This window comes from Drosophila eugracilis, unplaced genomic scaffold, assembly GCF_018153835.1.
Source record: "Drosophila eugracilis isolate 14026-0451.02 unplaced genomic scaffold, ASM1815383v1 contig_90, whole genome shotgun sequence".
In the NCBI taxonomy this organism is placed as follows: Eukaryota; Metazoa; Arthropoda; class Insecta; order Diptera; family Drosophilidae; genus Drosophila; species Drosophila eugracilis.
In genome coordinates this window covers 10,334,130-10,602,964 of record NW_024573812.1, presented here as the reverse complement: position 1 = coordinate 10,602,964, position 268,835 = coordinate 10,334,130, and the positions used below count along the sequence as shown (strand labels likewise).

The 268,835-nt window shown below is 41.5% G+C and overlaps 39 protein-coding genes, 1 long non-coding RNA gene, 3 other non-coding genes and 1 pseudogene across 71 annotated transcripts in view; 19 read left to right on the top strand and 25 right to left on the bottom strand.

Annotated features, from left to right (window-relative positions):
* Positions 1-117, top strand: part of LOC108111970 — a 905-nt gene extending 788 nt beyond the window's left edge. The window contains exon 4 of the mRNA XM_017221676.2: positions 1-117. This exon is cut by the window's left edge and continues 73 nt beyond it. The gene's annotated coding sequence lies outside the window, so the exon portion shown is untranslated.
* Positions 1-923, top strand: part of LOC108111969 — a 926-nt gene extending 3 nt beyond the window's left edge. Inside the window, exons 1-4 of one of the 2 annotated variants that reach the window (XM_017221674.1) lie at positions 1-238; positions 301-431; positions 490-637; positions 694-923. The exon at positions 1-238 is cut by the window's left edge and continues 3 nt beyond it. In XM_017221674.1, coding sequence (XP_017077163.1) covers positions 130-238; positions 301-431; positions 490-637; positions 694-767 — 462 coding nt within the window. In that variant the 5' untranslated portion in view covers positions 1-129 and the 3' untranslated portion in view covers positions 768-923. The remainder of the gene's footprint in view (positions 239-300; positions 432-489; positions 638-693) is intronic. The other variant, XM_017221675.2, reaches the window with a different exon arrangement.
* LOC108111965 (golgin IMH1) lies at positions 899-3,684 on the bottom strand. Of its 2 annotated transcripts, none has more exons than XM_017221668.1 (5): positions 3,571-3,668; positions 3,200-3,517; positions 2,948-3,138; positions 2,458-2,892; positions 899-2,395 (listed from the first exon to the last, which is right to left on the bottom strand). In XM_017221668.1, the coding sequence occupies exons 1-5, from the start codon at positions 3,592-3,594 to the stop codon at positions 925-927; spliced, it is 2,439 nt and encodes an 812-aa protein (XP_017077157.1). In that variant the 5' UTR covers positions 3,595-3,668; the 3' UTR covers positions 899-924. The 2 variants fall into 2 exon arrangements, with proteins under 2 accessions (XP_017077157.1, XP_017077159.1); XM_017221670.1 differs by having other exon boundaries at positions 2,329-2,414; positions 3,571-3,684.
* Positions 3,685-3,980: 296 nt separating this feature from the next.
* Positions 3,981-5,506, top strand: LOC108111967. Its single transcript, XM_017221672.1, has 6 exons — positions 3,981-4,164; positions 4,226-4,370; positions 4,435-4,560; positions 4,728-4,877; positions 4,934-5,159; positions 5,402-5,506. The coding sequence occupies exons 1-6, from the start codon at positions 4,037-4,039 to the stop codon at positions 5,443-5,445; spliced, it is 819 nt and encodes a 272-aa protein (XP_017077161.1). The 5' UTR covers positions 3,981-4,036; the 3' UTR covers positions 5,446-5,506.
* LOC108111966 (origin recognition complex subunit 3) lies at positions 5,484-8,119 on the top strand. Its single transcript, XM_017221671.2, has 4 exons — positions 5,484-5,651; positions 5,713-6,510; positions 6,606-7,843; positions 7,920-8,119. Exons 1-4 carry the CDS (start codon positions 5,625-5,627, stop codon positions 8,014-8,016), a joined length of 2,160 nt encoding a protein of 719 aa, XP_017077160.1. The 5' UTR covers positions 5,484-5,624; the 3' UTR covers positions 8,017-8,119.
* On the bottom strand, positions 8,047-12,036 carry LOC108111964 (valine--tRNA ligase). Its single transcript, XM_017221667.1, has 6 exons — positions 11,942-12,036; positions 11,676-11,886; positions 11,387-11,554; positions 10,067-11,329; positions 8,849-9,878; positions 8,047-8,790 (listed from the first exon to the last, which is right to left on the bottom strand). The coding sequence occupies exons 2-6, from the start codon at positions 11,859-11,861 to the stop codon at positions 8,288-8,290; spliced, it is 3,150 nt and encodes a 1,049-aa protein (XP_017077156.1). The 5' UTR covers positions 11,862-11,886; positions 11,942-12,036; the 3' UTR covers positions 8,047-8,287.
* Positions 12,037-12,548: 512 nt separating this feature from the next.
* On the top strand, positions 12,549-35,570 carry LOC108111936 (probable lysine-specific demethylase 4B). 8 transcript variants are annotated; one of them, XM_017221599.2, is made up of 9 exons: positions 12,549-13,199; positions 23,893-24,414; positions 24,485-24,823; positions 24,881-25,203; positions 25,269-25,519; positions 25,641-26,015; positions 26,614-27,018; positions 28,557-30,780; positions 33,240-35,570. In XM_017221599.2, the coding sequence occupies exons 2-9, from the start codon at positions 23,983-23,985 to the stop codon at positions 34,318-34,320; spliced, it is 5,430 nt and encodes a 1,809-aa protein (XP_017077088.1). In that variant the 5' UTR covers positions 12,549-13,199; positions 23,893-23,982; the 3' UTR covers positions 34,321-35,570. The 8 variants fall into 8 exon arrangements, with proteins under 8 accessions (XP_017077088.1, XP_017077091.1, XP_017077090.1 ...); XM_017221602.1 differs by lacking the exon at positions 33,240-35,570 and adding an exon at positions 32,804-32,918; XM_017221601.1 differs by lacking the exon at positions 33,240-35,570 and adding an exon at positions 31,663-32,174.
* A 464-nt stretch (positions 35,571-36,034) lies between these two features.
* On the bottom strand, positions 36,035-36,742 carry LOC108111903. The gene is made up of 3 exons (XM_017221541.1): positions 36,719-36,742; positions 36,472-36,630; positions 36,035-36,415 (listed from the first exon to the last, which is right to left on the bottom strand). The coding sequence occupies exons 1-3, from the start codon at positions 36,740-36,742 to the stop codon at positions 36,035-36,037; spliced, it is 564 nt and encodes a 187-aa protein (XP_017077030.1).
* A 311-nt stretch (positions 36,743-37,053) lies between these two features.
* Positions 37,054-41,613, bottom strand: LOC108112017 (1,4-alpha-glucan-branching enzyme). The gene is made up of 4 exons (XM_017221756.1): positions 41,416-41,613; positions 39,138-39,307; positions 38,136-39,076; positions 37,054-38,067 (listed from the first exon to the last, which is right to left on the bottom strand). Exons 1-4 carry the CDS (start codon positions 41,493-41,495, stop codon positions 37,201-37,203), a joined length of 2,058 nt encoding a protein of 685 aa, XP_017077245.1. The 5' UTR covers positions 41,496-41,613; the 3' UTR covers positions 37,054-37,200.
* A 587-nt stretch (positions 41,614-42,200) lies between these two features.
* Positions 42,201-44,430, bottom strand: LOC108112049 (serine palmitoyltransferase 1). The gene is made up of 6 exons (XM_017221802.2): positions 44,366-44,430; positions 44,060-44,133; positions 43,489-43,988; positions 43,103-43,430; positions 42,684-43,049; positions 42,201-42,620 (listed from the first exon to the last, which is right to left on the bottom strand). The coding sequence occupies exons 2-6, from the start codon at positions 44,105-44,107 to the stop codon at positions 42,456-42,458; spliced, it is 1,407 nt and encodes a 468-aa protein (XP_017077291.1). The 5' UTR covers positions 44,108-44,133; positions 44,366-44,430; the 3' UTR covers positions 42,201-42,455.
* A 747-nt stretch (positions 44,431-45,177) lies between these two features.
* LOC108111984 (heterogeneous nuclear ribonucleoprotein U) lies at positions 45,178-52,386 on the bottom strand. Of its 3 annotated transcripts, none has more exons than XM_017221704.1 (10): positions 51,931-52,385; positions 50,982-51,746; positions 49,759-50,604; positions 49,211-49,692; positions 49,007-49,135; positions 47,647-47,818; positions 46,263-47,116; positions 46,034-46,202; positions 45,897-45,967; positions 45,178-45,829 (listed from the first exon to the last, which is right to left on the bottom strand). In XM_017221704.1, the coding sequence occupies exons 1-10, from the start codon at positions 52,070-52,072 to the stop codon at positions 45,677-45,679; spliced, it is 3,783 nt and encodes a 1,260-aa protein (XP_017077193.1). In that variant the 5' UTR covers positions 52,073-52,385; the 3' UTR covers positions 45,178-45,676. The 3 variants fall into 3 exon arrangements, with proteins under 3 accessions (XP_017077193.1, XP_041675599.1, XP_017077194.1); XM_017221705.2 differs by having other exon boundaries at positions 45,750-45,847; positions 51,931-52,386; XM_041819665.1 differs by having other exon boundaries at positions 45,897-46,202; positions 51,931-52,386.
* A 283-nt stretch (positions 52,387-52,669) lies between these two features.
* Positions 52,670-52,741, top strand: Trnaw-cca. The gene has a single exon. It is a non-coding gene; the product is annotated as a tRNA-Trp (tRNA).
* A 328-nt stretch (positions 52,742-53,069) lies between these two features.
* Positions 53,070-53,140, bottom strand: Trnag-gcc. Its single transcript has one exon. It is a non-coding gene; the product is annotated as a tRNA-Gly (tRNA).
* Positions 53,141-53,780: 640 nt separating this feature from the next.
* On the bottom strand, positions 53,781-73,887 carry LOC108111988 (protein N-terminal asparagine amidohydrolase). 2 transcript variants are annotated; one of them, XM_017221717.1, is made up of 7 exons: positions 66,334-66,617; positions 55,470-55,797; positions 55,191-55,373; positions 54,888-55,096; positions 54,668-54,829; positions 54,395-54,508; positions 53,781-54,120 (listed from the first exon to the last, which is right to left on the bottom strand). In XM_017221717.1, exons 2-7 carry the CDS (start codon positions 55,720-55,722, stop codon positions 54,109-54,111), a joined length of 933 nt encoding a protein of 310 aa, XP_017077206.1. In that variant the 5' UTR covers positions 55,723-55,797; positions 66,334-66,617; the 3' UTR covers positions 53,781-54,108. The 2 variants fall into 2 exon arrangements, with proteins under 2 accessions (XP_017077206.1, XP_017077205.1); XM_017221716.1 differs by lacking the exon at positions 66,334-66,617 and adding an exon at positions 73,722-73,887 and having other exon boundaries at positions 53,781-54,508.
* A 167-nt stretch (positions 73,888-74,054) lies between these two features.
* LOC108112044 (UBX domain-containing protein 6) lies at positions 74,055-75,742 on the bottom strand. The gene is made up of 4 exons (XM_017221796.1): positions 75,635-75,742; positions 74,569-75,579; positions 74,358-74,506; positions 74,055-74,290 (listed from the first exon to the last, which is right to left on the bottom strand). The coding sequence occupies exons 1-4, from the start codon at positions 75,689-75,691 to the stop codon at positions 74,179-74,181; spliced, it is 1,329 nt and encodes a 442-aa protein (XP_017077285.1). The 5' UTR covers positions 75,692-75,742; the 3' UTR covers positions 74,055-74,178.
* LOC108112045 lies at positions 75,666-76,250 on the bottom strand. Its single transcript, XM_017221797.1, has 2 exons — positions 75,844-76,250; positions 75,666-75,776 (listed from the first exon to the last, which is right to left on the bottom strand). Exons 1-2 carry the CDS (start codon positions 76,127-76,129, stop codon positions 75,697-75,699), a joined length of 366 nt encoding a protein of 121 aa, XP_017077286.1. The 5' UTR covers positions 76,130-76,250; the 3' UTR covers positions 75,666-75,696.
* Positions 76,251-80,734: 4,484 nt separating this feature from the next.
* On the bottom strand, positions 80,735-81,749 carry LOC108111919. 2 transcript variants are annotated; one of them, XM_017221559.1, is made up of 3 exons: positions 81,638-81,749; positions 81,171-81,574; positions 80,735-81,106 (listed from the first exon to the last, which is right to left on the bottom strand). In XM_017221559.1, exons 1-3 carry the CDS (start codon positions 81,661-81,663, stop codon positions 81,015-81,017), a joined length of 522 nt encoding a protein of 173 aa, XP_017077048.1. In that variant the 5' UTR covers positions 81,664-81,749; the 3' UTR covers positions 80,735-81,014. The 2 variants fall into 2 exon arrangements, with proteins under 2 accessions (XP_017077048.1, XP_017077049.1); XM_017221560.1 differs by having other exon boundaries at positions 81,171-81,545; positions 81,638-81,732.
* A 2,583-nt stretch (positions 81,750-84,332) lies between these two features.
* LOC108112037 lies at positions 84,333-91,026 on the bottom strand. Its single transcript, XM_017221783.1, has 2 exons — positions 90,449-91,026; positions 84,333-85,199 (listed from the first exon to the last, which is right to left on the bottom strand). Exon 2 carries the CDS (start codon positions 85,170-85,172, stop codon positions 84,639-84,641), a length of 534 nt encoding a protein of 177 aa, XP_017077272.1. The 5' UTR covers positions 85,173-85,199; positions 90,449-91,026; the 3' UTR covers positions 84,333-84,638.
* Positions 91,027-97,682: 6,656 nt separating this feature from the next.
* Positions 97,683-106,120, bottom strand: LOC108111902. Its single transcript, XM_017221539.1, has 7 exons — positions 104,117-106,120; positions 103,613-103,939; positions 101,467-103,270; positions 101,058-101,277; positions 100,183-101,001; positions 99,106-100,083; positions 97,683-99,052 (listed from the first exon to the last, which is right to left on the bottom strand). The coding sequence occupies exons 1-7, from the start codon at positions 105,943-105,945 to the stop codon at positions 97,890-97,892; spliced, it is 7,140 nt and encodes a 2,379-aa protein (XP_017077028.1). The 5' UTR covers positions 105,946-106,120; the 3' UTR covers positions 97,683-97,889.
* A 442-nt stretch (positions 106,121-106,562) lies between these two features.
* LOC108111973 lies at positions 106,563-107,937 on the top strand. The gene is made up of 3 exons (XM_017221682.2): positions 106,563-106,912; positions 107,280-107,316; positions 107,379-107,937. The coding sequence occupies exon 1, from the start codon at positions 106,659-106,661 to the stop codon at positions 106,887-106,889; it is 231 nt and encodes a 76-aa protein (XP_017077171.1). The 5' UTR covers positions 106,563-106,658; the 3' UTR covers positions 106,890-106,912; positions 107,280-107,316; positions 107,379-107,937.
* LOC108111971 lies at positions 107,554-126,574 on the top strand. Of its 4 annotated transcripts, none has more exons than XM_017221678.1 (12): positions 107,554-107,654; positions 111,635-112,467; positions 120,066-120,401; positions 120,465-120,720; positions 120,786-121,384; positions 121,453-121,735; positions 121,793-122,030; positions 122,089-122,255; positions 122,691-122,951; positions 123,351-123,515; positions 123,612-124,705; positions 124,769-126,574. In XM_017221678.1, exons 2-12 carry the CDS (start codon positions 112,273-112,275, stop codon positions 125,570-125,572), a joined length of 4,398 nt encoding a protein of 1,465 aa, XP_017077167.1. In that variant the 5' UTR covers positions 107,554-107,654; positions 111,635-112,272; the 3' UTR covers positions 125,573-126,574. The 4 variants fall into 4 exon arrangements, with proteins under 4 accessions (XP_017077167.1, XP_041675570.1, XP_017077168.1 ...); XM_041819636.1 differs by lacking the exon at positions 107,554-107,654 and adding an exon at positions 107,843-107,925; XM_017221679.1 differs by lacking the exon at positions 107,554-107,654 and having other exon boundaries at positions 123,360-123,515.
* On the top strand, positions 116,845-118,142 carry LOC108111972. The gene has a single exon (XM_017221681.2). The coding sequence runs from the start codon at positions 117,155-117,157 to the stop codon at positions 117,803-117,805; it is 651 nt and encodes a 216-aa protein (XP_017077170.1). The 5' UTR covers positions 116,845-117,154; the 3' UTR covers positions 117,806-118,142.
* Positions 126,575-126,775: 201 nt separating the features above from the next.
* On the top strand, positions 126,776-129,048 carry LOC108112025 (transcription factor grauzone). Its single transcript, XM_017221769.1, has 4 exons — positions 126,776-126,958; positions 127,019-127,845; positions 127,929-128,123; positions 128,183-129,048. The coding sequence occupies exons 1-4, from the start codon at positions 126,842-126,844 to the stop codon at positions 128,832-128,834; spliced, it is 1,791 nt and encodes a 596-aa protein (XP_017077258.1). The 5' UTR covers positions 126,776-126,841; the 3' UTR covers positions 128,835-129,048.
* LOC108112024 (vacuolar protein sorting-associated protein 51 homolog) lies at positions 128,936-131,672 on the bottom strand. The gene is made up of 6 exons (XM_017221768.1): positions 131,500-131,672; positions 130,684-131,435; positions 129,994-130,627; positions 129,410-129,940; positions 129,243-129,355; positions 128,936-129,186 (listed from the first exon to the last, which is right to left on the bottom strand). The coding sequence occupies exons 1-6, from the start codon at positions 131,578-131,580 to the stop codon at positions 129,078-129,080; spliced, it is 2,220 nt and encodes a 739-aa protein (XP_017077257.1). The 5' UTR covers positions 131,581-131,672; the 3' UTR covers positions 128,936-129,077.
* Positions 131,673-132,213: 541 nt separating this feature from the next.
* LOC108111918 lies at positions 132,214-132,962 on the top strand. The gene is made up of 2 exons (XR_001772609.2): positions 132,214-132,448; positions 132,506-132,962. It is a non-coding gene; the product is annotated as an uncharacterized LOC108111918 (long non-coding RNA).
* A 6,908-nt stretch (positions 132,963-139,870) lies between these two features.
* Positions 139,871-181,895, top strand: LOC108111975. 3 transcript variants are annotated; one of them, XM_017221686.2, is made up of 9 exons: positions 139,871-140,319; positions 140,516-140,802; positions 155,543-155,572; positions 171,811-172,761; positions 174,629-175,046; positions 175,584-175,799; positions 177,767-178,185; positions 178,589-178,782; positions 179,160-181,895. In XM_017221686.2, exons 4-9 carry the CDS (start codon positions 172,433-172,435, stop codon positions 179,381-179,383), a joined length of 1,800 nt encoding a protein of 599 aa, XP_017077175.1. In that variant the 5' UTR covers positions 139,871-140,319; positions 140,516-140,802; positions 155,543-155,572; positions 171,811-172,432; the 3' UTR covers positions 179,384-181,895. The 3 variants fall into 3 exon arrangements, with proteins under 3 accessions (XP_017077175.1, XP_017077176.1, XP_017077174.1); XM_017221687.2 differs by having other exon boundaries at positions 140,434-140,802; XM_017221685.2 differs by having other exon boundaries at positions 139,871-140,802.
* On the bottom strand, positions 150,088-153,158 carry LOC108111976 (sodium-dependent nutrient amino acid transporter 1). Of its 2 annotated transcripts, XM_017221688.2 has the most exons (7): positions 152,591-153,150; positions 151,893-152,267; positions 151,595-151,784; positions 151,256-151,538; positions 150,982-151,158; positions 150,814-150,914; positions 150,088-150,735 (listed from the first exon to the last, which is right to left on the bottom strand). In XM_017221688.2, exons 1-7 carry the CDS (start codon positions 153,082-153,084, stop codon positions 150,664-150,666), a joined length of 1,692 nt encoding a protein of 563 aa, XP_017077177.1. In that variant the 5' UTR covers positions 153,085-153,150; the 3' UTR covers positions 150,088-150,663. The 2 variants fall into 2 exon arrangements, with proteins under 2 accessions (XP_017077177.1, XP_017077178.1); XM_017221689.1 differs by lacking the exons at positions 150,088-150,735; positions 150,814-150,914; positions 150,982-151,158 and having other exon boundaries at positions 151,270-151,498; positions 152,591-153,158.
* Positions 162,792-163,282, top strand: LOC108111979 (probable salivary secreted peptide). Its single transcript, XM_017221692.1, has 2 exons — positions 162,792-162,980; positions 163,037-163,282. Exons 1-2 carry the CDS (start codon positions 162,792-162,794, stop codon positions 163,205-163,207), a joined length of 360 nt encoding a protein of 119 aa, XP_017077181.1. The 3' UTR covers positions 163,208-163,282.
* On the bottom strand, positions 168,682-169,771 carry LOC108111977 (elongation of very long chain fatty acids protein F). Its single transcript, XM_017221690.1, has 3 exons — positions 169,714-169,771; positions 169,465-169,649; positions 168,682-169,401 (listed from the first exon to the last, which is right to left on the bottom strand). The coding sequence occupies exons 1-3, from the start codon at positions 169,742-169,744 to the stop codon at positions 168,838-168,840; spliced, it is 780 nt and encodes a 259-aa protein (XP_017077179.1). The 5' UTR covers positions 169,745-169,771; the 3' UTR covers positions 168,682-168,837.
* LOC108111978 (elongation of very long chain fatty acids protein F) lies at positions 169,955-170,963 on the bottom strand. Its single transcript, XM_017221691.1, has 3 exons — positions 170,848-170,963; positions 170,610-170,794; positions 169,955-170,548 (listed from the first exon to the last, which is right to left on the bottom strand). Exons 1-3 carry the CDS (start codon positions 170,888-170,890, stop codon positions 169,988-169,990), a joined length of 789 nt encoding a protein of 262 aa, XP_017077180.1. The 5' UTR covers positions 170,891-170,963; the 3' UTR covers positions 169,955-169,987.
* A 474-nt stretch (positions 181,896-182,369) lies between the features above and the next one.
* On the top strand, positions 182,370-184,449 carry LOC108112000 (probable cytochrome P450 12b2, mitochondrial). Its single transcript, XM_017221736.1, has 6 exons — positions 182,370-182,587; positions 182,671-182,776; positions 182,842-183,088; positions 183,146-183,262; positions 183,315-183,741; positions 183,802-184,449. The coding sequence occupies exons 1-6, from the start codon at positions 182,492-182,494 to the stop codon at positions 184,402-184,404; spliced, it is 1,596 nt and encodes a 531-aa protein (XP_017077225.1). The 5' UTR covers positions 182,370-182,491; the 3' UTR covers positions 184,405-184,449.
* On the bottom strand, positions 184,437-188,585 carry LOC108111999 (RNA polymerase II degradation factor 1). 5 transcript variants are annotated; one of them, XM_017221730.1, is made up of 9 exons: positions 188,371-188,585; positions 186,752-186,982; positions 186,339-186,688; positions 186,036-186,281; positions 185,832-185,976; positions 185,407-185,514; positions 184,981-185,304; positions 184,804-184,878; positions 184,437-184,743 (listed from the first exon to the last, which is right to left on the bottom strand). In XM_017221730.1, exons 2-9 carry the CDS (start codon positions 186,975-186,977, stop codon positions 184,562-184,564), a joined length of 1,656 nt encoding a protein of 551 aa, XP_017077219.1. In that variant the 5' UTR covers positions 186,978-186,982; positions 188,371-188,585; the 3' UTR covers positions 184,437-184,561. The 5 variants fall into 5 exon arrangements, with proteins under 5 accessions (XP_017077219.1, XP_017077220.1, XP_017077223.1 ...); XM_017221731.1 differs by having other exon boundaries at positions 186,752-186,977; XM_017221732.2 differs by having other exon boundaries at positions 184,510-184,743; positions 184,800-184,878.
* A 6,854-nt stretch (positions 188,586-195,439) lies between these two features.
* Positions 195,440-203,401, top strand: LOC108112014 (multiple C2 and transmembrane domain-containing protein; the record flags this gene model as incomplete). Its single annotated transcript, XM_017221752.1, has 12 exons — positions 195,440-195,593; positions 196,503-197,173; positions 197,401-197,509; positions 197,683-197,825; positions 198,653-198,847; positions 200,176-200,327; positions 200,470-200,985; positions 201,049-201,408; positions 201,471-201,590; positions 201,649-201,849; positions 201,909-202,116; positions 202,181-203,401. Coding segments are annotated over 12 exons (2,910 nt in total), but the record flags the coding sequence as incomplete, so codon positions are not given.
* Positions 198,382-198,463, top strand: Trnal-aag. The gene has a single exon. It is a non-coding gene; the product is annotated as a tRNA-Leu (tRNA).
* Positions 203,402-203,757: 356 nt separating the features above from the next.
* On the bottom strand, positions 203,758-205,345 carry LOC108112032 (annotated as a pseudogene).
* Positions 205,346-205,439: 94 nt separating this feature from the next.
* On the bottom strand, positions 205,440-206,788 carry LOC108112031 (probable 3-hydroxyisobutyrate dehydrogenase, mitochondrial). Its single transcript, XM_017221779.1, has 2 exons — positions 206,658-206,788; positions 205,440-206,590 (listed from the first exon to the last, which is right to left on the bottom strand). The coding sequence occupies exon 2, from the start codon at positions 206,586-206,588 to the stop codon at positions 205,614-205,616; it is 975 nt and encodes a 324-aa protein (XP_017077268.1). The 5' UTR covers positions 206,589-206,590; positions 206,658-206,788; the 3' UTR covers positions 205,440-205,613.
* Positions 206,789-214,015: 7,227 nt separating this feature from the next.
* Positions 214,016-225,883, top strand: LOC108111981 (flocculation protein FLO11). Of its 2 annotated transcripts, XM_017221701.1 has the most exons (6): positions 214,016-214,422; positions 218,305-218,377; positions 220,571-223,926; positions 223,986-224,171; positions 224,222-224,502; positions 224,556-225,883. In XM_017221701.1, the coding sequence occupies exons 3-6, from the start codon at positions 220,582-220,584 to the stop codon at positions 225,373-225,375; spliced, it is 4,632 nt and encodes a 1,543-aa protein (XP_017077190.1). In that variant the 5' UTR covers positions 214,016-214,422; positions 218,305-218,377; positions 220,571-220,581; the 3' UTR covers positions 225,376-225,883. The 2 variants fall into 2 exon arrangements, with proteins under 2 accessions (XP_017077190.1, XP_017077191.1); XM_017221702.1 differs by lacking the exon at positions 218,305-218,377.
* An 11-nt stretch (positions 225,884-225,894) lies between these two features.
* LOC108111983 (putative inorganic phosphate cotransporter) lies at positions 225,895-228,034 on the bottom strand. The gene is made up of 4 exons (XM_017221703.1): positions 227,824-228,034; positions 227,612-227,748; positions 226,346-227,443; positions 225,895-226,286 (listed from the first exon to the last, which is right to left on the bottom strand). The coding sequence occupies exons 1-4, from the start codon at positions 227,882-227,884 to the stop codon at positions 226,089-226,091; spliced, it is 1,494 nt and encodes a 497-aa protein (XP_017077192.1). The 5' UTR covers positions 227,885-228,034; the 3' UTR covers positions 225,895-226,088.
* A 344-nt stretch (positions 228,035-228,378) lies between these two features.
* On the bottom strand, positions 228,379-233,653 carry LOC108112020 (putative inorganic phosphate cotransporter). Its single transcript, XM_017221761.1, has 4 exons — positions 233,308-233,653; positions 230,421-230,599; positions 229,125-230,201; positions 228,379-229,060 (listed from the first exon to the last, which is right to left on the bottom strand). The coding sequence occupies exons 1-4, from the start codon at positions 233,354-233,356 to the stop codon at positions 228,884-228,886; spliced, it is 1,482 nt and encodes a 493-aa protein (XP_017077250.1). The 5' UTR covers positions 233,357-233,653; the 3' UTR covers positions 228,379-228,883.
* A 6,519-nt stretch (positions 233,654-240,172) lies between these two features.
* LOC108112019 (putative inorganic phosphate cotransporter) lies at positions 240,173-246,867 on the bottom strand. 2 transcript variants are annotated; one of them, XM_017221759.2, is made up of 4 exons: positions 246,482-246,867; positions 241,927-242,063; positions 240,746-241,831; positions 240,173-240,628 (listed from the first exon to the last, which is right to left on the bottom strand). In XM_017221759.2, the coding sequence occupies exons 1-4, from the start codon at positions 246,567-246,569 to the stop codon at positions 240,464-240,466; spliced, it is 1,476 nt and encodes a 491-aa protein (XP_017077248.1). In that variant the 5' UTR covers positions 246,570-246,867; the 3' UTR covers positions 240,173-240,463. The 2 variants fall into 2 exon arrangements, with proteins under 2 accessions (XP_017077248.1, XP_017077249.1); XM_017221760.2 differs by lacking the exon at positions 246,482-246,867 and adding an exon at positions 243,247-243,378.
* Positions 246,868-252,084: 5,217 nt separating this feature from the next.
* Positions 252,085-254,959, top strand: LOC108111998 (prohibitin-2). The gene is made up of 7 exons (XM_017221729.2): positions 252,085-252,178; positions 252,266-252,412; positions 252,926-253,272; positions 253,337-253,570; positions 253,776-253,853; positions 253,913-254,012; positions 254,695-254,959. Exons 2-7 carry the CDS (start codon positions 252,280-252,282, stop codon positions 254,817-254,819), a joined length of 1,017 nt encoding a protein of 338 aa, XP_017077218.2. The 5' UTR covers positions 252,085-252,178; positions 252,266-252,279; the 3' UTR covers positions 254,820-254,959.
* Positions 254,960-255,059: 100 nt separating this feature from the next.
* Positions 255,060-263,060, bottom strand: LOC108111996 (kelch-like protein 17). Its single transcript, XM_017221728.2, has 6 exons — positions 262,852-263,060; positions 258,876-259,066; positions 258,237-258,420; positions 257,401-257,497; positions 255,939-257,271; positions 255,060-255,875 (listed from the first exon to the last, which is right to left on the bottom strand). Exons 2-6 carry the CDS (start codon positions 258,899-258,901, stop codon positions 255,662-255,664), a joined length of 1,854 nt encoding a protein of 617 aa, XP_017077217.1. The 5' UTR covers positions 258,902-259,066; positions 262,852-263,060; the 3' UTR covers positions 255,060-255,661.
* A 1,641-nt stretch (positions 263,061-264,701) lies between these two features.
* On the top strand, positions 264,702-266,935 carry LOC108112038. 2 transcript variants are annotated; one of them, XM_017221786.2, is made up of 3 exons: positions 264,702-264,808; positions 265,857-266,360; positions 266,581-266,935. In XM_017221786.2, the coding sequence occupies exons 1-3, from the start codon at positions 264,754-264,756 to the stop codon at positions 266,904-266,906; spliced, it is 885 nt and encodes a 294-aa protein (XP_017077275.2). In that variant the 5' UTR covers positions 264,702-264,753; the 3' UTR covers positions 266,907-266,935. The 2 variants fall into 2 exon arrangements, with proteins under 2 accessions (XP_017077275.2, XP_017077273.2); XM_017221784.2 differs by lacking the exon at positions 264,702-264,808 and having other exon boundaries at positions 265,385-266,360.
* Positions 266,936-267,158: 223 nt separating this feature from the next.
* Positions 267,159-268,350, bottom strand: LOC108112039. Of its 3 annotated transcripts, XM_017221790.2 has the most exons (4): positions 267,789-268,350; positions 267,643-267,728; positions 267,296-267,452; positions 267,159-267,241 (listed from the first exon to the last, which is right to left on the bottom strand). In XM_017221790.2, exons 1-4 carry the CDS (start codon positions 267,925-267,927, stop codon positions 267,159-267,161), a joined length of 465 nt encoding a protein of 154 aa, XP_017077279.2. In that variant the 5' UTR covers positions 267,928-268,350. The 3 variants fall into 3 exon arrangements, with proteins under 3 accessions (XP_017077279.2, XP_017077280.2, XP_041675655.1); XM_017221791.2 differs by having other exon boundaries at positions 267,159-267,452; XM_041819721.1 differs by lacking the exon at positions 267,159-267,241 and having other exon boundaries at positions 267,364-267,465.
* Between the last annotated feature and the right edge of the window lie 485 nt (positions 268,351-268,835).

Sequence of the window (268,835 nt, the reverse complement as noted above, 5' to 3'; positions counted from 1 at the left end):
GACACGTTCATACGAAAAAATTTCGAAATCAATCCGTCCGTCATTGAAATTCATTTAATAACACAATTACGTTGACAACCAGTCAGATATTAACAACAATTCGAAAACAAAAACCAATAGGAATATACCATGATGTGCACTATTAGCAAATGCTGCTGCTGTGGTGTAAGATGGGGAGCGTTCGTTATAGCTGTTTTAGATATGATTATGGCGGCTACAGTAGTTATGGAAACCAAATGTATGTAATAATACCATCTCAATCATTACCAATCAAATTAAATATAATATGGTATCTTACAGATTTAGCATATTATCAAGGCTGGTTTGAAAGCAACGATAAGCCCTCCACCTACTATTGTTGGATGGTGACCCTTGTTATTCACTTTGCCCATTTAGTTGCCTGTGTTGTGGTTATTGTATCCGTTTGGGTGGTAAGTGGCAAATACTCCTTACTTACTACTCAGTTAATGCTTCACATATCCTTTCTAGCAAATTAATAAGTTGGTCATGGCATACCTAATCATTGGCATTGTACGCATAGTATATGACCTCGTATTTTTTGTTTATGTTTGCGTTGAAGCTGGCGCTGTAATAATTACCTTGTTGCTTATCCTAAGTGGCATCGGTAAGTGTTATGGTAATAAGTAAATAACACTTATTTGAAATAATATTTATTGTTCTAATAATTCCCAGGTTTGGCGATATACTTCTGGGTTGTTGCCTATTCATGGTTCAAAATTCTCAGTGGTTCTAGCCCTGTCAACTAACAAGCTGATCGAATCGTCCCTGGAGTGAAGATGCATTGTGAAATATTTGCCAGTTCCATATAAATAATCTGGTACTTGAAAACACTGTACACTGTAAAACCCTATTGGATAAAAATTGTACGTGTAAAAAATAAATTATAAATGCCAATCAAAAAATTTATTTAATTGCTTGGTCGACTGCATTAGGTGTCTGTATATCCACCGATACAGGTCTTCTGCGTCGGCAACGACGTTTTACTCTCAAAATGACCTCGTCTTTTATTTGCTCGTACTGGTAATCGGTGTGCCCAAGAGAACAACGTTTGGTGATTGTTGAGGCATCGTTACCCAAGCTAGTTTCCAAGGATTCGTCAATAGTCAAATCCAGCTTGGCCACCGATGGTGCCTCCGTCGGACTGTCTATGTTGAGTTTTCTTTTTTTCAGCGGGGTTTTCTCGATGGTCGTCTTTTCTGGTGACACTTTTGGTGATAACTTCTTCGATTTCGCTTTGGACTTTGAAGGACTACACTGGTTGGGAGATTGAGTGAGGATCGTAATAAGATTTAGTTTAGGCGTCTGTTGTGCTCTATTCGATGTTGAAGTCACTACAGTTTCGTCTGGTGATTGCTGGTGTAATTGCTCTAATGCCATCTCAATGGTATCTTCTGCATTACTCAGATTTGTATAGCTAGGATCCACGATGCTCGACGGCTCTTGTTCGTTCATCAGCAAATTCATGGCAGCTTCCAGAATAACCTCGTCATTTTCATCGTTGTGATCCAGTTTCGTTGAATCGGGCTTAGCATACAGAATAGTGGAAGACTTAATAGGTGTATCGACTGCAGAGCTGATATGTTCTTGATCTTTTAACTCTTTAAAACGAGAGTTGCAATTCTCGGGCGTTTTAACAAATAAATCAATGTTTTGTACTTTTGAATCCGAGATTGCTGAAGTTTCTTTGCACTGCTTATCGACTTTAACAGCTATGTGGTCAATATCAGCCATTTTTGGCAGTCGAATATCCTCGATTATCTGTATTCCGGCGTCCAATTTAATCGCATGGTTATGTTCATCAGTCCCTGAGCCTGCTTTAATATTATCTATACTCGGAGGATCGACATCTTTATAGGCTGTAGCAGCATCTTTGCATACTGGTTGATCTACAGTCTCTGGCTTTTTGGTTGTTAGTACGTCTTTAATTTCTAAATTTGTTTTTTTGTTGAATTTTACTAGCGGCTCCCTCGCTTGACTTTCATTTGCAAGTCTGTTAAGTTGTTGCTCTTCTTTTTTACAATGTTTCGTAGCTTCGCTTGCAGAGTCCTTTGAATGATTCGATATAGTTAGAAGTTTTTCGACAGGCTTTATCATCTCTACTGGTTCGATGTCGTTTGGGACAAAAGCTGCACATTCCGACTTGGAAATCAAGTGCAATCCCGGAATTATAGCATGTTTACTTTTACAGACTTCAGAAGAATCCTTTGGAATAAATATCGAATTTGTACTAGTATTCCTTTCGTTGGAAGCGACTTTTTTCGACGATCCAGTTTCAAGTTTGGCCAACTTAATTTGCGGGCTCTCACTCCGGGAGTCATTCGCTTCATCGAGTAGGGCCGCCGTTGCTTGAGGCTTTTCTTCTGGCAAATTGATTCTGCAACAAAAGTCAGATGCTGCTATCAACAAATTAAACCGATGTCCTCTTCTTTCACTAACCTGGGGGACTGGGAACGACTTCCACGTTTAACTTGCCGGGCACTGCATTTAGAACTCCTGGTATCTAGTCTAGAGCTATGTTTTGGGCTCCGACTTCGGCTATGTCGTCGATCTCTTGATCTGTGACCTTTTCCTGAATAATGATTGTGAGTGCTCGATCTCTGTTCGTTGGTCTTAGGCTGTCCCAGCTCTGGATAGTTGGTTCGTATGATCGACTTCTTGGTGTCTTCCCTTGTTTTCGTCATTTTTTCATCATTTTTAAAGTTTGCCTTTCTAGTGTCGTTTTTTGATGCAGTCTTGAAAGGATTTCTATCCGTTTCCGAGTTCTTCTGGGCATTCGACTGGCATTCTTTGATCCGCTTACTCTCTTGCCCTTTTTCCCCTTTCTCGTCGACTTCTCGCCCTCGCTTACGCCGGAAGCACAAGTCGTCCTTTCTGATAAAGAATGTTTTTTAGTTTCGAAATTAGGATACCAAGAATGCTTACTAACTCCTTTCGCAATTGGGCAATCAGGGCCTCTTTCCTCTTTACTTCAGCCTTCGCCGTGTCGAGTAGATTCTGCAAATTAACCTCCATAGTCTTGATCTTCTTTCCGAGCGCTTTATTCTCAATCTTTAGATCCTGGATTTCGGCTTGTGCCTTTTCATATTTGACTTCCCATGCCAGCAGCTCCTTGGTTTTCTACAAGATAATAAAGCGGTAATTAAAGACTGTCAGAAGAGTTCTAACTGAGATGACATACGTGGTCTTCAGCTTTTTGGAAGTCGTCCAAATCGTCATAGATGTCCAAATCAAGAGATCTCTCCTTTTCAACAATCTTTGTCGAGCCTTGAGACTTTATCTCGTCCAAATCGTCGTAGATGTCTAAATCAAGGGATCTATCCATTTTTTCGGTCGTTGTCCACTCCTTGAGCTCTACTTCAGTCGACCGCTGGCTTTTCAAGTCCACAAATTTCTCCAGAGATTGTGGAAGCACTTGCTTATCGTCGGGTTTCGTGGCATAAGCATTATTTTCATCGTTTTTGTCTTTACCATTCGCCACCGCTTTTTGGATGCGGCCCTTGAATAATATAAAAGTATTAAAATAAATAAACAGTTATCCAATACACTCACCTCGATGTTTAACTGGTCCGCCATAAGTTTAACAAATTTATAAACACTCTTCTAGCCACCAGTTGAAATTAGCGATGAGCAAATATAATAAGTGATGAAACTTCTTTTTGATGCAAATAATCGATAATCTAGTCCGATAGCCAATTTGTACAAAATTTAAATTTAGAAGTTGTTCATTAGAAAATGAATGTTTATGCTATCAGACTTAGATTGAATTATCCCTTTTTTTTGTGTTTGTCAAAGAACGGAACTTTCGCAATAAGTTCAATTACGATTTCTTATATCGATTAAGATTTAGTTCAAGATTTAGATTAAGTCACTTACTGCAATTTTAAGATATCTTCATAAGTAAATGACTGCCAACTCTTGAAATTAATCTAGTTCACATACTTTAGTACTCTAACTTCTATTCTAAGCAAAAATATATACATACAGTGTACAGAAACTACAAACGTAACGGCACACAATGGAAGTCACATCGGAAAGAAAAGCTTACTACAAAAGGGAAAGAAGGAAGTTCGCCCTGATCACCTACCTCCTGACCGCAATTTTTTTGCTCTTAGCCCTGTTGCAGTGGGTTATTTTCTACTTTGTGTACGTATACATCAGCAATCTACATACATCCGATATCTCTTTATATTTCCTTGATTATCAGAGATGTTATAAAGTTATTTTTTATTGAATATTATTTGGTGAGCTGCATTTTCTTTGGAATAGGACTGGTCCTTCTCGTTCTTTTCATTTTCTTTGAGGCATTGCGTTTCAATAAAATGATAAATTGGTTGTTTGCTGTACTTATTGTAAGTCTTAAATCAGAGTCGTAGCTGTGTGATATAATTGACATAAGTATGTATTTATTTTCAGTTTGAATGCATTGTGCTCGGGATGGCACCTTTGATTACTCACCACTATACGTATCAATTCCTTTTTAGCTTCTTTATTTGGACAGTGGCTTTGGCACTTTTTATCTTATGCGGTTCCTGCATACCGGTAAGAAGATCCTTAAAGAGTCAGATCTTTATATTATACTCGTCCAAAACATCAAACTTTAAGGGTTAGCGTTAATTTGTATTTCCCGACCAACCTGAGAAAAAAAAACTATAATTCATTTGATATATTGAATGTATGTACGTTTAAGATTATTATATTCCCCCAAGCTTGATCTGACTTTGGATGTGGTGGTTCTATTTGTCCTTGCTGTGGTATCCATTATTGCCGCTATATACTTTGTGATGTTGTATATTGTGATCAACGCTCCATATTCGTTTATCGTGGCTCGTTTCTTTATCGTAATCAGCATCTTGATGGTTGGTACCAATTTTAGTTCATAATTAATTAATTTAATAAATATCCATATTTACAGTTCGTCATGTACCATGCTCAGATTATAAATGGTGGAAGGTTTGCCGAGATGCGTACTCAGGACTATTTCCTGGGAGCATTAATGTTGTTCCTTGATTTCCTTCTTCTCTACCTTTTCTCATTCCAAATGGCGCCAAAGTGGTCTGACTTATGTGACAGTGAGCTATCGAAAAATTTGGTCTTATTCAAGGATACCACGACAGCAGGGTGGACAGGGAGCTCGAATGGTAAGCTGTTGATAATACTTTATTTTTCTACCTATTTATAACTTTCAAATTGAAACCAAAGAATAATTTTTGGTGCAGTTTTTTTTATGTACTTATGTACATATTTATAAAGTCAAACCTATGGTATTTATTATTTCATAGGTTATGTCCATATAATAATTTATATATATTATATATTATAATAATTTATAATCAAATGTAGAACAAACCAATCTATAATCTACAACCTTTCCTATTTCAAGATTATTATGGCTACGTGAAAGACACAACTACCAACCACCCCTAAAACCGTTACTCAACACTGCAGTCAAGTTGGCGCCAAAACACACAGCTGATTTCATTTCGCGTTGCTACCGGTGAAGAAACTTTAATTGGCACAAAGCTGACATAAACAAATAAATACACTCAATCCGGCCATTTATAAAGACATCACAACAACGAGGCGGTGTTAGTAGAAAATCATCGATGGATCCCACCATTTCCGTGTCCAAGGTGAGTGGCTCAGTTTCTACAGCCAGACTTTATGGGTAATCTTTTATTGTTATGCTTCTAGGGATGTTTTGTATACAAAAATGGCGCTACGAGAGCCGGTAAAAAGGCGGCCACAAAGCGAAAACGTTCTATTACGGGATCCAGCAGTCTTTTGGGCCAAGAGGTGGTCCAGCAGCCTTTCTATGTGGAATACCGCAACGCCTGGAACCAGGTAAACAATCATATTACCGATCTACAAGAGCAGAGCTATGCTCGGACTCTGGATCAACTGGTGGATTTTGTGGTGGGGCAGGGTCAGGGAACTAGTCTGAACGAGGTCTTGCCTACCGCTGCCTTGTTGACGGGCATCAATCAACCAGATCACCTTAGCCAGTTTATGGCTCTCACCCAACGACTTCACGCTCAGCGGGCTGCAAGAGTCTGTGTCCTGCAGTCGCGGGATTGCGCGACCCTGAAGGCCGCAGTGGAGTCTTTGGTCTTCGGTCTTGTAGAAGATGATGCAGAGGTAGAGGAAGTCGAAGACGATGGTGAGGATGTGGCGGAGCGGGATCGCAAGCGGTTGCGACGTTCACAGTGCACTATGAAGCAGCTAAAGTCGTGGTACACTAATAATTTTGACTCGCAGAGTAAGCGTCGGCAGTTGGTAGTCATTCTGCCGGACTTTGAATGCTTTAACGCCATCGTGCTGCAAGATCTCATTCTAATCTTAAGTTCCTATTGCGGTGTACTGCCATTCGTCTTGGTCCTTGGAGTGGCCACGGCCATGACAGCCGTGCATGGCACACTGCCCTACCACGTCAGCAGTAAGATTCGACTGCGGGTTTTCCAGACTCAGGCTGCCCCCATGGGCCTTAACGAGGTAAGATTATCTGTTGAACTGAACAAAGTCCATATGCAATGTTTTTTAATTTTAAAACACTTAATTTAAAAAACACCTTTTTATCGATTTTCAAGGTGCTAGATAAAGTTCTTCTCTCACCTAAGTACGCTTTCCATCTCTCGGGGAAGATTTTCAAGTTCCTGACCCACATATTCCTGTACTACGATTTCTCTATCAACGGATTTATTCAAGGTTTCAAGTATTGCCTGATGGAGCACTTTTTTGCTGGAAATGCATTTGCGCTTTGTACGAATTACAGCAAAGCCTTGGGACGCATTAAGCAGTTGACACATGAGGACATGGAGACCATTCGAAGACTGCCTTCGTTTCGTCCGTACGTCGAGCAGATAAATGATTGCAAGCGTATAATAGCTGTGCTTACCGACGATGACTATTTAAAGAAGAAGCTGCCGCAGCTACTACGCGACTGTTTGCTCCATTTTCTGCTATTCCGCAGCTCACTAGAGTTCCTTACAGAACTGGTTGGGGATCTGCCCCGTTGCCCTCTAGGAAAAATGCGACGTGAATTGTATGTCAATTGCCTTAACAGATCTGTCATCACCATGCCGGAGTACAAGGAATGTATACAGATGCTTAGCTTTCTGTCGAAGGACGAATTTGTGGCCAAGGTTAACCGTTGCCTAGAAAGAACCGAAAAGTTCCTTTCTGAAGAGATCACCTCATTGGAGCTTGGCGAGGCTTGCACTGCTGTGCTGCAACCACATCTACAGACTATCCGCCAGTCGCTGGACAATGTGGTAAAGTCAACAATGGCAACCATAACAACAACATCGCCCAACGAGGTCCGCCCAGCCACCGACCATTTGACTAATGTAGCCTCGAGGCAGGAACTCAAAGAGCAGTTGTTACAACGCAGCAAGGAGGACAAGAACCGGCATCAACAGAGTACTCCAACCACTCAGTTCGCACGGGCCCTGCAGAAGACCCTACAGCTTATTGAAACGTTGCTTATTCAGGATCACCTCCGCCCGCTGCAGGATGCACCGCCTATTCACGAACTTTTTGTATTTAGCGACATTGCCACCGTTCGCAGAAACATCATCGGAGCCCCTCGAGCGGCACTGCACACTGCCCTAAACAATCCTCACTTCTACATGCAGTGCAAATGCTGCGAGCTTCAGGATCAGTCTCAGCTGGTCAGCACCCTGCCCGATCTTTCCGTGGTATATAAACTGCACCTGGAGTGCGGTCGAATGATAAATCTCTTCGATTGGCTGCAGGCATTTCGTTCCGTGGTGAGTGGCAACGATAACGAGGATGCGGCCCAGGAACAAATTGATCCACAGATCCAGTGAGTAGTACTTCATATGTACATACAATTCCCCTCTTGATTTTTGTATAATTGTTTCGGTTTCACCCCCAATTAGAGCACGCTTCACAAGAGCCGTGGCGGAAATGCAGTTTCTGGGATACATCAAGATGTCAAAACGCAAGACGGACCATGCCACCCGATTAACCTGGTAGTTCGAGAATAACAAAAAATTCATTGGGAAATTTCATTTTTCTTTTTATTTATATTGGGGAAAATTTCATGTGTTGTAGGGTAATAAATAAAATAAAAAATCAATCGATTCGTCTACTATGTTTGAAATGCATAAACTGTCTGTCCTAGCAAATGAAGCACATTTGTATATTTTTAAGTTATATTTTAAGGCCTTCGCCTTAGCAGCTAGCGAGGCAAGCGTGCTAAAATATCAATTACCATTATACCCGTTTAGAAGTTAGCCGTTCTTGTTCACATTAGTTTCAGTGTCTCAATAGCGGCAGCAATTCGTTCAATTTCTGCCCGAGACTCGGAGAGCTTTGTCTCGTTGGCCTCCTGCACCTCAGCGGGAACCTTGGTTGAGTAGTCCACGGCTTGAATGGCCTGGTTCAGTTTGCTAACCGTCTGCACTAACTGGTCGGTCTTCTTCTGCAGTTTAGCAATTTCCTTGTCCGCTTCTACAAGTCCCTTAAGCAACAGATGCACCTCGCACTGGCCAGTTACTGTCAGGATGGCGCAGCCCGCTGGAGCAGGGTTGTCGAAGACCACCTTGGAGCAGTAGGAAATTGTGGCCAGATCTTTGGCGTATCGTTTGAGTATTTCACTGGGCACCGTATCCGTACACACTATGTACACTTCGGTTTTAACCTTGTTGGGCAGATTGTAGTCGGAGCGGGCGGATCGGATAATCCTGGCAGCCTTCTGAACAAATTCCACGTCCGACTCTATTTTCGTGCTGCGCCAGGATATATTGCCTAGAATGAGGAATAGAGTTAATTTATGTTGCATTCAAAGCCAAAATAAGAGTCTTACTTGGATAGCTGGCCACACAAATGCTAGGAGCGGGCTTAGCCCTTGGTAGCCGCTGGTAAAGTTCCTCCGTGATGAAAGGCATAAACGGAGAGAGCAGACGCAGACCAAAGTCCAGGCAAACATAAAGGGTGCGCCTGGCGGCGGCCTGCTGCTCTTCGGTGCCGCTTTGGAAGATAGGCTTGAGGCACTCCAAGTAAACGTCGCAAAGATCGTAAAGCCAGAATGCGTAGCAAGCGCTGGTGGCAGCAGCAAAGTCATAAGTCTCGAACCCGGTATTACATGTCTCAACGGCCGATGCCAGTCGTGACAAGATCCAGGCGTCCATCTGGTTAAGTGCCTCAGATGGACCTAGCTCCGTATCGAACTTCTCAGATCCGGTGAAGTAGAGCAGAGCGAACTTGGTAGCGTTCCACAGTTTGTTGCAGAAGAAACGATATCCCTGGACGCGATTAATGTCCAGGTTGATGTCGCGGGCCTGCGTGATGTAGGAACACAAAGCGAATCTCAGGGCATCCGACCCACACTCGGGAATTCCTTGTGGGTAGTCTTGCTTTTGCCCAGCCTTAGCCTTTTCGATTTCGCGGGGATCCAAGTTGGAGCCCACAAGTTGCGCATTGAGGCCCTCCAGGGTAATGCCACGAATGACATCCATTGGGTCGATTACATTGCCCAGGGATTTCGACATTTTTCGACCATGCGCATCCCTCACCATCGGGTGTAGGTAGACCTCTTTGAACGGCAGCTTGCCCAGCAGCTTTTGACCAAAGAATACCATACGCGCCACCCAGAAGAAGAGTATATCATGACCTGTCTCCAGCAGTGATGTGGGATAGAAAGTCTCCAAATCCTTGGTTTTGTTTGGCCACCCAAACACCGAGAAAGGAAAGATGCCAGAACTAAACCACGTGTCCAAGACGTCTTCATCTTGCTTGAGTACAATTTTGCTGGCGTCCACACCAAAACGTTCGGCTGCCTTATCCAGAGCCTCGGTCTCGCTTCGCGCCACAATCCAATACTGCTCGTCGTCGTTCTAAGAATAAAACAAGTAAGAAGCTTCAGTTAAATTTAAATCTATAATATAAGCTATGTATAACAAAAAGTATTGATTTTATTAAATGGTTTCTATTTTTACGCACCACTCTTCCATGTGCCGACTGAGAAATCGAACATTATATATTACCCACAGATAAAGTTGCTATACAAAACAGATTTACTTACCGATCCGGTTTGGATTGAGGGGTCATTGAAGCTGACATAGTATGCCGGAATCCGGTGTCCCCACCACAATTGTCTCGACACACACCAGTCGCGGATACCGTCCATCCAATGGTACCAAGTCTTGGTGTGATGCTCAGGGATGATCTTCAGTTCGCCGGAACGCACAGCCTCTGTTGCGGAAGCAGCCATGTCCGAACAGCTAACATACCACTGGGGCTTAATCAGAGGTTCAACAACGTCCTTGGAGCGACTGCAGATGGGCACCACCATCGGGTTGTTAATGGTTTCACGGTACAGATTTAGAGCCTTAAGCTTTTCCAGGATCTTCTTACGGCACTCAAAACGCTTCATACCAGTGAACTCTCCGTAGTCGCCGATTATAAAGCCGTCATCGTTGAAGATGGTAATGAAGGGCAAGTTACAGCGCTTGCCAACCTCATAGTCATTAGGATCGTGGGCCGGTGTGATCTTCACGGCTCCCGTGCCAAAGCCAATGTCCACAAACTCATCGCAGACAATCGGTAGACGACGCGTAGAGAATGGGTGGACAACGAATTTGCCATGCAGATGCTTATACCGCTCGTCCTGAGGATGAACAGCCACAGCTGTATCACCCAGCATCGTCTCAATACGTGTGGTCGCTACAATGATCTCCTCGTCACTACCCTCAACCTTGTAGGCGAACTTGATTAGCACACCGAACTCCACCTTGTCATCGTAACCGGGAATGGAGAGGAAAGTGCGGCCGGGAATCTCTACCTTATCCACTTCGATATCCGATATGGCCGAACGCAATGTACAAGACCAGTTTACTAGCCGGGAGCTCCGGTAAATGCTGCCCTCTTCATGCAAGCGTACGAAAGCCTCAGTCACAGCCCGACAGAGCTTGGGGTCCATGGTGAAGGCCACTCGCGACCAATCGTAAGATGAGCCTAGGCTCTTGAGTTGTTCATAGATGCGTCCGCCCTTTTCCCGACGCCAGTCCCATATGCGCTCGATGAATTTTTCGCGACCAAGGTCGTGACGCGAAAGTTTCTCGTCACGCCAAAGCAGCTTCTCTACCACCACCTGGGTGGCAATGCCAGCATGATCACAGCCAGGCACCCATAGAGTGGTACGTCCTTTCATGCGGTGGTAGCGAGTGATGGCGTCTTCAATGGAGTTGGTTAGAGCGTGACCCAAATGCAGTGATCCCGTTACGTTGGGTGGCGGAATGATCATCACAAACTTGCCATTGGGATTGGGTGCGTCAATTGATGCACGCTACAGGATCAGAAACGTTTAGATTTAATATGATAACTAAGATTTAACTGGACTTACCCCATACTCAGGGGTGAAAAAGCCTTCCTTCTCCCACCAACTGTACCACTGGGCCTCCACATACCGTGGACTGTAGGCATCCGGTAAAGGCCCATTTAAATCCTTCTTTTCACCAGGTGCCGTTTGGGCCGTGTACACGGCAGCCTCTTTTACTTCCTTGGATCTCTTCTGCAAAGGTAGATAATTGGAGAAAGACATTAGCTTTCTCCTATAACAATGGGCAGTAATTGCTCCCTCTCACTTAGCCACATAACCTCGATTTGGAACCTCTATAAAATTGTTAACATACCTCGGGCTTCTCCTTCTTGTCTCCCGCTGCTGGAGCAGCCGCCGCTTTCTTGTCCAGCTTCGCCTGGAGCTTGGCTAGCTTCTCCGCCTTTAGACGCTCCTTCTCTAGCTGCTTGGCCGTCTTTGGAGGATCACCTCCGGCTTCGGATGGTGCACTAGCATCGTTCTGCTGTTCAGCCTCGGGCATTTTACAGGTATTCGCAGGATTAGATCTGGATGGCCCAATCGTAAGCCAAGTGATGAAATTGACTCAGGTATATTACTCACATGCAGTTGGATTGGAGTCGCAGAAAAAACAGATGAAAACGTGTGCACTTTGAGGGCAGGGTTGCCAACAACTATTTTTATTTCAAAATTTAATTTGGCGAAATTCTATTTTAATTGTTGCCAAATGTTTGTTTTTATTTCATCTCAACTTAAGTTGTTAAAAGTAAAATATTCAAAAGAAGTAAACAATAATAGTTTTAAAATAGTACAACTAAAAGAAAAAAGTTTTTAGGTTTATTGAAGATTTTAATATTTGCTTACAAATGATTTTATCGAAAGTAAAAATAAATAAAGAGATATAAATTAGATTAATTATTAAATTACAATATTCGGCAAATTTATGTAGACTTTTTTAATCTGAGAAACTTATATTATATATATTTACATTATATTTAATGTAAAAAATTGCAAATTCTTTCAATTTTATTTTTAATTGATTTAATTTACATAAAAATGGTTATGGTTAGACGAAAAGAATACAACAATTTTTCCAAATGTTGTACTAGTAGCTAACTTGGCTACATTTATACCTGACGGGTCCATCTTGACAACACTATTGCGATTTCGATAGACATGCATAGGTATTTAGAATTGGTTTCTGTTGAGATCTGGTCATACTAACCACACTGTTTTTCGTGTTTTTGCATGGCAAGATTTTTGCAAAAAGTAAATACATAAACTAATGTAATTTGTGTTGTGCTTTCGTTAAAAGTCAAGTGGACACGATATTTAACAATATTTTGGGGTAAATATTTTATGATATCCCCAAGTGACAAATTACCCCGTCAGTGTAAATGTTCCAATTAGAGTGTGTCCATTGGACTGAGGGCGAAGCGTCTGATAAGTAGCCATCTTCCTAGAATGGCGAGTGAATTTCTGCTAAATATATACAAATGTTAAAACTCAATCGTCGTACAGGGTGGGCACTGAGATATTTAAAAATTTAACCATCTCGGAGAAACAAGAACAGTAGCATTATTAACGTAACAACAATAACAACACACAGACATGTGCATCGCGCAGCTAATCTATTGTAAATAAACTGCGTCTGCGTCCATTGTGAACGTGCACCTTTTCTCGGTCACGTACGCCGATTCCGATTCTTAGATTCCCGATTCGCCGATTCCCATTGCACCTGCTGTACGGATTACAGGAATTACGCAAAAAAAAAGTGCCCCACATCCTCCAGAGACGCCCGCTGAAAGGGTATCCCAAGAGGAGGAGTAGGAGCACGAGGAGCAACTGCAGCAGCAGTCAGGTGAGTTTTCCCAACAGAAACTGCACAATTTCCCAATAGCTATTTGCAACAACGAGTCCGCTGTGCAAAATCGATTTTTCAATTTGCCAACCGCGTCTTTAACCCTACCACCCACTTTTTTACTGGAACGATTGGACTCGAATTAATTCCATTAACTTGGGAAAATTTGCTAAGTCGGTGTTTTCTGTCTTTTATGTAGATGACTACAATACAAAGTCGGGGTCGTTTTATTAGCACTGAATGTTAGCACGTGCAGATTGCAAATATTTGTGAAATACTTATTTGAGCAATTTATATGTTTATTTATGTTTATTATAACTTTAAGAACCACCTTTGGTTTTTAATTTTAAAGTTTAACAATTATTTAATGGGTAAATTGTTAAAATATTAAGGATTTCCCTAAATAATTTTTAACTGTATATGTTTCCTTTTTACTATTTATTTATATAGGGATAATTTATGTGTTGTTAAGACCCTTCATAAACATCCTATTAGGTTTCATTCCTTCATTACACAAAACCATTAATATACTATCAAGAAAAAATCCAATTTTGTACAAACGATAGCCAACTAAATTATTGACAAAGTTGTTGTCTGAATTTCATACAGTTTCGAATGTCTAGTTTATAAGTATTTAAAAGAAATAAAAATTGAACCGAATTCAATTCTCAAGAAAACGTGATCACCTGCGCAATAAAATTGTTCCCTTGAAATAATGGGCAACTGAACTTGAAAGATAAAGATTTTTTGTGATCGATATAATCATAACACAGTTTATGTTTAGAAATATTCTTTTTTTTTTATGTTTACGGTGGTTCTGGGTACAAACTAGACGATTTCTTCATTGATTTTGTAATATGAAATATAAAAATACGGAGTAGTTCCCCAAAAGACATTTTCCGAAAATGAAATGTTACACTTGGCATATATTAACTTTGATATAAGCTATTTCTTTCCTAGCCTTTACCCTCTAAACCTTAGTTGAAACAAGAAGAAACGATTAAGTCAAGTGCCGGGACTATAAGATACCCGTTAGTGTTTTACATATATAAAATATTAATTTTGCTAGTTGAAATGGAAAATCGCCACCTTTTTTCAAAAAAGCATGGTTACTAAATAATAGTGACGTCACTGTCCATGTGAGGCCTATAAATATGTTATACAAGGTCAAATGAAGACATTCATTATAATATTATGAATGCCACAGTTTTTTTGTTTTTTGTGGGCGTTAGAGTAGGCATGGCCGGATAAAAAATCACGCCAAGCTGTCATCTCTAAAATAAGTATTCCTAAGCCTAACTTTCTATCTTTTATAGTTTCCAAGATATTCGCATTTTTGGGCGTTAGAGTGGGCGTGGCCAGATGGTGTGAAAATAGTAGGCATTTGGGATGCCATAAAAAATTACTTCCTTAATCCCAACTTTGGCAGGATGAAGAAATAAACTTGGGCTGCGTATAGTCCTTAAGAATCTGCCTGCTTAATCAAAAAAATAATTATCTCTTATAGTTTCTGATATCTTAGCGTTCAGACGGACGGACGGGAAAGCAGACGGATATATATTTATACTGATCAAGAATATATATACTCGGGTCGGAAATGCTTCCTTCTGAATGTTACACGCTTTTCAACGAATGTAATAATTCCTTTCACTCTACGAGTAACGGGTATAAAAACCATAAAAAAAATTGCTTGATTGAACTGTAATAAGATGGCATCGTAAATAGTTAGGCACCCTTTAGTTTAAATAGCAGCTGCGGCATTGTAGTTCCTTGCCCGGCGTTCAATGACTTCTTTTAACCAAACAAAGGTAAACAAATGTTTGACAAGCATTTGACGTGCCCACAAGGAGCTATAGGATAACGAAAATCAACTCTTCTAGAGGCAGCAACTGACCTGCGACAAAGAGGACTCGTGAATAGGATAACATCTGCCGGTCTGTTTTTACCTGCCGCCTTTAACCTAAAAGAAACTGGGTTCAATGTACGCCTGCGCAAACACAGTGCAAAATGCAGCTGCCACTGGGACGGGACAGTCTTGGAAAAGACAGGGAAGCCGTGATTATTTTTTAGCGACATTTTACACTTCCTTTTTAAAGACAGTCGAAAGCGGAAGTCTCAAATTGTGTAACATTTTTAGTAGTCCGCCCGTATTCACCAGGTTCAGTCTCGTAAATTGAATGTAATCGCCTGTGATCGCAGTCGTGTCCTTTTTCCCTTCGTTAACATACCGGTTTCGTACGCGAAGCCAGTTGTTCAGAACGCAATTCGAAACTTTCCCAGTTGGTGGGGCATTCGTCGTTCCCCTCTTCCTTAGGTCGACCTTATCCCTGTCCCCATTTTCATGCTCAACCATACATCCCTACGGGTAATGGTGTCCAGTTACAGCTGGGAGAATTCATTTTTTGGAAAGCTGTTTGGGTTAGCTGTAAGTTTTTTATGCTGGCTACTCGGGCACTGGAAAGGCATCCTGTGGGGTCAGACAGCTGATGCCTATCCGAATGCGGATGCTGAAGAAGCAGCTGGCAGTGGAGCCAGCATATCAGTTCTGCCTAACAAATTGATTGATTGATTGATCAGATTGTTGCCTGCCTTTGGCCTATGCCTAGTTAGAGTTAGGTATTTAATAAATATTACTAGTAGATGCTTTGCTTTGTATTTTTCGAAAACTACAACTATAATGATATAGAATATTACTTTATTATAGTTTTAAAATGAGTAAACGGAATTTAAGTTAGATTAACACAAACTTTATAATTTCTTCTCGTTAAACGGAAAACATAAATACTTCTTATATTGAAGATATATATACAATATAACTTTAACTATTAAAGTCTAACTAGTCACATGTAATAAAGTTGTTTTTATTTTAAAAGTTTTTAAAAGAATGCCCTTCAAGCAAACGGAAAAACATTTTAATGGCTTAGTTACAAAAAAATCAAAAAACAGTTCGACTGATGACATAATTTATGTTTCAACCGAAACAAATTTTGTTTTTTGTGTCACCGTAAAAATATGTAACTGGCTTACAACTTTGGCCTTACAAAGGAAGTCATTCTTTAAGAACGACCTGAACTCGCCCCATGTTTTTGGTAAAATAGCTTTATCAGTTTCCCGCTCGCTAAAAAAAGGGCCAGAAACTGTTGGGGGCCTCTTCAGCAGCTGGCAGATGTCCTTCGGCCCGTGGCACACGCCAAGCGAGGATCGATGAACGATGAGCAACGGAAAACGAAACAGATGTTAACGACAGTCCCGTCCGTGAAGTAATCAATGCAACAGCAGGCCAGCTAAGTAGGCTCGATTCCGATCCCTTCGGTTCCTTCGACGTCCTTTCTGCTCAAAGCCTGAATACCTCAGTGCCGGCTGCAATTCGTTGCATTGCCTGTCCACGAACGTCCATTCCATTTTACGGCCGACATCGACAGACATCTGTCGGTTCTAAATGAGCCGGCCTGCTGCTGTGCCTTCCAGCCTGCCAGCCAGCTGTCCTAAACGAGCTCTCCGTTTAAGAACTCGGAATGCAGGTGATGCAATATTTTCCGTCTGGAGCACACTTTGTCTTTGCAGAGTGCCGAGTTCTTTGGGGTTGTGGAGCGGAATGCGGGACGACGCTTATGGGGGATGGCCGAAAATCAGCTGTTTTGCGCAATGTTTATAAACAAAAACCGAACTGTGACAGAGGCTATGGCAGTAACCCTTAGACATGTCTGGGAATATTTTTGGAATCACCACCAGGGTAAGAGCCCGAGCCGGAGCAACCACCGACCTACATTGGCGCACTTGCTCTGGGCCACATGGCGCATGGGGTGGTTCCGCTCACACGCACGCACCACATTGAACCGCACGGCCTTGTCGTAGGTGCAAGGACGTTGGGAAAACCCCCCAAAATGTAAACAAACGAAAGCAACCCCAGCAGACACCGGCACCGACCGTATCCGCTCTTGCTCTTGGTCATGTGCCTTTGAACCCACCACCTTGGGAACGGATACGGATATGGATTCGGTAGAGTTGAGTGGCGTGTGCCGGCATGTCATCCATCCACACAACGTCTTCGTCATATTTAGGGGTTTTCCCAACAAAAAAAAAGAAAACATTGCCAATTGAGACCAAAACAGAGCGAGCCGTCGGTGGTAGTTAAAGCAAAGCAGAGCAAGGAGCATCCGCTCCCGCTCCCATTCATAAAGCATAATGAACATACCCCTGACTAGGTGGTGCTTTTGGCACAGATCCCGCCCGAAGACGGAAGTTTCCAGGTCAGGTGTGGTGGTTTTGTGCCGTGGATGAAGTGCGAACAAGTTGCCAACTCAACAGGTCGTCGCCCCGCCGGGTGGTTGCATCGCATTTGTCGCCGGTGGGTGGTGCGATCATTTCAAGTTGAACTAAGGGCATGCAGTATTAAGTGGTTGGCATTAAAGGTTAGAACCCATTGTATTGTGCAAGGTTTAAGGTAATATTAATGGCTTTTAATTGTGATGGGATTGTTTTTAATAGGTGGAGCTTTGGAAGATTATGGAATATTTTGAAGTTTTTTCCTCTTTTTTCCATCTCGGGACATTGCTGCTCTTACCAATACTCGTACAATAATGTACGAAAAACACAACATAATTTTATACTTTTTTTCGTTCGATTTTTATCGCGGCTTTGAATTTATACTTTCAGTGTGAACCAAATTTTTTTTATTTTATAAGTAAAGAAATTAATAATCGAATTAATAAATAATAAATAAAATATGTTTTTTTTATACATTTATACATTTTTATCAATCACTTTTTGTAAACCAAATATTAAATTTTCACTGTTCAATTTAAAAAACCTTCTCTGGGTCAATTATCTCTGCTAATTACATTTTCTTTAAATTCCTCTCGTCCTTGTTCTATATCTTGCAATGCCACAAATATAAATTTGGAGCACTGTGTGTAAGTCCCTAAGAAGGTCCTGGTTAGCACATCCTGCTCCGGTCGTCTTTCCTATGGCAGTATAACCAAGTGGCCACTTGAGCACGAGCACAAGCATCTTGGAAAGTTTTCCTTTTTACTTATATATTTCCATATATCCTTACGAATTATGCTTTCTGCTCTACATGGCGGCCATTTTGTTGACCAATAAGACTTGGGATGCGAAAAGTGTCAAGAAATAGACGAACAATGGCAAAAAAGGAGAATTCATTAGATTTGCAGCTGCTGGGCGTGCTGCAGCTGGGAAAGAGAGAGATATAGAGAAACGAGCGGAGAGAACCATAGAGGAATAGAACAAGAGAGAGAGAGAGCAGCGAGTGTGCGCCGAAAGCCTGCACTGGAAAACTTGTCATGCGCCTCGAATTTTCCTCTTACCTCTTCGCTTCTTAGTCACTTAGCATACAACAACAAGCAAAAGTATGGGCGACAGAACGACTATAGCTGGGCGCCTGTTTTTTTTTAAAGGGTCCCTCAAAAACACTAAGCACCAACACACATACACAGAATCACAAAATGTAACGAACGAAAAGCATATAAACAAAACAAAGGCCAGCGGCAAAGGCAGAGAAACGAGCCAAAGCCAAACAGTTGTGCAATTGAGATAAAGGACAACAAAAGGGAAACTTCGAAAAGGGGACGCGTGCTTTGCTTTTTGGTCGCTGCCTGTGTTCGTTGCACAGTGGAACTGGTCTCAAAGAAAACGTGAAACTAATTCACCATTCTTTTTGTTTTAATTATCAATACAAAAATTGTTTTTTCGTTAAAATGATTGCCTACTTTTTGCATTGTGCAATCTTCAAACTCAGAAAACTTTTTTAATATATACATATATATATAAAGGGAACAAAGTAAGAAATTACTAGAAAAATTAACAATTAGTTGTTTTTAATAAAACACATTTTTAGTTCCATTTAATTTACCTACAATACAAAGTTTTCTTTAACTTTAAACATTTTACCTTTTGATAAATTTGGAATCACTGTGCGGCTTCGACGCGCGTGCTTAGCGTCACAAAAGGATATAAAACGGGAAACTGGCAGCAGCGGCAGGAACAACAACTACAACGACAGGCAGGAACCAGGAAAAAAGCATAAATAATCTTGTAGCTGCTGTCGCAGCTGGGGCAAAGCGGAGCTCGAATTGAAATTTTTTGAGAAATTGTATTAGAGAAATGCTTTGTGAAATCACACGAGACACAGGACGAACATGTATGCGTGTGAGTGTGCGTTTGTGTGCCTATGGAATATGAAATGACAGGAGGAGGAGAAGGGGAGAAGTGAGAATGTGAAAAAAGGGGACGCAAATTATGGCGGTTCTCCGTGTGTTCTTCGTCAGCGACGTCATCGACAGTTGTTGTTTTTGTTCCTGCAGTTGTTGTTGTTGGTTCCTGTTTTCGCTTTTTACCGTTCAGTCAATGACCACATTGTGTACACAACTGCAATGTGAGTATGTGTGTGAGTATTGCCTGCCGGAAGTTGAAGCCGCCGCCTGGACATTCTCGCTGCCTTGGTGCAAGCTCTTTCTCTATTTCGTCCTTTTTCGTTCGCTCTCTCGCGGTCTTTACGTTATGCCTGAGCTGCTTTGAAGAAACAAGTTTTACGGATCCTTGGACACCGCGCCACTTTTGGTTTTTTTTTGCCCAGTTCCTTCCGTGTGCAGTGTGACCATTCTTTTGTGCTCTGGTCACGCTTTGATCACACCGTTCGCCGATAACCGCTCTCTCAAGCTCCATTTTTCTAAAGGCGTTGCCCGACTAATGACATGTTGTAAATTATACTACTCCGCGGCATTCCTTTTGCCGTTTTATGCGGCTGTAATTACTCAGCCCGGTTTCCTTTTCTCCTTGTATCTCTTTCTCTCTCCCTCTGCTGTATTATAATATTCTTCCTTTTGTATTGGTTTTTGTATGGGTTTTCTGATTACAGGATGGGGGAAGCTTGTTATCGAAACGCTATCACGTAATTGCTCGTTGCAGTTATCCTTCGCTGTTGCAGATGTGCTAATTTGTATTCTAGAAACTCGTGTTCCATTAAATTGTACATTAAAAAGGAATTGATATGCCATTCTTTTAATGCTTTGGGGAATTAAAGTCATTAAAAGTAATAAGCCATAGAATATCCTATTACTAGAATGGTGGGCTATAACATTTTGATAATCTTAACTTTGTTTTGACCATACTCTGTTTAACCTGAAGAAATTTTGTAATGTATATAAAGGGACTTACTGTTTCTTTAGGCGTACACTGTATTTATATTATTTGTAAATCATTATTAGCCTATTTAATACAAGATTTTTTGATCGCGCCCAGCCTACTTGCTAGAAATCTACTTTCTACCACTGAGCCGTCTTAAACGAGAAGTTTCGCCATACAAATTAGGAGTCAGCAAGGCTGCCATATCCACATTTTTAAAGCATTTCAGTAATTAAGGTTTGGTTTATTTTCTATTTGTGTTCAATCTACTGTTAAGGTATTTTTAAGATTTACCGATTCTTAACTTAATAAATGATTATGGTAAAAAAAAATTGATCCGCACCTTTTGTGATCAGCCTAAAACTATCCATCTAGCGTGAATATTTGTTTATATTTACTTACTTTACTTTATTTACTAGTTTCTATAAAGTGGTTCGTTTAATCTATTATAGCAAATGCAAATAAACAAAACATTGTGCTATAAAGATAATTAATCTGATATGGGTTCAATTCCTGTTTGTTGCTTTTGCAATGATTTCAAAAAATATGAAATCATTAAATATTCGGCACGTGAAGCCTTCTCAAGTAAGTGTATCCTTCGAACCCGTCTCAAGTGGATCCTCAAACTCTAACCTTTGCCACTGTCGTTTACCTACGAACGATCGCATGCGATCCGAGATCCGCAAGCCCTAGATTAGGTCCTCGCACGTATATCCGAAATCCACGTCAGGACAATGCATAATGAGGATTAAGTCCTTTGCGATTTCTCAAAGTACTTAGTGAGATGTTGAGAGAGAATTTGCAAATGGAAGTCCGTCCCGACCCCAAAAGAGAGAGTTTCCAAAGGCGAATGCATTTTTATTTTCGCCACATTTGCTTTTCGCATTGAAACAAAAGAGCAGGAAAAATAGTATTGGTCGGCGAACGGATGGATGGAGGAAAAGAGGAGCGTTTAAAACTGCCAGTTTTCCATTTCTGCCATCATTTCCCTATCCACAATTATCCTGTCAAACTTGTTTGTGCCGTCTGCCTCTTGCTCTACACCAAATTTCCTTTCGCATTATGCTTTGACCAGAGCATTCGCATTAAAAGGACAACGCTCTCATGTAACGTGAGTGTGTGTGTGCGTGCGTGTGTCTGAGAGAGTGTGCGAAGGATGAGCGAGTTCATTCGACGCCTGCGTCGCCATCGTCCTGGCATCGAATTGCCGTTCAGTCAACGCTTGCCGCTCAGACCGCTCAGACATGTCGCGCCCGTCGTGAGTGCATTTAGTTAACTATTCATATATATATATACAAATATATATATACACATCCTTTAAAAGAGAGAGAGCAGCAGCCACCAAGTCAAAGACTATAAAACGCAAAACAACGACGCCATCAGATGTTGCAGAATAACCTAAAATAAAATAATTAAACCAACTAAACCAAAGCTAAATCATTCTACAAGAATTACAAAACAAATAAAAGTGCGCTTCAAGTGTTTCGTATCAAATTGTGCAAGTTAGTTACAGCTAAAAGGAGCTAAAGTTTCATATACAAATACACAATCAAATAATGTGCAATAAACTAAAACTCAATACAAACAAAAGCAACGAAGCAGCAACTAAAACGGCAACATCAAGCAAGCGTTACTCATATAGTCAAACAAGTACATTTGCATTTTGTTGGGACTTACGCACGGAGAGCCTCAAATAAATTAGAGAAGCAGAAAAAAAAAGAAAATCCCATCGAAGCACATCACAAGTGAGTTCCAAATTTCGTCCTTTCACAAACACACTCACATATTCGTAAACACACACACACACACACATAAATACAGAACTACTCGCTGCCAAAAATCCCCTTTGTAGCGAGTATGTCCTGCCCGCTCCTTTGCATTAAGTCTCTCGCTACTTTTATCCCATATTCGCTCTCTTTTTCGTAACTAGCAAATAGTTTTGCGCACTCGTCATCACCCTTCCCCCCCTTACCCCTCCACATCTCCCTTCATCGTCGACTCGGCTCTCGTTCTCTTTTTCCCTGTGGTCTCGCTCTCTGTAAAATTATCGGGTGGTGGTACAGTTTTCTGCGTGGCCGAAAAATTGCGTAAATTTTCATCTAGTTCTCTGGGATGTCTCGCACAGCGTTGTCCTCGTTATTGTTATCCTTGCTACTCATCCGGCCTGCAGAACTTTTCGTCTGCATGTACGGAAAATAAGAAAAACAAACGGAAAACAATTGGTATTCACTGGGAAAAAAGATGTCCCCGGATTTGTGTCATTTGCTTATTGGGCGTTTTCAATCCCTTTAAATGACTTGCCACGGGGATAACGGTCCGTCCTGGCACTCAATAATTAATTATCCACTTCAGTTTGATTTATTGCGATTTCTTTTTTATACGTATACAGAAATACAGATAGCGAAATTTGGCCATTAAGCATGACTTATGTATTTGTTTTGATGCTTTATACTTATAAATGTAATATAACCTAAAATTATTATTTTTACATAAAAGAATAATAAAGATAATGAAAATAAATATAAAAATTATTTCATTGATAAACCAATTTGTTTGAGGTTTTTGGTATCCTTAATAAAATTAAACTTAACAATATTTTCAATAAACAATTAAAAGCGTTGACCATTTGAAATTGACATCGGAGTTTCGATTTACCGAATATTGAGATTTCAGTAACTTTAAATCGATAACATTTACTTTTGTCGGACATAAACCGAATATATTTCAATAATATGCAAGAATGTTGATCATATATTAATGGTACCTATAAGTGCAAGTGCTAAATTTATAAGTACAATCAAATTGGAAATATTTATGTATTTTATTTTATAAACCATTTTAAGTTAACATTAATAATGTATTAAATGGTTATTTAATAATCAGTCTGAGTATCCTATAGTCGTTTCAGTGTTTTATTATTTATGATCTACTAAATTTACCCATTATTTTCATATCTTATTTTGTTTAAAAAACTCTACAGCATTTCATAATAATTTAAATTCAATGAATTTGTCATTTTCAGCCTATACAAACATTATTTCTCTTTAACCCATTTTTTCCTTAACACCTAGCTTTTCAGCCGGTTTTGCATGAAATTCGATATACTTTATTCAAATTCCATTTTTTCCTCGTAGTTTGTAAGGTTTTCAAATGAACGATCGTTGCACTTTTTATGGGTTCCTATGGGTTATTATGGGTCCTGCTTGCTAGCACAGGCGGAAAACCACTCGAAAGGCAGTCACACAGGGGCAGGGGCAACGGCACTGCATATCCTGCCAGCCTCTATTCTCCTGCCAGTCGGTCGGTCTGCCTGCTGTTGTTGCTGCCTCGCCCATTTAAAACAAAACAAAAAAAAAACCTCGAAAAGTTGCAGCTGTTCCTTCAGCGCTCCTTCTCTGTTTGTTTTGTGGTAGGCAGCCCAGCGATCCGATCCGATCCCATCTGATCGTTGAGCGTTTGGCAGCAACGGGGCAGGCAGACGGGCTAGGCATCTGCCGGGGATTAAAGAGCTGCACGGGAGTAATAGGTTTTAATACTGCTTCTATCACAGTTCCAGATCGAGGACTCCGAGAGAATTGTGTCTCGAAGAGTAGTAAAGCCGGAAAGTCAGAACGAAGCGATATAGAAACGGTGACGAAAAATGAAAATGTCTGAGGTGCCACGTATTATGGTCTTTCGACCCACTTGGGAGGAGTTCAAAGACTTTCCCAAGTATGTTGCTTACATGGAATCGCAGGGCGCTCACAAAGCCGGTCTGGCCAAAGTGGTTCCTCCACCAGAATGGGTGCCCCGTCGCAGTGGGTACGCCGATCTGGATGCGTTGAATGTCACGATACCGGCACCCATCTGCCAGGTGGTCACCGGCAAACAGGGCTACTACCAACAGATTAATATTCAGAAAAAGCCACTCACAGTTAAACAGTTCAGTGACCTGGCCAGCACTGAGCGTTATGCTACACCTAAACACTTTGACTTTGAGGATCTGGAGCGCAAGTACTGGAAGAACATAACATATGTGGCGCCCATTTACGGGGCAGATGTCAGCGGGAGCATCACAGACGCCGACCAGGATGTAAGTTGATAGGGGTTGGGGTTTTGGGTTGCCGTTCCCCGTTGACGATTCGTTGCCTTTGCCGTTGCAGAGCTGGAACATCAACCGGCTGGGCACCATCCTAGACTATGTGAACAAGGACTACAATATCCAGATTGACGGTGTGAACACAGCATACTTGTACTTTGGCATGTGGAAGACTACTTTTGCATGGCACACAGAGGACATGGACCTGTACTCGATCAATTACCTGCACTTTGGAGCGCCAAAGACGTGGTACGTGGTACCGCCCGAGTGTGGCCGTAAGCTGGAGAAGGTTGCCAATCAGTATTTTCCTGCCAGCTACAAGAACTGTAACGCTTACTTGCGCCACAAAATGACGCTCATCTCACCACAAATCCTCAAGCATCACGACGTTCCCGTCAGTAAGGTGTGTTTTTCAGTTGTATTCCTGTCCAAGTGGTCATATTAAATCCGGCTCTTGCAGATCACGCAGGAGGCGGGCGAGATTATGATAACGTTTCCATTCGGCTATCATGCCGGCTTCAACCACGGCTTCAACTGTGCCGAGTCCACAAACTTTGCTATGGAACGCTGGATTGAGTACGGCAAGCGGGCGGTGCAGTGCACCTGCAGCAATGATATGGTCAAAATCTCAATGGACACATTTGTCAAGCGCTTTCAAAGCGACCGCTACGAACTGTGGATGGAGGGGCGTGACTTGGGGCGTCATCCGGAAGACCCGGCGAATGGGGTGCCTAGCGCCGCTCCCCTTCCACCACATCTCGATGTCTTGCTATGTGATAAAAAGTAGGTTTCCTTGTGCTCAGTGGGTCTTGTAGGGTATCTTAATCCTGTGTCCTGCTCCTCCCCAGAATGAAAAAGCAATGCAACCCAACCAAGACCAAGAGCTTTAAGGAGCGTAATCCTGATCTGGATCTGGATGAAATCCAACAGAATCCCAACGTACCCGACGATGTCAAGGCCATGCTGAAAGAGAGCGTTCTCACGCTGGACACCGGTGATCTGGCCACTGAAGAGGGCGACTTTCCCAACGAGGATGCAATGAGTCCGGCGGACCTGAAGACTAAGCAGGAACTGCTCGAGTACATAGACGACGGCACAGGTGTGTGGGCCGGCAGGTGCCCTTGAAAATCGACCCCTTTCAGTTGAACTCTAATGTCTTCCTTTTCTTGCTTTTGTTCTGTCTTCCATTTCTTTTGCTTGTTGAATCTTCCTGTTAATAGAAGACGATGACGAGGAGGAGGACTTCAAGCGACGCAAGCAGAAGCGTCGGTATGATGCTGATTATGACGATGACTGGCTGGCGTCCAAGCGTAAGACCCACTCGCGAAATAGTAGTCGAGGTCGTAGTCCGCGCACCAAGGACGACCGTTCCATATCGCCTGCATCCTCGACGTCATCGACATCGCGTGGGGCGAGACGTGGCAAGGCCAGTGGAACGCCCCGAAAGACAGCGGGAAGACGGAAAAAGGAGACGAATGTCACTCCTCCGGCGGCAGCAACTTTTGCTGCCGCAACACCACCCATGGCAGCAGTGGCTGTTGCAACGACAACACAACAAAACACAACAGCAGCAGCAGCAGCAGATGGCGGAGGAGGTGAGAGCAGCAGCTTAAGCAGCCACTGCACCACTGCATCCACATAATCACATCTTCACCTGACCACCTCCAAGCCATCCATGCAATACCCCCTTAACCCAATGTCTCTCCTTTAGCAACATCATTTCATGTTCCACAGCTATTTGCTTCTAACAAAATTCGAGTTTTAAAGCCGTTTGACAAGCATTTCATCGTTTTGTTTTGTGTTTTAATGTACAAATAAACCGTCTAGTTTGTTAAAATTATAAGAGTGAGCCAGATAAATATACGATCACGCTTTTAAGTCAATGCTAAAAACTAACCAAAAACCAAAACTGTTTTACTAAAACGTATCCGAAGGTGTTGGTGCTGCCTGGGCCTGTTCTGTTCTTGCCGTTCTTGTTTTGCTGCCTTAGAATCTGCTTCACTTTCTCTTTCGCTTTGACAACTCACCTCCATCCCACCCAATTGCAATGCCTCCCCCAAAAAACCCCGAGTCCACATATGTGTGTGTGTTTGTGTGTACACCAACAAAGAATATTATCAACTGCATTTAATCACAATCAATGAAAAACGAGACTCGATCACGAACTAAACTGTACCGATTGACGTTTTTCAGATGCCAAAAAGGAGCAACAGAAACTGCAGTTTATGCAAAAGTCTCGTAAATTTGAGGGCAAGATACCAAAACTAAGTCATACGAGCTCCACAGCAGCAGCAGCAGGAGGAGCAGAAGAAGCATCAACAGAAGCATCCACATCCAAGTCTAGTCAAGAGCAGCAGCAACAGATTGTCTACGTCAACATGTTGCCCGCGGCCAATACCCTAAATGGCATTCCACAGCAGCAGCAGCAGCAACAATACGGCAGCACGGACGGAAGTGTCTATCAGCTGCAAAATGAAATACTCTGTGATGCAAACGGACATGCCGTGACTGCCGCCACGGCAACATATCAAACTACGGCCAGCAGTCCACAGCAGCAGCAGCAGCAACAGCAACAGAATGTTGCAACCAGTGTAGCCGGTAAGTGTCAGCCTTGAATTTGTTCGCTTTATGTTTATTTGTTTGTTGGTTGTAGTCTTTGTGTATGGTTTAACCCTCTTGTGTACTCGAATTTGGTGTTTCAGTTAATGCTATTACCACTAACCGCTCTCATTGTAAATACAACTCACACAATTTTTATTTTGATCGTCATCCGAATTGGCCAAATTCGAATTCAATCAAACGTTTCGTTTTGTAAGTGTCTCACAATATTAATCCATCATGTCATCCATTCCACTCCATCTTGTCATCCGTCATTAATAACTGCAAATTTAATTTATATTAACGTTTTGTGCCAAAATTCAATCGCGGCATTGAGGTGATAATGTTTCGAATAAGAAAAAACAAAGAATTTGACTTCCATTTGCCGTGTTCTTGTCAGACCTTCGCCCCTCCCAATAAAAAAAGAAATAAAGAAAAAAAGAAAAAAAGAAAAAGGCGAAAAACTCTTCTATTAACCACCACCGACCCATATCAGAAAATCAAAATCAAAACGCATCACCCAATTAATAACAACTACCGCTTTCCCGTACACTACATGCTCGCCTTTAATTTGCGACACCCTTTCCAAGGTCTGTGTCCGTCCCGAATATTGTCGTGAATATTGGATATATCACATAATAAATAAATGCACAAATCATTTTAACTGAGAAAGCTTCGTGCAAAGCGCGTCGAAAAAGGCTCAAAAATTGTTGATCACATATTTTATTTTATTTTATTAGCTATAGTTTAAGATTTTGCAATTCAATTTTTGGCGCCTAACATTGGATAAGTGTGACCAGTGCTGCCCATCGGAAAGCCTTAGTGCTGCCCATGCGCGCGCTAAAGATAGGCAGCATAATTTGGGCGCCAAATTTGAAAAATAATTTTTATACCTATTAGATTTGCGTTTATGATTTAGTTATTTTTAGTAATGACACTATCCTTCTCTTCTACCTTTCAATTATTGTTTCCCACACAATATACGATACGATATACGTACACTCCGTTCTCAGCTCCTTCCCAAATGGAGGAGTCTGACCAACGATGGCCAACAACAAACACACCCGTTTCATCCTATTTATTCTGTCCTCTAATTATTAATCAAGTCGATTATTTATTTAATTTTATTTCGTACGTATTGAGTTGCGAGTACTGTACCAGAGTTACGATTACGATTGCTGTAAAGTAGATCTAAGTAAACACAAATTCTACCGACAAACAAAAACCAATTCACTCACGTTCTAACTATATATATATATATCTTATATTGCTGTATCGTATCGATTCGATCAAGAGGCCCGTGTAAGTGCAACAGATGCAACCCATTTGTGGCACTTACATATATAAATATGATGTTGGCCGCAATTAGCTTTCATTTTGCACTACATTTGTTTTCTATGAACCTGATTTGAGTGAATTGTTGATTGATTTCGATTTCAATTACGAATTAATTTATTGATTTATGCAAATATTACATTCAAACACATCTTTTATGAACCGAACCAAATATGTATTTTCAAAAAATATATAAACAAAAGACAATGTGGTCACAACTATTAGTTCGTCCTCCATCCTGCACACGAACGCCAACACCAACGGAGTGGACACGATCACCGCCACCCACGCCCAGCAACAGCAGCAGCCACATTATCACTACATCACCACCACCGGCGAGGATGGACAAACACCGACCACCATAGTGTTCGAGAACTACAACGGCGGAATGCCAGCGGTCAGTTCTGCCGCACCAACGCCCGTTCCCGTGTCGCAAGGCAACTCAGCCGCAACCACGACAACCACGGCCCTGGTCAACACGGACGGAACGATCATCGAGTTCGATGGAAACACCTACGAGGAGTACCATGTTCTCAAAAGCGAGCCCGGTAGCAGCGATTGCCTGAGTAATGGCAGCAGTGCCGTGGCCGCCGACATTATCAAATACGAGCCCCAGCACGGTATCGTCGGTGATGATGAGGAAGACGAGGAGAACCTGCTGCAGGTCAAGTACGAGGAACAGAGTCTTGAGCACGATCCGGAGAATGATCCGGACCAGGAGAACGATTACGAAGAGTTCCAAGTAATGAAGGCTGAAGTGGAGGCCGAGGCGGCGGAGCTAGCAGCCGGCACCACCAGCTATACGGTTAGTCAGGAACAACCGGGCTCAGGCACCACGTTGGTCTCCGCGATGGTGCCCAAGTCGGGATCAGCGGCCGCTGCCAAGCAGAAACGCAAGCGCAAGACTCGTGTTATCGCCGACGATGAACAGGGCGAGTACCTGGAGAAGATGAGTGTGCGTGGTCTGGACATTGCCCGCTACGAGCACATCATCGACGGCGTGGCATACTGCCTGGTCTGCGCCAAGAACGATATCTTCAAGACGTTCAAGAACAAGTACAGCTTCCAGCGACACGCCTACCTCTTCCACGAGGGCCAAAACCGCAAGATATTCGCCTGCCCCATCTGTAACAAGGAATTCTCTCGTCCCGACAAGATGAAGATGCACAAGAAGGACAAGCACGGCGATGTGCCCATGCCACCGTCGGCTACTACGACGCCGCTCAAGGCTGAGGGTCCGCCAGCGAAACGAGCGCGTACCGCCCGCACTCCGCGAGTTCGGAAGACCAAGGGTGGTGATGGCAGCACGCCAGCCAAAAAGAGGCTGGCTCAGATCGACAGTGTGCTGGATGATGTACAGAATGGCGAGTCTCTGACCTTGGCACCTGTCAGTGTGAGCCACTCTCAGCAGCAACAACCACAGATGCAGCACAGCTTGACCACCACGCTAGCTCCAACGACGCCTTCGCAGCCCCAACATCAACTGCAGACTCTACCCTCGTTGGACTTCAGTGGAATGATCCTGCCCGGAGGGGCCCAGCTGGCACTGGCCAATCCGGGGGCCACCAGTTCCGTTGGATTGCAGCGAGGACCGGCGACGCCAAATGGCGGTCAACCGACGGCGCCGACAACTACATTAATCTACTCGAATCAACTGGAGCTTCAACAGGCGCTGTTACAACAACAACTGCACGGTCAGAGCATCATGATCCAGGATCAGGCTGGGAACCTTGTGCCACTACAATTGGACGGCACTCAGGCGATATACACGACGGCGCCGCAGGCTCAGCGCCAGCAACCGACGGCGACCACATATCAGACGACCCAGCAACCGCAACAGCAACCCCAACAGCCTGCCACACAGGCGCAACAGCAGCAGCCGCACTACGAGCTGGACAATGTGACCTATCTAAGCTCCACCGCGGCGGCTACTCCAGCTGCAGCTGAACAACAGCAACAACAACAGCAGCAGCAACAGCATGTGATCGGTACGGTACAGAGCTACCAGATCCTGACGCCCGACGGCCTGCAGAACTTCCAACCCAAATTGGAATCTGCCGAACTGGGCGACCTATGTCCTTACTCTCAGTACACTTTCACCACGCACGCCGGCGCGCAGCCCACGCTAAATGCGAACGCGCTGGACGCGCAGAATCAGCATCAGCAGCACCACCAACAACAGCAGCAACAACACCACCAGCAACAACACCATCAGCAGACGCAACTACTGCAGCAACAGCCCTTCGCCACGCACCACAATCCGCACCAGCAGTTCATGGAGCTGAAGAACGAGCTGCTGATCAAGGGCGGCGATGCTTATGCCTTGGACACCGCCTCCATGTACCACCTGCCCTTCTCGCCCACCTCGATGATCAATGCGGTGAACGATGTGAACACCTCGTCCCTGCTGGAAACCAAAGAAATTAGGTAAACGTTCTTTTCAACTAACCAAAAGCCCACTTAGTCCACTCCCACCTCTGTCTTCCCCGACTGCTCTTAGTGTAACGCGCTCGATTAGATTGCCGCTCTTTAACTGTATCTGTACTATATCTATATATATATATATATATCTCTCTCTGTATCTGTATCTATAACTCTATCGATATTGCTAACTTCTGCCTTCGTAATCCATTCGATGCGTTTGCGACGCTGATCTTCCTTTCACGTATTTTGAGACGCGCAACGAGGGTGTACATGAAAAACACTCAAAAACACCCGATGGCCGCCATCAAAAAACACATAAACTCAATATCAGGGGGAAAGGGGGTTACATTAAGCATTATCTTGTTTAGTTTTTAATTAGAATTATGCATACTTTAGTTATATTTTGTACTCATTCATTATGTAAAACCATATTTATTTGTATTATTTTGTAGCCTTTAACAGAAGTTTTCAGTTTTTTGTATCTTAGTCGTATGAATTAATATTTGTGCATTTATTTATTTATTTATTTATGAAATCATAAACCCACTGAGGTATTGCACTCTATTTCGAATAGATTGTTCCTTGTGTGGCTTGTTGTTGCTTTCTTGTATAATGATATGCCAACGATTACCTCCGAAAATTAGAATTAATCAAATTGAATAACCAAAACTCGTTTACTTTTTGTTTCGAGAAAATACTTGTGTTCAAATACGTTTTATACTCCAATGCAATTTTGTTCTTTTTCTTTCTTTTTCTCTTGTTTTATTTTATGTACACACAACCAATCCACCAACCAACCAATCAATCAATCAATCAATCAAACAATCAATCAATCAATACAACAACCCAACAATATAACACTCAAAACACGATTTATAACTATAGCTACGATATATCAGAGGCCGTGCTATTAGCTCTCTGAGAAATCTGACCGCCACAGAAAGCTGCAGCCAAAGTACCAAAAATTCTATCTAACGAATAAACAAAAGAAAACTCAGCTCTGAGTTCGCAACGAAAGAGAAAAAACGATGAGCTAATGAGAAAACCTTAACCATGATCCTTTCCAATCAAAAGCCACGCAAATGGAAGTCATTTTCAAATGTTTGCCGAGATCAGCGGTCAAACAAGTCTAAATCCAGAACCGAACTAACTTATCGAACATTAGAGTACTTACATTCGTCACATTACATAATACTCCAACTTGCTTGAGGAGATCTCGTCTAAATCATTGATTCATTCATTTCTTCATCATCATCACATGTTGTTGTGAGTGTGAGTGTTTGTGTGTGTGAGTGTGCAAGAGCAGCACCGACCGACAAGCCAACATTCAAAGAGACAAGCAAACAAACAATGATCTCCAACACACTCAGTACAAACAAAACACAAAAATAAAAGAAATATATAATATAAATATACAAAATTATAATATTGGACAATTAGTGAAAGGTATGTGTACTTTTGTTTATTCGCTTTATTTCTTTGTTTTTTATTTTTTGTTTTCCATAACACTTTTATGTTTTGTTATTAACAAAAGTCCCCATGGGTTAGAGCATCCTTATAAGAATTGGTCCTTTAACTCACCATGAAAAAAATTGAGGACTGCCTGCACAGATTTTTATATGTTTTAAGAAGTGGAGGCAATAACCTGGCCACTGACAATCAGAGATCCCCCCACATGCATCCACACACAACTTTATTCGATCCAATTAAGCTATCAGTCATAAGTGTCCTTATCATTTACTAACCAAAATTAACTTTGATTTAAGCATATCTAAAAACTAAATTAAAAAAAAACAAAGCCAAATTAAATAAACAAACCAAAAACTAACACCAATCAAAAGAAGAATCAAGCAAATATGCTAATCAAATTTTTTATTTTTTCTTTTTTCACCCAACAAACATTTTACGTTCGTCTGTTGTTTGTGTTTTTGTGTTATTCCCTATGATTTGCACACAAAAATTCATTATCATGCGACACAAACAACAACAACCACATCATCTACAACAACAACAACAACAACAACAGGTTCTTCTAAACACAACAACCACCAAACGTTCAAGCGGCCATACAACAACACCACACCCAGCAATCACAGAACCCCGAACACTACTATCAACAACAACAATCCAAATCCAAGTCAGAATCACAATCAAAGTATCAAGAACACAACACTCGAAGATTCGCAGCGTCGCCAAGTGGAAGCGAATCGCATTTACTACGAAGAAATCATCGTCAAACAGGCGAATGCCCGTGCCCTCCAAGCCGATAGCAACAAAAGTTGCAGCGGCAGCAGCAACATCACCATCAGCAGCAGCAACAGCAGTTTCGTCGACAAGTTCGCTGACTTTGTTAGCCATTCGAGCCAAACTTCTCCCATGCCCAATCCCCATATCCAGTCCCATGTGTTGCCGACTCCCACAAGTAATGCTACTAATGCAATCCTTCCTCCCAACATCAACAGCAGCAGCAGCAGCGGCAACACCACTAGCAACACTGCCACCGACAACAACGTGAGCAGCAGCGCTAGCAATGGCCTCAAGCCACCGGCCAAGAAGACGCCTGTCATCCTGCTGGCTCGTGGTGCCGCCAAACAGCCGCAGCTCAGCATTCTTAATGGCAATACTAAGGCCGGAACAGGAAATGGAACCGGTGGCGTCACATTGGTGCGCGTCAATGCCTCCAACCGTAATCAGCGCCAAGTTATCGTAGCCCCGGAAGTAGCCACTGTAGAGCAGCAGCAACAGCCTGCGGCCGAAGAGGAACTACTGGCCGATGGCGAGGAAATCGACGAGGACCTGGACGAAGATGCAGTGGCCCTAGGTGCACTATCCTCCTCGACTGCCCAGATCTTGCGAAAATTCCGCATACCCAAGGGCACGGCCGTGACGGCCAAGTCGGGGGACAACTACCTGGCCATGCCTACTCCTACGCCATCGCCGCCAGGCGTCGTCAATTTGGTTAGCTCCGGCGTTGAGGCTTCCGGGTATGTAGAGAACGAAGAGGACATCATAGAAGAGCTGAACGAGGACGATCTGGTCGAGGAGATTATTGACGAGGAGCACAGTCAGGATCAGCCGGAGTTGCAGGAGGCGTCGACCACTGATGGCCTCGACCTGAGCAGCACAAACAACACGTCGGCCCCGACGGCAGCCACCATGCTGTTGGCTCCCCAACCGCCACCGCTGCAGCTACAAACAGTGGCCTCCAATGGCACTGTGACTTGCTTTAATCTACCGGCCAACACCATCCTGCTGCAGTCGGCGGATGGCAGCATAATCGCTGCCACCCAAGTACCACATCCCAGCAAGGCTGGTCAACAGCAGTTGATAGCTTTGCCGGGTAACGTTGCCCTGGCCACCGAACCAGCCGCGCAGGCGCAGCCAACAGCAGCGCCTCAAGCCACGCAGACTCTGATCCTTACTGCCGATGGCACGGCCATCCCCATCCTGGCGACCACTCCCCAGCAGCAACAACAACAGCAGCAGCAACAACAACAGCAACAGGCTGCCGCTGCTGCCGCTGCTCAGTTGTTCGCCGCGTAGGGGCTAATGGGTGGCCAAATGGGTCGATTTTTGAACAGTGCCACCATAATGCCGACTACTTACTTCTTTTAGAAATCTCATAAAGATTCAATAGTGATGCAGTTGCTCATGGCACAAAGCTGCAGCTAAGTTCTGTGCTGTCTGCAACGTTAGAATACTTCTTATTTTCGGTTTTTGGAATACTTCAAAAATCGTCACATTTGGCCACCAATAATGAAGGGGGGAAGTGCGAACCAAAATGAATAATAACTCAAACATAAGCCAAGCTAAGCTAAATTATGATATTACCACACTGTTGGAGGTGCATACAAAATTTATTTTTTTATTCAAGAATTACAAACCGAATGCCTACAAGAATGTAAATCAAATGTTGTTCAACACACAGAAACACACACATACGCGCGCGCTAATGATGTGGCGGAAGAATCAAATATATGTATCGTTACAAGGCAAACTTAATAGGATCGTAAATTTAAATTATTTGTACGCCTAAGCTAAATTCTAAACTTTTAAGTCCAAAGACGAGACACACACCCCAAACCAGTTGTAACTATTTAGCCTGCCCAAGTGCATAGGTGCAGGCCAAAATATGTTTAGCCTAATTTAGTGTTGCGGGAACTATTCCGTTTTTATTGAAGGATAACTCATGACTTTTGAAACTCCGCGGGATAGTTCTCTATAGATACTTATAAATATAATTTGTTCCTTGCATAATGAGAGATACACACCGGCAACTATGCAACGTAATTCATGTAGTATTTATTCATTAAGTTCTCAATCTATTTATTTATTTTTGTTAATCATTCTTATCCACCGTGCACCCAGAATCCTTGTCATTATAATTTCATTTAACGTGTTGTATATTCTTTACATACATATATATATATATAAATATATATATATATATATTATATATTTTATTTGCAATTTCGTTATGCCATTCATACATACAAATAGGAATACAAGCATAGCACTGACCTAACATTACTCTAAGTTGTAGGCTCGATACTTTAGACTAAAGTATTTTTTTAAAACGATTCTTGCGATACCAACGACCCAAGAACAAACAACAACACACTAAACTAAGCGAAGCTAGACTAAGCCTGAAATAAGTTTAATCGATGGAAGACAATGATTTAAAATATATATATATATTAAAATATGTAATCTAAGACAAATAAGCAAAAATGAGTTGCACTTCTGTAAGATATACTTTAAATATAATAAAGAAGCAAAAAGCTACAAATTAAGCAACTCGAGTAGCCTACATAATGTATGATACAAACTCTAAAGCTAATATTACTTTACGAATATATATTAATAAATATATATATATTTATTATAAACAATAAAATACAATTTTAAAAATTTAAAGCAATAAAATATATACATTTTATTTATGATGGGTTTTCTTTTTGTGACAGGTAAATTCCAGGGTCCAAATAATTTCGGTATTTAATCATAATTATGTAAAATTAGCTTGGATTAAGTTTTAACTCTTTAATTTTTAAGTAGTTAATGAGAGGGGATTTGAAAGGAAAACGCTTTTCTTAGTAGTTCCTTATACTCACATTTTTCCAGGAAAAATTAAGGTAAGTAAATATGTATGTAGCATATTCAGAGCTAAATTTATTCACCAAACATTGCCCAATTTGTATTTATTTTAACCATATACATTGGACTTTTTAACTTTTATATAATACTATTTAAAGTCCTATGAGGAGAAAGGTCGCGGCTTTGGATTTTTCTTTGTCTGGATGGGATACATGGCCTGAATATACCAAACAATACCCCCAACGTGAGCCGTTGGTAACTTTTCGTAGCTTTCCATTATGGTTACGTTCGCTTTATAGAGGCCCAAAGGAAAAAAGTTCGGGAAAACCGATTCATTTAGATAGGCGTCACGTGCAAATAAATGTCCGGCAAAAGGGCAGCTATGATTAAAGTTTGAGAATTGCTTTGCAGTTTTAAGAATCATAACCCCATAAGGCATAAAGTTTCGTTTTGATAATATATCGCAGACTTTCAAGATAACATTCACAAGAAACGGCTGGTACTTATTACTATAGTCCCTTTTGAAGACTTGAAACTGAACCTGCAATAAAGAGATATTTTATAGATATATCTAAATAGGTTTTCCGAAAACCTTACTGTTATATTATATAAAGGTTTTACGAGATCCACATCCATTTGGGCCACTGCCTTGTTCCAATTGATAGCCTTTATAAAACATGAAGCATTGGCCGAATAACCAGGAACTGTTGAGCACTCGATATTTTTCAATTTGTAAATAACGGTGGGTTCACTTAACTAGCACATATTAGACTTTACCATTTAATAATTTTTTTTAATATAAGAATTTCCTACTCACAAGCATCCCTTTTAGGCAAAAACTAACTAAGGCTAGCACTAGGTAACGCATCTTTCTCAGTTGTGAGGCAAACCTTTCCAACTTTGTTTTCAAATGTAATGCTATGGCTCAATGGCTTTACGGTTTTAAATATGTCTCTGATGAGTTTTAATTATAGACGTTTAACATTCATTTGTTCAACATGAATGATTAATGAATTTTTTTTAACTTATAAACAAATTTAAAAAAACGCATTAGTCATTTTGAAAACTGAGAGAAAAGAAAATTTCGACGCAATTAGACACTTAAATTTTTGAAAATATAATTTTTAAGTAATAGTTACCATATTACAGCTTTTTCCAAAACGAATTAAAACGAATGACTTTAGAAAACTATACCTCAATGAGCATATATTTCAATGATGGCTTCCCGATTCGTAACATTAACAAACACTATGACTAAATGTGAAATTCGTTTAGGCATTAACAATTTTAATAGAGACCAGGTCCGGAGTCAGTATCGACTAGCATCTAATCACTGACGCGGGCATAGACCACGGCCGTTCGTGATGGTGTGTAGACCTCAATGAAGTTTGATCGGCCGGCGTAGCCTTCCGGATTGGAAGGATGCTTGCAGTTGGCATCGATGCGGTTGTGTCCACCGAACAGCGGATCATCCGAGGAGAGGATCGCTTGGTATGATCCCGCCCAGTTGGTGCCCACACGGTAACCGGTGAAACTTCTCTGCGGATGGAAGTTGAACACGAAGACCAGGCCGGCCCGCTCGAAGGCTATGATCTTGTCGCCCTCATGCTTCCAGCTGACCCAGGCGGGTCCGGAATGCAGCCACCCATAGCGCTCCTCGGCCTCGTTCATGGCCCGATCGAACTCGTTGAGGTACTTGTACTTCAGCAGATCGTCGTCTACTAGATTCCACTGCCGGCGAGCATAGTGATACGAGTCGTTGTTGCCGACACGCGGGAAATCCAGCCATTCGGGATGTCCGAATTCATTACCCATAAAGTTTAGGTAAGCCTCGCCTCCCAGGGCGTGGGTGATCAGGCGGATCATCTTGTGCAGCGCTAGTCCTCTGTCGATGATCAGCGAAGAGTCCGACAACGTCGACATGTGCGTATACATCTCCTTGTCCATCAGCCAGAAGGCTACCGTCTTGTCGCCAACCAGCGCTTGATCGTGAGATTCTGCGTATGCCACAGTGTTCTCCATCCAGCGGCGGTTGGTTAGCGTGTGCACCAAGTTCCCCATGTCCCACTCGTCGTCACTCTGCTCCTTCAGTAGCTCGATCCACTTGTCTGGAATAGCCATGCCCAGGCGGTAGTCAAATCCAATGCCTCCCTCCGAAACTGGGCGACACAATGTGGGCATTCCGGATACATCCTAATTAGGGTAAACAAAAAAAGTTATAAATTACATAAGTTAAAACCGAGGAATAGTACACTACTTACTTCTGCGATAGTGATAATCTTCGGGTCCAGACTGTGCAGCAGATGATTGGCCAGACCCAAGTAATTGAGGGCATCCGTGTCAACGTTCAGGCCGAAGTATTCGTTGTAGTCTCCGCTGAATCCTTCACCGATGCCTCGGGAGTGGTAGAGCATGGAGGTGACTCCATCGAAACGATAGCCATCGAAGTTGTATTCATCGTGCCACCAACGCAAATTGGACAGCAGGAATCGCAAAACCTCATACTCCACGTAGTTGAAGAGACGACTGTCCCACAGCGAGTGCTCTCCACGAGCTCCGTCGTGGAAGAAGCAACTGTTGGTACCATCAAACTGGTTCAGACCATCCTGCACGTTCTTGGAAGCGTGCGAGTGGACCACATCGAGCAAAACGAAGAGCCCATGCGAGTGAGCCACGTCAATCATACGCTTCAGCTGCTCCGGATTGCCGAAACGACTAGAAGCCGCATAGAAGCTGGTCACCTGGTAGCCGAAACTGGCGTAGTATGCGTGCTCCATGATGGCCATTACCTGGATGCAGTTGTAACCCTGACGCTTGATGCGTGGCACAATGCGGTCGGCGAACTCGTCATAGCTGCCGACTCGCGGCTCCTGAGAGGCGATGCCCACATGGCACTCGTATATCCTCAGAGACTTGGGTCTGGCCGGACCTGCATGCTGGCGTTGGTAGCGCTCATAAGACGGTGGCTCCCAAACGTACTGCTTGTAGTTTACACCCTGGTTGGCCGACTTGGGCGGTTGAACCACGTACTTGGCCCAGGGCGACAGGCGGTCCAGCAATTGGCCGGAATGGTTGCGAATGATCACCTTAATTTCGCTCATGTGCTTAATAGCCGGACTGCCATCTTCATTGGGTGGCAGGACTAGCTCCCACTTGCCAAAGTCAAGCTTTTTGAACGGGTGCGACTCCCAGTGCCAGTTGTCTGTGGGGTTAGGGTGATCAGTTAGACTTTATCTGTGGAGTTTGTGTAGAATACAACTTACTGAAATCACCCGTAAGGTAAACATCTCTGGCTCCAGGTGCCCACTCACGGGCAATCACCGAATTGTCCGGCTGGAAATGGAGACCGTAGTATTTGTAGCCCTGCGAGAAACCCTCCATACCGCCTTCGCTCTGGTTTATTTTATTTAGCCAATCCTGGAGAACGCCATGTCTGTAAAGAAAGATATTGAGATATGATTTTGATAACAGGTTCTTCTTCTGATTTGAAAATGCTAACGTTTTGAAGATGAAGGTTATTTTTAGAATAATTCACTGATTTTGAGAGTTCAGACTATTAATTAAAAATTTTTAATAAAAAAAATGTGTACAAACATTACTACTGTTTGATTCCAGCTAGATTGACTTTACTTTTAATGCTCCTTATAATGTTTATATATTATTGATATGTTTTACTGATATGTGAATATTGTTTGATTCCACACCTATTGACACAAGATAGGTTAATAGAGCAGAGCATCTACCTCTGATAACGAAAGTCCAGGGTCGAATCTAACCTGTGCCCTAAAAACAATAACTATTTTTCAATATTACTATGAAACATTTTTAAAGATCTAGTCTTTCAGATTTTTTATTTATATTGTATAAATTTTAAATAATTAAAAATTAAAAGCGGAAAATGTTAAAAAACATTTATTTGGAACCAGGTTGGGTTTTTCCATTTTTAAACCCTTAAAGTTTTTAATGTAAATCGAAAACAAAATAAACAAGAGGAAACGCTATAGTCGAGTGCCGCGACTATAAGATACCCGTTACTGTTTTACACAATTTTAAAATATTAATTTTGCTAGTGGAAATTCACAAGGCGCCACCTATTGTCAGAGGAAGTATGTTGAGTATGCTTATAGTGACGTCACTGCCCATGTGGAGCCTTATAACTTTAATTTCTTCATAAATAGCGAAATAATGTTCCGATTTGAAAAATCTTTGGTAAATAGATAGATATTAACAGAAATAAGTTATACAAGGTCAAACGAAGGCATTCATAATAATATTATAGACTCCACAGTTTTCCGCGGTTTGTGGGCGTTAGAGTAGGCGTGGCCGGATGCAACTTCGTGGCAAGTTGCAGAGGCATCTCCTAAATACGTGTTCCTAAGCAAAATTGTGTAGCTTTTAAAGTTTTCGAGATTTTTGCATTTTTGGTTTTTCGGGTTTTGTGGGCGTTAGAAAGGGCGTGGCGTGATCGGAAAAAAACAATTCGCATTGGGAGCATCATAGAAACATACATGCTTGATCCGAACTTTCTATCTCTTATAGTTACCGAGATATAAGCTTTTCTAGAAAATCCGAAAACCGTCTTTTGAGCCTTGTGGGCGTATGGGTGGGTGTGGCCGGATAGTAGTACCACTTTAAGATGCGCTGTCATCTAAAGATTATACTTTCTGAATTTCAACTTTCTATCTGCCATAGTTCCTGAGATTTCAGCAATTTTAGTTTTTTGCGATTTGTGGGCGTTAGAGTGGGCGTGGCAGGATGCTGTAATAAACTTGCGCTGTCCCGGGACCTCAAGAATCTTCATGCTTAATTTCAGCTTTGTATCTGCTATAGTTCCTGAGATCTCAGCGTTCATACGGACGGACGGACGGACGGACGGACGGACGGACGGACGGACGGACGGACGGACAGACGGACATGGCTCAATCGACTTCGCTATTGATCCTGATCAAGAATATATATACTTTATAGGGTCGGAAACGCTTCCTTCTATCTGTTACATACTTTTCAACGAATCTAGTATACCCTTTTACTCTACGAGTAACGGGTATAAAAAGTACACATCTGATCAGAATGTGTTCGACGCGAGAAAAGAAACCAAAACAAAATTCGCGAAAACGGAAGAGACGCCAAATCTTTGCAGTGGTGCAGAAATAGAAATGGCGCTAGCAGACGATTTGGGAACCCGGAAAATGCCACCAAGGCCAAGATCCATGCTCCAAACACGCCGGCAACACGCAGTGAACACACATCTTTAATGGTTCAACAAACACACACACGTACATAGACTAACTAGTATACACAGGCACAGAGGGCGGGTCGGCAAACACCGGCGACCTTCATTCGACATTGTGAACGCAGTTTTTCCAACTGCATGTCACCGGGCAAAACAAGAAGCTGATACGGCTGCAGCATGGTTTACGGGCAACAGTTGCCCTATAAAGTTACGCCGTACTCGCTTATCAGCATAGAGCCGCATAAAGCCGGCGCCAACCTTGGGTTACATGATGCGGTTTCATTTGGGAAACACGGATCTTTACTCACCGGCGACGGATCTCATGCTCAAACGGCCGCAAATAGCCATCTGTTTCGAACAGCTTCTCGATGTCCTTAACCTCGACCATGGCGGAGGAGAATGAATCCCCGAGAAGATTCTCGGATGACAAGGTAAACTAAAGAGAACAGAGGCGACGAAAACGTAGGCGCTGCTAGTTTGCCTGTTGACCGACAACTGTGCTCATCCATCAGCTGCAGTCCAACTCAAAAGCTCTGCGGCGAAACGGGAGCTTTTCAATGGATCAGCTGTTTTTGCAGCTTTGTCTTTTGCGCCCGGCATTCGCGAATGTAAACATCAAGAAGAGAAGTGCTGTAATTGCATGTTTTTGTCGCCAAAATGTTGCGTATTCGCACTGATAGCTGGGCACCTGGGTACATAGTACGTATACGCCCAATTGCCACTGATTACTAATTGCCGTTTGCTGACATATTTGAACCGGCATCGGGAACGGCATCGAAATCGAAGCGTTATGTGGAAAACATGATGATTTGGGGTCGTCGTTGTCAAGATCATTCGAATACATGAGTTTGAAAGTCGAAGGGTTATGATTATTATTTACAGATTAGTTCGCTTCTTAGCATCAGTTTTAATTATTTTACTATTTGATACTGTATGTCAAATTGCGTAAAAGATTTTTTATTTCTCTATTACATTTCCCAATGAAAGCTATCAAAGAAGTTGAGTCACATCATATTAGCTTTATCAGACTATTTAAAATCGTTCTCGGTTTCCAAGGCGTTAGAAAACACTCATGAAAAAGGCGTATACGAAGTAACCTTAAAAGTTTTATTTAACCACCTCTCTTATCTGAAACATAAAAACTTTGAAATTTTCCTAGATCTAAAGTTGTTATTAATGCAAAGCAATTCAACACCAAAGAGCAAGTGCAGCGCTATCAAATAGCTTAAATAAATCATACTGAAGTGGTTGTTAATTAAGGATTAGAAAAGGGATAGAGACTGCAGGCCTTAAAACTTAACAGAAAGCCCTTGTCGAAGAATCATATTTCCTTTTCCAAAGGGAAGGCTTATAGGACGGAGCTCGAAACACTCTCGATGACTTCAAAAGCAGTGGTAATGTCTGCTTCTTCTAGCAAACGATTTACGGCAATGCGAATACTGGGACGGACTGGTTGGCGCTCCCTATTCTGGAGGTACGCAGCCTGAACGACGGCCACTCCTCGAGCAATACACTGTGGAAGACAGTGGAAATAAATATAGTCTTTCAACATTACAAAATGAGTAGAAGTCTATACCTTATCAGCGATCTCTGTGAGCAATTTCAATTCTTGGTCAAAATTCTCGGCTGGCTGAGCCAGATACAAATGCTTCACTGGCGACAATTCACTGCCGCGGATGATCAGCTTGCTGAAACGCGAAAACTTCTGATGCAGCGACTTAGACTTAGCCTGCAGCTGCTGGAAGATTTTCGGTTCCCGTTCGAAGCGATCTAAGGCGGAAATAGCCGCCTGGGTAAGCATAGGCGGCAGGGAAGCCGAGAATATGTAACCCAGCCCAGAGAGTCGCTGGTGCTCGGCTATGAAGTGAGAGCCAACACAGAAACCACCGATGGTAGCCATGGACCCCTCCATTCCTGCAGAGATCAGATCAACTTCATCGCGCTGCAAGAAGAGCAATAACTATTTTACGTTTCCTTACAAAGTTCCCCACTTACATTCACATTAAAGTGCTCAGTAACTCCGTGACCACCCTGACCCAATGTACCAAACGAGATGCTCTCGTCGATAAACAGGCGCAACTTGTACTTCTGACGCAGGGCGACCAGCTCGGAAAGTGGACAAATTTCCCCAGTGTTCATATAGATGCCCTCGGCAACAAGGAAGCGTCGTGTCTTGAGCGCCTTTTTGGGGTTCTTCTGGTCTCGCTTCTCCTGTTCAATCAACAGGCGCTCCAGATCCTCAACATCATTGTGCTTGAAGAAAACAATTGTACTGCGCGAGGCATCCAGTCCCTTTTGAATGGCAAAATTAACAGCCTCATCTCTGCAAAAAAAATAGTCTTAAGGTGGGGAATAATTTAGAATAAGGTTTAGTATCTTACACAAAGATAATGTCACCACGCTTAGCATAAGCAGGAATGGCACTAGCCACAGTTGAAAAACCGTATGAGTACACAATGGCCTCCTCCAGACCCATGAACTTAGCAATACGATCCTCCAGGTCCAGATGAACATCCATGGTGCCATAGAAACCACGAGGTCCACATGATCCTACGCCATACTTGCGCAGCGATTTGCAGGCCTCTTCTAGAATTTCCTGGTCCTCAAGGAAGCCTAGATAGTTATGAGAGCCTAGGTTCAAACAGTCGTGTCCATCGACCTTGATGTGTTTGCCCACTCTAGACTGAACAATGCGAGTGCGCAGCAGCGGATGATTGGGATCGGTGTCTGCCACCAAGGGTTCTGGTTCATATTCGGCGATTATACGGTCTTCTTCCTCCTTTGTCAGCTGGCGGCGGCGACCTCCTCCACGCCTATGCAACAGCAGCCAAATCACGGTTATGACCAGTAGTGTCTCTAAAACGAGGGCAAAAGTAGGGGTCTGTCCGGGAAAGAACAAAAAATATGGTCAGTTTTAAGAACAGTAAGGGAAAAACCGAAATACAAACTTACATTTCGGAAAATACTACCGATTTCGTTAAACAACTGGATGGCCACCATTTTGAGAGTTCAGTTCCGTGCCCTTTCTGTGGAAAATCAATTGAAACCACCTTATTTCCTTCAAAGTATGTGTCATACAGACGACGCTTTCTTATCACCATACATATGGCCAATTACTTGTGCTACCATACGGTATGGAATTATTTCGGATAGGGTGTGTAGGCAAAGATAAATTCTTTTGTCTTCGTAAATAATAAATACATATCCCCTATTTCATAGTTTTCTTCATTTTTATTTTAATTCAGAACAAGAACTTACCTACAAAACTCTGCTAACTTAACTATATTTTAAGGTGTGATTTATCCGCCGAAACAGCTGATAAATATAATGTACTAAAAAATACCACCAATAGGATATTTTTTTGATATTATTTCAGAGCGATTTTGTAATCTTCCACACACCGTGAAATAAACGTTATGTTACCTTTTTGTTCAAAAATATCTTCACTATAAAAATAAAAAAAATTTTGTGGTTATTACTATTATTGTTATCATTATTTAGGTTTCCAAAATTAATACATGACTTTAAATTATTCATTTGGGATTTCTGGTTTGTCAACAAAAAAAATGCGATTTAATAATAAATAAATAGTTGCTCTTCAAAATGGATATTTTTAAATACGACAACTAAATAAACGAGAAACTCAGAAACTACCTAATAAATAAAAATAAATCAAAATCACAAAATAAAACAAAAAAATTCTCACATTTTTTTTTCCTATTTTAGATGTTTATCTCAATTTAATTTAGGATCTTTATATAAATATTCTTATTTATTTTTATAAAAATGAAATTATTAGTGTTGTATATAGTAATAATCATAATAATGTAATAAATTACAAATAATTATTTATTTTTTTTCAGGAATGGAAATAAAGTATCTAATAAAGCATTTAAGTTATGATTTCCCCTATAAAATATATTAATATCCCACACACAAACTGCGTTAGCAGTTTCTGGTTTCTAGTTTTTTTTTTCAGGAATGGAGATAAGTATGGTTTATTACCATTTAAGTTATGATTTCCCCTATAAAATATATTAATATCCCACACACAAACTCCATTTGCTTAATTCGTTTTCAATGTATAGATTTATTTGTTAATGTTTCTTCTCTAATGCTTTCCTTTCAATTGTTTGCGTTGATTGTAAAAAATAAAACAATAATGATAATAAAACGTTAAAACAAGTTGTACTGCCTAGATACGTAGTGCCAGATTAAAGACCGAGTTTCATTTAATTGCTTTGTCACTGTCAAAGAGAAAATGCTTTGTGGAAAATGAAAAGCGAAACATTAAACATTAATGCAGGTTCAATTTATAATGAAATAGCTAGTCTTCATGGTGCACAATCCATTTGTGGGTTAGGTATGAATTTTGATTGAGGGAAAGCCCTCTTAGTTGCTTGGTTTGGACTAGCCCAAACTGGCTAAACTAAGTTAATTTTGTTTTTAATGTTTGTTAATTTTTTAAAACTATTTTATAAAGTTTAGTTCCGATTTGTGGTTTATTCTCCTTCCGCGACAACGTAGAGGGGTCTGGGACTGGTGGAACAGGGGCTAGCACAATGCACTCTACTTCTTATCGCCCGACTGCGTGGAGTACGAATATTGAGACCAGTAATGATTGCTGGCACCATCATTATTGCCAGCGGATCCTCCGACATTGACGCTCGCACCTCCACTGGCACTACCGGACGCTGCTCCGCCAGAGCCTTGTTGCTGTTGCTAGAAGGAAAGTTAGACCTTTTTAGTATTTAGTTCTTGGCTTCATAAATCAAGACTTTTAGTTTACCTGCCACCAGGACATCCACTGCTGTTGCTGTTGCGGATCAGCACTCTGCCAAGCCTGTTGGTTTCCATAACCTGTTGTCAAACCATCAAATAAGTAAGTCGTTCTATAAAAGACGATCACAATACTCTTACTCTTACCCTGCATTTGATTATAGGCCCAATATTGTTGTTGACCTGCTGCCGATTGCTGAGGCTGTTGGTACTGTTGTGACTGCTGCTGAGTTTGCCAGACGCCCGTTTGCTGATGCGGCGCCTGTTGCTGCTGTTGGTGTTGGCCGTACGTGCTCCACTTGCCGCTAAGAGAGGCCTGCAGGACAGATATTAGTTAACCAAATATCAACAAAAAGACCATTTTCCATACACTTACCTTGCCTCCGCCAGGTGTTCCACCCGACTGTTGCTTGTACTGATCGTAGCCACCGCCGGCTGCGGTGTTATTGCCGTACTTGGGTAGCGATTGACCAGCTGACCGCTCATAGCCACCGCGACTATCTTCTTTGGTGTCGCGGTGGCCAGGCCGAAAATCCCGTTGTTGATGATTACCGCCCCCCGAACGATAGCTGCTCTGGCTGCTTCCCCTGTTGCGATCGTTACTTCCCATTCGACTGCGGTCGTTGCCGCGGTCTCGATCGCGATAGTCTCGTGAACTCCCATATCCGCGATCATCGTATCCACTTCGTCGGTTGTTCTGCATCCAGTTTTGCTGACCACCACCGCCGCCCCCGCTGCCACCTGTGTATCCACGGTTGCGATTGTCATAACCACGACCGCCGCCTCCACCGCCACCGCCATATCCGCGATCATCGTAGCCGCTTCTGCGGCTGTTCTGCACCCAATTTTGTTGGCCACCACTTCCGCTGTTATAACTGCGGCGGTTGTCGTATCCACGGCTTCCGCCTCCTCCACTGTTGCTAGAGTAACCGCCGCCACCACCGCCTCCTCCTCCGCCTCCACGTCTCGAATCGCTCCACCGACTTTCGTGCCGCTGACCACCATAGTCGCGTCGTCGGTCATCATTGTACCGATTCCTGTTGCGGTCATCACGACGATAGTTGTCACGACCCCCTCGGGATCTCTTGTCCCTCGATCTTTCTGCGTCGATGGCTTTTTTGCCCTTCTCGTTGTACTTCTTGACCTCACTCTTGGCCTCGTCTCCAGTTAGCTCCGTGTAGTTTATGTCATCAAACCAGCCAAACTCCAGCGAGGGAAGTGTGAAGTTGGCTGGAAAAAGATTGCGTGTATATCATTAATAAGGCTGCAGGACAAGCCAACTCTTTCGTTATCTTTACACATTAGTCATTATTGTAGAGGTGGAACAAGGGGTCAGGATGGACTGGGGTGGTGACTGGGCGTAAAAGGCATTTAGAAGCTTCCAAAAGATAAATTTAATTTAAAAAAGATTACAAAACTAAATTCCTTTCAGTTTGTAAACATTTGCAATTAAAAATGAAGCTCTTTTACGCACCAGTTGCCACGAAGATTTGTGGTTTTTTATAGAATAAATATTAATGAATATGGAAATAATAATCATTAAATTATGAGGTATTTTTTAAGGCTTACAGTTACAATTACGTACAGATACATAAAGTGCAGCTGCTTACAAACTAAATACTTTACATAACTTTTTATATTTTGTTTTTTACAATAATGTCTCCTTATTTAGATATGTAGAACATAAGTTATACGATCGTACATTATTCTGGATATGTTTTTTTTCAATTCGTTGCTTTGGTGTGGTGGACAATATTTACCTCGTAAGTTATTAATTGTTGATTCTTTAACTGTAAAAGCATTTCCCTTTTCCTCTTTTTCGGCGATGCGACGTTTCAATTCATCTTCGCTTGGTATGCAAACAACCGCAATGCGCTTGAAGTCGTTAAAACCCTTCATTTTACGTCGCTGGGCCGAGGCATATACATTGGTCTACAAGAATACAGTTGATCGGTTGGTTGGTTGGTGTTGTTTTGTTGATTTGGATTCAAATTTTGTCTGCCAGTTGTCGTTTGGTTGGATTGGATTGATTGTTGTTGGGAGATAGTCGTCGAACGGATAGCAAGCCATTTGAGAAACACGTTGATGATTCGGCACGGTTGCCAGGCGACAGTGTTGCAGTTTCCGCCGTCTCAGCCCGCTTAGAGCTCGAGTTCCGCGCTTACAAGCTAACACATACCTGTTGTACGGCGGGACACCCACTTCCAGCCCGCACTCGGCATTGGAGGGGTCTTATGGAAGGGGCGCGCACACCAACATAATACCTATTGTGGCCTTTGGATGGTTAACCCGGCCCACACATCTAACAACAGTTGACTTTTGAATACTTTGAATAAGGATAATATAATGTACAATGGGGTAAAAAGTAGTCGTGGTTGGCTGTGCTGCTGGCTGTAGGATGAAGCATCGCATAGCTCTCTGTAGATACACATACATATATATGAGATAGTTGGCATTTAGAGAGAGAGATAGAGAGTAGAGATAGTAGGTACTAATACGTATATGTGATTAGATTGTAGGCGAACGACTCGTCGATCGGATTTGTGTTTGTCTACTTACAGTGGCTTCCATGCCGCTCGCTCCTCCTTCATTTTACTCCCTTCAATTCCATTTCACTCACTCATCTTTCTCCAATGCCATTTCCATTTCCACTTTCATCCCCACTTCCTCTTACAATGCCCACTTAACTGCCCCGTCAACTGTTGCACCTGCACCTAAAACTTAAGCTTATGGGTGTGGTATGCCACATATACTTACTGCCTCAAACTTATGCACTCTAATTATCGGATCGACTTACAGTTAGGACATACCTGCCTACACAGTTGGTGCCCTTATTGGGGGCACTTGGGTTCTCTAGGATTTGGAGCAATGAGCAATTAAAATTCATACTCAAATGTACAAAACAAAATAATGTTTAGCAACTTAGTTGCACCCTGCTTGTGGATCCCAAGGGGATCAGAGCCCCAGTGTGATGGCCGGGCTCTCCAAAGTCATCATCAACGTATAATTCTCGCTTGTTTCGTTTTGGTGTTTGGTTATCGTTCGTTTATAGTGTTATCTTGTGTGTTTGTGGGCTGGTGTTTTGTATTGGTGTGTGTGGGTCATTTGTTTATGTTTTACCTGGTCAAGTATGAAATTGCGACGACGCTTCATGGCAATATCTTCCAGAGCCGCCAGGCTGTTTAAGCAGACCTCATAAACCTTGTCCCAACGGCCTTTGTGCACAGTCTTGCGGGAGACTCCATCGATCTGCAAAGAATGAAAATAGTATATTATATCTCACAACAATCCTTTAACAGTAGTTCAATGTTAAATTCAACGTACCGTCATCTTAGAAATGAATGAATCAGGTCCAATCAACTCATAACGCTTATCGGCGTTCTCAGTCACATGATTAAGAGCCCAGTGCGTCTTTCCGGCTCCGGGCAAGCCAACAAGCAGAATCACTTCGCACTCCTTGCGACTACCGGCGCGTTGTGGACCGGGAACAAGCTGTTCGACAGGCACTAGGCCGATTAGAACGTAGCCTTCCAACAGGGCAACAGTGTCCCTTGGCTCGGGAATTACATCCTCATATTCATCCTCGGTTGTCTGCGACTTCTCTTTATCCTTCTCAGATTCCGCTTTCTCAGAATCGCCATCGATCTTTGGTCGCTTATTGGGCGACGGACCGTCCTCATCTTCTTCATCATTTGCCTCCGAGGACTTCTTCTCCTCAGTTTCCTTTTCATCGTTGGCCTTTTCTGCAGAAGCATCGCCATTGGCCACAGACGCCGTTTCTTTCAAAGCTTCAGTAGAAGCCTCAGCTAAAAAAGAAACAGTAATTATGGATTTAAGGGGGTTTATGTCTTTTATATGTATACAATACATACCAGTTTCCGAAGTCTCGGTAGCTTCTTGTTCCGACTTAGGAGCTTCAGAAGACTCCGCAACTTCCGTTTCTACTTCTGTATCAGCTTTTGGGGCCGACTCAGCCTCTTTGGCTTTTTCTGGGCTTTCGCCCTCCTCTTCATCCTTCTCCGAAGAAGCCTTTCCATCTTCTTCCTTCTTCTCGACCTCATCATCGTCAGCTGTGGCTTCGTCCAAAACCTTCCACTTCTCGCCATCGTTGTCATCTTTATCGTCGTCCTTGTCTTCGTCTTTGCGTGGCTTGCGGCGCTTGCGTGTGGGCCTTTCGGCATTAACCAACAGCTGCTCGGCATCTGAGAAATTCACCGAGTACTCGTACCCCTTGGTTACAATGTGCGGGAACAGGGCACCATCTTCTCCCAGAATGCTCTTTTCAAATTCAAAAGCCACACCGAGATCCTCGCCATTCAGAGTGTAATTAATGGTGCATAGCTCACTCTCCAGGTCCAAATAACACCCAATAACATCATCCAGCTGGTAAGGTTTACCGTAGTCTGAAAACTCGCCCTTATTGGCCTTACGTCCGGTCTCACAGTAGCCGAATGAATTATCAGCCTCGCCTAGCAATAGGGAGCTCTGGGGCATTGAGAAACCCACACGAAAACCTCGCACATGCGGTTCATCACGAAAGTAGTGCGAGTTTTCTGGAAGCGATTCCTCAGCCAGACGCACCTCAAAGCAAACTTTGCCTTCGCGAACTCCGAAATTAGCCCTAGCTCCAGACCAAATCAGTGAATAAATTTCAGAGGAAAGTGGCTTGGCCGAGGCAAACGTGCTGGGATCAATACGTAAGTGTAAGTCGGAATCCACTGAAATAGAAAGACATAAATATTTTTGTTGTTATAAAACTGAAGAGATTGGTTTGTAGTAATTTAATTATATTAACAGAGTCGTTCTAAGGGGCTAAAAGAAAACAAACACTTACAAAGACCTAATACAAATTTATATTAATGCCGTAATAGAGTAGACTTTAAAAACCAGCCTGAGCTTAAGTTACTTTAATAAATCGTGAAACAGTAAAGGTTTCTTCGATTATACTTATGCTGGGCTATATATAATACGAAGCATTCGATAAGGAAAATCGAAGTGAAGTATAAACTATCTCCTTTAAGCTGCTTATTTGTGTTGCATTTAATAAGAACTGTATTATAATCATTATATGAATGCTAAATAGGAAGTTACTTACACCAGCTTAGCCCCACTTTGTTCTCCTCGATGGTGGGTTCGTCCTCGGGAACAGTGCGCTCCTCCGCGGCTGCCTTTGAATCACGTTTGTCGCCCACGCTGTTGCGATGCTTAGGTGAGCGGGAGTCACTGCGGGAGCGCGAACGACTGTGCGAACGTTTTCGTCGCTCCTGTCCCTGATCCTCCGACTTGGCAGCGGTACTAACCTCCTCCTCCGCTTTCGGGGCAGCCGAATCTTCTACGTCGACGTCCATTTTCTGGCTGTCACCATTTGACTGATGCTCGGCCGCCACACTGCTTTCGGCATCATTCTCCTCTTTTGGCTTTTCCTCTTTCGTCTGTTCTTGTACTTGCTCCTCTGGGGTGGCAGCATGGTCCTCCTCCATTGGTTCATCGACCACTTCATCTTGCGGTGCTTCGACAAGAGCTTCCTGTTCGAATACTTCTTCGTTGTCATGGTCTGCTTCTGATTTTTTATCAGACTCATCGGTCTGTTGCTCCGGCTCCACTTCATCTATCGCTTGTTCTGTGGATGTGCATTCTGCCTCTTCGGATACTGGTTCAGCTTCCTCCGATTCACTGGGTACTGGTTCCGGCTCAGGTTCCTGTTCGGGTTCAGGTTCTGATTTCTCCTCCGCCTGCTCTTCCTCTTCCAGGGTATCGAGCACGGGTTCTGCGGCCACAGAAGCAGCTTGCACCGGCGATGGAGAGCGAGACATGGAGCGGGTGCGACGCTGACGTCGGCTTGGTGTGACCGGCGCATTATCTGAAGGCGGGAAAACGAAAAGTGATTACTTGTATTATATAAGGAAAACTTACAACTAATTTACGCCGAGCCATAAACTCACACAAACGCATATAAATTCGGACGCGGCAAGCCACACACTCACATGCACATACAAACACAAACACAACGGGCGCACAAATGACGCATACACACACAAACTTACCTCCGTCGCCGGCTCCTCCTTCCACATATGCCCGCAGGCGCTCGACAAGCACCGCTTTGACTCCCTTGGTGTCCAGGCCGCGCGACTGGAGCTCGTTGCGCAGGTCTACCACCTTCATCTTCTCCAGCTTCGCCACATCCATTTTTCCGCTTCAACTGTGGATTGGCGGCAGAAGAATACACGCTCACTCACACACAAACACTAACGCACCGCTGAAAAGCTGGCGATGCGAAAAAAGAATAAAGAGGGAATTAAATGCCAAATCGCGCTCTCTGGCAAATGGCACTCGCGTTGAAAATGTCACCAAAGTCAACTAGCAATTTCTACTAGCACCGTCCGCGCACAATTAAGCCAAAATATTCGCTTTTACATTCGCATTCGTTGCGAATAAATAAATGGCCCGAAAATTAATAACGAACGCGTTGAAGTGAAGTTGGGTGCGCTGCGACTACAGGGCTGCAGTGCATAAGTTCGATACATGTGCTCTGTAGGTTATCGATAGCATACTGAATTACATTAAATCCAGATGGCGCTGTTGTGCATCAACATGTATTTGGTAATATTTAAATATTTGATAATGTCACAGCTCATATATAAGCTATTTAAAAAATGTATTGAAAATGTATTAAAGGGAGATTAAATTTCAATTACATTATTAGTAATAAAAGTTCATAAATCATAATACGTTGTATTTAGATAGCTTAGTGGTTGAATGCCATTTGGCTAAGTTGTTTGCAACGACTCCGTGGCGCAACGGTAGCGCGTCCGACTCCAGATCGGAAGGTTGCGTGTTCAAATCACGTCGGGGTCAAGTTTGAAGTGGGTTATTTTTACTATTTTGAATAGTATGCTAACTAAATGTTAAAAGAAAATATAGCAATTCCCCGATTCTATAACAATGTCTGCTCGTATACTTTAAATTGTTAACAAAACAACCTTAACAACAATCTTATCACGTTATTCAACCATAGCATTCCTTCTTGTTTTCGATTGCAAACCTTTAAAACAGAATATTAAATAAAATAAATGAAGGTTTATTATATTATTATTTTTATTTTTATTATATCCATTTGAAATTTTTGTTTAATGTCAAATATAATATAGTATCATAAAAAAAAAAGAAAAAATAAAAAAAAACTTGCATCGGCCGGGAATCGAACCCGGGCCGCCCGCGTGGCAGGCGAGCATTCTACCACTGAACCACCGATGCTTAGCTACGGCTTGACAAAATGTCAATATATGCTGCGGATGATGGAAATGCGAGGTCCAAGTAGCTTAAAGCCTTTTTTGAGAGCTAGAATATTTCCACGGACTGTTATAAATTAGTCAACTATTAACTAATTGTAATTATTTATAAGTCAGCAAATAATTCATGACTTTTGCTATGCATTATATCTTATTACAAAACTTGATGTAGTTTAGCCATCCCTCTTTGGCTTAGACAAATCACTGGACGTGTCATTTGAACCCCAGTCCTTTAAGAGTAGAGCTTGTACTTTAAGATTTTTTAACGCGTACTCGAAACAATGCTATTATTTTAAAATTTTCTTCACTACCTAATTCTTACAATTGTCCAACGAGAGAAATTTACCGTCTGCCCCCAGTAAAATGTGTCCATTTTTAAAAGTAAGTAGTAGTAGTAGAGTAGAGTAATTTCTACCGATACTTGGCTAGCATTTGTCTTTTGAGATCTTAACAGAATCATGATTAGCTATTTAAAATCATATAGTATAACAGAAAAAAATATAATAAAATTAAGCTCATGGTTCTTTCAGAACTGTAGGAGAAGCATACGTTGATTCATCTTTTCCAATCTTAACTCCATGAATTAGTTGAAAACAACTCAATAATTTGTTGTGTGTGTATGTATAGCCAAGCCATTTTTATATATTTTTCTTAAATTTTTCGATTACAGGTTATAGTTACAGCTAAAATGATTGCATTCGAAATTGTTTCGTTTCGGTTACACGGGGTATGCGCATATATATATATATTTAGCTAAGAATCTCTTTTAAATAGTAATAGGTTCTTTAATTGGGGTTTTCACATAAATATTTACATGCACATGTGCACATAGAATTCTAATAATTATTATTCATTATTATTTATCGCTTTCATTTTCCCAGTTCAGATCCATTTCTAAGGCTCGTCCCAAGCAACCGTCTCCAGCGTCGGAACTCAATCTTGTATCTAATTAAAGAAAGATTATGTCGCATTGATCAATTGCAATTGCTAATCGGGCGGTAAATACAGCAGATTACAACAGACTAATCGGAATATCAATGACATTTACAGCCGAATACAAATCCAATCAACACAACGATTAAAAGATAAACAAAGGCAAGCAGCAGAAGCGTTTGCGGTGGACAGCGACAATTAACACATGCACCAACGAATTAACACATCTGCGACATTTTCGAATTACGTAACAACTAAATAACTAAAGTAAGCTTTAATATCTAACCAGCACCCAGAAGCCCGTTGCATCATCCCGTCGGAAGTAGCGCGGCCGATTGTCCCTGAAGACGGTGACGGCGGGAAACTGGTTCTCCTGTATAAACCTAATGGTGGCACGCGTCTGGAATGGATTAATGATGAGGAATTAACAGGGGAATAATAAATTCTTAGTCTTCATTAAGCTGAAAAGAACTTAACAAAGCCTATTATAAAGTTAGTCTCTGCATCAAGATGGAAAACTGTGCAGATCTCAACCAGAAAGCTTTGAATGGAAACTTACCTGTGGCGCAAAATGGGGCGGCTCCACGTCGGGACTGGAGGACAGGTGCTGCAGCAGAAACTCATCCGTTTGGGAAAGCCACAGATCTGCTCCGCGCAACGGATCGTAATTGAAGGGTCCAATGCGAAGCATGCCCAGCGAGGAGTCGTATACATCCAGGACCTAATGAAATGGATATAAAATTAGCAAAGAGAAATTTTGGGTAAAATCCTTAACTTACCGACTGCGCTCCCATGAATATGCGAGCATCTCGCAGTTCCCGGTCTGGTCCTCGATCTGGAAAGGAGGCCGGAAAGATCTCGCCAGTCTTGATGTTCACACCCACTCCGTAGATGATCGGGCAGTTGATCTCGCCGCGCATCATGGTGTTAAGCTCGCCCACACACGCCTGCGTCAAATCGATTTCGAGTAAGTGATTGTGGAATGATTCTGAAATGTGAATTTTTATCATGAACAACATGTACTACTCAAATACACAAAAATCTTAGATGAAAATGTTGTCCAAGGAACATTTTTAACTCACGCATGATGCTGAAGAATACGTCCTCGCCATAGCCCTTCGCATCCCGATAGCCACCAATCAACTGTAACTCAATGCGGCCCTCCGGATAGCCAACGGCCAGATCCTGAACCCGCGAAACCATGGTGCACACAGCCTCGTCCACGCCGCTGCCATCGAAGTGGGCCAGCGCAACAGCGCCAGATCCTGCACAGAATTGTTATGAATAAACCAGAGTTAATTAGCCAAATGAAACTAATTTATTAGGGCGAGAAAGGAGGATATTGGAAAGGGTTAGCTTACCCGAGTGTCGGACGACGACGATAATACAGGTGGTGGCATCGTCGGCACCGATGATGTTGACGTGCTTGTCGTGCGGAGCGGATGCGGCCATCTCCCTTTGACCTACGTAGAGCAGACCCACCGGACCCACAGACTTGGCCTGAATGGAGTGCAACTGCTGGGCGTAGTCTCTGTAGACGGGATGCTGAAGAAACAGGCTGTTGGTGTCCATGGGGCAGTCGTCCTGCAGTACACCATTCAGCACGAGCACCATCCTGGCTGTTCTTAATCTTCCTTTCGCTTTGAATTACTTGGAGTTTGTCTCGCGGGCAAGACAAGTAGCAGGCAACTGTAAGAGGTAGAGGAGAGAACACCGAATGACTTACAGAACTCCAATGGAGATGGGGATATCGTAAGTAACTACATTTTTACCGCACCACCGAAACCAAACTCAAACTGAAACTTCAACAGAAGCAGCAGCATAAAAATCAATTTACGATGCCTGGGCAAGCGTCCGAGATTTGCATGTTTGATAATAATTTCATGCAGTCGAGCTGAGAAATATGTTTACACCTCGATCCCTCCTCCTTGGCTGGGTCGTAAATTTAACCAGCTCTTTCGAACAGAAATGTGCAAATAAAAATGTCAAAAGCTGTGCGCCCGCGGCTGATTCGATTCCCTGCTCACCGGGCTAACCAACAATGGACACCCTGAAATTGGTTCGCAGAGGCGTGGCTGTGAGAGGGTACAGCGATTCTTGGGCTCTTGTTGAAATCTAATAAAACAATTAGAAGGCCACTTGAAGGGGGTCGGGTCATCAATTTACGGAGTGATGATACCCATTGCCCATATGACTGGTAATTGAGACAAACACCCCAAGTCACAGATGTCACACGAAAGTTAATAGCCATTAAGTGGCCGCCACCACGAATTAGCCACCAAATGAACAACAAATTTAATAGAATTTAATAATAATAATGCTCAGGCAACACCCTTCTGCCTTCCCCCCGCCTGCAATTGCAATGCAAGTTGAGTCAGTAATTGAATTATTTACCTACGGATGCTGCCTAGTTTCAATTAAGCGAAATAAAGACAGGTTAAAGTTCAAGTACAAGTGCATACGCGAGTACGAGTAAAAATAACAACGTCGTACGAGAGACTCATAAACATAAATGATTACATGGACAGCAATAACAATTGTCAGAGCTAATTCCCGAAGCAAAATTCGTTGTCAGTTTGCCCAAAAAAAAACCAAAAACACAGAAAAAGTTTAACCAAAATGCAAACAAAGCCCCAAAAGAATCCCCCAGCCAGGAACAACACTATTAACGTTTTTTTTCGAGGCGGAAAACAATGGAAAACATTGTGGAAAAATCAAACAGCAAAACGTGAAGAGCTAGCTCTGGATACTGGCATACTGGATGCTGGATGGCTGAGGAACCCAGCTAGGATAGCAATTGTTATGCCGGTCTGCGGCCTGGTCTTGCCTGGAAGCAATTTAGCCGCGATCATGCATGAATCTTGATTAGATATTCAACGAGAAATAATTTGAAAATGATGACAGTTGGCGATAGGCGCGCTCCACTCTCGAAGCCAAAGGATGGATGGTCGCAGTGAGAGAAAAAGTTTTTATGAGATCGAGAAAAATACTTTTTTAGATGTTTATTTGCTTTATAACTATTAACTGAGGTTTAATTTACGTTCATCTAGTTTATACTCCAAGCACATTAACTATACTTTAAATATATTTAGTACGGTATGAGGAAGTTTATTGAACAATTATGATCTTCAATCAAAAAAAGATATAATCTCTTTATTTATAAATATAATTTAATCTTCCAATACTTTTATCATCTTTGTATAAAATGCAGACTCTAAATTTAGTTCCCTTCTTAATTTTTTTATCTTTTTAGTATAACAACTGAAGAACAATGTCTAGAACAAACTTTTTATGATAATATTCCTTAAATTTCCTTTATACAATTTACCAAAATGTATTAATAATATATTATGACATTAATATAATTTTCCCTGTGCAACAAACTCCAGCCAGTAAATGAAATAAACCAGGAAAAGGAGCCGCAGAATTCAGGCGATCTATGTAGGTGAGGCAGCAGGATGACCGAGTTTCCCCCAAACTGATTCCTAATCAAAGACCCAAAAGTTCTGTTGACTCTGGCTGAGCGGGCGGTCTTGCCAGTCAGTTCGTGCCCAGGCATAGAGATTCCCTCCATTTGATAGGCCAAAAAAAAAAACCTGAATCCCAACCAGCCAGCCAGTTACCTAGCTAGCTAGTCAGTCAAAGAGGAGTCCAACATCCCGGCGTGATCGATGGCAGTCGAACGGGGATGATGGCTATGACTGTGGCAAGAACGCAGCAAACAAGGCCATCAGAAACGATTCAATTCATTAGGAACGGCGACGAGTCTATTACGACCGACTGGTACGTAGAACTCGTTACGGTTCTGGCTTATAACAATCACAAATTATGGGTTTGTGGCCGAGCTGGCAAAATGATCTTGTAGATTTAACACTGATAGCCAGAGCCAGTGCCAGTGCCAGTGCCGGGGCCAAAAACAGGTTCCATTCGTCTACTGGACGGGGACTGACTGGCCGGGGCATTCTTGGCCACATGATTGATTGCAATTTTGACGAGTGCAACGGCGGCAGCAACTGCAACTGACAGCAGCAACAGCTACAACTGCTACTTTTTGTCTTCTTTGGTTTTCGGTTTTGGCTTGGGCCAAGTAATTTACACCCAGCCTCTGCCTTCCAGCTCTGCCCATCCATCTGGCCAACATGCTGGTCGCACACTTGAAATTCTTCTGGTTAGCCCTTTCGTACACGACACAATTGTCAACGAGAGCGCGAACAAATTTTAAGCCAAAATACGAGCTTCATCCTGCAACCGGTTCTCTCTGGCCCAAAATTCCGGCCAAAATGAAGAAATTGCAGTGGGGAAGCCAAAGTCAACAGCAACATGTAATGTGACAGGGGGACAAGGGAGAGCTGAGGTGGTGGAATCAAAGCAACTTGGATCTGGCCAAATCTTAAGCTTCTTCCGGGTTCGTGATTTTCCTTTTGTTGCTGTTGCTGCAGTTGCTGCCGCTGCTGTGGCTGCTCCTGCTGCTGTTGCAGTTGTCATTGTTTTCCACACATTTCATGGCCAGCATGCGGAAATATTGTAAAATTAATTTCAATCGTTTGTTAATCGAAAGATAACTTTATACAAAGATATAGGCATTGATCCCCCACCTCCCAACTCACTCCCATTTAATGCCGCACTGACAATTTAATTTGGCCCAGCTGCAGTGGATTGTTTTGGCCCTGATCCAAGACCAGGTCCAATGGTTTGGTTGGCCAAACGTGACTGCCAATCGACTTCCACACAATTTCGCTTTGGCACGCAAATATCGTGAGGCCGGGGCTACCTTCCGAGCTGAGCAGCTTCCCCCCATAAGAAATGGTCACCAATGGAAAAATAGGCAGCAAAACAAAAAAAGGAAATCGAAAGTTTACATTGGAAGTGGAAGCTGGGCTTCGTGTTCCTCTCTGGCGGTTACAACTTTCTGGGATGCCAAAATCAGCCGAAAGAAATAACAACGACCGGAGGAACAGACTGAATTCAAGTTGACATTTCTGGCCATGTTTTTCGTGTCGTTTTGTTGTTGTTTTTTTCTTGAAGTTTTTCTTACTTTGGTCTAGACCAGCTACTCCAAGTTGCTAGAGAAGATGTATGGCTAGCCGAAACGAAAAATCCAAAGTCTAAAGTCGGCGATTTCCTGAATAGCTCCAATTAGAATTGCCGATCGTCGTGCTCCCCGTGGCTCAATGTACTGAAATCAGCAATTCAATTCTATAATTCTATTTCATCCAGATAATGATTAATGATGATAGGTTCATTATACGCGTACTGTCATCGCCTCATTCAATTAGAAATGCAGTAAACTTACTGGAAGTTACTGACTTGGCTGGGTTCTTGGCTGTCAATCATTCAGTTGGCTTGCAAAAGGGAGTGTCGGTTATGGGAAGAGAGAGTTGACAATAGAAATATTTGAATAGAGAAAATAAATTAAGATCTGTAATAATAGATATCACTGTGGTGATATCAAACCTTTCATCATTGTCTCAAATATTTTAATATTGCTTTAATTCATTCGAAAGATCTAAATAAGAGTTATAGTTTACTAATTATTTATCTATTTTTAGCTTTAGGAATTGTTTATTTCAACTATTGGAAAATTATCGATAAACTGCATTTTGTAGGTTTTTCTCTGGAAATAATTTTATTAGTTGCTAGCATCTGTCATAAAATTAGTCCCTTCTTTCCTTTCGAAAATAAACTTCTGCCTTTGACAAATTCAAGTTTAATGTATTCATATTTTGAAGGTTTTTGTTTTATTTATGTTTACTTTCAGTGCTAGCTAGTACCTATGTACGTTACATCTCCCTCCCCTTAACCTTTCGCAATAAATATCCAGCTTTTTGCCAATTTTAATGCCCAACCTCAAAATATTTGACTGCATTTATGATAATCATACTGTTTTGTTATAGTAAATTAATGGAATTTTTCTTCTTCCAACAAAACTTCAAATGTTTATTCTAAGAGTAAATGTAAGGACAGTGATAGGTTTTCATTCATAGGATAAGACCCCTATTTAGTACTAACATTACTTAGACTCCCAGGACAAATCGCCTATTTAGTGGCCTATTTGCATTGCACATTTTCCCAGAGTCCGCGGAAAAGGAAATCTATTTTCACACAGCAGTTAGGCCCAAGAAAGGCGAATTCTCACTGAGTCTCTTGTCCCATTACTAACTTGGGATCGTCTGCCGTTGTTGCTGTCGTGTAGTATCTGCTAAGTTGGTTTTTTCCTTTTCCTTTTGCTTTTCAGCAAATGCCTCCTCAGCCCAGCTGGTTGTTTTCCTTATTTTGTTATTTTGTTTTTTATGGCTGCTTATGCAAATGCAAATGCGACTGAGGAGCGGGGTGTGCGTAAACGTTTGCGCCTTTTGTTCACATGGCTGTGGTTGTGGCTGTGGATGGGGTCCGTTCGTCCGTCCGTCGATTCCGAAAGCGTTGCGCTGCCGTCATGTCCAGTAATTAGCATAGCACACACAGTCCCAAACGCAGTCGCTTTTTTTTTCGTATATTTTTTTTGCTGATATTTTGTTGCTGTTGCTGCTTTTGGCTTGACAACCGCGGCACTTTGTTTGTCCTCTCCTCCGCAGTTGCACTCGTCAAACAAACCCGCCGTCGGCTTGCATTAGCTGAAACCAAAGTCTGACTTACTCTAACTAAGTTAAACTCGTTTGGCTTTTATGGACTGCGCTTTACGTACTGAAAACTAAACTGCGAATTTCTCAGAAAATCGCTGGACTTTTGACATGTAGATGGCTATTGGGCAATGACGAGAATCTGACAAGGAATTTAGGTAAATTTTGAGGAATTTTTTCGTGCAGGAAGGCAGTAATTTTTCTGTTATTTTTGATATTATTTAAATTGTTATTTTGAAATTTCACAACTTTCATAGTCGATACATAAATTAACTTCCTTGGTTTATTCTAACTTTTAAGGGCATGAGGTTGTATTTACTTAATAAATATTTTCTAGAATTTGCCTTTCTATAAATTTTTCTATCTTTATTAACTAATTAATAACTTTTGCGCGCCCAAAAATCCTCAAATTTTCTGCCAGCTTCGATCAAGGATGGCCTCTTGCATTTTGGCGTTTGTTTTCTTGTCTGATGCGCCGCCAGCGTAGAATATTTGCTAGCGCAATTGGACATGTTTTCCGTGGGCTCATTTCAGTTTTTATGGCCAAAACACACACCGACACCGACACATATACATACATACAAATACACAAAACAACTGCAGCAGCAAGAAACGACAAAAATCCGCAGCAGTCGGCTGGCATTTACAACATGCCTACAACGTGGTAATGGTAATGGCAGGCCCAACTGCTGCACCAACCGCCAAAATGCACAGAAAAATATATTTAAGAGTTTTTTTTGTTTTAAATTCACTTTAGAATGAACCGTTCTATTTTATAGATTTATTTTTAGATTTGTTCTAAAGCATTCTCTAATTTGTTTCCAAATTGAAAAAGAAGATCAAAAAAAAAAGTTTGGACATATTGAGATTCTGTATTAAATTTTAAATTAAAATTGGTTAAATGTTAAGAAGTAGTGTAGTAGTATCTTAAATAAATCCAATCAGAAAGATCTGAAAAAGTATCATTTATTTTTCCTAGTGCCCTGCATCACTGAGTCGGCTGGTTGGTCCCGTCTTGGAATACCAAATTTCATAGCGGTACACTGCTAAATATTTTGAAGCAACAGGCAACTTGCAACAAGCGACTGGCAACGAAAACAACAAAAACCAAAACCCACTACGTGCGGGGGCGGAGGTTTGTTTTTATAGCCGCCCAGCCGCCCAATCGGCCCTCCCCCTACAGTTCGGTATGGTATATATATCTATCTGTATATATAGTATGTGTGTACGTAGTACGTAGCACCGGTTTGATCTTGGGCATTCATTCCGCATGCGGCACTATAATTTATAACAACTGCTGAAGGCGCTCGCCGAATGTGCGACTCTTGCAGCTCCTCGACTCCTTCAATCCAACTCTTCTCGGCTCTTGTCTCCAACTCTTTTCTTTTCTTTTCTTTCCTTTTTCATTTCTTTTCTTATTTTTCTTTTATTTTATTTTATTTTTCTCTCAGGCCGGCATACGCGATGCGTTCATTCTTTGTGGCCAGAAATTGCAGCTCATTGTTTGGCTTTGCCTTTTGTATACCCTTTGGCGCGAGGGGTATGATAAGAGGTTATCACTCGGTTTCCTTTAGCATGGATTATTTTCTGAGAAAATTTTAAGGATTATTTCTTTCTCGAAGATGCTGGAATCATCCTGTGGACATTTTTCATTACATATTCTCCTAACCTACATAATTTTATGATACTAAAATTAGTAAATCTCATACTAATATTAGCATTTCCACGCCACATATTCCACCTATTCATGATAATTTAGCAGTAATTTACTTTTAGTATTAAAAACAAAAATGGGTTCAAAGAGGTTATTCAACTTTTAAAGAAGATAATGCAAGCTGAAAATAAAAATTGATTTATTTTCATTTAAGAAATCGCATTTAGCAAGTTTTGTACCTTTTCCATTAGTCATAGTTTTATAAACATTATCACATTAAACCATATTTACTCCTGCTGTTTTTCCTAGGGTATTTAGATCTCGGCATAAGATTTGTCACTCCTCGATTTTGTGGAGTGGAGTGGCAGGCACGCCTCTATCTGCAATGTGCGATCTATTGCGACGGGCGCTTTCCTTTGAGCGCAGCAACTTGGCCTGCGATGACTGCGGTGGAAGCTGGCTGGGATTGTATGGGATATAGGTATCCATATACTCTATGTGCCTGGTCTCTCTCTCAAAGAAGCAGATTGGAGGCAGTGTAAGCCTGGGATGTACCAGGGAGCATCATCTAATGGCCGGCGGACGGCGCAGCTCCGTTTCACCTGAGATTGATAGCAGTTGACGTCGTTGCAGCTTTACGCTTTGGTTTCGTTTTGAAAAGGCTTTTGAGGAAGGAACTTTTATGATTCAACCAGGTGAAATATATATATATATGGAATCTGAAATAGATTTCCTTCGAAGCTGCTGGGGCTGGTTTGATTTATAGGAAGCGATTGTGCATTTTGCAAATTACGATGTCTCGGGAGCTCTGGGGATTATTCGCTGGCTAGCATTATTAATACCTGAATGCAGGCACACCGGCAATAAGGCAATAACAACATCATCATCGTCGGCTCTTTGGCCTCCAACTGTAGCTCCAACTCGCCTCCGCCTTGCTCCTTCCGCTGATTGAATCTTTTATGTGTGGATTTAGGAGCCATCATCAGCGGCAGGAGCAGCCCAGAGACCAGAGACCAGGGACCAGGGACCCACAGTTGAAATTAAATATTTATTAAATCGACAGCACACACACAATAGCATATAAATCAGCTTAAAAACTATTCAATGAATATTCCAATCAATAGACCATCGCACACAAAATAGAAACTGAAGAGTTTGGGGTGATGTTGTTGCCGAAGCTTTAGAAAATCTCTGACCCCTGACAAAGTCGCAGAAGGAAATTAAAATGCTGCGCAAATGAGATGGTTTCGCCTGAGGAATAGATTAGCCCAAATTGAATTTATACTACAGTAAATCCTTAGATATATAGAAATGTTTTTACTGTAAAGAACAGGTCTTGAAGTAAAAATAATGAGCTTATCCCTAAGGTAGATATTGTAATGCTGGTTTAGTTAACTATGTTAACCATTAATGTTTTTTAATTAAACATTCTAAAAGATACATTTTGAACTTTATGGGTTCAAGTACCATGAAAATGTGTTAAAATTGCCAAATATATTTATGACTGGATAAATTATAAGCCCTTTCTCTCTGTGCAAAACTTATCCCCCTTGCAGGAAGTCTCTGTAAAGACAGCCTCAGCTGATGCAACCTTTCAACTTCTGTCGAGAATCTATTGCAGCAATTATGTCCTTTTCTTGTAAGGACCTCTGACGAGTGAACGGCAGACAAGTTGGGGCCAAAAACACGAGTCGAAGGCAGTCCAAGTCATTGTCCTCGGGTTACACTGACCAATTTCGAAAAGTACAAATTGAGCTGCACTCACCTGGCTGCCACAGGGGGGTCATGTGCATTGGCCAGCCGAGAGTTAGTTTAATTAATTCAGCATCAGCATCGGCAACGGGCATCAGCATCGAAGGTAGTAAACAAGATTTGCCTGGCCAACGGGCTTGTCTTTGACAGCTTACTTGAAAGAGGTGTACAAGGCACTTGTCGTCAGTCAGTCGAGCTCTTTTTTGGGACCCCTTTTGCTCTGCTCTCCTCCCCCTCTCACCATAAGAAAATCACACACAAACTGAAAGAACTTTGACCCTTGACTCGCAGGAGTTTGAAGCTGCTGGGAGAGTCCGCCTATGAAGTTGTGAAGTTGCCTTCAATTAGCGCTTTGGACACAGATATTAGTTGGAAAAACAGTTACTCCAATTTTTAATGGCATCTTTTTTGTACTGTTTTTTGGAACATTAAATGTAACAGAGAGAGTTGGTTAGCACCTCTATAGTATATATCGCGGAGTCTGTCGGTCGCCATAAAAGATCTTCGAAAGAAAAACTAATTACACAAGTCGTAAAGTCTGAACAGACCTAAAAGCCAAGTCAAATGAGATGTTTCGACATCTGACTAAGATGTACTAAGGCAATCTGACTCATGGTGTCTATATATATATATATATATATGCTATGCTAAATGCTGATTATTGTTGGATTATTAATATTTTTAATTATACGTATTATATATAATACGTTTTAAACAAAAAATAGGTTTGGTTTCCTTACTTGCGATTTTCAATCCAAATTATTTACAAGTTTTTTAATTGTCAGAAAATAAATAAAAAATAAAACAAATATTATTGTCAGCACTTTCAGATTATTTGCTTATAATAATAAAGTTGCTTTAGTTATTTATTTGTTAATTAAAATTAATCAATGATCGGGGATTTCCTATCAGCGAAAATGAGAATATTTCTTTACTCAATCAAAACTCTAACCAAATGGCATTAGATTAATCTTGGCATTAACTATATTATATATATATATACTAACTGAACCCAGGACAATGTAGACATCTATCAGTTTTAAACTAAACGAACCCATTTAGTTACTTGTTCTTGGCTTTTTTCTCTTCCTTCGATCGATGAAGATAGCCCAAGCGTAGAATTATTTTTAGACCAGCTAATATTGATCATCCAGCCGGGCTTGATTGATCGCCAGGGATAGCCGAGCCGCAGACTCCTTTTTTTCTTCTTCTCCCAGATAGACCATGATCATCGATTGGCCGGCGAAATAAATTGTTGCTACACGTATAAGACATCGTGTACGACAAGTTAAGACAACGATCTGCTCGCCTCTGCCTTGTCTTCGGAAGAGGAGTCTGTGGATTCTGGCCAAAGATTTTAAGTTCTAGCGATCCGCATCATGTGGCGTTGGTCGCTGCAGGATCGCCAGTCTCTGCAGATCTGCAGAACTTTTTCTCCTTCGGTTGCGTGGACACTATTGCCCACAGTGTGTCTATATCATTAATTAATTTAATCACTCGAACATGATTCTGCTGTGCGCCTGTTGGCTGCCAGTTGTTCTCACAAAAGTTATTAATTTTGGGATGGGAGAAAAGTGATCGATGGATAGATCGGGAAAACCAGGCGGCAAAATCGAAGATAAGGCAAGCTAGCTGAATGAAACGAACACAATATAGATCTCTGATGCATATAATACTGAATAATCATCAACGTCGACTGCTTATCAGCTCTTCGCAGCTCGGATCCCAATCCTCCAGCCAGCATCCCATAAATATTAACGATTTTCTGTGGATGTGAGATGCGCGATAAGAAGGCATTTTTCTTTCCTTTTTGGTTGAGTTTTTCGAGTCTGGATTCTAAATATGGGAGCGGATGGGCTTCATGATAGACACGACTCACTTTCATTGGTACATATAGATTATATTTACTATATATTCCGAAAAAGGTATTGTCATCTGGAACTTTCATCGATATGCCCACGCTTACTAACTTTTAAAGGGAATTCTAAAAGGCTTTCTAGTTATATTAACTAAATATTATTATTAGAGAATTTATTTGGTTTTTTATTGTTTTATGGAAATGGAGATTTAGTATTTTCTACCAGGTTTATGTGGGTTTTATAGAGCTTACTTTAATAGATCATCAATATCTTATATCTAAATAACCAGTTGTTTTTTCTGGGTTTTATGGGGCTTATCTGAAGAATGTCTTTTAGAACTTACATTGATTTTCAATATTGCACTGCACTAGAATGGAATATTTATAGCCTATATCTTTAAGATTGTTATTTTTCACTGTTTTTTCACTAAGCCGTCGGCATTTCTTTTAAATATGTTTTTGTATTAACTATTTCACAACTTGTATTTTTAATATTGTTTACTTTTAAGATATTCCTTAATTTGTAAGGGATTTTTTTAGAAAGAAACTAAGTACGATTGCGAGTGAGCTGAAGATTCCGCGAGGCGATGTGATGCAAACCGGAATGAGACTCAAAGGCAACTGAGCCGAAAGTCCAAGTCGAAGTCGACTGGCGAATGGAAGGCGCAAAAGGCACTCGGCGAGAATAAAAGAGCAGCGCCAGCGCCAAAGCCTTTGGAACAGTTTACAGTTGAGCGTGCGTTGGGCAGAAAGGGAGCGCATGCTTGCTGCCGGTAATCTAATTGGACCCCTCGTTGAGTCGCGCTCACTCTCTGGAGCTGAGCCTCTCTCTCTATCTATCTGTCTCCCAACTTGGAGCCGCTCTCTCTCTTATTGTTGGGGAGGTGCGAGCGAGATAGCGGTTGGAGCAACACGTGTTCTTATCAGACGGTCATTGAGTGTGTTTTGTTTTTGTATATGAGTAATCCGAGTTTGATAGCCCTTTTGAGTGGAGTGCTTATTATTTGAGTTTAGACTTAATCTGATTAGATGCTGGTCCTCTGTCACTCAATTCGGTAAGTGGTCACTCTAGTTGGGGTTGCACTTCTTTTGCTGTTCTAATTGGTCAATGGCCAGTGCTTTATGTACAGAAAATGCAGCTAGGATTGCCCCTATATTTGTAATAAAAATAAAATACAAAGGGGTCTTCTATAGAGCATTATGAATTATGACCATTCACAGAAATTGATCTAATTTCGGCATGTCGGCTGTCTATGAAATCTTTAAAGACCTTATGGTCAGCATTTTTTTTGGGAAAAATTGTTATAAGAGTGCCACCTGGAAAGATTTTTAAACATTTAATCAAAATCTTTTTCACAGTTAAAAGTTAAAAGTTGTTAATTCAAAACTTGAACCTTAAAACTTTAAAAGGTTTTGATTTAGGCGGATACCTTTCTACCTCTTTTTAATTAAGGTTTTATCAACATATACAATAAGGGCATTCTTTTTAGCTCACTTTATTTAAATGTTTTAATAAGGAGCCTCAAAACTTATTAATATTTTAAACTTATCAATAAAAATTCCAAGCAGACAAAAATTAACGAGTGACGATTTGTTTTTTGAGAATTTATTGTACTGCTATTAATAGAATTTGTCTTACATCTATTAAGGTTACTTATATAAGTTTAAGTAATAGAGATTAAAATGTCATCAAGAATTCAGAAAATTTAAACAGTAGAGCTTTCCAAAATATTAGGTCCAGTCTGAGTTCCAAACTAATCTAGATTGCAAATTTACCACCAACTCGTAGATTTTTGTCTTCTAACTTTAACTTATTTATTTAAATTTTGTTTTTAACTAAACAATGAATTTGAAATCTTGAACTTAACATTTTAATTTATTGACAAGCTATCAAATCCCCAAAAGTTACGACTTCCCCCGACTGAAACTGGAGCACAAAGTGCAGCCCTCCATCACTCGTATACTCGTACCAACCTCTTTCCAACTCGATTTGGCCAACTTTTCCTCCCAAAATGCAACCTTTTCAACCAGAACCACATCCTCATCCCCAAATAGCTAGCCACTTTATCCAGAAGTTGGCCAAAAAGCCATTACGCACCGCTGTGAGATTGTAATCTAAGCTCTCGTTATTGGAGCAGGCAGGGATTTAATTAGACAAATGTCCCACAATTTGTAATGTCATTTTTCTCAGCAGTTGCGGAAAATCCGAATGTAAAACTTTTTGGTGTTGAAAATGCAAAAGGTGAGCGAAGATGTGGAGAGACGAAGAACGGGTTAGGGGCAAGGGGGGCGGTGGCAGATAACACCCGAAGTAAGAAGAAAATATGTCTAATTTTGCACCATGTGGACAGTGGTCATTATTTTGGACAATGATAGACACAGGGGCGTCCCAAGGGGGGTGTTTTTTTTGGTTGCAGGTACCAGAAATCTTTGCCAAGCGACTATCCCCGCCATCTCTTTCACTCCTCGCATCCCTGTCTCTTTCAGCGAGCTTGTGTGTGTGTGGAACAGCATGAGGTCCCTCGACAAAAAATGAGATTTGCTGACCGGTGGTCATTAAAGCACATTTACAATGAGCCAAGCCATGTTGGCTTGTGGCTAACGTGGTCTTAGCCCACCCCCTCTAAGGTCCCCCTTTTGCCACAACCATGCCAAATGACCAGAGACAAGCGATCAAATCGATGCCGAAATTAATTTATCTAGGCACTGGCTACCAAAATTTGACAAATTGCCAATGTATTTGAAATTGACTGCAGTTGTTAGATCAAGAGGTTTTCTTATTGGGCGAGCAGGGAGGGAGCGTTTATCAAGGGGGGTTAGTTATAAATTGAACGAGCTGCTGCTTGGAATTGGTTGATTAAATTTACATACCACGCTTTTGCAATATCTAATCATTTTAATTATGTTGTTTGCTATTTTTGGTATTTAGAAAATTTAACAAGTTTTTAGGCAACTGGTTTTCGGAAATTTTCATTTTATTATTCCTTTTAACGGATGAAAAGTTATGATCCTTGGTGATGCATGATGTAATATATATATTAAAGTTGAATTTAGTTTTTATTAATATAACAAAATTTCAATAATAATTAAAATATTATTATAAGACCTTCCAAAGGACAGGAAAATAGATAATGACTATTTTTCAAAAGGTACTTAATTTGTTCAAATACAATGGATCATATCTTATACCAGAGTTTATATAGAATTTATAGCTGGGTATAAAGTTGAATTTAATGTTGCTTTCTAATATAAAATATCTCCTAAACTTTCTTTTAAAATTCAACAATATTTTTCCCTATACCATAAGTTCACATTTTCTTCTTCGTTACATTTGAACTCCCTTAAACGCAAAAGCAGACCCAGTCAATTAATGCTATCAAGTTATGAACTCTGAAAGATTTCCCTGGCAGTTTTCTAGGTTGAGGTCTGGCCAAGCACTACCCAATGAAGCACCCAATCCCCTTGGCATCCCTCTCCCAAAAACAGAAACCCCCAACCATCATCCACACAGTTGATTGCACTAATTGGCAATGAGCGTGACGATCGCTGGCGATGGACATCGACAACTTGGACGCCGGACAACTGGACGGGCGATGATGAGGAGCTGGATGAGACAATGAGACAAGATTTCCATTCATAAAACACTCGCTGAGTGGACCGGAAGTTCTTATTTGATTGAAACTTGTGATAGGTTCCCAGAAAGGGTATGCTCTAGGCATATCGGTAGCCTGCTTATGATTATGATTAGGAAAAGGAATTAGGCTATAAGAGCTATTCAAGTTATTCGAAGTGCTAAAGATAGGTAAGAACTTTTTAAAACGAAATATTTATAGCCAATTAAAATTGAATACAAATTGTAACCTCTCTTCCTTAAAAAGTTTCAGTCATTTCATATTTATGTATCCCTTTAGTACGTTAAGTTAAGTGTACGAGGTGTGTTCAAAAAGTAAGGTGACTTTTCAAATTTCGCGGGCAACATATTTTCGATTATCGTTTTTTTTGTTTTGTTATATTGGTACACTCTTCCCTAACATCTGTACCAAGTTTCAATGGAACATCCTCTTTTGTTTGGTTGTGAGAGGCGTAAAGGTACAAGTTGTTTTGCGAGCTCGGCGATTTTTTGCTATCGAAAAATATGGATCAAAGGATTTGCATCAAATTTTGTGTAAAAAATAAAATTAAGTGCTCTGAAACACTTGAAATGTTGACAGTGGCATACGGTGAAACTGTTCTGAGTAAAAAAAATGTGTACAAGTGGTACAAACTCTTCCAAGATGGCCGGGAAGATGCCAATGACCAGCCTCGCTCTGGACGCCCAAGCACGTCAACAACTGATGAAAACGTTCAAGCAGTGACGAAAATTGTTTTGGAAAATCGTCGAATCACTATCAGAGAAGTTGCTGAAGATGTCGGTATATCGCTTGGCTCGTGCCATGAAATTTTTTCAAACGTTTTGGGTATGAGTCGTGTGTCAGCGAAGTTTGTTCCGAAATTGCTGAATTTTGAGCAAAAGAACCGTCGCATGAGCATCGCTCAAGAGCTGTTGAATGACGTCAACGACGACCCAGATTTACTCAAAAGGGTCATAACTGGTGACGAATCATGGGTATATGGTTATGATATCGAAACCAAAGCCCAATCGTCCCAATGGAAGAGCCCAGACGAGCCAAGACCGAAAAAAGCAAAAAATCGCCGAGCTCGCAAAACAACTTGTACCTTTACGCCTCTCACAACCAAACAAAAGAGGATGTTCCATTGAAACTTGGTACAGATGTTAGGGAAGAGTGTACCAATATAACAAAACAAAAAAAACGATAATCGAAAATATGTTGCCCGCGAAATTTGAAAAGTCACCTTACTTTTTGAACACACCTCGTATACTAATTTAATGAATTACTTACGTATTTAAAGAAGTATTAAAACGACAATATAGAGTATCTACTTTTCCGGATTTCTTCACTTAATGGTTACTTTTTTGTTCCTATGCCAGCCGCTGTCCAAGTTCAATAGTGTTAATTAAAGCAAAAAGCCTTAATTATTCTTATTTATTTGTTTATTTTTCCTGTCACAGGGGAAGTATTTCCGCTAGAAGTGAGCTAATCCGGGCGCAGCTGGACCCAGCCTGGTCGACTGACTTGGTTACCGTTTTGGGATCGCATTTCCTTGGCCCAGAAGTTCAGGGTTCAAATGCAGGCAGAAATATGTAAATGCAGGGCGCTTGCGTGGAGCGATAAAAACAAATCGAAAAGGGAACCCAGTGCTAACCGATTTCCACTTCAATTTCGAGCCGGGTCATAAACATGCCGGCATATTGGAGGAGTTCTGGTGGGAATGGGGATGGGTCACGAGCTTGTGCGGAGCAAGCTAAATGCTTGTTAAAGGGCGGGATCGCCGTTGTTGGTGTTATTGCCCGAGTGCGGTTGGTTCGTGGCAACCACAAAAACAAATCAGCCGGAGAATGGAGCAGAAGAAGTGAAGGAGCAAGAGTGGAGGCATCCCGGCAATTGGCAAATTCGATTTGCAATTTTTGTACTAACGCCGGAGGATTCGGCGGTGGCAGAGGAGCTGCTGCCTCTACATTGAGCAAACAATTTAGAATGAAGTGCAATCGGGAGTCAGAAAGTTGATTTGCAATTTCATGGCAGCGGCAATTTGCACCTCATCATCATCATTATCCAGCCAGGTCTTTTTCCGGGTGATGATCTTTCAATCGTTCAATCAGTCGGTACGGCGAGATGAGGCACGTGCAGGTTGCAACCTGCAATAGGTAACTCGTAACCCGTAACCCGTAACCTCGTATCCCAAGACGAAAACTATACAACGATCCTCAGGATGTCCCACATATTTCTCGCTATCTACAGACAGAAACAAACTATTCGTATCATTTTTGGAATTTCACCGGCTATCTCTTAGCCGCAGCTGGGCCAACCAGGAAGTCTGCCTGCAACAAGTTGCCGTAGCAATGAGAAAAATTTCGCTAGATAAATAATGCATATCTCACGCACTAGCTTCGCCGGACCAAAGTTGAATTAAGGCTCTTCTGTACACTGAAAGAAATGTTGTTTTCTCGATTACAGTTTATATTCGTGATGCTAGACTCACATTTTTCGAGGGAAATAAACTTAAGTTATTGAGATATTAAATATATAGATAAGTGGACTTATACAGTTTTTAAGATGAGGTAGTTCAGGTTGTAGGTCGAATAAGACAACTTCTTTTCTAAGGCGCCCATTTCTAGTTCTAAAATATTTTGTTTAAAGGAGAAAATCTACAATAATTTTATTGCTTAAATCAACCAAAACGTTTCCCAAATTCCATGACATTTTTCTTCAGTGCATTTGAAGTTACTGCTTTTGGCCGTTTAATGAAGGCCCAGATCCGATGCCTGGCCATAATAAGCAATGGCCAACAATGAAATCTTTGGCTCCAGCCTAGGCCAATTTATGCGATGGCTTGCAGTCTGGCTTTCTGACTCTCTGGCTTACTGGCTGCTTTTTATTAAGCTTTTCTGCTTTTCTGGCTTTTTCAGCTTCCCTTCTCTCGCGGCTGCGTGTTTCGATTTGGCGCGATTGCTTGGCTTAATTTAAGCCCTGAGCTAGCTGCCGCGCCGAAAAGATTCATTAATGTTTGATTTTAGGTGCTTTTCTATTTACTTTTTCCCAAGATCAAGCGAGATTTACGCCAAATTGCCAGTGCCCGGAGCTTGGGCGAAGCATCCACCGCTATTCCGCCATCTCTTCCATCTTTTGTATTTCTCCCCCGACTTTTAGTTTTACCGTTTCTGATGCCGCCTTGATAGACAGTACGTCCCATCGGCAAAATTGGTTCATTAAATGCAACTGTTTGGTTAGCGAAATTGAAAATAAAACCAAGGTAAAGATAAGCATCTCGGTTCTAGTTTTTCTCATTCCCATGAAATTGGGTGAAACGGAATAAAGAAACATTTCTAGACCGATCAATTTATATATGTATCAATGGTTTCAGATTTAGATGGTAGAGATTTAGTTCTTAAGTATAAGATGGAATAACCCATTGAGCAGGACACAAATAATACTATCATAATAATAGAATAATAATATTTAATAATAAATTAAATCATTATTTTTTTTTTATTTTTTGATAGGCGTTAGAACAGATAATTTGATAACCTTTTTATTTACAATTTTCAATTAACTATCAAGGCGTCTCAGAAACATCTTCTAAGATCAAGTGATCTCTTTCTTAAACAACTAAAATTGAAAAGGTTTAGTTCAATGGCTTAGATCACACATTATTTTAGAATATGTCTGTTAAAACTGCAAATCATTCAAATAAGATCGTACATAAGTTTAGGTTTAACCGGTTTCCAAGCTTCCCCCTCAAATGTGACATCGTTTTGATCAGACCCTCTGGATGATTAGTGTTTAAGCATTTACAAATTGCACCCACATGTATGTAGAACAAATAATAATTCGATAATGACTAGGAAAAGTGGAAATGGTGAGGGAAATTACAATGTGCATAAATCGTCGGAAGACCACGCGATGAGTTGACCGCATAGAAGTGCGGGAAAAGCACGAAGCAGCCGGTACATTTCCCCTTATTAATAACATTATTTATGGCTTTTTCATCCCTCAAATTAAAGTGCCTAAGCAATCATTAAACATTTGTTAATGTGATGACCAAAACCGAATGACGGCACTTTGTTATTGTTTGAGGGAACATATGATTTTAGTTAAAATTCCATACTCACTCCCATTTACATAGCACCAAATGGTTCCTGAATTTTAACAATTTTCGTCACTCTTCACAGTTCACAGTTTAAGCTCATAGTTTATTATTTAAAGGCTAATTTTTACTTGCTAGCGCAGCAATTTGTTGTTTATTTTTGCACTAAGTTTGCCTACTTAAAGTGGGACCGTTTACAGGGGTTCTCAAAATACCACAAGGGACCAAAAAACATACCAAACAGCTGTTAGCTGCACAGTGCTTAAGGCACTGAAATAAATTTAATAAACGTTTTGAATATTTCAAATGTAAAAATCAAATAACGAATAACCGGTTAAAAAATACTACAAAAATATTCTACATTTTCTTGAAAAGTGCGTTTAATAATTGATTTTGAATAATAGATTTGAAAGTAATAAATAACAACAGCTTCGTTATAATGTAAGGGACAAGTACAGCTGATTAGATGGAATAAAGCACTTCTACATGGCCTGCACTAGCATGAGAAGATCCTCCTTTAAGTAGTTCAGATCCGCTTGAACGGGAGCAGGCACTCCATTTGCGTTAAACAGCAGCAAGGAGTTCGGAATGAGTCTACAAATATATACAATTGCTTATAAATGTACATCCGTTGTTAAAAATATAAACTCGAATTACTCACTTGCAGTCGAATAGTGTCTTTTCCAGGTCTTCCTCGCCCAGTTTGCCGTCGCTGGTGGCTATCAGGGTGAAATCAAGGCTTTCGTCCCCCAGGCAAGATTGCACGAACTCAAACACGTCGGAGATTTTCTCATAAACATTGAAAGTGCCCTGGAATGACTCACGTTATTACACCAAATTTCTATTAATGACATCATCACGAAATTGCTTACCTGTATAAAGAGTCCATTGGGAAATTTAACCCTGACTAAAGCGTATCGATACATGCGCAAATTGCGCTGCTCCTCGCGCTCCCGCATTGCCTTGGTTCTTAGCATCTGGGACTGGGCAATGGCTTCCGAACGTAACTGCTGCTCCTTCTTGATCTCCTCTGGCGCCAAGCGATAGAATTCGTCGGGTAGTACAACACGGCGTGCTTGCGATGGAAGTAGAACCTTTATGTTTCGGTCAAGCTCAAGTGGAATGGTCTCCGAGTTCTTAAGAGCCTCCACCAGCGTAGGCAGGTCAAGATCTTGTTCAGTTTGCTCTCTAGTCCAGAGCAAGAATTGCTCTTCGTCGATCTTAACCTCGTTAAAACCAGCTGCTTGTAGAACATCTAGGGCACCCTCCACGTAGCGCACCTTCTCGCTGAAGATCTTATTAGACATGCGTATCTTGCAGAACTTTTCCTCCTCGGGATTTTTTATAAGGTTCTCCAGATAACGAATTAACGTGGCAATGCACTCGTCGGCCTTCTCCTTGACATTGCAATTATGGATGATCAGACAGCCGGTGAGGCCACGATCTCCCTCCAGTTGCTGGTACAGGAACTCCTTGATCCGAGCCTTCCACACGCTTTTGGGTAAAACCTCTTCGCTGATCATTGGGCAGCGGAAGAAGACGCCTTCGCAGGCCAGATTGCGATTGTCGCCACCGGAAGCGGAAGGGGCTGTGCTGACGCTTGATGCCGTGGACTCTATCTCCTCCTTCTGACGACGCTCTGCCTCCAGTTCCCTTTTGGCTTGAGCCTTCACAGCCGATAGAGAGGTATTGAATTCTCTAGATGTTTTCTTGTCAATGCGAGCTAGTGCTGCATTGGCAGCTGCCCGGGCCTCGTTACTCAGATCATTTCGTTTTGGTGGCACATAAGCTTCGTATTTTTGGCGGGAACTACTTGCAGGAGCTTCCTGTTTAGGCGCATTTAGCTTGTGACCCGTGCCCATCGAACTGCCTGTTAGCTTGAGCTGTAAATATACTTTTTCTTTATATCTCTTCAATGGAACTATATATATAACCCACTTTAAAGGCCGCCGCCTCCTCCTTCTTCCGTGAAAAGAACTTCTTGATCTTGGACATTGTTTCTAGATGCGCGGCGAGTGTTCTTTGGGCAACTTCAACTTCGCCACCGACAATTTAAGCTCTTCGATTTCCTTGAGGGTGCCTGAAATGCAAGACATCTCTGTAGTAAGAAAATCAATATAAAGCAATGATTTTGAGCAGTTTCTTACTTGGTCTGACAAACTTTTCCGTGATGACTTGGCCGTAAACAAACCAAGAATAGCCGGCTAGAATGCAGGTTCCCAGAAGAAGGACGATTAATACTTTTAATAGGGTGGCCTGCAGATCGGTGAACGCAATGGGTCCGTTCTCCCAACGAAAATCACCGGTTAAAGATTCCAGATTTTCGCGCAGATCGACAGCTGCCTTCAGTGCAACGCCAGCAAATTGCTCTACTTGTCGCGCAATCGACTGCAACGTTGAATTGGACGATTCTACGTAGAAATTAAAACTCATTGCCTGCTGAGTAAGTGCCAACGATTAAGTGTTAAACGTTTTTTCCAAGATTCTTTGTTTATATCCACAGCATTATCCTCTTTTTTTTTCTCCTTTATTGTTGCAACTGTGTGACCGTTGTTTGTCTGTGTAATAATACCATTAAAACTACAAAAAACATTCTTAGTAAATATAATAAATGTGAATATATCGATAACAGCATTCAAACGGGTAAGCTAATTTTGAGTGTTGGTAAGTACTCAAAGGCGAACTTTTGGCGCTTTCTTTTAATTTAAATTACTCTTTTTTGAATGGAGAAGCATAAAGTTGTGCCGAAAGGCTTTGACCTCATTCGGTTCGCCTTGATTTTTGCACCCGCATCCTGTAATAAATTTATACTTATGTAATTGACCTTTTTGAGTTCCAGGAAATAGTGCACTTAAATATTAAGTATTTATATTTCAAAACTATATTTAAAGTATTTATTTATTCTTATAAAGTTATTCTTAAGTCGCCTTAACTATTTTTATATAAAAATTAATCAATTTTTTTCACCATTTTAATTAATAAAAGCTTTGTGCAGTATTTTTCTTTACAAAATTTAGTGCCATTCACTTGAGGAGCTGTTTAAATTTTAATAAAATCTTCTAAACAGTGTTTGTTTTTTCTTCTGTGTAGTTACATAATTAAGGTTTTTTGGGTAGCACACGCCCATTATTTATATGCAGGACCAGCTGTCGTAATTGAATGATTTTCGATCGTTTCGGCAACTGCTTTTGCTTCCTGCAATTTTCGGCGATTTGTGCTTGTACATCTCTTCCTTTCGACGGTGTTCCCTTCTTTTTCCGATTCTGCGATTGATTTTCGATGGCATCCTTGAACATGTTTTGGGGCAAGTGATTTGGGCAATGGGAGGGGAGTGCAAGGGAGGAGCACTATCAGCGGGCGAAGAGATCACGCTCCAGTGATGCGATGCGGGTTCAACAGCCAGCCGAAAGTCGAGCGGAGGCCAAAGAAGAGAAATCTCTTGCAGCTTATGGCTTCCGTATGCGCCATGCCTCGCGCTCCACTGGCTTTGTAGATGGAGACGTAGACCCCATCTTATTCTGTTTCTTGTCGTTAGTTTGGGTTTTGTGGCTGTTTGGCTTTCTGGCTTTCTGCAACTTCAATTACACCAGAGACACAAACAACAGATACAAATGTCTATTCTATTTTGCTTTGCTTTTGCCTTGCTTTGGTTTATTTGTGCTGGCTCATTTTTCTGCGGCGAGTACTACTACTGCTAGGCAAAATGTCGACGACTTATAATTCGAGCAGCGTGTAAGATTTTCCTCCAGCCCTCCACTGGGTTCGTTCTGCTCTGGTCCGTTGGTTTCTGTTTCGTTTCTGTTTGCCATCGCAATCAGCGGTTGCCAGTCTGGGTATTTGAGTCCAAGGCGTGGCTGCTGAATGAGCCATCGCCATCCCCAATCCCATCCTCATCTTCTCAAGACTACTATGTCCATGGCCATTATATCTATCACCATCACGCGATATGTTCTCACTTGCAGCCATCCTCCCAACTAACCATCATTCAACGTCATTCCCAACCATTTCCCATTCCAGCCCATCGCATCAGTTGCAATTGCAGTTGGCTTTTCTCCTTCCCCCCGCCGTACTTTTTTTTGCGCAATTAAAATTCCGCAAATGCCTCGAAGGGAAGGGGGTTCTGCGCACCCAGAGCCATCGAAAGGAATGCAAGACTGGCGCGCATGCGCCGTCGTCCGGCGTTATTCGCATTGCAATTGTTGTTATCAGCCATGAGCCGAACCTGAAAAACTAGTTTCGATTGCCAGCTGAAGTCAGAGCGGTGTGTGGTCAAGACTGAGAAGGAGTATAAGAAAGAGAAAGAGAGAGGTAGAGAGAGAAAAACTGGGAGTCCTAGAGATAATAGGGTATGCTGGAAACCAGGAAAATATAAAGCTATTTTAAGGAACAAAATTGGTTGGGAAATTTTGATTTTGAAATCAAAAAATTCATTTGAGTAGTAGGAGTAATAGTTAATAAATTTATATTTAATCTTAAGCAGTATAAGTAATATATTTTTATGAATATTTCATTAGTGAAATATTAAATATGTCTATATTAAACCTAAAAACACCAATGAACTTGCTGAAAGATATTTCTGTTGGTAAGGTATTAATATTTTGTCTTACATTTTACCATAATTAAAAACAAATTCAGTCGATGTTCTATTATATTATTAAAAGAAAATACATTATGATTATCATTTTATGTGGATTGCAAATTAATAAAAAATGAAAATATAACTTTATACTTATTACTATCATACCCTCTATAACAAGATACTCCACCTGTCGATCAGTCTGTTCACCTGATTTCCAGGTAGCATGTTATTTGCGCGAATTTCATGGTTGGGAAAGCCAGTAAAAGCCTCATCCATTTGGCCAATGCCTCGGCTTTTCTTTTGTTTTCTCCCGTGGCCAAAACTGGTTGTGCCAATTTATGGCCAACATTGCCGTGACTTTGTGCACGGCTCGCGAAAGTCAAGGTAAGAGACACAACACGAAGCCAAGGGTTTCCTTTCCTTTCCCGCTGAATGTTATTTTCTTGTTTTGCTGGTCGTTTATTTTCTTATCTTCAATTGATAGTGTCTTTATGGGTGGGGCGGATAAGGGGAGGTAGAGTAGGAGCAAGGGAAATCTGGCTCGTTCATTAAAATTTATGCACAGGAAACGGAAACGAGGCAGACGACTAGCAGACACAAAGTAGCGACGTCTCTAGGCCTCCTTTTCTGGCTCTCCTTAGTGGCTCCTGGTTCCGAAATACCACCGCGCGCCATCCCTTTATGCCACAATCTTTGGCTACGCAAGCGGCGTGACAAACAGGCAGAAAGTGTCACTCAAATTGGCCGCAAAATTGAAAGTGATGACACGCCCACACAGTCACGTTGCCTTGCATAAGCAAGCAATTGCCTGAGGAAGTGGAGAATGCCAGGGAGGAGGGCACAACGGGTTGGAGGAGTTTATGGGCTACACAAACAGAAATTATACGATTTTCATGGGTAGAAAGTGATGGGTTAAAACTAAACTGAGTTTTCCAATATTCAAATTATCGTTTTTTAGGCAAATTGATTTTTGATATTTGATAAATAAGAATTATTTATAACTTTTTGTAAAGAATTAGTTAAAAAGATTCTTAAAATTCTTATAAATTGTTATTATTGTAATCCCTCAGTGTAAAGGGAGTTCTCATCTTGATTACCGTTTATACAAGGAGCAAATCATGAATGGTGGATGGCATTAATTGTCGTATTCATGACTGGTTGTTGCATCTATTAGATGACTGCACTTGCTGCTTCCTTTATGCCCCTCTCTCCGTGTTGAGCTCCAAGTCCCCCCCTACCACCACCTCTTCACACTTGACTTACCCGGGCCACAAAGTTCGTTCCCATGAACTTCTTCTGGTGTGTGGCAATCAGACCGCTCTCTATGCATAACATTCTCCCATCTTATACAGCCAAAGTGCCATAGTTTCTCATTGTGTGTGGGTTCTGCTGGCAATGACAGTTTCTTTGACTGCCCTGAGACTTTTGTCTTTGGGCATTTCCCTCAAATAACAATTCACACACAGCTTTTCCAGCTCCCATGAGCGTGGGAGTGAGAAAGAACCCGAAACCAAAAAAAAAAATGAAACAAAACGAAACAAGCGCAGAAATCCAATCCGCTGAACTTCAAGTGCTCTTGAATTTGCTGAATAAAGAACTAAGAAATGATATTTCATCTAAGGCGGCCGGAAGTCCCCAATGGGTCATCGGGAAGAATGTGGCCCCCTGGAATTAGTCAGCACCGCATGGTACTTGTATATCGATCTGAACTGGAAATCTACTAATTACGTTTTTAGAATTTGACTTTCCCGCTGGGGACCTCCTGAAGCTCTGCAAAGTATTTTCAGTTTAAAAGTCTCTCAAAGGGGTATCTTTTTCTTTTCTTCTTATTTTTTCTTTTAACTCCTAATGGTGTCCAAAACGTCGCCTTATTTGGGCTTGGGATACTTTATGGCATCCGCTCTGATGACCTGACTCACCTGCGTGGGCCGTAATGATGCGTTTTCTATATATGCATTAGGTCGATAGGGTAGGGTTTGGGGGATCATAAATTCTTTGATGCTGATGCCCCGAAACATGCTTAGCATATTCTTTCGGGCCAGAACAACAAACAAACAACAAGTGGCTCTGCCCGAAGAGCATTGTGTGTGGCTTTCGAAAAACTCTTTCCATATTACTTCATCTGTTCTTTGTGTTGTTTTCTGTTGATTCACTTCATTTGTTTACCCCATAAGCAGATGAAGTTTCGTGGGAAATATCGCGCCAGTGCAGGCAATGAACTAATTAAAAAACTTATATATATATACTCATATATAACACTGCTATGGAGTGTTCTGGTGCAATTGAAAACCCATCCTATCGAGCTTCCTCCACTGGGGCACTTGAAGAATTTGTTTTTGGCTTAGTCATTTCCTCCCCGAAACGAAATTCAATTACATACGTTGCCGGAAAAGCGGAAAAAGCATTTCGACAAATTGGCAAAAGACAGAAGGCAGAAGATTGAAGTCCGGTAGCTGGTCTATGGTTTATAGTAAACTATTATTATTGTGGCATTGGTTAGGAAAAAGAGTCCAAAGATCGACGGAACCGTCGCCGGTTTCCGTCCCTGTCCAACTTCCGTCCGCTTTTATTGTTTTCGCACCTCGCCTTCCGTTCGCCTGCCAGCGGATATTCTACTTTACATAAGCGGCACCGTTTCCTCAATTTTCCCGCTCTTTATATGATTCACTTGATCTGCCGTTCTGTTTTGCTCGCCACATTCGCCACGATTCAATATATATATATACGATTTCTGATTTGTCATAGGAAATAGTTATGGTTCCCGCACTTGACCAGCACAAAGACACTACAGGCCAGTAAGAAAAGACTGAGTACAAGCCAAGCATATTGTCCTGGGTAAGATTTAATTTAAGGATAAACTTAAATTAAGTTATTAAATAAAGTAAATAAACATACTTATCTCCTTGATGGGTAGGACATCCGTTATATCCGTCTTGGAGGTATCTTCATACCGCTTTCGATACTCATCGAGTAAAACCTGCGACTTTAGACGCACTGGATCATTGCCAATCTCACCATCATCTTCATCGTCCGTTAGTAAAGCCTCCTTCTCCGAGGATATCTGACTTACGTCCATTTTTTCGAATAGGTTCTCCTGCGACTTGAGAAGAATCTCACGGGCTTCTTGCTGCCGTTTTTCATAGTCCAAGGGACGCAGAGTCTCATCCACAGCTGAGACCACGGCCTGTTCGATCAGCAAACTGTGATCGATCTTTGGCTTAAAAGAATCCCGCGGCATCTTAGATATGCAGGTCATATATACAGCACTGACTGATTGATAGATTTTTACGGGTATAAAACTGAGATATATAAAGGTACTGAAGTTTAGTAAAAAGAAAAAGGCTGGTTTAGCCTTTACCAACCTCTTAAAACTGTTAGTTTTCTGCATTTTGAAATTTGTTGACTTTTTTCAAGAATTTATAAATGTAGTAAGTAATTAGTGTTATTAAAAAATTGCTATAAGTTTTGTTTTGATTATAAACTACAGGCAACTTGTTTCTACTTTTTGGATAGAACAACTAGGTTTAGTTTAGAATTACAAAAGTTTATGTTAGTTACGTCTGTTAAAAAGACTTGGGGACTAATTTTTATTGCTAAATTTAACACATTTTTCTTAGAATTTTATTTATTACCTATTAAAATGATTATCATCAAAGCTGTTTATTATAACCAGCTGTTAGTCATATTAATATTATGAATATGTTTGTAGTTAAATAAATACTTAAGGAATTTCCAAAGCTAAGAAATTATTATACTCCAAATAAGTAGGAGGAAGCTATCAAAATACTTTTGAGTATAAATAAATAAAGCTTTCCGAGTTTCTGTCAATGCTTAATAGTATTTTTAGCACAAATTAAAAACAAAATGTACAAATTTATGAATCTTAAACACGCACTCGTCTTCCTTTGGCAGTCAACTTGACCTGCCTGAATTTGACTAATTCCCGTTCTTCGGAATCTGTAATTGGAGTTGAAATTCCTGTTGTGCCCTTTTCGAGGTCTTTGGATGCAGCCAGCGTCAGCTGGTGGACAAGGTTGTGTGGACTGTGCCCCTGTGGCTGTGGCATGTGTCAGGTTGTGCGACATCTGTTGCTTATGTTTGGGATTCTGTTTTTGGTTTTTCTGTTTTACAAGGTAACAACCAAGACCATCCAGGGGAACTCATCGGGTCTGGGTCATTTGTCTCACTTCCTTTACCTTTAACAACATCCCGGATGCTCCCGAAAAACCAACAGCCCAACAACCAAACTGCACTAAATGCAAACTTACAAAACCCAGCAGCGACAATGAGCCACATGGAGCGAAAAAGTAGCAACGGCAACAGCAGGAAGAGCATCCAAATGTATCTGTATCTGTATCTGGGTATCTATGCATCTGTGTATCTGCCCATTCATAGGAGGCACAAAAAAGAAAACCCCAAATGAAATGAGCGGATGCACGGGCGGATGGAGCGCTTTGAATTTGTATATGCGAGTATATATATATATATATATATATATGCCATTGCTCTATAACTCGCCCACTCACGGATGTATCTTTGTATCTCTGTATCTATCCGGGTTCTATTTGACTACCGATGCTGATTATCGTTATCCGTTATTGTTATTGTTATTGTTATTGTTATTGTCATAATTGTTCCGCTTTTTTTGCAACAACAGTAGCTTAAATGGAGAAAATTCGGATCTAACATGAGAAGTTGTTGGGGGATTTCTGTTTTTTGGTGTATTTAATTTTTCGTTTGAAAGAGATACTCATTATTTTAACAACCAGTTTTTAAATACAGAAATTATTGCTTAGTCACTGCAACTAAGCGCCTTGAATTACCAAAAATTTAAACTACAATTAAATCCATTTAATGCATGTTTTTCCCCATTTTGACATTTGATTTTACGTTTTTGTTTTATTTAACTAAAGGAAATGCAGGGAAATAAACTACTTACTAAATATATTTGATTTATTTTTATTATTTTTAATATAACTCTATAGCTTCCAGACTATAAACAAATAATCCTTTGATGATATTTCCAATATTTGTACCTCTAATTTGTAAATATAATTTATTTTCCAAAGAAAAACCTCTTTCTTTGTTTATCTGTTTGATTTTCCTTGTTTACTGCTAAACAACTACCATTTCTGACCATTTGATTTTCTTTATTTGCTGTGAAGTAACTCCAGTTTCCCCCATATAACCCCCACTCCACTCTCATTAATCACACAGACGAGAAAAGTCTTTGGAAAATAAACACTTTCTGGTGATCTATGTATATGGCCGGGGCCTAAACAAATGCTAGCACTAACTTCTGGCCAACAATAACAAAGAGTTTATTACACTTGTCTGTGTGTCTTCAATATATGTGTGAGTGTGTGTGTGTGTAGTGAGGGGTCCATCTTCGTACCCCTCTAGCCATCCAAAATTCTCAACTTTGGGGCATTTGTTGGGACTTAATGATGTGCTAATTGGGCAGAAGCGTATATTTCACTTGTCAATGTGAGTTCGTCTGGGGGGAAATTGTGAAAGACATAAACAGAACATTAAGTCCCAAAGAGAGTGGGAATTGCCCAAGACCAGTGCGGTATCTTTCTGGGATTATTTCAGAACAATGTCTAATGGCCGAGGAGACACAGAGATCAGAGATTATGCAAGCTAAAAGGTTGCCAAATGGCTGTGGAAAAAAGCTTAGAACTTAAGAGGGCTCAAGACTGGGGTTAAGTTTTTGCTAGGCTTACAAAAATATGAGTAAGCCTGAATATGCATAGTTGTAGGGTTCTATGATAAGGAAATTAACTGAAATAGTTATATAAACCGACAAACAATTAAAAAAATAACAAAATGCCAAAAATTTAAACTGGAAGTTTACCAAATAAGGCATTTTTAATCAGTCCATAAGTACTTGGAGTTATTCATTCTCTTAAATAATGAGTAATTCCAACAAAAATGTGAAGTTTCTAGCTAAAAAATGGGATGTTAAAAAATCATTTAGTCAAATATGTGGTTATCAAATATCGAATTAAAGTCCAATTTATGTATTAATTCCCATTAATAAAAACACAAACTTTATTCATTTATAAAATTTCATTTTATATTTTCATCAGATGCGAACTTAGTCAACTAATAGGACAGCATTTTAACTTCACTCTTTTTACCATTTTGCTCAAATTAATTAAGTTTTTCTATAAACTTAAAAACTTGAAGCAATCTTTGACAATATTTGAAATGCAGAATATTATGGCTAAGACTTAACTAGACGAGAAAACTAGACGACTAGGCATTAAAACTAACCGAACTAGACTAAACTAATCGAATCCTAGAGATATGTACAACCAGAGAGATGGTACTGAGTAACCGGGTAAAGGTATCAATACCCTAGGAAAGCAGGGCCATGGCCCTGGCCAGTCGCACCCGGAAGTCCCGGTAGAGCATCTTGCCGCCGACAGGAACTCGGCACAGGTACATATCGAGACTCATCAGGCACAAGGCCTTGCCATTCATCGGGAACTTCTGTGGCAGTTCGGCCGTGACCTCCAGTCCCTCGGATACGGCCATGTTGATCAGCCACTTCCAAACATCCGCTCGTGTCCAATCCCGCGGGTCCAAGGGCAGACCATCGGAGCCCATGGAATGCAGCAGTCTGGTGGTACCATCATCTCCGCTCATCAGTCGATTGTTATTGTCATCGGAGGAGATGGTAGTGCTGGTGGAGTTGGAGGTGTGGGCACTGATCAGGGTCACTCCGCCGCGACACTTGTCCAGCATTTGATAGGGATGATGGAGATGGCGCTTTGCGGATGGAGTGCCACCGCCATTGCTGCCCCACAAATCCTGACCTCCATTCACCTGGGTTAGGTCCAAAGGTGGGACACGTCCGGCGTATTTTGGATAGCTGGCTTCCACTTGCATTTCGCTTCCGTTCGCTTTGTTGTTGTTCTGAAAGTGGAGTAAGAATTGCTGATTAATGGATGTGATTCATGTTTGGTAGGGTAAGGGGGCTGCGGAGTGGTTAGTACAACGGAAATGCTTTCACAAGCTAGCAATTGTTTTAATCGCTACAACAGCAAGAAACAATAACAAGCATATACTAATATAAATATGTGTATATACGAATAATAATACGCATACGCCGCGTTGTGCACATCATAAGTGTGTTGAACCTGCTCTTCGACGATTATGGGGTATGCCGCATTAGTCATGAGGTGTGTTGCTGAACTAAGCAAGATTATTCATGATTAATGTTGAGTACAGAGTTGGGATTTTTGAAGTTGAATTACTGCTTTAGTAATCGCCTCTTTGGAAGAACTTCAAGTACTTAAACAGGAAATTTTTATTTTTTGGACAACAATACAATTTTTTAGCTTGTAGAGCACAAATTATATTTCATATTTATGTAATTTTTACAGGGAATGCTTAATTTCTTCGCATATGTTAATAGATTTTGCTCAAATCCTCACCATCAAGTAGTTTTAATTTTTCGAAAATTGCATTGTTTTAAGGGAAGCCTAACGACTAGAGTGTCCGATATTCGTTAGACCGTTTAAGCACTTCCTTTTTGAAATTATATTTCGTTATTAAATCTGACCTTGTTGCCGGAATGGGCGGCATCAGCGGTTCGAGGCGGATCACACGCGAAAGGAAGCGCTGAATAATCATTACGAAGCGGCTGTCATATCGATCGGCGGCGGTCACATTTGTTTAGGGAGAACCGAAGGGGGCGGAGCTGCTGTGTAGAAAATCGGCATGTGGCTGACATAGAAACGCAGGCCAAGCATCGATTACGATTATAAACAAATTGGTCAGAGATCAGGGGAATCCGGCTCTGAGAAGGCAAGAGGGGGCTGGGTCAAAAGCAGAGTGGAGCGGAAATAATTACCAGCCCAATTGGCAGCTGCGAATGTGGCGATCAAAACAAAGAGCCACCGAAATGTGGAATAAGTCAAGGCATCAAAAGGGGGCAGGGGGGTTATTCACAAAACAAAAAAAACAACAAATCAGCAAGCAAAACATCCGCCGACGGATCATAAAAGGTGTCAATGCGAATGTGGGTAAGAATGGAAATGGGAATGGGAATGGCAATGGGATGGAAATGGGAAGAGAAGCCAGCAGCGGAAGCCCAGAGACTTCCAGATTTCAAGCTCGCCAAAAGGGAACCTTAATAGTTTTCCTGACTGAACTCCCCGGAGAACTTCCGTTCAAAGGAAATGCGTAAGGAGTCGCAGTGGTTTTAATTACACACTTCATTGCCGGCCAAAGAGAAATTCCCACGAAAAATTATTCACAAGGGGAAGAGGAAATCAAGAATGTGTTTTTATCAGAAATTCTAATATGTCAAGAATGTTCTGGTTTCTTGTTAATTCCGCATTTGTTTCCTCTTTAAAATATATATTTATTTATCAAATAATTGGAAAGCAGTGGAGGGCAGCAAACCCTAGAAGTGCAGGTGATAGACCCTTATCGAAACCCAAAGTTGAGATTAATGTTGAAGAGAAAGCGGCCCACGCCTATCAAACAAAATAAAAACTAAAAGGTGAATCACACACAGCGGATGCCATTAACTATTTGAAATTTAAGTTGAGCGACACTTCAGACACCATTAGAGGTGGAAATAACAAAGCCCTAGAAGAAAAGCCCCCCTGGTGGAGGATGACCCATTAAAAATCTCTAAGTTTCGCCGATCTTCGGGCGGTCCACAGCGGGCGAACTATATAATTGTAGCTGCTCTATGAATTCAATTATTTCACTTCAATTTGAAATTTACAGAGAGAAGAGGGAAGCCCACCCATGAGGTAGTCATGCAGTGGGGAAATTAACTATATATACTATATATTACAAATTTAACTTCTATTAGTTTGACAACAAACAGATTGAAAGATCATAAGTGAATGAGTAAGATTAAAATCAGTTAAGATTATTTAAATCAGTTAACAGCATACCAAACCATTCTGAATAAGCTGTTTAAGATCTCTTTTTTCCATATTTTTTATACTGCTAAATCGTTAAAAATAATGATAATAATCTTTCAATGTGCATCCACTTCCGCCCACGTTAGAAGCCAATGAAAACACTTGAAGTTCATTTCGGTTTCCCACTCCCACGCACGCGCTCCCGGGAAAAGCGTGTGAAAAGCGGAAAAGCGGAGCGCATTAGTCAGCAATTGCAAAATGGATCTGTCTGCGAGGTTTCCGCTCACTTCAATACACCTTCTCTACAGCCCATTCAAGTTGAGTTTCAAAATGATTGATTCGTGTTGTCCAGGGAGGGGAATGTACCTACCTACTATATAGATATATAGCATATGGCATTGACATTCGAGTTGATCGGCAGCTCGTGCTCAGCACGCGTTGTTTTTCACGCTACGCTTTGTGTGTGTTTTTGTCGTTGTTTTTGGTGGAGGATGATGGCAATGGCAATGGAAATGGAAAAGGAAAAGGGAAAAAGGAAAGGGAAATGGTTTTCAGTTACTATTTGGTTGACAAAAGTCAATGGCAGGAAGTTGAGTCGTCAGTGCAACGTTCGCATATCCGCCAGAGCACAGGATGCACACGCAGTCACACTCCCCCGCCGTTTGTCCCTTTTTGTTTCAAGGAAATGCCCCACCAATACACTCGCACAAATAAATGAGGAAATGCGCCAGTTTTAATTACATTCACGAAAAAAGAATTCGCTCTGTCTCTCTTCCCAAGATACTTAGTAACAGCTACTAAAAGACAGACAGACACACACGCAGAGTTTTAAGTGTGCAAAAGACAAGGAAACGTAAAAAAATCGTAATTTGAAGTTCGTAAAAATGACGCGTTTCCTGTCATTTGGCGAGCACTTTAAGTGCGTAATTTGCTATCCGCCAAATATACGAGTATATACATGTGATTCTCCGGCTTTTGAGTGTGTATCTTGTCTGTTTTGTCGGCGGGTGTTTATGCCCCACAATTTCCTCATTCTCCAGGGTTCCCTTTTCATCTTTTCAGCGGTTTCCGCTCGGCGAAACAGTTTCTTCTGCCTGGTTTTCAAAATTGTTCGTGAATTTATCCAAGCGACTCCCGTGACACATAATTTGGCACACAATTTTTCAAAAACTCATGTTTATTCATGTCCTGCCTACGTTTCCAGATTTTAGCAAAATAATTCTTTCTCTAGGGTATAAATTTCTGAAAAATAAGTTTTACCAGCCTTGATAATATTCTTGATAAGAACTTGATAAGTGACTAATAAAAGTTTGGGGAAATCTCAATAGCATTGCCTAAAAAGTTAGGCATTTTTGTGTATATCCTGTAGATAATCTAAAATTTATATTCTCATTTTCTTGGCCAGCTTTCAAGGCAATAAACCCGTTCATTCATCGAAGTGCAACGCAGACGACAGATGATAATCTGCTGAATATTGTTAAAAATAAACATTTTTGTTGCGCTCGTCTAGAAGTTGAATCCGAACCGGATTCCATTTATGCACATGTTGTCATGTTGCAGTTGCTGTTGTTGTTGTTGTTGTGACGTATGTTTGCTGATATTACAAATCATGTAACGCCATCGAGGCAGCGAAAATGCATCGTCTGCCTGACGTCTGCTATCGCCGTCTCAGTCTGCGACACTGTTCCGCCGTTTCGCTGTCTCGCTGTCTCTGTCTGCCCCCAACAGCCCCATTCATCATTTCCCCTAGACACTGAGAGAAATCTGTACTTAGTAGTACTTATGATAAGATATCAAAAGTGAAGATGGAAAATGACTTACAGTTACAATATATGTAGCACTTCTAAGTTCTTATTTCGTGATTAAAATTAGGAAAACTGTAGAAAGACCAGCCCTACTTTAGAAATTAGAAATTAAGCAAGTTTAAAAAAAGATAGATTTTTATATTTGTTTTCTTTCTTAATACTTTCTTTTACCTTACTTAACTTCGGAATCTTTTTATTGATATTTGATATTGCTTAAATTTAACACCTTTTCTCTAAGTGCCTGGCTCTGTGGCCCCCAATGTGTGATGGACGGATGTGTGACGACTTTCGGTCTTGTTGTCGGTGATGCGTTTAAAAATATAAGTACGTGCGGCCAAATGGCGCCAAATGCATTTCGAATCGCTTTGAGTCTTGTCAAATGTGCACTGGCCAAGTAAATTAAACTGAGAAGGAACATTTGGTAGGGGCGGGCGAAGAAAGGAGGGGGGCGTTCACGCCTCGCACGTGTCACCGTGAAGTGAGGCATTGCAGCTCCAAGCTACGCCCTTCGGTCAGCAGGAAGTGCCTACCCGCCTCCCCTCCTCCACCACCCCTCAATTGCTTATCAAAAAATGAGCGGCATAGTCAGAGGTTTGTCATTTCCTTCTTCTGTTCTTGTTCTTGTTTTTGTTGCTTGTTTTCCATGAAGCCGAAGCAGAGCTCTAAGTCAGCTGGGAAATTAATTAAGGCGGGCGAGGCCAGGTGCATATGGTAGGATCCTGCAGCTGCAAAGATTACAGAGAATAAACACTCCAGCAACCCTCGACGCCTGACGCCTCTCTCTATATATCCTTTGCGCATGCGCGCGCATTCATGAGTGAAACCGAACAGAAGAAGAACAGAACAAACGAGAAACGGGGCAATAACTGGGGATAACCACGAAAACCATCCAGCCGAATGCATCTTTATCGACTTGGCCACAAAATTTCCTTTTTGCAGCTGCCGTCTTGGCATTTTAAGTGTCGCTTTGTTACTCCACAGAACGAAATTATATGGTATATCAAGATCACTAAAAGGGCTTGATCTGTTCTTATGGTTGTTAGCCAAAAGGTGTTTTTGAAACCGGGTTAAGCTTACTAAATCGGTAATCTCGGGTTAGGAAGCCTTAAAGCCACATACCTATCCATCTTCAAATCAAACTAACCAACTCAGTTCAAAAAGTAAACCAAAATTTCTCTTTGCATTTTCCATTATAACCCCAAGTTAACCTGCTTGAAAACCCTTTCGTTAACTTTCAATTTGTTACTACTACCAAGTTTCGTTTTGGCTCAATTATGAAAACACAAGTTTGGAGGTCAATTAGCCAGAGTCACATCAAAACAGACAGACAACTTCCAAGACAGCTAGCAACTACAAAAGCCAAGTCAAGTCAAACCTTCGGAATGTTTTTGGGTTTTATTTTTTGTGTTCACTTAACTTGGAGTGTTAATGAGGGCCATAAAAAAATACAAAATAAATATGTAAACCGACTTACCTTGATCGAAAAAATGTTAATCCAACAATAGTTTGTCTTTCGAATCTCCGTCGAGGCTGATTGGTTTTTGGAAAATTAGCTTTTGGAGATTTTCAATTTTTCAGGCTTTTATTATTTGTTTGGTTTCGGTTGGTTTATAAATATGTTTTCAAATGGTTATTTGCTATTGGAAATTGCACTTTGCTAGGCTCTCGCTCGCTCTCCTAATGGGCTTGTGTATCTCTCGGATACGTTTCACAACTTTTGCAGCAAGTAACGTATTTTTCACGCTCTGAACTACTTTTTCTATTTCGCTTTGGCTCGGGTTTTGAAAGTTTTTGTTTCTTTTTGTTGCTGCTGCAATTGGCTTCGTTTTTCACTTAACACAAGTTGTAGTTGTGGGTATTGTTTTGGTTTTCTTTTATTGTATTTTTTGTTGTATTATTTTTTGGGTGGTAAATCCAGTTTGGCAGTTGCAGTCGTCTCGCCGGGGACTGCGAAATGTATCTTCGTATCTGGCGGATGAGTGAGTAATGCGCACTGCAAATCTATCGCAAGCTGGAATTGTATCTGCGTTCTGTTCACGCGCGTTCCACGTTCTCAACTCAAATGATTGCGATCGTGCTCGTGCAGCGGTTTTTGTTGACCGCCCGCTCACTCTCTCTCTCTGTGTTTTCTTTCTCCCTGCGCATGCTCTCACTCTCTTTTGCGGATTACTCTCCCGGTTTCTTTCTGGTTTCTCTCCGCTCTTTTTGGGTTAACAGCTGCGGGCACGTTTGTAGATCATTTACTGTAACTAAATGATGAAAAATATAAAAATAAATTTAATCAACTGCACATTAAGATTTATTATATTACTGAATATGTATGATATAGTTTTTTATATATGCTTTAAAAAAATATGTATAATCCTGACCATGACCACATGTGAATATTTTCTTTTTTATATCACATAGATTTTATATTTACATAGATAAATTATAGATGGGCAACTTATAAACAGTTTTATATCACATATAGACCTAGAACTCCATTTCTGTGTACTTTACGGCCCGCATATCGGGTAGTTTATACTCCTGATTGAGTCAACAACAGAGGTCAATGGAGTAAAGGTTTCCCAGGTTCAAGAAAGAAGGAAACAAGCAACATGAAAACGATCATCCCTTGGCCTACAAAAATGTGGGTTAACTTTGCCTCTGGCAGCATGAACTTTTTGTTCAAGGATTAAGAGATTTTAAAACAGACTTTTTGGTATTTGTATTCTTATTTATAGGGGGATTAAGGAACGAGAGAACAAGCATAGCCATATAAAGGGAGAAAAGCAATCCCTTGGGTTAATCCCAGCAGCCAAATGTTCTAAAAATCTCCTCTGAAGCTGTCATCAAGTATTCATTAGTTTTCTTCTTCGAAATACTCCTATGAATTGGTTTCAAAATTTGGTAAAAAAAACCTTTTTGGAACATTTAACATATTAGAAATGTTAAATAAATGTAAATAAACTTTACTCATCAAAATATAGCAGAATTTTAAGAACTTTTGAGGTCAAAGCACAAATTGTAATCAAAACTTAGCTGATGTTTCTACAAGTCATATATTAAACTTATTCGTCACTAGAAGTGTCAGAATGGTTTTATAAATAAAACATATATTTCATTTTTATGAATAATTTAAGATTGGAGTTTCCAAACCCCCTTACTTTACCTAACGAAATTCATTGACTAGCCCTCGATGAGTGTACAAACTCAACACATGGACTTGTCACCTAATTTATCAGCATTTTCATTAACATTTTCCAATGACTTACCATTTGACCCAAGCACTTGTGCATTCATTTATTCGGTAGAGTAACTGCATCATTAATATTTTTTGAACACTCCTAATTATTCAGACAGCATTGATCGACGAGTAATTACAGGAAATCCTTTTTCCTGTTGAGCCCTAAAAAGCATTTCAATGTTTTTGCGGCTGACACGCATGCCAAGCGATTTCTGGATATCTCTGGAGATCCTTGAGGATCCGTGTTGTAATCGTACCATATGGCAGATATTTATATATATATATCTGGTATATATACTGTAGGTCAGCCATATGCGTCGAGAGAAAGAGAGCTGTCAAGTGCGTGCCCAAATCCTTTGAATCCTCGCGTGAAGCGGGATCATGTCGCTGATCGAGTTACGCCAGTTTTACTTGGAAATTTTATGAGCAGTTGCAGGACCACCACCACCACGCCTACGACCTGCGACCCACGGGCACGCGTACGCCTCCAAAAAGGTGCGGATGCAGCAGGATAAAACGCACTCGAATTGCAGCGCAGATGCTGCACCTCCTCTTTGAAGCGGTGTCCTGTTGCGATCTCAAGTGCATCTAATGGCTTGTTTATCAGCAGTTGTCGATCGCCGGGCAAATAAATTGAGTAGGTACCCATTCTCCTTAATTGATTGCGGCGTCGCTCTAATCATTTCTAATTGCGATGCGAAGGACCAGGAAAGCAGATAAAGACACGGAGAAAAATTAACTTTCATTTGTCCTAAATGTTCTACCAACAAGAGCACTCCTTATAAACTTATGGTTAATCTTCAAAAACTTACTATTTACTTAAGTGGAAGTAAGGGCAGTTCAGTTTCAGTTTTTAAGAACAAAAACAGAACAAATTATTGAATTTATGTTTCAGTTTTTAAGGACTAAAACACTATAGGAGAGATAAATGATAAAACAAAATACATTTTTTTGATATTACTCTTTAAAATAACAACTAAACCCACTTCAAATCATCTAGGATTTACCCTTCACAAACCAAGCATGCTTATCATACAACACCAATGATTTCTCGCAGTGCACATGCAGTTAATCCCCTGCTCATCCCGTCCACATACGAGCCCAAGCCAAAGCAGCTGTCTTGCATCCAATTGCAACGTTTCTTCCCTATTGTCTGGCCAGAAATCGGAATTTGAATCTACACATTAGAGACGGGTGTCTCGAAAGCGATAAGAATCGCTGGTTTTTCTGGACAGGATGTGCAATGAGAGTTGCCAAAATAAGAAAAATACTCTGGAAGGAGAGGAATGAAAAGGATGTTTACTTAGGCGAACGTACGTGACTCTGTGAGGTAATTTCAGTGTGTGTCCGGCTGATAATTGCCCAAAAGGAATGCCTGGATATTTGCTTAGCTTTGTTGATTTTCAATTACGTGCCCGGATCCGGATTGTGTTTGCGCATAAATTGCCGGGGCAAAGGAAGTTAAACCCACAAGCATGATCGAGCACGATAGTTAATTTACACTTATGTTATGGTATATACATATATCTGGCAGATGTTTTGGGGAGATTTGAGATCGAGAATGGGAAGCGTGTGCCGTGGATATATATTAAATTCCCAAAAATATCCATCCAATATTCAGGGTGTCGCCATCTATTTTTAGTTCTTTAAACCATCCCCAAACTAAACGATTTACGAGCCATAGCAATATTTTCGAAGATTTCCTCGACTCCATCTAGAGGGATGCCTCGTGATCATCATTAAAGGCCTACAAAAATATACAGAGTTTAGATCCAGAATACTATATAGTAATTTTAACGATCGCATAGAGGGATTTCCCCTCTGGCAAAGTAATCCCAGGACCAGCCTTCATTTCGTGCCCGGCATTTTATTGGCACTTTCCCCCAGACTATAAATCAATAAACAGATTGTGTGGCATCTTCCGTCATAAAGTTTTCAGCGTTTTCCTTCGTAGAATTGTCGGCCGCGAGGCGTTGCATAGCAGCAGCTGTCATGTTTTCCCCGGCTTTTGTTGGGTTTTCCTCGCGTTTTTCTCAGTTTTTCCCGGTTCTCTCAAATTTCCAACTGAAATCTTATTACGAAAACGTTCGAATCAATCAGAAGAATAATAATAAAACCAAAATCAAGTAACCGTAAATAAAAAAGCTGGAAAAATAAGACGCGCTCGTAAAGAAACTGGCAAACACAAACATAGCAATGAAAATGCCACACAGATTATACACTCAGAAAAATGTGGAGTTCTTTGTCTTGCATATTTTAGTTTTCTTATTATCGAAAAGAACTTAAACTGTTAAAAGAAATTTTTGTTTCAAAATAAATGGTTTCTTGAAATTAATTACAAATTTGTTATAAAAAAATATTAAAAAAAAGTTTCGTCTTAACCCAGGAAAACATTTGTAAAATTTCTTTTATTCGTTAAAAGATAAACTTACTTAAGAAATGTGTCTTATCGGCTTAATAAGCTTAAATAAGCTTTAAGTAAAACGGGTTGCATTTTATCTCATAACGCTTATTTTTTCAGTGTATTCAAGAGATTCCAAGGCAAGATCTGATGGGTATATCACCGGGAGCTGGGAAACCGGGAACCGAATACCGGAGACAATAGGGCAACAAGCCGCAGCCACAGACACAGACACAGCCACGGCCGCTGCCGACTTCCGCTTTCGTTTCATAAATTCGGATTAAGGCATTTTCAAATGATAACAATGAAAGTAAATAAGGAGAACGGCGGTGAAGAAATGCTTCGTGAATCTGATTAACGGCAACAACAACAATGGGAACTTACAAAACGTGTCACGTAAATGGTTTGTGGTCCAACCCACCGGGCAATAAACTAACACAAAACCCACAAACAACATGCCCCAGAACAATCGCACGCATACGAGTAGAACCGGCAATAAAGAGTCGAGGAAAGCTCACCGCTGGATTGTCTCCGAAGGGAAATCTCTAATGAGGCGACGGTTCTTTGTTAGTTAAACCACTTACACAGATCCAATCCGATCACGATTGTAGGCGGCGGGTTACTTCGAGAGGAAGTCGGTAGGTAGGTAGGTAAGGTAGGAAGTAGGGTAGGAAGTAGGTGCTAAAGGGCTTAGGGAAATATTTACCTCTGGAAAGCGGAAATCTAGATAAATACCTTTAGGCAATTAGCTGGATAGTCGTAATTAGGCATATCAATTATGGTTATATAGTATTTAAATTTGATTTAGTCGCTATACTCTAATGTTTATATTAAGTGTAAAAATCAGATAGATTTTAATGTTTATTTCGACCATTTGAGCAAACGTAAACTAAATTTAGGTAAAATAGTCTGAAAACCATACGGGTATCTTTTTATTTAATAAACGTCCAGAACCTAGGACCCACATGAGGCTCCTGCCAACGCCACCCAAACAAACGCCGAATATATATTATTCTTCCTAGTAAGATCAGGGATTATAAATACCCGTTACTGTTTTACACAATTGTAAAATGTTCATTTTTCTAGTGGTTGTTTTTCTACATTCCTCTTACATACATTTCGACGAATCTCGTATAGCCTTTTACTCTACGAGTAACGGGTATAATAAAGCAAAGTAAATGACTGAGTAAGCAAGAAATATTTTCATTAAACTTTGTAACCATCTATTTGTAATAAAGAAGTAACAAAACTTTTTTAGGATTTAACTTATTATTAAGCAAATCTTAAAGCTTAAACCCTTAGTGAGTAATTAACTTCTTAACATGATTGGAAGCCATTGTGCTAGATTCATAATTAATAAACACTTTAAATATTTAAAGGCTTACATAAATGGTAGTTTCAACTGTACATACATACATACATACATACATACATACATACATACATACATACATACATACATACATACATACATACATACATACATACATACATACATACATACATACATACATACATATACATACATAGAAAGTAAAATATAACTAACGGATTCAGTTTGGCAAAGACAAACATAACAATGGGCAGATAGCAATCGAAAACTCATGAATACGGGCATCCGCTGGATGAATGGCTCGGTGCATTTGGCAAATATTTGAGCCTAGACAATTGCATTTCCTGCCCATAAAATGCCTGCTGTCCCGCATCCCGTTCGCCAAACAACAACAACAGCAACTATAGCACATGGGATTAGTTCCTCCTGCAGGAGCTGAACAACCAGGAATCATCATCTGTTGCTCGTTGGATAAAGAGAGAGCGAGAGAGAGAGAGAGGGGGGAGGAAGGGGCAGAAATTAAGGCTTCTACTGAGCGGAAACGGGAATCGAGCAGGGAAGGCGCGTACTCTGTATACAAAACAGGAGCTGGGGGTAGATGGAAAGGACGAGGATGAACGCAGGGAATTGTAAAAACAAATGTTGTCAAACAACAATAACAAGGAAAAGGATGTCCTGCTGAGCGAGGAAAGTGCGTAGAATGCTATGCGTTGCAATTAACATTTTTACACTGAGGTTAAAGTTGGAATTTTAAGAAATATTTATCAAGGTTTCTAGATCACCATATATAGCTAGTGCGTCTAATTTTACTATATAGATCTTATGTTGATAAATATTAAGGTAAATTATAAATTTTGAATTTCAACTGAGAATATAATATCCTGCCTATATAACAGTTCGATTTTGATTTACGATTTTTCCAACCAAAGCATCTTTCTATTAGCAATAAATATATGTGAAAAGCCTAATAGAGTTGACCCAAACCTAACAAAAGACAACGGTTACGAAGAATAAAATCATACATTTTCATATCTTCACCATAGTATTATTATTATCTATAAATAAATATTACTTTATATCCTTTCTAGCCCTACTTTACTGATTTCTCCAGGTGTACCCATTTCGACATCCTCTCCGCAGGACATGTGGCAAGGCAAACGCAGCGGGACAACCAAATTAGTTTCTCGTTTGCGTGGCAGTGTGAAATGCAGCGCAGGAAGCTGCCGCTGCAGCAGGCCGAATCCCGATCGATCCCGGACCCATTGTCCGGCCACGTCCCGCTCAGGTATGAGTAGGCAACATCCAAAATATTGCCGGTGATTAGTGATTTTTGGTCGGTGGCGATGAGGAAACGCCTGCGGCGTTAATTGTTTTGTCCCGGCTCATTGCTGGCCACGTCTTTTGATTTGACCGCTCCCTCTCTCAAAGCGGTTAATCTGGGCCACAGGTAGCGGAAACGGCAAAGCCAATGATGGGCGAAAGACGGAAGCCGGAAGATCCGGTAGATCCAGAAGTTAGTTAGAAATTTGCTGGATTGTTGCAAATGATGGAAATAGATAAATAGATGCATTAAAATAGATATTTTGAAGAATTTTTGTGGCAAGGTTGACAAGTATTTGGGGAACAGAAAAGGATATAATAAGGTTAAAAGTTATAAGATCAACTTGTTGAAGAATGTTTTTTTACTGTGATATTATTAATATAGAACTTATCCCGATTAATTCTTTAAAAATGATTCTTTATCTTTGGGGTTGCTTACTGACTGGTTTATTGCAAATAGTAAATACTGTATGATTGCTAGGAATACTGGAAATAATACTTAAAAATTTGGAGAACTTCAACTATAAGCCACTACGCGACTCTACAAGGCTATGTACTATATCGATCGAAGATAATCCTGATCGATCTTCGATACTCTATAGTGCATAACTTCTTGAGACGCACTCTGGAGGTCAGAGCCACTTCTTGACAGGCGTTCGGCAATCTGGACTGCTACTTTTCTTCCGGCAAGGAAAGTTTGGAAGATCCTTGGCATCAGACTTATCCAGATAGGGTTTCTGGTGCAGGGTAACTCCAGCGGCTGTGCGGACCAGACTTCGTCGGTAATTTGTACGCGGCAGGAGGTAGTTCACAGGAAACTTCATCATTCCGGGTCGATAATGAGCAATGGGACTTAGTCCTAAAAGGGCTTCCCGACCGTCGCCACCTAGACTTCGATCATTGCCTTTCCCACAACCGGCACATCCGGGGGCACCATTGGCTCCACCACTTTTCTCCCCATTGGGACATTCTGGCACTTCCCGCCACTGACGACCTTCACCCTGGTTGCACTGATAGCAGCGGCTAACCAGTCGCTGACTGCTTTTGGATGCCTTGCTGCGATGTCTGCCATCGCCACCTCCTGACTTGGAGCAGGGTCCTCGACAGATGGACTTACAACCCTTGGAACAATCATGCGGATATCGCGAACAAGCACCTTTGCAGTCCTTCTTGCAGCGGTGCTCCTGGCAATTGGGCAAAAAGAATGGAGGCTTCGTTAGGTCCTTGGAACGAGATATTATACTATCCTGATCGGTGATGGATTGGACCGAGGTATCCTTAGAGGAGGTGTGTAATCCATTTCTCATCAATTTCGTGGCACTCTTGTTACTGTGATAGGAAGTCGTCTTGGAGATTGGCGTCGAGGGTGAACTAAATTTGGATCTACTGCTCTTTGCAGTCCCTAAATTACTGTCATTCTTGGGCTTTGAATATCTTTTTCCGCTTAACTCCGAACTCCTACTCTTTCGTTTGACCTTAAGTTCTTTGGTCCTGGGATCTAGCACACTATGCTTTCTGGGGACCTCTTGATTTTTCTGCTTCGAATTATTATTGTTAATGAAAATCTCGAGGGCTTGGGCAATTAGCATAGCCAGCTTTTCCCTAGTATCGAACGCCTTGCGACAAAACTGGCAATTGCAAGTGCAGGTGTCGGGGCAACTTTCAGCTTGGTCGATGCCTGGTGATTGATTCGTTGCATTATACTGATTACTGCCCAATGAATCCAGTTCATTCTTAGCCGGACAGTCGTAGCTGTTGCAAGAGTTGCCATTGTCATACCGCTCCTCTTCATATCCTAGTTTGTATATAAATTAAACTATAAAAACGCAATTTTTTATATCAACTCACCATCCCTTGGGTAGTAGGGATCCATTGGCCAAGGACTCATGTTGTAAGCGTAGTCATATCTGTCATCTCTTTCCGGTTCATAACCGTCATAGCCCGGGCGACGAGGGTCCAAGTACTCGTAGTCTATATAGCCAGTTAGAGGATTACCCTGGTAGCTATTCCGATGGCTAGGATAGTTCGGGTAGTTCGGGTAGAAGTTGGACTCAGATCGCTGTGCTCCCGTTGGTGTATGGATTTGACCTCCTCCACGACTTATTGCCGTTGTTAACTGATCGATTAGCGAATGATTGTTGCAATCTTGGAGGACAATGATGTTGAAGGGTTGATCACCCGGTTGCGGCTGATGTTGCTGCTGCTGGTTGCCAGTCAACTGTTGCCATTGACCAGGTGGTTGTGGCTGTGGCTGTGGCTGTGCCTGTTGAACCTGTTGTCCCTGCAAGTGATCCTGTTGATAAGGACATGGCTGACCAGGCGTCTGTTGGCATTGTCCCTGGCATTGAACGTAGTAAGTATCCACGGCAGCTTGGATCTTCTCATTGCACTGGGCACACATACTCTGACCCGGCTGCTGGATCTCTCCATGTCCGCAAAGCTGACAAATTGGACAGTTGCCACCCATCCGACGATATGTGTTTGACCCAAATGAAGATTTCGATGGACTTGCAGTCTTTAGTCTTGGTGTCACTGCTTCTGAGAGAGTTTCTTGAGATGGCAATTGTGATTTTTCCTGATGCGGAATATCACACTGACCATCACATTGCGTTCCCCTCTTAGGACACCTGCAGCCATTATTACAAGGTGTCACTGTATAATCCTGACACCGATCGCAGTTCTTCAGGACGTACATATTCTCTGGTGAACTCTGGCTACCAGGACATGATCTTGGAGTAGCAGGACGTGCGTTAGGGCACACTTTGTCCTGACTATCTTGGGAGATATCAGTTTGACTCTCATTACCCGCTCTAGTTCTTTTTTGCTCCGAGCTCCGGTAGTGGCCCATAATTTTGTTTCTAACGAATTTTTTCATTTTTAAAAAGTGTTTCTATTCGGACATTACATTCGTTGCCTATATTGTGCTGGCTTCAATCGTCTTAACGGATTTTCCCTTGGGTGCTGCAGAACTCTTCTTTCTGCGTCCGAAAACTTGCCGCCAACTCCATGTTCCCAAATTGTCATTTCCTTTAACAAATGGATCTCCAAAGACCCAGGCATGCAGTTGACTCAGTCTAGTATATTTTAAGGGTATGCCTAATGCTGGAGCTTTGGTCAATTTAGGCATCTCCATGATCTTCTCTCCCCTTTGGTGAATGGGACTCAAGCGATTCGGGTGTGAGTCCCGTGAGCAACGCACTTTTAGGAAGCTACCTCTGTAGAAGGGGTTAACCTCGGTGCCCAAATAGGAAGCTCCACGTCGAATGGGCTCTGATACCTGCGGTTCCAATGAGACTGGAGCTGTGTTAGCTGCTGGTATTTCTGGCTCAGGTCTAGATCTTTTAGATGATGCTAGTTCTGGTTGAGATCTATAGGAAGGCGGTGGATCCGGCTGAGATCTCTGAGATTGCAGCTGATCCTTGGGATAGGAAGTAACTCTGTTGGACTCTTGATGTCGTGAAGAACTACGTACCTCTACACCAGGCGTTATAGATCTAGATCTTTGTTTAGGAGGGGGTGAAGGTGTTGGTTCATTTTCACGAACCCTTCTCTCTGATTTTTGCACTAGGCTGGCAGAAGGAGAACGCATTTTATATTGCGGTGGAGCAGCTGGTCTTTCTCGTTGTTGATCAGAAGTTGCTGGCTCAAAATGGGCTTGACCAGCCCTGCTCTGGCTTTTTATGTATCCTGCAGGCTGTAAGTGACTCGTCACATTTTGAGCTGGAGAAAGGGATTGTCTCAGACCTAAAAGAGAACTTCGTTTAGTCCACGATATACATAACGGCTAGGAATATACTTACCCTGTCTGTGACCTGACATCCGTGATGGCGCCACCGGATTACCACCAGTCATCGCCGTCTTGGCTCTTCTTTTCAGACTCGTGGCAATAGTGCTCGTCATGTAGTGAGAATTGCGGCCCCCCTGGCAACGCTTCTTGCAGCAAATGGTCAACTCGTATTTGGACTTGGGTAGTTTCCTAGGTCGACATCGTCCCAGGGTCTTGTAGATAATGCGGTTGCCCTAATGTAAGGAAAATGAGTTTGATGTGAAGTCAAAACAAAGATTAAGTAATAGTTGAGGATTAAAAATAAAGATGTTACTGAAGATACTAAGGGTATTCGGAATCCTAAAATCGTTTTGCAAGAGTAAGTGGTTTAAAATCAAATAAAATATGGATATGGATATTAAATTATGTTGCAAATATCTTACACTGTTAACATTGGGAATGGAAATATTCGGCATCATGGGTAGAAGGCCGCACATGGGACAGCACTTCTGCGCGATAGATGCAGCACATCTCTTGGTCGACGAGCTCTTTGGTTTTTGAGGTTGCACCTTATGGCATTTGGGGCACAGTTTTCGGCAAGACGAACATTTTCCATTCTCTGCGCAATTGAAACGATAGCTTTTCACTGGCTTTTCCACCAGTGTTTCGTTCGAGCAGATCGGTGGTTCTTTACGTGAGCAACTTCGACATTCCGCTTTGGTTTTCCTGGGGCTTGAAGATCTCATTCTTCGTTGGACAGGATACTCATCACTGTAGCTATAGTTTGACAGATTATCATTGCAATCGTAACTGGAGCGAGATTGTACCAAAGGATTTCTCAGAGCTTCAGTGCGGGAACGACTTCTCTCCATATAATCGTTGGGTTCGCTATCCTCATCAGAACAGCGATTGCAGACACTACATCTTCTCTTGCTTCTTTTTGAGGAACTCGGTGATTGAGATTTGGGTGTGGGCTTTCTACTAGTGGGTGGTGGCGAACTGCATGGGCATTTCCGCTTCGGGGCCGTTGGAGGTGGTGGTCCCTTTACATGGGAACGAGCATGACAGCGAACAGAACAAGTTGGATCTACCTGAGGGGTTTTCCGTTTTTCGGATGCACTTCTTCGCTGAACTGACTGCTGTCTTCCTGGTTGAGAGGCACCTCCACAGCAGCATTCGGATGTCTTTTTCTGAAACCGATTGCTTCTCTGAACCTGCTGCTTCTCTGCTAAAGATTCAGATTCACAGCTACATTCGGAACTATTTTTTTGTGACCTATTAGTTCTCTGAGCTCGACGTTTTTCAGGTGGGGATCCAGAATCACATTCGCACTCAGAACTCCTTTTCTGCTCCCGATTAGTTCTCTCAGTTCGATATTTTACAGGTGAGGATCCAGGATCACAGCTACATTCGGGCTTCTTTTTACTTGACCGGTTGGTTCTTTCCGGTGAGGAGCCATAACACATTTTCCGTTCAGTTCTCTGAACGCGATTTCTTTCTTGCTGGGATTCGGAAGATCCGGAGCCATAACACATTTTCCGTTCAGTTCTCTGAACGCAATTTCTTTCTTGCTGAGATTCGGCAGATCTGCAACTACAATCGGAGCTCTTTTTTTGCAACCGACTGGATCTCTGTGATTCTTGAGGATATTTATTATACCGCTGTTTGTCAGGGATAGGATTTCTTTTGGGACTATGCTGGAACTCCTTGTATTCCATATAGTGAGACGAGGCTGTCCTGTAGGCTCTTCTGGCTGTCGGAGAATTGCAACCACAATTATTTTCATTTAAATCCCTGGGTGCTGATTGGCTCCTAGCCTGCGGGGCATAACAACTATCGTAATAAGCCTGTTGATGCTGGGCTGCTCCAGAAAGCTGGTTATCCTGTTTTTGGTATGGATTTGGGGACGGTTGGTAATGGTTCATTCCCTGATAATATGGACAGCTGGGAAGGCATCCATCGTCATCTGGGTAATCACCACTCCTTACGACCAACGGATTTCGCAGTAAGTTGTTTTGCTGATAGTATTCGGCGTCGCCACCACAAACCCTTTTCCTCCTTTCAGGGATGAAAGTCAAGCCAACAAAACTGGATCCAAATCCTGTGAACGAAACACTTCCATGATTGTCGTTGTTGTCCGTAGATGTGCTCCTTCCACTGGTGGCATTCTCGATGGTCAGATATTTGTTAGAAAATTGAGCAGCCATTGAAAGGAATTGTCCGATCTCTTGGGTTCTTGACACTTCACTAACAAATAAATTGGTTACAATAAATTTAGAAATGTATTTTTACAAAAACAGAGACTTAGGTATACCCCGACATATTTAAGGTTTGGGGCTGACTTTAAAATCACAGATGAACAAAACACAACTTATCTTTTTAGGATCTAAAGATTATAGTAGAACAAGCAGTCTTTTATTTCTAGTACGAAAATAATTTCAGAGCAAAGACGAAACATTGAGCGCAGCTTTCTTTCCCAATGATTTTTCAATATATATACATTCTTTGGGAGAACAAAGCTGTGCTTTTGTGTTCATCAATGATCTGAAATGTTATTGTCAGTTAACAAAATAATGTTTCAAATGTTAGCTCCTGAGCATGCGACTATAAGCTTTATTCAAAACTTTGGCAGTCATCGGAAGATCCTGCCACAACCGCCAGCTGCGTTTCTCATCAAGGGCTGAGCCTAAAAACTTCTGACTTCTGAATTTTACAGCCTGTTTGGTTGAGGAGCGGATACGAACACGAGATGAATTGCGTGTACGGTTCGATCGAACTAGTGGCTTGGAGAAATCGGGCTTAGGCCAGTGGAGGGGTCTTCTCATTGGCAACTGAGGCTGCGTGCTGGGGTAAGGAATGGATAATTCACGCAAGCGGGGATTCAACTTCTTTTGTGACCGTCTGCGGCGAAGTGACCTAAGTTTGTAAATATTTAATATATATTATCAAAAGTTATATGCGGTACCTAAAAGTATGCTTCTTGTTTGGCAAATATATCCTTCGGGCCAAATGCCTTTAACTACATCGTTACATACTTTTAGGCCTTTTGATAAATTTCGAGAGATATACTTAGCATGGTATTATTCAATTTACCTGGTATGTTCTGCCTGGTAGACATTGAAACAGCGATTGGCATAGTCATCTTGTCCACGAATCCCTTCATTGTTGGCCACATTTGTATCAATACTTGACTGCTCATCTGTCGGTTTGGCGGAAGACTTGTCTTCATCCTCCTCGTCAGATGTAACCATCAGATATACGGAATACTGCTTCTGAAGACCATCGGAACCGGATCCTGCTCTCAATCGACTCTTCTGATCCTTGTCGCACTTTTCACTTTCCCTCGTCTCACACATGTGAGCCACAAGTTGCATGAGGGAATGCCACATTGGATTGCCCTCCAGTCCCTTGACCTTTTCATTTCTCAATAGCTCATTGAGGTTTAGTTTTCTTGATCCCTTACTAGTTGCCGACGTGGCAGATACAGCTTTTTGGGGTCCCTTTCTTAAAAAGTCATCTATAGGATCTGACTTCGTATTGGTGGCTTTGTCGGTCAGAGAAGTGCAACTGTTAAATTGAGTTCTTGACTTTTGCTGCTCTGTAGTTAGGGTCATTGTACTGCTTTCGTTTCCCAACTCACATTTCCGGACATGGCGGTCAAAGAAGCGTCTCGAAGATGTCTTACCCAATCTGTTATGCTCTAAATTGTCTGGTTTAGTTTGCAAATCTTTGGTTTCTACATAGGAGAAGCTTCTAGACCTTAATTTCTGAGCTGGTCTTAAGATTGGTGGCATATTTTGCTGGCTTGATGAATTTATTTTGGCATTCGCTGCCGCAAACATGGGAGTTTCTGAATCAGAACTCCAGCCACAGCCTTCTATCAAACGGTTTGCTAGTTTTCCGAAATTAAAGCTCTTACATTGATCCAGTTCCTGGTGGACTTTCTGATATTTCCTCTGCTTCTTCAATTCATTTTGATGTTGTAGCTCCTGTAGATTTTTCTGATCCTGCATTTTCTCTTTCTCATTTTGCATAGTTTGATGCTGCTTCATAAGCTCATGTTGCAGTTGCAATTGCTGAAGCTGCTGTCGTTCTTTCCTCAACAGATTTTGCTTGATCTTCTTATTTGGCTTAGGTGGTACATCGGGCTTGATCTTTATTTGCTCCACTGTGGGCTGTTGATACTTGGCTTTTGGAGCAGTTGTACTTTTGATCGTAACTCTTTTCGTTTTCAGGGAATTGGAGGTCTGTAAATCACCTCCAAAATGTGGGCTCATCCCAATCCTTGAGGAGTTCTTTAGGATACCAACAGGAAGAGCATTCTGCTGCTGCTCTAGCAGGAATTGCTTGTGCTGCTGCTGCACTTGATATTGCTGTTGTTGCCATTGCATGGGACTTACTGCTGGACAATGGAATATATTGCCTTGATTTAAATGTAGATTTTGCTGCTGGGTGGTTGTGGGTGGAATTCCCGCTCCTCCTCCTCCTGAAACATTTCTGAAGCACTGGCTTTGACAGGCGGCTAAAATGCAACCTGGCTTAAGAAGTGCTGCATTGGAAGCACTTTGTCCTGGATAGGACCCATTTCCTGCGTTCTGATGATAGTTTCTTTGAAATTGCACTTGTGGTAGCTGCTGCTGAAGTCCATAGTTTGGAATAAAGCTTTGAATCGGCACCGTATCCCTGGGCGCTTTCATCAACTGACGACGAAGACGACTCAATTTCCGGCTACTGACTTCCGGTGGGGCAATTATCGCCATTCGTGGCATCGCGCCACCCATTTTGTTACACACAGAATGCCAATATTCAGGCATCGCAGCAACCAATGGTGCTCGGGAAAAGTGCTGCTGTTGCCAAAACTGCTGGTAGGCGTTGATGGAAGCCTGATTGGCCGAGTTTGTTAGAAGTCTTCTACGAACCATTATGATATATTCATGGATTTATTTCAGGATTATGCAGGTGGTATTATCCTTGGACTGTTTGGAATGTTTCTACTCGCTTGCTTTGCTTTTGGTTGAATTTTTTTTGCTGGTTTATCTGGGGATTGTGGGTTCATTGAAAATTTTGGGTGCACCTTATGTGCCATATTTATTACGGGAAAACCATTGAAAAGGAAATCAAGGCCTACCTATTTATAAAATGAATTCGCCATGTTACGTTTTTTAATGATTTAAGTACGAATTATTTCTCTAAGTGTATAAAAAACTTTGAGCTGACGTCACGCGACTTCTGGTGCGTAACTCCCACTCTCTTTTCAAGCCATCTCTCTTTGTCCCAGTCTACCCATCTCTTTTTTTCTCCACCCACGCATTTTTCCGTTTTAGTGCTGTAGTGTAATTCCCGGCTTCATTTTCATTCAGCTGGCTGCTGGCGGAGAGTTGAATCAAAGGCCAACTGGAAGGATTTCATTCATTGGACTGGCTCCTTCCAGGATGCCAATTAGTTTTGTGCGTATTCCAGGCTGCGCAGGAAAGAGAAAAAACCGTTACAAAAGCAGGCTGCGAAAAGGACTTTCCTTAAAAAGTAACAGTAAAAACTCATTCGATTTTAAAGTTCCGATTGGGCACAATCATATTTTCGGAGCGTTTTCTTTGCTGTTTTCTCAACAACTTTGAATTTTAATACGTTTTAAAAAATGGTTTCGTTTAGCTGTGTGGCAAAACTTTTGGGCAATTTCGAGTGCTCAGCCAACTCGTGGGTCAAAGCCGTTAATCCCGGGTGGTATGCGGCTCGTGAGATTCCGAAGACCATTCTGATCCAGAAAGTGCGAGAGGTGGCCCAAGTGACTAGGTCCATTCGCCAGCGACCTCAAACTGCAGATCCGCCAAAGTCAACCAGAAATCCAAGACAACAGCAATTCGCATAAGTTGCAGAGAGATGTTTTCATTGGTATGTATGTACATTTCTTAAAAGTTGTTGTCTTTGGTTATATCTTAAGAGGTGAAAGAATTTACAAAGCTCGCAAAATGATTGCATACTTAAAGGCACCCTTTAAGTGGTGCATAATATTATTTCATTTATTATTTTATTAAAAAAGTCAGCAAAAATGTACATTTTCAAATAAAATTAATATGGCACTTTTGTTTTGAGTTAAATGGAAAGAAAATATTTTAAATATATCTAAAACTATTCTGGTTAAACTTAAAAAACGAAATACAAATTTTTGATGGCTAAGAAAGCTAATTGTTCCAAAGATATCCCAACATTTTTTTAAGCTTAAGAACAAATAAACACAAATGAACTTTTTATATTTCAGACTGAAATGTTTTACCCAGCGTGAATCCAGAGTGTTGGTAAATATTGCTCAAATTCAAATCCACTTTTAATGTTGACTAACATCTAATTTCGCCCACAGAGTTGCACCGCACCCTTATCGCTTTCGGCATTTTGTCTCTCCCATAAAACGGTCACACCGAGTCGGTGCCGAGTTTTTGCTTCGCGAGCAGGTGGTGTTGTCCAATCAGAATCGCCGTCAACGGCACGAATAAAAAAATTCCAATAGAATAGCCGAGGGCGATTATTTAAGTGTGTTAATGTTAAATGTTAAATGCAAAGTTGCGCGTCGTATGTTTCTCCCACGCAAATCCCAATCCGAGTGTTCAGTGCAAGCACACACAAGTGAATATAATATGTAAGCGAAAGGCAAGAAGCCAGCAACAAAGCGCCAGTGATAAGCGCAATAATATAAATGCAATATACATATGTTTATAGTATAAATTCAACGTGAAAAGAAATCTCGCCAGCAAAGAAAAGTAAAAAAATAGCAGAGGCGACAAATGGAAATAAAGTAAAATGAAGGAGAGATAGAAATCGTAATGTGTAAGCGGGACCCCAGCGTATGAAAAAACGAAAAAAAAAAAACGATGAAAACACGTCTGAGCGAAGATTAAATAAATTTACAAGTGTGTTTTGTATTTGACCAGCTTTTGTGATCGTTGTTGCTGCTGTTGTTTTTGTTGTTGCGGAGGCTGAAAGAAAAGCGGAATAACAACAACAGCGTTGTTACATGCCAGTGTATGTGTGTGGTGAGCAACTATTTCCAGTGATGACCGCGTGACACGATCTGTCCTTCCCTGATCTCACAATATGGAGTGTAATAAATTCTTTCGTCTATCACGCGACCATCTCTTACAGCCACTGAGATGCGGAAGCTAAAAAACATTCATGAATGGCAATTATGTGCCGTGCGCTGCGGCAAGTTTTACCTTCGATTCCGAGCTGCGGAAAAAAGCAACACACAAAACTGCGCGTACGATTTTCCACTTTGGAAGTCGTGACGTTTTTCCATCCATAACGGTGTGTGTGTTTGTGCGTTTGTGGTGGGGGCTCTCTTTTCGCTAGTTCATTCTCTTTTTGTACGTGTGTGTGTGTGCGTGCGTACGTCATGGCAACTCCGGTAAAACGCAAATAAGGGGCAGCGAAAAGCCAATTGCCGTTGAGTGGTCTAATTGGACACCTTGCGCATTACTTGTTTATACTATTTACCATTTGGCGACCCGTTATCAATTGCAGGTGCTTTCTCCTGTAAACTCGACTGCTATTGTACGTGTATGTGCGTGCGACCTCGACAAGTTTTTTCTTTTGTCTTCACACATATGCAATTACACAGAGGAAATATTTGTCTTAATGATAAGGAGTGTTTATATTAATATTCACCAAAGTAAAAGAGTTTATAGTATAGAATTTCTAATATAGTGTTACTGATGGAACTCCGTCATACATATGTATGTACATATCATTTCAAATAAATTCTCATAGCACTCATTATTTTATTTTTCAAAAAAGGGATTTTTTATCTTTCACTTAATAATGCTTAAACTTAGTTTTGTATATTGTGCCTACTATTTTGTATTATTTTTCGATAAATCCGAGTTTATTAACCAGTTTTGTTCATGTTTATATCTTAGTAATTTTAGTTTTCGGGTGGTTAGATGTAGTTTTCCTGTGGAATTCCTTTACTCCTTGGAGTCCCACACACACATACACAAACTGTTGCTGCGCCCCCGCTCACGCACACACACACATGCAAATGCGGTCCCTGTTGATAGTGCCTTCTGCGTCTACCCTTTGACAATCGATGGGGAACTCGCGACTGGCTCTCTCCTCGCATGTTTGCTTTGCTCTATCTCCCGTTCCATTTCCCTCTGCCCCACTATTCACTACCCAACTCGCCCCTTCCCACTCCCACTCGCCCCCACTCTTTCCGTCTGCTTTTCTGTCTGGCTTTGGCTGCTGTGTAAGTCCAAGTTCTCTAGCCTCCGCTGATTTTGTTGTTGTCTTTCGTGTCTGCTTTCGGTTTTTTCGGTTCTCGCCTTCCCCTTTTGGCGTTCGGATTGTTGCCTCATTTATTTTACTTGTCGTTTCTTTTCGGCCTTTCGCTTGCCGTTGTTTTTATGTTTTTTAATCATTTTCGCCTCTCTGATTTGGTAAAAAAAAGAGGCAAAACAACTGAGGCCGCTACTGCTAGTTATCAGCAAAATTGGCCAGATACGTAGAATACCCTACTCCTGCCGCGAAAGTAGTTCTGACAAATTTTCTTGTTCCAAGGTATTACTATTATCCCATCCGCTTTTCTTATTTATAAATAAAACGTTTAAGAAGAGTTTGTATATTAAAACATAATTTTGAAGCTCCATTAAGCTTAATTCAATATTTTAATAAGAACTTCTAAAACTAAAAAACTGCAAGCAATAAATGTATTTTAAGTTTCATTGATTAATATTAAGATTGATTTACATATGTAAGTAGGTCTTTGTGGCTTATGATTCAGAGTAAAATTCTAGTGAATCAATGTACATTTTGGAAAACCATTTATTTTTTACTCATCTATGTAGGTTATTCTGATATTCTCCCTGGAGTGAATTATTCCATATTAATGTAAATTTCTTTAAAAAAAAAACCCCACAAATACTTTAATCGAATTGGGGTTAATATATTTAAAATATGCTGAAATTTCCAATATTCAAGAAATTCTTTAGCTATTAATGATATTACACATATGTATATTAACCCAGTAACATTCAAATTTAAACAATCTTAAAGAGTTTTAAAGCTTGTTAAGAAAATTTAGAGTGTAAAAGGTACTCCTCTTAGGTGCATGATGTGACACCCACTGGATTTTCAACGGAAGCCGAACCTTTGACCCGGTGACGTCTTTTGTATCCCCACCAGCACGTCTTTTGTTGTTATCTCTCTCTTTTAGTTATCGCTTCCTCTCGCTCTGCGCTGGAAGTGTGTTGCGAACTGGAAGCGAGGTCGCAGCCTCTCCGGCTTCAGTTAGCCGGAGTACTCTTCCATGTTGGAAGTTCATTCAGCTTTGACTTTTGACTCCGTGCACTTCGTTCTCCGGGTTTTTTTTCGGTCTACGGTCTAGTTTGTGCCACCCACTTGCCAAATCTCCATTATCTTGTTGAAAGAGAACAAAATTCTACAACTGTTTTGTGTCTTTCCAATGATTAATGCAAATAAACAATGGAAAGCGTATCGAAAACCTTTACTTAATGTGAGAAAATTAGTGGAAATGAGATGGTGAGATGTCCAGCTGCCGGTGCTCTTTTCACACCCGCAAAAAATCACGAGAAAGTTGAGGGTAAAAACAATTTGTTTGGATTATGTGAACGCGAGTGTTGGGTTAATGTTTGATCATCGTCGTCGCCGCCTGCTTCTTCTTCTTCGCACACACTCTGCTCTAAATTGATTTCAATGAGCTTTTTTCACGGTTTTCCCCCTCTCTGTCTCATACACCCCCTACCACCGGTATTCCCATCTCTTTCGCTTGGCGATTATGTGCGAATGTGGCTGTGCAAGTGCCCGGTTTTCATACGACCTTGATGCTGTACATTAACCCATTGAGAACCCCTATACTTGCCATCTCTTTTGCGCCCCCTTCGCTGGGCGATCGTCTTACAAAAAAGGGGAAAAAACAAAAACCAGACATGGGCCATGTTCTCTTCTTCTTTTTAGTGGTCGTACCTCTCGTCGTTTCTTTTACTTACTTAACTCTTACACTGGGCGCCAAAAATTAACACCTTGAGTACCATTACGAAAGTCACTAACAAAGTTTTTTAGAATTTTTAAATAAAAATTAACAGATGCCCTAATACATACCTTCATTACAATTTGGTAGTTTTCAAAATTATCATAATTAATGCGAAAGAAGTAATTTATCTTTGAAATTCTTCTTATTATTACAACTAAAGATTGGAAAACAAAACTGAATTATTAAAATATTTTAGCAAACAAACATTTAACCTTAAAATGCAAATTTCCATCTTTATTAAACAAATATAATAAAAACTGGTTAAAAGCATTTTTTTCTTACAATGTTAATACAAAGGGCAGAAACCGCGGTTATGGCTGAAAAATATTTCATGTGCCTCTTTTCTTTGAGATTTCTGCCCGAATAGATAACACTGGCTTGTGTTTTTTTTATTTTTTTTTTTTGCTATCTTTGGTGTTTGTTTTACTCATTAAACCACACGCACACACGTGCCACGCCCACCCGAGATAATGAAAACAGAGAAGAAGCAAAATGAAAAGCAAAACCAAGGTCAAAAGCTAAGCAAAGTGAAATACTTATTTAATAATTTTCCGTCTTTTTCCCTCAAAAAGGCGGTGACAAAAGTGCAAAATCGAAATGTGAAAAGTAATTTGCGTTCGAACAAAGAGCTATAAAATTGAGACTTGAAGGCGTCGTAAAAATAAATAAAGAAATCGACAAGAAACAAAAACTTCGAGGAAGTGTTATTTGAATAAATAAATAAAAGGTGAAGAATAAAGTGAGAATTGGAGTTTCCAGGTGGGCATGGCCCACTGCCCGCCGAGAATCCGCTGGAACGACCGAACGAGAAGCTGCCATTGACCTCTTAATCGAATTAAGTGAATATATTTTAGAATCCACAAGAAACACACATACATCTCACTGTTGCTGGCGGCGGCTCTCCCGTCACCGTCACCGTCTCCGGTCTACAATCTTCAATCATCAATCTCCCGCATCCCGTCACCAGTTCTCACAATTCTCCGGCTCACCATTCTCCGGTTTGTTAGTCTCGCCGCCAGCAAATGAACTCGCGGTCGCGTTCGAACTCCGCGACAGAAAGAAAATGCATTTTAAGTGAATTTCCTGTGCGCAAAAGGCAATTACGCATCTGATACAACCACTCTGGAAAAAACCAAATCCCGTGCCAGTTTCCCCAAAAACCCTCCGGCAAAAAAATAACGAAAAACAAGACAAATCTGACTGAGCTGCAATGGCCACCACACCAGCGGCTGGGTCAGCAGCTCCTCAACCAACCTCCACGCCACAGAACTACAAGGTGCCATCGACCAGCAAGATATCCGTGGACAAGCTTCTGCGAGTCGGCTACTATGAGCTGGAGAAGACTATCGGCAAGGGCAACTTTGCCGTTGTCAAGCTGGCCACCAATATCGTGACCAAGACAAAGGTGAGTTCCCACATCCAAATGAATCCCTTCAACAAGTCCCGATTCCCTCTATTAACGAAACGATAACTAGTTAGTCATACCTCACTAATCGAGTGGTTGTCTTGGCAATTGACAGCAGACGGTTAAAAGATTGATTATATTATACAGTATAAGTGCAAGTACGAGTCTAAGAATTATGAAATATTAATTATGATCCCAGTTGGGTATGAAATTGAGGAACTTTAAAGTCTCGTATTAGTTTAATAAACTTTTAAAGAAGACGATTTGGGAATATGCAGTTTTTGGATTTTCCGTCTAGTTTTTATAGTATGTACTTGAAATTTTTTTGTGTATACGAACAGATGAACGGACAGACAGACATGGTTTGATCGACGTATCCAAAGCTTCTTTAACTAGATTCTTACAATCCAGGAAACCCTTGAAGACCAAAAGTTTTATAACAAATGATTTTTAAATATTGAGAGACATATGTAAATTGAATGTTTTTCAACCAATCAAATCATGTTCTACCTCGATTTTTTGCGCATTTGAGTTGATCAAATTGATTTTAGTTGTTGTTCTTTAATGATTTTGTTTATTGCCGCGTAAATATGTGAACAATAATTATTTACACAACTTATTGACAATCTGGAGGAGTTTCGTTTCGATTTCGGCATCTCGGCCTTTCTGTTTCGGTTTCGGTTGCTTGGTTTTTTATTTGCCTTCAATTGAATGAGAATCCGGAGGTGGAAATCGACAGATGCTAATCGAATCGCATTTGTAAAGAGTTTTAAAAGTGTGAGTTTTGTATGCCATCTCCCTCATTGATTACCTTACTACGGCATACGAGTCTGTACATATGTGCATATGTGTTTTTGTGAACGTTTTTGAGGAAGTAATTCACCTTTTGTTTTTTTTTTTTTTTGATGACATTTGCATTTGCAAATCAGTTTTTATGTTCCTGAGAATTTCCTGCTATAAAGTCAACTGAAGTTGATGAGTCGGGTAAATTACAATTAAGAGCCTTTTCTCCTTGCTTAAATAGTATAGAAGTTACTTAGAGCGTGTAACAGATTGAGTCACTTGCATACTTATATTATTTGTTTTTTATCAGTTTCTGTGGGTGGGAACGTCCGATGAAGTGCTAACACATCAGCAACAGCTGTGACACTTGATAATTGGGATTGTCAAGAGAGATACTCACACATGGCAGAAAGATACAATACAATAACAGCAATAAACACAGAATTTTAATCATTTAACGTAGCAGAGCGAGGGAGGAACAAATAGAGAAAGATTGAAACGAGGGAAAAGTGTATTTAAGAAGAATATTGAAAATTTTTAAAATCAACAATCAAAACGAATTTTTGCATAATTGACAGCGATGAGGAATCTGTGATGAGCACGTGCCTCTGTCGAAATCGATCTAAATAATTATCGTCGAATATAGCAGGATAAATAGGAGATTTCAAATGTAATTTGTGGTTTCAATTTATAAAATATAGATTTAATGGGTTCAATATAACTTGCATATGGTAATATTATTCTCCAGCATCTTGTATTTGAATTACTCTCATAAAGTTAAAATTCCAAATATTAACGAAGAAGTTTTCTTTCGAGTACATTATAACCTCATTTCAAATCCAAAATCTCTAGTTTTTGTGAGAATTTTGGTCAGTAGCACTTAAGAGCCAGATAAGCCAAGCGAATCAGCTTCCCTCGTTCAGTCGAATTGTTTGTTGACTGTAACGAAATTAAGTTTCCTTGATAAGAACACAGCTGTTCGACAACTTCAAGGTCCAACGGTGCTCACTTATCTTATTTTTGCATTACCCATATACATAGTATATTACTCTGTATAGTATAGCTATATCTGTATGTTAGTTAAGCATGTGTATGTTTGGATCCTATGAATATATGTATATTTACAAGAGTGTAGCCTTAAAGCCCCTGGCTTATCTCCCTTGAGCGCATTTGCCAATAATTCACTATTATCAATGGAAAATGGCAAAGGTTCGCTTGTACACACAAATCTAGGTACTTATCAAATACATACTTACATATGTACATAAGTATATAACTTGAAATATGTATGTGTATTTATATAAACCCAAGGAACAGCAGAACCATCGATAAGCAAATGTACGATATGTACTTAGAGCAAAATATCATAAAAACGAACCATAACCTAGTTTAGATGATTTCTCTTGTGGAAATCTAGGATCGAAGACGCTAACATTTATTTATAGTTTAATCCTTTGTGTATACTATTAATTGGTTTTTTTCTTTGTTTAAAGTTCTAGTTCGTTTGATCGCTTTCATATGTCGTTTAAAATTGAATTTTAGTTTATTATTCGTTTTTATAAATTTGGTTTGCGGAATGTGTTTTCACTCAATTGGCAAGTTTTAGTTTAATTAAATTTTTTCGCAGTTAACTTGGCAACTGTTTTTTAATGCTCCAATTGATGCAATTAAGCAGCAGCCAGCCATGCAGCGTAGTCACTTTATATCACTTTCGTGTTTTCTACATCGAGAAAAATATTTATTATTTTATTTAGTGTTTTGTATTTTAATAATTGACAAAGAAAACAGTTTATTTTAAATGTTATAAAATTAAGAGATTTAGGATATCGTGTTTTAGAGCTCTAAAATATGAATGTTCTTATTATTAATTAGTTTGAGATTGATTAATTTTTATAACTATCTACACCCATTGCAGATTGATATCAATACTAAAAACCTTTGACGGTTTTAAACGTTTATAGTCTTGTCTAACATTTCAAAACACATTCTTAGGCTCCTTTTTTACGAGATTTCACAATCTAAATATCTGTGATATGTTACTAAATTAAGAAACGCTGGGATTTTACAAAATATATTGTAGGTTTTACATATTCTAAGTCTAGAACTCTGATGTATTTTGAATAGATTTGAAATCTCAATAGATGTCTGATTCTAAACAATATTTCTCTCTGTGCAGCCCTATGCTGTCTCTGGTTTTTTTCTGGGCCTATATAGCCGTTTCTCTCACATTTGTTGATTGATCTTTCGCTATGGGCAAATATTTAAGCTGCCGTCTGAGCGTTGCCTCTTGGCCAGCAGACCGAAAACATGTTTGAACATCTAACACGCGTCAGACCGAAACCCGATTGGTGGAATCGGGACGGGGATAGTGGGCGAGCGAGATGGGTGGATGAAATCGTTTAACAATTTTTATTTACCTTTTCATTAACAATTTCGCGGCTTTTTGCTGCTGCTCGCTTTTTGTTGTCTGCGGTTTATCATAAAAATTTTTCCTGTGTGTTTACAAAACCCAAAAAATCATGCGCACTAAATCTAGAGTCGACGTTTTGCTATTCTACAATTTCTTTTCACGTTCTTATTTGCTTGGCTGCGATAGTAATGAATGTCTGTTGGTTGTCTTCCTCTTTCTGCGGCAACACGCACACACACATAGACATTCCATTCCAGTGATAACCGAAAATGTTATCAAGTGATGATGATGAAGAACCTACAATCTTCTGCTGATTCTTCCTCAGCGACTCTTTGTCATCGCAAGAAAAGCCAATTTGCAAAGCAGTCACGTGCGTTTGTCTTCTCTTTCTCACTCATCTACACACTCCATAGAGTGGGTGGTGGGTGAAAGTGGGTGTGTGGAGGAAGCGAGACAAAAGTTTAGCAGCACGCGCCAATTCAATGCTCCCTCAATACTTCACTGCTCACTCTCGCAGGGATTTCGATTGTTTTGTTTTTGATTTGACTTTGCAGGCGATAGCAAAACAAATAATAAATCAACATAAACTCAAGTGTTTCCTCCACATTAACAGTGAGACTTCAATATTGTAATTTTTTTTGTAAATATAAAGAAACAACAAGAAGAAATTATATTAAACTTATATTTATTTTAACTCTTAGTTCCAACATTTTTTTTCGTAATCTTAGGAAATCTGACTTAATTTTTATTATTTTTAAACTAATTATAAAACTATACTTTTATTTTTGACTATTAAGTTGTTTAAAATTTAGTTTCCCTTTAAAATGCTCTAAGTATAGATAGGTACGATAAATATCAATAAAATGCTTATACTAAATATTTTTTAAAATTCTTCGTATGTAATTTGATTTTACTTCAAGAATCTCCACTGTATTTCCTTACGAAAATTTGCGGTAGCCCATTGAAACTTGATTAGCGCGCCAAACTCTTGATCGGCACTTGTATTTGTTAGCAAGTGGATTTCCCCTGTCTGTGAAACGTACTGATTAGAAATTAGTTACCCACAAAAGTGGTCCTCCGCCGCGACCCCGTTTGCTCCATTTCCATGGGCAATTAAGTAGGCCATGACACGAAAACTGTAATTGTAGTAATCGATTTTATATTTCCACCATGAAAGTTACCGCCGCCAACGGTTGGAAAATTTTTAAATCCAGCCAAGCCAAATAAAGTTTACTGACCCCGCAGACAAGAAAAATAGCTGGTGGTGCAGCAGCCAGGAAAAATTAAGAGTGAGGAGTGTGGAAAAGGTGTAAGCGAAGGAGGTCGCATATCGATTAAACACGCGGAAAGGGAAGGAGGTGGGTGGTGGTGCTGGCAACACGTTTGATTACCGCGTGTAAATAACAACAACACGAACGAACACTGCAGAAAGTTGCAAGGACTCTTTTGTCGGACTCCTTCGTTGTGCAACAATCACATGTTCCAGAAGCCCCAATGGAAAAACCAAAAGACGTTGAACAAAAGTCACCGGCTCCAAAGACCCAAGCACCCGAGAAACCCCTTCGTAAGCGGAATCAAGTGAAAATTCAAACTAAAACCCGGACGCCAAAGCAAACACCCACGGCCATACTGTGTGAATTAACGCGTTTGAAAGCTCAGCAAAAGTATCTTGAATGTCATCAAGTCAAGCTGAATCCAAATAATTTCATAATCCAAGATGATGAGGATTCATTGGATACTACTGAACCTGAACCAAAGGTGGAAACTGAGAAGAAAACTGTGGATAAGCTGGAAACTAGCCAAAGTACTAGACCCAATAGCTCCTCCACCGCTGACTTAATAAGCCAGATCAACGAAATCGAACAGGAAAAGCTAGTACTTAATGAAAAGCTACTCCAATATCGCACTGCCAAACGTGGTGAACTGCAGGACATGTGGCATTTTGTGGCCACCGTAAAAGAGGATGTCTTCCGGCCAGAACGTCTTAGCCAATATACAGTGAATGCTCTGAGGGAAAGAATCATTGACCTTAATGCCCAATTGTATCGTTTGACTGAACAAAACTCTAAGGAACTTGAAGAATTGAAAAAGCAGTACGAGAAATTAGAGCGGGAGAATAAGCTCTTATGGAAGGGTAGCATGTAGAATATGTAGATCATGTAGGTTAAAAGATAAGAAGATATTCATATTTGATTTTTAAGTTATTATGATATATACCTTGAAACGCAAATTAGGGATTCCAATTCAAATTACTACTCAGTTCGAGTTTTCTTTATCTTTTCCAAATTATTTGTAAAATGTAATTTAAATTTTAAAATATGTTTTAAGTAATAGATTTATATCTTCAAAAGAAATTGTGTAATTTCTTAAGAGAGCCAAGAATATAAAAAAAAACAAAATTTTTTTCTACATCAAAAACGACATTTAGATAATAGCTATGAAATACGATTTGCAGGGAAATATATTTCTGAAATTCTTGAAATTGTTTCATGGCTCTTGTTTAATGGCCTGGCTTTGGCCTCCCCAACACTCGTAATCAACAACATTTAGACCTTGCCTTGAGGTTGCCTTTTAAATCAATAGGACCTTTTGATACGATTTGGTTTGCCTTCGGCTGAAGGATTCCTAAAAGGAGGCGACACACTGGTATTTTTTGCTCTGACTGTTATAGTTGTTGGTATTTCTGGTTGCGATTATTTTGAAATGTCTCATTTGCGAGCAGTGGGGCTTGAGGTTCATCGCATTCGCCGGCGACCAAAAGGAAAGGTCAAATGGCACGTGGCAATGGCATTTCTACTTTTTATTTTTCTTCTACCTCTCAAACCCTCTCCCTTCGCCCGTTCAATTTTTCTCTTTTATTCCGTTGTAAGCTGAAGCTCAGCTAGCTCACGTGGCAATGGCGATTTCTAGGGCGTCATATCAGTGCAGAATCAGCTTTTGTTTCATGCAATTATGTAAAAGTGTCAAACTCATCTCGTTTTCTTTTTGTTTTTGTTTTTGCGGGCCACTATCTCTCTCGCTCAACAGACATTACGCATTCGCCGCATTGCCCGGCGGCAGTGAAAAAATGTTCGTTTTTATTATAAACAAATAGTTTGCATTGCATACTTGTCCCAAGTTCAAAGTCTCCCACGACGGAATTAATCTATATTGTGATTGAATTTTATTACATTGCCTGGCGTTTGATTGAAGATTTCGAAGAATGTTTAACTTTGATTTGCAAAACAGAATATTTTAAATAGCTTTACTTAAAAAATATATATATAATTACTCAGGAAGCAGAACGAATTTGCTTAAACGTTGAACAAACAATAACAAAAATGTTTAAAGAAACCGGTGGCGATGATGATGATGATGCTTTAGCTCATTGTCATTGAGCGATAGAGAGAGGGGGAGCGAGAGAGCTACTGTTGAGTAGAGAGAGACAGGGCTATTGAGTGAGTGTGCGCTTACTTGTGTTGTTAATTATTTAACATTGTGTTAAATTTTTTAAATGTTTTGTGAATACACAAAAGCAAATAAACAGTCAGCAGCGGCGGCGGCGGCGAACGAAAGTCGAAGTCGTGAGCAAAGAATGTTTTTGTCTTGCCTCCCTGACCGCCATCGCCCCCACACCCCTCTCTCCTTGCCACCTACAGTCTACTGCTCCCCTTACGCCCCAAAAATCATCATCTGCCCGTATCGCATATTCACATATCCGTAGAGATGAGATCCCAAGACCCGAACACGCGCACCATGTATGGCGCTGTCATCGTGCGTTGCTGCCGTTCATGCTGCTGCTATTGGTGTTGATGTTGCTGTTGTTATTATTGCTGCTACTGCAGACTATGCGCCTCCAAACCACCCACATTGAGCCCTGGCAACAGCAGTCACGCCTACAGTGGCTTATATTGATAGTAGAACTACTAAACTTTTTACACATTTTTATAGTAATACTTTAAATATTGTTAAGAATTTAATGTTAATGTATAAAATATACACATTTCAACCATTGACCACAAGCATTTATTAGGAATTGCAAATCAACAGACGATCATAGGATTTAGTTTATATTTCTGTGATTCTACCAAATGGGACATTAAAAACCATATTTGAAATTAATATTTAACATTAAATTTGGTAATAAAATAATATTAGCTTTTGATCCACTGTATTGGTAGCCAAGCGAGACTCGCATTATTTTGGCCAACCCACACAGCTTGAATTTTCGGGGCTCTCTCTCTCTCTGTTTCTCCCACCTTTTAAAAACTAATTTCTCCTCATTTTATTGCTCCACTGCAAACGTTCGTTCACCTGAGGCCAAACAAACCAGAGCAACGACAAACAATCGAGCTGAGGAGAATGACATGTTTGGATTCTTTTTGGCTAAATTCGTTTCCCTGTTTGCTCTCGAAATATTTTTCAGGTGGCCATTAAGATCATAGACAAAACATGTCTGAACGAGGAGTACCTGAGCAAGACGTTCCGCGAGATATCCATTCTGAAATCTCTGCGGCATCCGCACATCACCAGATTGTACGAGGTGATGGAGTCACAGTCGATGATCTACCTGGTAACAGAATACGCGCCAAATGGGGAGATATTCGATCACCTGGTAGCCAATGGCAGGATGAAGGAACCAGAGGCGGCACGCGTCTTCACCCAACTCGTCTCAGCTGTCCACTATTGTCATCTGCGCGGGGTGGTGCATCGTGATCTCAAGGCCGAAAATGTCTTGCTCGACAAGGATATGAACATCAAGGTAGGTTTGTCAAGAATTATTGTGAAAGATAGGTTATCTAACAGTTTTTCTTATTTTCTGCAGCTGGCTGACTTTGGCTTTAGTAATCACTACGAAGAGGGTGCCACGCTTAGAACCTGGTGTGGATCACCGCCCTATGCTGCTCCAGAAGTATTCCAAGGCTTGGAGTACGATGGACCGAAGTCGGATATCTGGAGTTTGGGCGTTGTGCTGTATGCCTTGGTCTGCGGAGCATTACCGTTCGATGGAAAGACCATTCTGGAGCTGAAGAGTCGAGTGGTATTAGGCAAATTCCGCATTCCCTTCTTTATGTCGCAAGGTGAGCCTGCAATCAAGTTAAAGTTGAATGAGTTATAAACTAATTAACAATTTTGTATTACTCAGAATGCGAGCAGTTAATCCGGAACATGTTGGTGGTGGAGCCAGACCGAAGATACACCATCAAACAGATCATCAAGCACCGCTGGCTGAGCGAGTGGCAGTCGGAGATGCAGGAGGAAGAGCGTTTCGAAGCCATGTCCTTTGCCCCCGGATCGGGAACAGTGTCCAAATCGGCATCCACATCCTCGCTGGGCAGTGTGGCGGACTCACCGCCGCAGCTGGACTCCGTGGTGATGACGCACATGCTTCAATTGCCTGGACTGACAGCCGACATGATCGCACAGTCGGTCCATGAGCAGAGATTCGACAACATCTACGCCATTTACAACCTGCTACAGGACAAGTTGCAGCAAAGACGACGCGAAAACCAAAGACTGCAGCACCATGCCAGCCTGGCCTACTCCCGATCCCGCAAGACGAGCATCACGACGGGCGTGGTGGATCGCTCGGAGCCCGTCAAGCAGGAATCTCTGGACCGGCTCAGTCCGCTGAGCAATGCCACTGCCTCTAGCTCAGCTTTGGGCTTTGGCTGGTCCGATGTCGCCGTGGATCTGGAAAAGTTTGGTGACTTTGAGCTCGAATGCCTGGCGCGATCCAATGAGGTGGGAGCATATCTTTAATCATTTTTTTAAGAATTTTTTGTTAAAAGTTAAACTTTTCACTTTTCAAGTCACCTGTTAATCGGCAACACTTGAGCGCCCAGGCTGGTGGAGGCGTCAACGGGGCAAATACTCGACGCCATACGGTGGGACCCGGTGATGTGGCTCACGAACAGGCGCTGGCCAATCCCCATGTACCGCCCATCAACTTTAAAGGTCCACCGCAATACAGCGATCCAACACAGCCGGTACCCTACTATCCGGTCAATCTGCCCATGCTGCAGAATCAACCCCTGCAAAATCTCACCATCAAGGATCAGCATCTGCTCAAGCCGCCCGTTGTTATGGGAGCCAGTGAGTATAGGTTGTATATTATTTGATTTTAAAATACTGAAAATATTAATTTGATAGGCTCATTTGGACGACGTGCCTCCGATGGCGGGGCGAATCTTCACATCTATTATCCCGCCACCGGTGCCGTTGTGGTTCCAGCTCAGGGTCAGCAAATGGACACAGCCGGTTACTATATCAATCCCAATTGTGGCACTGATCCCATGGCTGTGCAGGAGCTGTCACCGCTCAACGAACAGGCGCAGATGCAGTGCTGCCAGGAGAATGCCACCGGCGAATGCAGCGAGGAGCTACAGAGGTTGACTTGGGTCTTATTGTCTTTTTCGATGTGATGATTAATGACGCTTTCTTTGTAGTTACATGCAAAAACGCGGAGGCACTCAACGTCATACAGTGGGCTGCACGGAGGATCTGTCGGTGACACATGGTCCGGGACCCGGATCACAGTCCCAGGCGCCAACCACCTCTTCTAATATGCGGCAGCGGCGAACTGGTCTGCTCACTGTCACCGAAAGGCCGCCAGGTGCGTTAAAATAGCAATCTAAGATTTGTGTTTAAAATATTGATTATAGCTTACTTTGCTTTGAATCACTTTAAAATTAATATATAAATCCAACTTAAAAATTACTAGTTTTTCAATATTCTTGTATAAAATATAAAGTCTATCCAATGATTAGTTGCATGGCTTTATATCTACTCCATGTCAGGCTTAAATTGTATATTTAAGTGCTACATTCTTTAATTTATTTCCTATAAATTAATTTACTTATTATTTGATTACTGTAATAATTTGATGGTTTGCCTTTTTTGAACTTTCTTTTTATGTAAACATTTTTGGTTTTTTGCAATTGATAATTTTGCATCGCCCGCTACTGCACAACAACAACAACGACAACCGCTACCGCTCCTGGTCTTGCTGCTTAAAAACCCTTCCATCTAACTACCGCCTAAATGATAGTGATTCCTCCCGAATTAATACGCGAGGTTGAGTCTCGCATGAACCGCGACTATTTGCCTCCGACCCTGAAATCTCTTAGCCAATCGCCGCCCAATGGTACATATCCGGTGGGCGTGCCCATGGGCATGTCAAAGGGCATGTCGCCGCCACATTCCCTGCCCTTGGTGGCAGCCGCCGGTGGTTCTGTGCCCCTGGTAGCGACCAACAATCGGCGCTTCCAACGGGTGGTCCACTCGAAGTTACCCACCGTTCAGGAGGGTGGTAAGTCTTGAGTTTATGTGTTGGGTTTTCCGGTTGTTGGACTAAGAAAAGATCTAAAATAAAAAAAATAGTTTAAATCCTTTTAACAAAATTGCTTATCGTCAAGCCTAGATTTAATTTAATTTAAATTTATTTTTTTTTAAGATAACTTCGATTATGTTATTTTTAAATAACTTTTTTAAATATTTAACATGTTTGATTTTGTTAATAACAGTTCTATAACTTAAAACTCTAATCATAAAATTTTCTCTGCTTTTAACCTTCACTTTAGAATCTGTAAAAATTATTTTGTTAAATATATTTATAAATATTATATTGGCTAAAATTAGATATCAATTGGTTAACATACTCCTTCTATTTCCTTTTTCTTTTCTTCAATCTACGCTGCTTGTCATTCAGCGACAATAGGACGTTATAGTCCAGTGCGTCGAGCCTCGGAGGGATCCAAAAGCCAGTTCCAAGGACCGCTGCAGGAATGCCAATCCCTGCAGAAAGGTATTGCACAGAGAAACTTTTTGGTTGCACCCAGTCCGCCGCTTTTAGAAAATTCGATCAGTTTGCCAGGTAAGATGAGGATCCCAAAATTAGCGCCACAAGCTTCGACACAAGCTTACCTTTTCTAAGAATTGTAATAAATAATTCGGATAATAATTCATCTAGGTTCACCCATTCATGGCAAACCTGGCATGGGTTTGCAGCTGGCTCTGCGGCGTGGACATGACATTGAAGTTCCTCCGGAAGCCATCAAGAATCTGATGCCCGCCCTGGATCGTCTGGTCAAGGAGCAGCGTGTTAGTTTTGAAATTGCTAACAAGATAATCTCAACGCATGTGGTACCCATGGATTTGGCTCCACTTTTGGGACTGGCAGCGCATGCTTCTAGCACGGCGGCGGTTAGTGGAGGACACCTCGATCAGAGTCATTTGTTGCACCTCCAACAGCAGCAGCAGCAACAGCACATGCTAAGCTTCAGTGTTTCGCCACTTAGCCTGCCGCAGAGTGGCGCTGTGAATGCCTCATTGACCTCCGCTAAACAGATGTTTGGGCAACCTATCTGTGGATACACCCAATACCAACCTATGACACTGGCCTTGCAACCACAGCAACTGGTGGGACAGTTCAGTAGCATCAACCTGGGAGCCAGCAACTCGAATTCGAGCAGCGGCTGCCAATCGCCGGTATACAGTACCAGCTTCAGTGGTAGTTGCTCACCCAATCCTTACCTGCCCTGCGCTGGCGGTGGATCGTCACCGCTGCATCAGATCACCAAGGGCATATCTGGTTTGAGTACTGGTTGTGCTGGAGGATCTATCACCCGTGGCACTTCAGCCGCTAGCGAAGGAGCAGCGGCAGCCGCTGCAGCGAATCAACCTCTAGACCTTTCAATGGATGTTTGTGGCGGGGGAATGGATCAGCAGCCCACGGACTATGCAGCCACCAATTGGTTCATGCCCACGGCTTCGTACTACGACCTTAAACCGCTTAATCTATCGCCAGCTCAACCCGTAAGGGTGGTGCCCACGCCTCCAGCCTCACCCAACTTGTGCATCATACAGGAGGAGAATGGTAACGGCCAAATGTGTCACACTATCAGCACGGGCACTCCATATGCGGGTTGTACTGGTGGGATAACGCCGCAGATATGCCTGACAGATGTCCAGGGCAGTGAAATCACTTTGGTTGCCCTATCCTCGGACAATAGTCGCGACAGCGAGGATTCCCTGGAACAGCACACCCCGGTTATGTCACTGCAGGTGAGGGAATATATATTTTAATTTCAACCCAGTTCGTAATCCTTTATCTTAATGATTTTCTAGGGCCTGATCATCACGGAACCAAGCAGCGATATGCCATCAATTACCAGAGGTATTGGACGTAAGGCCAGTCTAGATTGCGAATCGAGTGGTGGAAGTCATTGCCCAGTGGTCAGTGGCTCTTCACATGCCACCCAATCACAATCCCAGACTCAAACCGAAGCTCAATGTCGACGGGGCAGTGACAAATCGCTTGGTTTCTCTGACGATTCACTAAGCAATGACTCAAATAACCTGTCGCCCTGCCAAGAGCCTTCCGCCAGCTCTGGTTTTAAGTCGGATTCCCACTCGGAGATGGGTGATCACACCGAGTGTGGCCATTTAACACCAGATTCTATGTGCGATTCGCGGCGCATGTCGGATGAGATGTGCTACGAAGTCCCGCTGCCGCATGAGTGCTCCAATTTGGACTCCACCCGTATTCTGGAAATGGTGAAGCAGACCATTGACTCCACAATGCCACCGAAAGGCTTTGTGCTGCATAAGGGAAGCATTAGCTCGGAGGATAGCGGAGCAGAGTCGCGCCACAGCAGTGCCTCTAATGCATCCAGCTCGAATCCTTTAGCATGCGAAGCGGCTTCCCTTTTGGCATCACACTCTGGTTATGGAGAGCCAACCACCAATCTCAGTTTGGAGTACTCGGGCGGACTGCAAATCGAGCTGCAGGTGTGCGAGGGACGAAGCCGGGATCACCATGGAGCTGGGAAGGGAATCAAGTTGCGACGCATTTCCGGGGATCAGTTCGAGTACGGAAAGATCTGCCAGCAGTTGATCAGCACCATTACCATGCAGCAGGTGGCAGGCTAGATTAAGGAATCCCGCCCTGCTAGCTACCCAAAATGACTACTCGCCTTGCCTAAACTCTGCGTAGCTGTGATTAAAGCCGATATGTACGATATATAGCCATCTTAAAAACAGTAATAATTGGATAGGAGTTAGTTTCCAATTTCCTAACAAAGTGCATCCCTTTCCCGTTTTTCGAGTTCAGTAGCATAATCAAAATTTTGAATATCAATTATAGACACTTTTTTCAATTGTTCGTCGATCACACCGATTCTTAGCTAGTTTAATTCAAAACGGAATGTGTATATGTACGTGTAGAAATATTTCAGATATTCGCAAACGAATTACGCACATGCCTAGGTAGTTCAGAAAATTTGTAATACAAATTGGAAGGCGAAAGATTTTTCAGCAACAGGAGCAAGTAAATTACATTCCAACAGTAGAAATTTCATACAAAGGAAACTAATGTTTGTTCTAGATAAAAACTAAAAAACTACATTATATACTATATATATATATATCGACTAATGTTATTTTCGACTTTTGTGCAATTCGTAAACGAGATAATAGTGTTTATTTTGTCAACTCAGTTCAATGACGATACGTACATCTATATCTTCATGAGATATAGATCAACTAAATATTAATATATATAGGTGATTACTAAATCTGTAGTTAGTTTGCAGTGGCGATTCGTAGCTCCGATTAGTGGTAAGCTCTTGATTCCGTTAAATTTTAAACATTTTTTTATGAATGTAGTGAAAGTTTGTTCAGTTATTATACACACAATCTATGGTTAGAGTTATATTCTACGGAGTAAACACAACATTGATAAATCTATTTTTTAATGAAAGACTGCTGTGATTTTAAATGTAATTAATTAATTTAAAGCGAAGGATGGAAGAAGTAAACAACAACAAAACAAAAACAAACAAAAACTACAAACTTGAAACCAATTAGTTATATTATTACATAAATAAATAATTCAACTTTATCTTAAATAAATTACCAATTCTCCAAACATAAGCAAATAATTTTTTTATTTAATGCATTTTAAACTGGGAAAACTGGAGAGTCCCATAATTATTTCAAATTATAAATTTAACTTACATAGCAATTTTCATTTTCAAATTTGGCGGACAAATTCGATATCGGTTAGCGACTTGATATTTAATCGAATCCGATTGCTGCTTTTTGGTATTTTTGGTTGAACAAATGAACAGCCACACTTTACAAAAAGTCAACAAACAAATAATTTTAACGTTTTAAAGGTTTTAATGTTTTATCTTAAGCATGATTTGCCGTTTGTGCCTAAACAGTGTCAACGATTCGGATACTATACGGATTTTCGAAGACGTTGGCCTTTCTCTAAACGTGGCTAGTGTGCTGTCCAAATACTTTTGGTTTGAAGTCCGTTCTTTTGTGAGTTTGATATTTTGGAAATTATAAATATATATTTCTTAATTGCAGCCGAAGAGCGATGATCCTATATCGACGGTGATTTGTTTGCCCTGCTGGAATCAGGTTAACGGTTTCCATCAGTTTTATGTGGCAGTGGAGAGTTCACATCGTTTGCTCACGGAAAGGTTTTCGCTGAAATCTGGTCAGGATCAGGGAAAAGCAGAACCGGTTGAGGACATGCAGCTTCAAGAAGAGGAGGTTGAAGAGCATGTTGAAGACTACGAGGTGGGATTATCTGCTAGCGATTGCGAGAGTAGTTCCTTTAACAATGAGCAATTCCTCAGCAAAGTTATAGAGCAGCAGGAAGAGCAACCCGAATCCAAGCCACCCGAACAGCTCAGACCAGTATCGGAGCTAAACGATGTCACAGAGGTCGAGCCAGTATTGGAGCTAAAGCATGTTCCAGACCCCGAAGCAATACCTACCATACGTACAGAACAGCGAAGAGAAACAAGGTCCACCACCAAGAGTAAATCCTATCAGGCAACCGAAATCACTCCACCTCTTCCTCCTCCTCCTGCTGTGAAACGCAAGCTTGTCGTGAACAAATCCAGAGCCAAGAAAACCGTCTGCAAAACAGAAGTATCCCCACAGAAAAGCAAACGCTATGCAGACTACAAACAGTGCATGCTGGACATCGATGCTAAGATCTCTGCCCACATGCGACTCACCTGTGATGTTTGCCATGAGGGCCAGGAGACTTTTCTGCAACTTTGCAAGCACATGATGCAGGAGCATCATCGCAAGGGGTATGCCATCTGCTGCAATAAGAAGTTCTACAAACGCTCCTTCCTCACCGATCACATCGATCGACATGCCAATCCCGAGAAGTTTAAGTGAGTGGTAAAGTGGAGATAGCCAATCTGACATAAAAATGTATATAAAAAGAACTTGGAACTAAAATAATATTTTATTGTAGATGCACTCAGTGCGATAAACATTTCGCGGATAAACAGTGCCTGAGGAATCACGAGCTACTCAAACATCATCCGGAGGAGGAAAAGACCTTTAAGTGCGAGCAGTGTCCGAAACGGTACACAAAGCAGTATCTGTTGGATCAGCATCGTGTTATCCACAAGGAACGAAATGTGGTTTGTGATCTCTGTGAAAGGAGGTTAGTCTTTTTTGACCAAATGATCATTTGACTTAAATAATCATTTTAATTTCGAACAGATTTCCCAATCAATCCCTGCTCTGCACGCACGTTAAGATGGCCCATAGTAACTATGGAACTATGTGCGACATCTGCGCACAGGTCATTCGAGGTCGAGCTGCCTTCCAACGCCACCAGTTGGAGCACGCTGGAGTCACAGAACCTAAAGTGCAGTGCGACATCTGTGGGTCGTGGCACAAGAATAAGCACAGTCTCAAGAAGCATGTGCGGCGGCATAATGGTACTGCTGCTACCTGCGACCTATGTGGAAAGGTTTCACCCAATCGCAGCGCTATGTTGAGTCACCAGCGATACGTACATCTCACGGATAGAAAGCACCAGTGCGGCGTTTGTGGAAAGGCATTTAAAAAGGCAATCACGTTGAGGGAACACATGACCACGCACACAGGCGAGGTGCTCTACAAGTGTCCCCACTGCCCGAAAACCTTCAACTCAAATGCAAACCAACACACACATCGCAGAAAATGTCATCCCAAAGAGTTCGAGGAGGCGCGGAAGGCACGATCTGAAAAACGGAAAGCTATTGGTGAGGAGGTGCCCAGCATTCTGACCATCTCAACAGGCGAGGACGGCGGCGAAAACAGTGACGAGGACCTCAAAGGCGAGACCATCGAGTTCACCCTGTGTCTTAGTCCCGATACCACAGTTTGAGAATATTTCTGTTAAAAGTCGTTGCATGGCAGCTTTGTTAGAAAACTAATTGTCGGCATACGAATTGCGAGAAATCATTTTGAAAAATGAAATTCTCTTAATTCAACTTAGCCAAAACATTATTTTATTATGTATACATTAAAAATATAAATGTTTATCTTAAGATCCTTAGGCTAGCAGCGTTTAACAAAATATACGGAGATTTTAAGTGGAATGATGCTTTCAGCTTTTGGAAACCAGATACTAACCCCGTTCACAAATAATTTCCACAGCATTGGGCTCCATTAAAACGGACTCCAGGCAGCGTTGGACAGCTGAGCCAAGGATCTCGTCCAGCAGGAAGTTAACCAGGCTGGAAAACAATTATGTTTCGCTACTTTAATCTCAGAAATTTCGTACAAAACTCACTTTTCATCACTAACAAACCGCCAGAGGTTCATTTGAAGGTAATGGGCGTCTACCTGAATCTGCTGCAGTCCGTATTTACTGAAAGTTCTCATTCTCACGCATTCCAATAGGGTCTACAAAAGGAATGTACATAAATGTCACTCTTTCATACATCATGTTACACTCACCTTAAGACCAATTTTAATTATGCCCATCACAATTGATGCCTTAGTAAACTCTACCGAAGTAAAAATTTCCACTCGCTCTGAAAACAAGCGATGTATATTGGATACATAACTGGATTCCAACTGCGAGGGCGTATAGTTTGACCAATTGGATCGGTATTGTGGCTTGGAGGTGGAAGCAAAATTACTGAAGTACGTTTTCCTGCTAGAATCACTGCTAGCTGTGGTACGGAATCCTGATGTTGTATTCGTGGTTGCCTCGTAGAGACTGGCAACCACCGTCTCGATGGTACCCAGCTCCTCTACCACACGTTTCATCACCGCTCGTACGGATCGCGGTTCTAGACAGTTTAGCCAATCTCTGGTCTCGACGCTCTTACGCAGCATTTGCGAAATATTTGTGCCCTGTAGCCGGACATAGGAGTCCAGAAGAGCCTGTGCTGTTTCTCGCATTTCCGCACATATCTCAGTTTCGTGGGTAAGTGTAGCACTATTTTCAGAATCTATTTCGTACAGATCATCCACCAAAGCAATCTGAAAATTGGGATGGGTAGATGACTTAAAAATTGTAGTTATAAAATGCTTACCAGTATATGGACGCCCTGCTGCTCCAGTTCTAGACATGTTTTAGACAGTACTAGCAGCAGATTTGGTGGACTAGAGCTCGAAGCATCTCCAAAACTGCACATCACCTTGGCGATGTGACGCAGGAAACCGATCAGGAGGTTCTCTCGAATACCCTCAACGCACAACGCACCTTTGTGCTCTGCTTTGATGTTGAACGACCAGTCAGTACGCAGAAATATAAGTAGATCCTGAAGTACGCCCTTTATCTTCTCCACCATAGCTACATACAGATTGCTGATGAGATCACTAAGATTAAGACCAGCTGCATCGCTCTTAGCGGAAACCAGAGACAATCGAACTGCACTCAAGCTATCAGCAAAGTGATCCTTAAGGTTCTTGGCGTGTGCATCGCAAAGTTGGTGGGCAGCAGATATAATGATGGAGACTGTGTTGCGTTGAACCTCTAAGCCGCGGCATATGTTCCGCATGGCTTGAAGTCGCCGATGAAGGCGATCCAGAGCACGCAGCATTACTTGGGTGTCTCCATACCCAATATCGGATTCAACTCGATCCTGGACGAGAGTGAGATACTTGTTGATGTTCTGATTGAGGAAGATATTTAGCTCCTGCAGAGCATTCTCCTGGAAATCGTCACTGAAAAAGATTTTTTTAAAACAAATTTTAAATTATAAATAACATTTTGAACATACCGCTCTTGCTCGTAGTGCTTGGCCACGAACATGTCAAAATAGGAGGTCACAACCAACGCCAGATCGTTGAGTAAACCATCGATACCCATGTCAACGAACTCCAGCATATCGCGCTCTGTCTGATCCTGAAGCATAACAATTTGCTCGTGGAGTCTCTTTCCGGCGCAAGTCAGCATCTCGCTAGCCAGATCTGAGGTTTTCTCATCCAGCTGTAGGAGTAGTTCACCGATTTCTGTCAACGATTGAGCCGTATTTCCCGCTCTTTGAAAGTCCTTTCGCAATTGTTCCTTTAGATCCGCCATTATGTCATCGCAATCTTGTTGGATACCATCGAATGAGGGCTGTCTACCATATTGTGCGAAAACCTTCTGGGCGTGTAGGTAATCCTGTACAGCTTGTGCGTAATTTTGCTCCTCTATCAGGGATTTCAGTTTGGCTGGGAGTGTGGAGAGGAACTGCAGCCGTTTGAGAAGCGAATGTTTCTCGGATAGTCGGCATAGTTGTGATCTGGTGCCCTGCAGCGTTCCAGTGATCTGCTCACTAAAGGTGGTAATAGACTGCATCTTAGTCATCAGCAGGTTTACATCCGTTTCCATCTGCTTGAAGTCGTCTTTCATTCGGCGAATTGTGTCCGTGGCGGAGATAAATTTATTGTAGTTCTCGTAGACCAAAGTTTGCATATCCGAATGTAAAGTTTGGGTGTCCTTGACCACAGCAGCCTCTGTATCCATAATTTGCCTTAAGGAACAATCCTAATATGATAAAATAACATAAGGTACATAAATTATAGTCTAAAACATAGGCAATTGGCCTTACCTTTAACAGTCTTTCCAGATACTTTTCGGAATCGAAGCTGGAGCTGTCCATGTCGAAAGGATTGACTTTGGTTTCAGCCATTTTGCTTCCTTGCTACTTTTAGTTAATAACTAAAGCTAATTTTTTATTTTGTTGTCGTTCTTCGATAACAAGAGAAGTAATTGTTATTTGGGTGTGCCTATCGGACTCTTAAACATATTGAAAGTGTTGGTAAGCGCGAAAACAGTAACAGCTGATTGGATAATAGCTTTATCGATAACCAAAGTGCGCAGCTTAATCTGTTTTAAAAACAGTAGGTTAAATTAATTACGGGAATAAAATAGATTAAATATTTTTATGAATATAATATTAATATGGCCATGTGTTAATATTAAATGAAGTGGGAGATATAATGGTGATTAATCACAGCAGCTTATTTGAAAAACTTCTTTGATTGTTAAATGAGTAATTAGCGTTTAAGTTTCAAGTTTTTAATTCTCAGAAAGTTATTCTGAACAAGGTTGTGTTAATTTATTTATTTTAATTATTCAGGGTGAATACATATTACATGGAAAATATCAGTTGTTTTTATGTAAGTATTATTTAATTTTATTTTCTAGTTGGCATTAAAACAGCAAAAAAAATGACAGTTCACGTCTTTAATTTATCTATTTTCGGCAGACAACTTAGTCAGTTTTCTTCTTTATTTTTGATTTCGAGAGAATTCGCATTGTTCTTATCTCAACCAATAGATTTGGTTATAAGACTGCTCTCTGTTCGCTCTTCTAATCTTGACTTATTTCTTGGGAAGTTCCCGCTGGCAGTGTTTTTACTGATAAGGGAAAAACTGATTTGTTTTTATAAAGATTCCCTCATTTTAAAAGGTTTTCTTAAAGCGTCCACAACATGAAGCTACTATTGATATATTTAACACTGATTTTAACTCTATACTGCTCATTAGTGGCTTGCGGTGGGTACCGAAAAGAAGTTTTTAATAAATTTATTTAATTACTTAACCGTTTTGCAGATTGTTTGACGGATCCCCTCACAATGCTATGCATTTTGAACCCAAATCAGGGCAAGTAACTTCATATATCCCTCTTCAATAAAGTCCAAAAGTAGAACACGATGTGGGCTTCTGTATCCTAAGTAATTCAACAGTCTCCCCAGACTGAGTTACGTGTGGCAAATCGCATTAAACATTCCACGCCCCCTACGCCTACACACTCGCAGACATCTTTTTTATTTGGGCTGATACCCTGGCAGAGGGTATATTTATTGTATTATGAAGTTTATTACTTTGGATAATTATCAGTCTGTATTTTAATCAATATTTTGAAGAACTTTTAAAAATTTTGCACTGATCACCCATTTTAAATCAAAAATAATTATAATTTAATTTATATTATAAAGATCATTTTGGACGACGATATGTCGAATTGTGGATAAAAAGAGTAAATAAAAAATTTGCAAATGCTATCTTAGCTGTCAGAAATTTTACTACTTTTTTAAAGAAGGAATTTAAAAAACAATGATGATTAGATGTTAGTTAAGGAATTTCTTGTTTCGTTACCAAAACTAGGCCCAATTTCTCTGAACTTTTTGTAGGTGGGAGTTTGTCTGCCCGCTGGCGACCGTGTCAAGTTGAATGAACATGGACAAGTTTTTGCCACTTTCTGAGGGGAGAAAGTTCTCTGTGCTGTATCTCGCATCTGAGTCTCGTTTTTCTGGATGCTGTTCCTTCGTCCTTGCCTTCATACCCGCTCTATTTTATCTGTGTTCCTTTCGCTCTCGTTCCTTTGTGGCGTCTCATTTCAAATACATTAACATTTTGACCTTTCGCAAAAAAGTTCGAGCTGTTGCCGGGGCCGAATTTAATTTCGAGTTGTGTGCAGATTGTGCAAATCACTCGCTCTCCAATACAGGACACCTCCTCCTCATATAACCCTGCACTGCAAAAAGTGATAAATACTTGCTGAAACCCCATGCAGGTAACACCATGTACCGTATGATTACCTAAAGGGCATTCTAAAACAAATACTTTTTTTAGAGATTAATATAAATAAAGGAAAATCTCTTCAAGTGCTTTGAAATCTTCGAAAAAAAATAAAATTATTTGAATATTTCGAATTTTTACAAAAATAAGGGTTTTTATAAAATTTGCACGACGAATTTTCAGATATTTTAAACAGTGCCGAATTTTACATCTTCTTTTCCTCAGTGCCCAAATAGCATTGCATACCTGCAGGCGGAGGATTCTCAGGTAGTCCTAACACACGGCGACACACACACATACTTGTGTGAAGCGTGAACTTTGCTTTCATGAAACTGCAAAATTGAATTTACGTAAGCCGAGCGAAAGTCGCAAAAAAATATAAAAAAAATTAGCTGAAAAGTGGGAAGAAGGACGCGAAGGCGCTGTAAAGCGTCGAACGTGTCAAGGTCAAGTTGGCATTGTCCCAGCTTTTCCATACCTAACGCCACTCTCCTCCTCTTGCGTGCGCAACAGGGAAAGCTGCCACCTTACCCGTAACCATCCCACTCATATGTTTTGTGCAGTTTGAAGAGCGCCAAGTCGTTAAATTAATTTCAGTGCACTCAAAAGCAGGAGCAGCGGAAACTGGAGCACAGCCAGTGCTCATTTTAAACGGATTATGTGTACGGCATTGGCAGGTGGGTGGTAGGTTGAAAGTGTTTTTGAGAGAGGGGTGCTGGAGGCAGAGATTACTGGCAAGTGGCCGCGCCAACTGAAGTGAAGCTGCGTGAGTGGACAGCAAATGAAAGGCAAACAAGTCGAATGCCATAACATACAAGTTTAAGCCAAAGTCAAAGGTTGGGTGGGTTTTTGCAAAAGGAAATTCTGGGTGGGAAAGCCCTAGTGGCTTGGCTGATTTCACTTTAAGCTTTTCAGCTGACACTTAAAAGTCGTTCGACTGTAAAAAATGGGGCACAAAGGGAAGAGTAAGAGAGTTCGAAATCATAGGCGAAATAAATCAATTTAAAAGTGTACTTTTGTTAAATATTTCACAACGTATATGTATTAATTACTTTTTGAGTATTTCATTGAGTAATTTATATGATGTTATTTTAACATGGTTAAAAATATTTAATTTGTCCATTGGTTGATGATAAGTAAAAATCAATGAAAAACAGTTTAATTAAGTAAACAAATAATATATAACTTCTGATTTAAATAATGAATGAAAAGCAATCTGCCACGTGAAAATTTGCTCATAATTCTAAATAATAAAAAAGATCTTTAAAATGCGAGTTTTAAATTTCATAAAATCTTTCAGAAAATACCTTTCCACAATCTTGATTTAGCAAGGCGTGTAAATCATAAATGGTCGAACAAACTCTTCGCCAATAAATCCGCCTTAAAATTTATGGGTTCATTGTTTTTTTGTTGTGTTTTTGTGACCCGAACTTTAAGTGCGGCGATAAGGTTGTCAAGTGCCGACAGTTTTATCAGCCGCAAAAGCAAATGCAATTTAAATGCATTCGAAAATATAAAAACGCAGGGGAGCGTGGAAAACCGAAGGATATGTGCCCATAAACCCAAGCACACGCATGGCTCGCACATAAATGTATGCATGCAGATGCATTTCCCACGGAGGATTGGCTTGCGGCGAGGACGAGGATGAGGACCAGGACGAGCCATAAATCTGCACGCAAAGTGCTTCCGGCCTGCTAGCCAAAAATGGCTGATGATTCGACTTCCTCCGCTGGGGGAGCGCTTAAATAACGCCAAAGTGCCGGCCGCAGGTGTTTACCTGTGGGTTGGCATTTTCTCTCCAACTGAAATGAAGGGCGTGCCAGGGGAGTTAAAAGCATTCTGGGGGAAAGTGATGCAAATGATGCAACTTCAGCGGGCAGTGCAGCTGCAGCAAAGAATCCCCAGATATTGCCGCACTGTAGCACTTTGTACATTTCTGCCTGTGTCAACTGATAGGCGGACGTAGCTTTATTTTGCCACTAGCCCTGCCTTTTGGCAAATGATTGAGGGAAAACGAAGATACACGGAACAAAATAAATAATAAAAATAAATAAAAAATATAAATAAATTGAATAAAAAGGTAAAAGGTTGTCTAATACAAATTCAGAATAATTTTATTAATAAGAAAAATAATAACAAAATTTAATTATTTGTCAGTTAGATGTTTTATTTTGTTTACCAGTTACCCCTCTTTCATATGAATTTCTTAGAAATTCCGTATTTCTTTCTATGTAGCTCGTAGACTTGGACCCTCCTCCGCCGCAGTTTTTTGCTGCTGTCTGTTGGCGTTTGCGTTGTCAATTTTTTATTGCCCTTTGGCAGATGTGTTTGGCTGCTCAGGAATGGAGGGCAGAATGCTGTGTATATTGCGCTTTCGGGGTTAGCGGGTCACGTGCCGCTCTCGACCTGCTCCTTCGACATTTGCTGCGACAAAATCAGCGCTGTGGCATCTTCGCCAGCAATTGAATTCAAATGAAGCCGGGCCAAAAAGGCGGCTACGCCCCCAGAAGAATAAATGCGATGCCATAAATCAAGCATAAAAATTGACATTAATTTTGCCCACGAGAGGAAAACACCAAGCGTTACAGTGCGAGAGAGAGAGGGTGTATAGCTGACGAGAGGGAGATGGAGCACTGCTTACGTGTGGGGCTTTTCCGAATTCAATTCGCTGGCGAAATCGAGGGAACCAGAAGCTCTGCGCATCGATCACGCTTGGAATATTCAAGTGACAATCAAGCGAGAGGAGCTCATCTGCTCATCATCCTCTTAAATTTTTCACATTTCTCCACCCCTCCTCACCTAATCGAATCTCAGGCACTGGGAAAATGAAAATGTTTTCTATTTAATGCGATTTGTTTGTGCATTAGTTTGTGGTTGAATTCATGAATTGTGCACAGCGATTTAATGGGAATCTTGCAATTTTCCATTCATGCAATTAAAGTTTACCCTTAACAGTATGTTTATAACAATGTGTGGTTTTTGCAAAAATAACTAACTAATCAAACCGCAGACACAACAGCCAAAACTGCTGACCACAGTTTTGGCATTCCAATTGTGCACTGAAACGAAATGAAATCGTTTATGGTCTAATAATCAGCATTTTGTGCCCAAATTTAGAATTTAAGAAGGGTTTATTTGGGGGCTGATGTTGGGGATGTTTTTCGTGGAGAATCTAGGTACATTAGGTTAGCGGCTGTTGACAAAAATAAACAAAAACTGACAGAAATTTATGACCAAATTTGTGTTTGTGTGTTTTCTGTCACTCGCATTTTTATAGCATACTTTTCAGCGAATCGCTTTATATTTGCCTAGCTACGAAATGTTTACGTGATTGAGTGCACTCGGTCAGAGTTTATGGCCGTCTGGGGAAACGATCTGGTTTATACTTCACTCTGGGACTCTCACATACACCTCATTGTTTCGTTTGTTTTGGCAAATGAATGCTATTTCTGTACAACATCGGAAAATAGCCATTGGTCCACTGAAAGAAACTCCTTTGCAAAGGTCAAAAGGTAGATAAACCCAATTTGAGTGGCATACACAAAAGAAATGTTATCCTTCTCGCCGTGAATGGATAAAGATCTTTTTGTGAACTTCTCTATGTTAATAAAGGTTAATGCCATGACTACTGTAATTCTGTTGAAAGCAAAGTCTGGCAAACATATTCATATATACAGTGGAAGCTCAATAAGTTAACCTAATACATCAAGCTAACGGATTGCTAACCATTTTATAATATTTAAATACGTGCCAACATAATGTGTACAAATAAATAATGTACAACAAAATGCTTTCGACACTTGTTTTTTCAATCCAAAACTCTCCACAACTCGGTTTTTCCATGTGACAGATTAGGTATTGAGTTAGAGAGAAGTTCAACTGTACATATATTTGTATGTATATCCCGACGTGGGCAGATACCAAAGTTCTCACGTGGCAAAGTGAAGGGGGTGGTAGGAGATGGGCTACATAGAAAGGAGGGTATCCTCGACAGTCGCGTCGCCACATGGAATCAACAGTTTACCTGGCTGGCTGGTTGCTCCTGCTGATGGCCCACAGGTCTGGGCTGGCTAAATGGCTTAAAACCCGACCAAAACTGACAACAAATACAGCTGATGATGATAATGATGATGATGGTAGTGATGGGGAAATAGAGGGGCTAAAGGAGGAGTGCCATTTTCCAGAAAGAGGCGCATGCACAACGGCAATTACTCATGGAAATAGTTTCGGAATATAGCAGGGGTTGGGGAGTCATGAGTTACGGTTAGAATTTCCGTTGCTGTGGATACGACCGCACACAGTTTCTCCCCATACGTCCCCAATTCTGGGGCCTTTTGTTTATTTGTTTACTCTGCACTCCGTTTGCTCAAAATCAAAATTCCTGTTGCTGCAGCGGATGGTTTGCTGTTGATTTTCCACAGGGCAAAGGGGAGCCATTAGAGGGGAATTGAGAGGGTTGAGGAAGACATCGGGGAAAAATGCTAGCTATCAATGCTAGCAACATAATTTGCATGCAGCTCGCTTTCCTCTTTTCTCGTCACTTCTGGACATGCCAGCAATGCGAAACAATGATCAAAATGTAAACGAAATTCGAATATGGCTGATGCCGATTGTGAAGCTTATGCTGCTGATGGTGCTGTTATACTACGTCTGTATCCTTGCTGCTCATGGCATCCTCGAAGCCACAGGACAATCAGCATGCATGACTTAACATTTCCCCAAAACAAACATCCCAAATGCCATAACACATTTTGCACGCTGTTCCATCGCATAATTTCGCTAAAAATCAATCGAAAATCTGAAATGAACTACGCACAAATCTATGAATATATATTACTAATATATATTTCTATTCTTTTAATGGTCATTTCACAATTGCATCCATCAGATAATATAAATGCTTTAATGCAACTGAAATTTACATTTAGCATTTAAATTTTTAAAAAAATATTTTAATATGTTAAAATAATTATGAACACTTTTATGCATAGTATACTACAATTCTTAGTATTTATAGATTAAAACTTAAGTAAAATAAAAATAAAATCATTTCCATTTAAACTACAAAAATGAGAGAATGTGAAAAAAGGAATGGTATATTTTCACCAAAAAGCATATGCACTTTTGTGTTCGTAAAATGTGAATGCAGAATAGCCAGTTGCTGCACATAACTAACTGGGGACTTGAATTCGGTTTTGGGGCATATTTTGCGCCAATTTCCATACAAATCTCTGGTATATACAGCCACACACTCACACACACACACAGTCACTGACTCACACTGCCAACTGTCGATCGTAAATGGAAAACAGTATGCATAGTTTCTCCCCAAAAACAAAAACGAAACCTACGAAACTCCGTATGAATGGAACCAAACAAAAACAAAACAAAGCAAGGCCCACAAGAAAAACAAAGGCCCACACATGCGATAAAGAAAAACAAAAGCCCCAAAAGGTGGCAGCAACCACAACAACAACAACTGGCGGCGGGAGCAACAATAAAAACAAATGCCAACTGAGTCTGAGAGCTAGGAGAAAATTAAAAAGTAAACACAAAAATTCACGTGCTTCGCATGCAATAACAGTAGGGGTCGAGAGAGACATAAGACGAGGGCAGGAATGGGTGAAAAGGAGATAGCTACTCGCTTGTGCGGCTGCTTAGTGAGCGAAGATAGTGTGGGGAAGCGAGAGGAGCATACAGCGCATGATCAAGGAAACGAGAGGAAGGGCAACGCAATTTGTGGCCTGTATGGGAATTTCTCTCAGCAAAATTTTGTTTACAGTTATGATGACGTATGCCGTTAGTGTAGGGGAATGCAGAGCATACTAAAATATTTAAACACGTTTGAAAATTTCATCCAACTTAAAAATTTTAAGAATTTTAATTTAGGTAATATTAAAAATGTGGTTTAAAATAATAAAAAATTTGAATAAAATTATAAATATTGTTGGTTAATTACGTGAATAGAAAATCACATGCTTTAACAACATTATTTTATATACATATGTACATACAATGGGCCTTTTTTTTAATATGCACATATTTTTAAAGGTTTTTAAAAATACAAATTTATACAACAAAAAGGGAATCTGCTAGCTATGATAGGTCTCACCTCCTCCTCTCACTTTTTACACCTGCCTGCTGGAGATTATTTTGCATAGAAATGAGAGTTCAACCTGCTCTCTCCCTCTTGCACTAACACGCTTAGCTTGCAACGTGCGTATTATTTATGCGTAGACATTGTGGCGCCGAAAAATATAGAGAGAGAAAGAGAGAGTGCCCAATTTCGAGAAACATATATTGATGCTAATGAAAGAGAGCGCTTTTGCGGGGGAGAGCGTTTTGCATAAAAAGTCGAGAGTGACGCTCGGATCCGTTAGAAGTGTGTGAAGCGTCGTGGAGAGCGGACGTGCGCTGCTGCTCCTGCGAAAATCTCGCTCTCGGGCAGCTATATTCTACCAACACATGGCCAGCACACAAATACGAACACTTACACAAACACACAACCAAACACGCACACCTGTACACCCAGCGCGCGCGCAAATCGCCGAAATTAAAACAAAGCGAAATGCGAAAAATGTTTAAAAGTCCACGTGAAACGGTGCACAACATAATTAAATAACGAAAACAAATCGAATCAGTAAATTTCAAGTGGAGTTATTTGTAGTTTTTCCGGAAAAAATCAATGCCGTTAATCGACGCACACGGATACACATAAACGCACACGTGTGCTCCAAAAGCCAAAACACACGAATCCACTCAAGAACACACTCACACACACATACATACATACATGCTTACAGAGGGCCTAACAAAGTGAAAGTAACAGAATTAGCAGCACAATTGTGAGTGAAAGTAGAGAGCATAAAAAATACAAGGATAAGAAGAAGAGGGGAGAAAGGAAAGACGTTGATTTTAAAAAGTAGCCTAAAAATGTAAAGCACACTTTACAACGTTAGGCACCAAATACTTAAAACTCCTTACCTCTTCTTACCCTTCTTCTTATTTAAACGAATGTATGTGTGTTTAACTCGGTCATAGTTGAGACAACAACAAAAACAATAAACCAAATAGAAGGGCTGAAATAAAAAGAGATAAAAAACATGCAACAAAAACAAGCGGCAACAGCAGCCGCCAACGCAAAAGCAACCTGAGCAAGATAAACACGCAAAACAAAGCGAACTGGGTCAGCAAGCGAAAAGAAGGAGGACAGTGGAGGAGGAAGGATAGGCGGAAAAGGCTGAAGAAGCGGCAAGAAGGAGCAGGAAAGTGACCACAATGTTGCATGTGCTGCAGTTAAATGTGTAGCATACTTAATGGGGCAAAGGGTAAGTCACTCAGCACACGAAAATCCTGTTATACCCGATATGCCACGCATATTTAACCTTGAAAACAGCTTTAACCTATAATAGAGGGGTGTCGAGGGGGTTCACAAAAAAGTTGGAGATATAGTGGAAAGGGGGTTCCAACCCGCTCAAGGATACGCGCTGCGAGTCGAAAAGTAAATGTCGAAATGCCGAAAGGAGCAATAACAAAAGGACAGCAGCAGTAGAAGCAACAGCAACAAGAAGTGGGAAATGGAATAAAAGTAAAATAAAATATCCTTGTGAATCTTGCGCTTGCAGGCGTCATTCCCTTTCCGCTCCTGGCCTTACCCGCCTCCCTAAAAACTCCCTAATGTTCATCCACACCCACGCAAAACCATTTTCGTTTTATCCATACAGTGAACATTTTTGTAGAATCTTTTTAATTTATCTTTTTAATTTAGAAACCCTTTTATTTATTAGCTTATTTCTTATTTGATGAATTAATATGTATATTAATTTACAAGATTTAATTAACTAACACCATAAACTGTTTTATTTCTTTTTATTAATATCTTTAATTTTTTACAAGCTTAGTATCATGTGAGAATATCTGATCTTAAGATATCAGTTTTTGTCTGATTGGTATTTTAATATTATCTTATTATTAATTTAAATCCCAATAAAGTATAATTTTTGAGTATAATAAAATTTTCCCATTATTCCACCATTTGTGTGTATATTTCCCTTCAGTGTAGTCCTTGCGTCCAGAGTCCTTCTGCGTTTGTTGCATGTGTTAGTGTGCTTGTGTGCGCCTGATGTGGGTCATAAATGTTACTCCATTTTTATGGCCAACTTGCACACGACGATGGCGCTGAAGCAGAGCAGAGCAGAGCAAAAAGCGAAAAACAAAATGAAAGAGCTGCCAGCATAAGCAAATGGCAAAGGATATGGCGGGAATAAACCAGAATAGACCAAAGTGAGAGAAAAGGCAGCGAAAAGGGACATTTAATGGCCAGCGACGGCGAGGGCAGCTCCAAATATTAAGCCAAACAAATACATATAAATATTCATTAGGGTCCCCATTCAGATTTTGCTCTTTTCGGTCCCTCAGTCTTTACCAAATTTACCAAAAATTGGAATTAATGTTATTAACTGGCATTAAGCTTTCGCCGAGGAGAAAAAATTCGATCATCAACCGTCATTTGTTTTGTTTTTTTCCTTCGAAAGGACCAACTTCGATGAGATTTGCTGGCTAGAAATGCAATTGCGTGTCCTTGTTGCAGTTGCACAGCCATGTTGCACTTGTAATTGCAATTCTAGTTGCTGTTTGTGCCGCTGCTGCTCGAGTGGCAATTAGCAGGGTGTCTCGGCGACATTTGCAGCGGTCGCCGGGCTTATATAATGGTCGTCATGTCAGCCTTTATGGCCCGCAACTGTTCCATTTGCGGTAGGCATCGCGTGACCTTGAGTGGGTGGATGGGTGTGGGTGGCATGGTGGGCGGCATGCAAATCCATTGAAAGCGCACGGCTGCAGTTCAAGGCTATTTTTACGTTACGCAAGCAACTGCAAACACAGATACACTAATACTAGCACCAGCACGAACATTCAATGTGCATCTGTGTGTGTTTGCGTATCCTTGAGCGTCAGTTGGGCGCCGGGCATGTTGCATGCGTTGTTGCTGTCGCGTTGACATTTTCACCTATTTTCCATACTCCTACTAAATTCCTGCTCCCTTTCCGTAGCTCTAAGTCATACCATATATATGTATAACAGTTATATATATTTAATACGTCTCAGCTGGATTATGCAATCACTGGCAATCCTTTCGCTTTCTTTTCGGCTTCGCTTACTTCTCTTTGTTTTGCCTAATTAGCTGAGCCAAGGTTATGCAATCGTAACTACACAGATAGAAAAGCTAAGTTATTAGGAAGTCTAATTTCACCTAAAAAGTATCCTAAAAAATTAACAAAAATTGGAAAACAGAGCGAGATATCGGCTAAAATCAAAAGGTGTTTAGAAACTGCTATGGTATTCTGCAAAAACATTTTTAGATATAGTAAAAAGGTAGGTAGCAATGCCAACTTTAAAATCATATTCTTACATTATCAAGTAAGCTTAATAAATTATTTAACTAGCATTTTGCAAAGTCATTATTGATAGTTCAGCTAGTGAAAAACTTTGAGTAACTCAAATTTCTGTTTTCATGGTCTAATAAATCCTTTAATTGTTGGGAAGCAAAAAGAAAAATGAAAATCGATTTCAAAGAGCTTGTACTAAAAGGAAATGTAAATGAAATCAAATTTTAAACACATAAAATCTCCATTCACAAACTGAATTGAGGAAAACATTATATGCCTGTCAAATTCCACTTATTTCACAGATGTTTTACAAACATTTGATCTGCGATATCTACAATATATAATGAAAACTCCCATTCAAATACAGATCCATCAATCCTTTGGAGCTTAAACAAAATGTCGTTAGTCACAGAAAAAATATAAATTTTTAATAGCAGCGCTTGCAAAACGTATACGCAATGTCCCCCGCTGATTGCAAAATGTTGTTGCTGGGGCTTACAACGTATGTAGCACCCACTCTCTCCGCTCCATTCCGCCCCATTAAGCTTTCCCTTGCCTTTGCCTCAATGTCATTGCATATTTGAGAAGGTTTGTTTAATCGAAACGCGGACGACTCCAAATGTATATAAAATATATATATATATATGTACATATGTATATATGAGGGAGAAAAGTATCTGGGGGCGTGGCATGTGTGCGTGTTAACCTCCGGCTGTCACTGGCCCTGAAATATGACATAAGTGCAGGAACTAGCTGTTACGCCTTATAACTGTAATCGCAACTGAATCGCCATTGAAGTCGCGCCCACAAACTAATCAGCTAAACAGAATGGCAGTGCCTAGATATATCATATTATCTATATGGCCATCAGTCTAGCCATAGTTTCTCTGTACTATATATTCGGTCTACCCTCTCATTAGGAGCGGTCTGTAGTTGAAGTAGCACTTAACATTTGCTGCACGAAGGCTAAAAAGGGATCGGGTCCCGCGGGCTTGTTAATTTCATTAAAAAGTTGTGCATCGAAAAACTTGCTAATTGACGCCAACGGCAAGCTAAACATAAAAAGGACCCACAAAAAATAAATATATTTAATGGGTGAAAGCAAACAAACTGGTTAGTTATTAGTTGTTTGCCTTACAGATATTTACCAAAACTATCAGCTAGACAGAGTTTTATAAATAAAGTCACTTTCAGTCGAGGCAATTTGTAATGCACAAAGCCAGCCAAAAATTACTCAACAAATAGAAGCATTTATCAATACTTAATGCGAATGGCACGCAATTCTCATTTGGCTGGGACTTTGTCAATATTATAGCTGGAGTTAAGGTCAGGAATTGGAGTTGAATGTAATTTGCGAGTTGACCTGTGATTACCGCTATACAGGCTATAAATGCAAATCAACGGAACTGGGGAAAACTGGGCGAACTGGGCACAAACTGCACAAATGCCGCAATATAAACTTGGCCACGAAACAAATCGCTGAAAGGAACAGGACGACGAGGGCAACTAAAAACAATTTGCCGTAATCAAAACGAAATCAGCAAAGCGCAAGCCGCAGCGTCGCAGCGGAAAGTGGAACAGCTTTGCCCGGAAAAGCCTGGGAAAATTCCAAACGAAAATCAAGCCTTTTAATGCCCTGCATTTGATTCCCTGGCATTTGTTGATATCAGATTAAAAATTTAATATTTTACAACAAAGGAATGTTATGAAAAATAAATCACGGATTTAATATTGAAAGTGTCACAAAAATGTCGAACTGAATTATGAAAATCGCTGTAGATACGAGTAAACGGCGATAAATTAAAATAATTTAATTGGGGGAATGGAAATTTAGGGAAAGAGCGGGAAGAGAGAGAGAGAAAACAAAAGGGGTATCAATGTAATCGCTCAAAAACTAAATATTTTGCCTTATTCTTCCACATCTCCTTTGAGTTACCTCTTGAAACAGAGGAAACTGTATATATTTGTAATAAAATAAGTTTGAAGCATCAGGACCACGTTATCCCCTTACCAATTTGCTTATATTACATTTGGAATACGCCCCATCTAGTTAGGGTAACCTTCTGCAGAAATCATGAGAGCGGGTGGCACGGTTTTCCAGCCAAAAAACAACAGAGTCAACAGAGAGGTACCGGGAAACCCGGTTTCTGGCTGCGTCCATTCAGGTACCACTATGGTACTCTGCTATTCAGGTTTCTGGCCAAGAGGCAAAGTCCGGGGAGTCGTCATTATATATTTGTTGTCACTTGAAAAATATTTGTGCTTTGCGCTTGATTTATGCTTTAGTCATGGTGGGCAATGGGTGAACAGTGGGCGGGGGTAGCATTCAAAAGGGCGGGAGTATACAGTTGCAAATGGCAAACAATGTGAGAGAGCTGTGAGCTTGGAAACGGCGGATTGTCGGGAGTCCGAGCTGTAAACTGTGAAAACTGGACTCTTGCGGTCGGGATATGCAAATGTTGTTGGATGGGGCAAAAAAGTTAATAGAATCGGCTGCCAGGACCACACCGCCATAGCCATCCAATGCAGGTGAAGCTATCCGGCCATCTAACTATATTCCCCATTGACTCCGGCTCAGATATAACCAAATAGATGGTGATGTTGGTGTAGGGGAGTAGCGGGGTATTTTGTCCATGGAAATGGGGCAAGTAGGGATGCTTTTCCTGTCCTGTTGTCACTGGCAGTCGAATGTTTGCATAACGCAACAAAGGCCAAAACAAAAGCTGCCACAAAAAGGGTTCAACATAAATATTTTCACCCGGAACGAGCCAAAAGTAAAAAGAACGAAAATCGCATTGATGGCAAACACGCACACACAAAAGGCAAAAAGGGAAAAGGTTTCTGGGCCGAATTAACAATTCAATTTAAACGGACTGGGGGAAAACCGCTTGACATCTATTTTCCAGCAACGTGGAAAGTGGGCGTAGAGTGACACAGAACTGAAGCCCTGGGACGGGTTCAAAGGTTGACGCACACACTTGGCAATGACAATCGTTTGTTTTGCTGTCAATTGTTGCTGTCATTCCCATCGCTGTCGCTTCTGCTTCTGCTTTTGCTTTTGGTTTTTCTTTCCCTGTTGACTTTGGACACACAATTTAATAAAGGCTTAAAGTTGCTGCCCTTGCAACGAGACCAGGAAAAAAGTGAAATAAAAGAAAATATAAGTATATATATTCAAGCGGGATAACGGTTGGAGAGCTCAAAACATTTGCCATTTGCCAGGCCAAAAACTTTACCGTCAATCGTTGTATTTTTGTTGTTGCTCAGGTGCTCCTGGCCTGCCCTTCCTCCCCTCTTGTGTCCCGTTTGCCACGCCTACATTGCGTGCAGCGAAACTCTTTGACATTGTCATATAGTCTGTCCTTTTCTGCGGCGGAGTTTCATGTCCTTGCCAAGCGTGTCCTGCCCCAAAGTCGCCTTCAATTCCCCACCCCCCTGCTTTGCCCAGTTTTCTTGTTCGCTCGGGGAGGGAAAAGCTTTATTAAATTTTCGCTAGCTTATAATTCAAACTGTAAGCAGACAGCACAAATAAAAGGGAAATACGGGGCGTGGCTAGAAGTAGGAACGGGGAGTTTGGTGGCTTGTCTGCTGGCTAGCGGTTACCTTTGTCCTGGTTAATGCTTATTCGTTGGTGTCTTTGCTCTGCACTTAGAGAGAATGTCTTGAATATCAGGCAAGGAGTTATGGGGATAAAGGAGAATTTGTGGTAACACAATGATATTATATTTTGTCTTATAAAGTCATTAAAATATATTTAAGAAGTAAAGAAGTGGGTAATCGGTAATCTTACTAACTTAAAAAAGATGTTCTTCCTTTTCAAATGTGATTAAAAGTCTTAAATAAAGCAATTAATAAAATACTTAATCCATACTTCTAATTTTCATGTGTCAAAATTGGAGTAAAAACTGTTCTCTTTCTGATTTATTATGACTTTAATTTATTTCCAATAACTTTGGCTTGAAATCCACCGTAATGGATGTTTTATTAAGCAGAATAAAAATCTGAAATAGAAAAAAGTAAATTCCATGAAATTTATTCACAAATTTCCACGAATTTTGGATATTTTTGCCAGCTGGTTGTTTGTTGTTCTTATCCCGGCTTGTATTTTTTGATATATGCAAACGCCCATTTATAAATGGCAAAGGTCAATAAAACTGCGCTGAAATTTGAATTTTATTTGAATTTTGTTTTTATTTCTTCTGTTTTTCTCTCTCTGTATTGAGTGTTCTTTTTGTTTTCGGCTGTCTGGATTCCCCGTAGCGCAGACGTCACCATCATTTTGTTTGCGTATTTAGATTTTAATTTGCGATAGAAACTTCTTAATAGGATTTCACTGTCTCGCTGCTTTCACTTTTTGCCTCGCTTCTCCCCTGGCTTCCGTTTGGATTTTTGCCACCTAGCTCTGCGGAATTTTCCCCATTTCCCTGCTTTCCACACACACACACACACACACATGCTGACACATTAGCAGACATGGAAAATATTGTTTCGACATTCGCATTAGGTTGTCAGTTGGCGTGAAGCGAACTCCTTTCCGACTGCTAATGAAGCTCGAATTTGGCAACAAACATTTTCTGTGCCTATTTAAGTGGGCGAAGGAAAATGCGGAAAACTGTTAGGGAGTGGCCAAGGAAAAGAAAAGAGGAGCTTGTAGAAGTCCATCCATGGAGGTTTTCTTAATTGTTTGACTTGACTTTCTCCCCCAACTTTTCACCTTTCCACTTCTCTCCACTCTTTAGAGTCTTGTGGGCATCGCGGTTTTCCGTGTTTTTCTTTTCTTTTTATATTTTACGCTGACGTCGCTTTTGTGGCTGCTTATTCAGCCAGGTTATCTGCCTACCGCATCTTACTCGTCCTTCCCTTGGCTTTCCCTCATATTTTCCTCATCTGTTGGATGCGTGGGCAGCTGCTGAATTATGTAATAAGCGTAATTGGCTTTGCCTGACAGCAGCCAAAGAGAAACGAGTGGGCCACGAGATCATTTCGGTTTTAATTTATTGTGACTTTGATAAGCGGCAAATGCTCGTAAATGACGTAAATTACCCAAGACAATGCCTCAAGATGAATCAGTAATTTCCAACGCCACCACGTAAAAATCATAAATAAATAAAGAAAAACTCATGCTGTCTAGACATGCGGGAGCGGGAAGGAAGAAAGTGAAAATATCGATTCGATTCATTAGGTAATTGCCTCGCTCGACCCATGTTCATGTATGTGTTTGCTGAGAGACCCTTCGGAATAATCGACTCGAAACGAAATCAATGGGCAAACCTAACCAACCGTTTTCAGGTTGAGTACCTTTTTTCCCTGGACTTGAATTCATGTTGAACACAATTAAATTTCACTTAAGTGACAACCTCAGAGGGGTGAGCTTTACAGGGGGTATGATTCCCTGTATGGTAGTGAAATCGAGAGGAGTGGCCTGGGAATCTATACAACTTGTGGCATACGTTCAGTGCATTAAGTATACGGCATGTTGGCCGGGATATAATACTGCGACAGATACGCCAGACATACACGATAAACGTTTTAAGTCATCGAATCAAGTTGTTGCGGAGTAAATATATATACGAAAAAAGAACATAAACTATGGCTATAAATTCGCTTAGTTGCAGCTGACAGCTAGACATGCAAGTTGAAGAGGATTTTCCGCTGCCTTCTCTTTCATCTTCCAGGCTCATATTTATAATCAGGAGTAGGGAATGTAAGGAGGGGCGGAGGAGGGGGGAACACATCCTTAGAGCAGGAGGTACTGCATCTTGACAAGAGACCAGCTGGCAGCTGCTTCCGTCACTCAAGTGTGCTGAATTCGGAGCATGAAAGTGGCTCAAAGGTACGGCTCCATCTGCACCGCATGATGATCATTATCCTGATGATGGGGATGCTGCCCGTGGCTGATGAGGATTTTGTTCGTTCTGGCTCTCCACTCAAGGGAGTTTTGCATGTCCGGCTGGAGTCAGTCAACCAAGAAAAGTCTTGGCTTCTGTGAGTGGTTTGTGTTAGTGTTGTTTAGGGTGTCTTATTGGTGAATATCTAAGTTTCTGAAGTAATTTACCTGGCTTTAGCTTAAGAGCTAGAATTTACTTATATTAAAAAAGGAATTCTTAAGTCGATTTTTCTTAGCAATGTACTCCTTTTGTTGAAAATCTACAACCTGTGGTTAGAGGCTTTTTATTTATGCCTAAAACTAGGCAACAAAATACTCCTTCAATGCATTTCCAATAGCTTTTCAAAGATTTTTCCACGTAACAGATATACAAATTTGTCCCTGTCTATTTTTATCTGTCGAGTAACAATTCAGCAACACTGTTGCATGTTGCATGTGCTGCATAAAAAGTGTAGTCTACTTTTCAGCCAACTATGTTGACAGGGGCCAAATCGGGGCTTTTGGCCATTACTAATAATGGGCGTGCGATGTTAGAGTGGCTCTCTTCCGCTTTCTCTTCCTCTTCCGGACACACTTCTTCTTCTTCTTCTTCTTCGTCGGCGGTGAAAGTATGTCAAGATTTACGCGCATCGTTAAAGCAATGAACAACAACAACATCAGCGAGTGAGGCAGTCCTAAAAAGGAGGCACGAATGGAATGAAAGAAAGTTGTTTGCCGGATGGAAAGTATGTATGGAAGTGTGTGACTCTGAGCATGTGTGTGGGTGGGGGTGGGCGTGCCACACGCAAGCGGGCTTCTAACGGAAATCTCCCTGCTCTTCAGCACTAACGACACGTCAGTCAAAGTCAACACACACTTCAATTTCATCTGCCGCGCAGGATGAGCCGAAAAATTTAACACTGTCACTTTTTTTTGACAACAAACGGCTGAACCGAGAAGAGAAAAAAATGTAGTAAATAAATGCGCTGTCATATGTGTAGGGGTATTGCAACAGACTGCGAAAAGTGGGGAGCAACCATCCCGCAGCTCCTCTCCTTTTTGCTTTTTGCCCCACCCCTTTGCATATTTACTTTTCAACTTTGTCACATGCCACAGACATTCTGATTTGCGACCTCCTTCTCATCCACCCGCCAAAATGTATGTGTCGAACAGCAGCTAACCAAATGTTTTATTTACAGTGCCCTACTGCGCTGTAGTTCCCGTAGTAGTTTTTTTTTGCCTCATCCAGAGGATGTCAGAGCTGCAGCACTTTGTATCCTTTCAAAGGGATATTACGATTTGTGGCCAGTCTTAGGGAATTTTATGTCCCAAGTTTCATAAATAAGCTAAATAATAGTAAAAGCTCTCCTTTGACATTTATTAAAGAATATTTTTGGAAACCTTTCTAGAAACTATCAAGGTTTTTCATAGAATAAATGATAGGGTTAATATTAAACTTAATATTTTTATTAGTAATGTATTCCTCTTATGACATATATTTATGAAACTTTAGTACGAAAATATTCCCATTTGAAAGAGTATCCCACGACTTGGTCTCCGAAAGTAACCATCGCTGCTTGTTTTCATTTAGTATTTGCGCATTTCCGCATTGCTGACATGTCTGACATGCCAAGCGGACTAACACAAACACAACGAAGGAGTGCAACTGCCACGCCCAACTGGATCTCTGCCCTGGGGTAATTAAAAGTGCTTCCAGCAGCTCCAACTTCCTCCTTTTCGCTGGCTCAACTCCTTCGGGCAGTTAAACTGTTCCGCCAGAATAAACCAGCTTTTGTTTTTTTGTTCTCTTGGCCTCACTACCTTAATATATTTCACTTTATTTTAGCCATTTTCATCTAGACCATATCAAATAATAATGCCCTAGACTACTGAGGCCATTACGTATACGCAGCGTTGTTGGGGACTAAGCTAATTTTCTAGATACTGGCATCTAGCTGAATGTTGGCCGGTCCCCAAGAGTCCGACGGCTTACAGGCGGCACGTACTCTCTAAAAAGGGGGTAGAGGATTTCAGTGAAAAATTTGTGGGGGGGAGAGTGAACTTAGGAGTAAAAGGGGTCAACTTACCTGCCAGAAGCTGCCGGGTTGGCGACGCTTTTTATAGACGGCATAGAAGGCCCAGCCGGGCAGTTGAATCAGCCCCAAGGTAGCCAAAAAGCAGCCAAAAACTGCAGAGAAAAGAGCAAGGATATCACCCTCTTATTAAAATCCTAGGACAGGATTCTGTGGCCTTACCGTGAGCCATGGTGGGATAGCCAACACCTTTGTACTTCAGAGCGGACATGTCGAGCAGCATGTAGATGAGCACGGCGGTCATCAAGCCAGGAGTGATAAAACGCCAGCACAGGCGCCAATACCAACCGGTCTCGATGGCCATCATGAATTTGATGTCCTCGCAAAAGCGATTAACTCCTAGAAAATGTTGAAAATAAAATTTTGCAATAAAAGCTTTAAAGTTATAGTTTCCCACAGTGGAAAGTTGTTAATCTTAGTTACATAATCCACCCACCATAAATCCAAGCAACTGCCACCAATTCGCCAATGGCCAGGATCAAGGCGGTGAAGGACACACCATAGAAATCCACTAAATTCAAGATAAACTGACCACCTGGGGTCATGTAAACGATGCTCACAGAAAAACCCAGTATGGCCAGACCACTGGCCAGTTTCCAAATGGGCGGCGAGCGTTGCCCGAATTGATCCCGGATGACGCGCAGGATGCAGGAACCCATGCCCACGGTGCTGCCAATGCCTAGGACAAAGAGCATGAGGAAGAAAAGGACCGCGAACATCTTTAGGTAGTTGTGCTTTAGGGCGCTCGAGGCGCTCTCCATTCTCAATACCTTACCTGTGGCACATACTCGAACTTGGCAATGGCATCCGGATACGAGATGAAGGCCAATCCGGCACCGCCCTTCACAACGCTGCCAATATCCGAGTTGCCGGTCTCGCGGGCCAGATTGCCCAGAATCCCAAAGGTAATGCAACCAGCAATTATGGAGGAACAGGAATCCATGGTGGTAATTATTACAATGTCACTGGGGGACAGTTTGGGAAGTTATGAAAGGGGAAGTTAGTGTTGGTTCGCTTGGCGGGTGATAGCTTTAGGAGAAGAAGCTCTTAAGAGTTAAGTTAAGCTAACTTACTTGTAGACATTCCGATTAAAGTTATTATAGCTGGCATAGGTAATCAGCGTGCCAAAGCAAATGGCAAGCGAGAAGAAGACCTGCGTGACGGCTGCATACCACACGAGTGGGTTCAGTAGCTCCCTCCATTGAGGCTTAAAGAAGTAAATAATCCCGTCAATAGCTCCTGGTAGGGTCACGGCTCTTAACAGTAAGATAAGCAGCACCACATAGGGAAAAACCCCCAGGAAGTAAGCTGCCTTGCCACTACTCTTAATGCCGCGAATCAGGACTGCACCGATGATTAGCCAAGACACAGCCAAACAGGCAACCAACTCCCAATTGGGCAGACCCAGGCCATTGTCTATATTGGGTACTTCATGAAGGACCTCCCGTCTATAAATAGAAGCGAAAAGGGTTAAAGATAAAAAAGAATTCCTTTTTAAATCAATATTAGCTTTGACAAGAAGGTCTGTATGTTCTTGTAAAATGAATAAAAATGCATAGGGAGATCATAGGGAAATAGGTGAATTGAAATTGAAAGCCTTTCTAAGCTTAAATTTCAAACAAGCATCTAGCTTAAGGGAAATTTATCACAGTTTAAGTATACACAGAACCCATTTTGTAAGGATTTTCAATATCAGAGTTGCCTCTTCTTGAAAATCCATTGATTATCTTAATTAGTTTAATGAATTTACCAACCTTCGGAAAATACTTACTCAAAGTAAAGCTGTGCTGGTGACATTTTCCCACTTCTATTTTGGTCACTCCCATTATAGCAATCACTGCCCCATTTTGGCCAACAGCAACTCCATGGCAACTCATATGAGAAAGAGGCCAACAGGAATCTCAGAGTCAAGGCCATAATGCTGGAGTAATACGTTATGGAGGCGGCTGTGGCCAAAACCTGGCCCATTGCCACGCCCTTTAGCAGGGGAGCCATATCGAAAGCCTTGACTACGCCACGACCAGTGAACTGGCCAAGGGAAATCTCCAAATAGTAGACAGGACGTCCAATTACCAGCAGGGCAATCAGATACGGAATCACAAAGGTGCCGCCGCCATTCTGGAAGGCAATATACGGAAAACGCCAGATATTACCCAAACCCACGGATAACGAGATGCAGGAGAAGAGAAACTCCAGGCCATTGCCCCACTGTTCGGCAGGCTTCTCTAACTTTCCCGTCTTGGTGGAAATCTCTAGCTTCGCCATTCCGAGAACTGTGCACTTTGAGGTGGCGCGTTTAACTAACCGCAATCGAGATACTTAGACGCCTTGAGACTTGGAAGCCCAGACTACTCGGCTGTTGAGATGTTCAGATGCTCGGATTCAATGTCAGGCCCACGCCGCAGATTCTATGCGGTTGATTATCTAGTTTGGGGCAGTCTGGCTGGGCTGTAATATCATCAGAACAGCATCACGAAATCAGTCTTAATTGGCACTAATAAAAGGTGCTAAGTGGCATGCAGATGTCACAGAGAGAATCTGTATTTAAATCAGAAACAGAGGCACTTTGTACATAGAGATCCATTAGAGGGATCGTGTTTATTGACTATAATATAGATATGTAAAGGGGTGGGGAGCCACCTAGCTACGTGATAATCTTGAATGAAAACAGGCTACGTAGATTGAAATTGTGAAATACGTTTTGAGTTGATCTAAAAAGATTCCCAGCTAGCTTGATTTTATTTAATTTAATAAAATGCTGACCTCTAAAGATAACCTTTTCAGTCATAAACTTTTTCTTATATCTTTCAAAAGCTATTAACCGAAGTGAAATTTATGAATTTTGAAAAGCCACCAAAAAGCTTCCATGAAATTTTCTTAAAAACATTTTCCAGTGAGCGGCAAACTATTTGAAGTACTATATTACTAGTAGTATCTTCCTGCTCTCATCTGTCTGACAGCTTTGGAAAGTTTTTAATAATTTTCAAGAGTTTTCTAATTAACATCCCTCGGCAGAGGCTGCAACTGAAGTTGGCCAAAGAAGCAAACGGGAGGCAAGAAAATAAAGAGGAATAGTTGGAAGGGAAGAGGGAGGCAAGATAGTTGGTTAAATGCCACTGAGCCGGCTGAGTGTACCATTACGGTGACAATTTTAAATGGGTTTTTAACAACTTTGCAGATTTATGGCAATTAAAAGCCTTTGATAATGCTGATTGCCTCTGGCTGCTCGACTGCGTGGCCATTGCAATCCCCGGTAATTGACTCTAATGCACATGAATGCCCTTTTAACCTTTGTTTTCGAAGGCTTTCAGCAGCGCGAAGCTTTGGCGGGTTTTAATATAACTAAAGGTTTAAACTTTAAAGTGAACTACAAATATTTTTTGCTACATTTTTCATTAATTTTTACTTTAACAAACTACTTTCCCAGTATTTTAAGGTCAAAAAGCAAACAGAGCTCAGTTAGTGCTCATTAATTATGGATAATCTCGAAGAAAGCATAAGCAGAAGGACTTTATTGATGGTAGTATTTTCCAGTTTTCCAGTCCAAACTCAAATTCCGTCTAAAGCCAAACAATTTAATACATATAAAACCCGCGCACGGCCTGACTTATGTTTATTGAAATAGAAAATAAAATACAAGTTTCCGGTTGTGTTTAGAGTGTTTCGGTATTTAGTTGATTGTTATACGACTGGTCGCACTTGCTTTTATAGTTTTCATACCGCAAATTATCGCACATAAATTGCCATTAGCTGGACGGAAAGCGAAGGGGGATGTATAATTTCCAGTTTCGTTCTCCTGGTGTTGGGTTAATTAAAGTGCAGTGCATTAGCTTGTTGTGGAAAGTGGCAAGTGCAGCGGGAAAACGGGCTAGGAGGAGGGTGGTGGGGTAACTAACTTTAATTGCAGCTGTAAAATGTTGTTACTTGCGCACGCAGATTTTCAACGAGCAGCAACAATGGCAGCGAAATGAGGCAAATAAATTGGGGGAAAGAAACTTTTTCGATGGCACAAGCAGAACGCATGTGTGTGTATGTGGGAAATTCAGGGATATGTTTCTGTGTGTGTGTGTGGGTATAAGGATCGATAGAAGGAGGGAAACTTGAAGCTCGTTTGCTGGCCCATTAACAAGCAAAAAATGAGCGCTGCAATTAGTTTTCCCTTTCTTGTTTCTGGTACCTAACTCAGTCCATTCGGTTTCCGTTGGCATTCTCTTGTTTCGGCTCGACTCGGCTCGGCTTTTCACCTAACAAGTTTACTTTTAAAATTGATTTCAACGGACTTTGTAACAACTTCCGTTTCCGCTAGGCCTGCCTATGTATTGGTAATACACCCACCCATACACATCCTATATATATTTTCTGGCCCTGTTTAAGTTTCGCAATTTTCCAGCCAATCAACTTTTTTCCCAGCTTGTCAAATGCCACGTCTCTTTCCTCCCTCTCTCTCTCTACTATTTTTAACTACAATTTCATTGAGTTCACATTTAATTTGAAATTAATTTTTAATCAACTTCAATTGAATTAAAATGCGTTGACTGCGACAGCCAAAATGAAACTTTTTACCTTGAAATGCATCTACTTCGCGCTGCTCTCTTTCGCTGTTTATAAAAAATGAAAGCCCTGCGGTGGTTGCTGTAAATAAATTAGCCTCATTTATTATTGAATCGAAAATGCGTTAATATTAATTATAAACTACACTTCGTTCATTCCATTTTCGTTGCAGGTGCGTCGCCCAAGCGGAAATTAACTTTCGGTGAGTAGAGAAACTACATGAATAAGTTCGCCAGCAATGTGTTATGCCAGCTTATGAATCGAGTACGTGGTTCTGGGCAAATGGCTGGAATTTCTACGTCATGTACGCAACCCATTCAGGCCTTACACGGAGAAAAAAAGTTGGGCAAACATGAGTTTTTCATTAATTTATTTAAGTTTGAATTTGTATCCATAGGAGGGACACTTTTCATTGGAAAAAATGAAAAATATAACAAATTAAATAAAGTTAAATATTATTGATAAAAACTTTTTGATACCCTCAGCTTGGGCTTGAATTTCCCATTTTCCATCCCGTATTTTCCGCAAGTGTCTAACTTGAAATTAAAGGGTTTAATGCCAGCAATCACTTCAGCTGCCGCTGCGGCTCCCCTTGTTATTTGTTTCGCTTAGCGCGTGCCTCAATTATGACCAAGGTAACATCCACTTGAATGCATCGCACAGTGCCAGCGGAGGAGCAACAGTAACGGGAACGAAAACGGCAACGGCAACGGCAATGGCAACTTAGTTGCCCCAGCCAAATGTCAAGGGAGAAGCTAGAGCTGGAGAAGGCGAGAAGGAGGAGACGGGAGACCAGGTGGAAACTCCGGCCAAGTGTTTAACCCAGTTCGCAGTTTGGCGCACAGCTCCTGATCCAGCTTTAGTGGCCGCCTTTGTTGCCATTGTTGTCGATTGCCGCTGCCTTTGGTTTGTTTCGTTGTTTGCCGCTTGTTTGCTGCTCTTGCACTTGCGGCACGTAATTGTTGCAGTGCTTGTTATTTTGCCACGGCTGCTGCCGTCGCTGCCACTGCCACTGCTGCTGCTGAAAAAGTTATTAAAATGAAAAAGGCAAAAGCGAATCGATTATGCCGGATGCAGCAGCACGGAGAACTCTCACAATTGCTCGAACTTTGCCATACAAAAACTTTTATTTCGGCACCAAAAAATAAGAAGAGAAAAGAAAACCAGTGAGATGAAAGGGAAGTAGAGGAGAAACTTTAAATTGACATCGAATGGCAAAACCGAAAGCTGCTGTGGCAATACCTAACAAAAGTGAAAAGTTGTCGAAAGTTTTCTTTTTCCGAAAACCCCTCCCCCCATAAAATGATAAGCCAGCCTGCTCTAGATCCCCGCCTCACTTTTCTCGTAAAGTCTCGCACGATTTTCGATTAAGCGCAGTGAGCTAAAGACAGAATCCAAAGAAAATAGACAACGGGGCGTATGAGTAACCAAATCTTTTTTTCTAGTCGTTTTTCTTTATCTTTTTTTTTTTGTATGCATGGCCAGCAATGTCGATGGCTTTGTTGGTAATGCGAGTTTAACAACTGAATTGTTGACTGACATTTAAATTTGCCAACACAATTTGCATTTCTTTCTCCTTAGCCTGTCAGCCGCCTGTTCAGCTTTCGGCTTTCCCTTGTGAGTGTGTGTGAGTGTGTTTGGAATTTATGCAAATAATAAGCATTTCCTTTTTGGTGTCTCCATTACTTGCTTGCCACGTCTAATTTCGACAAAGTTTTCTTATATTCTTAGTTGGCCAGCTACCCCATGTTCGTGTTTGAGTTGGCAAACAAATTTCAATTGCAAGTTGGCGGAATTTCTTTGTTCCTTTCTTTGACTTTGATGTAATTTAATGTGGCATTTGGCTTGCACTTTGGCTTTGGTATTTGGCCACATATTCCCCGTATCCTGCAGGCCATTGTGCAATTAAATATGAAAAGTAATTTTCATTGTTGGCCAAGGAAAACGTAGAAAACTAGCTCTGGCACTGCTCTGCAAATACTGGAAATCCATTCGTTTTTCGACTTATCTGCATTTTGCTGCTGACAGCCAAAGAAAATGGTTGGCTAAAAAGCACAACCAAATGCAATTTGCATGCCAAGAAATAATTTTATAGCTCTCTGAATTGGCTTTTTTTACAGTTTTTTTTTTTGGGGTTGAAAATTGTGCATTCCAGGAAAATGTCCTTTGGCAGCTGGTGGAACGTACTTAAATTCAAGTTGACATCCTCTGGATTTGAAATTTTCGTATTTTCCACCCTCAACAAGTGTCGCTTTACTACTTGGCCGGGCAAAAAATCTGCAACGTAATTGGGAGTGAAAATCTTTGGCTTGCCCACCCGGCGTATGCGCAATCTCATTGTCAATCGTTGAGGACGTGGCAGCACTGATAAAAAAAAGATTGTGGCACAAATTGTTGCCTTAATAATTATTATTTGCCATGGCTTGGCTTGGGCATTTCGCCAACTGTGTATATAAGCTAAGAGGGCCAATGCCTCTTGTGGCTTTGACAGCCGACAACTGACACTTGAGGCGCCCGTTAACGTCGTCGCTTACCATATTTACGCTTTAAACGTTATTTATTTGGCGCCCAAAAGCGGCTGCCAAAAAGGAGGAAATTTGCCGACACTGTCAGTGACGCCACTCAACTTTTGATATTGTCAAAATGTGTCACGCCCAAAGTGTTAACCAGCTGCAGAGGACTCAAGCACAATCTCTTCGTTGGTAATCCTTAATGGGTTATGGATTGTGGAGTGTGCAGCGTTTTTCGTTGGCAGATTTCGCTGGCTTTAGTTAAGGCCGCATTGCCGCACACTAAGTGGCTTTTTATCAAATGTCCTTAGTGTCCGCAGTGTCCTCTCAAATACACTTACATCCATACACGTACTTCTTTTTGTTTGGCTTTTGTGGCAGCTATGTGTAGGGGAAGGGGCGTGGTCAGTGGTGGCACTTAGGCATTGGAGAGCCTAAAATAACAATGATTAAATGTAATTTTAGGAAGTCCATTGCCCCTCACTGTTGGTCCCATCCCCCGGGTGTCCCAGCCCTCAAGTCTAATTACAATTGGGTTTGTTTTTTCCTGAGTTTTCCCTGAATGGAGTGAGGCAGGCCGGGGTGTAGGTGGCGGATGCGTAGGAGTTGGCCAATTTCTGGGCGCTCTGTGACCCATCCTTAAGCGTGAAAAGTGCCGCGGGAACTTCACCAACAACTGTTCGGCAACAGCAACAACGTCGAAAATGAAGTTGTTTGGGAGTTTGTCCGCTCGTCGCGTCGCTCGCCATGTTTGCCCTCTGTCTCAACTTGTCACGAACAAAAGCGTGGCCAGGAACTCTTCCTAAAAAAAGTAAGCACTGAGAAAAATGAGCAACTAAATTTGGCAGATATTTCGTGTTCTTTTAAGTCTGAGAACTTTTCTATTGATAGAAAAGATCTTACTAGTTATACCCGTTACTCGTAGAGTAAAAGGGTATACTAGATTCGTTGAAAAGTATGTAACAGATAGAAGGAAGCTTTTGCGACCCTATAAAGTATATATATTCTTGATCAGGATCAATAGCGAAGTCGATTGAGCCATGTCCGTCTGTCCGTCCGTCCGTCCGTCCGTCCGTCCGTCCGTCCGTCCGTCCGTCCGTCCGTATGAACGCTGAGATCTCAGGAACTATAGCAGATACAAAGCTGAGATTAAGCATGAAGATTCTTGAGGTCCCGGGACAGCGCAAGTTTATTACAGCATCCTGCCACGCCCTCTCTAACGCCCACAAATCGCAAAAAACTAAAATTGCTGAAATCTCAGGAACTATTGCAGATAGAAAGTTGAAATTCAGAAAGTATAATCTTTAGATGACAGCGCATCTTATAGTGGTACTACTATCCGGCCACACCCACCCATACGCCCACAAGGCTCAAAAGACGGTTTTCGGATTTTGTAGAAAAGCTGATATCTCGGTAACTATAAGAGATAGGAAGTTCGGATCAAGCATGTATGTTTCTATGATGCTCCCAATGCGAATTGTTTTTTTCCGATCACGCCACGCCCACTCTAACGCCCACAAAATCCGAAAAACCAAAAATGCAAAAATCTCGAAAACTATAAAAGCTACACAATTTTGCTTAGGAACGCGTATTTAGGAGATGCCTCTGCAACTTGCCACGAAGTTGCATCCGGCCACGCCTACTCTAACGCCCACAAACCGAGGAAAACTGTGGAGTCTATAATATTATTATGAATGCCTTCGTTTGACCTTGTGTAACTTATTTCTGTTAATATCTATCGATTTATTAAAGATTTTTCAAATCGGAACATTATTTCGCTGTGTGTAAAGAAATTAAGATATAAGGCCTCACAGGGGCGGTGACGTCACTATCAGTTACTCAACATACTTCCTCTGACAATAGGTGGCGCCTTGTGAATTTCCACTAGCAAAATTAATATTTTAAAATTGTGTAAAACAGTAACGGGTATCTTATAGTCGCGGCACTCGACTATAGCGTTTCCTCTTGTTTTGTTTCTTTTTTTATTGGCTTAAAGTTTCGGGAAATCAAAAACCACCATTAACACTAATTTTTAGTAATTATCGATCCTTTTAGATATAAAAATTCTCAGTTTATACAGAAATATAACACAAAATCCTATTCTATTTTTGATGCTTAGTCTTTAAAAAAGGTGCCATAGTTAAATAGTGATCATCTTTTTTGTTCGTGTGGCTTGTGATGTTGATGCCGTGCATTGTCAACAGCAACCAAGGACATCAGCAGCAGCGGCAGCAACACCACTTGATTCAATGCACAAACAAGGTTCGTCCTGGCGCTTCCCCAGCTCCTCCCTCCTTTCCTGGTTCCACCCACAACTCTCCTCTCCCTTTCCGTCAAGCGTAATTACACGGCATGTCTGTTCCATTCAGGCGCCACAGCCCCCCTCCCCCTTGTACACGCCCACTCCTGTTTGATGTGCGTGTTTTATTTCGAGTGCCATTTGTTTTAATTAAAATTATTTAAAGCGTTTTCAGCTTGAAGAGCTTCGACATGGCGACAAAAAATGCGGAATTTAAGTTTTTTGCACTCGCCAGAATGTTGGCTTTAACGAAAAATATTGCATAGTGAGTTACGGGTTATAAAATTTGTGTTGCTCTTAGATGAGTTTAGTTCTTATAACCAAATCATTCGAGACAGCATCATTGACAGATCCGACGAGTAGAAGTCTGATCATTGCTCAACGTTGTTTCTAAATTTGTGTTACTCTTAAAAAGTAAAATGATCTATCATCTTCGACATCTTGTGAATGAACCTTAAAGCATCTGGAAATTAATAAATCCTTAAGGAAAATTAGAAAATGAACCCACAGATTCCATTTTATCTGTCGGAATTTAATCCAATTATTTTGCAGAAGTCCTCAGATGTCAGAGAAGGTTAAAAGGATCATTTAGCGTAGATAACTATGTAAATTCAAAGTTACATTTTAGGGGAAAAAAACATAAAATAATTGATTGCTGCATTCCATTTATTCGGAAAATAGGGAAACATGGAAGGTCTGCAACACCCTTAGGACAAAGCAGAACTCCCTTTGCACACGTTTCATGTCGACTTTGAGCACATTCAAACTAGGATTCATTCGTTTAGCAAGTGCTGCTGGCTATTCTACACTAAATATACCTCCCCAAACGTCCTGATTAGACAGTTGTATAAACAGAATACCATAGGATTATGCAACCCCGCAATCATCAATAAGATAGGATAGGTATAGGAGAGAATGAGATCTTTTTCCAAGGACATCAGCCTTTTAGAATGATCCACAGTAACATTTTTGTTACTTAATCTGAGCTTTTAAAATATGTTTTTAATCGAATATGTTTATAAAATGGCAGAAGGTGTTTACAATCATTGGTAATAAACCTTAAATCACTTTTACCAGGTACTAAATGGTGCCATCAACGTGTGTGCTAAACATATTGTATACTTTTTATCCGATTTCATGCTCAAATAGAAGACAACACAATATTTATTGCCGTTGTGTGTGAGTGTTTGTGACTCGTTTTTTGCATGCTGCCCTGCAGCTGAACTTTATTGTCCACCTAAATTCCGTTTTGCTGATTTGTTTGCCAACGAATCGCTTTTTGTTTGTTTGTGTTTTTGCGGTAAATACATGCACACGAATACACCTACAACGTATAGTACTCCCTCGCAATCTAGGCCCGAACACACACACAGGCAATATCAAACGCAGCTATAAGAGACACTTAACAACGGTTCCTCGGCCATTTTGTTTGTGTTACTGCCAATTGTTGTTGTTGTTGTTGTTGTGCGTTTGTTTGTTTGTCTGTTTGTTGCTGTACATAAATGAGAAAAACCAACGTGGCAACGATAAAATACCAACACACACAGACATTCCCATGTTTGCACAATAAAATTTCAACAATATACGCGACAGGGTCTTTGTACTTGAGTAAATTGGATCTGTGCAGCGGGTCGTGAGGGGGCGGTGGATGTTAAAATTAAATAAATATTTGCCTTAAAGCCCGCCGCCGCTGGTGCTGCTGCCCGCTTTTTGCAAAAACCGAAACAAGACACCCACACACAGCGGTATTTAAAGCAGCCAACCACAAAAAACAGAAACAGAGAAACCGAGAAACCGGGCCCGAAACAAAAGTCTCAAGTCTCAGAAATCTTTGCGAAAGTATTTCCACTTTGCAAAATAAGAGACGCGCGGGGGCATATCATTTCCCCCAGGCCCCAGAAGGGGTTTCATTCAAGAACCCCATGGAAGTCTGAATCTGGGGCTCAACGACGACAGCTGTCCATTTACAATGGTTTTATACATAAGACCCCCCCTTCCTGGAACTTTTACTCATTATTTAATTTCGGAGTTTATTTCAGGCCAATAAAAAATATTTTTGTGGTCATAATTAAACCAGATACCAGGTTAGCAAGCCTTCCAAATTAATGACCAGGATTATATGGCTTTTATTAGTGGAATGAATACTTAATGGCTGCCATATTGGCGTTTTATGTAACGATTAATAATTTAATTATTAGTTGAGTTCTTTTTGTTGAAGTTTCTAAACCTATGATATGGATTTATGGTGTTAAATTGGGAGTTGTTTGTGTAAAAAATACGTTGCTTTTGTTTTAAAAGTCAATACAAATTTAAAGGGTTAAATTTATGATAAATGATTGCTTGTTCACAGTCAGACGATTGGCAATAAATGTGGCTTAAAGTTAGTAACTAATTTGAAGGGTAACTCCCATGACTATAGTTGATCTGAGTCATGCAGTTATTTGGGGAAGAGAATACCCTTTCTTTCAACAAGTATTGTTTATTGTTTATTAAAAACAAGAGACTTAAAAGTTTTTAAACAACAGCTTTGTCTAAAGAATAGAGCAGCCTTTCTACCGTGAAGCTTACCTATAAAAGCTTCGAATTAAGCCAGTTTTAGCTCATTTCCAAAAATGAAAATTGCCGTAATATTGCTTGTAATAGCGCTGTCCGCCCTTAGCGAGGCAGCTGGGCGTGGCCCTAGTCACAGTGTTACCTGGGGAGCCAGAACCTACAGGGACATGCACTTGCGAAGGGAGATCATCACGGAGAAGTCCAAGTTTCTGCGCGTAGTGACAAGGGATTATGTTTTCAATCAAAATGTTAGTTGTGTCTTAAAATAGTTATTTCCCGTGATTCAATGAGATTTTTCTTTAAGAAATTCCCGCGTACCATAACCCAAATAGTGATCACCGATCAGGTCAGAGATGGAAACGGCGGCTATGCCTATCTAACAGCTGGTGGACCACAGAGCACTTTCGCCAAAATCCATTTGAAGAGTCAACGCAACCAAGGCTTCAGCTTCATCATCGACATTTACGGGATTTAATCCGGAGCTCCCCTGCGTTTTTAATTATATTCCACTACATATTTGCCTCCCTACAGATAGCTGGTTTATTTAATGGCCAGCACATATTTACATACTGAATATATATCCGCAAGCATACTTATATCCGCGTATTTTGTATGGGCAAACAATTGACACGGCCAAATGAACTGCAGCTAATTTGCAGCTGGCGAGGGTTAAACATATATAGTTACTGATTGATCTGCGGTTGGGGCAATTTTATTTTGATTACCGCGGGAACGAGGTTTTTGAATGTTGGTAATCGCCATATAAAGGTTTATAAATGAGAATAAACCAATGTGGAAGCGGAAATCAAGTTATTATTGCTATTATGAGGTATCATTGTTTGGGGAGTTGAAGAAGGATGACAGGAAAGGGGATTTCAACAATTTTTATTTTATATTATCACCAAAATATTTTCAAAGTCTATCTTTCTATCATTCAAAACTAAGCAAGGACATTCACTATTTGATTTACCTTAAAAGTTAGAACAAATTTTTATAAACTGGAGAATTTTCAAAGAGGGGGATGTTCTTCTGAGGCGATTTAATCCAAAAAAGGATACAAATAATCTATTAAGAACTTATTTTACTATTAATCATAAAGCCATGAATAGCCTTAATATCCCCAAATTAAATTACTTATATTAATATTTTTAATATTTCCCAATGTCTATGACAGGGAAAGAAGATTTCCTTTTATCCTCCAAAATGCTTATCACTACACTTTGAAAACCTGTATTACTGTAATCCAAAAACCAGAAAGTTTTTGTTTAAAATAAAACAGCGAAACTCATTAGAGGTTCTTCGCTGTTAACCGAAATGGCAAAGTCGCAACTTTGAAGGTTATATGCCGGCAAAGTAAGTGATGAGTTGGCCGGGGGGCAATTGCCAGGACTCGTAATTACCCAGCCATTTCGACTAACGAGGCAAGTGCAATTTTCGGTTGGGCAAATGGGGAAAATATAACCCGCAAAAGCCTGTGAAACCCTTGGTAGGCATTCATTCAGCCAGGCCCTTTGCCATTTAGCAAATGTCAGGCACTTAGCCTCTCGCAACACCCCCTGAAAACCACCAGAAGGCCCTAAAAACCAAACGCCCAAACCGCCCATCTTCGATGCGAATGCCATCAGCCAGTGTGTGAAAGTCAAACAAATCCAATCAATGTTACGCAGATATATATACATATATATATATATAGATATATATCTGTGGATATACCATACGTATGCCTGCATATATGCAAATTAGCTGGGGTTATAAAATGTAATGTATTGGGCCCTCTATCCCTCGGCTACGTAAACTCACCCACAGGGGGGTGTATATGTGTGTTGCCTTTTAGTATGTGTGGATACCATCAATCGCAACGAATTAAAATTTTATTACACCATATTCCCAAAAGTCGTTCGAATCTTTTATGGTTTTCAAATTTAAATGGTCTTTCGTCTAGCAAAGTCAGTCGCCGTCGCCGGCGAATGTGGGTTAACAGGTTCTCTACACTTGGCCTAAAGGGGCAACGGGTTGCAGTTGTGGCATTTCTGATTGACGGGCATTTTGCATACAAGAATCCGTTTAGTTGGATCTAACGCAGCACCCTTTTGGTGACCTCAAACGCCAGTCAATGCCAGAACATCACATCCATCCACCCACACCCCATGCCAGAAACCAGGTGAGCTGCCATTCCACAGCCAGAGACGGAGCCAGAGCAAACCGAGAGAGCCATACATTATGCAGGTTGTTTGTTATCGTTCGATAAAGTGTAAATTATGGGAAACTTGCCAGGCAGCCATCCAGCCAGGCAGGCAGTCAGGTCAGGTCCCTTTGGTATCCCACCATATACGAATGGCCGTGCCCCTGCCTACCTGACGCCTTCTGCCATATAATTTCTGATATCTTTAATGTGTGGCCTTAGTGCGTAGTGTGCTCAGTGGTCTTGAAGTTTGCATTGTTAATCGAACAAATGGCAATTTGCATACTAGCATTTGAGTAATTTATGCTGAGTTCTGGAATGCTTTTTAATTGCCAGATGTTTCGATATTCAAGGGGGCAAGGGGTCCTAGGCAAGCCTTAGCCTTTGGGAAATCGAGTGGAAACATCTCAAGGACTGTCAATCGCAACTGGAGGGTCTTATGCAGATTTCCGTTTGACTTTGCCTTTGTCTTTGTCGTTGTTATTGCCTTAGCTTGGCTTAGCTAGCACACAAAGGCAAAGTGTTGACCTCAGTTTCAGTCGCTGCTCCTGTCATAGCCATTTCCCTTACTTCAATGGCAACAAAAGACGCTTCGTCGCCTCGTCGTCTCGTTCATTTCACAGCCAATTTTGTGCATTTCTTCTTTTTCGGTTTTTTTTTTTGTGTTCTTACCAGCTTGCATCCTTGGCATTTTTTCTTGCCAACACTCACTCATGTCCCTGCTGCCGTTTTGGCCTTTTGTCCTGCGTGGGAAGTGTGGAAAGTGTGAAAGCAGCAGGCGAACGGATTTCTGGTCTCGTTTCAGCAGGGACTTTTGTTTTTCAATTGCCATTTGCCGTTTGCCATATTTGCGCCAATTGTTTTCGTTTTCTCCAGCAGTAAATACAATTGCAGAAACTGAATGTTGTATGGTACTCTGTACAACGTGCACTGAGAAAAACTGCGGATAAACATACCTAAAGTTGTTTTTTCAGAATCAGGATGGGCTTTTGGTTCTTAAGTAAATAAATTTAAATTCTGTTCAAAATATTTGTCGATTATATTAGGTAGATTAAGGTAGATTTATTCTCAAAGTGTAGGTCTAAGAAAAACAGCAGACATTGTAAAGCATTTTTGGGATTGAGAAATCCCTTAAAAAAATAAAACTGAGATGGTATTCAAATAGTTTCAATCTGATTACTCCGAAACACATTGCTTTTCGACTTTTTGAATATTTTTCTCTGTACTTACTGTGAGTTTCCGGCTTAACTTTGACTAGTGCAGCAGACTTTAGCTACGGTTATGGCGCCTCCGGTTTGTCCTATCAGCTGGCAGGGAGTGCAGCACAAATGGGATGGGTTAGGATAGAATGGGATAGGATAGAAGCTTGTTATGTGCAGTCGTTCGTTGGGAAACACACACACACACACACATCCACCAACACGCACTTGTTAGTTTCCTTTGGTTGCTGCCGCTGCCGCTGCTGCTGCTCCTCAATTTCTTATGCTTATCAAGCGAAGCTTTTCCAACGTGCTAACAAACGAGCAAAAACAACAGGAAAAGCTGGAGGAAAGCAAAGGAGAGTTTCGGAGGGAGGCAGGGCAGCAGTTGATTGCCCGGAGTTGTTTTTCCGGCATGCAGTTTTCACTCGGTCGATGCCTGAATGGCACGGCTTCACTAACCCATCACCGGTTAAATGTTTTCGTCTTTGTGCTAGCATAACTTGATCACTTTTCCCAGCTGCACTGGGGATATTGAAAGATTTCTCAAAGATTATCTTGCCTGGAATACAATTCTTTAATTACTAGCACTGATTTAAGGTTTTCCTCCGGCAGCTGCCTGCCAATCAATGCCACTTAAGTAGTAAGTCGTTGTAAGTTTACTAAGACTATTCGCCTACTCGGCCTCATCCATATGGATAAAGCTTAAAGCTACGAATCGCGGTGCTCTTGGTCGTTCTTGATTTGTTTTTAACATTTCTCTTTGGCATATATTATTTGTTTTCTCTTTGGCTTGATTTGAAATTACTTTCATTTCCAAAAGATTGCAGGAAGCTTTCGCAAATGTAAAACTTAGCAATAAACAAACCTTGAACAATAAATGGAGCATATGATTAGCCGCTGAATATCATTTGTTACTTTGTTTATGTAATGGTCTACATCGCTATAGTGGAATATTATGAAACTTTCGTGTCTTTGAGTATTTTTCCAAAGCCCATTCAGTACTTTTCCCCTTAAGTTGTTTTCGATTCACTAGGAATTTCCAGGCGTGTCTTAAGTCAAAAACAAGAGGAAACGCTATAGTCGAGCGCCGCGACTATAAGATACCCGTTACTGTTTTACACAATTTTAAAATATTAATTTTGCTAGTGGAAATTCACAAGGCGCCACCTATTGTCAGAGGAAGTATGTTGAGTATGCTTATAGTGACGTCACTTCCCATGTGAGGCCTTATAACCTTAATTTCTTCATAAATAGCGAAATAATGTTCCGATTTGAAAAACCTTTGGTGAATCGATAGATATTAACAGAAATAAGTTATACAAGGTCAAACAAAGGCATTCATAATAATATTATAGACGCCACAGTTTTCCGCGGTTTGTAGGCGTTAGTGTGGGCGTGGCCAAATGCAACTTCGTGGCAAGTTGCAGAGGCATCTACATCTAACAAAATTGTGTAGCTCTTATAGTTTTTGAGATTTTTGCATTTTTGGTTTTTCGGGTTTTGTGGGCGTTATAGTGGGCGTGGCTTGATCGGAAAAAAACAATTCGCATTGGGAGCATGATAGAAACCTACGTGCTTAATCCGAACTTTCTATTACGAATAGTTACCGAGATATCAGCTTTTTTAGAAAATCCGAAAACCGTCTTTTGAGCCTTGTGGGCGTATGGGTGGGTGAGGCCGGATAGTAGTACTACTATAAGATGCGTTGTCATCTATAGATTATACTTTCTGAATTTCAACTTTCTAACTGCAATAGTTCCTGAGATTTCAGCAATTTTAGTTTTTTGCGATTTGTGGGCGTTAGAGTTGGCGTGGCAGGATGCTGTAATAAACTTGCGCTGTCCCGGGACCTCAAGAATCTTCATGCTTAATCTCAACTTTGTATCTGCTATAGTTCCTGAGATCTCAGCGTTCATACGGACGGACGGACGGACGGACGGACGGACAGACGGACATGGCTCAATCGACTTCGCTATTGATCCTGATCAAGAATATATATACTTTATAGGGTCGCAAAAGCTTCCTTCTATCTGTTACATACTTTTCAACGAATCTAGTATACCCTTTTACTCTACGAGTAACGGGTATAATGATAGAAAAGTAAAACTAAATTTTCCACTGTCATTTGAGTTAATAGCACGTTCTGGGGAAGATTCCTGTAACTCCCAGAACTAGATGTGTTAGATAATTCGATTTCCTTGTTGCGCCTTTGCAGTTTTCTGCCTTTGATAGCTTGAGGTTGCAATAAGGCTTACATAAAAAACGTTTGATTAAAATGTTAGCTTGGCACATTTTACAGGTGCTTGAACTATTTTACAAATGCGGAACCAAAATAAAAAGAAAGCTGATATGTGAAGCAAGACTGAGTGAAGACCACTTAAGTCCGCTTTCTGAATGTCATGCTAGGTTTCGGCTTTGAGTCCTTCACGGTAAATGTTTTACAAGCAGAAATAAAGCTCAATGTCATGGCAAAGCATAGCATTCTGGTCTAAATCTAACTACCAACATAAGCAAAATAAAGTAGAAAAGTCTGCTTATCTAGAAACCCATTGAAAAATTCAAAAGTTCAAGACAATACCACTTTATTATCTGATTAAGTAAAGATATAGCTTCGGCGAGGAGTGAGTGCTGGCTTACACAAGTGCATAAATGGACTAATTGAATGCAAATATGCATATCTGTTCGATGGGTCCAAGGGACAGGGTAAATTCTATATGAAGTCTACGAGGGCTTTGCCTTCGCTGGACTCAGATAATTCCGGACATAGAACTTTCCAAACATATAGATAAAGCCCGCACCTTGCAGCATATTCAGATGGAGGATGCCATGGGGAACCCCGCAGTTCGGTGAGAGGAAACGCACGTAAAAGGCGTAACTCATCAGAACGAAAAACTGGCTGATCTGTGTCAGGGTTAGGTACTTCTTCCACCAGATGTTGTGCCTTAGTTGGGGATATTCCGCAGATATAAAGTAGTAGAAATACATGATGGTGTGCACCAGGGAGTTAAGTAATCCAACGGCAATAAAGTGACCTCCAGTTCCATAATATCTGGTGAGAAGGTAACTTCCGAGCGACATGAACACGTGGTGATATATATGCAGGAACGTGATTTGCTTATAGCTCTTTCTTAGCACAAAAAACACAGTATCCATCAGGTCGAGCACCTTGTTCAAAAGGTAAGCGGTATGCAACAGTCGTTCTGGCTGTTTGTATTCATGGTCTTGAGGAAAACTCTCAATGCAGTGTATGTTGCAAACGGCCTTGAGGAAAACGTAGTAGAAGACCTTTCAGAAAGGAAAACACCACTGTTAGTTAACGGGCAGCCTTCTTAACTGAACTTAACTTACCATTCCAAAGTATACGCCATTGTAGAGAACCTGAAATATATTATAGACCCTCAAGACAGTTCTCAAATCATAAGGTTTCCGATTCCTCATAAAGACCTTGCCCAGCTTCAAGACAAACAGCAGATAAGCCATCAAAATGAGAATAATAGGCCATGGTGAACCAGCCAGAGGAATGGGGTTAGGATCTAGAGAGTGTTGTTTGGTTAAGTATTTAAATTGAGTTAATAATCTGCGACTAGGCAAGCTTACCAGCCTGAGGAATTCGCAAGTATCGGAGCATTCTGGATGGTTGTTTGTTGTTTGAGGGACCGCTGCAGACTGTTTCATATGCCTTAAGGCATTCCAGGCTGTTTTATCGAAATTAACCAAATTAAATCAAAAAATGTATTATTCAAATACTTGAACTGCGATGTCTGTCCCACATTTTCGAATTGAGAGAGAGAGAGACCCAGAATAAAACGCTCGATCCGCTTACACTCTCAAGAGAATGACTCAAAGGAGAACCACAATGTACTTTTATTACTCATTGCTGTTTGCTCTTGGCTTTCACGTATGTTTGATAGTAAAAGTTGCCAAACATGACCATCATGGAAGTGGAAACTGCTATCTGGACGTACTGCAGGGCACGGGGGAATGAGCATCCTGGATTCAACCACATTGTTAGGATAGCCTGGGCAAAAAGGATCACAAACTGGAGAAACTGCAGCTTGGTGATGTACTCTTTCCACCACAACTTGTTTTTGATTTGTGGATACCAAGCAGATATGAAGTAGTAAGAGTACATGACCGCGTGCACGAACGAGTTGAGGTAACCCATCAGGTTATATTGTCCTCCGGGTCCGTAAAAGTAGTAGGTACTTGACGTTCCCAAGACCATCAGTGCATGATGGTAAACATGGAGTACGGTGATCTGCTTGGAGCTCTTTCGCAGCACAAAAAATAGGGTGTCCAGAAGGTCGGTCACCTTGTTGAGGAAGTAGAAGTAGGTGAACAATCGATCTGCATTTTTGTCCTCATGATCCGACGGCAGCATAGCCATGCAGCGAAAATTATAAGTCTTTTTCACGAAAAGATAATGAGTTCCCTGATATCATAAAAACTTCTGTGAACAACAAATCGAAATATCAAAGCAATGCAGTACTTGCCATTATAAAAAAAACAGAATTCATTATGATCTGACAGAAGTTATAGATCAACATGGCACTGCGAACATTGTAGGGCTTTCGGGCCTCCATAAAATCGGGTCCCACCTTGAAAACCAGCAGCAGATAACCCAAAATAATCAAAATCGATGGTATGGGACTGCCAAACAAAGGCAGCTTCACCGGATCTATAAAGATTTGCTAATAGTTTTATGTAATAAATTGCAACTATAAAGCTCACCCGCCGGCAATCCCTGGAACATATCGAATAGTGTGGAGTTCATGGTGACTCAGTGGATTACTACTGAGGAGCACGTATGCCATTCGCCACCTTTTTATACGAATGCACTTGCCACAATGTATTCAGAGTCCGAGCACAGGCTGCCCCACTTGGTCGCACGCCGATGACACCTGATTAGGTATGCTTTTGCATACACTATGCTCTGCCTGCAGCTCAACGCCCTGGCCAATAGCCGTGCAGATTTGAATTTCTAATTTCGAAATTTTAATTCCCCCTCGCGACTAGCACGGCTCTAGCTCTGACGGGGTCAACTGCAAAGGTCTCCGAGCATTCAAACCAATGTTTGTTAATCAAATATAAGAAAGTGCAGGAGCAAGTTGAGGCAACAATGTAAAAGCTTATGCAAGCTCTAAGCTTATGTTTGTAAAATGAAGTTTGCATTCAGTTGAGGTGGCTAATTGATATCCTATGAACAAATAATAAATAATTTAAAATAAATAAATGAAGAACAAAACCATTTACTTGGTAGATGTGGAAGAAAGAGGAAAACTATTTATACTTCTGGAAAAATTTTAATTTGTTCCCAATGTATATTGTTAGCTAACGTATTTTTCGAGGTCTACTAAAGTAGTTATGGAATACGGCTTGTCGTTATCTGAAATTTGATATGCAATTTATACATTGCAGGCTTAGCCTTACAAAAATATACAAAAGATTATTTTATTACAGTAAATTCGCAACAAACTCCAACATAGATTCAAGATAGATTGAAAACTCAATGTAATAAAAAGTAATCATCAGTGTATGTATTAAATTACATGATGAATAGCAAAAGAAGTTTACTAAAAGAGACTATATTAATATATGCATTAAATTATATGATAGTTCCATCGATAATGTTCGATCTGCTCATCGTAGCCTTGACTTCTCTGACCAACTTCTTTGTTTTGCTTATCCTTTCAGGGGCTTAAAGCATTTTCGGCCTACAATAGACAATGGCGCTGGGCCACGTCAGCAACATCAGCACCAGCAGCAGCCAAATCAGGCGAGGCCATTACAGCTTTAATCCCAGAATAGGAGCAACAATAACAGCAACAACATCGGCAGCAGCAACAAATCTAATTACAAAACAACAATAAGGTCAGGCCCTGGTGCCGCTGATGATGATGATGATGATGATGTTAGGAAACTTCCGTTTTGTTTGCCCGAGCGGAAATGAGACGCAATATGTCGTCCAGTCACTGGTTACCTTTCCAACTCTGTGAATAGTGACCTCGAGCGAATAGAGCTGAAGGAATCCGAACCTCGCGATTGCCTGGAATTTAATTAAAGTGCAAAAAACACGAACCGAAGTCCGCGAGAAGGGTCGAAACAAAAGAGCAGTTGCCCGGGTGTAGAGGGTGTGGCGTAGGGGTGGCCCATAAATCTAACCGCCCACCAACACCCTACACCCAACCCATGCTGCACGTTGTTGCAATCGAGCTGGCCCACGTCCACTGGCCAATTAGCTGCTGCAACAGCCGAGAGCGGCAATCGTTTGGGCTCCATTGAACGCGTACTCCAGCCGAGCACAGCTGCCTCTCTGATGACTGCCGCCAAAAGACGTGCGGGCAGCAGCAACAGCAGCAGCAGCAGCAGCAGCAGTAGCAGTAGTAATGGCAACGAACAGCAGTCCCTGCAGCAACATCTGCAACAGCAGCAGCAGCAACATCAGCAGGCCCAGCCAAACGAGTACCAACAATTGCTGCAGCACCCGCACCATCACTACCAGCAACACTACAGCAGCAACAGCCACAGCAACGGCAGCAACAGCGGCAACAGTAACGGCAGCAACCCACAGCAATACCACCAGAGACAGCAGCAACATCAGGCGACATTGCGCGATTGCTCTGTCAAATTGCCGCTGGATATCCTGTGAGTACGGCCAACAAATCATTTTGGGTTCAAGTTTCGCCTTTGCACGTAGCCGATAAGAAGGCCACCAGTCGGGCCCGTAAAAAGGTCAAGCCCATCTCTCCTGGGGAATCGGGAGCATAGATAGCCGCACGTCTGGTTGGTTTAATAAAATTTACATTTTAACAACGCGAATGAAAATTGCATTAACTTTAACGGCAAAACATTTGCTCGATTCGATTTTCCCCGCCGCTGCACACTAAAAGCCAACTCAGCCAAAATGAATCAGAGAATTATAAATATTTACTCGAGGGGCAGGAGAGTTGGTAGAAGAGGCAAGGAGAGGATTCACACAGAGACTGGGACAAATGAAGCGCCTCAAATGCTTTGCGCGGCGAAAAGAAACTTATTCCAGTTTTGTCAGGATTAGGGGGCCTGAGCCTGTCTTTAAAGCTTTGCGTTCGGCGGGGATTTTGGCTTAAAGGCTGCCATTCCGACCCAGAAAGTGTGTGACAACAGCAGGACAAGAAAGAAGGAGGAGGGGAGTTGCTGTTCTGGGTGGTTGGGGGTTTACAGGAGGTGGGGCTGCGTTTATGCAGATCGCAGTCAAGTGGCGGGCCGCCTTGTGGGTCCTGAAACGAGGCCAGTCGCAGCCGGGCCAAGACACTGGCAGAAAGGTTACCACAAAAGTTATCTGAGTTATATTAAAAATATCAAATTAAAATGATTTTAAATGTAGTTTCTTAACCGGGCTTAAACTTTTTAAGCTGAATTTTATTGGCTTATTGCTTATCCCTATGTAAACCTATTTAAAACCAGGAAATACCATTTGGCATTGCAATTATTCATAAATTAACATATTTAATATTGGCCTTTATTTACTTTCACCTAAAGTTATAATTTCATATTTATTAGAATCCCTTTCTAACCCCTTTTTCCCAGTGCTGTTACTGCAGCTGCGGGCTTAAAACGGGCTAAGAAAAAAACAACAGCTGGGAATATAAAAAGAACTTAAAGCGTGTCGACAACTGGCAGGGAAAAAGAAGGGAGGGCAGAAGGGTATAGAGAGAGATTGAGGATATGGGAAATGGCAGGAAGTCGGTCGGTCTTGCTCTGAGGTTGCACCGTGCCACCACAAACGGCGCCGTCGAGTGAAGTGCCTCGACTCCTTGCGGGTCTGCAGCCCAGTGTGTCGTTACTTTTAACGAGGTGTCGCATGCGAAGCTCGCGAAAGTGGATGAGGCCCTGGCTAGGGCAACTTCAGGGGGGAAGCCACCAGTTGCCATACATTTCCAGCCGTGTCCTGCCCCACTAGTACAACTACTACTACTTTGCCATCCTCTGTGCCCCTCTCCCGTGCCTCTCCCTTTGCCTTGTATATGAAAATGCACTTAGCCGCAGACTGGCAGCAGCTCCTTCTGTCACCTGCTAATGCCTCCACTCCGCCCTCCTTCCTCCTCCCTCTCATTTTAGTCGCCCAGCTGCGGCATGCTGCAAATGAAGTCATCCATTAGGCCACGTTACGTATACGCCTAGTGTACTGCAATGTGGTGCTCATAATAATGCTGGCAGTGTTTGTTGCGGTCTAAGCGGAAACGTTTATAATGGAATTCGCTTAAGCGCCGCCGGACGTGGATGAGCAGGTGGTGGAGCTGGTTGAGCTAGCTGAAAATAGAGAGCGACGTCCAGAGTGTCGTCTTGCTAATTTAGCTAAAGGCAGCCGGAAAATGGGGGAAAGCGGGAAAGTGCAGGGAAACCGCCGAAGTTAATTACTCAGTGCAGTTGGAAAGGCAATCTAATTAGCTGAAGCGGAAGTGGAGAACAATCGAAACCAAAACCAAATCCTAATCGATGCCTTTTATTTTTCTTCTCCGTTTTTCTTTTTCAGATGGCTACCGAAATCGGCGATGCGACCCGCGGGTCCTGATGCCTCGCCCACCGACTGCATCCTGGTGGTGGGCGTGTCCCGTCCAAAATTGGCCGTCGTCTTCCTAACGGTCATGCTGATCTCACTGTTCCTCACCTTCCACGTCCTCTACGATAGCGCCGTGTACAATATCCAAGCTGCCCAGGCGGTCCACGAAAGGCATCGACTCTCTTTGGCCGCCTCCGCTTCGGCCCAGGCATCCTCCTCATCGTCCAGTTCCGGCTCCAGCTTCTCCTCCCCATCATTCTCTGGTGCTGCCTCATCCAATCATCTGCCGGTATTTGTGAAGCCCGTGCCCAGTTCCAACCAGCTAAGCCATCCCATGGTCTTTCCCTCCAGTCGTGTGCACTTTCCCAAAACCAGTCGACGGCTGCCACAGGTAAGGTGCCACAACAAGCGATAAATTCTGAAACAGTTTGTCTTTGGAATTGCCTAGAAAATCTAATTAATGGAACTAGTTTTACCGGGAGCTCTAAATCGCATTCTCAAATCGTAGAAAATAACAAAGTTTAGGTGTTTTGATAAATGGTTTTCAAATGTTTTATATCTGAACGTAAAATTCAATTTCTATTCCTGAAAATGAATGGTTTTCTAAGTAACTATAAATATACATCAAAATAAAGAAAGAGTAGACTTCATAACATCATTTATCCTTTAACTGATCTTTCAAAAGGTTGTCTATATTTGAGGATCATAAATTATTTATTTAAAATAAGTTTAAAATAGTTATCTTTAGCTGACATTGTTTGTAGCTAGGAAAACCCAGCAAAGTATTCTTGTTGATGTTTTCAGAGCTTGTAAGATATAGTTCTTATATATGCAAGTGTTACTGTATAAGAGTAAGGACTGTAGTCCGTCTAGGCCCCTTACTAATTGCTGCATTTTGCATTTTTGCTTGATTTCCGGCACTCACCAGGCACTCATCATTGGCGTGCGAAAGTGTGGAACGCGGGCTCTGCTGGAGATGCTCTACCTACATCCAAGGATCCAGAAGGCTGGTGGCGAGGTGCACTTCTTCGATCGGGACGAGAACTACCTGAAGGGCCTGGAATGGTATCGCAAGAAGATGCCGCACTCGTTCCGGGGCCAGATAACCATCGAGAAGAGCCCGAGCTACTTTGTGTCACCAGAGGTGAGTGGCTTCTAACTCTCTTTCTTTCTTGTGGACACTCCGGTTTTTCTGGTCTAGCTTTGATCTCTAATTGGCAATTAGAATTGGCTTTCTCTGGCCAGGTCAGCCCATGATTATTAATTAACTGTCTGCCGGCATGGTTGCTTGGCATGGCTTGATGTCCATCTATCAAATTAAAGTGAAACGCTGGCCATGCCATCCCAGCCAATTTCCGTGCCCATGTCGGACCCGGAGCGGAAATGTTTGCAAATTCATTTGGCAAACGGCAACGTCTAACACCCAACAGAATCGCTTTTCGGGGCCAGGTTTTATTATTGTTTCTTTTCCGGTCGCCTTGTTTTTGTTGCCCGCAGAGTGTCACAAAATTGGGTTTTTGGCCTGATGCAATTTCGCTGCGAGCCGGATGTTGCATGTGTCACATTGAAAATGTGGGCCAAGTGGGCGTTTCGGCTAGCATCCTGGACGCCTCCCTCTGACAGGGCAATATTTTATCCAGTTTCATTTCAATTTTAACTGCCTTGTTCGTCGCTCAACTGCAGTTGATGCATCATTTCAATTTGTCTGGCTACTTGGATGGGCTTGGACTTGACTGTAGCTCCTGCTCGGGTTCTCTCACTTTGATGTAGATAAATCTTCATTAATGCTGTTATTAATATTTATTGGGATGCAACGTAGGGCCAACTAATCCCATCCAAGCGGATCTCACTCAGCGCGGAAAATGTCAAATTATCCAGCGAAGCAACATAAATAATGTATATCCCAACGGCGTACTTTGGCCTCAAACTAAAGCCCTCGATCTGCTCTCCCCGCGGGGTTCGTGAACTCTGATATGTCAAATGCATTTTGGCTGCATTAAAGATTCACGCGAAATGCATATTCCCAAGGGGGAAAACGTTGGACTGTAAATGGTTCATCAACGTGAATAATTCTGAAACGCTTGAGTACACTGGGGAGTGAAATAAAAATTAAAAAAAATAAGAATTATGAAACAAAAAAGTTATGAACTTGTTGCACGGCCTGGTGGCTCTTATTGAAATTGATTAAGTTTATTTACTCGGCTCGTTTCGCCCATTTGCGAGGCTATTTATACAACGTGGCAAATTCAAGGACCCCGGCGGAGTCGAGTCCGGGCTCTGCCAACATTGTACGGCAATATTTTCCGGCTTAATTAAATTGTTCACAGCACACTTGCTGCGGAAGTGCAACAGCGGGGGGGCCTTAAAGAAGGACGGCATGGAAAAGGGGGCGGGGCTGCTATACAAAGCCAGAAAATTAAAGCCAACAAAAGGGGCGACCAAGCCTCACTGAAAGTGTTTCAGCCAGAGTTTGCAATTATTATCGATTGTTGGAACCCGGCATAAATTCATTAATTGGAAAGACCGAGGCCCCAGCATCAGAAGCTCGGCTTACACGGACTTCACCTTGAGAAAAAAAGAGGAAAAGTTCTGCATAGAATAAAATTAATCATTTCATTTCTTTAGTTTTTTATAGTTTATAGTTTACGCAATTTTCTGCTGTTCAAGCTAGAAAAGTAATTAAATTCGCTGCAGAGCAGATGAGTTTTTCGTTATTGTTATGTTTTAATGAAAAAATTCGGAGTTTATTTATTATTTGCATACAATCATGATGAAAAAACTATTAGTTTTGCCGGTAAACGAAAATAAATAAAAATATTCCCTATCTTTTATGAAATAAATTATTTTTTTGTAGTTTCAAACTTGACAAACAGGCTGGCAAAAAAGGTGTTTTGGCTATTTAAAGGCCCTTTAAAGGCGATTGGTTTTAAAACTAAAAGGACTATTTAAAATCTAATTTAGCTTAATTTACTTTATACACCAACTTCACAGGAGATATTTTAATAATTTATAATAGCAAACATCCCCTTTTTGCAGGAAAAAGTATTGTTTTCTTTCTTAAGATGATTTATAAAACCGAAAATAAATTTTCATCTTTTCGTTAATTCTCAGGTTCCTGAACGAGTGCGAGCCATGAACGCCAGTATCAAGCTGCTGCTGATTGTCCGGGAACCGGTGACCCGAGCCATTTCGGACTACACGCAGCTGCGTAGCCATGCGGCCACCGCCATTCTGCCGCTGGCCGAGAAGGATCCACCCAGTCCCAGGGAGAGTTCTGGCGGGGGGGCAACCGCAGCTGCCAAGATGCCGTTACAATCGGTGCTATATGCCAAACTGCAGTCGGCCCGTGGCTATGACAATGCCCTGGTGGGTGGCAGTGGGGCGGGTGCCAAGGAAACCAAAAGCAAAACGGGATCTTCTTCTTCGGTCAGAAGGCAGGTGGTGGTTGGCGGCGGAGGAGGAGGAGGTGGAGCTGGGATGACCACGACAACATTGTCGCCAATGGCAAGCGCCGCCCAAATGGCAGCCAAGTAAGTGAAGTGAACTGAGGCATTTCCCCGTGCTCCTCGTTCGACTCCTCGACTCCTCCCTTTTGGCTACTGCTTGACATGCAAATGAAATGCAAACTGCAAATGAAAGTTGCCCAAAATGCGACTCTTGTCCTTGGCTCTCGCTCTCGTTCCCTCTTTGTCTCTCAGTCTCTCTGTCTCTGTTCTGCTGATGGGGAAACTTTCTTGTTGCGGCCACACTTGTTGACAGAGGGAGTGAAGAGCAAGGAATGAGGAGCAAACGGAGCCAAGGACTCTGTTTAACAGGGTCGAGGAGTAAGGGAAGGAGTAGGGCGCTGCTCATTTGCAGCTGTTGGCAATTCAATTTGCCGTCCTTGTCGAAAAGGAAAGATTTAAAACCCTCATCTCGCTCACCCGTTCGCAGGTCCTTTGAGGAGCTGGCCATATTTCCCAATGGCACCGTTAACGAGGCTTATCGACCGCTCAGCATCTCCATGTACCATGTCCACCTCCATCGCTGGCTGGAGGTCTTTCCGCGCGAGCAACTCCTGGTAGTCAATGGGGATCGCCTCATCGAGGATCCGGTTTCTCAGCTGAAACGCATCGAGGCTTTCTTGGGTAAGTTGGTTTTGCAGGTTGTTTTAGGTAATATTTTTGATTTTAAGAAATTCCCTTTTTTTGGAAGAGTATTAATAAAATTGTATTAAGTTAAAAGAACGTTTAAAGCTTTAGTATTTCCATTGTTTGCAGTTAAAACAGAATTTTTAAACTTTTCTTATAAATTTAAATGAATGAAGTACTTAAAATATATATATATCTTAGCATACTTTTAGGTACTTCCTAACAGTCTTTAATGCTGTAAAGAATTCTGTTAAATTGGACTTAATATCATGTTGTTGTTATGTAGGCTTACATTTTTACATTGCTAATAGTTTATAATAGCAAATAGTTTGAGATTATTGCAAATATAATATTATATTATTTTTTAATTCCAGGCATCGAGCATCGGGTGAATAGCGAGCACTTTTACTTCAACGAGACGAAGGGGTTCTACTGCCTGCGCTACGACAACGGAGATCGCTGCTTAAGAGAAACGAAGGGCAGGAAGCATCCGCATGTGGACCCCGTGGTGGTCTCCAGATTGCGAAAGTTCTTTGCTGAGTACAATCAACGGTTCTATGAGCTGGTGGGCGAGGATCTGGGCTGGCCGGAGGAATAAATTTGAAACTAGGAAATTGGAGGGCAAATGAAAAGTCGGTGGCTGGGCGGTTGGTCTGCCAATAAATCTGCCGTTGGTCAATCGTTTTGGCTAGCTGTGCAGCCAATTTAATTACAAGGAGGAGAAGCAAGCAGCCCATAGAAAAGGCAGAAGGGAAAAAAAGGCAAAGCGTGGACTTTCTGTTGGCATTTTCCATTGCATATTTTTGCGAAGGGGCGGTTCGCAGTATTTCTGCCTGGCCGAGTCGAGCAGCTCTGACAGTTCAATTATGTGCGCGTATTGAAAAATTGCATTCCTATTTTCCGAGGCCAGCCCAACCGCCCACTTACCACTACCACCATTACCAGCACTACCACATGCAAATTTGCCTTTACACCAGCGAAGAACAGTCGAAAGAACAAGGAGCAGCATATAAAAAAAATAAACTGCACGCATTTTGGTGTGCAGCAAGCCATGAAAATGTATGTGTGTGCATGAATGGGGCATACATATCGTATATATATATATAACCAATATATATATATATATATATCTGGCGAAATGAAAAGCAATATCTACATGATGTTCGAAGGTTACACGTTTTCTACGTCTGTTTGTGTTCTACATATTTATTCTCTCTCTCCGTTTGTGCGTGTGTGAGCTGGAGTGTCTGAGAGCATAAAAATTAATTAAGCAACTAAATGTGATTTTATAGCATGTAAGCATAGGACAAATTGAAAATGATTGCGGTGTGTGGTTGTGGGTGGGTACACGGAGAGGGAGAGAGTAATCGACGGGGGAGTGAAGTGGCAATTAAAAGTGTATTTAGACTAACAGTCGGCTGAATTAAATGTGTGCGTACAGAAACATGAACAAAACTAAACATATCACTTTAGCCTAGTATAGTATATAGTATAGTGTAGTATATACACACTTATATACACACAACCATACATACATATCAGGGGTACTCGAAGTCCTCAAGCAACTTGAATACTGAATATGATTGAACTAATGCAATTCGTACGTTATGTTACATATCGAAAGCTAAACCAACCATGAAATCGAAACATATCAGCTGCAATCGTCGGCAAAATATACAAGAAAATAAAGTATATATATATATATATTATATACAAACGTACCGTAGAACATAAGTCGAGCATCAAATTTGTTGTAAATGACTTTGATTTTGACCTAGTTTGTAGTGCGCGATGTGTCACGGAATCGTCATAGACAAACTTCTAGTTAATATATATAGAGCTATATCCTAGGTTAATAACGCACTGCCTAAACCAAAAAGAATAGTTATGTCTGTTTAGATAATTATACTGCACCCACTTAGTGATAAGTTTATCAAAGATAGTTTTTTAATGCATTTTTAAGACAGATTATTTTATATTCCTAAAAGAAGAAACCAAAAACCATATCAATTACGGCCACTCTACCTATAGATAAACTAAATATATATATATATTATACACTTATCAGCTATTTAGCTAAAGTTTAAACATTTCGTATGCATATCAAACTCAATGTGTAAAACTCAACTTAGGCTAACACTTTCGGTGACGATCCATCCAATTTCGGTTTATATGGATATATTTATATACATACCGCCCCCTTTGGTTCGTGTACCAGTTTATAGGGATCTTCAGCACACAGAATACTAGCAAACAAAAGTACCGAAAATAGACTATGTTGTTTTTTACAGTGTATCTCCTTATATACATACATCCTATGCTGATCTCTCAACGACAAAGGAACCACGAATGGAAAGAAACTAACCAAGCAATATATAAATTTAAAGCAAGACTGAAGGTCCTCCGCAGAATATTTTATTCTCATTTCATTTTTTTGGTAGACACTCACTAACTTTAGTTAAAAGTTCTGTAAACCAATCAAAAAAAAAATATAGTAGCAAAGACAACGAACATTTCTAATTTGTTTATATTTTTATACAGAAGCGATAAGAACATTTAACCGAAGCCCAGGAAGGAAAAACCAAAATGGAACCAATTTCCGTTTTCAAAAATAAATATACATAAATATATTAAAGTAATGCGAAATGATATATTAATATATATACTCAAAGAGCAATTTGTAGTCACATTTTGTCCTCTAACTTGAACTACGCCAATTACATACAAAATACATATCAAAAGTTTAACTCAACTCTAGATCCTCCATTGATATTGATATATTGATATTATTGATGTATTGTCTACTTAAATTGAACGTGCAAAACTCAACAACTATAATGTACCTTAAAAGTCAACTCTCTATTTCTTTAACTTTAACTTTAACTTAATCTCTAATGAAAAACTCAACTCTTGCAATTTATTCAAACTTTCAATGTACATACATACAAAAAGTATTCCAAAAATTGATTAAAAGAACAAAAATTAACTAATAACGAAGAAAATTCGTATAGAAATTCAACAAATTGTAAGAAAACCAAGAAGAATCAACATTTTATGCTATGGAAAATTTTACGCATGCAATAAATAAATGTAATTCGAAAAACGGAAAATCTGCAAAGGTGTTTTATTTTATTGTCGATAAGAGTCTGTCATCACAAATAACTAATAATAATAATTAATAATATTAATGTCTTAACAATTTTCAAAATTGAGCTTTGGCTAAAAAGCTTTTTAGTTTGGACACAAACCTCTGTTAAAATCCACAATGGGCTGGCTATGTCAAGTAACTTGCGGTAAATTACTAAAAACATAATGAAACTTTAAATAACATTAAAGATATTTAATATTACAATTTAGTCTGAATGGCAGTAAAATTTCTCATAAAAGCAGGGAAAAAATGGATTCAGATTAGCCTAACTTTCCGTTTTACGCAATTTTTGGAGCCCAAAATATTTTTTTATAAATTATTAATATATTTTAAACCTAACAAATTTGGAGGGTAAAAAAGCTTTTATTGTTAATGTTAAAGAGAAAAAAGCTCGAAACTATTCTTCCTCGATTCAGTTGCTGTTGGCAATTTCTCGCCACCGGTTGCTGCTCGGCCATACCCCGGCAGTTTTTAATTCGTTTCTAATTATAATTGCTTTTATAGTATATAAATAATATATACTAATTTAAACCAGTTATCGGTTTCAGACTATATAAAATGTGGAAAATTTCTACTAAGATTATACGACACACTTCAGGCAATCAGCTGTGTTTTACACGGAAAATTTCAGTGGGTGGAACACTCAATCAGCAGGTGAGAAATTAGCAAAAAGAGCAAAAAGCTTTCAAAGAGCGAAACTTTGTTTACAAACAATGAGTTTATATTCTTTTTCACAGACCCAGTTGGAATTGGTGGAAACTTCAAAATGGGAACAGGCCAGACCCTACGGTGAGATGCCGGGTCCCAGTGCCTTGCGAATGTTGTCTTATTTTATGCCGGGAGGTATGGTCATGGTTTTCTTTTTAAGATGTCTTATGATAATCTTTTTTAATTCCTTAAACTTAAAGGAGCCCTTCGGAATACCAATTTGATTCAGATGAATCGCCGCATGAGAGAGATGTATGGCGACATCTACTGTATCCCTGGAATGATGGGAAAACCCAATGTAGTCTTTACCTACAATCCAGAGGACTTTGAGGTGACCTATCGCAACGAAGGTGTTTGGCCTATCAGAATAGGCCTAGAAAGCTTTAATTACTATCGCAAGATTCATAGACCAGATATTTTTAAAGGCGTTGGTGGTCTGGTATCTGAGTAAGTTATTAGTCGTTTAATCTAAAATATTACATTCGTAATACAAAACCTTCTTAGTCAGGGTCAGGCCTGGGCTGATATTCGCAACAAGGTGAATCCAGTTCTTATGAAAGTGCAGAATGTTCGCCAGAATCTACCGCAATTGGACCAGATATCAAAGGAGTTTATAGACAAGTAACAGCCAATTAAATTAAACATTTTTAAAGTTAACTTTTTTCCTTTTCAGATTGGAAACACAACGAGATCCAGAGACCCATACTATAAGTAATGATTTTCACAACGAACTCAAGATGTGGGCTTTCGAGTCCATCAGCTTTGTGGCCATAAATACACGCATGGGTCTGCTAAGTGATAATCCTGATCCTAATGCCGATCGTCTGGCTAAGCATATGGGGGACTTCTTCAACTACAGCTTTAAGTACGATGTACAGCCCTCTATTTGGCCTTTCTATAAGACACCTGGCTTTAAAAAGTTCCTGAAAACATATGATGATATCACCGATATAACGTCTAACTATATAGAGACAGCTATGAAAAGGTTCCGGACAAATGAAGAGCGTAAGACTAAATGCGTTTTGGAGCAGCTGCTGGAACTTAACAAAAAAGTGGCTGTAGCCATGGTTATGGATATGCTAATGGCTGGAATCGATACGGTATGAAGAATAACTACCATTTGATGGTACAATGATTTTATTCCTAAACTCATCTTTCAGACTTCTTCTGCTTGTCTTACGATCCTCTACCACCTGGCTCGTAATTCCTCAAAGCAAGATAAGCTGCGTCGGGAACTACTTCGTATATTGCCCAGCCCAAAGGACTCCTTGACGGATGTGAATACCAAAAACATGCCCTATTTGAGGGCCTGCATAAAGGAAGGTCTGCGAATCACATCTATAACACCTGGAAATTTCCGGATTACGACTAAGGATCTAGTGCTCTCGGGTTATCAGGTTCCTCGTGGCACTGGAGTACTGATGGGTGTACTAGAACTATCTAATAGTGATAAGTACTTTGCCCAGAGTGCTGACTTCATGCCTGAGAGATGGCTAAAGACCGACCTAGCTCCTGATATCCAAGCATGTCCAGCTGCCCGGTCTCGTAACCCCTTTGTATACCTTCCCTTTGGCTTTGGACCACGCACCTGCATTGGCAAGAGGATCGCGGAACTGGAGATTGAGACGCTTTTAGTGCGACTTCTTCGAAACTACAAAACCAGCTGGCTGCCCGAGACTCCAATGCAATATGAGAGCACCATTATCCTGGCACCCTGCGGGGATATTCGCTTCAAACTAGAACCAGTCGGTGGTTCAATGTGATATGTAACCTAAGCTGAAGTACAGACATCCAATTAAGTTCAGAGATTTACTCGCAGTATTCACTAACAATATGGGAATGTAAAAAAATAGAAAAAAGTAGCTAGCTAGGAGGAAAATCGAAGTATATAATAGATAGATATAGATATAGATCCAAAGACTAGCGACGATTGCGTCCACGATAGCGTTGTTGGTGGGAATGATTGCGCTGACGTTGTTGCTGGTTTTGCTGATGGATCTCTTTCGGAATTTGAGGCTGAGGCTGAGGTTTCTCGGGTTCAGGTATTTGGGCAACCTCTTCAGTGGCTTGATCTTTTGGCACCAAAGTGGGCGTGGAGTGGGCTGAGGATCACAGTGATATTAGACAGTTTTGAAATAGGTAAAAGAAATGTTATTACTTGCCCAGGACGGTTTGGATGCTGGCCTTCTTATGTTGAGCCTGGGTACCTAGGCTAGTATTGAAGCAAGTGGGTGAACCTAATGAGAAAATAAGTACATTATATTTGAGATAATTCTTTATGATTCTATAATCCATAGAATTAAGCAACATGCATTAAGGACTAGGAGTGAGGAACAGACCGATAGGGCTATAGAATATATCTTCGGAGGAGGTTGCAGGAGTTAGGGTGTCGACTGTGGGATAATTGGATAGTTGTAAAGCAGTTAGTGTGGCGGCGACCTCAAGGATCTGTTCGGCTTGGGTATCTGGCTGGGTCTCAATGGTCTGGACATCCCGTTGGTAGACAGTGCTCCCGGTTTGACTACTGCCACTGGTACTGCAACTATCTTCCTCATCGTCGTCGGATTCATCGTTTTCGGCTTGGGATTGGGATGGAGGTTCGGATGGGGTTTCAGGTTCTGGTTCAGGTTCAGGTTCAGGCTCTGGTTCAGGATCAGTGCTGGCTGTTGTGTTTGAACACATGCACGGAGTAACAGAAACAGAGACAGAATACTAACGTTAAAATGTTAATTGGGACCACGAGGAGCGGTTCTCGCGTTAGTTACCTGCAGCGGCGGTATTGTTGTAAAGTCGAGAATTCGTCATGGCGGCGTTAATGTGTCCCGGCGATGATTTCCAATCCTCATTCTGCTGGGCAGCAGTAGCAGCAACAGCTATCATTATCATTCGGGTGGGAATGGGGGAGAAACAGAGAGAGATTCGAGGTCAGGGCATCGGGAAGGAAATGAAACGAGGGGCCAAACTCACAAAAGGCTTGGTGGGCCTGCAAATGGATGGATGGATGGATCTACGGAAATGACTGAATTCTCTCTATATATTGGTGTATCGGTATTGTATTGTATTTCATGACAACGTTTTAAGTTCAGTTTTTCATCTACGCTTAAATCGATAATCGATACTTGGAGTTAAACCTAGACTTAGGGGGCTACGCACGAGAGTCTTAATAATGTTCAAGTTCAATGTCCATTACCAACTTCCGCCTGCTCCTTGTCGTTGTTGCCATTGCTGGTTGTCTTTATGTTCAGTTTTCCCTTATCATTTTCCTTCTCCTTCTCCTTCTCCTCAGCCTTGTGCACTCCATTCTCCACAACAGTTCCAGCTGGTTTTGGCTTGACCTTATGAGAAATCTTATTTAAATGAAATTCCAAGTTTTGGACTTGGGATATATGCTCACCTGGTCGATAAGGTCTTCCGTCTCACCGCTGCTTATGCCCTCGCTGGAGCCAGATTCGGAATCACTATCCCCGCTGCTGCTGCTGCTGCTGCTCTTATCCTCTTCTTCATTAGGCACGAAGTCGGAGTCGTCTTCGGAGTTTGCATTGGCATACTTGGCTAGCATCTGATCGATGGTTAAGTTGTGATCGGCATCGATATTGCAGTCTTCCTCCCGTGGACGCTTAACTACGGAGCTGCTGAGACCCTGTATTAAAGAGGTTAGACTTGTTATTGGAAACCTTTTGTAGTTCCAGAAACTCACCTGCTCTGAGTGACGTACAAACACCCGTCGACTGCTGCTATCCTGCTGAACTCCTGGACGGCACATGGCTCGCGAAAACCACTGGGTGAGCTTCTTTGTGAGACCCTTGCCACTGCCGTAGGAAGATTCTTGCTGACGATGCCTCATAACCTTCAGGCCATGAACTCGGATGGCGCGCAATTTGCGTCGTCTGGTCTGTATGAAGTAGACCATGTCGGAGGGGGATATAGGACCATTGCCGATCATTAAGGCCCCCACCGATAACCAAATACGAGTGAGTCGCAGCAGGATGATGAGCATGAGAAAGGGTGCCCATGGCAAAGGACGTTCCAAAGGAGCAGAAGATTTTTCTATTTTCAAGAGGAAAAAGGTCTTAAAATATAGCTTGAGCTTATACAGGGAAAAGACCTCACCAACTGGCAGACTCCACTTGGCCGTATCCTCGATCATCACCAGAGCCCTATCAGCCCTTTCGATCACGAATTGGCCAATTTCGGTGCTGGCAAATCGCTCTGCCTGCTCCCGAACCCGATCGTAGAAGTTGCGCGACTTGTGCAGTTCGCTGACTTCATCCTCATCGATATGGTCCCGCGGGTGCTGATTCTTGGCTGCCGCCACCGTATCCGTCTCTTGTGCCATCTTTGCTGATAAAAATACGCATTTTATTGGTTTTTATTTAAAAGAGATAATTATGCCACTCTCACTCACTACCTTACCGCCTAATCATGGTTATTATTTTAATATTTTTTAGCAGACTTCAACTTTGAGTTGATGTCTTAAAAGCTGTGAGAAATTAAAATTTAATGACTGAAAATAAAAACTAAAGATAGACTAAAGCATTTTTACTTCAATTCATACTTTTTTACAAGTCAAAAATCATAGTCCCTAATCTTGGAAGATCGTCCATTATTAAGCATATATTCCGTTTGATGGCAATTTCATTCTCGGCAATTACTACGTGAGCCATTAAGGTATCCGTAGAATTCGGGATTGCCGCGTGATTAGAGGCTGAACAACCGGAGAATACGGTAATACAGTATTAATAAACCTGACAATGCGAGGTCGTCTGCCAGAGGAACCGAAAGTGGATCGCTTATCGAAGCGGATCGGAACTTCGCACTTGTTTGAGTTTTGAGATTGAGAATCGCTTTTGTTTTTTGTTGCTGCCGTCTGGCAAAACTTATAGTCGCCTATATAGCACACTAATGCCGATCCGCCGACAATGACTAACCTAATGTCAGGAAAAATTAAGAAGACCTAAGCTAAGCGGCGGCAGCAACAAAAATCAAAACAAATTAAGTATTTTAGAATTAGACAGTTTTGAACTTTGTACGATTCCGCCTGGAGGGAATGGAAACACTCGAGGAATAGTTCCATTCCGGTGATTACGGGAGATCTCCGTCTCGGTATAATCATTGTGTGGGTGAGGTTATTAGTTAGGTTATTGGTGATTTGAAATTAATCTAGCTAGGCTAGTCCCTCCACTTTCATTCGTACTTTTTTATTCACATAAATTACTTTTTAAATTGTACTTATTTTTGTTGATAGGCATCCATTCTTATTCTTGCCGCCATGAAAGAAATCTGGTATATATATTATATAGTTACACAAGCATAACAATGATTTTATTTTATATTTATAGCGCTTATTGCATCGCCCAGAAAATACGCGAATTCTCAATAAAATAACAAAAATAATAAAATTATCACAAAATTTGTTCTCGGGATCAAAGTGTATCTTCTCCCATAAAATGCAAAACTCAAAAACCAACACACAGAAACACATGGCGCAGTGGAATTTCGATGGGCATCGAGGCGAAACCCTGTTAACCAGTGTAACGAGAGTGCAGAAGTTCTTGGCGAGTGCAGAAAGACGATGTGAAAGGGGGTGAGAAAGAGAAGGAGCAGAGGGAAAGTGTAAAGTGCAAGGCACTTGGCATCGAACAGATAACGGTAGTTTCGCTTTCCTGCAATAATGGCGATCGAGAAGCTGCGGAGAAGACGCAGACACCGACTAAAGCATGACCACTTACCGGTCTTTTTTTCGATTTTCTTTTTGGCGCTTCTTTTGGGGTTTTCTTTTTTTTTGGTATTCAAAACTTTTGAACCAGCCGCTAGTTTTTGAAATTTATAGTTTTCAGTTAGCAAAAAGGTTTTATTTTGGATAATTAAAAACACTATTCCAAATCCGCCTTTAACTTCTGAACCAACGATCTCCGGTTCCAAGCTTCCGGCTGCAGAACTCCCGACTGACTGATCAGCGGTTCGGGAACTATAAGTTCTCGAACCACTTTCGCCTTGAGCCCGGGACTCGGCTTGCTTCGGCTCTTGAAAAAGCCGAACGTGTCATCTGTCAAAAGCGTTATCTCTTCTGTTCTTGGCAATCTCTCTCGGCAGCTCTCTTTTGGTTGCAATCTCTCAAGACATTGTTTATAGGAAGTTTGAGTGGTAAAGTTGGGGGACTTTCTTATATCTTTTAGATCTACAAAGCTTGATTAGGGTCTTATTTTGATTAAGACTGAACGTTGGGCAATATTATTCAGAGTTCTGCTATAACTTTAACCAGAACTTTTTAGCTTTAATTTTGATATTAACATAGATAAAAGGTAGTATAATAATTACTTTTAGGTTTAAGGATCAAAATGTATACTTTAAGGTGAATAAGTATTTTTGTTCAAGCTGAAAGCCCCAGCTGCTTCGGCTATTCTCCTAAATAAATAAATAAAGAACATTAACAGTTTTCATTAAAAAGTGAAAAGAAATAATACTGAAAATACCTTTACTTAACTTATCTAATTCAAAAGATTTTAAATAAACTATTATTGCTAGCACTATAAGCTAATACAGGTACATCTCTACGATTTGCTTTATAAACAATGATGAGAAAGTAATCCAATTGTTCAAAATTGTTTACTATATATATACCTAAAATTTAATTTATTCCACACAGATTCTTATTACTATACAATCCAGTTATTTATTAACTCATTTTAATAAGTTAACCTTAACATCTTAGCCGTGGGAATATTGACCAAAAACGATATATGCCATAAATAAGGGATCAGAGAGTAAAAGCTTCCCTTTATTGGTTTTAAAGCCATGTCGCCAATGTCAATCGTGTTTACCTGTTTTGTTTATCCCGTTTGAAGGACCCTTCGTACCTTCGGCACTTTTGAGCAGCCACTCGACCGGATTGCACTCAATTTCCATTTACGCTCGGCGGGAAAAGCTTTCGGAGCCCAGCAAATGCGGAAAAGCTTTCGGCGGACGTTCAGTTGCGCAAAAACTCTCCTCGGTAGCGGACGACAGTGCGGAGCGTTTCGCCCTATCGCTCACTCGAAACGCGGGTTTCTGTGTAAAGCCAGTGGCATATCCCGCTCTCCCCTTTTTGCCCCACGCGAAGTTCTGGAAGGACTCCAGGACTACCGCCACCCTGTCCCATATTTTTCTAGCCCCGCCGAAAAGCCATTCATCTCGCGTGTGTGTGCTGCTAAAATAAAAGAAGGAAAAAGTTTAACCGTGTGCAGTGTGTTGTGAAAAATTATTTGGCCAACTGCAAATGCAAAAAACGGCGGTGCAAGTTCTAAATGGGAGAATAGAAAAATCACGAGGAGTACCAGCCAGCAGCCGTACACAAGGAGCACAGCACGGAAAAGCGAGGTGGAAGGAAGGAGGATGTAGTCGCGGAATTTAAATGCACTTGTCTTGGTGACCTCACATAGACACACCACAGCACACCAGCACACACTCAAAGAGCTGTCAGGATGTGTAAGTGTTTTGGCGAAATAAAAATGTTTGGCTCCCACGATTGCCATTGATAAGCCACCGTACACACCTGGCTAAAAGCGAGTTTCTACCTGTGACAGCTACTCTCGTGTTGTTATATATATATTTTGAAACAGCCCTCACGTAATCCGTTATCCCTTATCCTTTTGGGCCCGCCCGACTCCCTTTGATGCTGGTACATAGCTGCCAGTATATAGCACAGCTGAATGCTGCCACTTGAGCAGCTGAGTCCTTCTCAAAAGCCAGCGCCGCACAATTTGGCCAGCTATTTTTATGCGGGTTGAGTGCGGCTTTGGCTAAATTAGTTTGCGCATAAATTTTACCACAGTTACGGGGTGCTTAAGACGTTTCTGAAACAACAAAGCTAGCAAATAGGGCATTTACTAAAAAACAAAACAAATACAGGCATTCATAAAAAACAAACAAACACTGACATTCATAGACTCATAAATAAATCATGGACATTCCTAATATGTAGGTAGGTGTTCTGATATGCACGGTTTTTACCAGATATTTGTTCAACCTACATACAAAAAATAACACCTGTTCAAATATGAAAGAAAATTGAAAAAGTCAGTTTTATAAGATCAACATGGATGATAAAATATGACTCAGCAATAATTGTTTTTATATAACAATTGCCTTCACTTATTATAACAATCATTATGGTCTATATATATCTTCGGTTTCCTAATAAATCTTTTAAGAATGTGAAAATGGTGAAAATGTATTTGAAAACATTCGAAAGGCTATAAATCTATGAACATATTTTTTTGCCTAATCAGTATCTTAAATCATTTCCCAAGATCTCTTCCCATCGTGGTACTTATCAAGCACCCCTCGCCTTGATTTTGCCGCCATGTCAGCAAGGGGTTAGGACCGATAACCTCTGAAACGCACAGGTTCCGCGGACGTTGGCGCGGCCATTCCTTATTCCCCCGCTTTTAGCTGCTGTTCGTCATGGCAGTTATGGCGTCTTTGCATGCCGCTGCGCTTCCGGTCCACACACACACACTCACACACCCTTGAATACTTACACACACACAGATACAGATAGACACGCAAGCACATCGATGGCAGTTGGCATGGCTAAATGAAAATAAGTGGCCAAAGCAGAGAGCTTTGCTGCTCGCTGTTCGGTTTATATGGTGTTCTATGGTCTGTCTAGATGTCGCGTGCTATTTGCCTGATATAGTTTTTAATTATCGCTCGGCGCTCATTTCTCAGCTCTTCTCTTTCCCACTTTGCCATTAATTTGTTCCCGTTTATGTGACCATTTGACAAATCAACAATCTAACATCCAAGAGCGTAAAAACTAAGGGGGAATGAGTAGGAAAACTGTCGCCACTGGTGGCCTCGAGGTGTCTGCCCTTTTCTCAACCCTGCGATTCCTCTCTTCCGTCTCTATCTACCGCTGTTTAAGGCTATAAAGCTACATATAGATTCCTTGATTGGAATTGCAGCCGCCATCTGCAAATTGCCAAACCTTAAATTGAACATAGAAATTCGAGCACAAACGCATAAATTGGTTGTTGGAAATGACTGAGAAGCAGATGGGAATGGAGTCAGGATGGAGTTTCAAAAGTTGTCTTCCCTGCAAGTAGCACTCACATATCAAGGGGGAAAAGCTGGGAAAGAAAAAACATTTTAGCACGCAGAGACAAGTTTTTCTACTGCATTCATCTCATGCTCTCATTCTCTTACAGAGAGGCAAATAAATATTGGTTTTGCAATCAAAGTCTTTTTTATATAACTCATTATAAATGTTTTAAATGTTTATTAAAAATCTTATATAAAACTATACATTCATAGATTATTAATCTATCTAATTCAGAATTAATAAATATTAAAGTAATTAATAAAATTACCTTAATTTCAACTTGTATGATTAACTTTAAGCTGTTGCTAATAATTTGTAAACATAATATTACGATTTATACATAAGCATAATGGGAATGAATATTCCAATTCAGATTAGGGTTCCGTACGTTTCAAAACCCATCTTAAACTCATTCCAAAGACACAAAATCAAGCATCATAATGACCAATTTGGTTTTGGTTTTTCTCTCTGGATCTTGCCCGCCTCGCTGTTTTGTTTGCCGGTGAGTTGTAATTACTTGGCTCCGAAATGGCTGGCCCACAAAGGTAACCCAGTTAATTAAAATGAAAGCTTCGGGCCAGCGCATATTGTGGCTCCCCAACAGCCACGTAACTCCCGGATTTCATCCCCAAGGGCAGACATATATACGTATATATATACACGTACAGACATTGGGTAATCCCTGCTTTTAGAGACTCTTATGAGGCATCAGTGTAAGCCGGGTCATCAAAAAGGCTGGCATAATCCCGTTTAATTTCGCCATTATCCTGACAGTTAATTAAGCAACAGTCCATCCGAAGATGTGTTGCATTTATGAGCTGCCAAACGAGCTGGACATCAGATGGACTCACACTGCGTATACGCAATATTCATATAGAATACCATCCCGGCCTAAGGACCTCGTTTAGTGGTCCTGCGATTGGTGTGCATTTTAAAGAGTGTGGACTTCAAATAAGGGCACAATTCGCATAAATTCAGTATGCATAATTCAGTACTCGAGCCGAAAGGCAAAAAATATATACAAGAAAAAAGCCGTAGGAGTGGTGACCAAGAAAATATTGTATGTACGGTAAAAAGAAGAAATTCCATGAATAATTCAAAGTCGCAAACAAATTGAGGGAAAATCATTTATCCAAGACCAACGAACGATGAGAGCCCCTTTCTCGGCTATGCAGCGGCGATGGGAAAATGCAAATAAAAGTTGCGGAATTTCTGATCGAAATTAGAGTAACTCGAGGCAGATGCTTGACTTTGTTTTGTTTGGCTTTCTGACAGCATCAGAATGTGCTAATTATGAATATCTGATCCATATGGCCTTTTCATGATGAACGATTCTGCTGTCTGGCCCAAAAGTTCCAAAGAAACGCATAAAGATATTTAATCATTTTCGCCTGGTCGCCCACCTGGGGACCCAGAAAAGTAACGCCTCGACAAGCGATTAAGCTCTAGGCCTGTGATAAGTTGTGTTTCGGTTCGTTGCGTGCCCGGTAAACATAATAATCAGAGCCACAACAATCCCGCTCACTGTGGGCTACAGTCAAACAATGCTAACAGCGACAGGAGCCGGCAAAGTCAAAAGCAGCGGGACATCCAGACAGCTCTATGTCGCCAATTTCCCATGAATGGCAAGGGGGATTTTGTGCTAGCCGGCAGTGACGTCATTCCCGTACTATATAGGGCCAATAAGCCAAAGGGCAGAAAAAGACTTGAGGACAACAATGCAGAAAACACGGGGTACAAAAGAGCTTGTGTGGAAAAAAAAACTTTTGCTACACTAGCAAAAAATGTCCTTTAACCTTAAAAAAGTTATTAAATTTTGTTTTTAATTTACTCCAGCTTACTTATCAAAATGTCTGTCATATTCCATTTGAACTCAGAAATGAATAGTATAACCGATTATAAAGAAGGCACTATTTAAAAAGCATTTTTTCTCAGTGCACTCGTACGGAAATAGAACCGCTAAAATGTCAGTAAAAGTCAACAGGTGAGCATGAAGAAAGAGACGGACGTGAAGGTGCAAGGGAGACAGGCATATTAGTAGTGCCATATGACACTTGCTGACCCATGTCTTAATAATTGATGACCGACCTCGAGCTTGATTTATTGACTAAAGTTCTGATAGAAACCAGTCCGTGCACCATGTCAAATCCATAATTGATGTCCGATGTTGCCTTTATATTGCCCGATTACGCAGGCCAATTTCCGATATTGAAACGAGCATGATATGGCCGAAAAACAAAAACATTAATGACGCTGCGTTTATGAACCTCCTGCAGTGAAAAGGATATACTACCTACATATATATACAATTTCATTATTTTTCGGGCATAAAAAGGACGGTAAAACATTCGGTTTTTATGCCTATCGGTAAGCACGTGCTTCAGATGTGATCATTAGGCTAACGAAATGCCACTCGGCATTGTTAATGGTATTAAATGGCATTTGGCCACATGGCGTATGTGCGATAATTTGAAAGAACTTTCTCTTCCACTCAAGGTTATACTTCCTAAAAAACTTTTCCCAAAAGTTAGCTAATTGCAGAGCTCAGTCAAGGTTCAAGTAAATTTATTTTCCAAGCAGTAAAAACACTTGAATGCCGAAAAGTATGCAACACTTTTATGACCCAAACACTGCCGTCCAAATTATAGTCCCGACCGAATATGTGTTTTTGTGTGGCAAACAGCATAAAAAACAGTTGAAACATATGTCTGGTGTAAGGAAAATTAATGGCAGGCATACACAAGCCGCAAAGTGCTCCTCCGGGAATAGTTTGCCACAAATATTCGGAATTACTTGGGTGTGGCTAAGGGGTGGGGGGTAAAGGCCGCGCCTGAATGTGGGCGTTGGGAAATCTGCATTTTCCTTGCATTAAATTAATTGAAATTACATGCAATGGGATTCGGTTGCACAAGAGTCGTATTGCAACACCAGTGTCCTTGGCAGGGTTAAACCCCCAAATGAATTGCCTACCGCCTCCCCCGCTATCTATCTGTCTCTCTGACTTGGCTTACATTTCATTCATTAAAATAAAATAACAAAAAGTCCGAGAAAATACCGAATATGCAAAGCTTTTTATTCTCGGGATGCGTAAAGCTTTGTCGCTGATCCCAGCAAACAGGCTTACGCTCACATTTGCATTTAGTGACGCCATCGTTGGACGCTTTTCCAATTTTCGCGGCATCGGAGAGAAATAAAACCAGCTGCAGCATCGCCTGGCATTAATAATACAAGAGGGTAATGTCGGACAGTCAGCCACCCACAAAAGCCGTTGAAGAGCACCCGCAACCGAACACCCACTCACCCACCGTTCAACTCAATGCCACACATACACCCACACGAATTCGTGGCATAAACTGTAACAGTATGTGCCCCTTCGTTAACAATAACAAATGCCAAAGGAGAGCAAAAGTTACGGTTGCCGAAAAGGGGGCGGTGGGTGGTGGCTGGTAAGGGTTGGGGGATGAAACCATAACGGCAGACAGCGAATCCGAATCCGAAGCAGTCTTCTAGGGGCACTGCCAGCGTGCAGTTCGCCAAGCTCCGCGTTGGAAAATCGGTGAAAAAATAGAAACTGTGCCATTCCATACATAAATCAAAGTTCTGCAAAAAATCTAAAATATATTTACGCCACATATTTGTGTCGTGTGTGGAAATGTTCTAATAAACCAATATAGCAATTTAACACACGAGCCAAAGCAATCAAAGAAGTGCTGTAATCATTTATTTATTTCAATTTGAACGTGCTCGCGAGTATTGGCCATGTCATGCAACCGCTGCATCTCCGGAACTCATTCAAGTCCTCGGAAAACTCGAAGAAGCCACAAGCCTCGGTGTTGTGCCACAGAATTAATAAGATATTCCCAGTCACAGGTAAAGAGTGAAAGCCCGAGGGCATGCAGGAAGATAAATATAAAGAGCTCAGTAAAATCTTTCATTTATAATACGTACAGCTTGATATAATCCAACTGGCTGTCACTTTTCTGCGGAAAACCAAAGATAAATGCTTGTGAAAACTGGGAAATGAAAGCAAAATAAACAACCACTTATCACGAATTTATGAAACTTTTCAATTCCACAAAAAAACATTCTTACTCTTTAAATGTTCATGCGATGTGATGGGCAATTAGGCAAAAATATTCTTACAAGTTTATGTGATAAATGACATATTTAAATGTCACACATTTTCTCCTTGTCAAATTAGATTTTATTATAGTAGGTTATCACCTGATGGTGTAATGTGGAAAATATATTCTAAAATACATTTCAGCAATTTGGTCTTTAAAGTCTTTACGATGCTTCTTAAATTTAATGGGAATTACATTGAGAATGTAAAAGCTAATGGCTGACATTTATGTAAACTCAAATGTCATACGATTCCCGATTGTAAATTTTGTTTATGTGCAAAAGGGGTGATATATAATGTAAAAGTACTTTTAAAAAATCCATATTTTCCACATGCTTGTTCTCAACTTTTGATGACCGCATCGGCAAATGGCAAGAATCATTCTAGTTTCTTATTGCTCATTGTAATTATAAGAAATTAAGACAATCGCCAATGAGCAGTGATGTCATGGGTGGCAATTGAATCGGCTGAAAGCACTCAATGTTCCGTAAATACTGCATATATAATATATAGTATATAGTATATAGTCCATGTGAATGTTGTATTTTAGTAACTGGCTTATCAATCGTTTGCTGGATTTTTGTTAAATCGATTGTGGGAGTTGCGTGCCAGCTGAAATAACACTTAACCCATGGCCACTTTTCGCCTACTTTCAGCACGCATCCACTACGTTGACCAGGTGGATCAGGAGGAGGAGGTGGATCCCCAACACCAGCACCAGCTCCAGCAGCCTGGCAGTAGCTTCACCGTCAGCGGATCCACACCGCCTCTACGGATTTCGCCACATGGCTCCCCAAAGTTACAGCAGTCCCAACGCCTGGGCAAACATCTCAGCAAATCCGCCTCGGAGCTGAATGGTCACGATTGCCATCTCAGTGAGTCACCGCACATATCACCCAAGAGGGCCAAGAGTGCCATAGCGCAGCAGTTGGCCGGAGGCGGATCGGGGGGCGTGGCCAGCGGTGTGGGTGTGCTCCAGAAAACTCACGGATTTTTCAATAATCTCCGACATCGTTGGAGTCGTGCCAAGAGCAAAGATCGCCTAGGTCGCAAGTCACCTAGCGATTTCCTCGAAGAAAGTACGGATTATGCTGCGGATTACAGTTCCGAAAGTAGTTCCGTGACGCAGAGTCCACGACATCGCAGTACCACCATTGGTGGTTCTCCACTGGCAAGGGAATTCCGAGCTACTGCAAAGATGGCACAGGTTATCCAGCGATTTGGTGGCTCCATGGAGGGCAGAATAGATGAGCATCCGGAGAATGGTTCAGCCGGCTGCAATCCGCCACCGGAACTGACAACTCAACAGCAATTGGAGGCCCTGCAGGTTAGTTTGTGGCTTCTACTGGCTGGTTTTTCCTTTGCCTCGCTTTTATTATCAATTGGCTTTCTTTGATTTTTACGCCTTTTCTTTTACTCAATGGCACTAACTGAAATTTCCTGGAATTTCTGAAATTTCCGATTTACGCTTTTCCAACGACTTGCTGTGCTGCACAACTCTAACTAATTGAAAACTGAAAAATGAAAATGAAAACTGCAACTGCAATCGATCAGGCCGACGAGCTGCGTCGCAAACGCGAAGCCCAATTACGTCAATTCGTCTTCTTTCAGCTGCGCGTCCATCTCAAATCCGGCAGCGACCTGGTGGCCATGGACAAGAATGGTGAGCAGGCCCAGAAATCCACATCCCAAAGTCCCTTGCCCGTCCTCCTACCTCCTTCCTTATTACCATTAGCCTCCCCACCCACACACACCTTTGTGCTTAATCAAGCACTGGACACAATGCACTCAGCCACTGCAGCGAGAAATTTCTTTTGTCTTTCGTCCCTGCCGCAGGACTGAGTGATCCTTATGTCAAGTTCAAGGTCGGCGGCCGCCTCCTTCACAAATCGCGCACCATTCACCGGGACCTGAATCCCGTGTGGGACGAGGTCTTCATCGTGCCCATTGAGGACCCCTTCCAGCCGATTATAGTCAAGGTGAGTGCGGAGAAAGTTCGGAGGGTGGACGGCATGTCAGGTACTCCAGAAAAGTTGGGCTTCGTGTTACACAAAGAGAAAGTTTTCCACAAAGTATTCAATTATTATTTGTTCTCTTGTGTTAAGCGGTTTAATTTTTAGGTATAATATATAAACACAGTTTATAAAACAGCTGGAAGAACTTTTAAATTAAAAGTTATATCGATAATTTCCGAAAATATTAATTAAACCTTCTGCAAAGATGCATAACTTTTGATAATCGTATTTTTTAAGATTTCTCTTATAACACACATATTTTATGTATTTATTTCATTAAATTATATCATTGTTTTTTCTTTAGTTTAAAAAGTAATTTTACTAAACATTACTTTAATTTATTGATTAAGTTCCTTGCGAATCTTACAGTGTCCAAAATGATATAAAAACTTTTTGTCCCTTTTCAAAAATCATAAAGTCATAAGTGAGGTTTTTAATGCTTAGTTGCTGTGCCACAAATAGTTTCCATTAGATAAGGACAGCGATATGCGATAAGAAAATGTCCGCGGGCCATCAACATGGTAGCGTGGCCGAGCGGTCTAAGGCGCTGGTTTAAGGCACCAGTCTCCTCGGAGGCGTGGGTTCGAATCCCACCGCTGCCACAGAGATAACTTTTTTCCATTATATAATTTAATCTACAGCCAGAATATGCCCTGTTTTTTGTGTGTATGAAACCACATTGGTTTTGGAAACGACGGCACAAATCGAATTGAATTCCCAACAGCACCTATCAAAATCTAATCGAAATGAATTTCCGTTTTGCTTCCCTTGCTGCCCCTTTTCACTGTTAGGTTTTCGACTACGATTGGGGACTCCAGGACGACTTTATGGGCTCGGCCAAGCTGGACTTAACCCAATTGGAATTGGGCAAGGCCGAGGACATCCACCTGCAGCTGTGCGACTCCGGCGGAAATGGTGGAAGCGGCATGGGCGAGATACTCATCAATTTGACGCTGTGGCCGCGCAGCCAGGAGGACAAGGAAATGGTGAGTGGCATTCATAAATCCATTCACTCTATTGTTCGGGGACTTTTAGTGCGGGTGGGGGTTCTTTCTTGCGAAAGTCGGAAGCAGCTCGTCTGGGCCATCAATCAGCCCTTCACCCAGCAGTTTTCCACGGTGAGCTAAGCGATTGTCTCGCTACCTTTTGTCTGGCATTCTTAATTGCCACTCGACAAGCTCCTACCACCACCACACTCCCCCTCAAACTTTGACCCACCTTTTATTTATAAGCGTTTGGTTACCCACTAACTTTATTTATGGCTCAGCTGAATCGGTTAGACACAGCTTGGTGCTTGGTGCTTTTATTTTTGGATAGACACCCACGAAGCTTTAGCTTTGATCCAGTGCCCGCAACTAACTCGAACTAAAGCCGAACAATTGAGCTGTTTTTCAGCTATGGCAAACTCATCATGACTACATAGCTTTCATGTGGTGAGAGCAACGATCGCTATGGCTCAACAAAAAAAAGCTTGGGCTGTCAGTGGCATTGCATGTTATCGCTCAACGAAGGCGCTCCAAAGCAAGCAATTGACAAACGGCGGAATATTGTGGTTAAGGTGGGATAAGGGGAAGTCGAATTGGGGATACCCTAAGTAAATATTGTCCGGAAATGAAAGAGTTTACAGTCCTATAGACTGACTTAGATGAATATTATGTTTTTGCTTAGCTTGGTTCATAATAACATAGAATAATAAATACAAAGCTGCATATTAAAAGAAGTTCGAAATGAATTCTTTTCAAATTTTAAGACGCTTATTTACTAAAGTGCTACTAACACCCATTTTATACTCTACCAAATTTAAAACATAAAATATAAAATGGTTGAAGGTTTATTGTCATGAGAGGTCAAAGTACAACACTGATATACTGCAGCTAGTTTATATAACCAAGTAATAAACAAAATTAACAAGTAGGTGTAAGATGAATCATCTGCCTTTGGAAATCCCATAACATACACATATGTGCATGTGCATTTCGTCTAGTCCGGCATACCTGCTCACTCTGTAATTGGTGTATTTTTCTCGCAATCGCAAGACCCCTGCTCAAAATGACTTTAGTCACTCTTCGAGCGTCGAAAGCGAAGTGCGGCGGTTTTTGTTTTTGGGACTGTCTGCGCTATTTACTGTCCGCTTTGATTTCGGTCTCTCGATCACTCGATCATGTTGGGCAACAATTGGCCCGGTTGCAAGCGGGCTCCTCGCATGGTGCTCAAACATGTGAGGCGGCAGCACGAGGAGTTGCGGGAGCAACTGGAGCAGGGATGCGATGAACTCATGGAGGTGGCCGAGACTCATTTTCCGGAAATATTGCAGCACTTCCAGCGCAACTCCAAACTGGCCGAGTCATCGAAGCGATTGAAGTCGCAGATCTGGAGCTCAGTAGTTACCATTTTGCTAGTTAAAGCCAAGGATTTACCATTAGCTGAAGATGGCAGCAAGCTGAATGACACCCACTTTAAATTCAGGTGAGTTGGGGGCTCAAAAAAGTGGCATATCATTGTGAAACGAGTAATTCACAATCGTAATAACGATTATTGATTATTATGTTTACCAATTGCTGAAGTTGTTACTGTAACATTACTTGGTAATTTATGTTTTCCAATACAGATTAGGCAATGAGAAGTACAAGAGCAAGTCTTCGTGGACGGAACGCTGGTTGGAGCAGTTCGATCTTCACCTCTTCGATGAAGATCAGAACCTGGAACTGGCTCTTTGGAATAGAAACACCCTTTATGGCAAGGCCATTATTGACCTGAGCGTTTTCCAACGCGAGAACACGCATGGCATCTGGAAACCTTTCGAAGATTGTCCTGGTGAGGTCCACCTAATGCTCACCATTAGTGGAACAACAGCTCTGGAGACGATTAGCGATTTGAAAGCCTTCAAGGAGGATCCTCGAGAGTCTCAATTGCTAAGGGATCGATATCGATTCCTAAGATGCCTTCAAAATCTTCGCGATGTGGGTCACCTCACTGTGAAGGTTTTTGGAGCAACCGGACTGGCTGCAGCGGATATTGGAGGAAAGTCCGATCCCTTTTGTGTTCTGGAACTGGGAAATGCCCGACTGCAAACTCAAACGGAGTATAAAACCCTCACTCCCAATTGGAATAAGATATTTACTTTGTAAGTAAAGATTTTTATCTCTAAAGATGGGCAACTAACTACTTTATTTTCTGTTTATTCCAGCAACGTCAAGGACATCACACAGGTTCTGGAAATCACCGTCTTTGATGAGGACCGCGATCATCGTGTCGAGTTCCTAGGCAAACTAGTCATTCCTCTTCTGAGGATCAAGAGTGGAGTCAAGAGATGGTATACACTAAAGGACAAGAACCTATGTGTCCGGGCCAAGGGAAACTCGCCGCAAATCCAGCTGGAATTGACTGTAGTTTGGAGTGAGATCCGTGCTGTTTGTCGAGCTTTGCAGCCCAAGGAGGAGAAGCTCATCCAGCAGGAAGCCAAATTCAAGCGACAGCTCTTCCTGCGCAATGTCAATAGACTCAAGGAGATTATAATGGATATCCTAGAGGCAGCGCGTTATGTCCAGTGAGTTTTGTGGATCTACTTTTAACCAACGAATTCCTATACCCAAAATTTTCTATTTAAAGGAGCTGCTTTGAGTGGGAGTCTCCTGTGCGATCCAGCATAGCTTTCGTCTTGTGGATTGTGGCCTGCGTTTATGGCGATCTTGAGACAGTGCCCCTCGTTCTGCTACTTATTATACTAAAGTAAGTAATATGGTTTATTATTTTGAATATAATATGTAATAATCTTTTTCTCCTTTAGAAAATGGCTCGTTCGCCTTATCACAGGTACCACAGACGCAGCTGCTCACTATGACTACGAGTACGATGAAGATGACGACGATGACAAGGAAAAGGAGGAAAAGAAATCCATAAAGGAAAGATTACAGGCCATCCAAGAAGTCTCCCAAACCGTGCAGAATACCATAGGTTATTTGGCTTCTTTAGGCGAAAGCACTATCAAGTGAGAGTTCTGTTTTTGAAAATTTATTATAAACTATATGGATTTCTTGTTATCCCTAGCACATTCAACTTTTCCGTCCCCGAATTGACCTGGCTGGCTGTGGTTCTCCTGTTGGGGGCCATATTGGTCCTACATTTTGTCCCACTCCGCTGGCTGCTCCTCTTCTGGGGCCTGATGAAGTTCTCCAGACGCTTACTGAGACCCAATACCATTCCCAACAACGAGCTGCTGGACTTTCTTTCACGAGTGCCAGATAACGAGGAGATTGTGAGTGAAAATGGAAATGTATGCTCGTATATATATATACATATATGTCATTTACTTTTTGTAGAATCAATATAGAGAGCTGCCTCCATCGGCACCCGCCGATCAGACCCGGAGCAATCCGAAGAAGAAGCTGAAGGGTTCATAGTCCATAACCAGCGCTGATGCGGCAATGGCGTCCCTTTCGCCGCTGCAGTCCAGCGCACTGGGAGGAGGAGGAGGAGCAGGAGGATCCGGTTCAGGATCCGGCGGAAAGCAGCAGCAGCTTATGCAGCGCTTCCGGGCCAACACCAACCAGCTGAAGCAGAAGTTTGGCCAGGCCAAGAGCCTCAGTCTGAGCCATAGCGAATTCAATTAGACACCAAAGTTAGTTAGCTAGTTAAGAATCGAGGAAGTATGAGAGCGACACACCAAGTCAACTAGTTCCACCCATAGACGGCAACATCAATTAAACTTGACTCAATTATGCAGCACAAAGTTTGCTTTACTTATTTTCCTAGAACTATATAAATATATATATATATACACAGAAAGAAAAAGATGATGAATGTAAATGTGCGCTAAATTTCAACTATTTACACGACGAAACCGTTTCTGTATATACACGAAGATAGCAGATATTATTAGGAGTCTATTGAAACATTGCATGTACCTAAGGTAACCTCTCTCAAAGATCTATTCGAATATTTACCAAAACTCAAATTGCTAACTACCAGATTCCTTTTTGCGCGAATCCAAATGCGATTAATTATTTATTGTGTATTTCAATTTGTGATATTTTCAAAGAATTTTGCAACTAGGCTTACTACTTATGTGACTTAACCCACGGAAGCTCCGTACTGCACCGAAGTTTCCCCCGAACTCCATTTACAATTTACCATTCGATTGCACTCGACTCGTTTAAGGAAGCTTCTTCATTATATACCTTTACATATATACATACATACCTACCTATATAAGCCTAAACCTAACCAAATTTATTGTAATTGTAATTATTTGATTCGAAAAAATTGTTCAAAACATTTTCTAAAATTTATATTTATTAACTATGTCTAGGATAATCAGCTCGTAAAGGCCCGCGGCCCAGCCATCAAAATACAAACAAATATATTAATTAATTGCTACTGTAACCCACTCCGATTGATCGAGTTGATACATTTTAGATAGTTAAACTATTTTATACCCCACAAAAGAAGCAACAACAAAGTTTTTATATACATACCAAACTCAATTAATTAGCACCTAAGCTAAGTTTGTTATTTTTCAATATATATGATGGCAAAAATAATAAAACATATTTTTGGATTTCGCTCAAAATATCAAAATGCTTCTAAAACTTTTTCCACCATTGATGGCAATGCTTCAAAAACTGTGCAGTCCTTCAAAAACTTATCTTATTAGGTTTTAGAAGCTTAATTTATAAGCTTTTTGGCTTTTATGATTTGTATTTTTTGTTTAACTATTTTTATCTTTGTTTGTTTTGCTCAGCCATCTGTTTACTTGTCAATTAAGCTTTCAAGTACTGGAAAATGGGTTTAGATAAACCAAAGTGTGGGGGTGTTGAGGTGCACGCTATGCTTATCAGACGATTGCTACTTTTCTCTTTCTAAATTATTATGCAATGAACGCCAATCTTTCCATACGATGCGATAAACAAATATTTTTATTTTTAAACATATAAGCAATCTTTGAAAGTACAAAAAACTGTGCTAATAATAAAATTTATTCCTCTTCATTAGATCGTAAACATTTGAGAAAGTCCCTTTGAGCCTAGTCCCTGAGAAATTAAAGAACTGTAGATCTTATGGGTCAGCAAACCCATGGAAACAGGGGGACTCAAAGACATGGCTACTTCAGCAACCAATTTCAGGTCCTTGTTGATCAATGCTATGGGTACCTTGTTGGCTTCCGTAGAGTCAGTAATTCCTGGCACTGGATTGTATAACTCTGAAGTCCAGCAGCGCCTAGTTGAAGAGTTGAGAATCTCTGCGAAGATCTTCGGGTTCAGACCTTGACGATGGCCAGCATCATATTATTGCACAGCTTAGCAGCTTGGGCCATTCCATGAGATCCGCAATAAATGATACGTTTTGCCATACACCGAAGTAAATCCTTAGCCGCTTGGAAGTCTCTTTCACTACCACCCACCTTAAAGTTAGTGTGGCCTGCTCTGCTCAAAAAACACCGCAGAAACTGGAGCATCTAAGAATGTACCTCCTTAGAAACTTATTCTCTCTTGCAATGAGTTGTCCAATTTCGAGGAAATCGTGAAGAAGTCTATGAAAATGGTACCCTTGTTGATATCATCGGAAATCCTTTTATCATAAGAGGCATCAACAATGGCGTTATTTGGCAGCATGTTAATTATGACCTCCGAGTTGTTGGCAAGATCGGGTGTTCTTGAGTAAACTGTAGCTCCCTTTGCCTTAAGTTCATCGCAAGCCGTTTTTGATATATCGTGTACATGTAGGTTATGTCCTGACTTTATTAGATTACTGGCCATGTGACCAACCATATTCCCGAGTCCAATAAAGCCAATGTGGCTGGCGTTCCTGTGAATCATGAGTTTCTTCCGGGCAAAGAGATGGAATGACATGGCTAAATTTAGATTTAACTGTTGCAAATTTATGGAGATCTGCAATAGAAAAGTTAAATTAAAATCGTATATTTAAACTGAGAAAAGACGAACCTCTAGAATTCCCAAAACTAGACTCCGATAGTTAAGCCATTTCGATTGACACTTTTTAAAGACGCGGACTTATTAATATACCTTCTAAAATATCATCACCTAGTTGCTAATTCTAGAGTAAGCTCTAATTAAAATTGACTAAAGAAACGCAACGTAAAATCATATATTTACCAGTGAAGTAAAGTAATCTATCTACAAGCCCTATTTATGCTGACCCAGAGCTTCTCAAACTGTGAGCTTTATATGCTACGCACTGAAAGTAATTTAGCAAAATATTCCATTGGCGCCTCTCAATCGGTGAGCTTTTAATAACCACGCCATATTTTCCATTCTGATTTCCCATTGTTGTTTGTTTTGCTCACTTGAGTTCTCTGTTTACCTGGCGAGCTTTATGAATTAAAAACGATCGCCATGTGGAATCCAGTTCTAATGCCACGAGTTCAGGAGATAAGCAGTAATCACTAATTGTATTTGCTGGGGTCTCAAAAGTGGCAATAAAACAAAAAAGCCCCTCACAGATGTTTGAAGACGCTTATCAGCTCTTGGAGTTCCACTCGTTGTCAGACGATTCCCAGACCAAATCAGACCAGCCCACGATTACGCAACAGCATGGAACTTTTTCTTTCTCTTCACTAGCTACGATAAACGAATACGTCTTTAATTTACGCACAGATTTTGCATAGAACATATGGTAATTGCACAGTCGAAATTGCAAAACAGGGAGACCCCTTCAAACTTAGTGCTATATATAAATGCAGGACTGGTGTGGATCGGACTCGGTTGTGGCCACCATTATCTCAGTGTAAGTAACCTAAACGCTGAACTTCTCCTTCTTCATGAGGTCATACACCACGGAGAAGTCCTTGTTGCCCAGACCCTTCTCGCACAGCGACTGGTAAACCTTGTGAGCCAGAGATCCCAGGGGGATGGGTGAGTTGGAGGTGCTGGCCACACCGGAGGCGAGACCCAGATCCTTGGTGATCAGAGCTGTGGAGAAACCGCCGGCGTAGTCTCGGTTGGCAGGGGCAGTGGGGCAGACGCCGGGCACCGGATTGTAGATCTCCGAAGCCCAGCAACGACCGGTGGAGGAGTTGATGATCTCGGCGAATACATTGGCATCGAGTCCCTGGCGCACGGCCAGATTCATGGCCTCCGAAACACCGATCATCGAGATGGCCAGCATCATGTTGTTGCACAGCTTGGCGGCCTGACCCATTCCATAGACGCCACAGTGGGTGATCCTCTTGCCCATGCACTCCAGAACAGCCTTGACGGCATTGTACTCCGCCTCGGTGCCGCCCACCATGAAGGTGAGGGTGGCCTGCTCGGCTCCGGGAACACCTCCAGAAACGGGGGCATCGATGAACCGGGCTCCCTTTCCACTTATCTTCTTTTGCAGCGACTTGACGAGCTCCGGTGAGATCGTCGAGGAGTCAATGAAGATGGTGTCCTTGTTGACGCCATCGGCAGACATCTCCTCGTAGGAAGCCTCCACAATGGCGTTATTGGGCAGCATGGTGATCACAAAGTCCGAGTTTTTGGCCAACTCCGAGGTCTTGGAGTACACAGTGGCTCCCTTGGCGGCCAGACCATCGCAAGCAGGCTTGGAGATATCGTACACATGCAGTTTGTGTCCAGCCTTGATCAGGTTGCTGGCCATGTTGGCGCCCATGTTACCCAGACCTACGAAACCAATGTTCTTGCTGCCGCCCTGGGTGGACATGGCCCTGACGAGGGTCTGGCTCCAGGCATTCAGCATAGCGGGGGACATTACACGGAGAGACATGGCTGCAAAAAATACAATATTATGTTATGTAATCACGGATAGGCAACTTAGCCACAAAGTCTCACCCACCTGTTGATCTAGAATTCTAGGGGAATATGGCTAAAAACTGCGAAAGTTCTACGCGATCGGACCGCTGTCAGAAGCACACTGCTCCCAGTGGCTGGCTAGTCACGTAATTTCACTTCATTCCAGCGCCTACAAAAGAGTTGTCGAGTTTTCTCATTGAACTATTAAATATATGATTAAATATATATAATATAAATTTTCATATCTTCGTTTTAAAGTCAAATTCTGTGTAAAAAGCAATATCTTTTAAATGCAATCTGAAGTTTTATGGCTTCTTCTTATATATAATTTTGTAAAGACCCGACAACCCTACCAGATCAAAACAAGTTCTTTACGGCTCTTCTCCCTCTCTTTTGCTCCACCATTTGGCTAGCACATATGTACGCTGCGTATTCCAGTGACGCCGGCAAAAGCTTTCGCTGCTCTTGTCTTTCCAATGGCTTTTTGATTTATGTTCTAATTGAACGACACGTGCCGTAGTTTCCATTATCAGCTTGAACAAAAAACTTTCGATTTCATTTACTTTCCCTGACCTTCAGAGTTTCGGGGGCCTGCGCTGTGTGCGCTGTGTGTGGGGAGGTCTAGAAAATGTGGGTGTGTCAGCTTGTTGTCGAGTGCCAAGACCAGAGGCTCTAAAACTGTAAGCTTTCACGCTGATGGTTCGATTTCAATTTGGTTGTTCACTTATAGAAAATAGCTTTAGATTTTGGCTAGGAATTTAATTAATTTAATTCCATTTCCCCATTGAACTTTTCGTTGGTTCATCGACTTTTGCTGTGAATGCTTAAATGAATGAATGACAACTTACAAATCGCCACCATTGCGTGAAATATCGTGCATAACTAAATTCGCACGCGCAGTTTCCAAACTGATGTTTCATTTTACTCTAAGTTGAGGGGTATATTCGACTTTTAATAAACAACAATATTTTTAAATACTACGAAAGGTGTGTTTTAGTAGTATTATTACATGCCATAGCCATAGAATATGTATATTAACATACGAGGTGTGTTCAAAAAGTAAGGTGGCTCTTCAAATTTCGCGAATTTCAAATTTTTCGATTATCGAAACCTTTTAGAAGTTATACGAGGTGTGTTCAAAAAGTAAGGTGACTTTTCAAATTTCAAATTTTTCAAATTTTTCGATTATCTTCAGTTTTGGGAACAAGAAAAAGTCACATGGGGCCAAATCCGGTGAATATGGTGGCTGAGGCATTATTGTGGTGTTGTTTTTGGCCAAAAAATCCAAATCCTTTGATCCATATTTTTCGATAGCAAAAAATCGCCGAGCTCGCAAAACAACTTGTAACTTTACGCCTCTCACAACCAAACAAAAGAGGATGTTCCATTGAAACTTGGTACAGATGTTAGGGAAGAGTGTACCAATATAACAAAACAAAAAAATCGATAATCGAAAAATTTGAAATTCGCGAAATTTGAAGAGTCACCTTACTTTTTGAACACACCTCGTATACGATTTTGGCTTTTTCTAACAAACTTTATAAGACTAATAAACTGTAACATTTATCGCAGCCAAATAAAATAACGTCCTAATAGGCTTTAAAATTAATTATAACGCATACACTTTCAGCTTATGATTATGAGATTTTTATGATACCTCGTGTAAGTTTCAAATTATGAAGAGTATTTGGAGTGCGTTTTCCCACCACCAACCTCTTTAAGGCTTTTTCTTTTTGCACCTTTCTTGCGCTAGAGCATTGCCAATACTTGATCCCAAAATAAACAATTTGATGTTTCGCGATTTTGCTTTCTTGTGCTATTTTTATCACTGCTTTCCGAACCTCAATTGAAGGAGATGTCGGATTTTTCACCCAAATTGTACAATGGTCATAAGGTTCGATGCTGTTGCTGTAGTTGTTTTAATGTTGTTGCTCGCATAAAAATCGACATGCATGAAATTGCAACCGCTCGAGTTGCGTTTCGCAAAATCTCGTCCAATTTACGGCCCGCCTGTCGTGGCCTGGATCTTACGCAATCCGGACTTCGCTGTCAGCGCCTGCGTCAGCGTTAATATCGTTATGTTTTATCAAAAGAAAACTAGGGGAGTACCTAAATGTATGACAAAATATCAAAAAAAATTCATTTGCTTTAGGTATATTATTGTTTATCTACATACAGAAACAGAAGGGAGAATCTTTAGAAGAATCATATTTGTCTTATGTCTAGTGATTAACATTCCTTAAAAGTAGTTTTTAGTATGTAGAACATATATATATGCTTTTTCTATTGATTTTCTTCATATATTTTAAACATGTCTTAACCTACATAAAGGTTTTAAAAGAGTTGATGCATGCAACACTCTTAAAACTTAACTTAACCCAAGAGAACCAGTAAACAGCCATATCACGGATATATATTCGATCTCATTAGTCTCTGTTCAGACTGCCAGTGATGACTTTTTAGTGATTTATCTGTGTCAGAGCGTCTGCAGCATCCGCCAACGTACGACGATCGCTTAAGTGCATTTCAATTTGGGGAGTGGAGCGAATCGAGATCGCGACAATGGCGCAAAAATCACATCAAATGGGGGACATCAGCTGCCCGGCAGCGTTGGCTTACATAATTCGGTTGTCAATTGTCAAAATAAACCGCCAAGACCCTTATCTAACGGCATAAAGTGCAATTCAGCGAATGATTAACACGAATATGGGCCGCAGTAACAACAAAAGCAACAACAGGTGAGAGCGCGTCTCTTTGAAACAATTTACAATTTACAAGTCCAAAAAAACAAAAACAAAAAATAAAAACTCAAAAGCCAAAGGCGCCAAAGAAGCCACAAGCGAAGTGAAGCATTAAAGCGCAAAAACTACGAGCTTGAAGTTGAACTGTTTGGGCTTGGCTTTGGAAAATGTTCATGTTCATGGCATTTGTACCCACTCTTGTGCGTATGTACATCAAGTATACGCAGCGGTGTGCCAAGCTCATTAGGCAGACATTATAACATTTCTCTACCGCGTTCGTACCGCTGTACGCTACTAATTTCCATGTCAAACACTGGCAGACAACGAAATTTCACTCATAGTCAACAACGCACCCACAAAAGCTCAGTGCACTTGAATGCGGCTCGAATAGTTCAAGTTGGGATTGAAATTTATTTGCCTGCAAACATTGCATTATTAGCGAACATTACAGTGCATTGCAGAAATTCAGAAGTATCTTTTTGGCCAAGGAAAAATGTATAATAAATAATTATTATATTGGGATATGGAAAAAGATAAGTTAGTTGTTGTCCAATTTATTTATTAAAATCATAACAAGTAAAAATAAACACATAATGTATTACTTTTTTGAAGTTTTTAACCGCATTTCTCTAATTAAAGCCAAAGCCCAAAAACGATCTATTTATACGAAAAAGGTGCTAACCCGAATTTCAGGAATACATTTCAAATGTAGTTTGTTGGTAAGTAAGAAAGGAAGTAATTTCAAATTCTCTTAATTTTTTTATGGCTTTTCTAATTTTTAAATACTAAATATGCTTGCTTAGTGACTGCTACTATCAGACTGAATTAATATTATATCAGCAAATCGTACTGCACTCCCTGAATCTACTGACTTGACCCGCCCTGAACTCTCTGAACACTGCACGCAATTTGACAAATGAGACAAGTCAAAGTAATCTGCATGCCACCGCGTAGATCCGTGACTCACCGAGGAACACATTACAATTTGCCAACCACTGGATGTGACATCGTGAACGACTACTGACATTTTTCAGGCAGTGCCAGTGGCAGGGGCAGTAACAGGGGCAGTGGCAGGCTGTCTTCGATTTCGTTTCCGGCCAGCACGTAATTGAAATTACATTAAGCCAGAAATTTTGGCAGTGAAATTGCGTTCGATAATCACTTTCATGGGGATTTAATTGTTTCCCTGTACTAGACTTTTTCAGACTGGGCTTTCCCTCTCCACTGCTTACAAATCGCTCTCGATCTTGTTCAGACTTTCGGACCTACATTAACATGCCAACTGAAGAGACCACTCCAAAACGATATGAAAATGAAAAACTAAAGCTGAAAACACACACACACACACACGCCCAATGCGGAAAATTGAAATGCAGTTGGAGTCACTGCAGCGAGTTTTTGGGAAAGGAAAGTGAAATTATCATCCCCCCCGCAGTTGCTTTCCCCGGTCCAACAAATTCAATTCGATTCAATTCGTTTTCGATTTCATTCGGTTTTTGAATCGTTTCTAAGGTTCGCGCTTTTTAATACGCCGCATGCATAATTATTATGTATACGTACGAGTATATATCGGCTCAGTTAGTCTCCAATTGCCGACACCCTGGCCTATAGTTTAGTGAAATTGAAAATCATTTTTGAAAGTGGTAAAATTATTCGCTGCCCCGACAAAACACACATTCCATGCGACCGTTTAAAGCGAATGTTTCTTTTTTTCGTTTGTCGTAATTTTTCACCGCGATGTTGTTGGTGCTCGGTATATATTTTCCATCATTTCATTTCGCTTTTTTATTTTGGTCACCATATTACAAAATTTTAATTGCAGTCGGCAGAGTGAACCAAAATAAAAAATCGTTGGGAAAGGTGAAATGCGGTGAGTGGATGCTCTTCGAATTGCATGGGAAACATTTTAGTACAAATTGAACGATAAAAATATAAAATATATTTACTAGCTTTCAATATTTTCATTTAGCAGTTAAGCACAACACTTAAAAATTTATATACATTCCCAATAGCAATTAGTTTCACTTCGCGGTGAACTAAAAACCAGGAAAATCTTGAAAAACATATTCCAAATTAGCTGATTAAAAACCCATTGTTCGGCCAAATCTCCTGCTGTTTTCACCCACTGATACACTCCCCTCCTTTTCTGATCCCCCAATCTCAGACATCAGCTACATCAACATAAAAACCAACAGCTCGAGCGGCAGATAAATGTTTGGCTAACCCAAATCCACACACAAGGAAGGAAACTAGTGAGGCGCTCCAAGCTAAAGTCTTCGGCTCGAGAGGCTCTCCGCTGGCAATCCAGTTTAGATTTCGAACACATTTTGACCAAAGCACAGTGCTGCTGCAGCGGGAGCAGGAAGCGTTTTATGGCCAAAAGCACCAAATGGACAGCATTTTGGGCATCACCCGAGGGGCACCAACAGAGGCTGCTGGAGCAAAAAGTTGTCTTACTTTCGTGAGCTTAAATGCATTTTGGCTCTCGATGCGTCGACGCATCGACATCCCAGCTCTCTCTCTCCTTCTGCGAGTGCATTTCGCATTGCATAAGTGATATTTATGTCTTCTTGTCAGTGTTGCATCAGTCTTGCCAGTTTTGCTCCTCGCCATCCCTCCTAGCTTATCGCCTCCTGGCCCCCGAAAAGATTCTACAACTAATTAAGTTGAATTATGCCAAAAAACATATCCAATTAAGTTGATCTATCTATCTGCGGGTTACTGTGGGAAATGTTACTCGAATTTTATGCAAATATCGTTAATCTTTTCCGCATACGTCGTTGGAAAATGCTCAGAGAGCTTGGGAAAAGCCATTCATTAGCAGGGCTGAAGGTCGCGATCTGTTTTACCTTTGCCATTTCGCAGAGCCACCTTGGGCGTGTGAGCCACTCCAGTGAGACACCTGTGAAAAGGTCAACGCTAATTGCCCTCCTCAACCATCAGCCCACCAATTGAATTCGATTGATTCTCGGTCTGATCGAAACAGGTGAAAGTGCTTTGTTCTAGTGGAAATACCAGTCGGCGGAAGTGCGAGACGGTCGCGGTTGAATGATCGCCAAAAGATCTCCAACCTCACATAACTCAGGCCGCGAGGTGGAAACCTTCCTCGTACGTCATCAGTCCGCGCATAACTCACGCCCACCCGGGGCGGCAGGTGGGACAGGTGGGCAGGCGTTATGACAAGTTGACTGATTGGATTTGTGGCTAGGCGACTGAAGCTGCTGCTGCTCCTGTCAATGCCCCTCATGCACTCGCAATTGCCAATGGAAAATTGAAAATATAAAAAAACTAAATCAACAAGAAAAATGCGAAAGAAAAGCTACCATCTGGTTTGGGTTACCCAATGCATAATGGATAATGGCGGACGCTGGATAATATGCTAATTAACTCAATTTCCACGATCCATAAACGTCTCACTTAGACAATTGTTTGCTTAGCGGAAACTGTGCGGCTGCCGGTATGAGAATATCTTAATTGCCCCTCAAAGAAGCTGAAAACGACCTCTTTTTAAGGCCAATTCTAGCGGGCTAAGAAATATTTGGCAACAAACTTGGCACACACTAAGAAAAATGTACTGGTAGATAATGAAGAATAATCATTAAAATAAATGTAAAATATTAACATGATAATATTAATAAGAACTCAACCAACTTTCTAGGAATTAAAGCTAATATAATATGTTCAAGTTAATATCAGGTTATCTTTTCCCCTACGCTCTATATATCTATTTTAATGGTAATGCCCAAACCCTATATTTAAGCCTATCATCCAACATTTGGCACTCTTTCTAATTATAGTTTTTATTGAGTTTGAGTTTGTAACTAATTTGTAAGTAATGAAAAGGCGGCAAAGGTCAGTGGAGAAAAATGGTTTGTACGCATTTTAATTGGTAAATAGCAATCGGTTTAAGCGTTTCTTAACAAACCAAATAAAAAACACGAGGAAACGCATACCAAAATATAAAAAATGAAACCAAAACAAACAATTCAATTAAACTCATAATGGAATTTGTGTAACAACAAAACGACCTTGGCTGCAGAGCAAAGCCTAAAAAGCCAATTAAAAGCTAGATGCACGGCTCGAAGAAAAAACCACATGGCACTGAGTCAGAATTATGGAATTGTTTTTGTATTATGTCTGGCTATATAGTATATGGTCATAGTAGATATATATCAGCGAGGGGTGTAACACGATTCATGGGACCCACACACACTGAGACTCGGATCGATTTTCCCAGCAGAGGAAAAAACTTGTCGCCAGCAACGATTGCAAAACTGGAACAGCATCGCCGCAACTAATGCTAAAACATGTTAGCATTTATGCCCAAGTTGATTTGCATTTAGTGCATTCTTGTGGACACTGACCCCCCACACACCCTGTAATCCCCCCATAACTCACCTCATCAGTTAATTTCAATTTACCACTACAAATCATTTGAGGATCTTTTCTGCCAGGAGGTATGCCTGCCAGTTTTGGCCAAGTCTTTTGTTGCCCACAAAAGCTGTAAAAAGCCGCTTTGGTTGCGGCTATGCGGCTAGTCAACGTCGACTGCAACTGCGACGGCTCTGCTAACGGCTCTGCCAACGTCGACGGCAACGGAGGCAGTTGGATGAAAACCACGAGCGAACCACTCTTACTTACTTTGGCCCGCGACGCTTTTCATTTCTTCAGTCTGTTAACGGCACGCCAACGATGCAGACGCGGCTAAAAACCAGCTCCGGCTAACTGTTAATACAAGCTATACTCTATATTAGCAACTTGATCTGTAAGTGTAACACTCATACGTATCGAGTATACGCACAGTGGTACCAGCGACATTTTCATTTTTGTCTTTTGCCGAAAGTGCGTGAGCTTCCTTCCGTTTCAAGTGGATTAAAGTCAAAGTGAAAATTAAATTTAAATTTAAAAAATCCAAAAAAAAAATAAAATAAAAATATAAGTAAATCGCCTGAATTGCTGCTAATTTGGCGAGTTGGGCAAATTAGGATCTTAATTGAATTAAGCCAAGTGAAAGAGAAACATCAGCCGCTGTCCAGGAAGGCGACGAAGAGGCAGCCGGGGAGAGCGGTAAGTTTTTTATTTTAAGTTTTTTTTTTTCTTATATTTTGCCAAAAAAGGCGAATAGAAATTTTAGCTCTCCACTCAACACAGACCACACACTCAACGCATTTGGCTGTCTTGGCAATTTTGCTGTTTATTTTTTCATGCTCTAATTATTTGGAAATTTCATTTTGTTTTTGCCCACCGACACTCGTTAACTGGCATGCAATTTGTTTGCCCAAAGACTGATGGTCCGTCCATCTAACCAAATAGCCATCCATCCTCTAGAGAGTCAAGTTGAGTCAAGCTTTATGGGCAGACTTCCTCATTAAAAGATAAGGTGGCCAGACCCCTGACCACACAGAAAAAAGAAACTGGTCCATCAGTATTCTTTGGGTTCGTTTGAATTTTCCATCTCCATCCAGCTTCTTCATTAACCCAATTTTCACCTGGAGAAACTTTTAGTTTCGGACATGAAAAATCTTGTTTATCGGGCCAATTTACATACAGAGCTCCTCTGCCCAGTGTCAGACATTTCGTTGCCCTAATCTCCCTCCGATCTGGCAACCGATCTTAACGGAACTAATGTCTGCACTTATTCGTTGGGTTGTTTGTCATTTCAACTTGAGGGCAAACAGAAGAGGAAAGAAATAAATAACCACGAAAATGTCTTTGTTGTTTGATGTGTTTTCGTATTTATTTTTATGCGAGCATTTTTATTTTTATATGCGAGCTGACAGCGTTTTCGAAATTAAATACTTTCTAATTACAATAAACGCAGGCGATGGCCGCCGGCCGGCCAATTGCCTGTCCCACACGTCCAGCAAAGTCCACAACATAGCCTTTGGCAGCGGACTTAAATCACGTAGCCGCCGCATCGGCCAATGCCAGCCGATATACATATATATGTATATATATATAAGCAAGAGGGAAAACGGGGTGAGTTAGAGAGAGGGCACAAAACAAAACTTGCGAAAGTGTCAAGAAAATATAATACCGCTCAGACTCACTTTTTCTTTATTGTCATGTCTTAATGTGGCGCCTGATGTGTTTATTTGCCACTACACTCCTCCTCCTCCACACCCCTCCTCGGCCAATGAAAGTGAAACGTGCGAATGACTTTGCGTAGCTGCAGAAGCTTCCATCAGCCCGCTCAGCACGTGCCCATCGATCCTACCCGTGTGGTCTTCGTCTTTCGAGGCTTTCAATTACTCAACCACAAAATATTCAATTTGTCAAGCGTTGAGCTCGGGATTATGACTTTCTTTCAGCGGGCCAAACAAAAGACTTAAGACCCAAACTTGACTCATTAGCTTGGCTTTGTTAGCTGGAATGTGTGTGTTGCAGAACCTAATGGTCTCTGGTCGCTGGTTGCCTTTTGGTGCCTCCCGGTCTTTAATTAACTGTTGAATTGAGAAATTAATACGGCTAGGTCAGTTATGGTATCTGCTAGGTTCGGTAATATTATAATTTGCTAAAATTAAATATAATCGATTGTTTATCTAAACGTTATCGGTTATACAATAGCTAGAAATTGAATAATATGGGATGGCCTATGGAGCCCAATGTCATTTAAAATAGACAAATTTTGTATTCACCTTATAATGTCTTTAGAAATGGATCATCATATCAAAGGAATATCATTAATAAATACCGACATCATTGTCATTCTTACAATAAGTTAAGCTCTTTGATGTGATTTCAGTTCTGTATTATTGTCTTTTTCAATAAATAAAAGCTAAAATGTTATCGTGACTCATAATGTAAATCTTAACTTAAATATTCAACATAAAATTAGTAAACGAATTAAGTAGTTTCCTAAGCCAAACAATTTGATTTCGATCGAAATCTGAATGATTAATATCGATTATGCTCAGCGGTCTTTCAAAGCTATAATTATCCAGCACTTGTGACACGCACTGAATTCTAAATGTGAGTAATTGCCATGCATTCAGCAATATCAGATTCAAAGTGCATTTAACCTGAGGCTGCAAAAAAGACAACAAATTCAATTCAAATGGCTTCCAGGCCGGGCATTTATTGCTGGCTTGGTCCGTTGGATCCAAGTCGTGATTTGCAGTTGCATGTACGGCCAACAAATACCCCTCCGGCACCCCCGGAAAGCCCACACAGTTGATTAGACAGCACCCGGCTGGTGAAACAAGGCAACCATTTGGGGCTTTTTGCTCCGTTTTGTCTTTGTGTGTTTTCCTTCTAGACCCCGACAAGTTGAAGTGTCTTGGCCTACTGAATTTTTTCTCACACTCCGTGTCTTGGTCACGGATGTGGATTGATTGCTAATGTTCATCTGGGCTATATATATATATATAAAGCTGGCGGTTTATGTGGATACCCCTTGCCAAAGTTGCACAAGTCTGGTCTGGGCCAGAATGAGCCCCACACTTGAGACATGGGCAACTAGTACTTGTGGCTATATGTTTTTTCAAGTCACTCTTGCTTTCTTCAGCTGCTCCAGTTGGCTGCTACTGCTTTGTTTTGTTAGCTCTTGCTTTATGGTTTTTCATATATACACTCGTATATGGAGTGGCTTACCCTAAGTATTTCTCTGTTGCAATTGTCACATTGTTTTGGGCCAGTTATCTGCGGCTCAGTGGCGACGGCGGCCTGTGGCAAGAGTTTTGTAATTAGCTTGGCCCATCACTTGCGCCATTCGATTTGCGATGAGCCGAGTGATAAGCGTTTAAGCCATTTAAAGAAAACAGCAAATTCCGCTCAACGAAACGGCCCATCGTATCCGGTTAACCGGCTTTTATTACGGATTGCGCAACCTCCGCTCCCCCGCATGCCAAAAATGTCGACGAGGAGAAATACTTTCGCTTTCAAATGCTTGAGCATAAATTCTTGGGATTACGCAAGCTAAATGCCCGCGGCATGTTTTGGTTTGCTGAGCAGGTGCCACCAATAACCAAACCAAAAACAAATCCAAAACCACCTCCACCAACCCATCCATCCATCCGACCAACCAACAACCACTTACCTCATTTGGAAAGCAGTGAGAAATGAAAGTTTTTTTTTTTTCTGCGTTGCGTGAAATTTACATTTCGTTTAATAATTTCAAACATTTCTTCGGGGTCGCTGTGGCATAAAATTTGAAGAATTAGTCGAACAAGAAATCAGTGCTTTTCCGTCTGTTTTCCTTCTGGTATTGAGGCTCTTTCCGGCAGGCCTGGCTAGCAACGCCCCCTGAATGGCAGCCATCAGACTGAAAAGTGCATTTCATTGTCGCTTTCGTTTTCGATTTTTTCTCTTTAGTTTTTTGTTTGGTGACGAGTTCATTGGCTCTGCATAATTTATGCGTTTGGTAGCCCAGCAGTAGCAGCATAAAACAATCTACATAAGGTGGCCATCAATCCCGACGACGGGCCCGTCGTTTGCCAGTCACGCTAATTGGCTGTAACTGTAACTGAAAGATCTCCGAATTTGGATTTCGGCACCACAAAGATACAATCAACCAATAATTTTAATGTGCGAATTGGGCAAGTAACTGGCGGCCAGTACTCCTATGTGGTGTGTCACGCCAGTTTGGCATAGTTTCGAGTGGTTTGGCAATAGTGAGTCACTTGGGTCACGCACATTCTTGGGTTTCTGCGCTCTAATAACCCAGCTGCAGATCCGCAGGCGTTTCCAAAAAAACTAGAAACACAACAAAAATACCCCCGAGTGAACGGAGAGTAGGTGTGTGTGGCCAGCTAAGCGTGGCCACTGCAGCCTCCAGATGCAATTAAAAACCAAAGAGCTCTAGAAACCGAGATACTAATGTGTATCTAGAGGTGGCATTGCCACATCTTTGAATAGAGCTCTGGGCAGGTCTTGTAATCCCCATCATTATTTGCATCCCTTTTAATTACTCGCCAACTAATGCCGCATTGTTTTGGTTTGCCTTTGCAGTAACACTTACATACCAGTACCTCGACGATCTTCGGCCAAGTTAGTTAGCTGTCGACTGCTGCCGCTGTTTATGGTAAGTCTACAATGGAGTGACCTTGCCGCCTCCACTGCGCGGATTAGAGGGTGTGGTGCGTGAGTGCCGGGGTGTGGACATGGGCACACGGGTAATCCAATTAAATCACACCCAAATGATCAGCAAAGCGATGAAACAATGTCAATGCCAGAGGGCATGCTAGTATCATAATCCCTTCATGAAATCATAGATCACAGCTAAGCGGCTTAGGTCTTGTGGCTGTTTACATCCGGCTCAATGGCTTTTCGGTCAGTTCAATCCATTTCAGCCTGTCGTGCAATTAATCCGAAAGACGTCGTAAAGACACGCCCCCGCCAGCGAGGAAAGTCCGCTTCCAGTCCGCCAGATGTATGCTCAGAAATGAAAGGGAAATTTCAAGTCACCTGGAGCCCAGACAAGCCGCCTTCCGAGGGCATTGTCACATTTCACTTTCGATGATCGTCGGAGATTTCAAGTGCAGTACGCCTCTCAGAAAAAAACATTACAAAAAAACGAACCCACTGAGGTGTGACGATGTTTGCTTTGTTGAACCTTTTGATAACTGGTTTTCCTTTGACTGTTTGTTTTTTTTTTGTTGAGCGGCGGTCCGAAATATTGACCGCAAGTAAGTCTAATTTCTATTATTTTCCTGCCATCCCGCTCTGCCTTTAGCGATTTAATAGCACACTGAACGGTCTGGCCGCCAAATGAACTTTCTTCTTTCACTGTGCCACCTGTAGACAGTGCTCTCCCGACATGCTGCACCGCTGCAAGTTCCGTTTTTCGCTGTTACGATATTTCGCATTATTTTTACAGTTTTCGTTGGTTTTTTTTCTGTTGTATTTTTGCGGACTTTTGCTTTCGTTTAACCCATTTAATGCGGCATCCGTTCGTTGGGGGGCATGTGTGCGATTAATTCAGTGGAAAAGTGAAAACGAAAGTGCTCGACGATCGCAGATCTGCAGTTGTATGTTTGTACGTATGTATGGATGTTTGCTCACTTGGCCAGTGGTCAGTGGTCAGTTATCAGGTTTGGTCAGTGAGGCTGCCACTTTCGTTTTCATATGCATATGGCGAATCTTCTCGCGGGCTCATATATCAACAAGAAAAAAATAATAAATAAAAAAAGTTAAGGCCCAATGATTACGCTGGCTGATGATGATGCAATTAGCATCCCAGCGGTATGCAAAACCGTTTTGCAATGAGGAAATCTGTCGCCGATCATTGATCGCAGTTCATGGATCATGGCTACTCAATGGCGCATTACCAAAGCAACCAAAAGCCACAGCCCCAGCAACTACCATTTCGCCTTAAGTATTGCAATTTCTCGCATTGGCCAAATGAAAACAAGCGCACAATTATGGCCACTTGGCTGGAGCAGTTATGGCCACAGACCGCTCGCCGTCCAGTTGCTTCGACAGTTACACTTGCCACACCAGCAAACCAATCCAGATGCCGTACCGAAGACCAAGACCCCGGCAATTATCTCTTGATTTACAACCCAGCCAGCTAGCCAGCTAGCCAGCTAGCTAGCCAGCGAAACGGGGAGAAACCTTTCACTTGAACCCCCCAGTCACAAACGATCGTGAAAAATGCAAAAACTTGCCCAGAATCGATCGTACTATAACCAGCTGCATCCAACGCCCAGCGACCTTGGCAACAGGTTGGGCAATCGAATGGCTATAGTCTGGGAAAAGATCTCATTTGGAATTCAAATGCATAGCTCTGCAAATTTGCATTTGGACCTGTATAATTACAAGGGAAGGAACAATTAGTTACCGGTTCGGTGTTCCGGTTTCGAGCTTTTGGCATTATAGTTCTTGGCATTTTCGGCAATCAACCCACTCTTTGTGACCTTTCATAGGAGTAGTTCGATCGGCCTAAAAACAAACTGTATTTCATTAACGTTTTCTGTATTTGCATTGTGAAATTTTAATAATTGTGGGTGCCCGATTGCTTGGTATTTTCATCCGAATTATTTCATTTCAAGTTGGAATAGATACCGATGACAACAGGTCACTTGGTTTGAAATGAAAATTGGTATTTGAAATTGTCGAGCATCGCGTGTCATAATCTATTACCCAACTATGGGCTTCTTTAGTGTTAGAGTAAGTAGAGTTTAAGCATTGAAAGTTTGATTTAGGAATTATAAATAACTTAAAACCAAATATTAGAAAATTACTTTAAACCACCATTTATTATCCTTACTTACAGGCACTTTAGCTATGAAGCAAGGCATGCAACTAACCGCCGCCTGGCTGTGCTTATTAGCCACGGCTAGTCTGGCCCAAAACCAGGAATCAACCTCCAAATGGTCACGGCAATTGGAGAATGTGGCCACATCCGATACTGACTCGCTAGACTGGGTACCCTTGGCACAACCTCTGGATGGCAGCAAGGATCGTACGGGAAATGGACGTGTTTTAACGTACTCGCAGACCTTCCCACCCAGCGCCCGCTTTGGTGATCTGACTAAGACGGGATCACAGTTCGAGTATCCCTTCCAGTTCCAGCGCTATCCCAATGGAGCGGGTCAGGCGCTGCCTCTTCGCCAAGCACCACCGCCACCTCCTTCCACGCTGAAGGCCTCTGGAGTGGGTCAGGAGCCCACTTCGCAGTCCTTCTTCAAGTTCGAAATGCCGTTCCACAGTAATAGTGAAGGGCAAGCTCAGGCACCACCCACCCTTCAAACGGGGTACCAAATTCAACATACTTTTGGAGCAGGAGCTGCTGGATTCCCAGCTCCCTCATCGCTTTTCAGTCCTCCATCTCTCTTCGGACAACAGCAAGGACAAACTTTTGGCTCTGACTACCATTCTTTGGGATCCCAGAAGCCCTTGGCTCAGGCCTTGAATAAGCCACTCCATCAACAGAATTACGTCCAGGACATTCTGCCCCCAAAGACCCTAGGAAAGCCCCTGCCCACACAGGCTTCACTGCAGAGTGTGACTCCACAAGTTTTTCCCGTGGATCCTGAACCAGATACTCTTTTCGGATCGAACAAGGTAGCCCCATCGTCTGCTCCATCTTCCTCCCGGGATCAGGAAGTCCAGTTGCTATATGTTCCCTACGACACCCTGTACAACCAGCAGCGTCAGCAACCAGGATCAGGATCAAACTCCAACTTCGAGGTGAACAAGTTCAATGTGAATCCAGGACTGCCTGCTGTGAATCCCTATCAAATAAACCAGTTCTACACCCAGGATCCCAGCGTAGGTAGTGATTTCTTCAGCTCAGGAACTACTGCAAGACCCACTACCACCACCAGTCAGCCTCAGAGCATCTTCCAGAGCTTTGGACAACCACAGCCTCAATTTACCACAGCTAAACCCAAGCCAAAGGCCCATCAGCCACCACTGGCCATGTTCCTGCTGCGATCCAGTTCTCGTCCCTCCCAAACCGATGTGGTTACTGCCCTGAGGAATGCCCATAGTATCTCTGTAATTGATTCACCCACTAAGCAGACTCCAGAGATCTTCGTCGGACCAGCTGGCATGCCCATTCCCGATGGATATGTGAAGTTCGATCTACCTTACCTCTCGCAACTGACCTCCAATCGCGATCTGAATGACGTCTCCTTCTTCGTGGCACCTCTGAGTTACCGCACGCCCAACGGTTTCAATAAGATTCTGCTTCCCGAACCCCATGTCGGTTCCATTGTGATTAACAGGGCTAAGGATATCGGCTCTAGCCAGCAATTATCACCTGCTGTGCGACCCCAGCGTCCTTATGCTACAGTCAGTAGTACCCGTAATCCCTTTGAGAGCACCACCCAATCACAGATCCAGGCTCAGGGTCAGGTGCCCGAGCGGGGTAACAAATTCAGCTACTACTATGTGCAGGATGGCATCCAGGAGGTGAGCTCGCCCAAGATTCCAGCCAAGCAGGAAAGGCACAAGAAGAAGCGACCACAGAATGTCCAAGTGCAGCAGCAGCCCAGCTATCGTCCATCGCCAACCAAAGCTCAAAGTCAAAATCCCTTTGATACCCTCAACCAGATTGGAGGAGATGACTTCTTTAAGACTCTGGGAAGCAAACCAACCACCAGCTCTACTTCAAGCACCTCTACAACGACCACGACATCCACCACTTCTACTACGGCTGCTCCACAATCTCTATTTACCTATAGCACCCGACCACAGATTGAATTCCCAGGCTCCAGTGGTCAATTATATCCTCAGTATGTGCAGGAACCTGTACAGGAGCAACTTCCGCGATTGACCACCCGACCTCCAACCGCCTCAACTGCTGAGGAGGAGCACCGCATGAAGCAATACTTCCGCCAGCAGGATGCCTTCCGCCAGCGTCCTCATACCACAAGCCCTCCATTTGAATATACCCAAAGCTCCGCAGATTACGAGGCTCCTCTGCCCACAACTACTACCACTCAGAGGATCAAGACCAAGCATAGGGTTAACCTGTATACTCCCGCTGCCGTACCGGTGACCACCTCGGATGTGGGCTATAACAATGTAGAGCAGCAGGGTCCATTGAACCATCGTCCTATCTATAATCAAGTTCAAAACGAGATTCTGGATAACAGCAATGTTGAGTACGAACCAAATCCCTATCATGTGCCCTCGGAACTTCCGCCTCTGACTCCTGATATTCCCGGACTGGTTAACAATCTGCAAGAGAAGGACAAGCTGCAGCCACCAATCCCAACCACTCCTTTGGCCGAAGCTGAACCTGAAACGAGGCCCACCAGGAGACCTGTGCTGCGCACTCGCAAGCCTGCAGTTACCAAGGTTACCACCTCTGTTTCCTACTCGGAGTCCGAGTCGAATGGCAAACTCCCGGTTCACCGAATTAGGAGGCCATACAGCAGCCGAGGAACCACAGCACCAGATGTATCTGGCAACGGAGATGGTGGAGAGGAATCCGCAGTGACCCCCACTCGCCGTCCCACCAGTGCCAGGAACCCACTCATCCGTAACCCCAATCGCATCCGTTATAGGCCCACAACCGAAGAACGCCAGACCCTGAAGACGAAGCCCAGGAAGGGTTCGAAGAACGGCAAGCCAAGTGAAGATCAGGACATTGACTACCAGCGCGATGTGCTGAAACAGAACTATCCGGTGTTCAAGGCTCCGTCCAGGCGACCCACTAGCCCCACTGCCATCCCCAGCTCCTACGATGTTCAGGGCACTACCGAAGGACCCGCCTCGGAGTCCCAGCAGGTTTACACGGTGACACCTAGCAACAGTATTGATGGTGGCAATGAGCAAAGCGTTTTCCCTGCCAATCTTCTGGAACCCATGCAGATTGCCCAGCACTATCAAGAGTTTTCGAAAGACAACTACGGTCCAGGATACTTCCCCAACCAGGAGGATCTTAGTCCAACGGAAGCCATCGTGCGGAACGAAGTGAGCCCGATCTATACCACGTTGGCCACCACAACACCATCCACCACCACGACCACGACAACTACAACTACTGAGGCTCCGTTGACCACCACAACGACTACACGTCGCTCGCCTTTCGTGAGGAGAAACTATCCGAGATTGCGGACAACCACAACGACAGAGGCACCAGTGACTTCCACCACTCCCTCGGAAGAGAGGCCATCGGTAAGATTTCTTAGTTTAAAGTTCCAACTCAATCCTAACCTAATATTTTATTCCCTAAGATCCGCTCTCGTCTGCCACCCCGTCGAGTGGTGAAGGTACGTCAGCGTCAACGTCGCCCCACGCATCCTGCCTCATCTTCAACAGTGGCGCCTGAGGAGGAATCCGAACCCATCACCCAGAAGCCAAACCTGCGTAAACTGAGTCGCTTCAATAACCAAGAGCCAAAGGAAAAAGAAGCCGCAGTGGTAATTTTTAAACTGAAACATTTTAAGATTCATACTAACATCTTGTACAGTCGTCTTTCACCCAGCGCCGTCGTTACAAGCAACCCTTCCAGTTGGAGGGCCAGGAATCCCAGTGGTCGCCATCATCGGAAACAGCCAACAGCAACACCAACTCAAACAGTTTCAAGCCACTCAGTCCCAAGTTCAAAACAGAGACACATAACTTCGAGAGTGAGCCGGAGATTGTGACCGCTGGACCAACCAATGAACCCGAGACCTACGAGATCAATGTCGCCGCCGATCTTGGAGGTTCAGCAGTTCAGCGTACCACTATCATGGCACCCAATCTGAAGTAAGATTATAAGGATTATCTTAAGGAGCTCGATACTAACCCATTTATTGCAGGCCAGAGAAATCCTTTGCCGAGTTGTTGGAAGAAGTTATGGGCAAGGCGCCTGGAGAGTCAACCACTGAAACAACCAGCACTACCTTTAGTCGCCTGAGCAGACGTGGCAAGTGGCAAAAGAAGAACCGTTTGTCTGGTAGCTCGGATAACTCCGAGAACTTCGAGACGGCCGAATCCCAAAATCTGGGACCTCAGCTCTACAACGCACTTCAAGCAGTTAGCGAAAAAGAGGAGCTGGCCAAGACCACCACTCCACTAACTCCGTCCACAGAGGCCCAAACAGAAACATTAGCTTTGACCACCACTGTGGCTTCCCCAACAACGCCTGAAGAGTACGAGGTCACCACCGCCCATGATGTGGATGAGGCCACTATAACCTCCACTATTCCTGTAAGCGAAGAGAGCGCGACGCGCCGCATGGACACGGCAGCGGATGTGGACGATTTGGAAGTCCAGCCCAGCATCTTCTCCGAGGTGAAGAAGCAACTTCACGATCTTTTTGCCATCGAGGAAAGCGAAGACGATGCTGTCACCGCTGCTCTGGAAGCCGTGGGAAAGCGTCGCCAGGAGTACACAAGCATCCGGCGCACCAGTCCTGCCACGCCCTCGGAAAAAACAACTTTACCGCCAGCGGATGAGGCCACCACCACGGAAGCCACCATTGCGGAGAGCAAAAAGGACAGCTTCCACAAGGATCTGATGGAGCATGTGGTATACGCTACTTCTACATCGACCAAAGTCACCTCCGAAACGGAAATCTGTTATCGCGGACGCTGCATCCGGTCCGAAGATCTGCCTGCCAACCACAAACTGCACTGAGCACAAACCTCCGGCAGCGGAAGGCGAAGAGATTCATCATGTACATAGGGGCAGAGGGGATACGGATGGGGTCCAAGGGTCGAAGCTTTTCCAGCTTCGTTTGCCCAAAATACAAAACCGTATCCACTTGTAATTACCTAGCTTTAACTACAAATATATTAAGGATAAGCAATTGGAAGGATAAATGCAAGATCGAAGGGTCTTAAAGTTCTTAGATATGACGAAGTAATTCCAGGAATTTTTAAGGGAGACTTTCAAATAAGATAAGAAATAATCTATAAATGTTACTCCGTAAGAAATGTCTTATAAGAATTTTTCCCCGCATTGACCTGCCTTTCATACACCCTTGATATTTCCATTTAGATCAATTAGTTGATAGATTTTAGAGTTAGCATTACGACAGAATACCACATAGCCAGCATATAAGTCCTGTACCATATGTACATCGTTGTGTACTAACAATGCGAATGCAAATACAAATACCAATAAAAACGAAACGAAAAATTTACAAAAAAAGGATTTTGATGCTTCATACATAAATAGTATATATATTCGGTATATATCTGTAGACATAAATAGGTAAACGTATATAGCTAGTAATACGATACTAATTGCGATTTATCAATTCCATGGAATGCTTCGCCTTCAAGGTACAAAAGTTTCACAATTACAACCAATCCTCAGGCGTCTTACGTCTTGCGTTAAATTATATTTTATGCGTCTATGAGAGGTGCTCGATCCTCGGTAGCGTCAGTCGGCTCTACTCCTCCTCCTGGAGACGCCGACCTCATTGGAAGGGGAGTGTTCCAGGGTTGAACCCTTGTGCGTCCGAAAAGCATGAACAGAAGATTACCAATAAAGTAAACAAAAGCGGTGAAGAAGAAAACTATTCGCCATTGAGCAGGATTTTTCTAAAGATAAAAAAAATCACATTAAAATCCCAATATGTCATAATCTTCCATTATGTTACCTCATCCCACACTATCAGTCCCACGATTAGAGGAGCCAGTATGCTCATAAAGTTAGCCGCACAATTTGTAATGCCCATCAGTGTACCCGCATAGTTGGGAGACAAATCAATGTGGTTAACATGGAAGCCCAGATAGGTAGCTGAATTGGTGGCCACTGCTGCGGTGAGCAATCCAATGGCCAGACGGACATTGGCTTCACCTTCGGTGATGTAACCTAATCCAACTAATGACAGCATTGGGAGCCACATTCCTAGCGTGTTGAAGAACTTCCTTGAAAATCCCAATGGGATTACGGTTCCTCTCTGCTTCAGTACATCTGAGAGCCAGATGAAGACACAGGTCAGCAGGATCATGGCGAAGTAGGGAAGCGCTGACAGTGGTCCATTATTCTTTATGTCCATGCCCAGAACATTTTTCATGAAGGTGGGAATCTCCGTAAGTAGCGTCCAGAAGCCCCAGTTGTTAGCACAATGGGCAAGGATGAGCACCAAAAAGGGCCCCGAGGTAAGGATACTCCGCCAGGGAGTCGGCGGAAGTTGTTGTTCCTCGCGTCCAGCATCCGAAGGTCTCCTTGTCTGTCCAGAGGATTCAATATACCTTCGCTCATTTGGCGTTATCGTGGAATGTTGCGCTGGAGTGCTGGAACAATAGTAGAGCCACACGAATGCCCAAACAATACCCACGCATCCGGGTATGTAGAAAGTGCTGGGCCAGCCCAGCGAGGACGAGGCAATATATCCACTAACGGAAAGCATCACAACGGTTCCAAACTGTGAGCCCGAGTAGCTGTAGCCCACCAAACGGCCACGCTCCTCCGCCGGTGCCCACTTTGATAGAAACGTGTGCGTGGAGGGGAAGATGACGCCCTGGCAAAGTCCTTGAACCGCCCGAAGCACCACTACAAGTTCCCAGCCACCGTTTACAGCACAAAACGGTGTTAGTAAGGCCAAAAAGGAACAGATGAGCACGCCGTAGAACAGCATGTACTTCGCGCCGTAAATTGACGACATATAGCCGCCTGGAATCTGGGTGACCACATAGCCCCAAAAGAAGCTACTAAGTAGGTAAGACTTTGTGCTTTCGTTCCAGTCGAACTCCTGCAAAAAGTAAAGTCTTTTTATTTCAGCTCCAAAAGGTTTATATGCATTAGAACTCAGAATTAAACGATTTAATTTAATACTCAATTAAATTCTGTTATCGTCAAGCTTGTTATTGAATGAATCAAAATGTGTTGATTCATGCAGGGTTCTAATCTACATACATACAGGAAAATCCGGATTGCTGGCATTGCGATCTGTCATGGCTACAATGGCCACGGAGAGATTCACCCTCAGGGAATAGGCCACGGCCAGTCCGAAGAACACCAGGATGCATTGCAGATGACGCACTCCGAACCGAGGACCTGAAATAGTGCGCAATTAGCTCAAACGCAATTGCGAATACTGAACAAGGGACAGGAGGTAATGTAAGAACTCACCCGTATTACCGATTTGCTGATAGCCATTACGACCGCAACAGGGTAGGCATCCAAGCACCATATTGCAGGTGCAATCTCTTCCACGTAGCCAACTTAGATCGTGCTTTGGATTGATTTGGTGGCGCGTGCGGGAGTGGGGTGAAGTACGCCTCGGAAAAGCGTCCAAACATAACACAGCTGGTAAGAACAACAATTGCCATCTGCTGGCTATCGAAGTGGGGACGGCACTATTGAAATTATCGCTCTAACAAGTGCGACGATAGTTTGAGATGGAAACATGACTGAAGAATTATTTGTACAATTTACAAATTGTTAGAAAATTTAAAACATTTAGAGATTTTAAAATTCATTTTTTTATGATTTTTTTTTATATTAATAATAACAAAAAATGTTTGTTTCTGGGTCAATTGGATTTCATCAACACCTAAGTCTGGTGTAAACAGTTGATTATTTACCCACACTATCCGATAGTTCCATTAGAGTGCGATATCAATCGATATTTAACAGGCAACTGTCTATCAAATTCAAATCTCTGTTCAAATAAAACACAAATGATTATAGTTTAATTCTTTTGCAGCTGCAAGTTGAGCTGTTTTATTCATGGCTAGTATTGTCTTTATCATTCTTTTTTTGCAAACCACTTTTTTAAGTTTACTCTTTTCATCACAAGTTTGGTTTTTGTTAATTCCTAACTTAAGACTAAAACATAACAATTACTAGACTTGATATTGCAGCAGCGAGTACACTCGTCGCGGGCTTTGTCCCTATTTACACTGAACGTTTTCTAAAGTTGCAAATTTAATTGTTTTGTTGTTTGTTTTCATTCGTTTTTCTTTTGTTTATGTACATAATGGAAAATACTGCAAACAATAATAATTTACGCTGCCTTAGGACTAAGCAATTACCGTATAATATCGCTAATGGAAGCACGCGATTGTCACTAAAGTTAACTTTCAGCTCGTCTGATCTCTAACTAACTAACTAACTAACTACGAAACTAAGAAACAACAGCCCGGATGATTCTGGATGCGGTGTGGGTATGCCAACCCATGCAAGGTTTTTATTTGACCTGGCCATTTGGTGCGAGGGGAGTGCCCTGCTCCACATCCTGCTTACTGTCCCGTGGTGAGTCCCACCACTGGACCTCAGTGCGTCCGAAGATAACGAACATAAGATTGCCAAAGAAGTAGAAGGCGGCGACCAATAGGAAAACCCATCGCCACTCATCAACGTTTGACTATAAAAAGAAGATTTTAAAATTAGTAGGGATAACTAAATAAAATGTACTTTAAAAAACTTACATCATCAATGACAATGAATCCAACGATCATTGGTGCAATTCCACTCATCACATTTGCCGCTCCATTCGTAAGACCCATCAGGGTGCCAGCGTAATTCGGAGACAAATCGATGTGGTTCACCTGGAAGCCCAAGAAGGTGGCTCCAGTAATTCCAACGGCCAATGTGAGCAACGTAACCGCCAAGGGAGCATTGTCTGCGGGCACATAGCCCAGGGCGATCAGAGAGATCATGGGTACCCAGTGGCCAATGGAGTTGAAGATTTTCCTGTTGAGGGACAACGAGAGACCTTCCTTCTTCTGCAACACCTTCGACAGCCAGACAAAGAAAAAGCTCATCAGGAGCATTGCCATGTAGGGAAGCGAAGAGAGCAGCGCACTCTGCTTAATATCCACGTTATAGATCTTCTTCATGTAGGTGGGTATCTGGGTGAGCAGTAGCCAATAACCGAACAAATGGGTGCAGTGTACCACCAGGAGGGATAAAAACGGTGGCGAACTGAAGATGGCCCTCCAGGGCGTGGGTGCTAGTTTTTCAGCGGATTGAATCTTGCCATCGCTACGTGAATCCATGATGTACTTGAGTTCTCCGGGAGAAATAAGGCGGTGCTCTTCGGGCGTGCTCGCCGAGAAGAGGTACCACATCACCATCCACACGACTCCAGCAGCTCCACCCAAATAAAAGATACTTGGCCAGCCCAAGAAGGAGTCCGCAATATAACCACTCGTAGCCAACATCACCACTGTTCCGAACTGAGCACCAGAATAGCAAAGCGTTCCTAACATTCCTCGTTCTTCGGCGGGTGACCACTTAGACAACAGCGCATGCGTTGCCGGATGGACTGCACCCTGGCTCAGACCCATGACGAATCGCATGGCATCAAAGGCGATCCATCCGAATTGCAGGGACGCTGGTGACAGAATCGTGATCATAGCGGCAATGCCCAACCCGTACAGTAGCATGGTCTTTGCCCCGTAGCGCTGTGCGAAGTAGCCACCTGGCACCTGGGTCACTATGTAGCCCCAGAAAAAGCTTCCTTGCATGCTTGCCTTCTGCGTCTGTGTAAAGTTGTAGTAGCGCTGAAAAGGATAGAAATGGTTAGATAGTGTTTAAAAAGCTGGAAATATTATGTATTTTGAGTGCAAGCTTCAATTTCAGATCACTTTAAACCTCAGAATTAACATAAGATAGTTATGTTAAAAAAGAAAGTTATTTTAGTTCTGTAATCGAAAAGAGAGCTTATCAAAATACAACGTTTCTGATCCATTGGAGCAGTTTAAAAAAGGAATTAAACTTACCTCGGAATTAAAAAGATCGAATTCGGTGTTACTAGGATCGGTGACGTTCTTGGCCAGGTTGGTGCTATTGTCAGTCATGGCCACCAGGGCCACACTGATGTTCACCCGCCAGGCGTAGCTCATCGCCAGGCAGAAGAAGCACAGGAGACATTGCACATGCCTCACCCCGATGAATTTCTCTGAAAGATGAGAGATCGGTACAGAGGGTTAGCATGGGGAATTGAAAGTGTGGAATGCTGGAGGGGGGACAACACATGTGGCGTTTTTTCTCCATCGCTCTTAGCCCCTTATCAACTCTCGGATCCCGTTCTCTCTAAATATCTTTCTCTCTATCAGTCTCTCTCTCTGTATGTTGGCTACTCACTAAGCCCAAACTGGTAGCCATGTAAGTATGTGGGGCGCGTTTATTTATAAAACACTTTGACTATGTCAAAATCTTGTTCACGCACGCACATGCCATCGGGCCAGAAAGAGATGGGTGGAAACATCACATATACAGAGACACCCACTCGACCAAAGTTGGCTGCGAATATTGAGAATTGAGCATTGAGCATTGAGAGACCGACCTGCCGCCGACGTCTTTGTTATTATTGTTGTGAAAATGCAACGACGACGGTGCACAGACGGTGCTGTACTATACTATAATAAATAAAGTATAGGGTACGGTCGCATGTGGTCCACACTACCTGTTCGAGGCAATCGGCCGACCGGGCCGATCCTCACGTGACGATCTCTCTCGACCAATGGTTACACCAATATGTAGTTATCTGGTCTCGGCCTTACGCGGATTTGTTTTCGTGCATTTGGCTATTTTTAAACCCGACTTTGGATCGCCATAAATGGCTTAGACTTTATAAATAGGAGTGGGCTGGGTGGCAGGTGGTCAGTGGGCGGTGGGAGGTGGTAGATTGGTGCATATTGCAACACCGCTTCACCGTTGGCAACCTTGCAACGCGGCCTTACAAGGCACTGGGGTCTATTGAACCCCAAGCTTGAGTATGATTCCAAACCATTAATTATTATGCCTACAGTCCGAAGCTTCTGTTGTTTCAACTTCCCCAAATCTTATTTGTTTTAAATAATATAATATTAGAAAATAATTGCTTTAATATTATTTTAAATTACAGAGAAAATAAAATGTTAAAGTGATTATTAATTTTAATTATAAAATTCCACATATTGTTTTTCTTATTTGATAAAAACTACTCTTGATAAAAAAGTCCAACATTACCACAACAATTTTAGCAACGAACCTAACTTCCATATAAATTAATTATATTTTTTCCGTTTATCATGCCATAGATGGTGAATCAAGCTATACAAGTTGTACTGTGTTTCCAGTAATTTCACATTTGAATTGCCGTCCGAAACCGAAACTGTCGTCCGAACTTTGAGCTCTCTCTCCCACTTCCACTTCCATTTCCATTTCCTCTTGTCGAGTGGCGCTCCTTCTATCTCTCTCTGTAGCTCGACCACTCTCTATCCCCCCTGGTTGCGTCGTCTCTTTTGCCTGGGTTTATCGTGTTGAACGCGATGACTCGTGGTCGTGTGAGAACGCTTTATCTGACACGTTTTTAAATTTATTTGCGCAATGTCTTCCCCTTAGGCGTAACGCTGAGCAAATTTATGGCCAAGATATAGAACTTTTTGTCTCGAGACGGAGAGTGCCAGAAAAGAATCAGATATCCCCGTACACCCAAACCTCGGACGAAAATAACGATTGTAAACTAATTTTCTGTGAAATATACATATAGGCCGAGCCAAATCAATCAACATTTATGAGCCTCCATAAAGTCAGAGCTCCACAGCTTGGAGTGTTTATTGGTTGCCATTTATAGTATATTCGCGTATATTTTGATTGATTGCCGGTCCGGGTGTACAGTCACCGCACTTTTGTCCGTTAGTGGGACAATCGAAGGACACACAGCACTAAGTGAGTCAAGTATGAGCCGTATTGATAACCGATAGCTCGCGGGCCCCGATAAAACTGGAACGCCGACGACCAGCTTTCCAGGCGCGAACGGAGGTCCCCATTGTTTTTGTGTTGATAAGATAACCGCTGGTTACAGCGTCGCTTTTACCGTTATACCACCCACCCAACTGTGATGGGAGGCATTATGTTTACAGTTCAAATTAGTGAGGGCAAAACACTCACATGCATTTGGAACGTGTAAGTGTACATCTGTACATACATACATAGATGGCGGACTATTTTACAACTGTGAATTTGTCTTTGGGATTTACGGCTTATCAGCTGACCAAGCTGGCTGCTCCTGCTTCTCAACCTCAACCGGACGTCTGCGGGATCTATTTAAAGTTCTTTATTTCATTGGCGCAGAAACACTGCCACCTCTCGATTCTCGCTTTTCTTCGTTTTGTTTATTTTTATCACTCGAAAGTGCTAAAATGTGATTTTATTTTGTTTGTCAGCGTAACTAAAAATCACGGAGACGAAAAAAAAACAACGCACGTAAATAAATTGAGGAAAATTTAAATTGTATCTCGGAGGATGCAGTTCTGGCATGCAGTGGAGGTCGTCTATAATGCAGTACAGATGCATAATTATTTCTGATATTTGTGAACCGCTGAAGCATCGCTTCCAGCTGAACGGCTAAATAAGTTCAAAGAACAACAAGAAAAATAGTTATTCTAGAAATGGAGCTAACATTGCGACTGAGCCAGACATCGAGATAGAAATATGGGAGTGCTGTTAGAGAACCAATTAAGCGGTTTCCGGCAACACAAGCTCGGATCAAGTCGAACGATCGCGACGCTTACATAAGACACGTGCTTTGGACAGTTGTCCAAGATTACGAACGGCTTGGAGAGAGATATCGGAACAGCAGCACAGTGCGATCTTCAGTGGGGGTGTGTACTAGGTACTTACCGTTGGCGTATTTACCACCCGTTTTCACCATGGTCAATTTAGTTGTCATGTGTGCGGCGCGGGTTGAGTTTATATATTTTTTTATAGATTTTTTCGAAAAACGTTAACGTTCACGTTTTGGTCACTGGAATTTTTCGGTTATTTCGCGAAGCTTTTTCCGGTTCCGGCATAAAATTACAGCACATGTGTTTGGTCGACTTTCTATACGCGTGTTTTTCTGTTTCAGTTTGGAAACGATTACGGGATCCAGAGATTCTGGGCGTAGGACTTTTCAAAAGCGATTTTTCAGTTCGGCGACGAGCGGGTTTTGAACGTTCTGGCGAACGACTGCGACTGCTTGAGTAACTGGCGGCGGTCGATTCTTTTATAAATATGATCGAACTCGGCCCGCCCGACCGCTCGTCCAACCGCTCTCACCAACACCAGCACCAACACACACATAAATCGCGCCGAAGAGAGCATGTGTATCGCGTGAATTCCGCTATCAGTCAAACCGAACACGCTGGCACTCACGGATACTCTTTGTGTTGCGTTGTCGTTGTAGTTGTAGCTGTAGTGGATTTCTCTCTGGGTGAACCGGCGAACGGGAGTAAGTAAACAACACCAAGACCAGCACATGGTTATCAGTTCGGGCCAAGTGGTTACCGTTCCCCTATCCCTCTTCCCTGCTACACCGACCATCGATTTCTTGGTATTGTGGCTGCAACAGGCTGTAACATTAGTCACAGATCGCTCTGTCTCTCTTCACAAATTAAATTCTCTCTCTCTTTCACGCGGTGTCTCTCTGCGGACAATCCGGTATCTTCCAGATACTAATTCTGACCTTAGGCATGAATGAAATGCATCCTGTGGATTCCTAGGTAAACAGCTTACCCCGCTAAACCATACAACGAGATAACGATGTGCCTCGAAAACCTCAGGCGAGGTCATTGTGTTTCCCTGATAAGCCTGAAACAAAATCATCTTAGTCCCATTCCATCTTCTCAGATCTCTTTATGGACTCTAGCTAATGACATAACCTAGCCTCGAGACGATCCATAACATCGTTTTGGTTGATCGATGTACACCCTTGATTCACTCGCTTGCGTAAGTCGCAGACCCTTTGATCAATGCAATTTTCATTTCAAGATGACACGATTTTCCTCCACTTCATTTCCCTCACTTTTAATTACTTGACTTGTTTATTGGTTGCCTTCTTTATTGTTTTCATCGTTTCCCCCCCTCACACACTTACGCTCTTCTTATCAAAATATAATTGCTGAAAATGAAATGTTTTAAACAAATTATTTATGCTTATCAGCGCCCGACACTTCAGACTTTGATTCTCGATTTTTGACTAAGTAAATGAGTCTTAGTCCCCGGCCCACTTCACCCCATCAATCCCCCAGGAAACGCTCTGCAAATTCATTCTGATTCTGACAAACACTTAAGGGAAGACGGCCTGGAGGAGGGACAGCAGCAGGAGTCAGAGGCCAATGACGACAGCTGCTGGTTGATAAGGCTCCACTCCCATTCCCGTTCTTACAGAGAGCAAAAATGTTATGTAATTATAAAATATTTTACTGCTATTCTTAAGAAACCTTTAGTTTCTTTTTCTTCAAAGAAAAATCCTCTTATAGTTTTACCCTGAGGCCTTTATTCCTAGACCTAGTCCTAGATATAAAATTAAATATAAAATTTCATAAAAAAACAACTTTTAAATATTAAAAAAAAGATTGCTTACCATTATTCCATTGCATATATTTACAAATTGTAATTAAAAGGCTTTCATTCTTTTTTCCATATTCTATATTTTAATCAATTAATTAATATTATTTTAACAACTAACAATAAAATTATTCTCAGTGCTGACACCCTTACTCATATGATATATGGTATTTATTTGTTTCCCGTGCATTTCGCTGATGGCAAATCAATTTCTGGCACATGACAGACACGTTTTAAGGCACGTTCATTTTGCTAGCTCCCTGAATTGCGAATCTCGAGACCAAGGTACGTTATCGGCTTCCCATTTTCTGGGAGGGCATTCGATTAGCCGGGCCCCTTGGTGGCCCAATCCATAACCCTGTTATCAGCACCGGATCTGCGGCTAAAGAATTGGCCATCGCCTCTAATGGGACATTTTTAGTAAGTGATATGAGCGAAATACAGATTTATGGCAGGCTAAATTTAGAGAATGTCGAGAAATTCCTGCGATTCCAATCTAATCGAGTGACACGCCCACTTCAAAAGGCAGGCACTGATGGATGTGATTGTTACAGCACCAGAGAGCTTATCGCCTGACGAATGGTAAACAGTCAGTCAGCTTGACGTCAGTTGTTGAGGGTTAAAGGAGGGATATAGAATCGCTAGATCAGGGGGTGGGTTGGAACCACCTACCATATGGCACACCCTTGCCGGTGAGCCCTGTTCTAGGCTAATTAATATGCAGCTTTTCTCTTACACGAATTGTACAAATATCGATCTCGCAGCGGAAAAATTATTTACGCTGCATTACGTATACGCCAGGTGTAACCAAACAAAAACCCTCTAAACGGACTAATTGCGAGCCGATTGTGTTGTGTACTATATCTATATCGATGGTTCTGGCTCCTTTCCAATGCTCGTTGGGAAGTTTTTTTCCACTGCTAATCACGATGTCCCCGGGACACATGGACATTGTTTGGAGGCGTTGGCGCCAACAGCATTTTAATGCCCTTCGCAAATGTTGGCCTATGCAAATTTGTTAGTCATCTGTTGCTCTATGCGGAGGGTATATCGAGCTATGAGATGTATTTTGACAGTGATCATTCTTGTACTGATTTTCGTATAAATTACTAAACTTAATGCGTCCTGGAACACATAACTGTGTGTCTATCAATGTTAAAATTATTAAAAAACCTAATGAAAACTTGTTGAGTTGGGGAGTTTTTGGTTGTTTCTTTATCAAATATCAAGAAGTATATATTGATTTCTTACACTTAAACAAAGATCCTATCTTAGACAAAAAAGTTCAGACAATAGGATTATAATTGTACACTCTTAACATACTAAATTTGTGTATTAATTAGCTACCGAGTGACTTGCCTAAAAAGTCGTGAAGCTCTCATAAAAGCAATCAAGGTTACCTAACAGCTTTAAATAGCAGAAACTTTTCCATTCCCAAAGATAGCAGTAATTAATTTCGATCAATATCATTTACCGTTGGCCAGTCAGTAAAGTGAAACAAATTGAAAAGAGTATTCCCGAGTCGATCGTTTGACTTTCGTACACATTTAGATGGCTTTGCATGCAAACAAGGCGGGTTAAATCGATCACAATATTGGAATTTATATTTTTGAGGCATCTAAATGTTTGGGCAAATGGCTCATTACAGCGGGGGATCAAATCGATTGGGATGGTGTGAATTCCTAAGGTATATATGAGTTACCGACTGGCGGCGTCGTAATTGAATTGCGTCCAATCAATCCAATTGTCCAGCCATTGTCCACAGTGCCACCCGCCAATTCCAATTAGCGTGGGTCCACTGGCGTTGGAAACTTTTATCAGATATATATGTTGGAATTCAGATACTGATCAGTCTTCGTGTTGTGGGTGTGGCAGGTGGGGGCGTGGCTTTCTATTAGCACCCTGTCAGAGGGGGTAAGGAATAATATGATGTCTGTGGGTCAGCCAGTTGGCAAACACTCAAAGACGCCTATTTGCGGAAAAACTTATTCAAAATTTTATTCAATTTAATTGCTGTCACTATCCCGTATAAATAGATCACTTCGGAGCAGTTATTTCCGGTGAAGGTGGACAGAAAAAGATTGCCTTGAGTCACTCGACAAATCTCTTGAGGACGCACTGCGACTGCAGAATCTAGAATCAAGAATCTAATCTTACGGAAGATTTCGAGGGGCCATAAAGAAAGGCGTATTTAACATTTTATTGTGTAAGCTTTATCGCTTGCAGGGTAACAGTAGCGCTGATTTATCACCAGCTGCGTGACATCACGGGGCCCAAAGCTATTATCTAGCTGGCGTAGGGCTAAAACTGAAATAACCCAAAAACAACAAAACCATCCACAGATCACTTGAGATGATGACTTGGCAAATATAGACCCGAAAAATGGCTGAAATGAGCATCGAGTTGGTTGTGAAATGGAAATTAACGATTCATTATAGCCGAGGGGACAGCTGAATACTCGCTTCAGTATATAAATACGAATACAATTTGTTGCAAAAAGAAAACAACAAACAACATTCAGTATTTGCGTTAACAGTGCAAAAATGATTAAGCGATAACCTTAAAGAGAGGGAGATAGAAAGAGGAGGGGGACAAAGAATACGATCGGAGAGAGCAGCGGAGAAGGAGAGCGAGAGTATGGGGCGCCGCACTGTGCTAATTGTTTTTGCCATTTTGCAGGCCCCAATCCGATTCACCAATACATCCACACAAGTGCTCTCTCGGCCGATCTTTGATCACGTTTCCCGCACACGACGAAGCCACCCGATTCCACTGCTCGGCGCCTGGTTCACGTGATAACCATGTGCTGTTGGCTCTCTCTCTCTCTCTCTCTTTCTGTCTTTCTCTCTTTATATTTTTTTATTATGTCGAAAGCGAGTCACAAAATGAGTTTGCCATTTTTAAAATGGGGGCGGGGGCCAGGAGGCGAGGGAAGTTGGGGCCCCATGGGTGTGCTACCCGTGATTTCACCACCAGAGAGAAAGAGAGAGACACTCGAGAAACTGCCGATTCACGCCGAGTCGGCCGACTATCACGCATTTCTCATTCCTTCATTCTGGTCGAGATTTGCACACTTTATTTTGGATCCCCCGCACCGAGTCGCCAACCAACCAGTTTATGACCAGATGATGGCCAAAAACCCAAACGAAGCTATACACCGGAAAAATAGATTAACCCTCTGATGTCTACAGAATGTCTTTTTAATTAATAACTAAATACAGTCTGATCTTTAAATTTTTGGAATTTAATTACTTATAGGTTGCGATAAAAAGTAAACAGTAATACATATATATCTGTGGTTATATATATTTGGAGCCTTTAATTAAATGTTGATTGAGCACTTTGTAGAAGTATCATATCAAAAATTATACTGTGAAAAACACTTCTTGCCATCATAAAATACGTATTATTTTGGCTAACACATAAAATCCCCTTTCTCTTACTGTTTGTGGTTCTTAAGTACAGCTATTACTAAATCACTTTATAATGTTCAATTAAGGCAATAAAGTGTTATTGCCTTTTCTTCGAAGTCCTTTGTCTTGATATTTGAAGTCTTTAAAGAAAAGTTCTTAGACTAAAAACTATGGTTCATGGGCTGACTCCGTACTAGATTGTAAAATAATAATCTGGGGTAATCTGTTTAAGTTTTTTGTATAATAGTTCAAAACATCAATTGAAATCTTTTTCAGAATTGACCAACATTTTCTTACACTTTTCCACTGTGTAGGAAATTGCCTGGCCGATAGGACAAGTGGCCACAGTTCAATTTTACGGTTTTATTCTGACTCGATAAGATCTCTTCAGATTTCATAAAAATAACCCCCTTTAAATGGGCATTTAATGGATTCCCTTATCATACGGTTGCTTAGGAGCTCGAGATTCCTGAGCATGTGGCTGGGGAATGAAAATTGCTGAAACTGACAGAACTCGGAACTTACCCAGCACGAGATCTGATTCGAAATGCTAGTTTTAGTGGGAATCGAATTTAAATTAGGTTGACTCAAAAACTCTCGTATTCCCGTCACTCAGCTAAAAATACATATGTGCTTGTTATATATATCGCCCTGTCAACATATATACATATATATGCATATATAATACTGCCTTTGTTCATATCGCGTGCTTGAAAGTGGAAAAAAAAAACATTTATTCAAATTCCGCTTATCAACAAGTTCGCCCCGCCACTGCCATGAGCTCCGAGCCCCCGATCCCCACCAGCCGCCATATTCCTTAGTTTCCATTTGCCCGCCGAGTTCGAAGCTATAAAATGTGCACGGCACTCTTGGTAGCATGTGAGAGATACGCTCAAAATGGGGATTAAATGATTGCCAAATTGATTTGCCAGCTTGACTTAGTTTTGTGATCCAACTTTATCTGATGGCAACGGAGTCTAGTGTTAAGTTTTTTGGTCACTTTACTTGCTGCGTCAGCAGACCTTAATGGGAGAATTTTATCTTAACACGTTTTTTTGTGGTTGACAAAGATCTTAGCCAAGGCCATAAGATTGGTATCTCATATCCAAAGATCCATCTCCACGGTTTTCCAGATAATGAGTTACATGAGGCAATTTGTTTATGTCTCACTCCACCTATATGACATCTACATGTCGTCTTCATATCATCTACATCAGGATGAAGCTTATTTTACACATGAATTTCTCTCGTTTTTAAAGCATACTTCTCGGGGTATTTAGTAAATAAAAAATTTCATTGATAAATCTTTTATTCACAAAACCTTCTAGCTACGTTCTTCATTGACAAAATGTAGGTCAGTGAACTTTATAATAATTATAAATATTTACAAAGAAAAGCAGTAAACACCATGGTATATGACGAAATTTCGGCAATCTAAATCGCACGGAATGGCAACTCACTAACTAAGACGCTTATGTATATATCTTAAGTTAAATCAGAAGGTTCAACACCTTCAACATTCTATATGACCACTTATTCATTATCTTAATCGAGATTTTTAATCTCAAGTCCTGACATTGATTGTCCTTCTTAAAGTTGAGTAACATAATGGCCAAATCTTGAGTGCTTTTCCCAGAAATAATTAGGCACTTTAAAGCATTTTTGATTCAAGTGACCTTCAAAAGAGAAGCAGTTCCCACCCACATTAAAGTCCCACCACATGTGGGATTAAAAATTGGCTGCGGTTTTCCTTGCACATGTTTTACATGCATTTTTTATTGTTTACTTTTTTTCGCATGTTTGATCTTATCAATTAGGCTTTACTAACTAGAACTTAACACGAGTGGAATGCAAATACAATGTAGTCACATTTAACAAATACAATTTACAAATATACACACGGCCAATGCGAGAATGCATTGCACCTGGTTGCATTTAGGATTGATAGTTTTTGGGTTTATTTCGGAGGAGAACGGAACTTGCTGACTAGCGGTTTCTGTACCCATTTTCACTAAACTCAAGCCCCCCGCGTCCGTCTAGTGCTGCGACTCCACCTGGGGAGTGGAGTTGCGACGAGGCTTTGCCGGGGGATCGTTCCAGGGCTGCACATTGGCCTTGCCGAAGATCACGAAGAGACTGTTGCCCACCAGATAGAAGCCGGCGGCAATGAAGAACACAATGCGCCACTGCTCGGGATCGTGCTGGAAAATTGAAGACGAAATACGAAATTAGTAATGATATAATTCAAATTGGTCTACAACACTTAAATGGCTCAAACTTTGAAAGAACCCAAAACTACACTCAAGTTCAAAACTCACCTCATCTGTGACAATGAATCCGACGATCAGTGGGGCAATGATGCTCATGATGTTGGCCACTCCGTTGGTGATGCCCATGAGAATTCCAGCGAAGTTCGGCGACAGATCGATGTGGTTCATGTTGTAACCCAGATAGGTGGCTCCATTCATACCCACGGTAAAGCAGAGCAGCACTACGGCCAGCTGCGACTCATCCGTGTCCACGTAACCTAAGCAAATCAACGTGATCATGGGAATCCAGAGACCAATGGAGTTGAAGAGCTTCCTGCTGGTTACTGTGGAGATGCAGTTTCGGTTGTTCAACTGGGCGGATATCGTTGAGAACACAAAGGACATGACGAACATGCAGACGTAGGGGAGCGAGGAGAGCAGGGCATTTGACTTGATGTCCTTGCCCAGGACGTTCTTCATGTAGCTGGGAATCTCGGTAAGCAGAGTCCAGAAACCCCAGTTGTGGACCGAGTGAGCCACGATCAGGACAAGGAAGGCGGGCGAGGTGAAGAAGCTCATCCAGGGCGTGGACAGCTGTTCCTTGGGCAGTTCCTGGGCACCACTAACTTCGCTGGCCTGCGACATCTCAATCAGTTTCTTTTCTTCTGCCGAGATGCTCTTGCATTCAGATGGAGATCCTGCTCCGAAGAAGAAGTACACCACCGACCAGACACAACCGATTCCTCCGGAGATGTAGAAGATGCTGGGCCATCCGATTGGCGAGGCTGCAATAACTCCACTGGTGGCCAACATGAGAATCGTTCCGAACTGGTTACCCGAGTAGGCACATGTTCCCAAAGTGGCTCTCTCCTTGGGCGGCGCCCATTGGGACAGGATCGTGTGGGTTGAGGGAAAAACGACTCCCTGGCACAGACCCTCTACAACTCGCAGGGCGCAAACCAGCTGCCATCCTCCAATCCTGGCGCAAATGGGTGTCAGGACATTCAGGATCGAGCAGATGGACAGACCAGTAAGGATCATCACTTTGCCACCATATTTGCGGGCCAACTGACCAGCTGGCACTTGGGTGACCACGTAGCCCCAGAAGAAACTACTCAGCAGCAGGGATTTCGTCTTCTCCGACCAATCGTACTCCTGAAAAATCAATGAAATTTAAAATAATTAATATTAAAATATAAAAAATCATTAATTATTTATAGTCTTTTAAGGAGTGAGTCCTATACACTTACAGGGAAATCTGGATTCACGGAGGCAGCATCGGTCATGGCCACCACGGCCACGGAGAGGTTCACTCGCAGGGCATAGGCCACAGTAAGGGCGAAGAAGAGCAGGAAGACCTGGAGGTGACGCACTCCCAAGCCGGAATCTAAAAAAGCAATCAGAACAGAATCGATTAGGTAAGGTTGGGTAATCAGACTCCCGTGCTGATCTTCAGCCCAATCAATGGGCAGTCAGCCAAATCGATTAGCTGCGCTTATCAGCTATCAGGCGCACTATCAGAGGCATATTTATAAATGTAATAGAAGTAGGGGACTCTGTCTGAAGGACTCCTGTAGGTCGCTTGTGGCCAAGATTCGGATTTTCCTTCTTGCTTTGTTTTCAGACACCAAAGAGCCGATAACCAGCCCCCAGCGAAATAGATTTATGACTGACAGTGTACAGAGTATACCCCTGGCTCTTCTTACTCCCGTTTTAGCCGTAATTTTCGCATAAATTTATCATCCCTTATCAGCCAGACAAGCGCTGGAGACACAATTAGTTGGCTTTCTATTTGCATTTGGGGGGCAGCTTCTGTTTCTGGTTTCTGGATTACGAAAAAAATTCCATTCATAGATATGGCGCCGAATTGTCGGCCACACTTCAGCGTCCCATGTCTGGGGCCATGAACCACCCACCCATCTGCATATCCCACCTCCCGCAATTAACCCCTTTAGTTAGATATGAAACTATATCTCTGTATGTACTGGGCTAATGTTCGGTGTTTGTTTAATCTCGCGTCTACTGACAGAGATTAACTGACTACGAGTGGGCCATAATAATCCAGTTACAACGGCTTTACACTAGGGGCTTAACTGCACCCGTTAAGTCCTGAGGCACACCCCTTTTTTCTGCTATTCTAACTGAAAATGGGGGCTCGTCTTTTATGGATATTCTCTTATCATCGCTGATAAGAACTTCTACGCAATTTCTTGACAGTCACGAGAGATCTATGTTTGGTAGGTTTTGACCTTGCCCGATCTTGGGAAGAAGCTGCGGTGAAGCTGGGAATATCTAGAGGTTAACTCAGACTATATATTAAAAAGATATATATTTTCTAAAATATTTTACTTTAGAAAAACTGATCTGTTCCAACTCACATATTTAAAATAATCATAAATTTGGCCTTTTCTTCTTCAGTAACAAGGAAACTTGGTTTTAAAAACTGAAATTTTCAACTTTTTGAGCACTAAATTGCTTCTAATTTTTCAAGAGTTTTCTTAAGCATAAAATATTTAACTTTTTTCGGCTCTACAAATATTCTTGATAAAACACCTTAAGACAGGACCCACCTTCATCCTCAAAACGACGATTCTTCACAGTGGTAACCATAGTTTTAATCGTAATAATAATTAGCTCTGAATCAGATTGTTTGTCGGATCTCACAGCCAGGCACTACCGTTCGGCTTGGAGCCTGTTCACTAACTGATGGCTTCTTGGCAGAGCATCCGCAGGTGCTTTACGCAAATAGTCAGATCACCTAACCAGCATCGCCCAGTTAATGTGCATGGGTATATGGGTAATCGTAAGTATGTGAAGCTATAGACATAGCTATAGCTATAGCTATAGCTCGAGGCGTATCTGTATCTGTGTCTGGACCTGTGACGTTAGCTGTCGCTGTGATTTGTTGGCTGTATAAAAGCGCGTGGCAGTTGCCCGCTCCCTCAGTTGCAGCCCCCGCCTAGCCACCCCTTTTTTCGACCCCTTGGGGTGTTGGTTATCTCTAGATTTTGATGTAACCAATTCAGGCAATGTGCGCCGTTGATCACAAGGCCAATGCGTGCTAATAGTAGGCTCCAATCACTGATCCAAAATTATCTGAGATTTATAGCCTACCTACTGGTTTTCAAATTATTTTCCGTTAGCTTTGAACTTGAAAGCAGGTGGAAATTGGATCGTATTCTATATACCAGAAGCTTTTCATTCAGCTGAAAAGCACTGAAAAGCTAACCCCCAAAAGCTGCAATATTATTGTTTACTACGGTAGACGGTCTCTATAAAGAACTAGATCCAAACTTGAAAGCTCCAGCTAACCACAAGTCACGCAATTAGATATGTAATTACCAGCTGGCACATAATGGAATTATAAATTTGAATTAAGTTATTTTTCCCACATCGATGAATGAAGTTCAGTCTCAGAAAAGTCGACACACTTCTGAAGTAAATTCATCAGAGCTTAAAGGCATTATTGGTGCTATCATGTCTGATAAGGATATGGCAATTTGGCAGGTGGAAACTCCACAACGAAGACGTTAAGACCAACGACTTTCAAATGTCCAGGCACTTCAGTTTCACATTGAGCAGATAGCGAGCGCCACTCGATGACAGTTTTGATAGGGTTTGATAGGAGGGTGGTGCTGGTGCTGCTTCTGCTGATGGTGTCCAGGGGACGATGGCCGTCAAGTGGCTGATGAATCCGAAATATGTACACTTGTCACAACATGCCGCAGACAAGGCCCAGTCATTTGGCCACCCAATGCTATTCAGTTGGATGGATGGACGGCTGATAAGCCAGCATTTTGGCCGAGTTTGGGTTTTTTGCTTTACCGGTATCAGCTAAACGCACAGAAAACTGGCAGAGCTGGTTTTACTAAGCGATATGCCCACCCACAACACAGGGAAAAAGCTGATATTAGTATAAGATTAAATTCATTTTTTACAAAAATCTGGTTTATAAAGAATGTTATTTTAATTAATGGGTATTAAAAATATATTAACAAATTTCTAATGGCTTGACGTCAGCCGGACGGGCTGGCTATTAAAATGCGTTTTAAAATAAAATGCAAAAAATTCGTTGAAAATGCCCATTAACTTAAAAGTCAATACTGAATTTATAGCAATCAAGAGAGAGATTTGTAAACAAATTAGTTTCGTTTAGATTGAGATAGATATTTCTCTCTGTGTAGCTGGTGGCCTATCAGGTTCATAACCTTCCGTTCTACATGTGATTTGTGACCCGACTTGCGGTGTCAGCCTCGTCTCGAATTGTGTTTTATTTGTGCATTATTTATCGGGCGCCATGGCGCCTGCCTTGCCAATTTGAATATTTAGTGAAATTATTTAAATATACAATTACAAGTAATCCAAACTTGGCTGAGCTTATTTTTAAGCGCACTTTTGTAATTTATGCTCTGACGGAAGAATTTCCCGCATTTTGTCAAGTGCTAATGAATTTACATGTCGGCCCGATAATTGCACGCAGCTCTCAATATATCCAGTAATAAATTCGAATATGCATTTATAATTAGCAAGGTGCCTTGTCCCTAAAGGCAGAACCAGATAACCAAATATTGAAATATCTAAATAACCAATCCATTTCCCCCTCGGCAGCCGGGTGGTTGTCGTTCCGTTTAGTCAAAGCAGGAACATAATAGGAAATATGCGAGATTTATGTTTTCGCCATATACGCCACTGACTCTAATTGTTCAAAGAATCGTATCTCTCAATCTGAATCTGAGTCCCCCCCCTAGCCGATGTTTGCTGTTGTTTAGTAGCAGTATTTATTTTTCGCAATAGTTGCTCATTAGCCGCCGGTACTAAACTGGATTCGCCTCAGACAGCCTGTCGAGTATTGGAGCATTCTTTGTGATCTTGGTGTTTTTGTTTATCTGATTTTTAGTTAGTATTCGTATTCGTTTTCGTATTCCACATACGCCCAGTTGGCTGCTACCCAAACAATAATAAAAATGAAATGAATCGCGGGGTTTACTTTTGCCCTGGGTCGGGATTTGCATACGAACTTTGATGATTAATATATGTATATCTATATATTTGTGGGCTCGCTTCCTGTCTGTCTGTCTGTCTGTCTCTCCGATACACATATATCCATTCTCTGGCCAGGCCCCTTTCCTCCTCTTATCTAAACTAATTCATATTTAATGGCCAGACCCTGTTTGGTCCATTATAATTAGCCTAAAACCCGGTTCGGTGACTAAACCGCATCCAGGCGAAACCACATTTTGGCACCAAGAAAACACTTGTTGCATTCACAAAAATAAAATGATTAACAAAAAATTAACCGTCACTGCCACTTAAGATTTAATCACATTTACTGAAATTAGCAGCCTGCTTGCACTTGAACATTAATTGCCGAAGTAATCAAACAGCACTTCAGGTTTCGGAAAACTTTTCGGTAACAATGTATTATTTTCGATCTATTACGATCGATTGGTATTATTTTTGCAAATCACTGTACTTCACTCTTCACGTGATAATCCTTCCTTGTCTTTGTATCGTATTTACTCTGAATAGTTTTCAAAAACTTAAAACTTATTATTAAACCTAAAGGGAAACCCCTGCTATAACTAGTTCCAAAAGGCGTAGTATTTAACCAATTAAAGATGATTTTTTCCTGACACCTCCCATGTCGTAACCCACTTATAAAATTTCTTTTTTCAACATGCATGATCATTTTTTTTACTACCTCCCCTTTTAGATTTATGAGGCTCTCAAGTAAGTGTCATTTTCTGACTTAAGGCCCGACTTATTGGGGTTATCTAACCATTATTATCGAACCGCTCCACTTACGTTTGCCCACGGCTTCATCTTCTTTTGTGGAATTTTTGCCGTCCATGTCAATGGATCCATTATTGCCACCGCAACACACCAGCTTCATGATGACTGATTTTTAGGTAATACTTTTTAAATAAATAAATAATTTATTTATTTTGAGACAAACACTCTTCGCTGAGAGTTGGCAGTGGAGGCTGTATTTGAGGTGAGGTTGTAGGTTGTATGCAACGTTCTATCACTATTACGGCTGGGCCGTTCTTAATGCGGCGTGGTAATTAAATATTTACAAATGTCACCATATTCACAACTGTTTCAATTGCTTTCGTTACTGCCCGATTTCAGTTTGGTTGATATATATATATAGTACTTAAGTACCGCTCTCGCCGCCGCTGCGTATTCAGACCGACTGAACGCTGAGTCGGCGCTGGGGACTCCATTTATACGCTGCTCGATCGATCGCCACTCAAACACGCTCCGAAATACGTCACCGGCGAATCGAGATTCGAGCATATGAAGCTAGGTAGCCAGTTAGCCAGGCTAGCCAGCCAGCTAGCTAACCACTCCACCACGAATACCACTCTCGATGAATTCGATTCCGGCGTACGGAGAAATTCCCCAGGCCACTTGCCCGGTTCGTGGACAGCCCGTGGGGTGGTGGGCGTCGTCGTACTGCCAGAGATATCCGTGAAATCGAATCTTATCGAACTCATCTTTAGATTACCCAACCCGACGGGCTTGTCAGGGACGCCGTTTGTGTTCTGTGTAAGGCACGCTCAAGTGGACGGACCTCGCACCCAATCAAAGGAGGCTCATTTGATGATCTTGACATAATGATATATTCTTTGGTATCAATCCCGAGGGCGATGCGAATGGCATGCACCCCGAACGCACCGAAATGGGCCAATGGAAAATTTATGGCTAGCTGGGGGTCTTCACCTCATCAAATGAATACAACTTTTTTCTGTTTTTTTTTTTTTTTTTTTGGTAAACAGAGATTGAATTATTGGTCGACAAGGGAAACCCCGACCCAAACAGAAACTGACAAAAAAAAAAAAAAACGGCGTAGAGTGGCGTAGCTTGAAAACTGGTTAAGCGATCACTTGTCGTACTCGTGGATGCCACGGAACTTCAAGCTTAACGATCTATCTATCTAAGTAGGTATCTCTAGTGGTCTTTGGAAATTCCTGGCAGTGACTGTGAAGAGAGTGCAGTCCCCTTGACATTAGGGCACTTTCACTTTTGCCCAGCCGAAGGGGCCCAATTAGAAATGTTCTCGGTTACGACATAGCAAAAGTGTGTTGATTAAAATTCTTAGTTATGCATAGTTCATGCCTGGCTGCCCCAATGGAATTCGTTTCGCATCTCAACCACCTCTCTCTCTTGTATCTCTCAAACGATTGTTTTCTTTTTTGCATTGCTTTGTTTGTTTTTTATAGACAACAATTGGAATTTCTTATTGCCAAGTAACCCGCCACATAGATACAGATATCTTATTGCTTTGAATCTCTGACTTTGCCCTAAATCGCACATTGCCAAAACAAATTTACGGCCTCTGCGAATGAAAGTTCGATCTAATGGTGCGTCAGCAGAGCAAACAAGTACTTTAGATAGCTCGGCGACAGTTGAGGCGAAGTATCCGCCAGATACTTGGGCACACGTTCGTCTCATGTCCCATGCCCATGTCTCCGGGTTGAAATGAAAACAAACTGATTATCTTTAGACGCTAACTAACGGTGTCGAGCATCGTACGAAAACAGTCGAACGCGTGCTACAGAATGGTTGTGCTAAACGATCTTAAATCCTCTCGAGTATCAAATCTTTTATATATATATCGGTGCCAGGCGGGGGGTTGTAGCTACTCCTAATACACCTGTCATGATGCCGCCATTTGATTTACGATCTCATCAAACGAGTTGCGAGTCAATTGAGAGCGAAAATAACTCGGGATCATATTGATGGCAGAGTCACGAATCGATGGGTTAGGTCTTCGCAGACTTTTTGGGTAGATATAAATTAAATCTATTGCCCTACCTCCAATTTTCCTTTATTTTTCCCTAGTTTTCCAGTTACCACTTTTATGGAGATTTCAAAGTAAGCAAGAGTGTTTAAGAAGTGGCTTTAAATCACTTATTAAGACGTCTAAAGATGCCTTATCAATCGTATATTTTGTTGCGATTCTCGGTTTAAAAATAGTGGATTGTGTAACATTAGCACTGAAGTATAATTTTTTATTGATCTTAAATCACTAGAGACGTGGTTATCTTGTATAAGTTAAAGATTATACAATACACTGATTTAGAGCTAAAAAGGTGAAAAAGTGCTTGTCTAGTCCCAGATACATTTCCATTTGAGGCTTTAAGTTGCTAATGTATCTCTTAGAACACATTTTTGAACTTGATTTTCTTTTAAAATCTTTAAGATTAATAATTACTTAAGAAATTACGCAAATTGGTGAACCTATAAAAGAGTAAATCGATGAAATAGTGCATTGCTTTCTATATAAGTTTAAAGATTTTTAAGACTAAAACCCCCAACTTGGTCATTAACTAATTTCGTAATAATAGTTTTATTTTCACCACAAACATAAACTTTAGCCAGGCTTATAAATTATTAAAATCCCCGGTGGCGGTACCGAATTAATTGTGTTTCGATAGCCGAATGTTGATTTCGATTCCCCTCCATCGTGCTAGGCACAAAAGGTTCCCCACAATGCCCAAAAAAAGATATCTGTTAATAGATCAATCAGTAACTAAAAAACTCTCTGTCTAATGCAAATCGATTATTGGTCTATGTAAATTAGAAAGGTTCGCCGCAGAGCAGCTCTTCCGCTAGCGAATGATGCAGCATTTTCCGACCTCCCGCCGACAATCACCCACCACCCACAAAGCAAGTGATCACGCTATGCTCCACTGGCAAAATCCGAATAATATATGTGTTTTTTGTTTTTAGATTTTTCGCTTTTCACATGTCAGGTGGTAAAAGGGGCGGAGAATTGGTTAGAAATAATTGCCAGTCAATGCAATTACACATCCTCCGTTGGATTTTATCGGTCTGGTGTTCAACCAATTACATTCCGTTACACATTTTTTACAGCTCAACGAAACGAGCAGTTGTTCTAATAATGGATTACAGATTCGGCCTATATAGTATATTGACTTTCAGTCCATATTGCAGAATGCGGATTGCATAAGCTGGCCCCAATCTGCGATGAGTGATTCTCAAGTTCTTAATATGCAAAACGTGCTGTTTAATTTGAACTTGGCCACAGACAAGTCGGCGTTTAGTTCCTCAATACTAAACTATAGGTAGTATATAGTATACAGTATATATATAGTATGTTTACACCCCCTCACAGTGTCACATGGAAAATTCAAGTTCAAGTGTCTGCCACTCAATGGAAGTCGAACGAACTCCCGCTAAATTGGCAAGCTCTGTTGGCCCCGCCAATAACTAAGCTAAGTACGACCGATCCGATGTTGGCCATACAACGCGTACATTCATAGTTGAGTTGGCTTTTTGGAGCGGCCCGTTGCGCATGTTAATTGCCTCCTGATAGCCGATTTTGGCTAGCGATTAACGCGTTCAGATGACATTGATTTGGTACTTCCACCCACTTCCACATGCGTACATATTCAGCCCCCCTAGAACTTGGGTATTCAGATAGTGAGTTTTTGCGGTCTTTCAACTGAACTCATCAGGTATTTAGTACATGGAGAAAAATTAATATTTTAATAACAGAAATTTACAAAAAATGTCGGAAAATGAGGAACCATACTTGTATTTATACCTTTAAAAAATTGAACAATACCAACAATGTATATCATTAATTATAATGACAATGCTCACTCATTTATTTTTATATATAATTTTCATCACTTGTCTTCTGGGTTTTACCAAAGTTATATCCTACAGAATGCATGAATGATTTTGAACTCACTTTTACTCATAAACTTTATTGATTCATTAATTTATTAAGTCGTTAGTTTGCAAGATGGTCCTAATTTATATTAACCGCTTAAATCTGCTTTAAATTAAGAGAAACTAGAAAGAACCAAACTACATCTCAAACAAAAATCAAATTGAGTTTTCTTCTTGATCTTTTAAAATATTTTTCTGTGTGGGGAAGCTCGATATGTAGATTTCCTTGGGGATTTCTCGGAAATTGCAAACACGAACGTCACTCTCATCACTCTCTCGTATTTTTTATAAATTTTGCATTGCGAATTCGAAATTAATCCGTTCGAAATTGGGTCTACGTTGTCTTAGGCTCGTCGTTCAAGAAACCGACAGCGTCAGAACGAGATAAAGCTGCCATTATGGGGGCACTTGTTAACATCTCAGCGTGATATGATCAAAAAAGAGGTGGCAGGTGCGTCAGCTAGCCATCCAAACTTTAGCTTTTAGCGCAGTTAATTCAGGGAATTTTCCGCGCCACTTGAAAGCAAAAGAAAATAATAAAAACATAGTCTTTCTCATCCCTTATCTAATCGATGCTGGTAGAAATTAATTACAAATCCATCAGTTAGCAATTTGCGACAAGCGCCATAAAGCAATACAGTTTAATCGGCCACTTCCGTATCAGGAGGGCTAAGCCATAAATACTAAATAATATACCAATAAAAAACTGCGCAGAGGGTAAATCCTGAAATCAGATTGTCAAAACAAAAACCACGGCCAAAATATTGTTGCCCCTCTCACTGTTTCGATAAGGGCTATAAATAATTTCACCGCCCGATTCAAATTCCTTTCCGCTCCAGCACACTGGAGCTATGCGGTCAAAATTGTAATTGTCACATTTTTACAAAAAACTCACAACAAGTGTGCTTAAGTGCTGCTAACAATATAATAAAAAAAAATCCCATACAAGTTTCATCATTTGCTTTTGTTTGCTATTTTTAACTTTTGGCTAGAATTCAAAGTAATTCAAAGTAGTTATCGTGAACTACATTTTTCATTTGAATTTCATTTGCATATTATTTCGAAAAGTTTTGGTTGTATAGTAGAATTTTAGTTTAAAGCTCTTTTAATTATTCATTTAAAAATACTATTCCTAAAATGTTTTAGCCCATGTTTTATGCAAAATATTATATAGTTGCTAGTAAATAAAAAGTTAGTTTACTAAATACTTGACAGCAACAGAACATGAACATATCTTTTGTTTTATAATCTTTAATTATAATATAAATTTAAAATTAAGTTAAATGTTCCTTAATAAAATATGTCCTCCTATGTAATAACCGGATACACAAATTTTCCATACTCTTTAATAGCCAGAAATATATGTTTTACTTCTTGCTACTTATGCATATAAATATTCATAATGTTATATAATGCTCACAAAATGCAAAACAAAATGCTCAAAAAATGTATTTTAAAAACTCCCGCCAAATTCCATTCTCAACATTCCACCTTTGCCAAGACACACACCTGTTTTCCAGAGTGAGTAAAGACAAAAACCATTAAATTTTTAAAATTTTATTTTATTTATTTCAAAGTTTGATACAAAAAAACTACTCGATTACAGTCAATTATAACGTCTTCTATTTACAATAATTATAGTATCAAAAAAGAGAATTGTCTCTAACATATCAGTACCAAAGAAAACTTGATTAGCCAATAAATGTCCAGAAACATTACAACACGGTGTTTTGGTCAACTTATCATCTGGTAACATTGACAGAACGTGCGTGAGAGTTTCCCAACTTTGTTCAAGTAAAAATCATACTTTTATTATCAAATTTTAGAGTGTGCTCTGCTTTTGAAGATTATTATTATATTTTGTTATTTTCTTTGCTGTAGAACACAAAATCAAAATGGCACAAAGCAAATTGAACGACCTTGCCGGCAAGCTGGGCAAAGGTGGCCCACCGGGATTGGGAATTGGACTGAAGGTCCTGGCAGCCGTTGGAGCTGCTGCCTATGGTGTTAGCCAGTCCTTGTACACCGGTAAGGATATAGCCGAACGGATAAGCCATTAATTTCTCCGGTGAACAGCATAAACATGACTGCATTAGAGGCATGTGCACATAACCTCAATTGGTTGCATACACAGTGGTGTATGTGTGAGTGAATGTTTCTGCTGTTTCCCGGATTTCATAACTAACAATTGGATTTGCAATATTCTTATTGGAGTAAATAATGTTTATATAAAATCTGGGTATATTCATTTATCAGATATCTGAATTCATCTTACTTATTATTATTATTTAATCTTTCATTTCATTTTTCTATGATTGCATAACAAACTCCATTTGTATTTATTAAATGTTTACTTAAGGGGCTTAAGTCCAATTACAGAAATTATTATATATCTATTTAAATACCATTTTTTTAAATATATTAAAATTTGTCTTGATTGCACTGCAATTTAAATGTTAAATTAAATTTCATTTCTCTCCATATTAATAATGTTACCCAACAAAACGGATAAATAATTGAAAATTGTATTTCTTTTCACAGTTGAGGGTGGTCACCGTGCCATCATCTTCAGCCGTCTTGGCGGTATCCAGAGCGACATTTACTCCGAGGGCCTGCACGTGCGCATCCCCTGGTTCCAGTACCCCATCATCTATGACATTCGTTCGCGTCCCCGCAAAATCTCATCGCCCACTGGCTCCAAGGATCTGCAGATGATCAATATCTCCTTGCGTGTGCTCTCCCGTCCCGATTCCCTAAACCTGCCTTTTCTGCACAAGCAGCTAGGCGTGGACTACGACGAGAAGGTTCTGCCCTCCATCTGCAATGAGGTGCTGAAGAGCGTGATTGCCAAGTTCAATGCCTCCCAGCTGATTACCCAGCGTCAGCAGGTAGATATCTTTTAAATGCCAGTTTTAATTTAGTTATCTAAAAGCTTGATTGCTCTATGAATAGGTCTCCCTGCTCATCCGCAAGGAGCTGGTTGAGCGTGCCCGCGACTTCAACATTATCCTGGATGATGTGTCCCTTACCGAGCTGAGCTTTGGCAAGGAATACACTGCCGCTATTGAAGCCAAACAGGTGGCCCAACAGGAAGCCCAGAGAGCCGTCTTCTTTGTGGAGCGTGCCAAGCAGGAGAAGCAGCAGAAGATTGTCCAGGCCGAGGGAGAAGCCGAGGCAGCAAAAATGATATCCTTTTACAAAAATCAAACTATTATCTTAGAACCCATTACATATATAACTAAAAAGTTATTTGTGCCTAGTAAGCTAGAGGAACTAATATGGTCTTCTAAGTTTACCAGATATTTAGTAATTTTTTAGTCTATTGTAAAAGGGAGCTTAACTTTTCTAATTCTTTTGCCAACAAATGGTTTTCCTTAACCGATATGTTTACTTAGGTCTGGCCGTGAAGCAGAACCCAGCCTACCTGAAACTGCGTAAGCTGCGTGCCGCTCAAAGCATTGCCCGCACGGTAGGTCTATACAACTCCTAATTCCAATTCAGATGAATTAAACACTTTTCTTTCCACAGATCGCCAGCTCACAGAACAAGGTCTACCTGTCGGCGGATAGCTTGATGCTGAACATCCAGGACTCTGGCTTTGATGACATGACTGAGAAGGTTTACAAAAGTAAATAGCTCTCGTTTTGATTAACAAAAAGAGTTTACTTTTAAGTTGAAAACACTTGTGCTTTTGGTTTCAACCACATTGGCCAAAACTTAGACATAGCCTTTATAACTGAGTAATTTCTAACGCGTTCTCCGTACTCCATCTCTCTTCCCTTTTGCTATGAAATTTCGTTCTGTTAATGTTTCTCCTAATCGCGCAACAAAGTAGCCGACGACTTGGACTAGGAGGCGATCCACATTCGTTGTTAATTAATTCGTATTTCAATTCCTTCGAGCTAGAGCCTAAGTACCGTTTAGTTTTAACCACTCCCAAGCGGCGCATCGGCTTCATTTTTCACAAACTGTCTGCCAAGTGTGAAGATCTTGCCACCCGGAGGCAGTTTCATCCCACATCCGTTCACCCGGTGACAAGGATCGGAACACGGCACGACTCATTGTGCACTAATGATACCAATGCGGGCAGATGGCCGCACCAGCATTTAACTTTCCATGTCCCATCATCGAGAGTCACGTGAAACGGAAACTGAAAATAAATGCGTACTGAGAACTGTAAGACGATCGTTGTGTCCTTTAATCAAAAATTTGATTTTAGCTGACATCTGCCCGGGCACACTTTCGTATAAAACCAAGCGGAGTCCCCGAGCAGCAATCCCTCCACTAATCCCAATCCCCCGTCTTTACAGTTGGCACAGGTCTGCCCAAGGACTGGTTGGATGCCCGGAAAATGGCCTCGAAGGTTGCGCAGCCAGCGGAAAAGGATAAGAACGTCGGCAATGTGGCGAGCAGCTTGGCCGAGCGGATGATGTAACTTACTCCTAAACGGGGCTTTCTATCAAGATCCTAGTACAAAGCGCACAGAACAGAACGCCGACTACGTCGCATACGACTACGAAACACATACTTATCGTTTTAATGCGTGTATAAAATACATAAGAATAGTACATTAGAGTGTATATAGTATATAATTTAAGTGTATAGAGGTTTATGTATGTAAATTGTAGGCAGATTAGGTTGCTTCTCCAGGAGTTGAGTCCCAGCCCGCGGCATTCCCATTAAGTGTGTAAGAGATCTTGACTAGAAACGTGTGTGTTTTATGGGGTTGCATCCATTCCGATGTTCATCCTTGGTTGAGCAATCGAACCACCGCCCGGGGCCTCCTCCTAGTCATATAAATATTCCTATATCTATCCATAACGAACTCGAACAATCAAATTCCTGCATTAGGCGCGTGGGTTAGCTTTGTATGTAAGTGTTAATTTGTAAGGTGGCTTAAAAGCGACGCGACATAGACCAGGATCAGGCTGTCGCAGGTGGCTTTCCTCCTCCGGATCCGCTGGCTCCGCTGCTGCTTCCACTCTCACTGCCACTGCTGCTGGCATTGCTATTGGCCCTACGGCTTTCGGCCAGCCCAGGAGTGTCTCGCCGATGGCGACGTAGTGTGGAACTAGCCGAGGGAGCAGAACTACTCAACGCAATGTTAGCGGTAAAGGCAGCCGCCTCTGCTCGACTTGGTACAGTCAGCGTTCCACCTGCTCCCGTTGATGGTGGGGGTACTGCTCCTCCAGATCCAATTCCATTGATGGTACCGTTGCCATTGCTAGCGCCGCTCACTGCAGCTGCGGCGAAGGACTCGGTTATGCTGGCCAAGGGTCATAAATTCGTCGTCTGCACCAGTCCGCGCTCGAGATGGAAGCACTCCAAGACAGCAGCGCCAACAGAGCTACGACGGGCCACCATTGCGTTGACCACACTCCACTTGTTTAGTCGTGGATCGTACCGCTCCACAGAGTTTAGCGAGGAGCTGCCGTCGTTTCCACCCAGGGCGAACAGGGCACCCTCCACCTCAACCACTTCATGGGTGGATCTGAAATAATGAATAAGATTAATTATTAAACTGAAAGGAAATTACTGATTTCAAAATCCTCACCTTCGCGAGTGCATGGCTGCAATGGGTTCCCAGCTGTTCCTACGCAGGTTGAATCGCTCTCCACTGGACATGCACATGGTGCCATCATTACCACCTATGCAATAAAGATGCCCATCGGTTGAGGCAACTCCACAACTGCTTCTGCGGGCTGTCATGCTAGGCACCGGCTGCCAGCGACCCACTCGCGGATCAAACCGCTCCACGCTAGACTGGTAGTTAGTGGAGTCAAAGCCACCAAGGCTATATATGCAGTTCTCCAGCACAGCCAACCGGCAGTATCTTCTCCTTGTGCTCATTGCAGGACAAGAGCTCCAAATCCCGGTAAGGGGATCATAACGCTCCATGCTGCTCAGACAGGAGGCGCCGTCATAACCTCCGCAAACATAAATAAGCGCATCGTAGGAACAGATGCCCAGGCAGCTGCGTTTCGTACCCATTGGGGTGATATTGCTCCACTTGTTGGTCAACGGATTATAGCTCTCGGCCGTCGCCAGATCACTGACACCATCGTACCCTCCGACCACATATAGCTGCTTGTGCAGGGCAGTTACTCCGGATCGGGATCGTCGCCACAGCATGGGAGCCACTGGACTCCAGGAGTTGGAACGCGGATTGTACACTTCGCACTCATTGTGGATAGCGAAGAGACTGCCACCGCCTACAGCAAAAACATATGGTTTCATGCCTTCCGGACGACGCTCTTGCGTCCTCTGGCTACCCATTATGCTGCGCTGCTCCGGCAGCAAATGATATTTCATGGCCTCCAGGAGCAGCTCTTTGCACTCCGAGTCATCGCGCATGAGAGTCTCCGTTTCCACACAACTCATAAGGAAGTCCCTGCTGACCAATGGAAGTCTGACGTTGGACATCAGCTCGGCAATGTGAAGTCTTCGGGAGGGTAGATCATGTTTCACCCAATTAATAACGGCGGCGAAGACTCTTTCCTCGGAGCTGATATTCAGCTGGCTGTTGGAGATAAGCTCACGAACCTCCTCAAAGGGGAGGAGCAGGAACTCCTCGGTGCCCACCACTTGCTGGAAGTTCTGCAGGGCGTATTTGTGGGAGCGCGTATGAAGCTCTTTGCAGGAATGGGCGTCCGCAAAGCTGCGGATACCCAGGCAGTTTGATGGATGTAGCTGGCGCAGTAGGAACTTACAGCAAGCATCCCGCACCGAGTGCATCTGCAGTAATCCGGACGCGGGCAGTAGCACTTGAACGTTCTGCTCGGTGATCGTAATCTCGCCGGTGTAGGTGTAATCGATCAGTTGCCGCAGTGCCGAGCTGTCCACGTCGTGCAGGCGTACCAATCCCTGAGTGCGCTCCAGCATGTCGTCTGGTATGTGGGATCAGTAAATATTATATCAGTTTACTATGTCATAAGTAACAGGAATTCATAGACCAACTTTGTAAAGCCTAGCATACCAAGGAAAAATTGCTTCCTTGTTTGCTAAAGTGCACTCACCGTTGAACATCGCATAGAAATAGGGCGAAACAGAGGCCAGGACCACTCGATGGGCGTTGATGGTGTCGCCGCCAACCTCCAGGCGAACATCGCAGAGCTGAAATGGGCAAGGAAAATGTGAATAGATAGAGATGGGTGTTGAGACATGGGGTTCCTGATGGCGCAGACAGAGTGTCGCTTTACAAATCGGATTAATACCGAGCTACGTGGTCAATTTGCACTCCAAATCCCGAACTCTACCCCGCTACTTGAATCCTTAGAAGGGCCCTCCATCAATAACTTTTGACAGGTTGGTCGCAGTCAATGACCCCGATGAAAGGGCACTTTTTAATAGCAAAGTGTCGCTTACATCATGGCTCGCTTCTGGTTAATACCAACTCATTCAACCATCCATTCTGTACACCCGCTGGGCGACTAAAATGGCAATTTGCTCTAATAGCCTCACCCAGCTGAACCTTGTGAGGAGGGGGTGTTTTCAGGCTCAATTAATGTTCGGCGACTGCCCAAATAAAACAGAAACGAACGAAAGACATTATGTATGCGCCATGTGGGCAAGCGTCAACTCGGACTTGCGACGACCTCAATCACGCGTCCATTCTAAATAAATATTTTAATTATGTTCACGCCTAATGCAATTAGTACGGCAATATCAAGATCTGTCAATTAATGGAAAATTTGCCAGAAGATATCGGCTATGATATGGAATGATTTAAGAGAAAGCAATTGATCTGACCATGACCATGATTATTCAGAACTATATACTCTGCATGGAAACTGAGATTTTTTCCCTTAAACATGATATTTCAAAGTAACTTTTAATCTAAGACATCCCTCACCTGTGCATTGTTCCTCATCTGATTTATGGCCGCAAAAGAGGCGATGCAGTGGCCTGGGTTCTGGTGGTGCGCCTGGGGTAGAACCTCTTCATTGGGTCCTGGTGGGCTCAGATCGCTGGGCGTTTGTGTGGAATTGTTACTGGTTGTAGTGACATCCTCGTTGTTGCCACTTGCCTCCCCAGAACTGCAACGAGAATTTGATGAGCTCGTGAAAATCCTCGCCTCCACACAAAAATCTTGTCTTGTAAACATAATGATAATGGTGGCGACAACGTGTCGGCAAAAACAGAAACAGGAACTCCTCCCTCTGCTTTGAGTGCCGGGGGTTGTTTATGCTGGATGTTCATGTTTATGCTATGTCGAGGGGCTCTTATTTTGGGGGTTGAATGGAGCAAACGCGGGTATCAAGTCGCCACTCAAAGTTTACAGGGTTTTGATGCAAAGAAAGTTTTTCGAAAAATAATATTATAAATGCAAACAAGTCATGAACTCTTTGTATCTATAGTAAACGATGTGTAAATCTACTTTTTATCAATTTCTATTTTTACTTTCTTGACATTTAAATTATAAACATTAAAATATGCAACTTTTCAGTTAAAAACTTAAACATTTTGACTTTGTTTTTCCCTGTGTACTTACTGATTTGATTTCACGGGCAAAAACATTGCGAATTCGTCTGGCCGATGTTTATGTTAATGGTGGGGGCTTAGTCCTTATCGCAATGCTGCAGCTGCTTGTGTTCTCCTAAAACATTTCCTTGTTTTGGTCCTTAGTTGATGTCTTCAGTTCGGTTCAGTCTTTTTATTGGCAGTTCAGCTCCAAACTTCAAGCTGAAATGGAGGGGAGCAAAAATCAATATCTGGTACAATTGTTGTGGCCACCCGCATGGAATAGAATGGAATAGCCTCGAATTTGGGTCACACGGATAGAGGGAATGGTTGGCTTGACATGATATCATTCGGTCTTTTTTGGCATATCAAAGCGAAGGAAGCATCTAAATGAAACTAAAAACTGGGTTAAGTGCCTCCTTCACTGCGCTTTAACCATTGTTCTTTGGCGGCAGCCAAGCATTGTTGATGTCAGGATGTGGAGTGGATAAGAGTGGGAGCATTTGAAGGACCCAGGAAATGGGGCAGGATGTAGCCTCGCCAAATGGCTTGTCGCATGCAACTTGCGCATTTTGCCAACAATTTTACTGGCCAACAAAAAAGCAAAAAAGATTTGTGTACACAAGAAAAAACCTAAATTTGCTGCTAAATAAGATAAGATGATATATAAGATTTTACAAAATTATTAATATTAATGTGACAATTGCAAAACATAAGAATACCTGTAAATATTTGTATTTTTTTTTTTTTTTTGGGATCTTGTTGACATCAGATACTTAAGGCGTTCACCGACCTTGATAAAAATTCAGAATACATGGATACGAAAACAGTCACTGTCATTCTAAAACCTACTTTTTGTGTTAATGTAGAGCCTATGGCTTAAGATTAAATATTTCTGTTATTAAATGCTTAATTTGTAGAGTGTTCTTTATTAGATAGAAAAGATCACAAGTTTTATCTCTATTATTATTTAATATACCATTTATTGCTATTCCCCCTATTTATAAAGAAAACCCCATTTTACAAAGTGATGAGAGAGAGCGTTCGTATCACGCTTGGAAAGTTCTCTTTGGGGTCAACAAAACGTGTCTGCGGCACATGTTTGTGAATTTAACGTCACGATTTTTTATCGCTGCATTAACAAAACAAGCCAACGAAAAAGCAGCAGCAGCAGCATTAACAGCCAACAACCGCTTAAAACATACAAAATTTCACTTTGAGCACAAAACGAATTAACGACAATTTCAGTTTGTATTTTTTTAAGTTTAGTTTTTAGTTTTAGCTGAGCAACAGCCAGTGAGGCGGCTTGCCATGCTTGAGGGCGCAATGGTGCTGGAGGGCAATGTCCGCGGGCTGTTCAGCCCCACAGCACCCCCTGAAACGCCCCTAAAAAGGGGGCCTCCCCCCTCTTTGGCAAAGAAGCCCCATTAGGCTAAATGTTTACTGCCCTGCCAAATCAAAAGCAGGCCACTTGCCATCGTGGGACAGCCCTCAATTCGATGCGCATTCTGCAGCCAGTTTCCCCTTTTCCTCCGTTCACATTTGTTGTTCTTGTTTTTTTATTTTGGGCGGGGTCAGCACTCTTCGTCACACTTGGCGTATGAGTAATTAAAGGTACCCAACCAGGGTCAGAATGCGGTGCGGTTGTCTCAGTAACTAAGCTAACACGTCTAACGGTTGCTTGTGGCCAACAAAAAAACAATAAAATTATGCTAAATGTGAACTTTATTCACAATTTTATTTAGCTCATTTATGCACAAAGGCGAAAAGTTGAAAATATAAAATAGTGTTGTAATATAAAATAGTTTGTAAATAAAAAGTACCTTTAAACAAGATGAGAGATATTCGCAGGGTTATGCTTAAAGTTAACATGTTATGTCATTTTCAGATCTTCAAAAATATAAAAAAATTCACAATGAAAAATCACAGAAATAATAATGGTTCTGTTAATGTTAATCTTATTTAAAAAAAGAAAAAAAAATATAATACGAAAAATGTATTGCATTTAAGATATCTTTGGATTTTTTTTTTAATTCTTACAAAAATAAAAAATGCAACACATTTAACACCTTTTTTAATTCAAATTTATTGTTTTTTTCCTCATTTTGTATTTAAATAATATTCAAATTACTTTTTGTTTTGAGTAAAAACGTATTTTATGAGTTTTATTTTCAAAATTAATAAGGAAATATCAAAACTTTCTTCAGTGTTCTTAAAGGGGCAATCATGTTTTACACACACGCAATGCCACTGAAAGGGGAGAAGGGGGCGAAAGTTCAGGAACCGGAAGTGGGAAAGGTGGAGCAGGAAGCGGGTTTTAGCAAAGGTGTAACTCTCGCTGACCTTCAGGTGGGTGATGAGCTGACTCAACATACAGGGGGTGGCATTATATATATGTAAAAAACAAACTTTACTAAAAATATGATTATCAAAGAAGATATTTGGGGAAAGAGCGAGTAAGAGAGGGAGAGAGCGGGAAGCTGTTCCCTAGCAACATCTGGCGGTCGAGTCGAGTGTTTCGAGTGTGAAATTCAAATTAACAAGCCAGCATGCTCCGCACGTAGAGCCCGAAATGTGGGTAAACCAACGACGAGAACCGCAGTCATTCAGTAATATTTAATGCTTTTGGCGACAGAGCAGAACAGCAGAAAAAAAGCAAACTAAATACATATAACAGAACCCAAAACACACGAAGCTACACCGAAAATTGTGCAAACATTGAACCGGTTGTAGTTTTTTTTTGCCCCAAACACTCGCCCATTTGTTGTTGGCCACCTATGGGGCTCTAACTATGCTCCACCTCCACGTGACTTGGCCAGCTGAAATCACAATTCACAATCATGCAAAATCCGAAGGCCTTAAGCATGCTTCTTGCACGCTTCATTGATGATTAAGTCGGTATTGTTGCCGCTGCTGCAATGCAATATTCTTCGCCCCTTCAAGGCTAACTGCTTTGGCAATCGAGCGGAAATCGAGCGACACACTCAGCGTTAGTTACAGCTAAAAATCAGTGAATAAGATGCAAATTATAGCCGCTGACTTACGGGTAGCAAAAGGGGATATTAATTCCAACTGATTGCCAGTTTGATGAAGCCGATGCTTGAAATGGGTACTTTGCTGTTTGTTTTTCTGACAGTTTCATAAATATTTCCCAGAATTTTTGGACTCTCCCAGAAATCTTTTGAGATTTGAAAACAAAGTCAACAGATTTAGCTGTTAGGCTACTTCTTCCGAACTTATGAATCTTATACGAACTTATGTTAAGTCAAGTTTTATTATTACTTTTAAAAGTAAGTGAAGTTCTGATCTTAAATATTAAAACCCAATTAAAAGTTTCTATTACTTTTTTCTAGACTTAAGTAAATGTTTATAAATATTTTGTAACTATAAAACATAACACACACATATATATTTCCATCAATAGAAAACCAAAGATTCGTTGACCACTTCTTAAGAATCCAAAAAATGTTTAGCACTTTTTTGTTTAGTTTAATCGAAAAGAACACGAGCCTCTTGAAGACGCCCGCGCCCAAAATCGAAAATCAAGTGCCAGTGCGTGCTTGGTAAAAAGATTCCCACCTCCGAATATGGCTGAGGGCTACAGCTGGATGTGGGCCAAGTAAACAAGCAGCGAGAGCCAGCAATGGGCAGTCATCGTTAAGTATACGCGGCGTAAGCCGACAGATTGGTCTATTTGGTAATCCAGATGTTACAAATAAAAATAGGGGAAAATGGGAAAACGGAACGAGGAAATGTGGAAAATGCGATAAGGGCTGGGAAACGCACAGAACGAAAGTGAGTGTGGAAGCCGGCATTTGGGATGGTTAAGGTTTGGGCCGGGTCGTCAACCTGCTGCCAGCGCGGGAAATGTGAAAAACAGCCGTTTTCACCATGGCGCCGGCGCACTGGCTTGTGAAAAACTCCCAAAGGGAGTTAATAAGATGCAACGGCATGTGCACAGCCTGGGAGGAGGTTGGTATGAAGTCGAAAAAGAATAGTCGCCGCACCTTTTACCCAAAAATGGTTCTGGATTTTATTCCTTGAATATTCCTTTCTCGTCAGCAGTTTTATCCTGTTAATTGCACTTAAGTCTTTGGTGGTTCTTTGGTGAGTCCTTTTTCACTGTTCACTACGAATTTTAACTGCTGTAAATCCAATTATTTGGTCGCAACGGCAGCAATAACTGTGCTGTGCTAACGGCAACTTCGCGGCACGAAAGCTCAAGAGCGACTGAGCAAAAATTTAGTGGGATCCAAAATCCAAAACCCCAAAGCTTTTCTTGGAGTGGAACGTTTGGGTTTCGGAACACCTGAAAAGTTCGTCGTTCCTGACGACTTTTTAACGCTCTACACTTCAAAGCTTGGAAATGCAGAAATTTGTAATTTCTTGAATATACAAAAAATTGTTTAATTTAATAAAATAATATATATAAATCGAATCTGATTATCAGAGCTATATTAGCTATAAAATGGTATAAATTTTTTATTTTCAAAAACATAACAAGTCTTTAGACACACATTTTCTGTACTTAAACTTTAAGGGTTTCTTTTGCGTTAAATTTAAATTACGTACTAACTAAAATGGAATTATAGAATTTCACTCATTATGATTTAATGACACTTTTTATGATTTCTTAAGTACAATTTTATAATATCAGAAGCTAAAAGCTTTTTGATTAGTTCGAAAATTTAGTTAAAAATTTATAAAATAAATAAAAGCTTCAAAATTTTAAAATAATCTTAACTCAAAAACTAACCAATTTATTGGTCATTTTTAAAAATGACTTACAAATTGATTTAAAACTAAAAACTTTACCTATTTGTAAATAATGCAAACAAATGTAGATGCGCCGTGAGTTGACTTAAAGTAACTTGTAATTGAAGCTTAATTAACAAACAGTTTGTGCTCGAAAGTTTTTTAAACGCTGTGGAGGCAAACTTGTCGCTTCGATGGCCCATGGAGCACTGGAGGATGGGGGCCAGCCAAACCAAACGAAACCTCCAGACCATTAGGACGCCCAGCGTGCCACAAAGAAGCTGCATGCAAATCCAATTAGGAGCGAGAAGCGTCCAAGGACCGAAGGTGGTGCAGCTCCTGGATGGATGGATAAATGGATGCATGGCTCACAATGGCCGGTGGAAGTCAATGTGGCCAGAGCCAGCCACTGACCCAATTATGCTAATACGGTGGCCAAACTCAAAAGCAAAGCCTTTGACGTCATGTCAGGAAAGTCGGATGGATGTCTGGGATGCGAGGGAATAAAGGATGAGGCAAGACCAGGCTTACACCTGGAGCAATATCGGTTGCTGGGTAAATTGCGCAATATGACAGGATAATTGCATAAAAAGGGTCCTTTGGCACACCTGAGCCTTATTGGGACCCCGTCGACTTGGTATATCGTGCAGCGGAATCCAAAGCGGCACTTGGACACTCGACTCCCAATTGCCAATGCTATTCGACATTTCTGTGCATATTAGAAAATTGCCGAAGCTCAAGTCGCACTTCAAAAACCAAGCAAAGGTGACACGTCCATCCGGCTGGTGCGCATGTCCCCAGCGTCCTTCATTGTTCATGTCCTCCTATCCCGTTCCGCCTCGTCCTGCTTTGGCATCGGGCAACAGGTGCTCGCTGCTCGCTGGAGCATGGTCGGGGTGGTGGTGGCCGAAAGGATTCCCGTGGAGTTGGGTTTGGTTCGCTGCCCGCGAGGAGCTATAAAAGCGCACGGTGCGAGCGACTTGGCCGTTAGTCGTCAGCCCTCCGGCGTGGAATTCGATCTCCGCCGTGGGAGCAGCTATCTTCTTTAAAGTTCCGGCACTTTCGGTTGAGATGTGTTTGCAAACTATTTAGCGTTGGTGTATCCGTAAAATGTAACAGCACTCCGAAGACGACCCTTGAAAAACAGCCACATTATGTCGCACCTGCTGATGAGGCAACGGATTCTGCTGATGGTCTTGCTCTTTGCAGGTAAGTTTGGTCAACTAAAAGTCCCAAGCGGCACCAGGATGTTACCAACTTTTAAGGTCTACTAAGGGAGGAGCAAGGATTTTATTTATTACGTTAAAGAACAACTAAAGCCATCAAATTGAAAATCTAAAAATATTTTAGTATATTAAGTTTAAGAAAATCCTCGTCACGAAAAAGGCAAGGCCTTGTACTTTTTTAGGTCGCAGATTCATTCTTTAAACCTTAAAAACAAAACAAAAGTTTGTTTCCTCGTGGTCTTAATTATATATTTCGTTTTAAATGATATTATTTTAACTTCCATGAACATTTAAAACTGTGACAGTAGTTACCCTTATATACGGGAGGACTTAAGTAACAAGCTAGTTTACATACTTTACTTAAAAATGTTTTTGAATTTTTGAATAATCTCATATAAAGTAATATATATATTCAAAAACATCAACCCATGAAAACTAATTTAAACTAGAATATAATTGAAGAACCAACATTTTTAGTTATGAATTGATATTATTTACAAATTTCAACAAAATTTCAATGAGTTCGACTACAAGAATTTCTAATTTAATAAACGAAAATAACTTTGTTAGTTTGGCAAAATAAAAAGACCACAGAATCCCTTAGCTTTTGTTTAAAAACATTTCTTTTCTATTTTTTTTTTTGAAAACATTAAAAATTAATACCAAGAGAAGGATAATCCTCAGTTGAGTTACACTCATTAATTATTTTTAATCAGGCATTAACACCTTTAAGAAGCCTATACCAATCCCTTTCTGTGGATACTATTTTTAGAACCATTACCTTCATGGAAAACTATCTCACATTTTCGCTCATATTTCATTTCTTGGTACTTGCTTTAAATTGAAAGTTGACCTTTTATAAGCAGTCATTGCGCCTATCACTAATTAAAATCTGTAGAGTGGGAGCGGAAATTGGATGTCATGCCCTTTTTGGCGAAGCCAACCCTATTTGTACTTTTGTGACCAACCCGAAATCCTCCGGGAGCACACAATTAATGGGCCCTTCTGCCGATATGTATTTCCACTGACAGCTCCACTGCGAAACGCACCTTTCGGCGGCGCACAGGTGGCGATAGGAACATCAACAACAACTGGCCGTGACCGCCAAATTCCGCCGGAGTGGCAACGGGCTTGGGAGTTGGAACCGGACTGGGATTTCAACGGGAACGGGAACTGGGATAGGGACTCGGTCCCGACGCCTACGTCACGAGTCTTTGACGACCTTTACCAAGTTGATAACGGAAATCCCCAGGCGAAATCGAGTAAAGCGGAAATGGACAACCAATACGGAGATAACTATTTCACCCCGTATCCGGAGTTGTTTGGTCGCCAATGGCATCTTCAGCGCCTTAAGCAGCTGCAGGTGCAGCACAAGTGGCAATCTCCGCCAGTGGCGGAGGTCAAGGGCAAAAGGGCGCCCCTAAAGTGGCCACCAGAGGACGACGAGCTGCCTCCGTTCAATTACGTGTACAACTTGCCCTGGAAGCGAAAGGACAAGCAGGATTCTCTGAGATATATGCCCTCGATCAGTGCTGGTGAGTATGAGGTGGGGTTCAGTGGGCATCTGTATTTGTATTGATAAAGATTCATAAAGAAGAAACGGAAAAATCCATGAAAATTTTATGGTTGATTTACAAAAATCTTACTATGAATTTATATATGAAAAAAACATCGTAGGAAAGGAAAGTTAATGAGGAATGTCGAGGTATTGGTTTGAATAACACCGTTGTTAGTGACATTTGTTGCTTCTTCTAGGAGCCATGACCAATCTGGGCGGCTTCTTCAATCAGCTCGAGGCGAACCTGCGTTTCGCCGAGCAATCGCAACTGGGAGAGTCGGAAACACGAATGCTTGAGGGTAAGCATCCACATCCCCTGCACCTTCCGCCGATGCCGCCTGACGCCCCGGATGATAATGCTCAGCAGCAGGAGCACGACCGGAAGACATCGAAGCTCCTGCATGCCCTACGCAGCTACAGACCCTCCCAGAAAATCCGATCGCTGGTGTCGCGCAATCCACAGGGTTATCGCGGCTCTCAGTTCATAGATCCCAGCTACATGTGGTTGGGTCTGGGAAAATGACAGTGAATCAGCCGGAAACGCCGAATTTTAAGCCAAAAACCATCAATAGGTACCTAAGTAGCTGCAACGAATGCCGCCCCGAGAAAAGGTTTAAACTATGACCTCTGTGTGTGTAGAAAATATATTTGAATGCCTATCAAAGCAAAAAGAAATACGGGACTTTTAAGTTTTACAGAATGGGAATGCACTTGTGTTGATTACACACAGGACAGGGTTATACCTAACCTTAATTCTGGCTTAGACTCTTTAAAATTAGACAGCCTCTGGTGTCTCCCTGTATGTCTGGATGTTCTTGAATAGCGAATAGATTCCGTAGTACACATACCATCCAAACCCTGGAAAATAGATTACAGTGTTAGCTGCGTCCAAGTCAATTTGGTTTGACTCACCAAGAATGCCTGCGTTGATAATGAAGATAATCAGGATGATATTAAGCGAGTCCTGGTATAAAATAAGGTTAATCCATAATAGCACGCTGTCGATAGTCAAGACCACCAGGAGCAGCCCGCAGTTCATCAGCCACGGAAGCATGAACTGATGCTTTTTCTAGAAACCGAAACTGATATCAATATTTCTATATTAATTTACAAAAGCTTCTTTCATGAGTCAACCGTTTTGGGATATTCCTCTTAGTAACTCGTAAAGTTACAGTATGTCGCAAATGTTTTTGTTATTCGTATGAGTTATGAATTAGCTTTAAATATCTGGCACCTCCCTTTCACAGTGCATGTCCTACCTGCACAATACCAACAGCCATGGTGGTGAATGTCACAATGTTAACCAGTACTAGAAAGCAGCAGGCGCACAAAATAAAATACAGTACTAAAAAGCAAGGAATTTTAATTTGACCAGATTTATAATTTAATTTCATTTAAATCTTACCGTCCGTCAATATGCTATATGTAACATTTGCAGAAAATAGGAATAAAACTCCCGTGGCTAAGGTTGATACAATAAGGCTCAAATAACTGATAACCACTCCGTAAGTATTAAGCCTTATGCAACACACTGAGGACAACATTTTACTAGTTTCGGGTGATCAATGAGAGACAACCTTCCTTCTGAGGCGTCGACGACGTACTGATTATAATTTTTAAAAAATATAGCAAATACACATATCCCTCTCGATATTCTTATGCGGCCAAAAATGTCTCAGTCAAAGTACGCGATAAATTTAACAAACAACCACGCTTAAAAAAATTATTCACTGAGCACAATTTTGTTGGTTATGAAAAAAAAGTGACTTACTCCACGGAGTGGAAAAAAGCTCCGTAAAACTGTTTCACTGTTTTTATTTTTCATAACTAAACTTGATATTTAAAATGTTTTAAATGTAACGATCTTTAAACAAGATATAAAGGTACTTTGTAGGCCAAAATAGTTAGTTCTGTAAGTCCTTTCCAATTGGCATCAAAAAGTTGAATTTTGTTTAGATACCTTCTTAAATGATACAAATTTTAGGAGACAACAACATATTTTGGGAAAGCCCAAATAATTTAAACAATCAATTTCGAAATACATATATACTTAAATTATGAATTTTTTTAATTACTTTTTTTTTTTTTTTTTTTTTTTTTTCATTTATTGATATCGCCGGAATCGTTCAATGCCAGTTGAACTCTACCGGACGGGTAGAATTTTAATTACTTTTTTTTTTTTTTTTTTTTTTTTTTACATATTTACATTTTTATTTCGCCGGAAGTTCAGGCATTTGAACATAATTAAAATTTTTAAGTATATGTATAAATATTTACAAAAATAAAATAAAACTATTTACAAAATATTACAAGTTTAAGAAATGATGCAAGTCGCTGGGGTGGAATCTACTAAGTCTTCTAAACGTTTAGCCAGAGGATTTGGGTGACCTAGTCTCCTCTCCTTTCCCGGTTTTTTTTTTTTTTTTGGGGGCCCCCCGCGAAAGACCCGAGA

Bases quoted from the DNA above. Each gene is read 5' to 3' on its own strand.
- LOC108111999 (XM_017221730.1), bottom strand. From the start codon at position 186,977: ATGGCACAAGAGACGGATACGGTGGCGGCAGCCAAGAATCAGCACCCG. The intron at 186,689-186,751 runs GTGAGGTCTTTT...TCTTGAAAATAG, and splicing joins CAAGTGGAGTCTGCCAGTTG to AAAAATCTTCTGCTCCTTTG. The intron at 184,744-184,803 runs GCAAGTAATAAC...TGTGATCCTCAG, and splicing joins CAGCATCCAAACCGTCCTGG to CCCACTCCACGCCCACTTTG.
- LOC108111976 (XM_017221688.2), bottom strand. From the start codon at position 153,084: ATGGCGAAGCTAGAGATTTCCACCAAGACGGGAAAGTTAGAGAAGCCT. The intron at 152,268-152,590 runs GTAAGTATTTTC...TTCTATTTATAG, and splicing joins CCAGCACAGCTTTACTTTGA to ACGGGAGGTCCTTCATGAAG. The intron at 151,539-151,594 runs GTAAGGTATTGA...AACTACCTAAAG, and splicing joins AGTTCGAGTATGTGCCACAG to ATGTTCGCGGTCCTTTTCTT.
- LOC108112019 (XM_017221759.2), bottom strand. From the start codon at position 246,569: ATGAAGCTGGTGTGTTGCGGTGGCAATAATGGATCCATTGACATGGAC. The intron at 242,064-246,481 runs GTAAGTGGAGCG...TTGCTTTTTTAG, and splicing joins AGATGAAGCCGTGGGCAAAC to ATTCCGGCTTGGGAGTGCGT. The intron at 241,832-241,926 runs GTAAGTGTATAG...TTGATTTTTCAG, and splicing joins CCGTGAATCCAGATTTCCCT to GAGTACGATTGGTCGGAGAA.
- LOC108111998 (XM_017221729.2), top strand. From the start codon at position 252,280: ATGGCACAAAGCAAATTGAACGACCTTGCCGGCAAGCTGGGCAAAGGT. The intron at 252,413-252,925 runs GTAAGGATATAG...TTCTTTTCACAG, and splicing joins TAGCCAGTCCTTGTACACCG to TTGAGGGTGGTCACCGTGCC. The intron at 254,013-254,694 runs GTAAATAGCTCT...CCGTCTTTACAG, and splicing joins GACTGAGAAGGTTTACAAAA to TTGGCACAGGTCTGCCCAAG.
- LOC108111984 (XM_041819665.1), bottom strand. From the start codon at position 52,072: ATGGATGTGGCGAAGCTGGAGAAGATGAAGGTGGTAGACCTGCGCAAC. The intron at 51,747-51,930 runs GTAAGTTTGTGT...TCCCGCCTTCAG, and splicing joins AGGAGGAGCCGGCGACGGAG to ATAATGCGCCGGTCACACCA. The intron at 49,693-49,758 runs GTATGTATTGTA...TTTCTTTTTTAG, and splicing joins TACCGAGACTTCGGAAACTG to CTGAGGCTTCTACTGAAGCT.
- LOC108111979 (XM_017221692.1), top strand. From the start codon at position 162,792: ATGAAAATTGCCGTAATATTGCTTGTAATAGCGCTGTCCGCCCTTAGC. The intron at 162,981-163,036 runs GTTAGTTGTGTC...TTTTTCTTTAAG, and splicing joins ATTATGTTTTCAATCAAAAT to AAATTCCCGCGTACCATAAC.
- LOC108111996 (XM_017221728.2), bottom strand. From the start codon at position 258,901: ATGTTTTTGCCCGTGAAATCAAATCA. The intron at 258,421-258,875 runs GTAAGTACACAG...TTCTCGTTGCAG, and splicing joins TTGCCCGTGAAATCAAATCA to TTCTGGGGAGGCAAGTGGCA. The intron at 257,272-257,400 runs GTGAGTGCACTT...CCCACATACCAG, and splicing joins TTTCTATGCGATGTTCAACG to ACGACATGCTGGAGCGCACT.
- LOC108111965 (XM_017221668.1), bottom strand. From the start codon at position 3,594: ATGGCGGACCAGTTAAACATCGAG. The intron at 3,518-3,570 runs GTGAGTGTATTG...ATATTATTCAAG, and splicing joins CGGACCAGTTAAACATCGAG to GGCCGCATCCAAAAAGCGGT. The intron at 3,139-3,199 runs GTATGTCATCTC...ATTATCTTGTAG, and splicing joins TCCAAAAAGCTGAAGACCAC to AAAACCAAGGAGCTGCTGGC.
- LOC108111988 (XM_017221716.1), bottom strand. From the start codon at position 55,722: ATGGTGCTCGTGCTGAATGGTGTACTGCAGGACGACTGCCCCATGGAC. The intron at 55,097-55,190 runs GTGAGTTAAAAA...TTCACATTTCAG, and splicing joins CGTATTCTTCAGCATCATGC to AATCATTCCACAATCACTTA. The intron at 54,509-54,667 runs GTAAGTTTCCAT...AATCCATTCCAG, and splicing joins CGCCCCATTTTGCGCCACAG to ACGCGTGCCACCATTAGGTT.
- LOC108112025 (XM_017221769.1), top strand. From the start codon at position 126,842: ATGATTTGCCGTTTGTGCCTAAACAGTGTCAACGATTCGGATACTATA. The intron at 126,959-127,018 runs GTCCGTTCTTTT...TCTTAATTGCAG, and splicing joins CCAAATACTTTTGGTTTGAA to CCGAAGAGCGATGATCCTAT. The intron at 127,846-127,928 runs GTGAGTGGTAAA...ATTTTATTGTAG, and splicing joins GCCAATCCCGAGAAGTTTAA to ATGCACTCAGTGCGATAAAC.
- LOC108112017 (XM_017221756.1), bottom strand. From the start codon at position 41,495: ATGGTCGAGGTTAAGGACATCGAGAAGCTGTTCGAAACAGATGGCTAT. The intron at 39,077-39,137 runs GTAAGTTGTATT...CTAACCCCACAG, and splicing joins TTACCTTACGGGTGATTTCA to ACAACTGGCACTGGGAGTCG. The intron at 38,068-38,135 runs GTAAGTAGTGTA...TACCCTAATTAG, and splicing joins AGATTATCACTATCGCAGAA to GATGTATCCGGAATGCCCAC.
- LOC108111981 (XM_017221702.1), top strand. From the start codon at position 220,582: ATGAAGCAAGGCATGCAACTAACCGCCGCCTGGCTGTGCTTATTAGCC. The intron at 223,927-223,985 runs GTAAGATTTCTT...TTATTCCCTAAG, and splicing joins CCTCGGAAGAGAGGCCATCG to ATCCGCTCTCGTCTGCCACC. The intron at 224,503-224,555 runs GTAAGATTATAA...CATTTATTGCAG, and splicing joins ATCATGGCACCCAATCTGAA to GCCAGAGAAATCCTTTGCCG.
- LOC108111983 (XM_017221703.1), bottom strand. From the start codon at position 227,884: ATGGTGCTTGGATGCCTACCCTGTTGCGGTCGTAATGGCTATCAGCAA. The intron at 227,444-227,611 runs GTATGTATGTAG...TACTTTTTGCAG, and splicing joins CCAGCAATCCGGATTTTCCT to GAGTTCGACTGGAACGAAAG. The intron at 226,287-226,345 runs GTAACATAATGG...TTTTATCTTTAG, and splicing joins GACTGATAGTGTGGGATGAG to AAAAATCCTGCTCAATGGCG.
- LOC108112000 (XM_017221736.1), top strand. From the start codon at position 182,492: ATGTGGAAAATTTCTACTAAGATTATACGACACACTTCAGGCAATCAG. The intron at 182,777-182,841 runs GTATGGTCATGG...TTAAACTTAAAG, and splicing joins GTCTTATTTTATGCCGGGAG to GAGCCCTTCGGAATACCAAT. The intron at 183,263-183,314 runs GTAACAGCCAAT...TTTCCTTTTCAG, and splicing joins TCAAAGGAGTTTATAGACAA to ATTGGAAACACAACGAGATC.
- LOC108112039 (XM_017221791.2), bottom strand. From the start codon at position 267,927: ATGTTGTCCTCAGTGTGTTGCATAAGGCTTAATACTTACGGAGTGGTT. The intron at 267,729-267,788 runs GTAAGATTTAAA...CTTGCTTTTTAG, and splicing joins ATATAGCATATTGACGGACG to TACTGTATTTTATTTTGTGC. The intron at 267,453-267,642 runs GTAGGACATGCA...TTCGGTTTCTAG, and splicing joins TGGCTGTTGGTATTGTGCAG to AAAAAGCATCAGTTCATGCT.
- LOC108111967 (XM_017221672.1), top strand. From the start codon at position 4,037: ATGGAAGTCACATCGGAAAGAAAAGCTTACTACAAAAGGGAAAGAAGG. The intron at 4,165-4,225 runs GTACGTATACAT...CTTGATTATCAG, and splicing joins TGGGTTATTTTCTACTTTGT to AGATGTTATAAAGTTATTTT. The intron at 4,371-4,434 runs GTAAGTCTTAAA...ATTTATTTTCAG, and splicing joins GGTTGTTTGCTGTACTTATT to TTTGAATGCATTGTGCTCGG.
- LOC108111975 (XM_017221686.2), top strand. From the start codon at position 172,433: ATGACTGCCGCCAAAAGACGTGCGGGCAGCAGCAACAGCAGCAGCAGC. The intron at 175,047-175,583 runs GTAAGGTGCCAC...GGCACTCACCAG, and splicing joins CCAGTCGACGGCTGCCACAG to GCACTCATCATTGGCGTGCG. The intron at 178,783-179,159 runs GTAAGTTGGTTT...TTTTAATTCCAG, and splicing joins ACGCATCGAGGCTTTCTTGG to GCATCGAGCATCGGGTGAAT.
- LOC108111977 (XM_017221690.1), bottom strand. From the start codon at position 169,744: ATGCTCCGATACTTGCGAATTCCTCAGGCTG. The intron at 169,650-169,713 runs GTAAGCTTGCCT...AACACTCTCTAG, and splicing joins CTTGCGAATTCCTCAGGCTG to ATCCTAACCCCATTCCTCTG. The intron at 169,402-169,464 runs GTAAGTTAAGTT...CCTTTCTGAAAG, and splicing joins ATGGCGTATACTTTGGAATG to GTCTTCTACTACGTTTTCCT.
- LOC108112038 (XM_017221784.2), top strand. From the start codon at position 265,742: ATGTCATGCCCTTTTTGGCGAAGCCAACCCTATTTGTACTTTTGTGAC. The intron at 266,361-266,580 runs GTGAGTATGAGG...TGCTTCTTCTAG, and splicing joins TATGCCCTCGATCAGTGCTG to GAGCCATGACCAATCTGGGC.
- LOC108112037 (XM_017221783.1), bottom strand. From the start codon at position 85,172: ATGCAAGTGGAAGCCAGCTATCCAAAATACGCCGGACGTGTCCCACCT.
- LOC108112045 (XM_017221797.1), bottom strand. From the start codon at position 76,129: ATGAGTTTTAATTTCTACGTAGAATCGTCCAATTCAACGTTGCAGTCG. The intron at 75,777-75,843 runs GTAAGAAACTGC...CTTGCATTTCAG, and splicing joins GGAAAAGTTTGTCAGACCAA to GCACCCTCAAGGAAATCGAA.
- LOC108111966 (XM_017221671.2), top strand. From the start codon at position 5,625: ATGGATCCCACCATTTCCGTGTCCAAG. The intron at 6,511-6,605 runs GTAAGATTATCT...TCGATTTTCAAG, and splicing joins CCCCCATGGGCCTTAACGAG to GTGCTAGATAAAGTTCTTCT. The intron at 7,844-7,919 runs GTGAGTAGTACT...ACCCCCAATTAG, and splicing joins CAAATTGATCCACAGATCCA to AGCACGCTTCACAAGAGCCG.
- LOC108111973 (XM_017221682.2), top strand. From the start codon at position 106,659: ATGGTTTCGTTTAGCTGTGTGGCAAAACTTTTGGGCAATTTCGAGTGC.
- LOC108112020 (XM_017221761.1), bottom strand. From the start codon at position 233,356: ATGACAACTAAATTGACCATGGTGAAAACGGGTGGTAAATACGCCAAC. The intron at 230,600-233,307 runs GTAAGTACCTAG...CTCATCTTTCAG, and splicing joins GGGTGGTAAATACGCCAACG to AGAAATTCATCGGGGTGAGG. The intron at 229,061-229,124 runs GTAAGTTTTTTA...TTCTTTTTATAG, and splicing joins GATTCATTGTCATTGATGAT to TCAAACGTTGATGAGTGGCG.
- LOC108112044 (XM_017221796.1), bottom strand. From the start codon at position 75,691: ATGTCCAAGATCAAGAAGTTCTTTTCACGGAAGAAGGAGGAGGCGGCG. The intron at 75,580-75,634 runs GTGGGTTATATA...GTATATTTACAG, and splicing joins AGGAGGCGGCGGCCTTTAAA to CTCAAGCTAACAGGCAGTTC. The intron at 74,507-74,568 runs GTAAGCAATTTC...GAGTCATTCCAG, and splicing joins CCAATGGACTCTTTATACAG to GGCACTTTCAATGTTTATGA.
- LOC108111964 (XM_017221667.1), bottom strand. From the start codon at position 11,861: ATGCCCGAGGCTGAACAGCAGAACGATGCTAGTGCACCATCCGAAGCC. The intron at 9,879-10,066 runs GTAAGTAAATCT...TTTTATTCTTAG, and splicing joins CCTCAATCCAAACCGGATCG to AACGACGACGAGCAGTATTG. The intron at 8,791-8,848 runs GTAAGACTCTTA...TCCTCATTCTAG, and splicing joins TTGTGTGGCCAGCTATCCAA to GCAATATATCCTGGCGCAGC.
- LOC108112024 (XM_017221768.1), bottom strand. From the start codon at position 131,580: ATGGCTGAAACCAAAGTCAATCCTTTCGACATGGACAGCTCCAGCTTC. The intron at 129,356-129,409 runs GTGAGTGTAACA...TTCCTTTTGTAG, and splicing joins TAATTAAAATTGGTCTTAAG to ACCCTATTGGAATGCGTGAG. The intron at 129,187-129,242 runs GTGAGTTTTGTA...ATTGTTTTCCAG, and splicing joins CGGTTTGTTAGTGATGAAAA to CCTGGTTAACTTCCTGCTGG.
- LOC108111978 (XM_017221691.1), bottom strand. From the start codon at position 170,890: ATGAACTCCACACTATTCGATATGTTCCAGGGATTGCCGGCGG. The intron at 170,795-170,847 runs GTGAGCTTTATA...AAATCTTTATAG, and splicing joins GTTCCAGGGATTGCCGGCGG to ATCCGGTGAAGCTGCCTTTG. The intron at 170,549-170,609 runs GCAAGTACTGCA...TTATGATATCAG, and splicing joins ATTCTGTTTTTTTTATAATG to GGAACTCATTATCTTTTCGT.
- LOC108111936 (XM_017221599.2), top strand. From the start codon at position 23,983: ATGAAAATGTCTGAGGTGCCACGTATTATGGTCTTTCGACCCACTTGG. The intron at 24,415-24,484 runs GTAAGTTGATAG...TTGCCGTTGCAG, and splicing joins TCACAGACGCCGACCAGGAT to AGCTGGAACATCAACCGGCT. The intron at 26,016-26,613 runs GTGAGAGCAGCA...GACGTTTTTCAG, and splicing joins AGCAGCAGATGGCGGAGGAG to ATGCCAAAAAGGAGCAACAG.
- LOC108111971 (XM_017221678.1), top strand. From the start codon at position 112,273: ATGGCCACCACACCAGCGGCTGGGTCAGCAGCTCCTCAACCAACCTCC. The intron at 120,721-120,785 runs GTGAGCCTGCAA...TGTATTACTCAG, and splicing joins TCCCTTCTTTATGTCGCAAG to AATGCGAGCAGTTAATCCGG. The intron at 121,736-121,792 runs GTGAGTATAGGT...TTAATTTGATAG, and splicing joins GCCCGTTGTTATGGGAGCCA to GCTCATTTGGACGACGTGCC.
- LOC108111903 (XM_017221541.1), bottom strand. From the start codon at position 36,742: ATGCGTTACCTAGTGCTAGCCTTA. The intron at 36,631-36,718 runs GTTAGTTTTTGC...AATATGTGCTAG, and splicing joins GTTACCTAGTGCTAGCCTTA to TTAAGTGAACCCACCGTTAT. The intron at 36,416-36,471 runs GTAAGGTTTTCG...TCTTTATTGCAG, and splicing joins AACCTTTATATAATATAACA to GTTCAGTTTCAAGTCTTCAA.
- LOC108112031 (XM_017221779.1), bottom strand. From the start codon at position 206,588: ATGTCTCTCCGTGTAATGTCCCCCGCTATGCTGAATGCCTGGAGCCAG.
- LOC108111902 (XM_017221539.1), bottom strand. From the start codon at position 105,945: ATGGTTCGTAGAAGACTTCTAACAAACTCGGCCAATCAGGCTTCCATC. The intron at 103,940-104,116 runs GTAAATTGAATA...TTACAAACTTAG, and splicing joins TACCAGGCAGAACATACCAG to GTCACTTCGCCGCAGACGGT. The intron at 101,278-101,466 runs GTAAGATATTTG...TCCTTACATTAG, and splicing joins CCATTCCCAATGTTAACAGT to GGCAACCGCATTATCTACAA.
- LOC108112049 (XM_017221802.2), bottom strand. From the start codon at position 44,107: ATGGTGGCCATCCAGTTGTTTAACGAAATCGGTAGTATTTTCCGAAAT. The intron at 43,989-44,059 runs GTAAGTTTGTAT...TTTCCCGGACAG, and splicing joins TCGGTAGTATTTTCCGAAAT to ACCCCTACTTTTGCCCTCGT. The intron at 43,431-43,488 runs GTAAGATACTAA...TTTTTTTTGCAG, and splicing joins CGTGGTGACATTATCTTTGT to AGATGAGGCTGTTAATTTTG.
- LOC108111919 (XM_017221559.1), bottom strand. From the start codon at position 81,663: ATGCAGAAAACTAACAGTTTTAAGAG. The intron at 81,575-81,637 runs GTTGGTAAAGGC...TATATATCTCAG, and splicing joins AAAACTAACAGTTTTAAGAG to TTTTATACCCGTAAAAATCT. The intron at 81,107-81,170 runs GTATGTTTATTT...AATCTTACCCAG, and splicing joins CCTACCCATCAAGGAGATAA to GACAATATGCTTGGCTTGTA.
- LOC108111972 (XM_017221681.2), top strand. From the start codon at position 117,155: ATGGAAAAACCAAAAGACGTTGAACAAAAGTCACCGGCTCCAAAGACC.